The 261,037-nt window shown below is 46.1% G+C and overlaps 6 protein-coding genes across 21 annotated transcripts; 1 reads left to right on the top strand and 5 right to left on the bottom strand.

Annotated features, from left to right (window-relative positions):
• Positions 1-10,686: 10,686 nt before the first annotated feature.
• Positions 10,687-27,509, bottom strand: NFYC (nuclear transcription factor Y subunit gamma). Of its 9 annotated transcripts, none has more exons than XM_078613168.1 (9): positions 27,012-27,509; positions 20,537-20,698; positions 18,342-18,413; positions 17,699-17,812; positions 17,385-17,480; positions 14,403-14,576; positions 13,498-13,566; positions 12,080-12,394; positions 10,687-10,873 (listed from the first exon to the last, which is right to left on the bottom strand). In XM_078613168.1, the coding sequence occupies exons 2-9, from the start codon at positions 20,687-20,689 to the stop codon at positions 10,766-10,768; spliced, it is 1,101 nt and encodes a 366-aa protein (XP_078469294.1). In that variant the 5' UTR covers positions 20,690-20,698; positions 27,012-27,509; the 3' UTR covers positions 10,687-10,765. The 9 variants fall into 9 exon arrangements, with proteins under 9 accessions (XP_078469294.1, XP_078469297.1, XP_078469298.1 ...); XM_078613171.1 differs by having other exon boundaries at positions 20,555-20,698; XM_078613172.1 differs by lacking the exon at positions 27,012-27,509 and adding an exon at positions 22,992-23,148 and having other exon boundaries at positions 20,555-20,698.
• Positions 27,510-36,095: 8,586 nt separating this feature from the next.
• Positions 36,096-54,135, bottom strand: LOC144731843 (isoaspartyl peptidase/L-asparaginase-like). Of its 7 annotated transcripts, XM_078613136.1 has the most exons (8): positions 53,820-54,134; positions 51,197-51,602; positions 50,287-50,429; positions 46,443-46,606; positions 45,598-45,716; positions 42,401-42,511; positions 40,819-40,917; positions 36,096-36,984 (listed from the first exon to the last, which is right to left on the bottom strand). In XM_078613136.1, exons 2-8 carry the CDS (start codon positions 51,531-51,533, stop codon positions 36,779-36,781), a joined length of 1,179 nt encoding a protein of 392 aa, XP_078469262.1. In that variant the 5' UTR covers positions 51,534-51,602; positions 53,820-54,134; the 3' UTR covers positions 36,096-36,778. The 7 variants fall into 7 exon arrangements, with proteins under 7 accessions (XP_078469262.1, XP_078469254.1, XP_078469272.1 ...); XM_078613128.1 differs by having other exon boundaries at positions 51,197-54,133; XM_078613146.1 differs by having other exon boundaries at positions 51,233-54,128.
• A 7,372-nt stretch (positions 54,136-61,507) lies between these two features.
• On the bottom strand, positions 61,508-116,325 carry LOC144731833 (protein FAM135A-like). Of its 2 annotated transcripts, none has more exons than XM_078613111.1 (22): positions 116,246-116,325; positions 110,264-110,492; positions 106,562-106,641; positions 98,097-98,239; positions 96,701-96,771; positions 94,970-95,143; positions 91,859-91,985; positions 90,501-90,654; positions 88,242-88,322; positions 87,122-87,171; positions 86,433-86,588; positions 85,688-85,761; positions 83,118-83,272; positions 80,402-80,690; positions 77,688-79,964; positions 76,965-77,134; positions 76,212-76,303; positions 75,086-75,183; positions 74,000-74,151; positions 73,437-73,547; positions 72,058-72,171; positions 61,508-71,676 (listed from the first exon to the last, which is right to left on the bottom strand). In XM_078613111.1, exons 2-22 carry the CDS (start codon positions 110,338-110,340, stop codon positions 71,471-71,473), a joined length of 4,851 nt encoding a protein of 1,616 aa, XP_078469237.1. In that variant the 5' UTR covers positions 110,341-110,492; positions 116,246-116,325; the 3' UTR covers positions 61,508-71,470. The 2 variants fall into 2 exon arrangements, with proteins under 2 accessions (XP_078469237.1, XP_078469245.1); XM_078613119.1 differs by having other exon boundaries at positions 110,264-110,456; positions 116,246-116,322.
• An 11,063-nt stretch (positions 116,326-127,388) lies between these two features.
• On the top strand, positions 127,389-187,464 carry LOC144731817 (uncharacterized). The gene is made up of 32 exons (XM_078613087.1): positions 127,389-127,797; positions 134,245-134,331; positions 135,257-135,292; positions 136,740-136,811; positions 141,163-141,216; positions 143,445-143,480; positions 144,315-144,338; positions 144,938-144,991; positions 146,057-146,110; positions 146,250-146,294; positions 146,868-146,924; positions 147,317-147,370; positions 148,607-148,660; positions 150,263-150,316; positions 151,667-151,720; positions 158,679-158,732; positions 160,464-160,517; positions 161,383-161,436; positions 161,748-161,801; positions 162,859-162,903; positions 163,654-163,707; positions 166,109-166,162; positions 178,598-178,651; positions 179,037-179,108; positions 180,370-180,405; positions 181,285-181,329; positions 181,792-181,824; positions 183,053-183,199; positions 183,993-184,047; positions 184,365-184,553; positions 185,049-185,126; positions 185,865-187,464. Exons 1-32 carry the CDS (start codon positions 127,696-127,698, stop codon positions 186,050-186,052), a joined length of 2,103 nt encoding a protein of 700 aa, XP_078469213.1. The 5' UTR covers positions 127,389-127,695; the 3' UTR covers positions 186,053-187,464.
• A 1,110-nt stretch (positions 187,465-188,574) lies between these two features.
• Positions 188,575-189,926, bottom strand: LOC144731825 (uncharacterized). Its single transcript, XM_078613100.1, has one exon. The coding sequence runs from the start codon at positions 189,839-189,841 to the stop codon at positions 188,693-188,695; it is 1,149 nt and encodes a 382-aa protein (XP_078469226.1). The 5' UTR covers positions 189,842-189,926; the 3' UTR covers positions 188,575-188,692.
• Positions 189,927-201,337: 11,411 nt separating this feature from the next.
• Positions 201,338-208,315, bottom strand: LOC144724335 (uncharacterized). The gene is made up of 5 exons (XM_078603384.1): positions 208,301-208,315; positions 206,775-206,954; positions 204,792-204,858; positions 203,121-203,306; positions 201,338-201,528 (listed from the first exon to the last, which is right to left on the bottom strand). The coding sequence occupies exons 1-5, from the start codon at positions 208,313-208,315 to the stop codon at positions 201,338-201,340; spliced, it is 639 nt and encodes a 212-aa protein (XP_078459510.1).
• Between the last annotated feature and the right edge of the window lie 52,722 nt (positions 208,316-261,037).

The following is a 261,037-nucleotide window of genomic DNA, read 5'->3' as shown; positions in this document are numbered from 1 at the left end:
ACACAATTGTGAAAACACCCCCATCATGGTGTGAAACCCAGTGTGGCGGTCCTCGATGACGTCTTATCGGCGAAAGCGACGAACACTGCTGGTGCTTTTTTCTTCTTCTTGGTTCTTTCGGTAAAGTCACGTAGAAGGGAAATAATAAAATAATAAAAATAAAACATAATAAAATAATTCTCACGACGTTTCGGCTGGTGCTAGTCTCGAGAGTAGTTTGCCTACTCTTCCACGGTCTTGGAAGAACCCACGATGTTCGCCCACCACCGCACGTGACCTACGGATCAACCTGCCTGCGGTGAACCATAATTAGGGGCCGTCCATAAATGACGTCACGCACCTGAGGGGGGAGGGGGTGAGAAATGTGACGTCACATCAAAATGCGCAACTTTAAATAAATATAGACAACACGTTCTACTTAATTAAATAGACTTTTTTAATAAATTCTTTCTCCTACAACATCAGAGTGCAGCGCCACATTAAATACGCACAACAATGACAATAGTTTAAAGCGATTTGAAGCATGTTTTATATATTTTTTGGGGGGGGGGGGCAGATATTTGTGACGTCATATTTGAGGGGGGGTCTGACTTTTTGTGACGCCGTGTGACGAAGGGGGAGGGGGAGTCAAAAATCATCCAAAATCGCGTGACGTCATTTATGGACGGCCTCTTACTACACTGGCTGGCTTGGACAGCAGTGTTGGGAGTGTGAAGGAGGAAATCGTCTTCTTCACAACTGAATGGATACGGCAGCGTCTGCTTTGCAAGCGCAGTGTGCTCACCACCACACAACGGCAAGCACGAAAATACGCCACTACGCATTGAAGCATTACACTCGCCACAACGGTCGAAGTTTCCACCATAGATATTGGCAAATTCGTAAGCGCTGGTGAACCCCATCACCGCTTACCAGAGGTGTGGACTCGAGTCATGTGACTTGGACTCGAGTCAGACTCGAGTCATGAATTTGATGACTTGCGACTCGACTTGGACTTGCATAACAATGACTTTGTCCCACCTATGAGATGTGGACTCGAGTCATGTGACTTGGACTCGAGTCAGACTCGAGTCATGAATTTGATGACTTGCGACTCGACTTGGACTTGCATAACAATGACTGTCCCACCTCTGCCGCTTACAATCTCGCCGAGCTCTCCCTCCCTGGTTGAATAAAGGACGCACGCACAGAGATTCGTAGCAAAGGATACTCCGAAGACAAAGATCCCCCGGGTGGCCTTAACACAACGTTGGGGCAAGTGCTGTTGGCGAGCACCTCTGAAGGTAAACACGGGCACACGAGGGGGTGGGTGGCCAACACCACGGCTGGCCGCCTTTGTCTCCCCAGTGGCGCGGTGTTTACACACCGCACCAGGTACTCATTTGATGGCCGAGTCGACCTAGAGGTGGAGGCGGCCCAGGACCGTTTCAGAAAATCGTCACTGATGTTGGATCGTGAGCGGAAATCGACCTGGGGTCGCCGGGTTTCGTAGCGCGGCGCGCTAATCGCTACACGACCGCTCCCCACGAAGGACACGCCACCTCTGCACTAACACTGCGAGCACGCTGCTGCTGCTGCTGGAGGAGGTGCTATTTCAAAGTGCTGCCAGGTTTAATGGCAGTCGGCTTTGATGAGGTCACAACGGATCAGATGACACAATGTCCTGCCGCTAGATTGTTGTTTGTTCCATTGTTGCCCGGTGTTTTATTTTTACCGCGATAAACAAACCTCGCAATCTCGACCCCACGCAGCCTCAGAGTGTTGGCGGCTGGTGAAAGGGGAAATGGGGGGGGGGTAAAGGGGGCTCAGCTGTCCTCGTGTTAATGTGCGAGCTTCGTTTGGTGATTCATAAACCGTCCGAAATTTGTTCTTTAATTAATAATAATAAACGTGTTAATCTATCCAGGAAAGTCGCAGTTGATTAACTCTTTTTCAGGAGGGTTCTGCACCGTTGGGCACCACGGTGGCTAGGAGATGTTCTCTCTCATGCCTGGTATGCAGGAGGTCTTGGGTTGGATCCCGACCCTGACGCCTGCTGTATATTTGAAGTCTGCGTGTCTCTTTCACCGTGGCCGCGTGGACTTTTCTCCTGGTCCTCTGGTTTTCCCCTCCATATTTAGAAGCGCGAGTCGAGAGTATTTGGCTGCGATACATTTACAAATGATCGGCCACTTCGTTGAGCTGTAATTTGTGGCCAGGTCGCTTCTGAAAAAGAGCTCAGTGGCCCTTACCTGCTAAAATTAAGTGTTTTTAGCCAATTAATGATGAGTGATTATTATACTGGTGGGAGGAAGCTGGAGCACCCGGAGAAAACCCCACGCCTTGCGCGAGCAGACAGCATTCAATATCCCCGTACAGATGGTGATGAGTCCACTTACTGTACTACCTCCTCTATGGGTCTCGGTCTATAATCATACCTGTCAACCCCTTATCAGCGCCTACCTTATTACAGACCAATTCAGACCTTATTGGTCAACTATAACAGAGGGTTTTTGGGTTAAATCGCGTAAATATATAAATGTCGTTAAAACCCGCCACCACCCGACACAGCCAACTAGTAAGGGTTGTCACGTAAACAGAACGTGGCCAATTCGTCACTAGCCCAGCACACCGGTGTGTCGCGGAAGCCGACGTGTTAAACTTATTGGTCAACTCCATGCCTCTTATAAATCTCAACGTTCATCCTACAGTCCCATCACAAGGGAGAGACAAACAGACAATTTTCTTTTTTTGCCCGTATTGAAACGGCTGTACGCCGTATGGACCTGAAAACTCAATTTCCCCGTTACAAGAATACGGGTTGACAGCTATGAATGATATTGTACCCCACTTCACAACCACCACCACCAACGGAGTTCAACTTTAAAACAAGGTCGGTCACACGACCGGGGACCATTCCGTCACACGGGAGGAACGCCGATGACGTCGTTGTAACCGAAGGTTACGATTTATTTTTGTTTTCGTTTCCGATGACCGGACGAGCACATTCAAGTTTCGATTTAAAGCTTTCGTGACTGTAGGGATTCATCTTCTTGGTTCTTTCGGTAAAGTCACGTAGAATGGAAATAATAAAAATAAAATATAATAAAATAATTCTCACGACGTTTCGGCCACAACGCAAGCAGCCGTCCTCAGGTGAAGAATAGGTCTGTCGAGAAGACAGAATAGGTCTGTACTCAGGTGAAACATAGGTCTGTACTCAGGTGAAGAATAGGTCTGTCGAGAAGACAGAATAGGTCTGTCTTCTCGACAGACCTATTCTTCACCTGAGGACGGCTGCTTGCGTTGTGGCCGAAACGTCGTGAGAATTAATGTATTATTATTTTTATTATTTTATTATTTCCATTCTACGTGACTTTACCGAAAGAACCAAGAAGACATTCAAGTTTGTCAAGGGCCATCGTGTTCACGCGGCGTGGGGTTCTCGCTCCGGAGTTGTCAGCCGATCAGCGGCAGCATCGCCGCCTCGTGTCACAGCGGCCACGGGCGCTGACATCATTCAACGACTTTGAGAAGCCCCTTCCCGGTTCATATTATGCACACGAGGTGGCACATATTTTAAAGGGCCCCGCGGTAGAGTGCTTGTCCCATGCCAATCATTCCGAAAGGACAGTCCTCAAGAGTTAAGTCTGTATTTATATCCCTCCCTCCCTCCCGGTTCAAATCAGAAATCATTCCCCAGTTTTCGGAGACCATTCTTGAGATGGTTACATTTTGACCACTTTATGAATTTCTAATTGTATGGTTTCGTTCAATTCTACGAGTTCTCACGTGGTTAAGTAAATACATATTCTTAGGTTTTTTCGGTAAAGTCACGTAGGTAAAACATCAAAATTAATGAAAATAAAATAAAAACAAAAATCACGACGTTTCGGAGGCAACACAAGTCTCCGTCATCAGGTGGGACCGTCACGAAAGCTTCAAATCTAGAATTAAGTAAATACACTTGAAAATATTTCAATCTACGATTTCAGTGCTGGACCAGTGCTCGGACAAAACACGAGTCCATGAGCCTCCCTACAACATTAGTCTTTTTATTTTCAAACTCTTAGTATTGAGCACTTCTTGGATCGGGCAAACAGCTGCATAAAGCAGAGAGAGCGACGAGTCACACGGCAGAGAAGGAAGCAGCATTAATGTAATGAGAGAATCGTCGAAATTGGATTCACACCGCATTCCTTAAGCGCAATTAACTTAAGTGGCGTTTACGCTCAGTTGCTTGCGAGCGGTGGAATAAGCCGCTGCCGAGCTTCAAGGATTCAACTTCACAAATGCATGCGATGCGTTTGGCAGACGAGCATGGCGGCGTGGGGGATAGGTGACTTTTTTATTCAGCCATCATGAATGGCCCGGTTGCATCAGAAAAAACCAACAGGAAACTGAACAAACTATAATTATACTATAGTTTAAAAAAAAAAATTTGACCAGGTAAGGCCCAGAGCTAAATAGATCGTTTTCAGAAGCGACTTGGCCACACATAATAGCCCAACGAAGTGGCTTATCTTGTGGAAATGTATAACAACCAAATACTCTTAAGCGCATGTTTCTAAATGTGGAAGAGAAAACCCGGATGACCTGGAGAAAAATCCACGCGACCGGAGACACGCAAACTCCAAATGTACAGCAGGCGTCAGGCTTGGGATCGACCGCACGACCTCCTGCATACCAGGCGAGGTAGTTAACATCTCGCCACCGTGGAGCCCCAACTTAGGACATTTCCGTGGGGCTCGTTGGTGAATGGGCCGTACGTCCCCCCATGAATGTCCAGGGACTCGTTGGTGCTGCCCTGCTGGTCACGTCTGTCGTTTCGAACGGCGCTGCTCTTCTCCCTTCCGCCAATGTGTCCCTACCCCCGAGACCCCACTCCCAAACCTATCCAAACGAAGGTTTTTTGTTACTTATGTAGTCTTCACTTTCCACAAATGTTGTTGTTGGCTAGGACTAAATGAGTCCAATTTCAAGGATACATGTCAAAATAAAACTCCTCGGTCGCGAACGTTCACGAAGCAGTATTAACACATATTCTTAGGTTTTTTCGGTAAAGTCACGTAGGTAAAAAATGTAAAATTAATAAAAGTAAAATATAAAATAAAAATCACGTTTCGGAGGCAACACAAGCTTCCGTCTTCAGGTGGAACCGTCACAGCACGATAGCTGTATCTCACTTGATACAGCTATCGTGCTGTGACGGAAGCTTGTGTTGCCTCCGAAACGTCGTGATTTATATTTCTTATTTTACTTTTATTAATAAAAATGTGTTTTACCTACGTGACTTTACCGAAAAAAACCTAAGAATATTAATCCTTGCAGTCACGAAAGCTTCAAATTTAAAAATAGTATTAACACGGCGCGTTATGTCACGTTATGAATGTCCAATCGTGCAGCCCAGCGTTGAAACTCGGCAAGTCGTGGTCACGGCGACTCCACGCTTCACGACCTCCGGAAAGTGGCATCGCCAGCTCGTTTTGCGCTCTCAATCAGTGGCACTCGAGGGAGAGACAAACATGTAAAAGGTGAGAGGGACGAGCTTCAGGCGGGCTTGGTGTGATCAACAGCCTGGCCCACAGTAGTTAACGGGGAAGGGGCCTGGGAATGCTAACACCCAAGATCAAGATTAGGTTAACTGGGACACGAGCATAAGGTGGGTGAGCAAAAGATGAATGCGGATTAATAACATGTGCCGTCGAATTGGGTCACGCGTAACGATTCGTTCTCGAAGCGACACGATTATTCATCACAATATGGGGTCGCGATTCCAGACGTTTTTTTTGCAACCGGTTGCGTGGAGGTCACTTGAAGGGCTCAAAGGTTGTTGTGATAACTGCTTCCATCGGCCAATCTCCGACACAAAGGGTTGCACCGATCGGCGAGCGATTAAATTGGATGTTGTTGCAAGATAGCCCAATCAGGATAAGAGTGAAATATAAAGAACACACTTTGGTAAATTTCTTAACACCTGTTTTGTTGCCAGAAAAAGGGGAAAAACCTATTATCATATTTTGGTACTGGCAAAGGAGAACCCATGAATCAGAATATAATGTATCCAGAAGTTGATTAGTGAATCTATTCTTAGACGATACAATGCATGTGCGCAGGATTCCATCTCATCAATAAGTCAATGTAGCACATGGTCGAGTGGAACCTAAAAATACAATGCCCTCCCACCACACCATTCAGCACTGATGCAAGGAATGAGGCTGGATGGAAACACCAACCAGAAAAAGTGGACATTTAAAATGTTACTTGTGATATTACAATTTCAACACAATCAAGAGTGATGGCATTTCCATTACCAGACAAACCAGACTACGCAAACAAACAGCAACTTCGAAACTGGAAATGTAAGAACACCACATCGCAGGAACAGATCCAGTCTTCACACAAGTTCATAAAACGCTGAATATGTCAAGTCCTCGCATTGACACTCCACACATTTACCACCAAACCGGAGCACCTGAAGGACACATCAGTATAAAAAAGTGAAAACTTTATTTGTTAAAAGTTGGAAATCTTACCATTCTTAAAATGATGTCCAATGAAATTGTGATTAAACTACGGTATTTAAAAAAATCATGACCCAAACCAAGGTGTGCAATATTAATTCACAAGTGGTAGGTCCCTATACCTTTCAGGGACGTATAAAAAAACCCTTCATATTTGGGGCATGAAAAGTTTGAGGTTGACCAATGCGTTTAAGGACATGGGCCTGCCCAAGTATCAGGTTGGATGGCGTAAAGATGAGGGGGTACACATCTCAGATAAAAACCCTGCGGAATTTTAAGGAAATCTTTTTTTGCAGATACTTTGAAATAAATAATAAACCGTCAGTGCCAACAGGCAACACTTTTAACAGGAAAAGCACCAACTCGTCATACGTGACATCATTCCCAACAATGCACTTCTGGATCAAACCTTCGGATCTGACATCGTGTCTTAGCCCAGTTTTAAGATATTTCAGATCAATCCCAAAATGGGAGACATCTCCATTAAAGACCGAACCTCACAATAATAATATCCAGGGCCTACATTGGCTCCTCCCACCCTCAACCAGTATATATACAAGGACTGTTTTCTTGGAATTTCTCTTACTTGATACAGCTATCGTGCTGTGACGGTTCCACCTGAAGACGGAAGCTTGTGTTGCCTCCGAAACGTCGTGATTTTTCTTTTATTTATTTTTTACCTACGTGAATTTACCGAAAAAAACCTACGAATATGAATCCTTGCAGTAACGAAAGCTTCAAATCTATAACTTATAAGCATAGTCAAACGTTGCCAGACGAATTTAAATTGCAGGGAGATATATAGTGACATGCAGTTCAAGCCGAAGACCACGTGCAAAAAAATGGCAAAAGAACGTTTCAACGTTGCATCTGCCCGAAAGCAGATTTCTTGGTTGGTTGAGGCTGATGTATGAGGTGCAGAGATTGTTTACAAACAGCTTGACTTTATTTAACCAACACTTAATAGCATCGAAAACATTTGGAAATACGTACAATGAAAAGTATTAATATGGCTGAAACGTTTACAAAATTCACACTTGTGTTGTTTTGTTTGTACAATGTGAAGTGTTCCCCCCCCCGCCCCTCTTTCTTCAGAAGCATGACCCTAATATTAAATACGTGCACAGGTGGCCCTACAACATCGCCGGGAATTGCGAGTCATAATAACAATAAAAACACACTTCGCTTTTTCTTCTTTATCCGATAAACATATTTCAAAAACACAAAAGTAAATATCACAGGTCACGGACAGGTACACAAATACAAAAAAAACTGAAAGTCAAAGGCCGATCCAAAGCACTGGGAATTCGGAGGGTAAAAAAGATGGGGGCGATCATTTAATCCATTACAAATGTCACGTTAACCCGTGATGTTGTGTAATAATAATCCTCTATTAGTCTGTATAAGGATAACATTAAAACCAACTTAATATTACACGAAGAAAAACACTTTTCTCCAAGTTTGGTAAACACGCTCACATAGGCAATGTAATGTGACCGACCCATTGCCACAATTTGAACCTAAACATCACTGCAGGATTCAATAAACAGAATAGTGATAAAGACGGTGACTGTTTATTCGTTGATGTCCTACACTTAAAACCAAGTAAGCCCCAAAAGACCAACAAGAAGTAAAGCATGTCTATATATAGGTAGAGCGGCGAGGTTAGTAGCACGCTCGCTAAAATCCCAACGACCAGAGTTCGATTCCAGCTCATGACCAAGATCAGTGGCGAATATCGGAATCAGTCTCGGGCCTCGTTTTGGTCGACTTGGCCTCGAATGAGTAACTGGTGCAGTGTGTAAACATCAGTACTGGGGAGACAAATGCAGATGTGGTGCTGGCCACCCACCCCATCGTGCAAATAATAAAATAATAATAGTTTTTCACCTGAAGACGATTGCTTGTGTTGTGATCGAAACGTCGTGATTGTTATATTTTTTCTATCTACGTGACTTTACCGAAAGACCCAAAGAGTATTAACACGTAGGCTTTCAAAATAAACAAAAGTCACATACACCACGTCTTCTGAACCAAAAGGAATTGTTGGGACAGCTGGATATCACAACAAAGTATCCAGGGCGATTAGTGGAGGACTGAAATGAAAATAATGGACTAAAGAGTTGAGCAAGATGGAGTACTTTTGGAAAATTAAATTGAATAATGGAAAAACACCAGACCACAAACATCCCCAACAAGAAAATTATCAGAGCATTTACCTGCCGTCACCAATGGGCGATGGGAAAATGCTCAGTGGAAGCGCGTTTGCCACTTGTTGCAAAGATTTGCAGTTCAAATCCAGCGAGCCACCCCCGGGAATACTGCCGGGGCATTAACCATAAAATGCGTCGTCCGTTTCATTACCGATGTGAAAGATCCCGTGACCTTATTTGAAGAAGAGTATGCTATAATGTCATGATCCAAATTTTTTAATTGTTCACAAAAATCAGATCATTACCTACCTCGTTGGTAAAGCAATGCATTAACTGAATAACTGAGGCATTCCTGGGTAAACAAGCATCGTAATAAAAAATAATAGATGGACTCAGAATACAGAACAGACAGAGAAACACGTGATCAGAGAACAGATGCAAGTTAGAGAAATCATATTGACCTGTTCAGAACAGTTAAGTTTCGCTTGGGCAGGACACATAGCTAGACATGATGACACCAGAAGAATGAGACTGGTGGCAGAATTGCAGCCAAATGAAGGACCATGTCTGAGAGAGCAACCAGTAAACAGGAGCAAAAAAGTTAAGCAGGAGCGAGACTGTAAACGTCACAGGACGGTGAAGGCGATGTGGTGAAGCCTTTGTGCCGTAGTGGCTAGACCATAATTAAATCACAATGGTGCGCGCACAACCAACTTGTAAGCAGCTTTTCCTGTTTTCCACCAGCTTTACTGCCGCACAATTCCAAAAAGTTCCCAAAGAAGCAGGGTTAGCAAAAATGTCATATTTGTATGCAGCTAAGTCATGTAGTAAGTATATTGAGGTTTAACACCAGGAGCTAAACAATTTTAACTCACATTGCGAGGGAGATATCGTTATGTGCCCTTTTGGAAAAATACAACTACCCCGCACGGAAGAGGCTGATCTCACCTGTGCTAATCTAGACGTATTACTTACTGTTAGCAATGCTGCAAAGTCCGAACCCGAGGCTATTATAATTGCGAAACACTTTTGGAATTGTGGCTAATATTTACCCATAATTTGAAAACGTTTTTACAAGCGTTGCACCAGACACCATATAGAACTTCTGCTGCTTTTTATCATAACGGGTCCAAATTGAAGGCTCTGGAAGCACCCTACACAGATATATTAAGGTTGAAACCCCTGATGTGTGCCTGGACCCGTGATTATGGCCGCATGAAACACCCACCATGCTTGGCGAACCGTATGAAATAAGGGTGTCAACGCATTGTGGATTAAACTGGAAATTAATGATAAAAACACCACCCTCATTCACTTGCCACGACGTGTTTAATCAGCTTATCTCGTATATTAAAAAAAAAGATGTTTGGTTCTCATGCCCCTAGGAATAATATCAAGGATCGACTCTGGTGCGCTGTAAACATCAAAATGGAAAAGCAAACAAAAATGTAAACAAATCCATACCTATTCATGCGGGTTAGGGTGGGCCAAACTGTTCATCGTGGATCACAATAACCAACCACACACTTTCCATATTCTTAGGTTTTTTCGGTAAAGTCACGTAGATAAAACATTAAAATTAATAAAAGTAAAATAAAATAAGAATCACGACGTTTCGGAGGCAACACAAGCTTCCGTCTTCTGGATTTATTTTACTTTTATTAATTTTAATGTTTTACCTACGTGACTTTACCGAAAAAACCTAAGAATACGAATCCTTGCAGTCACGAAAGCTTCAAATCTAAAAACACACACTTTCCATTACCGTAAACCCTAACCATTCCTTGGCACACGCCCTACACCCCTGACACTAACAACACACACCATTGCCCAACACCCATTTATTTACTTTTTGTTTGCAATTCTCTTTTTTGTGTTTATCGCAGAACTTTCAGTAGAGCCTGTTAGTTTACCACTCAGCTGTGCTTGGTACGAATGCTGCGCATGAACGCTCAGCTCACGCCTCCCTATTAAGGGGGCCGCTCCCTGCAAGGACAACTTCATCCCCGCCTGCGCCTCTCCTCGCGTCGCCACCATTTTTCACTGCCGCTACAAACCGCCGCTTGTCAGCCCCATGGCCGTCAGCCTGGGGGAGCGGGCAAGTTGCCCTCACTGAGGCGCCTGCTCTACAGCGACCTGCTGCGTCTCGCCAGCCTGCTGGATAAACACCTGCTGCTCCGGTCCTGATGGGAGGATCACCTGCTGGATCTGGTATAGCTGTGGACACACAGCAAGCACAAGGCGGGGGGGCAGGGGGGGGGATGAAAATAAATCATTAAGCTCACTTGTCATTATTGGAGGCTCATCTGCCTATGATAATGATGCTAGGCTTGTCCGTGGTCCCACTACCCTGTTGCGGCTGCCACTGCCCCATTAAAGGTTCATCTGTTCTGACTGTACTACAGTAGGAAGTCTCATGGCCTTAGGCTGGGCACCCCCGTTCAGCCTACAACTTTCAGACGATTCTCTTGCACGATACTGCGCATCTCCCACGAGGAAATGAAGTTGGGTTTGAGGAAATGAAGTTGGATTTTAGGAAACGGCAAGCGATGATGAGCCTGTGTTGGCTTTCAATCACATTCTTCGTGATGACCCCTTGACATAAAAACATGCATAAACTTAATCCTGGCATCATGAGAAAATAAAATAGTATCAATTGTCCTTAGACCCGTTATTATTTAGAACAGTATGCTTCAAGAAAAACAATGGAATTTGGATTCAAATGCTCGCTCCTTTTTGGCCACGTTATGCATTTTTTTTGGTAAAATTATATTTTTCAATTGTGCCATTTCACTGTGATAAGTTAAAATATTTCTTCATGGCACTCACATCTTTACTGGACATTTGTGCAAAAATAGTAGCTTCATAGCTCACCAGATTCCTCCAGCCTAAATAAAGATTCTGATTCACATAAATAAGTGCATAACACCAGTCTAAGCCTACTGCCTCCAAGCTGATAATCACAAAACTACTTCACAGGACTCAATTGCCTCTTACCCACACCTCATGACATATCAGTCACATGGCAACCAAAAGCAATGTAACCCTCCCTCTGACGAAATTAATTGAGTCATTATTTATTTAAAATCATTTTATTTGTACCATCTCATTGACAATGTCCATCTCATATGTACCATCTTGTTTGCATTGTCTGTCCCGTCTCATTCCTATCGTCTTGCGTGTACCATCTCGTGTGTAGTGTCTAGCTCTCATTTTGTGCCACATGCCTAAAAATGTACATTTTTCATGTCTATAAATAATTCTTACAAGCACGACTTCATGCACACGAGCATTAACCAATTTTAATGGATGAATCACTAACAATAGCCACCACTCAGCCACCTAAAACAACTACTTAATAACGGTAGCCTTAACACGATGAAGCAGCCAAAGCACAGGCCGTTATTTTTCCGTCCACCTCACCTGCTGTTGGCCTGTGGGCGTAGTGATGGCCTGCACCTGTCCCTGCACCATCTGGCCCCCACTCATCGGCTGTGCCAGGCGGATGTACTGCAGCTGGCCCGTATTGAGCTGGACGGGGATGTGCTGGATCTCGCCGGTGTTGGTGATGATCTGCTGCATGACCTGCATGGTCTGGCCAGTCGTGGCTGTAGTGGTGGTGCCAGCTTGGCACACGGTGCCTGTTTGAACCTGCCCGCCGGTGCCCACTTGACCCTGGTGCGATGAGACGATCTGAAGCTGCTGACCGTCTGCAACTTGCACCGTCACCGGAGTGCTCTGCAAGTTGGAGTGACGGGGACAAAAGTTGGAGTCCATCTTTGCAGTAGACTCGACGAGTGGCTGTTGTCTTGGAATAAGATATATTATAAAGGTTCACTTTGTTCACTGTATTTTAAAGAAAAAGTTGAGGTGCGACTTATACTCCAGTAGGTGTGCGACAAGATTTGTAGAACTTTATTTTCTTTTTGTTTTTGGGTAAGGCCACAACAGTTATGCCAAAATTATTGGCATTAACTCTTTATACCACGTGACAAGATTGTCTAATTTACAAACATATTGTATGTGCTGTTAATAATGATGACAAAAATGTGTATTTAATTTGATACTATGATGAACTCGGGATCACACAGTCTGGGTATGTGTACAATAATTATTCGGTTTTATTTTTATTTACATGGATGGCAAGGGGCCAGTTGTATTACAGTGCCATATGGGTAAGGATTTAAGAAGTTGGTAAAACTGCGTGGGGTTGGCATTACCACTACATTGACCAAACCCACAGTTATATGTTTTAATGCGGAAAAGGGTGGGTCAGGCACATGGTCCCTAGGTATTTAACGATGGTTCAAGTAGTGCGAGAGATAAAATACAACCAGGAAGGAAATCCCCTACTTCGTCTAACCAATTAGGGATGAATGACATTCGTGAGAAGTTTCTTATTTTGTAATGTGGTTGTTTTTGATAATTTACATTTGTTTGTGTTTGCACCGATTTCTATTCGCTTGATTCCAGTACTTTATTAGATTACTTTTTTATCATTGTGGTAAACCAAATCATTTTAGCGAATGAGACCATCCTGGTCTCTCGAGTTCTCACCTGGTTCAACAAATAAAAACTCAAACCATTACCGTTTTGCATTCTACTCAATTTACACGAGTAATCAAGTTCCACGTCAATTATCTTCACGTGTGTAAAAGTACCACATTGTTGCCATCAGCTTAAATGTTGCGTGAAAAACAACACCGTTTACTCAGGGAAGCATGTCTCCCCTTGTTCACATTCGTTTCGATTTGATAAACGACCGTTAATGGAAGCTGAAATGTAACCGCACTTCTGCATGGAGTACACATTCATGGAATTCTTTTGAAGACGTAACTTACGCTGATGGTGGCAGCCTGTGCCTGTGTAACCGCCTGGATTGACTGCAGCTGCGCACCGCCTTGAACAACCTACACCAAACACCAACCATCAAACATTATGTAGTCTTTTGTCAATCCATTGCTGGATGAAGACCGCCCCACACCGTTGTCGGCCATGGGGGTTGTTTGACCATACTTCACCACACTCGTTAGTGTGGGTTGGTGAAGGGAGGGCCCACGACCAATTCAAACTCTGGTAGCCGGGGTTCATAGCGCAGTGCGCTAACCACTGCACAATGCTCACCCCCGCACCCTCCAAAAGCGACATTTACAGTAAAAATGTAACCATCAACCAAATAAGTAATTCTTATCTTGCAAATAAGTCACCGTGCTCTATGTCCCAGGCAGACAAGTTTGAATCATAAAAAAATACTTGTCATTTTCAGGCACTCTCCTGACATGTACAGAACATATTAAACTTGCAGTGTTGTTGTTGTGTTTTAAAGACAATTACATCATGAGAGCAGCTGTAAGCAAATTTAAGTCTCAACTTGATAAACTTCAAACTAATGTCGGACAGTCCAGGAAGCACAACCTAGATTGCACAGCAACAGCCGTTTATGTACAACACATGAATTTGAAATCGAGTCTTAACACACAAGTCAACATATGCACTTAGAATGAAAACAGCAGTGCTCATCGATTAGAAATAAACTCAATATTTTCATGTACACCTTTTCATTAAATAAAGATTTTCATTCCAATTACCTGTACGTAAGTGAACTGTGTGTAAATGTAACAGTTCGCATAGACACTCTAATTTACTCAATTAACGATTAAAGAAAATGTAAGTGCTCATTTTGAAACTCTTTAAAAAAAAAAAAATCAAGCCGTAAAAGACACCATGCCACCCAAGTGACCATTACCTGTCCCTGGGGCTGCTGTGCGATGATGATGTTAGGTTGTATGGCTTGCTGACCCCCTGCCGTCTGTTGCTGCCCTCCCTGCTGCGCCCCCTGCTGCCCGGCAGTGGGCTGCTGCGCCAGCGTGAAGTAGTACTGCACCTGCTCGGGCGCCATCACCGCTTGCCTCACCTCCTCCTTAGCAGAGCACGGGATGTGCAGACACCACGCACGCACCGAAAACACACAAAGCCACGGACACGTGCACACGCACGCCATGGACACGCCAGAGACACAGCATGCACATACCACACGTCACATAACCCCACCACACGATATGTAGATGACACATTTGGACATAAAACGGGCACAAAAACACACACACGTACCAAAAGATACACAGTAAAACACCTTGCTTAATATTTTTCCTTTTGACTATCAAAATAGAAGATAATAAACAGTCAAAAACACACTTCACCTGATGAGACTGCGATTGCTGATATACAACAGCATTTGTTTGCAGCCTAGCAGTAAAGGGGAACCTATCGAGCAACAGCTTTACTATAAAACACCATAGCAAAAAAATCTTACATCTACAATGGATTATCCAGGTGAAAGATAATTAGAAAAAAAATCCGTCTTTATTTAGTTTTTTTTTTACTCTGTTCTAAATTTCAGTGGTTCGTCTCGCGACAAGGAGTGGCGTCTGCAACTGCGTAACATAACTCAAAAGGGTATGTTGAAACGTTTAAGGATATCTGGCAGCAAAAACTTTTCACCACTCATTAATCCTTCCCAGAAACATCGTGTACGTAAACTTACTATGGGGGGGAGGGGGGAAACAAATGTGAAGATACAAAAATGCATTACCACTGAAGGTGTATACAAATTTGAATCCTAGTTATTTAAAAAAAGCCATCAGAGCAAAGACTCCATGAAATAAACTTTGTAATTTGTGTACAACTTTTCAAATTCGCACGAAGGTCGGCAACACGTCCACTCCTAAAAGCAACTTCACGTGTTACCGCCGACCATGGAGACGCATTTTAATAGGCAAAAAATTAACCCGTAAAAACGTTTTTCACTATAAATCCTTTATATGCGTGGCGGCTAGAGTCCTCTCGTCCTCTGGCTTGAGATGGCTGCCACCTATGGGTCAGATGATTGTCTGCCACAATTAAGCAATTGGTAATTAAATATTTAAAAAAATTTCCCTAAACAGTGTAAAATTTGGGAAAAATTTTTTTCACGAAAATTATTTGTCACGCACAACGAGCCTGTGTGCAAAATGTCAGCTCGATTGGATCACGGGAAGTGGGTTAAAAAACGACCGAAAGATTTGCACAGTCCTAAGAAGCACGCAAGCAAGTGAATTTAATATAAAGGATTTAAAAATGGGGACAATTTTATGCAGACAGCTCAAAGAATTCAAATGGGGGGGGGGGGGGGGGGGAACCAACATGGGGGAGCTGGGATCGGAGGAGGTATGTCCGAGCCAGCTGGTGTCAACACCCCCCCTCTCAGTGTGCTTCCATCTCACAGCTGAGAGTGAAGGATGTTTACACCACCTGAAACTCGGGATGTCTTCGCACGTAAGGTTACAATCCAAAGCCCCCAAATTGTTTAGCCATGTATTCTCTGCTTTCAGCTTTCTCACACAAGAGACCAAGAATGTAACCCAGAGTCCAGTGTCATTGATTAGGGTTAGGGCTGTGTTCTCCGTTGTTTCACGTGGTAATGAGCCGAGGACACGTTGAGTGAAGCACAGGAGCAGGAGACAGACGCAAACATCCGACTAAAAGCACTTGTTAAAGCACGGGCTTCCAGTCGAGGATGTTTACAGATGTACACACTGCCAGTTCTTGTCCAACGTCGGTGTGTACTGTATACATTCTAGATGCACACAAATTACTTATGGTTACATAATCACACAGAGTGCTTTTGGCAATAAGTGGCATTATCACACTTAAGGAGCCCTCCTGAAATAGTAGTTTCATCGAGGCTCTGGATAATTAAATGACAATGTTTTTATTTATTAAACCATGCCTCGTAAATTTCATAGTTGGTTGGCCTTCCCCTGGAAACCCAAGTTTATACGATATTAATATTGATAATACAATTGCCTGCTTGGATAATTAGAACATTATTTGTTTGGCGATCCTTAATATAGACTCCTACTGCAGAGTCTGCAGTGATTGCAAGATTTAAGTGTCCGAGACACCAATTCAATAAACTGAATGTCATGTTGCCATTAATTGCACGGGGCAAAAATATCGTGTTTACTTTCCTTTCCAACTAATCTGTTCGCAAAAATCATTTGAAATTACTCATCATTGGCAATAAAACAGGGGTCAAAGTTTCACCTTTTGCACCGTTTATACATAAAAAGAAAACCCCCAACACACGCCCTCATACACCTTTACGCGATTTTGAACAGCTGTTTAGCGATGGAAAAGAAAATACGCAAAAGGGACCTGACACAAAAGACGACAAAAAAAACCCTCGCACACATTTGTTTGGTTGCTGGACTACGGAGAGCGAGTGGCAGTAGCTGCAGCTGGGTAGCGTGCTGACGTGAACACCTAACTGAAAGCCTTTACCTACGTCACAGCTTCCAGTTGAGATGTTTACATCACCCTCGCACTACCAAAAATGGGAGCTTCATCGGCACCTGTAAATCAAGGGTAAACCTAAAACCATTCAAACCATTTTGCTACGGTTTTCTGAGAATTTTTGCATACAAGCAATGCAGCAAATTGCCACTCAAATGTGAACCAGTGGTGTTTATGCTCAGGAACTAGTCGGTTATTATTACTCTGTGCTGAAAAACAAGCACTTGTACGCACCATGACAAGCAAGTCCTTAATGGACTGAAAGGTCTACTGTGTGGGATGCAACGACTCACATTGTTTCCATTGTCTGATCGACTCAGCGGGACACAATTAGTGTTGGGGCACACATCAGAGGATGCGAATTTAATTAGGTGGTGTGCTTCCGTTGCATTACCTGTCTCTTGGCCGGCTTCAACTCGTCTCGAGGCACAATGTCAATGAGAAAGTCAAACTGATCAAACTTGCTTATTGCCATGGCAATGTCGTTCCTCTGCGAAACACAACACAACAAAATGGAATTATTCAACAGCAGGCCAGCTTATAGAGACGTGAATAAAAGTTTGTTTAACCGTTTACGAGGGAAGCTCCAAAAACAGAATACAAAACATGCGGAATTAATAATCACAATTAAAGTCATTGGTCACACAAAGGTGGGATACCAAAATAAGAAATCGTTGCCAAAGGCCCTCCCCCCCCATTGCATCTCACCTGCAGGGTCCGCCGCTTATTGTCCTCCGTGTGGATCCAGGCGCGGAGGGAAAGCTCGCTGATAAATATTTGCGCCGCCTTGGCGAACAGCACCGGCGCCTCAGCGCTAATCATCTGTGCACCACACACACACACACACATGGGTCCGGAGAGCCATTGCTACTGCATAGGTAAAAAACGCCACTTTGTTCTGTGGCTAAATTCACGTCAAGTGTGGCTTATGCTACTCATTTATGGAACCCATTAATTTATTTTGCATGTGAATTAGTAACCCATTTGTTCAGGAGTTTATTGACTATAAAATTGTGTAGGTCATGGCAGATTGGGGAAAAAATGTATCCATCCAACACCGATATATTAGTTCAGCACGTAAGCCTTTCGCCACCAATATTATCATAAAGATGTTTATGGGTTAGATCGTATAAATATAAATGTCATTAACCCACCATCACCAACACAGTCAATTAGTAAGGTTTGTCACAAACTAAACGTGCCAATTAGTTAACCACTTCAGCCCACTGGTGTGTTGGAGAATAAATCCACAACATTTACAATTTGAGTACGACATTTCACTGGTAATTACATCCAGAATTGAGATACATATTTAAGCTGGACTCCAGTCAAACTTGTGATCGGCACTCACCTTCACATCTTCATCCATTTTCATTATTTTCTTAATTCGTGCCAATGGCAGCTCCTGGATCTTGAAATCATTCTGCAAAACATCGGTACCTAAAATCAGTAAATTCAGCAGCGTTTCCCCATGTATTTTTGTGCCCATTTCGGGAACAATATTATAGCGTGCATGTAACTTCCAGGGTGGAATGAGCGAGCCCCGGGAACACGAGGATCCACGCGAAGCGACAGTCACCCCAGGTCACGTAACATGGGGTTCCACAGCAGGGCTAACAGCCCCACACACACACATAACAATCGTGAAAGTGCACTAGATCTGTCAATTAAGACTATCAATGGGGAATAGCATTGGCATGCATGGCAATGTGGAGAAATTATACATAATGCTGGGTTACTGCATTCCTGGTTGGGGGTTGACCGAGCTCATCACCCTATTGGGAGGGGGTCGATAAAACAAGCACCACTGTGGGAAGTCAACAGTTGTCCCATGGATGGACTTGCCCCCCACATAGCAATGGGGGATTTTCACAAGTGGTTCACGGCTGTCAGGCTCATTTAAGCAGGAAATCAATTTATAAAATGCACAAGATGTCTGTTGTTTTGCCTTCTTCTGCAAAACCAGTCAAATATACAAATAATGAACATAAACATGGAGCGACAATGAGCCTAAGTTCTATTTCCCTAAGACCCAAAATTACAAAAACATTAAAATGTATGTCTAAAAATTCAAACAATGATTAAAAAAGGCATAGCAATATAAATGTAACATGTTAAAACTTTGGTGGGCTCCACTTTTCCTTTATGTGAACTACGTATGTGGACATGTTTCCACGATGCTGTGCCACTGACCTTTTAACCTCATGAATATGAAGGCAGGCACGTCACTCATGAATATTAATTAGAGTGAAGTGGTGCAGGCACAGGAAGTCAGTGCCGACAAGCTACGGTGGCCCACGAAGCTCAAAGGCAAAACCATTTCTTGTTAGTATCATCAAAACAGCAGCCCATTACTGCACTATCAGCTTCCTGGAAGCAAACAGCACATTTGGTTTGTTTAAAAAAAAAACTATTAACTTGCCACTGCAGTTTATGCGATAAGCCGAGAATTTTTCTGTGGAGGGGTCTTCTTTACAGTTCACTACCACCATCTGGTGAGAACGCAATGTACCAGAAGAAACATTTATTGGCACATTAGCCATGTTACCTTTGATCTTATTTCTAATACGGTTAGTTGAGCAAATTGTAAATAATTATGACATGGGAAACGGTCATTTTAACAGACCTTCGAAATGTAGCATTTCATGTACAAGCAATGAAATTTTTGTTTCAGTTAAAAACATAACACTAAAGTGTTTACCTTCACAATACATCTGCAGTCCAAAGTAAGAGGCTGGAATGCCTTCTGAAAATAATAATTTCCCAAGAAATATGTTTCTTAGAGAAACTGGAAGTATGGCAAAACACACTTCTGTATCTGCCGACTGAATCTCTATGGCCGACGTAACTTTACAGAAATAGACACTCGTAGTATTTTACACACCAGATTAAAACAGCAAATCCATAATTAGGACTCAAATGTCGGTGAAGATGAACGTAATCAAGATGGCATTAAGGAGTAAGTACCTATCATTAGTCTCTTCAATTCCATTAAAAGCATATGCATTGCAAAGGGTAAGCAAGATTACTTTTCTGAAAGTCTGTTGGGAGTTTGTGGGATAACCATCTGACAACATTCACAACGTGTACACAATATCAATGCAAACCGGGATCTTAATAAAAGCAACTTAAAAAACAAACAGCTCTCATATTGTAGCAGCACCATGGCTGCAATGTCCCACACTGTCTGGCAAAAGTTTAAAAACCATGGAGAAATACGACTTGATTTAGGGACTGTCAGGAGTGTGCTGTTAACACCACATTAGTATCACTCCCATGTATTTTATCACTGCAGTGAAAACTGTCATTTTCAACAATTTTTAACTCGCAAACAATGCTTCAAACCCATGTCGGAACAGCTTGGAACATGCAGCTAAAGTTCCCGTCTACAAGATAAACGATCTTTTTGTCATTAGAGTTGCATCTTCCTTTATCCTCCCACACACGTGCCATGGTTTCATGGCCGCAGCCAAGCGGGGGGTCCGTAGGAGGTCGGTGCCGAAATCTAGTTTGTGGTGGATGTCATCGCAATCTCAACAATTCCACCTCTTTGGCGCGGCTCACAGTGTTCATGGTTCGGATCTCTTCCATGACGCGCGGCCAGAAGTTCTGCAGGAGGAGGTGGGCGTCGGTGCCGCTGCCTCCGCCGCCGACCTGCCCTCCTCCGGGGCTGTACGCCGCGTCCGACGAATTGGACATCTCGCCTCACTGAGGCGCACACACACGTACACACAAACCAAGGCCATTGTCATAAGCTGATGAAAAACAACACAACATTTGAATAAAAAATACGAATGGGGGGGAAGCGAACCGAGCTGCCACACAGTAATTATTTTCTTCAGATGGGGGGGGGGGGGGGGGCTTCGTCGGGTGTGACATTCATTTACAGAAACAAAAACCGCTAAATCACAGTTCAGGAGCCTCTGGCTCCGATAACTTAATGTGAATTCACCAAAACCGATCCCCTCCGCTTGCTGCCTTTACTTGCATTGACCTTGGAATTTTCCGCAGAAACGATCGCGGTGAGTAAAGATGGCGAAGTACCCGTATTTTGTTTTAAAATATGTGAAGCAACCGTTAGCCGAAACAAGAAAATACAGGTAAGGTTCACCCCGTCACCTCCAACCCAACCGGAAAAACTGCATACTTGCGTCACAGTACCATATCGCACAATAGTGCACTTCGTTAGGAACATGGCTCAGAGGAATAGGAAAAAAAGCACACAAATTCGTCCACTAAAAACTTTAATCTCACGAAAACTAAAAATCACAAGCAATGCATGTGCATATTCAAGGACGCAGGCCAAGTTCACTCTGTGTATTAATGCATCGCTTGCAGTGGCAGGTACGAAATACTATACACGGTGCCTTGCCTTGTTGATACGGTTTATTAATTTTGAAGGTGACACTTGCAGACTCAAACCTATTAGGCGATGCTTCCAACAGCCTTTTGGCGGAATACACGCATGCCACCATTGACTTTGCTTCTCATATACGTGTACAGTAAATGAAAAAAAAAACCCAGTCCAAGGTGAATCTGTCCATTAAACTATGAGGGTAGAAGGGCAAATACCTTGGCAGGGACTCAACCCATACAATCACCTTGAACAAATCGACCACAAAACGCCAGGATAATTTTATGTGACCCTCCGCTGTTTTAATGCTGGTGGTTAGTAGCGGTTTGAAGTGCAATGGAGCAGTGCTCGGCTTAAAAATGCTAAATTGTGACCGAGTGTCTACAGAACCAGCGCGTTGCCAAGCCTGTGCCACAGAACACTAAACATCCCACAACACAAGTGTGCGTGACTCGCAAAGTGGGCCCCCCCCCCTTCAAACACACCAATCGTGCCGCCTAACCGCCCCCCCCCCCCCCCATTAATAATCCACCAGTCTTTGCCATTTATGCTTTCCAAAAAGCAATGCTACAGAATTTACAATTTTTTAGGTATAAGCTGCATTTTTTCTCAGTACTACAAATAAGACCGATACCTCTTCAACCACTGCAAAGACAAAATCTATCGCAGACACAATATATGGGTGGCCTAACCATATTCTTCACCGTCTCTTCCTAAAAACTAGCCCCCCACCCCCCCCCTCGACTAGAATCTGAACCATGTAACGCATTTTTTTGGCCCGTCAGCTGTTTCTTTTTGTTCCAGTGGCTCAGCTAAGTTCTTGCGACCACCACTAGCCGCGCATGTGTGTGTGTGACCTTCAGTGGACACGGCGTAAAAAATAAACGACACATACAGTAGGAGAGATGCCCCCCCCCCACAACCAGCTCGCCCCACGGCCCCGGCCACCGCTCACCAACACCGCATCCTGCCCCGCTCTTCCTCGTTTCCAGCACTCGTTCCTGCTACACACATTTACCGCTGCGGTGTTTTTTTTTTTGGTCAAAAAGAACGTTTCGTAGAAACAAGGGTGTAAAAAGATACAAAAAAAACCCACCAACACACGCCACCGTCGACGCTGTTATACAAACGTTTGCACCGCCGTCTCTTACGCTAACAAAATCGTGTCTGTCGTGTGGTGTCCTTGGTTCATTGTACGACAATATCCGCCTTCTTGCTAGTTAGTGGAGCGAGTGGATCGTCAACTCACTCTGAATAAAGCTTATAAATGAATACACAAAAACACAATGCTCATGAATATAAAATATGTACATAAAAGGAGTGCTGTACAATTTAAATAGGGGGGGGGGAAGCACGAAAGCTACCTCCTTTTAAAGAAAAGATCCAAGGCAAATATAAAATAACTGCATCTGTACTGCATCCCAGGTCAAACATGCGCACACACATACCGTGGCACGAGCAATCCACGTATTCCAACAGCACATGATCGTAACGGACATTAGTACTAAAAATCAATGCACGTACAATATTCGAGCGCACAAACACACCGTGTGATAAAAAGCTGCAGCGCACAACGCAGGACCCCCGCCGACCGACAAACCCCGCGGCCCAGAGAGAGAGAGGCACCGATCCACCCACCGCACTCACCGCCAAAAAGCCGCTCCCCTAAAGCCATGGTTCTCCCCCCAAAACACCGCCGCTGTGGCTGAGGTCTCCCCCTTGCACCGTCCCCTTGCCCACTGATGCTAGTGCCATGCGGTGCCGGGAAGGGGGAGGAGGTTTCCATTTGATTCTTTATTTTATTACGTCGAATAACACCGCCCCCATCCCACAAACCCAGCCAAAGCCCAACCCAGTACAGCCCCCCGCCATATTAATTCCGGGTTTTTTTTTGTGTGTGTGCCTGCCTTGCCTTTGGTTTGACCTTATTCTAGCGTCCAGTTACGGCAGGGATAAGCTGGGCAGCCAATGAAAATACAGGCAGGCTTCTGTGTGTGTGTGTGCGCACTCTACGTGGATACATACACACAGCACGCACTGGTCACACGACTTATCACACGCACGCCGGTGCTATCCAACCACATACTCGCTGTTCACAAGCACTTCAAGCAAGACATAGTCACGTAGACGGCATCAAGCACACGAACGCACACGATGTAAGGCAGACCAACACGATCAACCAAAGCAAAACCAAATGGTGTTGTCGCACGTGCCAATGCTGTATATGTTTTGGCACACCAACAACACTTGATGTTACACATACATTGGGTCATCCATACCAAAATAAGACAATGACCAAGGCATTCGGTAGGCCAACAATGACTGTGCCTTTAACATAGCCACCGGCAGAGGCTGATAACATAGGAACACCAGATCTGTGACGAACCAGTCAAACAACTAGAATTTGGCTGGAGTCAATCTAAAAGTGGGAGAGACGCCACCACCAATGTCAGTGACTTACAAAAGGTTGTCCATCTCTGAAATGACTTTTTGATGTTTAACACTCGGCCACTGGTACATCTTAGCTTAAATACTGACGCACAAAAACTCGGAGAGTTTGGAAACTCAGCATGGGCAGTCTCATTCACAAAACTGCTCACCCATTGTCTTCATTGCATAACAATAATTATTTCCCCCCTCCCCCTGCTGCTCATTTCCTTTTTTCATATTCATGTTCACTGTACTAAGCACATAGCTCCTTATCCCTAATCCTATTTATACCTCAAAGTGTATACGCACAGTACAATATTAAGAGGATAACAATGCCATTGCCCACAGTATTATAGTCCACGCAGTGTTGTATTACTGCTAAACAGTATCACGCTTAGTCGACTCCTGGCTGTGTGCGTGTTGTCAGCGAGCACATGGCCAAAGGCCAACTCTGAACTGCATCGGTGTCAAGATGCACGGCTTACGTTTGGGTCTCATTGACCAGCTTACTCATTGCGATAAAGCGTGGAGTGGTTTCTACAATGGAGAAGGGGGGGGTTGTTAAGGATTCCTTAAGGCTACTTACCAAAAAGGCCGTCTCCACCCTCAAACCCAACAAACGTGTGGGAAGTCGGGTCGGACGGCACTTCATTGACACAATGCACTATTATTGTTACAAGACAGTACTAACTGCTAGGGCAAGTTTCCTATTGAATAAAAGGCGGATCTGGGTCCGAAATAAGATGTTTCTATTAACCCTGGGTTCACACCCATGTTGAAATAATGTTGAATGTAAACAGCCGTGATGAGTACACACCGAAGGAGGCTTACACCTGGGCGTGTACTGTAATATTCAAGGACGCACACCGCAATTTGCGTGTAATGTATGTGTACATCTATGTTCAATCTTGTACATACACAATACTCGATGGTGTATAAATGTGTGGGTACAATGGGTAGTATATTCACATTATCTCAAGTGTAGATATATATACAGGTGTGGATGGGTGCCACGCATATTCGGGATGCACATAAATCAGTTTAATACAGTATTCGTGAATGCAGATATAAACGTGCAGATATTTTACATAGAGAACACGTAAACTACACACGTGTACCGAATAGATATTCCCATACGTTTAAACAGTATGTCTCAATATATATTAAACTTACCTAGAGGACAAAACATTAGGGCATTGGACCGCCAGTGACAGATAAGCAAACATTAACTTATCACAAAAACCATTAACGCCGCAACTATCTTGCAACTACAATAATAGTTTGACGTTAGGGGAAATTGCCCTTCTATCGAGCCAACGAACACAATGGCTGTATGACAACATTCTAGATTTAAAGATTTCGTGACTGCAAGCATCTATTTGGTTCTTTCGTTAAAGTAATTTCTCCCACTTGAGTAAACATTTCTAGCTGCGATTTCACACCTGATGATGATTGCTTATGTTGCAATCGAAACGTCGTGATTGAATTCACTTTTATTTATTTTTTCATTCTATTTTTCTCTTATTTTTATTTTATTTTTTACCTACGTGACTTTACCGAAAGAACCAAGGAGTACGTACGTATGACAACAGTTTGAGATCGCAATTAAGAAAACTGACGATTTGCATTTTTTGGGACCCGATCTCTCCCAAATAAAAAAAAAATCTGCACTCTCCTTCCTTAACATTTCCCAGTACAAGTACGTGTGTTGCCATCCGCAAATTGTGTACAACCGCATCATCTATAGTGTTTATCGGGTGGTTAACGCACTCCGCTATTCCCGGCCACGGCTCACATCAGGGGCGATATCTACACCGGTTATTGGGTTTCCTCTTCACCAACCCACACCGACTCAGTGTGGTGAAATTATATTTTAAAAAAACCCCACGTCTGACACGGAATGGGGAGGGATTCATCTAACAGTGGATTAATAAATGCACAGTACATTTCCATGGCTACATACGTGTGTGCTTGTGCACCCAACAGCGACGTGAAAGACATTAAATACAATGCCTGTGTACATGTTGTACCTAAACAATAATTTACAACCCCTTTGCAAAGCCACTTCTGGATGAAATCACTCCATTCTGGGTGGTGGTAGTTTGTTCGACCATACTTCACCACGCTGGTCAGTGTTGGTTATAACCTTTGAAATCATCAACTACAATACACATGGCACAGAGGACTTGCGTTACGCAATACTGCACTGTACGGCCCAAGTGGTTTCCCGCGCAATCGGGCCACGGTACTCATCAGATCGACGCCTCCCGTGGAAATTCCACGTTCTCACGGCCAGAACAAGTACACATCAGATGACAAATCACCAGCCATGGCCAATCCACTGCTGGATAAAGGCCTCGTCCCCTCGCCCGCCACGCAAAGCCACATCACGATCGTGTGGCCGTCATTAAACCTCACAAGCAATCTGCAAACGAATTCATTTCATCTCTAGATTTGAAGCTTTCGTGACTGCAAGGATTCACACTCTTAGGTTTAATCGGTAAAGTCACGTAGGTGAATTCAGCTGTGCCGGTCCCACCTGAAGACGGTGACTTGAGTCGTGATTTAATCGATTTATTTGCATTTATTGTTATTTATTTATACGATTTTATTTTTTACTTACGTGACTTTACCGAAAAAACCTACGAGTATGAATTCATTTAATCTCTACCATCTTCCCCGGTAAGTCGTCTAAGATGACAGTGTTGGATGAGCACGTGCCACAGACTGAAGGAACCACCCCCATAAGATCTGCGCGCCGTACACCGCAAACACAACACTTGTGTCACAACACTTGTGTATGTGTGTGTACAATACAGGGTGATAGTTGTCTAAATGTGTTATCAAAGCATCGTATCCCAGCCACGGCTATCATCAGTGGCGTGGCCTGGAACCTCCACAAACCTCCCCATCATCAACAGGACACTAAAGCAGCATTTACCGGCGTAAAGTACCGCGTAGTCAAAGCGTGCTCAAGGTCGGTAAACTATACACGTACGTACAAAGACACGGCGGCGATAATAATTATAACAAATAGATTTGTAACTTTAAACATTTCCCGCAGAACAAACAAACAAACGCCGGGTTACAAAGCATCAGCCACGGTGCACCAGCCGCGTGCGTGCGAATCACACTTTCATCAGCAATGTTACGTTTCATATAAAGCCGACGAATGTAAATAAACATGTAAATAAACGCAATTCTTAGTGACAGAACTTAACTCGGGGTGCTTCTGACCTGAGTACTCGGGTCGCAGACCGCGGTGTTCCTACGCGGCCCCAGGCCAACGCAAACGGGATAGTGCGCGCACAAATTTCGGTCCGAACGCGTTTAAATCCCTCGATTTTAAAGAAATGTGAAGCGCCAGTTGTTAAATTAGAGGCGAAGTCGAACGGAATTGGTTAAAAAGGAGGTAAAAGTTGCTTGTGGTGGTGGGCAAGGCGGGGAGAGTTTGAACGGAGCCGAGAGACGCGTCGCCATTAGACGACGCCGACCAATCCGCGCGCTAAACAATAATACCTCAAATTAAACTACTTTGCGTTATTTGGATTTTTAACGAAACGTCGCACACGCCAGTCGATCGGCTGATATTTCTTATTGATTTTTACTCTATCCGACGGATTTTTTCCCGAGACACTGCGACCCTTTTACGGCGGAGATTTAATCGTAGACTCCTCTTTATTTTCCGCAATTTATATTAACCGCGGCACGACGAGAGCCAAGATGGCGGACTGCGCCCTCTGATTGGCCGATGTCGCCTTTATATTTCCCATCACCGATAAGCAACGCATTGTAATTGAATATCATAGTCCGCATTGGAGCGTGCTCCGCCCCGCACAGCAACAACCGGGGAAGCGATCGCGGCGCGAGGAGGGGGCGGGGGGGAGAGGTGCAGAGGGGCGGGGGAGAGGGGGGTGGGGGACGAGGGGGTAAGGGGCGGGGTAAGGGGCGGGGGACGAGGGGGGCGGGGGACGAGGGGGAGGGGGACGGGGGAGGGGGGCGGGGGAGGGGGCCGAGGGGGAGAGGGGCGGGGGAGGGGGGCGGGGGAGGGGGGCGGGGGAGGGGGGCGGGGGAGGGGGGCGGGGGTGGGGGGCGGGGGCCGAGGGGGAGGGGGTAGTCGAGGGTCAGTGTTAAGGAACACACCTAACATGACCCCTAAGGGCACGAACACTAACCCTACCCCTATCTAAAAAAAACTTCAACGTATTCGTCAATAACAAGTGGCGTTAACAGTTAGGCAATAGGCGACGTTTCGGGCAGTGGCCCTTCTTCGTAAAGCATAAACAGACCGGCTAAGTAGAGAGATAGAGTGGATCATCAGAATATTTATTTATACTGGAGGAATCCGATGAACTATGAAGCTATTTTTCATAGATATCCAGTAGGGGCGGGTCAGAACGTTACAACAACAAACAATACAAAAATACGAGAGGAGTACAAAGCAAAGGAAATGTCAACAAATCGCTTAGAAATAAATACATATAAAACTAAACAGTGTTTTTATCTTACCAGGCGAAGCTCACTGAGGTATTGACTTATTTTTCAGAAGCGAGCTGGCCACAAATGATAGCTCAACAAATTGGCTCATCATTTGGAAATTTAGAGACGCAACATTATCTAAATAATAAGAGTTGGAGACTGAAATTGTTTACACAATGGGGGCCTGATCATAATTACATTTCAGAATGGTTGTATGATTTGCCAGCGTTTAAATTAGGCATATGAATAGTTACCTAATAGTAGCTATTGGGTAACAGACAAATCCTTCAGAAATCTAAAAGTATTCCGAAATAAAAAATGTATGATAATTGTTTTTTTACCCTTTTATCGGGCAACAAAACTGACTCTGATGATGCATTTTCTTTGAGTTGTGCGCCTTTTGGCGTCATCTGGTCCAACACCATGTGAGACTAGGCTCGAAGAAAAGCTGCCTCGGGTGTGGACCAATCAATTTCAAGGACAGTGCATACATGATCAGAGTTGTGTTTTTTGTTTGCATTCCGACCGCAGGTATTGTGGTCAATGCAAATATGACTCCTTGTAAAAAAGGTGTCAGTTTTGTTGCCAGATAAAAGGGTAAAAAAACAATTATCATATTTTGCTACTGGCAAAGGAGGTTCCAATGGGGTAAAAAATGTATGTTAAAAAGTTAAGTTGTAAAATGTGGTGCATTGCATGTCGAATGTTTTGATGACAAGCACATGGCACAAAACGTGGTCAAACCAAAATATGGATAATTGTATTTACCCAGGCGAGAACTCAAGAGACCAGGATAGTCCCATTTGGAAATTACTTGGGAATGACCGATTAAAGTAACTGCTGAATTTCGTCCAATTCCATGCACCTCCGATTACTACGGTTGAAAGAAGTTCAACATACATATTAATACCTGTACATACAAACGTCGACTACTATGTTTCTTTCAAGACATGTTTTAGCATCACAACAGCGTGGACACTAATTTTATATGCTTAAGCTTGATGGTGTTTTTATTTGTCTGATGTGTAATTAAGAGAGCTCGTATGTGCTTTATCCACAGCAAATACACATAAAGTGTGCCGTCTGGTTATGGTGTACTGTAGTTCTATGCTATTATCCAGGTCTCCACTGGAGAGGATACTTCTGGTGTCAACTTCATCTCATCTGATTTTAAATAAAGGAACTTCAAGTTCTTTGTGGCCCATGTGTCTCGTGATCCCCAATTTATTTACCCGTAACATTTTTTAAAAACTTTTTATACTTATTTCTGTTTTAAATAAACCTTTTAAAAAATTAAGTCTTAGAGATATCATGGGAGGGGTCAACGGCTATCTTGGACCACCATGTCCAGGACCCAAGGCTCTAATGAAAAATGGATAAAATTGTGGCTTTAAACATGGCTTTAAACATGCGGCAATGGTCCTTGGCTTTGTGTATGGTGACACACCCAAGGGGCCCCGTCCTTACGTGTTCTCACTCCGAGCCTCGGTGCCCCAACAACCTATCCTCTTATTTCATGCCTTTGCCAAATCGGCCCCTATAGTTGTGTTACAGGGAAAGGGCATTGCGTTACTATCCCGCACCTCCGATTAGCATGGTTGGCTACGTACGGCGTGGAAGAAGTTCAACATACGTACATACATTCTTAACAAAGGTAATGAGCCAAGTCCAGATACTTTATTTGCTGGTACCACCTGAGATGGCAGGACGAATAAGGGTTCCTAATATCTGAATGATATATTGCCATTAAAACATTTACAGACCTTTGGCAATCCATGGTTGCACGAAGGCCTTCCCACATCGTGTCTTTGGCCATACTTCACCACGCCGGTCAGTGTGGGTTGGTACACAAATTGGTGGCAACCTGGGCGGTACCGGTTCAAATATCACTCAGCACTAAGTTTTAACCATGACCTGGAATAGAACTCAAGTGGCCGGGTGTATATTGTATATGCTGTAAACATCCTTTTCAAATGAGTCAGATTTTTTTTATTGTTACATTTATCCTTGCTTTCAATCTGGCCGGTTTGCTGAAAGACTTAATCAATTGGCACATTTTGCCATGTGAGAACTTGATGTGTTTGTCTGCATCGGATGGTGGTGGGGTACAGCTCGAATTGACGTTCTACCCAACACGATCTGACCCAAAAAAAGAATCCCTGCAATTATGAACCGTATTATTTGGTCGTGAAAGCCTACGCGTGAAATTAGCTTTCAGTCCGTTATCACAATTTTACAATTCTCACTCCGTGCTGCCACTTACGTGGGGCAAATGGATGGGTGTCCGCACAAATAAATACACTTCAGCCTAATTTTTACCGTTAAAACGTTGAACATCTCCACTTTGTCACCTTTGCTACCAACATTACCTTTCACTGGAGTTCCATTTGGCAACTAAGCAATGCACACATCGCAGTGTTGTATATTAGAAATTAAAGCTATAATTATCGATGAACATTTTCAATTTTCAAGTGCTGTACAGTAACATAAAGGGGGTATTCAGCAGTATACAGTCCATGCAAAGAGCTAAAACCACAATTTCTGCAACGTGATAGGGTATCATTTTCATTTTAGAACTCAACGCACGTCATAATTATATGAACTTAAATATTTGACAACGTTAGTTATTGTATAACAACAATATTAATACAGCGATTAAAAGTGACGTTACATAACACAACACAGTTATTTGAATTACATTACAATTTTTTAAAGCCCCATAAACACTCAAACGTTGGGCCACTGTTGGTTGACATTGGAATCAAGGTTGGTCCGACTTTGCATGTTTACTGGCAGTATAGTTTTTATAATTTTATTTGCCTGAATGGTGAAGGAGGTGATGGACAATGGCGTAACTGCAGCAGGGCCCATGAGTCCAGAAACAATGGCACAGGGCTATAAAGAGAACGGAAAGGTGGACAGGGGTACGGTGGAGCATTTCATTCCTTGCACCAGGGCACATGTCACCCACGCTAAACCTCTGGGCCTGCTTCTTTCTCTGAAAGTTTCCCGCCCATTGCACATTGAACAGTTCACGATAACCTCTGCAATTGACCTCTCAGCGGCAGAGTTGGGCTATCTGATGATTAAAATAATTGATTCATCTACCGACGGTCAGTTTAAATCACTCAACCAATCGGATAATGCTAAAGTATTTGTGGGGGGAGGGGGGGGGGTCGGAAATCGCACTTCTATTGCAACGTGTGCCGCTGTACGGGAGGTGCCAGGCTGGGCTTGGAGGTGTCATTGACATCGTCAGCTGCGTCACGTTGGGGGATGGCTTGTGGTGGGGGAGGGGATTCCTGCCTTCAAGGGGCAGGGGTCATCTCGGCTCTATTTGGCAGCACTCAAGATATCTGAAATCTGCCTTGCCTGAGCAGATTTTCAAAGTCACTTCGAATAGCATTGACATGGATGGGTGGGGGGGGGAACGGAATGGTTGCACAAATGGGCGTTCCATCACAACCATTCCATATGCGAAAAAATCCCTGGTAATTCACTTTCGTTGGTCGTTAAAGGAAACCGGTGCTATTGTGCTAAGGTTTTTTTTTTCCACATCGGCTGAACCCTTTTCTGCCCTTGCCCATGGACATATGAATTGCTCCAACAGCAAATCGAGAATTTAAGGCGTTGGCCCAACAATATACTGTGCGCGGATTTACACCACTGCAGAAGTTATTGTCTAGATTAGAATTCACGAGCATTCCTTTGCCGTCCATAAATCATTCAAACAATGTTAATCATTAAGCGTAACGTGCCCGATGTGCTCAACTAAGAAAGGTCTTCAAGCAGCGCCGTGACGCGCATCACAGAGACGTGGTCAGGAACGACCCAACAGGAGGCGAAACAAAGACACGACGGTGGACTATGATCGAGAACAATGACTGTGACGGCGACGGAACGGAACGCACTGCGAGAGAGGACGTACGCTGGAGGAGACGGAGCGATGAGATCAGCTGGTGCGCAGGCGTTCTGCGTGGATTGTTTTACATGGCAGGATCGAGGGAGATGGTGGAGGTGGCTCGGGTTGATCATGGTTGATGATGATGACGATTAGCGCCGTTGGCTACGTACGGTGCGAAAGAAGTTCAACAAGTGAATCGGTTCCTTTGTTTAAACAAAGGCGGTGCATCTCACTGGTGATGGGTCACTCTCGGAGTGTTACCGATGGGCACGCAGCAATGCGAGGCTATTAAAAAAAATGGTGATGATTCGGAGAAGATGCTAGTGCATGGGAGTGTGTGTCGAGATTTATGCAAAAGTAATGATATTAATCTGTAAAACAAGCGCCTCAAAACCACCCCGAACAAACAGGTTATACAAAAATGTACAGTGGGTTACACACGCAATGCTTAAACGATGACAAAGATTAGGTTTCATATCACAATGGGTTTTTTTGTTTCAGTAAGTGCTGTTAACTCGACTGAAATGGATTCGATATACTGATAAGATGGATTATAATTTATAAATCCTTTCCAACAACAAATTGTATCCAAACTCAACACCGGCGTCGCTTTCGAATGCATTTCGGACACAGTGAATAGAGAAATCATTACACTACTATGATTGAGATGAGTAATTTCTTCTTCTTGGTTCTGACCCAGATGCCTGTGACCGCCAGGGTGGCCCAGATGTCTTGTGACCCCCAATGAAGTGACCCCTAGCATTGGTTTCCTTTGCATATTCATATCTGTGTTAAGTAATCTTACTTTTAAAAAAGTTTTGGAGAATTAAATGGCGGGTCACAAGACATCTGGACCAAACCTGTATATTGTAAACCCAATTCGCTGATACAATGACGTACAGAACGTCGGATATCCAACTTTCTGGGGAGGGGCGCTGAGGTATTGGCGGCCGTGTGAAAACGGCCGATAAGTGAACAGATACCAGCACCCACGCACAAACTGGTGACTGGACGAAAATGACTTAAACATGGGGACCATTCTTCCCTGGGCTTTTGAAAGGAAGCAAATGTACGCGAGTTTAAGAACGCAATACGGTACCGCGTGCGAAGGTGTCATATTTTGCGAACATCTATGGGAAATTACAGCTACACCGTTGCACAAATACCACACACTGCACTGGGTGTGTGGGTGCAGTTGATTGGTCAGGGCGAATATGCGACGTCCGGATATACGGCGTTACACTGTGGTATTCTATTCATATGTAACTCTGTTGAAGGATCATTGGAACCTCATTTGCCAGTAAAAAAATAAGATGACGCCAAAAAGCCTTTTGGCGTCATCTGGTCCGACCCATGTGAGACTAGGCTCTAAGGAAAGCTGTCTCGGGTGTGGACCAATCAACTTCAAGGACAGTGCACATTATCAGAGTTATGTTTTTTGTTTGTATTATGACTGCAGGTATTGTGGTCTATGCAAACATGACTCCTTGTAAATAAAAGGTGTCAGTTTTGTTGCCAGATGGAAGGGTAAAAAACCAATTATTTGTTGAAGGATTTTTTGTCTTTTCCATGTATGTCGGGGATGATGATGGGGGGGGGGGGGGCAACGCTGAATCGTGCATATTTATTGTCAACACTATTGAAGTAGATCTGATGAAAAAAACTGCACTGGCTTCCGGCCTACGGATGGCTCATATTGATCGGGCTGACGCTAAGTTAATCACCAAAATCTTGGCAGGCTGCTGGAGCACAGTCAAAGCATTAGCCATTGATTCTGGAGACCATCCGTAGAAGACAGGTGCTGTCAATGCGAATGTGGAATTTCCAGCTCGGGCTCAGGGCCCTGATGACAGAGTTGAGTGCCGGCTAACGCTCCCGCGAAAATACTTTGGCAATGCGAGAGAAATGCCAGTCAGAAGATTCTGAATAGGTAGGAGGTCAGGTTGCTCAGAGGTCAGAGCACGGATGAGAACCTGGGTTCGAATTCAGGTTTTAGCCGCCTGTGGTTAAACCGTGGTTCTCAAGTGTAGTCAGTCGATGATTTAAGCTTGGTCACCAATGACTGCAACAACAACAAAACCCACTACGTAAAAGACAAAATTGGTTCTGTACTTAATTTTGCTAATTTCCAGTTCTGACAATAACGTATCGGTGTGACTGTCATGCGACAAACATTCCTATCATATCATGGGACCTCCTTTGCCAGTATCAAAGTATGATAATAGATGCATTGTCTTTGAAACTGATTGGTCCACACCAGAGACAGCTTTATTTAGTCTCAAAACGATGTAAGCCAAAAGGCATATGAAAGAAAGCTGTCTCTGGTGTGGCCCAATCAGTTTCAAAGACAATGCATATATTATCAGTTCTTTTTGTTTGCATTCTGACCACAAGTATTGTGGTTAATGCGGACATGATTCCTTGTAAAAGGTTTCAGTTTGGTGTTTTAACACCTTCACACCTGTTTGTTGCCAGAAAAAAGGGGAAAACCTATTCTCATTCCTATCATATGCAGGGTGGGTGGGAAGGAGCAGCACTCTACCATACGGATGAGATACCACGTGAAGGTATCTTAGAGGTTGCTCTGCAATAACCACTTCCGTGGGCTGTTCTCTCGAACATAAAGGGTTGCACTGCCTGGCAATAGATCCAAATGGATAACCCAAATCAGGATAAAAGTGTGGGTAAATAACAAAAAATATATATTTATAAAAAGGCATGTCAAAATAGTCTCAAATGCAAATAAGTGCATGCTGGTGCTCCTGTTAGCAGCCCTAAGCTATTTGGTGAGCATTCCACATTCCTATGGCGTGTGTGAGTCAAAGAAAGAACTGGTGACTTCTCGTATGAAACGGAACTCCTCTTACGAACATCACAGATCGGTGTTATCAATTAATTTTTTGTTGTTGCAGACCCTACAGCTCCCGTTGTTACTTGGAGTTGCGGATAATACGGTCGCTAATAAGAGGAGTTCTACTTCGCTAGCACTCGTTAATACTGACCACTGAGGGATGAAGGTACGAAGGGCCGAGTTTGACCTCTGACCAGGATTTTAACTGGTAACCTTTTCCGATTGAGAAGCCGTGTGCTCTGACCACAGTGCCACCTGGCTTGTAGAATATGTTACTGGAGGGATTGATGATTAACTTGGACATTGGCCCGTGACAAGTCTGACCTGTGCAAGAATAATAATGTACTAATATCTGCAGGTGACCCATGGCTCCAAAGCACTGCAGCAGCTGTAGCTGAAACGCCCCGTGAAGAGAACGAATGGGAACTTTGTACCCAGGAGCAGGACAGCATCATGCAGACCAATCCAAGAACAAAGATCCCCGTGTAGCCTTTAACAAACTATTGGGGCAAGTGCTGTTAGTGAGCACCTATAAAGTCCGGCACAGTACACAAGGGTGGCCAGCACCACGCCCGGCTGCATTTGTGCCCCCAAGTGGTGATGTTTACACACCGCACCAGGTACTCATTTAAGGCTGAGTCGACCGAGGGGAGGAGGCCTGGGACCGGTTCAGATAATTATCTGTTGGTGGCCGTAAGCGGGAATTGAACTCGCGTCGCAGGAGATACATCAATCAATTCCCGATGCCACTAAATTGATTAGCAGACTCAACACACAGTTATAATGGTTTGTACGTTGCTTTTCAATGGCACATGAAGTACATAATTAAATAAAGAATCCCCACCCTGAAGAATCCTCTGCCTCATTCCTCAATTCATTCACAGCTCAAGTCGCTTCACTGTCACTCGAAAATTGATCCTTAAACTGGGAAAACACGTGGATGCCACTGGGAGCCATGTCCAGTATGTATGGGATTTGTTCAGATTTCTCTGGATTTGCCTCTAAATATTTCTCGAGAATCCATGAAATGTTCACAACACTCCATTGACAGGGAAACACACGAAACAAATCATCACGAACAACTGTAAACGTAACAAGTTATTTTATTTGATATGAAAATCGGTAATTATAGTTTTGAAATACAGTACGTAAATATTGCCTGCAGCACTGCAGGCAATATTTTTGCCAAGTTTTTAATCAGCAAATACATTTTGTGACTATAAACTAGGGAAATTATATATTATTAGGAGGTAATACCTGCAACGCTTGACGATGTGGATTAATATATTGCATTTCAAGATGCCGTACAAAAACTGGGCAAATAATGTTGTACAGAGGCAGTGAGTCATAGATAGAGGAAAAAGGGATATGAGACTTGAATAGAGGCAGGGAACCGATAGCACGGATAATATGCATATACATATCCTGCATCGTTTACTTTGAGTAATGCTTCTAGTTAATTGTCTAGTGACGTGATTGCATCTGTGTATTAAAGGTATTAAAGATCCTGTATCAGCGAATTATGTGTAATACAGTGCTTGGGAAATCGTCTATTGACATTTGTAACAACCTAACAAGATCCATCACCGACTTCTGGAGCACTGTTTGGCGACTTTTCCGCTGTAAGAAGTTTGCAACACCCATCGGGCATGAAGCCATCAAATGTTAAACTGGCACAAAATCCCGATTTTCACAAAAGCTTCTTGGGGAAAGCGCTGAGCCAACTACCGGGGGGAACTGTCCTGGCCCCAACCGGACCGTTTGGTGGCTTTACTGGAGAGGCTCGATGTGGACTTCCCCAGGCTGAAGGCCGTAGTAGAGCGAGCCGGCGGCCACGGCTGCCCAGGCCATGCGCTCGGTGGAGCAGCGAGCCCCCCAGCGCCCGTCGCGGCCCAGCACCACGGCCCCGCCGTGACCTCCGACCCGGTCGCGCATGTGGCTCAGAGCCAGCGTCGTCGCCTCATCCGGGGACTTTCCTTGGGTCGGGGCACAAGGGGCACATCTTGAGATGCAAGGGCAGCACCGGCGTGGTGAAGTATGGTCAAATATTTTTCGGTTTTTTCGGTAAAGTCACGTAGGTAAAAAAATCAAAATGAAATAAAATAATAATAAATGAAAATAACTAAATTAAATCACGACGTCTCGGAGGCAACACAAGTCTCCGTCTTCAGGTGGGACCGTCACAGCCAAATTCACTGTATGGTCAAATAACCTTCCACGCCCCGTATGGCATGGGGAGGCCTACATCTGCCCATGGATTGACAAACGGGCTGGACCTCTGATTAGCACGGTTGGTTACTTAGGGTGCGAAAAAAGTTAAACATACATACGTACGTATGTGCAAATGTACAACGGCAAATAATTACGTGCTTGAAGAATTCAAGTTGCGTTGCAAGGCATTGATGTGGATTTTCTACAGGTTTTCACGATGAAGAGGACAGTGTAAATTGTTGAAAATATCATAAGCAGTTGGCACTGGGAAACTGGCGCGTGGACTGGCAGAAATTAAAGGTCTTGTGATCGACTGGAGCAGCGTCGTCTTGGTTGAGATCTTTCCTCACCGACAATCCTTTTGAATATTGAGACCATCTGTTGCGTAATCACTTCCCCCCCCCCCCCCCCGTGTGTCTTGTTTCTATACGGCTGCTTGCGCGTGGTGCTGCACGTACAACCGGGGCCCTGCGCGTACAGGTTCCATCGTGTATGGCCCGGTCTGTGTGCGTTGTGTCAGGAGACAGGTGCGAATGTGATCGTTGAAAGATTTGCCGAGTGCATGCCTCTGGCGAAAAAAAAGAAATCTCTCTCATCTGAAACTTTTTTTGGAAGAACAGCCAGAGGACAAAAAAAAACACATCTCATTCGGAATGAGGTACCTGCATGTTGGGTACTCTCCCCTACGAGATTATGCAGGTAGCTCTGTGTGTGTGGCGTCGTGGTTATTGCACTGTGGCGAGCGATAGTGTAGTGATTAGCGCACCGTGCTACGGACCTGGCGACCCGAGTTCGATTCCCGCTCATAGCCAACACCAGTGACGATTATCTTAACCGGTCTTGGGTCCTCCCCTAAGTCGACTCAGACTCAAATCAGTATCTGGTAAGGTGTATAAACATAGCCACTGGGAGATAAGGGCGGCTAGGCGTGGTCCTGGCCACGGCACCCCATTGTGTGCCGTTCCAGCCTGCATAGGTGCTTGCTAATAGCACTTGCCTCAAAAGTCTGTTAAAGGCTATACTGGGGATCTTTGTGCTTTTTTTTATACACCGCAACAGGTAAATCATTTCAGGCTGAGATGACCTTGGGGATAATCAGGCCCGAAAAACAGCCAGTGGAAAATTATGAGTACAGTGCCATACCTCTACGGGTTGTGCAGGTAAATGTGTGCGTGTGGGTTTTTTTTTGTTTTACACCACTACAGGTAATCACAATTTAAGGCTGAATTGACCCCGGTGAAGGTCAGGACAAGTTCTGCGTCAGGATTGTCATTGAAGTGTCCAAAGCTCAGCGAGTCGCACTCAAGACACCAGGGAATTCTTTTTGTACAGTAAAATGAGTGACAGTAGGTAAGATAATTCAAGTTTCTATAGTTGATAATCATTTACAGGGCGCATGCACACCAAAGCTGGCATGCAAGTGCATTCCATGCTAGTAAAACTTCACACGATTAGCGTGCATAGTTCATCAACTGATGCCGTGTACTCTGGCTGGAGATTGAGTCTGGGTTTCTGAGTTTGTTGCGCAAGTGTGTGAACAACCGTTCCCCAGTACTATACTGGGGAGACAAAGGTGGCAGGGTATGATGAATACCGCACCACTTTGTTTTACGTGTCCACAATAATAGGGTGCCACGGTGGCTAGATGTTAACTACCTCACCTGGTATACAGGAGGTCGTGGGTTTGATCCCGACCCTGATGCCTGTATATTTGGAGTTTGCGTGTCTCTCTCTCATCATCATCACGGTGGCTAGGAGATGTTAACTTCCTCACCTGGTATACAGGAGGCCGTGGGTTTGATCCCGACCCTGATGCCTGTTGTATATTTGGAGTTTGCGTGTCTCTCTCCCCGTGGTCGCGTGGACTTTTACTCCGGGTCCTCTGGTTTTCCCTCCACATTTAGAAACATGCGTTTATAGTATTTGGCTGCTAAACATTTGATAAGCCACTTCGTTGAGCTATCATGTGTGGCCAGGTCGCTTCTGAAAAAAAAACTATATAGCTCTGTGGGCCTTACCTGGTAAAATATAAATAGTTAATAGGTGCTCACTAAGAGCACCGGCCCATATGGTCTGCCAAGTTAAATGAGTAATCTTCGTCATTGTGCGTATATATTTATCAACCTGAACAGGAGCTCAACTCGAAACGCTTGGCCGAACGGTGTGCGAGACTCAACAATTGATCTTTGTTATATTTCGTAAAATCACAAATAAGGATAACTCCCACCGGTGCCTTCACATTAAAAAAAAGTGTTTAAGTCCATTGGCCTCTTGGTTTTTTGAGCAACCATCATGCCGTGGACGTGTGTCATTTATCGTGCAACCGTTTGTGTTCAATGCCACAATTGTGGCGCGACATGGGCTCGAACCCTGTGAAATGCACGGCACCGCTGGCAAATTGTCGGGGCATCTACTGGTGTGGACGAGTGAGCGGCTGACGGCAGTGGCGTCACTCCACCTTGCTTCATATGCAGAGTCAGCCTTCATAGGCGCTTGCTAACGCACTTTACCGCATGCAGGGGAAGTGTTGGTGGGGTGGGGGGGGGGCGGCACTTGGTCGTTGTGAGGCTGTCAGTGGGCACCTTGGGACGACCTTGCCATACCGCGGGTGCATGCATGCGTTCTGTGCTGCTGGCGGTGGTCGGTTTGGTAGATTTTTTTTTTCCACGGTAAAAGTCACGTGAAACTGCGTGACGATTCGTTGGGCGCATTCTCCTTTCCATCCAGGTAGCGCGCCACGCTCATACTTGCACCTACCGTATTCTCCGGAGTATAAGTCGTACTTTTGTCCCTCCCAGTATTTTAGAGTAATGTTTGGGGATGCGTCTTATAATCTTGTAGGTGTGTGTGACTAGATTTGGTTAACCGTATTGACACTTGGGCACTCGTTTGGGGTGCGGCTTACTTCAGCGGTGTCTTTTCATCTGGAGATTACGGTAAATTCCATGGACTGCCAACTCAAGTCGACCACAGTAATATTTGCGAGTACTGTAGGAGGCTGATGTCCAAAACCACATGGAATGTGCCGATCCTATCAGACCTCAGAAGCTAAACAGTGTTGAACCTGAGGGGTTTTATTTTAGAAGCTATGGGTAGCAAAGGTTCCAACTTACATGCCAACGTTGGTCCAACGTTGCATGTTTACTGGTAAGGCACCAGGGCAACTTAAACAAGGGCAACTGCCTTGCATGTAACTTTGTAACACTTTCCCAATGATGCACAGGGCAACTGTAGTTGCCACCTGTCCTGGTTTTCCCCAGGGCCATTCTCTAATTTGAGACAGCTTTTTTGAGAAATGTGCCGTTAAAAGTCCCGGGTTTTTGTCAATCGCACAACAGCACGCCCACTCCAGGCAATGCACGTGCAAGCGAGCTCTCCCGTCTTCTGGCATTGCGAGATATTATTCTGCCCAGTTTCTTGTACATCAGAGGTGGCAGGCAAGCCTTATCTCGCCCCCCTCCCCCCCATAGGTCAACTCAGTCTCAAATGAGTACCTGACGCAGTACGTTGACCGTCAAGCATTTGGGGAGACAAAGGTCACCGGGCGTGGTTTTTGGCCACACCGGCTTTAGGAAGTGATCTCGAATGGAAACTTGCACCTGCGGTCTTGAAGATACACGGGGAAAGTTGTTGGGATCTCTGTGTGTGTGTGTGTTGGATCTTCTCCCTTCCATGATGTCCGCGCCTGCACTCTTTTTCTGTTGTGATGATATTTTAAAAAAATCAGATTTGATTAAGCTCCGGGAAATCTATTAATTACCACTGCTTTATTTTCGATTCATCGTGTGACACTGTCGTTTTAGCTCTTGATTTTTATTTGCATAATTGCCGTACTTTTTTTTTCTATCCGTCCTCAATTTTGGTGACCCAGGTGCACTCTCGCAAACGAGACTCGATCCTGGTCGTCTTTTGGTGGACTACACCTGGTTTAAAAAAAAACGAAATGAACGCAAACTTAATTAACTTGTGCTGTCAATGTTTGAGAATAGCAAGATGTGAGCTGAACCAGCCCGTGCCGCTAGGGGTCACTCGTCACCGCTACGGGGTCACGCAATGCATCAGGCTCACGAAGCCAAGCCGAAGCAGATTGCAGACAGTGGAAATCTAGGCAAGGAACGGAACTAGTTTAGCCAATAACCTAAACAAATATAGAAATATTATTTTTAAACCCCACGAAGAAGTTTAGAAAAAAGTAATCAAAGATTTAGATAAAAAAAATGCAATAATCTTTGGTTCTTTCGGTAAAGTCTGTTTTTACAGTCTGCATCAGCAGCAGATCATGCTTTCCCACCTGATGACGGACGCTTGTGTTGCGCCCGAAACGTCGTGATCTATTTTGTTTTATACCTACGTGACTTTACCGAAAGAACCAAAGAGCATGTATTCCTGCAGTCACGAAAGCTTCAAATCAAGATAAAAAAAATGCAATGTCACAGATCCGACCGTCACATATCCGCCCTGACCAATTAACAGCCCACACCCAGTGCAGTGCTTATGCAAGGTGCAGCTTTCACCATCGATAAGACGTCCGCAAATCTGACGCACGTGTTCCTAATCTCACGTTACTTTCACTCTGTCGAAAGGCATGTTCCCCACGTCGAAAGCGGCTCGCACGATATGTTTGCCTAATGACCGTTTTGTACGCGCGTCTGTGTCTCTGAAAGAAGTTCAACACACATGCATGCGTCCTGTAATTTTCCACGCATGTCATTTTCGGTTATCCGCCTACATCTGTCTCCAGTGAGTCGGATATGCGACATCGTGCTGTATGAGGAAAAGTAACAACAACGTCAGTGCGTTATTTACTCATATTATGACATAAATTATGCAATGCAGTGAATTGGCAATCAGTTGTTGCTGGTGCTGCTGCTGTAATGTAATGATAATTAAAATGTATAAAGCGGCCTTAAACAATCGTTCTCACACGCAATTTCGCACACGGTCGCACGCAAACGGACACGCACACGCCACGCACACGCCACGCACACGCACACGCCACGCACACGCCACGCACACGTCACGCACACGCACACGCCACGCACACGCCACGCACACGCACACGCCACGCACACGCCACGCCACGCACACGCACACGCCACGCACACGCCACGCCACGCACACGCCACGCACACGCACACGCCACGCACCCGCCACACAAACGCACACGCCACGCACACGCACCGGCCTCCATGTGGAACAGGATGAGTCGCGCCAGCGTGACCTTCATGATCGACTCTCCGTGCCCGGTGGTGGAAACGGCGCCCACAGCGTTATCCGCGTATCCTCCGCACCCTTTGCACAAAGACAAACGCAGACTGCTGGGGGGCAAGCGGCGTTAGCGAATAGCACCGATGAAGACCGGCCCGGCACACGGGGTGGGGGTAGGTGGCCGACCCTATGCCCGGCCGTCTTTATCTCCCCAGTGGCGATGTTTTGCATATGGAACCAGGTTCTCATTTGAGGCTGAGTCGACCTAGAGGAGGCCCAGAACTGGTTCAGATAATATAATCATCGCTGGTATTTGCCGTTGGGCGGGAATTGAACTCGCGTCGCCGGGCTCGTAGAGCGGTGCGCTCACCGCAATGGCACCGCTCCCCACTACCGCACCCTTGCACAAACACCACACATGGATGTCATGAACACATTCCTGCGGAGGGAGCTGGTAGGAACGTTGGGTTGCTCGGTCAATGGCCAGGGTCAACGGCGGCGTGGTGTATTCCGCAAATATGCTCGACTGTGAGGGCGGGCACAAGCCGGTGTAAGTAGATTAAACGTTGAGTTTTATAAGGGCACCACGGGGTGACCAGCCCCTCCCCACCCAGCCCCACCCCTCCCACCCCTCACCCAGCCCCACCCTCCCCACCCAGCCCCTCCCTACCCTCCCCACCCAGCCCCTCCCCACCCTCCCCACCCAGCCCCTCCCCACCCTCCCCTCCCCACCCAGCCCCTCCTGGGAGGAGGTGGTGGTGATTTTTTGTGTTTTCAGTCAATTAATGAGTGTTTATACACGTGCGAGGAAACCTGAGCACCTGGAGAAAAACCCACGTGTGTGAGGGGTCAACACTCAATCCCCATACGGATGGAAAAGATGGAGATTAGTCCACATTAAATTTCACCGCCTTCTGCTGGCGAGCCAGGGTATGGCACCTTCTCGACACCCACGGCAAGAGAGTTTCACGACATCTGCGTGTGATCCACCAACCCTCGGCTCCAAGAGTAATGGGATTGAAGGCCACGTGCGTTAGCCATCACTGCCCAGCGGTGACTATACGCAGATATACATGCAGATACGCACACAGATACACAACGATACACATACTCATACTGGTAGGAACCTCCTGGTTACACCAGCCCACAGAGGATTATTGTGTCCGTCCGTCCGTCGTGCATCCAAAAATGGGAGGGGTGGGGCTGGGTGGAGAGGGGAGGGTGGGGAGGGGCTGGGTGGGGAGGGGAGGGTGGGGAGGGGCTGGGTGGGGCTGGGTGGGGGGTGGGAGGGGTGGGGCTGGGTGGGGAGGGGCTGGTCACCCCGTGGTGCCCTTATAAAACTCAACGTTTAACCTACTCACGCCGGCTTGTGCCCGCCCTCACAGTCGGCCATATTTGCGGAATACACCACGCCGCCGTTGACCCTGCAGGCCATTGACCGAGCAACCCAACGTTCCTACCAGCTCCCTCCGCAGGACAATGTGTTATCTACATATGTTGAGGAGTATTGTCAGTCACCTATTAGGGGGCGAGCTGAAGGAGGTGCGAGCGGGTTGAGAGTCATGCGGGGCCCAGGGTGACGTAACGTCGCGGGTTACGTAAGGGGATTTCGGAAAGCACTTTCGGGAACATGGGCGGGGCCGAGCTGGGGGGGAGGAGCCACCCAAAGGGTTCTTAAGAGGGACCCCGTGACGGGGGCGTGGTCGTCGTTATGAGCCAGTGTAAGGACCGGCTGGAGTGGGGGTCTCTCTCCTCGTCGCAGAGAGGTGTTGGCTGATCCCCCGCTTCGGGCTGATGAGTGAGAGAGCCAAAAGGATAGCCGAGGGTCGGGTCCAAATAGTTATTCAGTGTTCGGGTGAAGGACCGAGAGAGAGTGCCCCTACACTGGTGTGAGTGTAGGATGCCGAGTGTGAGAGTGTTTTAATAAACGGCAACAGCCCTTATAGTATTCCCCGTCTCCGCGTGATTGTACTGCACAACATACACATAGACAAAATATCTCCCAATTAGCCTATAAAGGCGGAAAACACATCGCAAAGATAATTGCATCTGAAATCAACTGAGCAGGCAATTTCTCTTTATATGTACAATTTGTGTTTGAATGTAACATTCGGCAGCCTTGCCTCCCACGTAATGAGTTAATTGCAGTACTTGTGAGTTGCTAACTACACGAGGGGAAATCCTCACCACACTTGGGCGCACAATCAGGGATGATCTCTGTCGCCTTGATTACGGACGCGCCTCTAACATTAAGGGGGGGGGGGGGGGTGGTGCTACATTGCATTAACTGCAGTGGTAGCGAGACATTGCCGAATAGTGGCATGTGACGGACAAGGTGGTAGAAGGTGGAGGGTATTGTACTGGAGACTGCTCAACTCCACAAGCTTTAGATCGGCTCCATAATCTATTGGTGGTGGGTTCCAAAAGGGGCTATTGCTGCCCTGATATTTTTCGACGCCCGTTAATCGTAATCGTCTCAATTGTAAAATAAAAAGTGTGCGTGATCTAATTGACTGCCCAATAAGCAACCAGTACTGGAGGCACTGGAGTGTTTCCTTTGAAACAGAAACATGATTTGCAAAAGTTAAGAGTTACAATTGTTTTCCTACCAAGTTGGAAATACGTTTTTTTTTTCCTAACTTGATAGCTCAGCAGCTGTGTTAATATTTTACTGGCAACATTGCACGTTCTTTGGACGTAACCGTCCGTGCGTCCATCCCTCCCTCCGGACGTGACCGTTCTTTGGACGTCACCGTTACAGGGGATAGGATAGTCAGAGAAAAGTAATAGATAACACGCAGCCAGCCAGCCAGCAAAACTTATATACGTATAGAATACAGTAATGCCTCCTGTGAAACGTGCATCTGCGTGCACCACTGCATGCGCACGGTAGAGTACTACGATATTTCATTCTTGGCTAACCTATCGAACAAAGACGGTTGCCACATCGTGCGCTTTCAGATGCGCTTCTGTGGCCGTCCTGAACAATCTTCCTCCCGATGTTAGGACGCCACTCGGAGCCATGCACTTTTAAACCATCATCTAGATAGAAACCAATATATATGTTTTAGAACTGCTTTTGTCTTTAGTTTTGTTGTCCTTCCCCCCGCACCTCCGTTTAGCACGGATGGCTACGTACGGTGCGAAAGAAGCTCAACATACGTACGTACCCACGATGGGGCTGTCTCCGACGCGACCGGGCATCTTGTTGGTGATGCCTCCTGTGGAAGTGGCACACGCCACGTCACCCCGCGCGTCCAGGGCCACCGCACCCACGGTGTCGTGGACCCTGCGGACAGACAGCCGCTTTACAAACACACATAAACAGACGCATTTATATATATTAAAAAACACATTGTACGCGTGTAAATGTATGTTGAACTTCTTTTGTGCTGTACGTTGCCAAACGTGCTTATCGAAGGTGCGGGGGAAGTACAGCAACATACAAGACACCCAATCGTGCTGTGACGGTTCCACCTGAAGACGGAAGCTTGTGTTGCCTCCGAAACGTCGTGATTTTTATTTTATTTTAATTTTACTTTTATTAATTTAAATGTTTTACATACGTGACTTTACCGAAAAAAACCCCTAAGAATATGAATCCTTGCAGTCACGAAAGCTTCAAATCTAGAATTATACGGGGGATCTTTTCAAATCCTTTATATTAAGTTCACTTGCTTGCTTGCGCGCTTACGACCGTGCAAATATTTCGGTCGTTTTTTAACCCACTTCCCGTGATCCAATCGAGCTGACATTTTGCACACAGACTCGTTGTGCGTGACAATTTATTTTCGTGAAAAAAATTCCAAAATGTTCCACTTTTTAGAATTTTTTTTTTTCATATTTAATTTAAAATACCAATGTGATAAAAATGAAACTCTTACTCAAGAAAAACAGAAATGAATAATAAAATAAAACCGATGCCACGCATATAACGGATTTATAGTAAAAAACTTTGTTTTTACGGGTTAATTTTTTATCTTTGTCCACGGGCATCGTCCGTGTGTGTCCGCACCGCTCCGAGCTGAAGAGCGCCCTCACGGCGTGGCGGTAGCGCCGGTAGCGCTCCCACTCGGAGCGCGCCGCCTCCGTCACGAGCTCGCGCTGGGGCACGCGCGCCACCCCCAGCGCCTCGGCGAAGCGCGCGGCCCCCGCCGCCGTCAGCATGGCGTGCTCCGTCTGCAGCGTGGTTTGTCGCACCGACACGGGACGATGACGACGATGAGAGGTCGGCTTAACGGCTTTCGCCAACCGATGTCATTCGTGTAGCAAAGATTTCGTTTAAATAAATTAAATATGCTAAATTCCTCTTGATATGCAAATAATTTTGTCAAGGCGCTCTTCTTCCCCCCTCCAACCCAGCTTAAATATACGCTCCAAGCTTGGTGGTGTTTCATTCTTCACCTGAGGACGGCTGCTTGCGTTGTGGCCGAAACGTCGTGAGAATTATTTTATTGTTTTATTTTTATTATTTTATTACTTCCCTTCTACGTGACTTTACCGAAAGAACCAAGAAGATTTCGTTTTGGGTTTGATTGCGTAAATATGAATGTGACGTTAACCCACCACCACCTGACACAGCCAATTAGTAAGGTTTGTCAAGTAAACAAAATGTGCCAATTCGTTACTACAGCACACTGGTGTGTTGGAGAATAATTCTAGATTTGAAGCTTTCGTGACTGCAAGGATTCATATTCTTAGGTTTTTTTTTCGGTAAAGTCACGTAGGTAGAAAATTCAAATTAATAAAAGTTAAATAAAATTAAATAAAAATCACGACGTTTCGGAGGCAACACAAGCTTCCGTCTTCAGGTGGAACCGTCACAGCACGATTGCTGTATCAAATAAGATAAATTACAAAAAAACAGTCCTAAGAATATGTTGTAGAATAAACCCACAACACTTATAATTCGAGTACGATGTTTCGCCGGCGATTACAACCAGCTTTCATCAGGCGATTGTGAGAATTGGCTGAGGTCGGGTGGTGGTGGGTGAACGACACATTTATATTTACGCGATATAACCCAACACAAACCTTCATGATGAACGATGAGAGGCGGAGGAGGACTCAGTGAGGGTCTTCCTGCAACTGCTTCTTGCTGGCGGAAAGGGCCCTACCGCCACCGGAGGGAACTCGAGAGTGGCATTTTTGGTCTCCTCTTCCACCAACATTGGCAGGAAGTTGTTGGAAGAGGTAGCGTGTGGGCCCACACTTTAAACTCCACCACGCGCGATATGCTAGTCAGCTGTCACTCGGCTAGCTGGGGTGAATACATTTATACCGCTTGGCCAAACAGAAGCAGTGGGGGGCATTTACGAAACTTGCGCCGTTGTTTCACCTGTCGTGGTGGGAGAGCGAACTGGTGACCTCTGGAGTGCAAGTTCAGTGTGCCGACCGCTAAACTAATCGCGGGAACTCCGGTCATTCTCGCAGCCGCTTTTGGCTGAGCCATCGAACAAAGACGGTCACTGCGACGCGCGCTTTCAGATGCGCTTCTGCGGCCGTCTGGAACGCTCTTCCTTCCGTTATTAGGAAGCCACTGGAACTATGCACTTTTAAATCTCGATTGAAAACTGATTTCTTTAAAACTGCTTTTTGTCTTTAGCTTGCTGTCCTCCCCCCGCAGCTCCGATATACATGGTAGGCTACGTACAGTGCGAAAGAAGTTCAACGTACATACAGCACATTATCTGCAACGATACAAACGCATTTAGACCTGACAGACGCATGTAGCTCTCGGGGGATATTTGGTCTCCTCTTTCACGCTGGCCAAGCATCTTGGGATTGCCGATGCTTTACCCCATCACACGTGACGTGCCGATTGACTGCCTCACCGTGGCGTGCCCTCTTACACTGCTGGTGGATGGAGGAGGTGGGTGGGGGGGGGTTGATTTAAAAAATACTTGGCTCATCGTTTCAACTTCCGCGCCGGAAGATGGAATCGAACCGGCGATCTCTGGATTGCAAGTCCAGGGCGCTGATGACCGTTACACCAGGGCAGGTATCTTCACACACAGAGGTACGCATCGATCCACTGGTGCATGAGGGCCTACGCACACTGCCCGGGTTGTAGGGGTTCGTTTAACCAGACCTCACCATGCCGGACAGCTCGGGGACACGGCTCGGTTGTCACTCGACATCAACGCGAGCAGTGGTCACGATTTGAACTCATGTTTGCCGTGGTTAGCGCACTGCACTGTGAACCCGCCAAAAGGAGTTCAATTCCTGACCATGGCTACCATCGGTGTCGAGAGATATTCCCCGCCCCACCCCCCCCAATTCAATAATCTGCACTGACCAGCACGGTGACACGGCTGCTGTAGCATAAGGAGGCCTTCGTCAAGCGATGGATAAACCAAGGGGCTGTATATTATTGTTATTATTTTATCTACGAATCCTGGCGTGTGAACGTGATGCAGTGTGTAAACTGCTCGGCTGTTGGGTTGCGGCAACTGGGAGCGGTGTTTGTCGCTCAGGATCCTTAAGGCTTCATGAAAACTGGGCGTGGGCTCGGCGGCTCAAATTTAAATTCGACCTTCGCGAGGTCACGCGTGCTCCGATCGCCAGATTTGGAGCCGGGCGATGTCTTTAACGCGACCTTCAGGGTGACGTGGCGACGAGGAATTCAATCGCTGAGCAACCCGAGCTGAAAATCCTGAATGTCCCCCCCACCCCCAATCCTTTCCCTCTCCTCCTTCTCCCCCCCCACATAAGCAACCGACGGTCGGAGAGGCATTTGGTATTTTTTAAAGGTTGAATTTTGAAAAATATGGCGTTCGCCTTTCATGTAGAAATCCTTAAATGTTGTTTGGGAGCAGTTGAATGGTCAGAATCCTACCGGCTAAGCCCGCATCTCCAAGGTGAAATCACTGTTTAGCACGGTGGGCTACGTACGGTCCAAAAGAAGTTCAATATACATACATACATTACTGCTACAAATCATTTGCAGCTGATTGCCGATGGACTGGGAACACTTTTTTCCCTAAGCTTACCTACACACGGGTCAACTCTCATCGACTAAAACTACTCATATATATAATACTTGAAAATACACAAGAGGGTATGGGTGATGAGCCAGTGGTGGAAGTTCCACATTCCCATGGTGGAGGCGAATCTATTCCGAGGGAAACCATTGTTGACTTCCCCATAAAGTAATATTTTCAACCAACAAGCAATGTTTGATCTCGCAACCTTTTGATTGGGCGCCCCAGATTTTAACTACCTCGCCTGGCATACACGAGGTCATGGGTTCAATCCTGACCCTGAAGGTTGTATATTTGTAATTTGCATGTTCTCCCCGTGGTCGTGTGGATTCTTCTCCGGGTCAACATGCGTTTCGAGTATTTGGCTGCTATACATTTCCACATGATGATAAATCACTTCGTTGAGCTATTAATTGTAGCAAGGTCACTTCTGAAAAAGAGCGATATAGCTCAGTGGGCTTTACCTGGTAAAATAAAAAAAAAGTTTAGTATAATAATTGTTTTTTTACCCTTTTATCTGGCAACAAAACTGACACCTTTTTACGAGTCATGTTTGCATAGACCACAATACCTGCAGTCATAATGCAAACAAAAAACATAATGTATGCACTGTCCTTGAAGTTGATTGGTCCACACCCGAGACAGCTTTCCTTAGAGCCTAGTCTCACATGGTGTTGGACCAGATGACGCCAAAAGGTGTCAGTTTTGTTGCCAGATAAAAGGGTAAAAAAACAATTATATTTTTTACTGGCAAATGAGCTACCAATGGTGTAAAAGTTTAGTATAGTTTCGATTTGAAGCAGCTCGCTCTGCCGTCGAGTCACCGGGTGCACAAGAACACACACACGGGATTCTGCCCTCTGCCCATCACCGCACCTTCTCCATGACCGCGCGGGCCAGGCTGACCGGGTTCGCCACCCCTTGCACGCACGACACGGAGCCCAGGCGCAGTGTCCTCCCGTCCATCATGAGCGCGTCCATCTCCACCTCGCCAGCCTCCGTCAGCACCGAGCCATGGCCTGGGAGGCGAGATGCATGGTCATAAATGAAATTTTTTTTTGCTGTAATATTGGCCTCGACATAAGAGGTTCCAACCTATGGATATATGTAGTTGAACTTCTTGTGCACCATACGTAGCCAACTGTTCTAATCTGACATTCATAACTAAAGAGGCTCAACGTTTAGTCGACGAGACTAAGCGAATGGCGACGTGAAATCCACAGCCGAAGGACCTGCATCAAAAAAACAAATAGAACCCTAAGGTCGTGGGTTCGATCCCGACCCTGATGCTTATTGTAGAATTGGAGTTTGCGTGTTTCTCTTCCCGTGGTCGCGTGGATTTTTCTCTGGGTACTCCCGTTTTTCCCTCCACAATTAGAAACATGCGTTTATAGTAATTTGGCTGCGATACATTTCCACTTGATAAGCCACTGCGCGTTGGGCTATCATTTGTGCCCAGGCCTCTTCTGAAAACGAACTATATAGCTCAGTGGGCCTTACCTGGTAAAACAAAAAATTGTAAAAAAAAATTCGATTTAAAGCTTTCGTGACTGCAGGGATTCATCTTCTTGGTTCTTTCGGCTACAACGCAAGCAGCCGTCCTCACCTGAGGACGGCTGCTTGCGTTGTAGCCGAAACGTCCTGAGAATTATTTTAATATGTTTTATTTTTATTATTTTATTATTATTTCCCTTCCACGTGACTTTACCGAAAGAACCAAGAAGATGTAATTTTTGTCTTTAAGTTATCAACGTGAATACAGATACCCCCGGCGATGGACACACACACAGAGCGAGAGAGGGAGAGTGGCGGCACCGCAGACCCGCGTCGAAGGCCGCGTCGTCCTCCAGCGCTTTCACGGCCACCTCCACAGCATCGAGCGCGCTGCCTCCCCCGCGGGACAGAAGCTCGTGGGCTCGCACGGCGGCGCCCTTCACCCCCGCCATGCTCGCCTCGGCAAGATCGTCCGGGATGGCCCACGCCCCGCCGTGCACGACCACCACGGCCAGCCCGGGATTCCTCCTCCTCCTCCTCGTCTCGTCGTCATCGTCGTCGTCGTCGTTCATCTTCTCCGCCGCCTGCGACTTCTCGTCACGTCCCGACTCCTTGGGAGGCGCTTGCATCGCGAACCCCCCGCGCACGTTTTGTTCCGCTGCGTTTCTCGCCTCTCGATCGCGTTGCGCTGATGTCTACTTTGTTGAGGGCGACATAGGCGCGTCAAATAAAGATTGGTTGACGATTGAGGTTCATAATAATTATCAGCCATGATCGGTCGATCGATCTACTGCTGGTGGATGAAGACCTCCGCAATGCCATCGCCAACTCTCACCAGTTCTGAGATGTAATAATCCACCTAGCACCTGCACGAGATGATTGCATCCATCCATCTGCATAGAGTACTACATGTGACTACCTCCACTTTACTTACTCCACCACATGCAATATTGCGATCAACTAACTGCGGTGTACTCATTTCAACTGCTGAAACCATCAACTCATTCTAGCTGAGAATCCACTTGTTCGCCATCGTTGTCAACGCGTGCCTGGAATTTTCTCCAGGTGGTCTCCAGAGCCGGAGGAGGCGTATTGTTGCAAATTCTCAGAAGTGTTCATATTGTTTTGAAGCACCCTGTAGTTGGCAGATGCCACTCTCGCAATCGGTCCCCGACTTATCGGTCCCGCCTGTCTCAGGCCACTCTGTTGGCTCTGCTTGTGCACCAGGAGCCATCCGCCCTGCATGTGTTGTCAACCGGGGCTCGGAGGGGGTGGTTGGGAGGAACCTGGGGCAGACTTTGTTTGAACCCCGTTAACAGGCATCCATAAGGCAGCACTGACCCTGCTTCCACTGTCGCCATGTCGGGATGTCTTCATTTACGGATGATATGTTTGTTCTCTCTCTATGTATCTCTGTGATATCTGTCTGCTTATATGTCTGTCTATATGTCTCTGGTTCTGTTTTATCTCTCTCTCAAATGTAGCATTCTCAGGAAGAACGTAATCAACCAGGTAGGGTGTTGACTGTTATGTTATCCGACTCTCTGTTGTATTACATTACATTTCTAAGTATACTAGATTTGTGTTTATATTTCATTTCTACAAGATGATGATTGCTTGTGTTGCAATCGAAACGTCGTATGCTAGTATTTAATTTATTATTTTATCTTTATACGTGACTTTACCGAAAGAACCAAAGAGTAATTCCTGCAGTCACGAAAGCTCCAAATTAAGTTTGCCAGAATAAACTTTGGAAATAATAAAAATAATCATAATTTCATGTTATTTTGCGTAATTCGTGCAATCGCATCCCACAACGTTGCGCATCAATTAACCAGTCGCTTACACGGGTGATATCAAATACAAATCAAAAACAAAAAAGATGAATACGTAAATAACGGGAGAAAATATGAAGAATGACCATTGCCTGAAACGTCACTTATTATATTGTTTTACTGTTGAGGCCACAGCGTAATTGGCGAACGTGTTGAGTTCTTGTTTTAATGTTTTTGTTCTTGTCCTTGTGCACACCCACTGTCAACACAGCAGCAGCATTATCAGATCATCTTTAGAATTTCAGACGCGCATAACAGACTCTATTCTTGCCTATGGTAATATGTTTAGCAGCTACATGCCAATGTTGAGGTCTGCTAGCCACGAGAGGGCTTCAGGAGAGAGGAGAGAGTTCGTGTAGTTTTTATATTCCTCCGTTGAAGGAGCAGAGACTATGGTGGTTTATATGTATGCATGTTTAACTTCTTTCGCACCGTACATTGCCAACCGTGCTAATTGGAGGTGCGGTTTAACATATGGTCCATAGTTTGAGTTGTATGGGTAAAATCACATTGATTAGGCAATCGTTAATGCATCTCTATGTGTCTATATGCATCTATATGTGTCTATTTAGGTCTCTATGTATATCTATGCGTCTATGTGTTACTATGTGTCTCATTGAGTTTACTATATGGCCCATAGTTTGAATTACGTGGCCACGATCACACTACTTTGGCTCATATTTCATGTATCTCTATGTATTTAAATGTATCTCTACGAGTCTATTTGTATATCTGTGTTACTATAGAACTCTGCGTCTCAATGTTTTTACGAAATCATTCCATAGTATGCAATGCATGGCCACAATGTCAATCGCACTGCCGTGGCTCGCGTCTTTAATTTTCCATTTATTGACTAAGCTGCTTCGATCATTCACTGAAAAGCACAGCACACACTCACACACTTACGTGACCGGGTGGCCTTGCACGCGACTTGCAATGTCAGACTCGCGTTAGCATCGCACGCTTCGATAAGCAGCAGCAGCAAGCAAGCAGCAGGAACGGCGTGGCTATATTAGCGGCTGTCGGGGCGTAGATTCACACGCGCCAAACAGCAGCGGCACGGAAAGCCATGTTTTTCACCTCTTGCGCGCTGTCGATTCAAAGAGCCGAATGAGAAATGACGAATTTTAAATAGGGCGGCCGCAACTGCAAGCGAAGATGGCTCCTTTCGTTAAAAAAACAACAAAGTCCACGCGCGCGCACGCACACACACACACTCACGTACACTCTCACACTCACTCATTCAAGTCGACCTGTGACCCTGACCGTGAAGAGAGAGAGAGAGTGTCTTGCTTGCTGCACTGTAAGGCTGCTTGCTGCTGCAAGGCTTCTTTGTAAGCGGTTTGGTGTCCACCAGTTTAGCATTATGGACCGCGTGCCTGCATGGCCGAAACGAGACCCACACTCCTGCGGACTTAAGCGCGTAATCTTAAAGACGCAACACACCATGAGCATCAAGCCAATCTCATCTTGTTAATTATACGTCTCGCTCATATATGCACCTGTCTGTTTAACACGTAGGAGGCTTTCGCGACCAATGTCATCCATAATAGAGTTTTTTTTGGGTTAGATCGCGTAAATATATAAATGTGTCGTTAAACCCGCCACCACCCGACACAGCCAACTAGTAAGGTTTGTCACGTAAACAGAACGTGGCCAATTCGTCACTAGTACAGCACACCGGTGTGTTGGAGAGCCAAGCCTGGCTGTCGCCTGATGAAGCTGGTTGTAATTACTGGCGAAACGTCGTACTCAGATTGTAAATGTTGTGGCTTGGCTCTCCAACACACCGGTGTGCTGTACTAGTGACGAATTGGCACGTTCTGTTTACATGACAACCCTTACTCATTGGCTGTGTCGGGTGGTGGCGGGTTTAACGACACATTTATATATTTACGCGATCTAACCCCCCAAAAAAACCTGGACTATGGATGTACCTGTCTCTCCACGTAAACAATAACACACAAACCACCGCCCCCATATTATTCTGGGCATGCGATGAGCAGCGTTGATTCAGTACTAACAATATCTGGGCCGGTTTGGACTTGTAACATCTTGCTTGCAAGCCAAGATTCTCGCGGGTTTGACGCAATGGTAAAGACGAGTAATATTGTACTCAACTCAAAACGTAATTTACAGCAACGTTTCGGAGAATATAGATGACAAAATAAATAAGCAATGTCTCCTCCACGTAATTTTTCGTAGCATTTTGTACAACCTATCAACCCGCCACGGCCATCTGAGGGTGGTGAATTTCAGCAGCATTGCTTCGAGACAAAGTGAAACTCCGAACCAGGTTTCTAAATTACAACGTCTCATCAGCAGCTTCAACTGCCACAGGTTATTGGCAAAGAGCTTCTCTCTGAGATATGGGTCCGATGCTTTGTCTAAAAATACATTTGATATGTTTTTTGCACGTGGAGAGACCGATAGTGGTGTACGCTCTTTGCAGGCGACATTGTGCTATGCGGTGAAAGCAGAGGGGTAGTGGAAGATGATTTGAAGATCTGGGTGCAAATGATTGAAGGGAATGGGTTGAGGATCAGTCGGATAAAGACTGAGTGTATGGTGGCAAATTTCAGTGGAAATGATGCGGAAGGAGGTTTGCAATTTGTAAATAACCAGTTAATGAAGACGAACGAGTTTAAGTGCCAGGGTGCAACGAAATGGTTGCTGATGGGTCACTGGAAGGAGAGATGAGAACAAGAACAAGGGCTGGGTGGCTCGTGTGGTGTGCGATAAGAGGGTCCCAGTTTGGTCGAAGGGAAACGTGTCGTGTATAGTACAAGACGGTGGTGAGACCGGTGCTGCTGTATGGGGCCGAGTGCTGGGGCACAAGAAAGAGGGAGGACCAAGCCATGGCAGTCACAGAGATGAGGATGTCGCGGTGGATGTTGGGTTCAACAAGCAAGGACAGGGTGAGAAATAAAGAAGTGAGAGGAAGACTCAAGATGGTAGACATCACAGAGAAGATGAGAGAGAGAGAAAAGGCTCTGGTGTGGTTCGATCATGCGGAGAGACAGCAGCAACATTATGTGGGTCAGAAGGTGCAAGCGATGCAAGTGAAAGGAAATAGATCAAGAGGAAGGCGGAAGAAGAGGTGAGGGGGGGGGCGATGTGATGCGATGGGACACGGTAGCCCGGAACGAGAGATTGTGCAGGACGGGGCAGCAGTGGAGAAGGTTCGCAAGGACAGCAGGAGCCCACACAAGTGGGACAAACGCGTGGAAGAAGACGAAGACGGATACTGCACACGAGGGGAGACGTCGCTTATTTATTCTATTACACTGGTCGACACACTTTTTCTGGCATTAGGTATTCCAACGGGTTTAAGGTAATTTTGGGGTGCTGATTCCAAATCTGGCATCAGTTTTTGTCTATCACATCAGGTTTTTGAGATATCAAATATTGCATTTTCAATTAAAACTGCAGAAGAAAAATATTAAATAAATGTGGATATCTACATAAAATGATATTATAAACACACTATACTAAAAATACAGCACCATATTTTAACACTAAACCAGTCACTGACTCGCAACAACTTGCAATCATAAGTGACAGAGTTAATTTCGGATAAAATCAATGAAAATGGGGTATGCCGACAGCATACAAACGAGATGTGATAGAGCAAATCTGAGATCAGATTTGGAATCAGCACCCTGAAATTAGTCTAGAGCAGCTGCAAAAGTCCAGGCCAGAATTAAATGTTTTTGACCAGTGTTATTTATATTGTCGATAACGACACGATTACTTCGAGTTATTTGTTTGTGGCGCAACAACTTAGGCTGGGTTTTACATTCGGCACCGACATGTTCCTACCCAACGAGCCGTAAAGAGAACTCGCGAAGCCGATGGCGATAAGGCGCGTGTGGAGAGACCCACTCAACTTGCACGCTCTGTTCACGGACTGAACATTGCACAACGACGGGATAAGCGGGTTACATAACCAGCAACGCCCCTCTCGCCTGCCAGCGAGGTTTTCACGAGTCGGCGGTTAACACCTCACGCCTCGATTATTTTAACCTGCCATTTCCGCCGCCTTATCCGTGAATAAACAGGCGGGCGCCGCACCTCTCTCTCTCTCTTACGCAAGGCTACGACTTGTGTTGTCGACGATAAATCGACGTGGAACAAGTCGCCGTTTCCACCAAATATTACTCTGGGGGCAACAAATACACCAGTGCTGGGCAAACAGCACGCGGTGGGGGGGGGGGGAGCCTGGAAGAGGTCAGAAAGAGGATGAGGGAGCAGGCAGCGATGCTTATTGTCGAGAAGAAGAGGGCAGAATTGGTGGGGTATCTACTAAGGACGAATAACGCGTGAGTAAACTAAAACAAGCATCTTTTTTCAGGTAATTACCCACCGAGCTTTGATAGCTATTTTTCAGAAGCGACCTGGCCACACACGATAGGTCAACGAAGTGGCTTATCGCCACGTGGAAATGTACAGCAGTCAAATACTCTAAACGCGTGTTCATTCTAAATGCGGAGGGAAAAATTGGAGGAGCCGGAGAAAAATCCACGCGACCATGGGGAGAGAGACACGCAAACTCAAAATATACAGGCGAACCCATGACCTCCTGTATATCAGGCTAGGTAGTGAACATAATATAGAAACTGATGCAATGGAAACAGACAGAGAAGAGAGAAAAGAGGAAGCCCTAGGAGCAGATTAGAAGCCGCAGAAGACAGAGCCTTGGCACAACGATGTTTAACGATAACAAGTGGAGAAAGATCTAGGAACCATGCACTAACAAACCCCCCCCCCCCCAATTTTAACACGACTGCGTTGTTGATGTCATGTTCTGAGACAAAGTCTCCATTCGGATCTCTCACGCAGAGCAGCGCAATCTCATCTTGTGAAGTGAATGGCCCACGGAATCAGACATCGCAGAACTACCGCTGAGAGGGTAGCACTTCTCCACGCTCGCTGAGAGTAATGTTCGTCGCGTGACAGTTAAAACGAATGTTTGATTGTTGTTGTTGTGTGCAGTCAAAAGGCGAACGCGTTGCCACTATCAACTTCGATGTACTTGAAAATCCGGTTTCAATCGGAGGCGTCTCTCTGGCTGTTGTGGCGATGTTGGTGGTGGTGGTGGTTGTCGGGCAAGAGGAGAGGGGTTGTGAAGGTTGTTGGTTTCATGGGGAATATGACGATGTGTGTGTGTATGTTGAACTTCTTTCGCACCGCACGTAGCCAACCGTGCTAATCGGAGGTGCGGGGGAAGGCCAACAAACTAAAACACAAAAAAATATGTTCCGTCACGACGGCAGCTGTACAAGATACTGGGGGCGGTGGTGGTTATTGTCGAGCAGGCGAGGGTTGTGGTGGTTGTAGGTGGTGGTTATTGTCGAGCAGGCGAGGGTTGTGGTGGTTGTAGGTGGTGGTTATTGTCGAGCAGGCGAGGGTTGTGGTGGTTGTAGGTGGTGGTTATTGTCGAGGAGACGGGGGTTGTGGTGGTTGTAGGTGGTGGTTATTGTCGAGGAGACGGGGGTTGTGGTGGTTGTAGGTGGTGGTTATTGTCGAGCAGGCGAGGGTTGTGGTGGTTGTAGGTGGTGGTTATTGTCGAGCAGGCGAGGGTTGTGGTGGTTGTAGGTGGTGGTTATTGTCGAGGAGACGGGGGTTGTGGTGGTTGTAGGTGGTGGTTATTGTCGAGCAGGCGAGGGTTGTGGTGGTTGTAGGTGGTGGTTATTGTCGAGCAGGCGAGGGTTGTGGTGGTTGTAGGTGGTGGTTATTGTCGAGCAGGCGAGGGTTGTGGTGGTTGTAGGTGGTGGTTATTGTCGAGGAGACGGGGGTTGTGGTGATTGTAGGTGGTGGTTATTGTCGAGCAGGCGAGGGTTGTGGTGATTGTAGGTGGTGGTTAGCGTTGGTGAATGCCTTTGGTGGTGGTTGTTATCGGAGCGTGGTGGCGATCGGTTGAGGTAGTTGCTGGTGGGTGGCTAGGAAAAGGAACGCCACTTATCTACCAGATCGGTGAACTTCAAAGGAGAGGGGACAAAAAAAATGAAATGGAGCACTCTGTTCAACACCCCCACGAACATTCATAAATAGCTGCCGTGGCGTCGCGTTTCCCACCCACCCTTACCGTTTTGTAGGACGAAGATAGGAGAGCCCTGAGGCTGTTGGGTCCGCACTGGGTTACGTAAGGTGACACACGCGCGTGGCATTTACTGGGAATCCTACAACGCAGAATTCAAAGACTGAGCCACGGACAGCCCAACTCTTCAGGGATTAACCCGTGACCCCACGCTCACTGGCTTAAGGTCCACGACTACAGGACACGCGAGGTGCGAGTCGATGGGTTTGTTACAATCAAGTGCAGCAGGAGTTTCGATTTAAAGCTTTCGTGACTGCAGGGATTCATCTTCTTGGTTCTTTCGGTAAAGTCACGTAGAAGGGAAGTAACAGGACGGCTGCTTGCGTTGTGGCCGAAACGTCGTGAGAATTATTTTACTATGTTTTTATTATTTTATTACTTCCCTTCTACGTGACTTTACTGAAAGAACCAAGAAGATGCAGCAGATGTGTTACTGCATGCACATCAGGGTTTTTAGCTTGGCCGTGTATGTTCGGGTATTGCCCGGCACACCACATCCACTATACTCACAACCCCCAACTCAGGTTGTGGGCTACTACGAGTCGAGCGCCAACTCCAGTGTACCAGAGACCTCGAAAATGTTTTTCCGCGCCCGACACACCACATCTAGTATACATCTCACTACTATTAAAACTAAACTTTAAAACAAATTTTTACCAGGAAAGGCCCACTGAGATATATAGCTTTTTTTAGAAGCGACCTGGCCACAAATGATAGCTCAAGGAAGTGGCTTATCATGTGGACATTTATCGCAGCCAAATACTGTAAACGCATGTTGTTGATTCTAAATGTGGAGGGGAAAAACTGGAGGATCCGGAGAAAAATCCACGCGACCATGGCGAGAGAGAAACACGCAAACTACAAATACAGCGATACCTTGACTTTCACACCATTGGAATCTCAATTGCCAGTAAAAATATGATTATTGTTTTTTTACCCTTCTATCTGGCAACAAAACTGACACCTTTTTTTACAAGGAGTCATGTTTACATAGACCACAATACCTGCAGTCATAATGCAAACAAAAAACATAACTCTGATAATGTGCACTGTCCTTGAAGTTGATTGGTCCACACATCGTCCACTTACGTCTCGGGTGTGGACCAATCAACTTCAAGGACAGTGCACATTATCAGAGTTATGTTTTTTGTTTGCATTATGACTGCAGGTATTGTGGTCTTTTACGTTCAGTCTTTGAATAAGTCGTTCAGTGAGCATCTCTTATATTTGTGTTTATTGATATATTAATAATACTGTACTTATCACCAATATATTCATCGTCCACTTACGCAAGAATACAAACATTTAAAGGAAATATTTTTTTATTTGTATTGTTTATTTATTCTTGCTTATTTTTATTTTATTTCTATTTATTTAGGTTTCGCACGCATGTGTTACATAGTTACTGTAGGTATTTGCACGTACGTTTTTATATTTACTGTAGTTATATACATGTACGTTTTTCGCCGGCCAAAATAAATTTGCAAGCTAAATAAAGGCTCTGCATTGACATTCGTCCATGCTCTGGTCCCTAACCAGACGAAAGTGCAAGGTATTCCTGTATACAGCAGGCGTCAGGGTCAGGATCGAACCCACGACCTCCTGTATACCGCGCGAGGTAGTTAACATCTCACCACTGCCTGCGCAAGTCTGCCAGCGATCCCACGAGAAAAAAACAATCTCGAGAAATTATGCCTTCACGTACGTGCACATCCTGCAAATTCACGTTGGGCTTTGGACGAGCGTTACGCAGAGTACTGCACAGCGCCGGAGTGCATTGTGGCGTCAATGCGCCACCTACTGCGCTAAATAAATCACGGTTACAGAGGGGGAGGGGGCATCGAAACCAACGCGACAGAGCCGCGTTTCTCTATGCGCGCGTCCGGATTTTCGGAGAGTTTTTTTTCAAACGCAACCGCATCTCGGTATGCAGCAACACCAACAGAGCGGGGAGTGGAGAGGGATTGCATTGATACATAACGCAGTGAACATGGAACGTAGAGTTAACGTCGGCCATGTGGTTGGAACCGTTAGATGAAACGTTGGGCCCAACGTCCCACAGTTACTTGGGTTGATTCATTTGTCCCGCATTTGCAATCTCGAAATCGCCGTGCGCGTGTTTTACTCGTTTTGTTTTAGCCTGCACTCACCTGTGTCTCATATCTGACGTTCTAGATTTTAAGTTTTCGTGACTACAGGAATCCATACTCTTTGGTTCTTTCGGTAAAGTCACGTAGGTGAAAAAATTAAATAAAACATATATTTATTTAATAAAAGAAAGTTATTTATTTAATAAAAATAAATAAAGTTCTTTATTTTTATTTTTTCACCTACGTGACTTTACCGAAAGAGTCATATGTGACTCTTCGTTTTGCCTACCTTTCCGATAATTTCGACTCCGATCGTGTCTTTGTACTGTTTATCGTTGTAGCTTACTGACCCGCCCCTACCGGACATCTGTGAAAAAAATAGCTTTATAACTCATCGGATTCCTCCAGTAGAAATACACATTCCGATTCTGAAAGTGTTAGCGTGGGTTTACCATTGCTCGGTCGATCTTGGATTCAAGACCAACGTTCGCTCCAACGTCGCATGTGCACAGTGGGGAACAGACGATGGCTGTTGCGTTTGTTTTCTCGGCATTCAAAGGAGGCGTTGAGGACGAGCATTTTTTTTTTCAAAATACAGCAGACATTTATTTTTTGTTTTGCTTTTGCGACGGGCGACCGACCGACCGACCACGCAGGAGGAAGAAACGAAACATGATGACTTTATATCCTCCTGCCTCCGGTCGACCACATGGGTACCGCGACCTGCGGTGGAGATTGTGTTTTTGATCGACCCGCGTGATGACGGTAACTCAGTTATGACAAGTTGCGTAAAAAATTAATTTGTTCGTCGACAGAGAAAGAGATGACAAGCTCAGCGCGATGACAGAAAACAAGGAGCGCGCACTGCGTGTAAAAACTGCGATGCAACAAAATAATCGAGTTGCCCGATGTTGTGGTCGCGCGCACTCCTTTTGAGCGTGAAAATCTCTCCTCGTTCCATTGACGTCGCGATCTTTGTCGGCCGAGTGTCTCTAACCACCCCCCTCCCAGTTGGTGCCGCAGCGATGGAGAATTCACACGGCGAGGCGAGCAACTTCTGTATCCCTACCGACGCCGCAGATAAGGGGGGGGACGACTTCAGATTGGGTGCAAATAACACCAACTCAACGTATTCCGTCAATTTGACTACCCCAACACGGCAAAACTTTACAAAAATTGATGTTGGATATAACACGCTGGTTGGCGCAACGGGCCTATGGCGTTACTAACGATGATATAATCGGTGATGTTCCGGGCAGTGGTCCTTTCTTCATAGCACAGATGTGTGTCTGTCTGTGCTATTGTAATGACAATAGCGCCTGCATGCGGTGGGAGGGGACTAGTGGCCACGGGAGGTAATGCCAAGGGTGTCAGCTGTGAGAACGAAGGGCCCGGTGGCTACGGGAATGATCGAGAAGGGGGCGTGGTCAGGTGACGGCAGAGGATGGTGGAGTCTGCCGGTGGAGCGAGCGTCCAGTCAGCGAGAACGATCGAGAAGGGGGGCGTGGCCTCGTGTCAGTATATAAGGGGAAGATGCACGGGAGACTCAGGGCTGTTGCAGTGGGGGTCTCCGCCTGATGTCAGGTGAACGTGTCTTCAATCAAGTGCCATCTCAAGAGAAGTGTGTCAAGCCGTCATTAATATTACATTGTTTCCTTCTTGGGCAGTGTAATTGATAAATGTGGAATTTCTGTGACCTGTGCACAAATGGCAAAGCAGTAACAATCGTTCTTTGTTGTTGTTGGTCAATTTAGAATGAGTGTGGTAAGCACACACACTTGCATTTGTAAGAAAATTACAAAACAGCATCATTATTCATTGATACAAGAAAGCCTCATCGACTTTTGAGAGTCTTATTTAAAACGGTTCTGCATTGGGATGTTTGGATAGCTTATGTCTAATTAATGTTTTTTTCTCATATGAGAAGAATATTGAAAGCCCAGAGAAAACCCACACTACTACAGAGATATGACACTCAAACGTCCAAATACATGGTTTATCAAACCCACTTGCCATTTTTTGGGCCATTTCACAGCCTAGCAGGTCAATGACTTTTGTGATACATCTGAATTGTGATCCATCTTCAAATCGCTTGATAAATATAATCACTGGTGTGTCACCACATCGGCTAATGATCAAGGTGTCCTGTTGGTCTGTAAGGGTCTATGTGCACCAACACTGCACTGCTGAACACAGTAAAAGCCTGTCACTTCATGGCCAGCTCCACACACTGATGCCGTCTGGCCTCACGGTGCCAAAAGCAACACACACTGCAGACTGGTACCGCAGAGCCAAATCCTCAACGGTGACCAATGGCAGCAAGTGCCGTAAATTAAATCTCGCCAACTTCACTATTAGCACTGTGCGCGAAAGACCAGCGTATGCTGGAGGACGTGTCGGGCAAAAGGCACTTCTTTAAGAGCTATATGGGTAGGGTACATTTTTTTTTGCTGCGATGAACACAACTTACTTTATAGCCCTCGAAGAACGGTCACCGTCTCAAATGTTAGCCTACTTGTATATATTTGTGGATTTAAAGATTTCGTGACTGCAGGGATTCATCTTCTTGTTTCTTTCGGTAAAGTCACGTAGAAGGGAAATAATAAAAATAAAACAATAAAATAAAAATTCTCACGACGTTTCGGCCACAACACAATCAGCCGTCCTCAGGTGAAGAAACAAGAGCTGTCGGAAAGACAGCATCCCAATGTCTTTCCGACAGCTCTTTTTCTTCACCTGAGGACGGCTGCTTGTGCTGTGACCGAAACGTCGTGATAATTTTTATTTTATTATGTTTTATTTTTATTACTTTCCTTCTACGTGACTTTACTTGTATATATTTGTCTCACAAGGCAGTGCTAATGACGAATGTGGTGAGTTTGTAATGGCAATGCAATCCGTGTTTTGTTTCTTCTGCCAATTTGATCGCAACAAAGACAATTATTTTCAATGTTGCCATCATCTTGTATTCGACATCCATTCGTTGTTTTAATGACTGCCCGCCTACGTACAGGTGCCTGCTGCTGCTACACAAACCTCAGTAAGCAGAAGGGGGGGGGGTCATCATGACAGACCCAGAACGCGAACTGTCTGTACACGTATGTGCGTTGAACTTCTTTCGCACTGCACGTAGCCAACCATGCTAATAGATAGTGCGGTGGAAGGACAACAAACCAAACACAAAAATCAGTTCGAAAGAAATTCGTTTTCAATCTGGATGATTTTAAAGTGGCGCGCGATGCAGTGACCGTCTTTGTTCGATGGCGAGCCAAAAGCCGCTGCGAGGACGACCGGAGTTCACGTGACGATGGGTTATTGCTCCTTGAAGAGCAGGCAATGCCTTGTTCGTCTGCTCTAGCGTTGTCTGCTGGAGAGCCCTGCACAGCCGATGATGACTTAAGCATCGTCACTGACCGTGCGTGGACCTGTCCACCACCCACCCCCCCCCCCCCCTTAAGTTGGTGTGATACACGGAAATGAAGGACTTACTAGATGAACCTTATGGCGGGACCCAGGGGGGCCCAAATAAACGTCAGTCAAAATATCAATTAAATTATTTATTTTGGCGACTCCGTCCCACGGCGCACATCAACGCCGCGACCCGCCTGGCGCGGATTGTTATGTCGTGTCCAATCGCAGCAGCGAGGACGAATGCCGTAGTCATAAACAAAACTTTGATTAGCGCATCGTGTAGAGCTCGTCGAGAGGAATAGATTGCCGTGTCGTTCGCCTTCAACAGACTTAAAATGACGTCGCAACGTAGTTTATGCGAGAGCCGGGGGCTTATGGGACCCCGGGGTCCCGCCATCAGGTTCAAATGAAGGAATTGCTAAACCAGGCACCGATATTTATTGGGTGAGAAGGCAGTTACTGCGGTACCAATACAGCAATGGACATCGCATCAATCTGTAACCACAATTTCACATTTTTCACCTTATTTTTTCTTTTGTTACTACGGCGTCGATAATGTGCGCCGAATATTTCTTAAATACAACTATGAGGTACAATTACAAAAGTTTTACCCACGTGTGGAAAGGTTTTTTTTGTTTGTTTGTTGCTGTAACATCATAAACCATTTATACAATACACGCGATTTGTGAACCTGCCACGCGTCAAAAACACCAATGCTGCCGAGCCGTACGATCGAAACCAATTCGCGGAGCGTCCCGTGAATCCGGCCGGCTTCCTTCTACTCGGACCGTCGCAACGTCTGGGAGCCAACCGAACTCGTTGCTGCTCTCCACTACACCGTACACCAGAGGTCGCAACCGGGTACCCGATACTCGTACCCTACCCGATATCCGGCTACCCGTAATCGGGCGGGTACGGGTAGCCGTTTGCGACCCTGGTGCGGCCGAGTACGGGTAGGCCGTGAGTCACTGGTGAGTAACCGTTTGACCCTGGTGCGGCCGGGTACGGGTAAGGAATCAAAACCCGTTTGCGACCTCTGCCGTACACGTGAGTTGTCCGTCGTGTGTCGTAATGTGCGCGCGTCGCATTTCACTAGGACATTTTTGTACAAACAATGGAATAAATAAAAACGACGTGGAAGAAGTAATGATCAACGTGTGCAATTTGGAATCCAAATGTGGCTTTTTTTTCTGCGTTGGGCTTTTGCCACACACGACTGCGGCAATTCTACAGGAGTTGGAAGATTCAATAGGGAAAATTTTTTTTTTGTTGGTACTCCCTGCTCTGCTTTCTCTCGAGAAATCAAATCGATAATTTAGTTGCAGATTCAACTCCTGAAGACGAATTTCTCAACCAGTAGCCCATCACTGAAAACCACACCTGGATCAAAACTGTAATGTTCGGAGAGGGCATGCATTCATGTAAACCTCCTTACCGCCCTTAAGCTCCCACCATATACATAAAACGGATGGCTTGACTTACATTTAAAGTGATACAACGCAAAACGTTTTGAGACCTCGGCTTAAAAGTAAACGCGCTATCACCATCTTATGTATGTTGAACTTCTTTCGCACCGTAAGTAGCCAACCATCCCTAGATCGGAGGTTCGGGGGGGAAGGACAACAGACTAAACACAAGTCTCGCATGCAAATGTAAACCCATATTTACGTTAATGTATTTTTCTGCAGTAGACCAGCTTGCTCCACTGTCTTGCTCAAGTCTAGCAGGCTGCATCCGCGACCGGGTAAGTTGCACATTTGAGAGAAACACAGTGCGACACAATGTACCGTCATCCAATTAACCATTAGCAGCGTCACATTATTAAGTATGGACTGAACTTATGATATATAAATATACACTTACATCTAATTATCTACACAGACGCGCAATATCTTGACCTTGTGGGTTCTGCATACTTAAGATAATCACCTGGCTTCCGGAACAACAACAAAAACCAGGCACAACCGATTCATGGGAAAAGGATACTTTGAAGTTCAAGGATTTAAACGAGACACCCTACCAGTGCGTGCTGCACGTCATTTAGTAGTTCGTGCCGCGTGCGATGCCTTTGCTCGTGAACAGATCGTTTAAGCGACACGTAGAAACAAATGAACCTCGTCTCGCGTGACTGACACCTGTTACCATAAAATAAACGCCCTTTCAAACGACCGCTCGCTTTGGCAAGAGAAACCTAAACGATCTAAAACGTGTTTTTTGTTTTGTTTAAAGCGTCTCAGGGCACTATACATCTCACCTCAACACATTTGACCAAACCGCCTGAAAAAGCAGCAGCTGATGTCTCGTCAGATCTCAAGACGCTAAGCAATGTTGGCACTGGACAGGGGTTCGGATGGGAGTCCAACGTGCTATAGGCTGCCGTGGAGCCACGTGATGGGCAGCAAGGAGGGACCGGGCAGCACAGCAAAATCAACTGCTGTATCCTGTACCCTGTTTGCTCCAACATTTATGCTCTCCAGCTCGACCAATTCTGTGCTGTCCAGCACGGTTGAAGCATGGCCATACAACCCCCCCAGCTCCTCGCCCAGCAGTGGACTGGAAAAGGGGGTGTGCGTGTACATAATCATAACATTATTGCTATCGCTCAGTTAGCGGAGCAGCAAGTCTCCGAGCCTTCAATCCTGCCCAGGGTCAATTTATCACCAATATCTTCAGTTTAACATGTAGGCTTACGCGACCAATATCAGCCATAATACTGGTTTTTTGGGTTAGATCGCATAAATGTGCTGTTAAACCCGCCACCACCCGACACAGCCCATTAGTAAGGTTTGTCATGTAAACAGAACGTGCCAATTCGTTACTAGCACAGCACACCAGTGTGTTGGAGAGAAAATCCACAACATTTAAACGTTGTGGATTGTATTTACAATCTGATTGTAAATGTTGTGGCTTGGCTCTCCAACACACCGGTGTGCTGTACTCTTAACGAATTGCCACGTTCTGTTTACGTGACAAACCTTACTCATCGGCTGTGTCGGGTGGTGGCGGGCTTAACAGCACATTTATATATTTACGCAAACCCAAAAAAAAACCTGTATCATCCAATATCTTAATCATTTAAAAAACCGATTCGTGTTTTTGCCGAATTTTCGATTCCGCATGCGACACGGTTGCTTTTGGCACCGACTCCCATTCGCGTCATCGCCATGCTGTACTGCGTTGGCTTTGCTCGTCAGCTTGGCGACACGGGCGACTCACCCAAAAAAACGAGACGTCCTGCTCCTGAGATTTATCTCACCTGGTCAAACAAAAAATTTACATTAACACACTTTGTCTCCGCCCGCCATAGAAAATGTGAAATTTCAACCGCTGCCTCAGTACCACCAATGCCGACGATGACCATCTCAATTATCCTTCGAGCACGGCGATAGTCACGTTTAAAAGGTTCGTTCCAGTAATTAGTTTACATCTTTACCGCATAGTCACAGACCAGATCCGCTAACGTCCGCAGAAACGTGCATATCCACAACAATGCTTTTGTTCAAAATGATGCGAAGTTTGAAAAAAAAAAACACACAAAACCCAAAGTTACCACACCCCAGGAGCCTCACCGTTCGATAGAAAAAAGAGAAATGCAAATAACCTCGTAACAGAACGACCACAAGCGTTGCCAAGTGTAAACCATAGACGTTACTGTAAGAAAAGTTACACACAGCGCATACAATATAAACACACGCCGTCGGGATTCATGCATTGCATGAAGTCTAAAACGATATAAACAAAAAAAAAACATTCGAAATAGATCCATAAAAAAAGATACATAACAACCAAGCAGCATTACAGCACCAACGTTAAAGTGACGGGCCCACTGTTGCAGACCCCCTGACGCTTCATTTTAGTCCCGTCCAATATCTTTGCGGTGCGCGCTCGGGTTGGACTGCGTGTTGTTCAGCGTGACGTCCCACCGTTTCGCGTCACGTCCAGGGAGTTTGAATTAATTCAGAGTACGCACAAGTGTGCACTGCGTGTACAAGAGAACTCGCAGCCTTATACAGAAAACTACCTACTCTTTGGTTTTTTCTGTAAAGTCACGTAGGTAAAAAATTTAAATAAATAAAATCACGACGTTTCGGAGGCAACGCAAGCTTCCGTCTTCAGGTGGAACCGTCACGGTAATTTTGCCCACGTGACTTCACCGAAAAAACCAAAGAGTATGAATCCTTGCAGTCACGAAAACTTCAAATCTAGGAAACTACCTGTTCAGAAGAACTGCACTGTGGTCATTTATACAGCTTAGAGCTTTTCTGTGATACACAGTGTGTATTTTTGTGTGTTGACAAAACTTTTGGTTTTTGGCCTGCACCAATTGTTGCGATTAGTTCTCGTCGTTGAGAGATTTAAAGATTTTAATACTTCAGGATGTTCCCGGCTCGTGGAGCGAAACGTCCGGACATCGTGCCGAACACAAATCGGAGAGCTTAACGGCGCAACTGTGAATAACTACGTGGTTGTAATCAAGTCAAATGTTTATCTTTGCGTCTTTTAACGGTTGTGCGTAGGATGTAACTGCCGAACCCTGCAAGAAATGCCCATCTTGTTGGACAGAAGCAGCAGTCGCAGAAACAGCAGCAGCCACAATTCAATCAACGAATCACAGCGGAAATGTGGATTGATTTTGTTTGTTAATCAATGGAGGAACGGACAGTAATAACCATTATTCGGAGACCGTATTTCACGAAATTAAATATCGTCTCTGCATTGGGTCAGTTAATACGATCCGCATTGCCGATATTACAACAACGAGACACAGCTTAAATGGGAGGGAGGCTCTCCAACTCTACCGCTGTCTGAAAATGAAAAACGTCCAACAGAGGACATCTCTGCTTGGTCATTAGAATGTGGGCCTGGTAAACGGAAATATTAACACTGAATCAAATATTTGTCCACTACATCCTCAATATTACATTCAAAAACTGTACATCCACATTATATATATATACCGTACTTTAAACGTGAAATTTGATAACCCATCCTTGTCTCTCACCTCCGTTAAATTACTCCACCTGCAACGAACCCCGCGCTGTCCACAATATTTCACACGCAGACTCCCGCACTTACCCAATATACATGGACTCGCATATATATTAAGACGACGTAACGTTAAAAAATATATGCATCTTACAAATGAGCCATCCGGCGCCAGTAACCGGTGACGAACGTACGCGGGTGGTTGCTGATCGAAAAGCATAGGTTGGGGCTTGGCAAATGACTTGAAATTGATGTAAATGTTTTCACCGTTCAGCATTATTGCCGTCAAGTATGCGGACTGGTTATAACTCGCGTGTTTGGCAGTTACAGGCCGACACCTTCCGCAATTATCCCCAAAATTGGACGAAGGGGAGAGCGCATTCTGCGGAACTCATCGTATCGATCGTTAAGACTTCGCTCAAGCCGACCACACAGTATCAGATACGCGCAAATAAAAGCCGATCTCCACAGGATAAAAAAACAAATTGTAATACAGTATACGACTGCTCACGATTAATTGTGGTGCAGCCCCAATTGTTCTTGCTGTGGTTGGAATGAAGAGACTCTGTTTACGCACAAATTAACGACCGCTTAACAAAACACGTATAAACACATCATCTCACACTTGCGAATCACTTAAAGAAACAAGTAAACATCTGCTGGCAGCGTAGCGCTGATTCTGCGTTAACCGAGAAAGTGGCTGGAATGCTCTTGAAGGCAGCTGCCTGGGTGTGTGTGGGCGCGTGTAGGCATGACTTCGCTTCCGTGTACACACGTGCACGCTGGTGGTAGTGCAGTGGTTGACCCACCGCGCTACGGACCTGCCGATCTGCGTTCGATTCCCGCTCACGGGCAACATCGGTGAGGAATATATGAACCGGTCCCTAGGCCGCCCCTAGGTCGACTCAACCATAACCCAGTGCCTGGTATGGTGTGTAAATACCTTGTGTGCCGTGCCGGAATTCATAGGTGCACGTTAACAGTACTTACCCCAACAGCTTGTGTATGCTGCATTGGGGATCTTTTTCTTTCTGTTCATGGTATGAAGCAAATGCTATTGAAGGCGGCTGCCTGTGTTTGTTTGCATGCTATCATGATGGTGCATGCCACGTTCAGCTACGGAAAACTCATGGCGTGAGTGCTCTTATCATGAGGCGTCTAAACCAGCAGATTTTCCTGCCAAAGCTGGGATAAATAGGAACCAAAATGCATCTCCGTGGAGTGGAATTAGCGTCAAAACACAAAACGAGTTACGAACAGACAATCGGCTGCATCAGCACGAGACGGAGAGGAGAATCGCTCGCTTTGACTGCAATTATTCACTATTAAGTCACAGGGTCTTAATCCAGTTGTGGGAAAAGCAGCAAGCTACATGCCCAGGTAGTAGCCCACTAACTGCACATCATGCATACCGCCCCCCCCCCCCACTGCCTTGCTCTACGTTGGCTTATTACACAACAGCAAGAGAATTGGAACTCAGCGGAGCATCGGACGGACGCGCAAGGCCTTAAGCTGAAACGGCGCAGCGCACTGGCACGAGCTGGGCCGCGAAAATGCCAGAGCGGTGGACAGTTTGCCGCTTGTCACAGAGGTTCGCCCCTGGTGAATACCGCGGGACCCTATTACATCGTAAATACGTGTCACCATAGACCCCCCCGTGACGTTATTGGAAAAAATGTGTGGGCCATGTTGTGCTGGCATCACGGTCCAAATCTAAAAACGTCACTTGCAAATTACCTAATTGGGCAAAAGCGCAGGGCAACATCGCCCTCCTACTCTCAAGTCATTTCGTTCGTATTTTTTTTAACGAGGCGAGAACTCGTTCAAGACACCAGGACAGTCTCGTTAGCGAGAGTGACCTGGGTAAACCGCTGCGGATTCTCGTCTGCGAAACCCAACGCCTTCTACATAAGCCTTTGCGCTGAGAACTGCGCGAATAACAAACGTGAGAATGATGATGTTACCTCAACGATTTCAAGCGCTGACCTTCACCACACAAGCGCAACCGATCGACGGCCGCCCCCCCTCCCGTCCCCAGGAGCCGCGCGCCAACGGCCGGCGTCTCTCCAGAGAGATGACGTGCGGTGCTCGTATCTGTTCGGGCAAGCTCTTTCCCCCCCCCCCATCCCTGCCCTGCCAGGCCATTATCGGAAGTACTCGAGTCCCCTGACGAGCAGGAACTTCTCAAGGAAGAGCTCGGAGTCGAGCACGGCGATGTGGGCCGCGCGGCCGATGATGGAGTTCGCCGTGTTGGGCAGCGCGTGCACCACGTCGTAGCGCACCAGGCGGCACCGCTCGGACGCCAGCACGGGCCCAAGCAGGTTCGCAATCATGTCGGCGTACACCGCACCTGGACCGAGGTGGGGAGGGGCAACGAAACGTGGCTGTTTCACACAAATATCACAATCGTCATCGCTGGCAATGGTCTATCCGCAGGCCGGTTTAAGCACAGGCACTTGTGTGGATTATAAACCCGGGATCTCAGCAATGCCAGCAGAGATATGACATCTAAACCACCCCCGTCACCTCTTACAAAATAATTATCTTCAGCCGTGATCAATCCCCTGCCAAACGAAGGCCTCCCCAAGCCACCTCTCACCAGCCTTTGATGTTACTAATCTGCCTAGCACCTGTACCGATTTCAAGGGTAACAACGGTTTTGCTTTGTCAGCGGGCTGTACGTGTACAAAGGGTCGCGGGAGAGAGGGCCTGCGGAGGTCCAGCCACTCACCCAACTGCTTATCCTTGAGCGCCAGCTTGCACATCTCAATGCGAGCCGAGTGGTAGGGCACGTAGCGATCCTGCAGGGAGCCCACCAGCACCACGTTCCTGAAGTGCTGCAGGCCTAGAGGCGGGGGGGGGCAGGATAGAACCACGAGTTCACGCACGCGCTCACGCGAACACAGCCAACGACGAGTACGTGCGAAATAAACCTACAGCGGATTTTAAGCGGGGTTATAATATCGATAATCGATCGTGTCAATAATCGTTTATAGATTCAGTTATCGATGCCCGAAAGTCACGGAATCTACAATGGAATCCAGTTGGATTTTAGAAACGATGTAAAGCGAGTGTTGTCGAAACCGCACATCGCGTTTGCATGCGACGGGTCACGTGACACCCTATTACATACTCAATATATATCAATCAAAACAGAAGACGTTTGCCAGTCCAGGCCTCACTGCGCCGTGTCAGTCATGGAGCTTATTTGACCATAATTCACCACGCGAGTCAGTGCTGGTTAGTGGTCGGTAAACTGATAATCAGTTTTACATTTTTTTATCTTACATACAATTATCGACAACACAAAAAACTAGCGGCTATTAAAATGTTTCTGGAGCGTGGAAGGCTAAAATGTGTCAAGTGTGGTTTGGCTGGAGAATGCTGAGATATCTCATCGAAGGCCAGTTAAAAAACATATGATGCCATCGCCTGTGGAATGCTACAAAGCAGAATTGACTAAGGACTTGATCACACAACCCCTGCTATCCAGAATGGAGCATTTCGCAAACCATTGATTAAGATTAAAAATCGATTCTTACGCTCAGAATACACGCGCGTCAAATCACGAGTGTAAGAATCCATTCTTTATTTTTATTCACGTAAGTTATTTCCCCAATTCCACGGAGATGTTTGGTGCATTTTTTCAGTAGTAATTTATTTATATTTACGTACAGTATTATTATTACAGTACAAGTATGTTCGATACAAAATAAGTATAACAAGCGTTACGCAATCATGCGCACCCCCATGGACTATGCAACGCCTTCTACCACTCATTTGTCTTTGGAATAATTTACTTAACAAAGCAGAAACAGAAGCTATTGGGGCATAATACATCCCCATATTTGCAAATAATCCTTTCCCGCTGTGGTTTGTTTCACCGAATTAGGAGCAACTCTTTTGATCAATTGGGCTATTTTGAAAAGGGCAAGTCCCGAATATCGAATCATCTTGTTGAGAGTTGTAATGCTTCCCCCCCCCCCATTACAGTGGGACAGAAACGGCCAATGCATTAATGCTTTCAACCTTAGTCGGAAGGCAATTAGAACAAATTTGGCCCATAGCTGTTCGTATGCCAAATGAGACGATGTGGGAAAAAACTGGCACCTGGTTTTTGGCTGAGCTTGTAGAGGAAGGTCTGCCGAGGGTCAGGATGGTCTCTGCACGTCAGCTGGAGCAGCGATCCAGACTTCTTCCACTTCTGCATGAACCACAGCCCTGACGCACAGACGCACGCACGATGTACAAACAATTGATGATCGATGATGCAGCGCAAAGAATCAAGCCTGGAAAGAGTTACCTTACGCGCACGCTGTCAGTTGGCAGAGAGACGCTGCTAAGAGCATGCTTTCCAGTTTTTGTGCATCAATAAATAAATCAACAGGGATTACACAAAGCAGCAATCGTCGCCCCATACCTCCAGACTGATGCCCCTTTTCTGGCCAAATGCCGAGTCACCTTGTGCCCACAGGGACAGCTGCCACTAGGATTGCCCTTATAAATGTTTGAGATGTGTGTAAAAAACAAATTGTGATCAGAACAATAATTATAGGGACAATTATTTTTGGCGAGCAAATGAGCAAGATCGTGAAGGAATGAGTGAGTGAGCAGATGACCAAGTGAGCGATTGACTGAATGCGTGAGTGAGCGTGCGAGCGAGCGGATGGTACCAGTGTTGACGAGAGCGCTGCTGTTATAGAGGGTGCCGAGATGTGGGCCGGACAGTGACAGGAAGGTGTGCAGCTTGGGTAGGAAGCAGCGAAAGCGTGGCCTTGTCAGCACCGAGCGCACGATCAGCGTGCCCAGCGAATGTCCAATGAAGCTACAGCAGCGGAGAAAATAAAAAAGAACGACATCAGTGAGAAGCCCCGCACTGCAGCGAGATGCTGGTCCGCTTAAAATCCACGAGTGCCGCAATGATGAAGGAAAATGTTAAAATACTCATCTTCACAAACTTTCCTGTACGCAATAATGAATTTTAACTAGGTAAAGGCCCAAGTCCTGATTATTGCTTGCTCCCGCCACTGCTGCTAGAAGGGCCTCCATGAGAGGGAACTCCCAGAGAGCCCCTCTGGAGGGAATTTGTGGCCTATTCTTCAACGGCGGCCTAGCGTGGCAGTCCCCACACTCTAATCCACCACATGCGACCTACCGATTGACTAACTGTGGTGTACTAATTTAGACTGCTGTACGGACATGAAAGGGGGGAATTTAATCAAATTACCTCATTGTTTCAACTGTTGCAACGAGAGAATGAACCGGCGGCCTCTGGATTGCAAGTCCAGTGTGCTAACCATTACAGAACTGCAGCATCCATTACACGCAGAAAATAACTGACAAGTCAATTATCGTACAGATGTAATAAAAAAACACGCTAGTCACTAAAAAGGTTTTTCTACATGCAGCCTCCATAGGTAGGCAGGGTAGCGCATTGGCAACACTCATGCCTCACAGCAAGGGTTCGATTCCTGAATCAGGCGCCTTTCTGCGTGGAGATTGTATATTCTCACCCATGGGTTTTCCGGTTTCTGTCCACAGCTAAGAATATCAGAATATGTATTTATACTGGAAGAATCTGATGAGCTATACAGCTCTTTTTCATACATGTCCAGTAGCATACGTCATTGGCATTGGCCAAACGTCCCAATGCAGAATCCTGCCGGAAGTAAAGGAGGACTTATTGTATGTTTTAAAGCACGTCACGACGTTTTAACGTCTAATATATTTATCCGGCTATATTGAAGCAGTGTACCGACCTGATCTTGCACAGCGTGAGGCTGTAGATCTGAATGTGCTGAACTATTTCATCCAGCAGGCGATCCGTCATCGTCTCAAAATCGGCAAACGTGTCGTTCTGATTGGCGTGCACGCATGCACACAGACAGACACCGGCGGGGGGATGCAGGGCTCTCATTACTCACCAGCGACTCATTCGGCGCCAAGTAAGCCACTCGCACCATTAGGTGCCAAGTCATAACATGCGACTTTGTGCTATTTTTTACGTTGTTGAAACTCAATTTAAGAAAATGTTCGTTATTCGCGGGTAATTTTTTTTTTTCTCTCTCTCAATTTGACTAAGAAATTGGGCATTAAAATGACCGAAACATATTTATGAAGCAAGCAGTTAATCTGTATTGCTGGCAAACTCACAGACCACTCCACAAATTTCAATACAGTACCATTTGAAAGAAGTGTGGTTTGCAGTTCATGTGAATGAGGTTGAAATTACATGGAAGTGTTACCTTTGATCTGACAATTGAATAAATAAGCAGAGGATACATGATCCTTATGGCGGTACCCCGGGGTACCAAATAATACAAACTGGCCGAGGCAATTAAATATTTTATTTCTGGGACACTATTTTTTTCAGGGGTGTACTTAACTCTGCGACTGGGGTACCAATCAATCTGAAATCAGTGCTACTCCGTGATGTCGAAACGCAGCGAGGACGATTGTGCCGAAACCCTGAAGGCTCGTACGCACCGTAGTGGTGCATCGTGTACAGCTCGTCGAGATGAGTCCATTGCCGCATCGCCGACCATCAACAGACTAAAAATGACTGCATCACGGACATTATGCGAGAGCCGGGGTACCGCCATAAGGTTCACATCTTCACATCTGTCTCTGCACGTACAAAACATTGAAGTATTCCTTACACAACCCATCAGCCATACCATGGCCTTCTGGGAGTGCATACTTTCAGCAGCTCTTTTTTTTCAAGACGAGCAAACTCTGGACCGGTTTCAACATGCAGTGTCTCATCAGCAGTCAGACTTGCTTGAATCAATGTTGGTGAACTGATGCTTTTTACGAGGCAAGGACCATCTCATTACAATATGGGTCCTGGATGATGAAATATCCACACTATGTACAATACCTCACCTGGTTTCTCTCTGACATGAGGAAGTCAATCTTGGCTGTTGGGAGGCCCAGCTCAATGTAGGTCTTCACCAGACGCAAGTCGGCACTGTTCCCTAAACAACGGCACAAAAAGCAGGCTGGCAGTGACGCTACCGCATAGTATTTAGCAGTTGCGCTGCGCAGCGTCGAAATGCAATCACAAAAAACAAAACTATGTGAAGACAGAGAAAGTGGGGTCTGGGGAGAAGTGGGGTCAGGGCAGGGAAACACAGAAAACAGGCCAGAAAGCAACCAAAAAACTGGGGCGCTAGCATCGACAACATTAAGGACAATGAGCTGCGGGGGACAGTCAGGGCAGCACTCGCGAGTCCCAGGGGGGACGGAGGCCCATTCGCGAGTCCCAGGGAAAGCCACATATAACACACTGTCAAAACCCGACCGTGAAATTACTGCAGACTATCATCATCATCTGTGAAACGCAGCGCCATCTGGATAGCCTCGTGTTATTATTATAGCGCTAAAACCCATCGTGCTAATCGTGCGTTGATCATTGGGGGGGCTGGAGGGGCTGCCGTTGTGGCGCAATCACGAACAGAGTTGCGGGGGCATCCTCAGGGAGGCCCATTTGCCGGCGATAACATACCGGCCACACAATTTCAGGATCTCCGAAGCATCGGCCCAGAGACGCAATCATCCTCCCGTGCCGGCCGGGCCCCATTGCTGGACGCTCCCTTGCGCACGCGCATCGGTGACATTCGAACGCATGTCTCATACCGTCCAGGCCGTGCACGCACACCACCAGATGAATGGCGTCGGCGTCGCTGAGACCGTCCGGCGTCTCGGGCGCGAAGTAAGGCACGGCCGAGGCGAACGTCGCCTGGTCGCTGTACAGGAAGCCCGGGAACTTGAGTTGCTTCTTCACTTCCTCCTTCGCTCGCATGAAGCTGGGGTTTAAGCGTTAACACACGTGCGGGGAACATCAGCACGGAGCGTTGCCACCGAATGGCTTTCCAAGCTCGACGTACGGTTATGAACTCAACCGCTAATTTTAAACGCCGAGGGAAAGAAGAAGTGAAGAGTGTGCGACATGAAGCATTAAGCGACAACTTTGACCTGGGACGTCAACAACTTTCTCTGCAAGGGGTGGCAACCGGCGGCGTTCACTCGTACCAGTCAATTAAAACAATATAAATAGTAAATGTTGACATCAGTAGTCATTTCGATCGACAGCTCCACATTGTTAAAAACATTGTAGAAATTGTAATAATGAGTGTCGAATAATAGAGTTTAAACTGAACTTGAAGATGCACCCAGGAAGTGGAGCAAAACGTTGGGACATCAAACTGGACAACACGCGATACAACCCGAATAACACATTGGCCATACATCAGAACCAAGAAAACCGACACATCAGTTTGAATTTAGTCAAATATTCTACCCAAGATAACTATAGAAACAAAGCAAACATTCGCACGGTGACATTTAAAGCGGAATTACCATTGCAGCTGCGGGTTGTCATCCACGTCTTCTTGACCCCAGGGCGATCCCTGGGCGGCCGACGAAATTGGCTGCCTTGTGATAATCATCGCCTCTGGTGTCTCGGGGCTGGGGTGGAGCAGTTGGGCGCGTGAACCCTGAACTGTGGAGCCTCCGCCCCCATCGTCCCCGCCGCCCCCGCCGCCACCACCAATCGCCTTCCGCGCCACCGCCATCCCGGAGTGGACGGGCGAAGTGTCTGTGTCACGTGGCGCTGACGAAAACGCCAGGCAGGTCGGTGTGCAGCCGACGCAAGCGCCCGTGCCGGGGGGTGCGAGCATCGCCGCCCCCGTCGAACTGTCAGACGGCACGCCTCCTACCCCGCCGTCGAAGGCGGGCGATGTTCCGCCGATGGGCTTCAGTACCGTCGCACTCTGGCTGAGGATCACGCTGCTGCCGTGCATGGGCGAGAAGCCGTCGCTGAGCGCGCCGTCTTCCGTCGCGCTGTCGAACGCCGTCCTGTCCTCATCCTCGTCGTAGTAGCCATTCTGGATCATCTCCAGGTCCTCTGTCTCGGTGTCCGAGTCTTCCCCATCCCCGCTCGTTCGCTCCGCTTCACCCTTCGAGGGGCTGCTCATCTCGCTGCCGCTGGCATCAGGGTGGCCGCCGCCGCCTGCGCCGCCGGCGCTGTTTCGTGGCGAGAAGTGATTTTCCACGATGCAGAGTCCAGTGGCGCTGTTGTTGTTGTTGCCGCCGCGAGGGATGGGGGGGCAGCCTGCCCCAGCTGCGCAGTCCGTTTTCGCGCGCTGGTCCTGCTCGCTTGAGAAGGCGAGCGACTCCGCGGCGGAGTGCGTGATGATGTTGAGCGCGTTGTCCGAGCGAGACAGCTTGAGCGCCACGTCGTGCTTGAGGCACGGCTCCGTCGTGGGCTTTTCGAACCGCTCGGCAGCACGGCCGGAGGAGGAAGGGGGGGAGGAGGAAGCGAGGACGCCGAAATGCATGGAGGCCGAGGACTTGATGGCGCGGGACAGCAGCACGTCCCCGGCTGCGTCCTCGTCGCACGGCAGGGAGCTGATGGAGGCGAGCGACGACTGCACGCCGCTGCTCAGGAAGCTGGCACTCTCTGCCCGTGTCAGGTTCGCTTCGTGTCGCGACTGCGGTGCATCCGACGCGCCCTTTGGCCTCTGCGTCACGTGACCCTGGGGCACCTCCTGGCTTGGGACCTTAACCGCCTGGGAGCTGCGATCCTCGAGTGACGTAGCCCCGATGAGGCAGAAGCTCATCTCGCTCTCAATACCAGAGTCGGAAAACACGAGCGAGGAGCTTTTAAGCAGGGACACGTCGCCGGTTATTGAGGGCACCGTGCTGCGTTCTGACACCGGAGCTTGGGCGACGGTCTCTTCCGGCTTCGTGCGCTTGTTGCCGCCCTTCACGTCACGCGGCAGGGTGAAGAACAAACTCTTGGTGTAGTCTGGCGACCATGGCTCCGAGACGGGGTCCAGGGAAGGCAGCGTGACCGCCTGCTCCGTCACGCGCTCACCCCGAGCGGCTTGCGTCCTCGTGGGCGTGAGCAGCGTCACTTTCTCTCCCCGGTACGGGTCGCTGCGGCTAGGCGTCACCTCGATCCGCCGCAGTCCGGACGCCGGGGCCGGCCCCGCCTCGGGTCGGACGACAGTCGCCGACAGCGATCGCGTCGGGTGGGGCCGGTACGTCAGGCCCACGGCGGAGGGCACGGCGGCGCTTTTGGCTTCGTCCGTTTTGTTCCGCAGCAAGCTCGTCTCGGAGGAGGTGCGTGACTGCGAGCCGGCCTGGCCAAGATGCTTCAAGCCCGAGAATCCGTGCGAAAACAGCGCTTTTATCCCCGACTCGCTTAAGTCGGCCGCTTCAGCTTTCGAATTGGCTGCCTTGGGAGATCCCTCCGGACTTCCGAAGGGGGCGCACTTCTTAGGGCTGGGAAAGCATTTTGTGGGCACCGCCGCCTTGGATGCCTTGCCCTCGGGTGAGCTGCTGTGATGGTCGGATTTCAAGTACTTCTTGAAGGAGGCCTTGGAGAAGCTGCCCCGCTTGGCGAGAGATGCAGGCAGCGTGGCGTAGCGCTGGTCGGCGTCCAGCGTGCGCTGGGGCGAGGGCTGGGGCGAGCGTTGGGGCGGGAGCTGTAGCTTTGCGTCACCCGTTGCGGCGTCACCCTCCAGATGCCGGTAGCCCAGTAGCACCACGGAGCCATCTTCGTCTGGCCTGTCGGTTGAAGGCGACCCGATCGTGAGATTTCCACTGCTGCCTCTGCCACCTTTCCGCCGGCTGTTAATGAACAACAGGTACAAGTAAGAGAGTTACAGAAAGATAACCTCATTGGCTGTATTCTTCGTTTTTTTATCTATGAAATTCACACTTAACACAAAAGATATTCCTTACAAAAACAAAGAAATAACCAATATCCATTGAGCTGGGTGTAATGGCGCATGCCGGTGATCCTGTGCTTTGGAAGCAAATGGTTGGTTTGGCACTGTCCATGATTTTATTTCGTCCAAGGCCATCCCGTCCCGTCATGTGCATTCAGGAAGCAGCTGATGGCAACATCTTTTCTGATGAGCGTACGGCAAACTCTTGCGCATGGCTCCGCGCCTACGAGTTGCGATCATTAAATGTGTACATTTTGGGAGACTTGCACGTGTGAAAATAAAATTGTTATACTATCGTCATCGTATTGGGAACATGGGAGCAGAGATGGCACCAACCTGGCGCCGAGCTCGTCCGCCTTGCGCTGCCTCGCCCTCACGACGCCGTCGGTGGCGTCACGTGGCTCCACCGGGGCCCGGCTGTCGCCTCCTCCTCCTCCGGTGCCGCCACCAAGCTTGGGTGACCGCTGGCGGGCGGCGGAACGGGGAGAGCCGCCCGAGAAGGAAGTGGTACGGCGCTGCTCGCGGTTCTCAGGCCGCTCGATCTTGATGGTGAAGGAAGAGCGGCGTGCATTCTCCCGCACCTCCTTCCAGGAGATGGAGGCGTCCGCAAGGTCCATCCCAGCGTCTCCAGAAGAAAAAAGAAGAGAATTTGGAAAATGGCAGCGGCGGCGCTTAAAACACTTAGCTCCGACCGGCGGGATTGGCAAGCGCTTCGACTCGTTTGCACAGGGTGGAGAGAAAGACTGACCGACGTAGTTAGAGATCGCACTTCATAGCGTTGCTCCCAAAAACAACGGAGAAGCGTAAAATAATAAATGACAGCCCTTTGTCGATCGACTGCTGGATCAAGGCCTTCACACAGTGTCAGTCTTGCGGGGATCGTTTAAAGTGCTGGTCAGTGCAGAGTGTGATTACAGTCGCCACTGATGCTAGCCACGGCCGGGAGTCGAACGCAGATCATCTGGCTTCAGAGAGCAATGCCACCATGCCACCCACGTCATAGAGTAAAAGGATGGTAATTCCAATTCTCACATTAACATCATGCTAATCTCCCAGTTACATGCTAATTTCTGACTTTAACATCCTGCTAATTCTCTCACATTAACACAGCTTATTCAATGCTAAATTCTTCTGTTGATATGTAAACTCCTTTGTCAAGGCGCTCTTCTCCTCCCACCCAGCTTAAAATACGCTGCCAAGCTTAGCAGTGTTCATTGGAGCGCTGTCTTTCAGACAGCTCTGTCTTCACCTGAGGACGGCTGCTTGTGTTGTGGCCGAAACGTCGTGAGAATTGTATTTTATTATTTTATTATTTCCCTTCTACGTGACTTTACCGAAAGAACCAAGAAGATGAATCCCTGCAGTCACGAAAGCTTTAAATCGAAAAATAAAAATTCCAATAAACTTTAGCGTGTGGACAACAACGTTCGACATATCCTATGAATTGAACAGGAGAGTCGATATCACTTGAAACTTTATGGATGCTTAGTGTAAATCCATAACAGCTCATAGGTGCACAATCAGTAATATGGGCGAGCAAGAATGCTGAACCTGGTTGTTCATCCACTGCTCGCTGAAATAAACAGCAGAGAGACCTTGCTTTCGTCCTCTCTGCCCCTCTACCCATCTTCCTAATGGCACTTGCACTTAACACACCCAGCTGAATAAGCCGTAATGGACCATCAACTGCCGCTCTATGCATTACCGATTTTTTTTTCCCCCACAAATAAATCTTCAGCGAATGCCAATCTCGTGCAGCCGGTGGAATGGTTTCTGGCCACCGGCCAATTGCTGAAGCCCTGCTTCGCTGAACACATCTCAGGGCTCGGGCCTGCGAGAGCTTGACACTCCTCGATCGCTAAGGAGCAGCTGCAATGAAATAAAAAAACACTAAACCGATGCAGTGCAAAGCACCCACTCCTCTGTCTACAGCGGCGAGTGTGAAACCCCCGAAAATTACAATCTCCTGAGCCAAGATTTGTGCATAATCAACGATTTTTGTCATAATCAACGATTTTTGGGTTTAGATCGCGTTATTTATAAATGTGTCGTAACCCTCCACCACCCGACACGGCCAATCAGTAAAAAAGTGTCACGTTGACAAAAGACAAATAGTTCACTGCTTTAGCCCACCGGTGTGTTGAAGCGTGAAACCACAACATTTACAATTTGAGTACGACGTTTCGCTGGTAATTGCATCCAGCATCATCGGGCAATTCGCCAGAATGGTGAGGCTCTGCTGTGTCTCCCGTTCTTATATAGAGCAGCAGCAGGGTGACGTCATCATTAACTCATTAACTCATCAGGTGCAAAGATTTGAGGGGGGGGTTATTGTAATTATATACTTGATTAGTAATAAGGCTATTGTTACGATGCGAGTTGTAGATTAGTAATCATTTGGAATGTGTTCTATTGTGATTATGCTACATTAATAATCAGTTAGTGCTTGTTTCCCTTATAAGGAATTGTAATGCATCTTATTTAATAGATGCATTACAATTCCTTATAAGGGAAACAAGCACTAACTGATTATTAATGTAGCATAATCACAATAGAACACATTCCAAATGATTACTAATCTACAACTCGCATCGTAACAATAGCCTTATTACTAATCAAGTATATAATTACAATAACCCCCCCCTCAAATCTTTGCACCTGATGAGTTAATGAGTTAATGATGACGTCACCCTGCTGCTGCTCTATATAAGAACGGGAGACACAGCAGAGCCTCACCATTCTGGCGAATTGCCCGATGATGCTGGATGCAATTACCAGCGAAACGTCGTACTCAAATTGTAAATGTTGTGGTTTCACGCTTCAACACACCGGTGGGCTAAAGCAGTGAACTATTTGTCTTTTGTCAACGTGACACTTTTTTACTGATTGGCCGTGTCGGGTGGTGGAGGGTTACGACACATTTATAAATAACGCGATCTAAACCCAAAAATCGTTGATTATGAGAGAGTTCTTACGTGAACGTTTATCTGGAGGAACGGTTCAGGAGGAGCAGGGAGGTGGTTTTCATCAGCACACACTACTGGTGTCTCACCTTGGGTCACGGAGTGAAGGTACCGGTCCTCAAATATGATGGGCAGTGAAGTGAAGTCCCCATCCAGCTCCAGGCACTCGAGGGGAAGGTTGGGCAGGCTGCTCAGGTACGGGGAGTTCTTAACCACCGAGGCAATGTATGCGTGGCTTTGTGCACTACAAAGACAAAGACCACCCGTATAACATTAACAGACTGTAGGAGCGAGGGCTGTCAGCGAGCACCGATGAAGGCCGGCACGACAAACGCCCGGCCGCGTTTGTCTCCCGAGTGGCGATGTTTACACACAGCACTAGACCCGCGCACACAGGCGAGTATATTCAGTACGGCGTCACACATTCGACTGTCACGTATCCGCCCCGACCAATTAACAGCCCACACCTAGCGCAGTGTTTCTGCATGGTGCAACTGTCATTTTCAATAGGCACTCGCAAATACGACTTCTTTACATACGTTCATGTATTTCTCATCTCGCGTACATTTGCTTACTGCTACAATTAAGGAAAAGCGACTTCCCAATGTTTATAGCAGTTTGCTCTTTATTTAGATTTGTCCAGTCACATCTTGACTTAAAGCTTTCGTGACTGCAGGAATTCATATTCTTTGGGTCTTTCGGTAAAGCCATGTAGATAGGAAAAATAATAAAAATATCACGACGTTTCGATCGCAACGCAAGCAATAGTCCTTCCTTTTGGAAGAAGTACATAGAGGACACGTTCGTCATCTGGCCACATGGCCTACCAGCTCTGGACCAATTATTCAACCACATCAATTCCATACACCCAGCCATCAAATTCACCATGGAGGTGGAAAAGGATGGCAAGTTACCATTCCTGGATGTTTTAATCGAAAAGAGACCAGATGGCTCAATGGGACACTGTCTACAGGAAAGCCACCCATACGGATGCCTACCTAAAACCTGACTCCCACCACCATCAATCCCAGAAGAATTCCCGCATGAAAACTCTACACCATAGAGCTCGATGTATTTCTGACCATCACCACCGAGCCAGTGAACTGGAACACGTACACCAAGCCCTCAAGATGCATGGACATTCAGACTACACAATCCGTAAAGCTATCGCCACAACCGTTGGGAAGGAACCATCTGAGGAACCAATCAAAACCATCACCTTGCCATACATAGCAGGGGTCACCAAAAAGATTTCCAAGATCATGAGCAAACACAAGATCCAGGTTCGATTCAACACAGTACGTAAAATTCGTGATCTGATCCCATCTGTAAAGGATGTGATCCCTGACATGCAATACCCCGGCGTCTACAAACTAAGCTGTGTCTGCGGCAGTAGTTACACTGGGGAAACTAAGCGACATGTCTCGGACCGTGTTCGTGAACATAAGGCAGATCTGAAACACGGTAGGACCAATACCTCAGCCGTGGCTGATCATTATTTTAACGTGGTGGGCACACACGAAATTGATTTTTCCAAGACTCTGCAAACCCACTGGCTATCGGCAACGATTCGTTCATGAAGCCATCCAGATATATAAACAGACACAAATTCAACCGAGAAGATGGCTACAAACTGAGCAATCATTGGAAGGACGTTATTAATCAGGTTAAGTCATAACTGGCTGTGATGTTTAGTAGTTATTTTCGACTCTCTGGTGTTACATTAACAGGTTATAAAATGCCTCTACATTAACCGGTTAAATGTCTCACTAACACAGCCACCGTTGCTCGTTTTCCTTGACGTGGCAGTGGCTCTACGACCTTACATTGACATGCTAATCTCTCACAATACAAGGGTCACCCCCGCAGCTTCGTCATTGTGGAGGTTTCCCAGCTCTCTTCGATCTTACATTGTCCACTCACGTCGTTGCACATGGTGGTGTACCTGTATAATTTTTTTCTAGGTGTTCACAAATCTCATCTCTTTATATAACCGCCGCCTCAACTAAAACTATTAAATAATTTCTACTTTACCAGGTAAGGCCCACTGAGCTATATAGCTCTTTTTCAGAAGCGACCTGGCCACAAATCATAGCTCAACGAAGTGGCTTATCACGTGGAAATGGATATCAACCAAATACGTGGATTCTAAATGTGGAGGGGGAAACTGGAGGACCCAGAGAAAAATCCACACGAACACAGGAATAACATTCAAACTCCAAATATACAGGTGTCAGGGTTGGGATGGAACCCACGACCTCCTGTATACGAGGCGAGGTAGTTATCTCGCCACCGTGGTTGCCACTGTCTTCCCTGGTGAATCGGATAAGTGACGTGATGCTGCATTCAGATTACATACATAAAAGGCTGTTTCGATTTTATAGATACCACATTAAATCAATATGGAGAAATCAACAGTGGAAACTAAATTAACATCAAAGCCTCTACATGTCTGAATACACATATTAAATCGTTGTACACTCTCTTGAAACATTGCCCAACAAGACAGAGTGCTTGGCTCACAACATTCAATGATTCTCAAGCAGAGGTCAACACTGCCTCACGGTTTGCAAACGCATTCGCTGTACTGTTACAGCAAAACAAAAGTTAACAAAACCCGTGCGTGTGGTCAGTGCCTGACGAAGGCTGCTGCCCTTACTGCATCTCCTGGTAAGTGAGCGCTGACTGCAGGGGGTGCTCCATGCAGAAAAACGCCTCCGAAAACCTGCGAACCTGAAGGGCAAAACAGTTATCCGACGTTAGCCTGCGAGCTCTATTACTCCAGCTGGGTAATCGTACAGCAGCAGTTTGTTGAATTTCTTTCGCACCGTACGTAGCTAACCGTGCTCGTCGGAGGTGTGGGGGACAACAAACTAGAGGAGTAATCAAGGTCCCCTCCTGGTAGCGCTCGACTTCTCGCCTGGTAAATCAAAATAAACTCGAAGCCTGTTAAAATTCATCATCACGGCGCTGCGTGTAAACGCACAGGCCTCTGTAAATCCACTGCTTAACGAGGGCCTCCCCACACCGTGTGGGTCAAGGGTGCTACTACTTCAGCAAACTTGCCGGTGAGGGTTGGTGAAAGAGGGAAGCGTAGACGTGGGAGGATAGAAAGGACAGTACAACAATAGTTTGCTGTATACTGCCCACGTACTCCCAGAAACCATGACAACCTCTTAGTCGCGGTTCAAAATAATCATTTGCGTCACTTATTCACGGTGTTCACCCAACAAAGCACCGTCCGAGTTTAAACCCAACGTAGCTTACGAGAACCGGCGAGGCGAGACGCATTCGGACGTTACGTTATAATCGCACGACGCATCGCCGTAGCCTCATCGCGGCGACCGTCGCTAGCGCAACAAGAAATGTATCGAACGCGCGCAAGTTCCACCGGCCCCGCTCACCCGCGAGTGGTGGTGCTCACAGGCGAGGTGGCCGGTGACGTCGGGGCGCAGGGCGACGCTCTGCAGGAACTGCGCCCAGAGCGCCATGAGCAGCGAGCAGAGCTGGGCCAGGTCCACTGTGATGGCCTCCACCAGCTCCTCCGCACTGGTCAGGCCCTGGGTCCGTTTGCAAGGAGCAAGCGCATGCAGATGCAGACACGCGCGTATGTGTAAGCGTGTTATAAAGATAAAGATCCCCCCCCGTATAGCCTTAATAGACGGGTGGGGAAAGCACAGTTAGCGAACACCCTACGAAGGCCTGGCATGGCACACGAGGGGATGGGTGTCTCCCCAGTGGCGATATTCACACACCGCACAAGGTACTCATTTGAGGCAGAGTCGGCCTAGGGTAGGCCCAGGGCCGGTACAGATAATTCGTCACTGGTGTTGGCCGTGAGCGGGAATCAAACTCGGGTCGCCGGATTCGTAGCGCAGCGTGCTAACTGCTACACTACCGCGTGCCTGTGCATACACAGACACGCAGACACACGCATGCATACACAAACACGGATGTGCATACATGTGCACACACACACACACATGGCCCCACATGCACAAGTGTACGGAGGCATGCGAATATGTACACATAGGGAAGGTGCTGGAAACACTGCGCGCCCTCTTTAAAGGGGCCCGCTAGCTGGTCTTCTCACCTGTACGTGTGAGCACAGCTGTGAGAGCTTGGTGGAGACATCACATTTCTCTGTGGAGTAAAAAGACAACTCGCTTCAAAATCGTGACACCGGCCGCAGAGTCTGCGCCTTCCAGAACAAATGATTTATAAAATGCCATCTCCATTACAACCAGGTAAGCACTGCTCGGAAGAACGTTCAATGAGATCGGTGAAAATGGCAATAAAAATTACACGAACAAACATAATGGAGAATGGAAATACTGCACATTGTGTCGTTGTTGGTGAACAAATAAAACATACAGCAAAGAGGTGATTTGTAAATAAACATCACGAGTTAAAATTGAGTAACTTCTAAAAAGACCATGGGCGGGTTACTTATTATTAAAACAGACTTAATAGTTTATTTACGATACAAACAAAAAAGGCACTATTTTAATTGTTTGGCCATTGGGCAAACGTTAAAAACACTATAGCAGATTAACAGGGGATGCCCTTTTCATTCAAAAAGCACTTGAAAATGTTGACGCTTTATTTAAAGCATCAGAGTTGCAAGTGACTGAGGAAGGAAGAGGTGACGTGACGAGAACAGCTTGTGTGCTGAGTGGATCGTTAGATCGTAGCACCGTGACAGATGGCAACCACTTGGGGAGGCTTTTGTCCAAAAGTGGACTGATCACTGCTGATGATGGTGTTGGTAAATGGGCTGCGTGGTGGCGAGATGTTAACTACCTCGCCCGATATACAGAAGGTCGTGGGTTTGATTTAAAACCTGACACCTAATATTTGGAGTTTGCATGTTCTCCCAGTGGTCGTATGATTTTTTTTTCCGGGTCCTCCGGGTTTTTCCCTCCACATTTAAAATCAACATGAGTTGAGAGAATTTGGCTGCTATAAATTTATACGTGATCCCCTTTGTCGAGCCATCATTTGTGGCCAGGTCGCTTCTGAAAAATAAGAATATAGCTCAGTGGGCCTCACCTGGTAAAATAAAACAAGTGTTTAGTTTAATTACACCGAAGAAATCTGAATTTGTTGTAAGTGAACGGGATTCCTCGAATGAACTGCTTTGTTCTCTTTGTTTGAACTCTTGACGAGTGTTGCTTGCTTCTGCAAGCAGACGGACGGACGCGCAGACGTACCTATGCGTAGCTGAGGGCTGTACGGAGCAGGATTCTGCGTCTGCACCAGAAGCGAGTACAGCCCCTGAATGCTGGCGATGGCTGGCCGCACGCACGACGGCACACACACGCCACGCTGTCAACCCGCCTGGGCTAGCGTTAGTGTTAAAATACGGCCGGGGGGTTAGGGCGGGGAGGTTGGGGGTTAGGGCGAGGGGGGGGGAGTAACTGTTGACGACACCGGTGTTCGATTTCTACACAATCGATTCCCGGTACATCTGTCTATTGAGTGATTCAATGTGATGCTGTTTTAGCACCGTTAATGTGTAAGTTATTAATTAAACGTCACATTAACCGTCACTCCCACTCATTGACAATTCAAGATTTCCCTGACCACGCAGGCTTTAAATATAAGCCCATGTGAAGTTTCGGAGGATCGAAGGCGGTTAACGGGAATCCAACGGAACACTTTTCATCCGCTGAAGTGTCGTGTGGGACTCTTGGGCGAAAAAACCTATGCGTTCCCGCTTCCGGAAAGACCCTAAACAAGAAACTAAAATGCAGTCTGTGCTGCTCTTAGGCCACTGGCTTCTATGGTGGCCGGTGACAAGTGCGTCTTACCATCTGGAGCGTCTATAATCTGCAGGATACGGTATTATTTGCCGAATTTATTTGGAGACATTGTTCTGCGAAGCACAATGATGATAGCTGGAACTATTATTGTATTAAAACCACTTAACCTAACACTTGTACAACAGCATGATTCCTTGAGCATCACTTCTACTGACTTGTTAAATATGTATGGTATTCAATATGTGAATGTCATCATTCATTTTATGCATGCCTACAATTTTCTTGTGCGGAAATAATTAAGAAATCCCGGACAATCAAAATAATCATTTCAAGTGCTAGTTATGCATTAGCAATGTTCTAGTCATGTAATTTAAATTAGACACTCCCATTTGTCAATTCAGAAAAAATATTTAAGTGACGTTTCAGGCAATGGACCTTCTTCACAGCAGGTTATTTACCTGTGCACCAACTTGGTAGCATCACAAAATAATTGTTAAATTTAAATAAGGTGCCGTGAATCATTCAAACAAAATCAAGGGGATAAGATGTAAAACACAATTTGAGAAACGCACGAGGAAGGGGAAAAAAACGTGGCAATGCAATGCATACCGTGATGTCACACGCACACACACATTATATACAGATCAGTATGAACAATTTCAATCGTTACAATTCATACCTGTTGCAAACAGTACGACGATGCAAGGTCTGTTCAGCTCACAGAAACCCAGGGAAGGGCCATAGCCGTCTGAATTACCCGAGCGATGTAATTTATCCTTTGACATGACAACTGAACCTCGGCACAATATCTCACTTCCTCTTTCTTGCTTCTCCTGTCTAAAACAAGTATCCACTTTGCAGGCGATACTGCTAAATCTATCTCAAGCTTAAATCAAGCCTACAGACCGCGTCTCTCCTCTCAAATATACGTAGCTTTATATGTTATACATTTCTGGTAATCCAATAATACTCAGTTCGGAATACTGTTGACACCATAAGTAAGCGGCATGCAGAAGGAAGCAGCATACGTATGTGCACGAGTCATTCTAATGTCATACACACTGATCTGTTATATAGAATTCAGGGAACTAATCCGCTTAGATGCCACCTGCTCTGATATACGCTTTCTGCTTTGGCTGCCACTCTAGTGTTCGACTTGGCCATCATCCCTTCTAGCGGACATCTCCTGTACAAGCCCACTTTTACCAACGGTATGGTTCCTCTAACTGTTCTACATTTGTCTTCGAAGTTACGTGTTCCGATAGCTATCTCTCGGTGTAAGTCCTAGCGTGCACCTCTCCGTGCTTCTGTGCGCACTTTTCAACATTTATTCCATAGCAAGTAACACATACTGATAAAAAAAACTTTCCTCTTTAGGCACATTGCTTTAATTGCTTTTCATTATCGAGCTCAGATTTTCCAAAGACACTCACACCAGCTCGTGTCCGTCTGTATTTGATCATTTTTTTCTGACAATTGACCATGTGCGCATGTAAAAAGCGTATAACGTTTGTTTTGCTTTATTTACTATTACGGCCACTTTCCGCTGTATGCATGTATGTACGCTGAACTTCGTTTGCCCCGTACTAATTGGAGGTGCAGGGGGGGGGGACGAACTAAATACAAAAGGCCTCCCCGCTGGCTTTCGTGGCAGCTCGACCACAACGACCTGGGGGGGAAGGTGGGGGAGCGACCCGGGGGCCTTACCCTGGGCGGGCAGCTGGAGGCTGGGCACGTCGTGCTGCAGCGCGGCGCAGTGGTTGAAGAGCGCGCGGTACGACGCGAGCAGGGCGGCGCACGCGGCGCGGTGGAACTCGTGCGCGTGCTGCAGGCAGCTCTCCGGCACCACCAGGCTCCCGCCCTGCTCCACACCGCGCCGACACGCGTGCGCACACACACACACACCCACGGTGACATCCAGGCGCCGGTTTATTTGTTGTCAAATAATCGTTTCAACTGAACGCGAGCCCGGTACATAGCAGCCATCACAAGAGGGCAGAAATTACGCGAGCAAAAGCCCGAGATTGGAGAGGCAGGGCTTGGTGAAGGGGTGGGGGGTAGATTGGGCTCACCGCCCCACCCACGACAGCACGGTACAAAGATTGAGCGACAGGTAGAGCGCGGGGGAGGGGAGGGGTACAGATGTTCTGCGGACGACAAGCCCGAGGCCAGGTACCCACTGGGCAGGAGAGAGGGAAGGGGGTTGGGCCCACAGCCCGACTCACGTAGGAGAAACGTTCGGGGGACGTGGTATTTTTAGGGGAGGGAAGGGGTTGGGGGTGTGTACATCCAGTCCTCCAAAATGTATTTAATGTGCAAAGGTGCAATGAAGACCGAAATTAAAAGGAAAGAGGGTGAGAAGGAGGAGGATGATGATGATGACAGCGATGATAGCGGTGGTATTAATCACTCTTATCTAGAGTCAGGAAAGCTGCATGCACAGGGGAGGCGCATGGTTCGAGTCTATTGGCGTGCCACAGAATGAGATGGAAGTATCCATGTTAATCTATAGCACAGCAGCAGCACAACCATTTGCAGAGTGACCTCAGATCTCTGAAAAGTGACCTTTGGTCCCACACAGCAGATGGCAGCACTTTCCCACTGGTTCTGTACAACAACAATGTTTGTCACAAGACAGGTCAAACCAATATTTGAATTCAAAGGTGGAATTTTTGCCAAATTCACCCTTTCCCATTCCAATGACGCGGTCGTGTCCCTACAGTTCCCAGCGGTGAGTACAGTGTCGTTAAAAACAGTGGCGTTACGCCTCTTTAAATAAAATGAACACCAACCACTTGCACGTTCCAAGATTCAGCGGCGAACGGGACACCCACCCTGCAACTTACAGACGTCCCAGAATGGAAAAGGGTTCAGTGCAGAACCAAATGTTACGTGCAGTCACTGGTGACCGGATTGAATCAACTTGCTGAACTTGAGAAAAAAACATTTATTCGCAGGTGCTTGCCTGGATTCGTTGGGGGAAATATCAAAGTACAGAGATGCATGGGTGAGAGATTCCGGCTGAGGCTTAGCGTACACACACACACACGCACGGGGCCACTGACGTTGGGGGAGCCCTGGCTGCTGTATCCGCTGCCGAACAGCACCATCTCCGGCGCCGGGATGTCGCAGTCTCGCGCCGGCAACGTCTGCGAGCTCCGTCCGAGCCACGATTTCACCTGCCGCGGGAAGCTGGCGGAGAGACGAGGCGGGGGTGGGGGGGGGTAAGCGTTGCTAACTACCGTGCCTTTTCGTATAATCACGATCGAATCAAATTACGAGTACATTTGGCATTCCCACCATTCTTACAACGCAGTGTTCTTCATTGCAAGGCTCGTGGGCCAGTGACAGCCTCTGGTGGGCTTTGAGTGCGGCCTCTGACGTGTGGCCCCCGACAATACACAAATGTGAAAACACTGAGTGCAGGCGGTGTGGCAGCCCTCACACTGATAATGTCTTATCGGCAAAAGTGAGCCCCCCTCTGAAAATGAGTGAAGATCATCGTTATGAAGCAAGGCTATCACGAAGACGCCGTTCGACAAATATACGAAACACGAACGTTACAATTATTGCGCTGCTTACAATACTGACGCGTGGTGCATTACATGATGAATTCTGAGTAAATAAATCGAAAGCCAGGTCAAAAAGAAAAGACATTACAAGTTTCCGAAAAATATTTGAATTTTTCTTGGCACGCAGTTGCTGTGCTAATCACACCTCCAATTAGCACGGCCCAGCGTATGAGAAGGCGCTCTCCCCAAACTTGTTGGGCATATTCTCCATTAGTTTCATAGAAGGGGTTGATGATGCTATGTTGGCTTTTCCGAATGAATTTGGCATATTTCGACCATGACGCAAGTACGCATGGCCTCACTTTATCGAAAGACGTCTCGGGATCATTAACGCCCGCTGCGAAGCAGACGATGCACACCTAACTTAATTTCTCACAATGAATCACCAATTGAGAAGTAACATATCTGGGATGATCAGTCGATGATGTCCATTTGTCAACCGAGTAATTGTAATCGACCGCATTTTTACTCAGGCCTTCTTAAAAATTGTGGCCGCCCCAACATCCTGTCTCGTGAAGGTGGGAAACCCCGTTGGGCTTGGCCAGCGTGACAAGGCTGATGATGCCGATGGCATCACCAACCACTGCCCATCACACCCTCCCGATTAGCACGGTTGGCTATGTATCGTGCGAAAGTTTAACATACGTACATACATCACCTCCTGTGCAGTGGAATAGAGGGGCTTTTTACTGGTAGGAACGAAGTGGACCAGACCACCAATAGATTATATCGTCCGTCCGTCCGTCCGTCCGTCTGTCCGTCCGTCCGTGTATCAACATCGCCCTCTACTGCAAACACTTGGCATGACCCTGTCCGACAAGATGGCCGCCCGCTCCCCCTGCGATCTGTGAAATAAACAAGATGGCCGTCGCTTCCGGCGCCTCACGGCGAAACTTTAAACACTAGAATACAGTAATTTTTTCTTTAACTCCTCTATACCCGGTCGATATCCCTGTACCGGTACTAAGTATTATTCCTACCAGCCCACCCCGCAGGGTCCTGTTATTAATAGTTTTCATGTTATCCGATTAGTCGCATAATCTACCCAATAGTCAATAGATAATGAACAGAGTAGCCACGTCGGTGAGTAATCGCACCTCCGTCTAGCACGGTTCGCTCTGTATAGTGAGAAAGAAACTCGATTTGAAGCTTTCGTGACTGCAGGAATATAAATAACAAAATAGTTTATTTTATTTCATTTCTACGTGACTTTACCGAAAGAACCAAAGGGTGAGAAAGAAGGTCAACATACATACAACTTGGATAATCGGATTACAGCCCAGACGTTTTTCTAGACAACACATTTTAAAGTGTGAAGTATAACTTTAAATCAAACTCTCTGCTCTCCTTACTCTGAAAATTGGTGATTGCATCGAAGGTTAGTAGACTGTTATTTTGTTGTTGTAGGGCAGTGTGAATGGCGAACATGTTGAGATGTTTCGTGCTTGTACACACCGGCCAAGACAGTCCAATCATTTTCCGTCTTAAAATTACATTGTTGTAGAAGCTGCTCAACAAGAAGATCTGAATCTTTAAATTTGAATATAATGAACGTGACAATCTAAGATTAAGCTTCACATGTATGAGGTCAAGATTGTTTCACATATTAATGTTTAATAATGCTTTAGACGGCAGAAGCTTGCACACTTAAACCCTGCATTTTCTATTTCAAAACGTCATTGTTTAAGCTGCTCAACAGTCAATCTTAATGACAACTTAAAATACAATTAATATAAACGGCTATGATCAAGTTTAATATGCAATTTGTTAACAGTGTTTCATATCAAAATGTTTAATAATGCATGAGTAGCCAGTCACTGCACTGTGGCACAATGAATGCACAGACGGCTGGATGGACGGATTGATGGATGACCCTACTGATGGATGGACTGAAGACCAATCGATGGACTAAAGACCGACACAGCAATGGACGAACGGACGGCCAGGTGGATGGACTGTCTCGACAGGTAAACAGCTTGACAGCCGGATGAACAAAACGACGGAGGGACCCGTAGATCGACGCACCATCGGATGGACCGATGGACAGACTGCAATTTTATTGAGGGACTGTGGGTTGTCTTGGTGTGGTATGGGAATGTTTTTGTTGTCGTTTTGCCGCCGTGGCCAAGCTTGCATTTAGTGTTACAAAATCAGCAGGGATTTGTGTACTTGTGCAATTTTGATTTGCGTACTTATTCATATTTAGTTATTTCCTTTTCGTGACAATGCTTACCTTTTCTCTACTTTGCACTCCTATCATTTAGGTTTTTTTGTATTGTTTGTTGTAACTTGCCGACCTGCCCCAACTGGACATCTGTGAAAAATAGCTCATGGGATTCCTCCGGCCTAAATAAAGATTCTGCTTCAGACTGATGGGACAGATCAACGGACAAAAGAACTGATGCACCATCACATGGAATGATGGATGGATGAATGGATTGGACGGACAAATCACTACATCAAAGAACGACGCATCAATGAACAGAGTGATGGATGGACGGACTGAACAGAAAAAACAATGGACTGAAAACCATTTGCAGCGACGGATAGGCTGACAAGACGGAATTACGGTCGGACATACGGATGGGCCCCGGGGAGTCGCACCTGACGAGTGGATGGTGCAGGGCGACGAGTGAGCCGTGCACGGACAGCGACGCCACCGCCAGGTGGAAGTAGTCAAACATGACGGGCCGGTGCTGGTGCAGGCCACGGCCCGCGCTCACGTGCAGTGCCAGCGTGCGGGTGCTCATGGGCTGCATCAGGTTCCAGCCGTCTTGCCTGCAGCATCGCACGCACACAGCAAGTGCGCCAACTTCGCTAAGAAGCAGCGACGGGAAACGGTGCGAGTGCGAGCTAAGCACGTTACTATATCGAGCGTATTATTAAATAAATAAAATATATAATAAATTTACAATTCCTTATAAGGGAAACAAATACCAATGAATAACAATTGAATGATTACCAATCTATTATATAATTACAATACCTTCCCCCTCTCTGCACCTGAATAAATTAAATGATGACGTCACCCTGCTGCTGCTCTATTTAAGACCGGGAGCAAGAGGAGAGCCTCACCATGCTGGCAAATCGCCCGATGAAGCTGGATGTAATTACCAGCGAAACGTCGTACTACTCAAATTTTAAATGATGTTGATTCACTCTTCAACACACCGGTGGGCTAAAGTAGTGAATTATTTTGTCCTTTGTAAACGTGACACATTTTTTACTGTTTGGCCGTGTCGGGTGGTGGAGGATTATGACACATTTATAAATAACGTGATCTAACCCAAAACACATTATTATGAATAATATTGTTCGTGAAGGCCTACGTGTTCAACTGACGTTACCATATCGTCTGTTCCTTTCACCATGTGTCATGCAATCCCCTGACGCTTCACTCACTCTCCTCCAAATATGTGTTTCCTCTCTTCGGGGTCTTCTTGATGTGTGGGGTCTCCTACCTGTACAAAATCTTAAGATGCAGGATGTGCTTGGATGATATATAAAATCAAATTGCTTGCTGTTCCTATTACGTAGGTTTCAACGGGTGTGCTGTGTAGCTCTCCGATGTGTTTTTGGGTTTCACCGCGTGTTGTTTGGCACGATGTCCGACGTTTCATGCCGCATGCTGCGAGCAGTCTTCCGGAACTCAAGGGAGCAGCTCGTGTTCTCCCTTGATGATATCGAGTTGCGGGGCTCCTGCTCTCGATTCATGTATCTTGCAGGTTATATTTGTAGAGATCGTATCACTACCAACGATACTCACCTGACGGTGTGGACACTAGGCGACACGGATAATCAGCAAGTAAAAACAAGCCCTCTGATTGGTACTTAATGGGCCTGAAAGGAGATTGGTTAGAGGCAGGTGAATTTAAGGGATTGGAGGAGAAATGTAAAATGTAAAGAGCGGGAAACGGAGGCTGATTAACAGTGAGGTCGGCTGGGGTCCGTGAGAGAAAGTTGAAGGTGATTGGCTGGAGGGAAAGTGGATCAAGGAAGCTTCAAGAAATGGGCTTGAGGAATATATGAGGGGAAAATGTGAGAGCACAAGACGCTTGGAGTGAAGGGAATCATATCTCGTGTCTAAGGACATAAAGACTCCTATTGTTGAAGACGGCTGTGTCGAGTGTCGCTACATATTTATGAGTTTCGTCTATTTGTACGCACAATGTTAAAACCCGTTGAAAACTCAACACCCCCCCCCTTGGCGCAGTTACGAACCCAGTTGCTGTACATTTGTGTACACGCATCTTTATGGTGTCTGTGTGGTGCACGTGTGCGGTGGTCTTTTGTTTTGTTGGGGGGCGGGAAAATGTTGCAAGGGAGATGACTCACACGCAGTTTGTGTCGGTGAAACACAGTTCCAATATGAGCTGAAAGTCAACTTCCGCAAGGGACTCCTCCATCTGCACACGACAAATTTTAAAAATACCGTTCCGACATAAACACGCACACATTTAGTCTCCCGCCCATTTCTGTCCTTCTACAAAACAAACTATTTTGCACACATCCCATCAGCCACAGGGGCCTTCTGGGAGTGTACAATTTCAGCAGCACTGGTTCCTCACAGCCAAACTCTGGACCAGTCAGGACATTCATTGCCTCATCGGCAGTCAGGCTAGGCTAACTTGAACTAATGTTGGTAAACTGCCAGATATATTCTTGGTTCTTTCGGTAAAGTCACGTAGAAGGGAAATAATAAAATAATAAAAATATAAAACAATAAAATTATCGCGACGTTTCGACTGATGATTGCGTGTGTTGCTGTCGAAACGTCGTGAGAATTGTATTGTTTAATATTTTTAATTATTTTATTATTTCCCTTCTACGTGACTTTACCGAAAGAATCAAGAATATGAATCCCTGCAGTCACGAAAGCTTTAAATAAAAATTTAAACTTTCAGTTGTTAACGGACAATAACCCTCTCTGTTAGATATGGATTCAAGTTCAATGCAAAACTAGATGATACTCAACACAAAAAGTCGTTTAGGGCCATTGTGAAGATAATAAATAACGAAATAAATAAGCAGACAATATGCAATACAGGGTCACGTATGGATTCTGTCTTTTGTTCTTCTGGTACATTCAGAATTTAAAGTGGTATGAATATATGGTGTTACATATGTACGCATACGGCCCGGTTTTCTGAATCTATTGCTGGCTTGAGACCGACACATCTTGCGGGCCACAGGGTATATTTGACCATACTTCACCACACTGGTCATCAGCGTGGGTTGAAGGTGGGGTGGAGGAGCAGAACAAGAATAGAATTTACTGCACTCATTACACACAAAGTGCTTGCCACAAATGAGCAATAAATGAACCACAATACCATGGTGATCTCATCAAGGGGCATAAACCACCATCATGCAAACGCCGGTCATTCTCACCGCGGCTTTTGGCTAGCCAGCGAACAAAGACGGTCACCGCATCGCGCGTTTTTAGATGCGTTTCTGCGGCCGTCTGGAACGGTCTTCCTTCCAATATTCTGAAGCCACTGGGGATATGCAATATTTTATATGGATTGAAAACTAATTTCTTTAGAACTGTTTTTTGTGTTTATGTTTGTTTTCCTTCCCCCGCACTTGGGATTAACATGGTTGGCTACGTATGGTGCGAAAGATATTCAACATACATACACGTACCGCACTGCCCGCAACAGCTATCGCACCTGCGGTATTTACATAAGGCACACGGAAGACGTAGCGCGCCATCGGCCTATCGACTCACCCGGCGTGCGTCGAGCAGCACGTGCGCTTTGAACAGCACCACGTCACCGAGCACAACCTCCTCGCTCTTGTACAGGATCTGGAAGGTGCGGCTGGACACGGAGGCGGGGCCTAACACCGTGGCCTGTGACACCGGGTCCCCTCCTGTGTGTGGCAGAAAGAAAACGGAGAGGGATGGAGCACGTTTTTAAGAATCGCATCACGGACGGACAGGAACGAGCTCGGGACCAAGAGGGCAACGTTCAGACTTATTTTTGACAGCGCAGTCCAGCGTGGCTGCAGGACCAAGGTATAGGAGGAGATGATCTTTATGGCGGTACCCCGGGGTACCAAATATTACAAAATGGCCGAGGCAATTAAATATTTTATTTCTGGGACATTTTTTTTCCAGGGGTGTACTTAACTCCGCAATTGGGGTACCAATAAATCCGAAATCAGTGCTACTCCGCGATGTTGAAACGCAGCGAGGACGATTGCGCTGAAACCCTGAATGTTCGTGGTACGCACCGTAGTGCATCGTGTACAGCTCGTCGAGATGAGTCCATTGCCGCATCGCCGACTATCAACAGACTAAAAATTACTGCTTCATGGACATGCGAGAGCCGGGGTACTATGGTACCCCGGGGTACCGCCATAAGGTTCATATGTGAAAAGGTCAGATAAGTGAACAGCAACAGGAACTTATTGGTAACACCGTGCACACATTGGACAACAATGAAGAGGAAAACTATTTTAAACATGGGAAAACATGGAGTAATGGGATTAACGATTTAACAGTACGGTACATTACTATGCCATTTAGAATGATAAGGAGTTTTCCCTGAAAAAAAGAGAAAAAAAAAGTACCAGTGTAAAGTAATTCACATTTAATGGCTTTTTAACTCTGAAAGTAACTCTGTTAATCGTTTTTTTTTTCTGTTTTAAGGATCTCTGTTGTGTAGTCATGTTTACCAACGACTGGACAAGCGTTAGCAGCGCTGGCTCAGCCTCAGCCTGCCACTTCTTTGGTCAGCCTCTTTATTTGAAAATTTGGACTCCAATTCGCCTTCAATGGCTCTTCTAGGTACAATTACTCTGCTGTCTTTTCCCAGTTGCGTGACTCTCTGATGGACGTCTCCAATTGTTTGGCGGGCTCTGTTTTTTTTGCTGGTATTTAAACCGAGTCCAACTTTGCAGCCTTCTTTATGACAGAGCTTAAAACATCATTGACAATATTTTGCACAATTTTGGCAAAAGGTAAACCACGTATCCCTCCAAAGTGACACAAACCAGGCGACAAAACAACGATTGAGTTGTTAATTCTGATGAAACACAAAAAAAACCACGCATACAACGACGTTAACCTCTGGCCTCCAGGATACCTTAGCCCTGCCATGCAAAAAAAACAGTCCTACACAAAATCTCGCACGCTAAATTGCATTTCGGCAGCAAATGAAATTTCTATGGCTACCACTTAAGTTTTCTGTTCTCATGAAAATGGAAGAGCGTGTGTGGTCAATAGTGGATGATTGTGTCCGATTCGAGGGGTGGCACTTGATAAGTGCACTGGATTAAAACTTAAATCTGTGCATAATGGAACCACTTCAGGCCATTAAATAAAAAAACTCTCTCCGATGTGGTTTCGGGTCATACTGCATGTTGTTTGGCATAATGTCCCGACTTTTCACTGCATGTGCTGGAAGCTGCTCAAGACACTCCCAGAAAGAATGATCACTGACAACCACAGTTACATTCTCACAAAGAGGTACATCTTTCATTGACCACAAATGGATGAAGGGATGAGTCGAGCACCTGACCCGCATTTTAACTCGCGACCTTTCACACGTTTCCAACCAGAACGCCACCTGGACGGATCTTGTTTTGAACCGAATATAAACGGACATCACGACGGATCTACACTGCCATCGTTGAAACAAGCATTTACACTTAATTCAGCGAATTTTATTTTCAAATCGTCACTACCCGTGCTGTGGACCAGACGCAATTAAATCTGCGTCGTCACAAAACGATCGCAATGACCCCAGGTGACAACAACGGGGATGGGGAACAAAGCGCGTGCACACGATCGCCACAAATTTCAAACGACCGACACGACGGACGCCTCTGGTGGTCCGGGATTGTGTTTGTGTGCACTTTGGTGCTGTTGAATGAAGGGGTTGGGGGGGGGGGGATGCCACGACGCTGCCCGGCCAGTCACGCCGCATCACATTATCCGTAGCGTCGGCTTGGCTCGCTCGCTCGCCCCTTCCAAACGTTGCTGCACGCGACCGGCATGCCAAGTAGGGTTGCTGCTCCTGCGACGCAGGTCTAAAGGGAGTTTATCGAAAAACCACAAAAACTAAACCCCAGTGACAACAATATTGCTCAATGCGCCCCCCCCGGCTTAATGAGAAAAACACAGTGAACGCAGTGTGGTGAGACGGCTCCTCCCCCCCCTCTTACCCTATATAATCGCTTGTCACAAACAGCTCTCTCTGCCCACTACAGTAATTATGTTTTTTGCTGTGGTTGTTCCACCTGATGATGGAAGCTTGTGTTGCCTCCGAAACGTCGTGATTTAATTTAATTATTTATATTTTTTTATTTTCACCTACGTGACTTTACCGAAAGAACCAAAGAGTAAGGCTGGAGGTATTATTTTGAGAGAAAAAAAACAAGGGGTGGCCAAATGACAGCACATCCTCCGCATTTTAAGATGCTCCGGAAAGTAAGATGCACCCCACACTTGTACCTGGTGGCAATACAGTTGTAGAAATCTGGGTCACACACACGCACACCAACTTTTGTTTAAAAAAAACAAGGGGGGGGAAGTGTCTTGGACAGGGAATACGGTAATTCAAGAGGTGATTGAAATGTCAGCAGCTTGGCAAACAAACAGCTATTTGATCGCTGTCTTGTAATGAAGAAACTATTTTTTGTTAATCATGCAGAATAGTTTCACCGATTCTCCAGATACGGGAGAGACAACTCGAAACAGGTTAAAGATTAGAAAGTTAATTCACGGAATACTAGAAGTTGCCTGGCTCAATAATGTGGGATGAGGGTGACGTCATCGTACAGATGTGCGTGTGTGGTGAAGTCGCCACCGCTCACTTTCCCGCCCGCATGCATTATAGCCCCATGAGGCCACTTGGCTAGTGATAATACTAAATTGATGTCTCGCAGAATATCCGGCCAAAGTTATATTGTAGACTAATGTAATCGGGACCAGTATGCAATTTAATTTGTCTGTGTTTACATCGCAAGAATATGAGAGATAGCGATGGCTTGGGAAGGCCTTCAGTTCACCAGTAGTTTAACCTTCTGAGTTTTTCTCCGGGTCCTCCAGTTTTTCCCTCCACATATAGAAAGAGGCATTTAGATTATGTATTTTACTGCTATATATTTCCACGTGATAAGCCACTTTGCTGAGCAATAATTTGTGGCCAGGTTGTCTTTGAAAAATAAGTGAATAACTCAGTGGGCTTTACCTGGTAAGAACATTTTTTTGTTTAGTTATATTCATACATTTAAGTGATTTGTTTACCTAACCCATACTTTTTGTATTGTTTGTTGTTGTAACCTTTTGACCTGCCCCTACTGGACATCTGTGAAAAAGAGCTTTATAGCTCATCGGATTCCTCCAGTGTAAATAGTCTGATGATGATGAACCACTCTCCCATCGTGTTTGGTGCTTGACCATAATGAGCACAACCGCATGAGTGGTTACAAAGCATTATTCTTCCCAAAAAAAGACAACAGAAGGCACTTATATTTGCCTACAATTCCAGAAGAACAGCACTCCGGCACGTTATTTGCATGGCAGGCACGGCTCGAGTCATCTCATCTACCCACTTCCTGAGAAGAACACCGCACTGCTTCTCCTCCAGTGTTTCAGGGATAATGTATATGTAGTGACTGGGAATGTCACTGTGTGATACCGGGCCTGCGAGGCCACGGCGGGATGTCTACTGTTGAGTGTACACCCTGGACACGGGGTGTAGTACCAGCCCTAGTGGGGGCTTGGGTGAGCGCCGGTTAAGCACGGTGGCACCACGCACAGCGTGCGGTGCGGGCTCCTGTTGAGAGAACGAGAGAGTGTCAGCGAGCTCGGGCTACGTTGGGGGCATGATACTCTGGCTGACCCGGAGACACGTGACCGGATAATACTGGAGGGGGGCCACCGGTGGAGGGGGCCAATGGGTGGTCACGTGGTCCGGGAAGAATTCTCGAGAGCCTTCGGGCAAGGGCGAGAGAGATCGAGAAGGTGGGCGGGGCGAGATGCGGAGCCAGCCCCAGCCCGGCCCGATATAAGGGGGGCCCCCCTTGGAGGGGCTCGGGGTTCTTACTGTTGGAGAGGCAGGAGATCCACGTCAAGTTTGAAGAAGACTCCAGCCACGTGGTCCGGGACCCAGCTTGTAGTCCGGACCGGGATAGTGGAACCATGTCTAGTTCCACCGTAGCGTGGTTAGTTGGGTGGTCACCACCCGAGAGTATGTTGTGTTAATAGTTCATATATATAAAAAAGTCAAAAATTGTCTGTCGGTTTGTGGCTTTGTGTGTGTTCGCGCGCTTGCGAAGGATTTGGCTCTCCAACGGTGGGGTTTACTCTTTGTTTTTTTCTCACGGCGGGGCTTACGGCGTGGTACCTGGATATTTTATTTACGTTAATTAAAAATATCCAGGTACCACGCCATAAGCCCCGCCGTGAGCAAGCACTATTCCTTTTTCACATCCGTCAACTTTTAATAAGTTTAATTTGAGATTTAGTGCGTTTTTTTTGCGCTATCTATTTATTTATTTATGACGTATGCACGACCATACCAACTCACGCACCTTTGGTGGGGGGGAACGGCCCATGCCAAGTCGCACACCTTCGGTGGGAGGGGGACTTTTTCTTTCGTGTTTAAAATGCTTTAAAAATACACTAAACGCTGAGCTTATATCTTCACTGTGTGATGTCCCCCCCCCCACCCCGATGCGTGCAGTTACTAATATATACAGTTGCTAGATGCTACCACTATAGGCCATAAATATTACTGTAGAGCAGCAGGGGAGATTGTGGCTGGGGGGGGGGGGGGTCAGGGGTAGCAGCCCAGCCTGCCAAGTTGCCACCTCGGCCGGCTGGACAATCTAGGCGAGGCCAGAGTCTCTGCACGGGACTAGGCCTCACCACGCCACTCTGTAAGACGAGTACTTTGTGCTATAAAGTCAGCATGTACTACTGTAGCGATAGCAGGTACCACCACAATCAGTACGCACTGCTGTTAGATTTTTAAGAGTAGTTTTGAAATATTTTTTTGGCCCGGGCAACGCTGGGTATATAAGCTCGTAGTTAATAAAAGTGTTGCTCCCTAAGACAACGTCTGTTGCTCAGTTGGACTCACTACATATACAATAATTGAAAAGCCAGGCACGAAGGCGAGCCGTGGGCAGTCTCAACCTAGCCCCGGCTCATCAATAACCCCAGGCGAAGGCGTCGTACGACGCGTGTGCATGCACCGATGCGCTTTAGGTGTAAGACCAGTGCGTCGTGACGTAACGCACGATTGCGCAGGGCTGCATCAATTTAAAGGACATTTTTTAAATTAGTCCGTTTCGTGTGCTGTCGGCATTTTCTTTCCATCGCTTTACGGTTTTAAGCAGAAAATGGCATGCCACTTGCTTTGCAGCAAAGTACAACTCCGACCAAAAAAAATCACTGCGCTATTTGCATACGTACATGACGTGCTAGAATAAAGGTGTGCATAGCCAAGTTAGGATAATTCATGCTCATGCATTGATTATGTAACACGTTGCTACAGGCGTTTGTCTCTGAATTATTGATGTGGAATAAGTAGCAGGGAGGCCTAAATGGCTTTGAATGTTTGCAAATACAGGCATCCTTTTCGATTTAAAGCTTTCGTGACTGCAGGGATTCATCTTCTTGGTTCTTTCGGTAAAGTCACGTAGAAGGGAAATAATAAAATAAAAATAAAATACAATTCTCACGACGTTTCGGCCACAACGCAAGCAGCCGTCCTCAGGTGAAGAACAGGTCTGACGGAAAATTCAGACAGGGTCTGAATTTCAGACGCTGTCTGAATTTTTATTATTTTATTATTTCCCTTCTACGTGACTTTACCGAAAGAACCAAGAAGATACAGGCATTCCTCGCATAACGCCCCCCCACCCATCCCCCGCACCCCCCCACAGCGTGAATTCGCAGTTACGAGATGCACCTTTTAGGGACGTACTTCCAATTTACGCCATGCGTTTCACCGTTACGCGCTCAAGAAAAAGACTTAAAAAATATTTTCAATGATAAAGATTCACAGTAACTTTTTTTTCTAACACTACCACCGGCATCATAGCAGCACCCAGTGTCACGGAATGGGTGTAGCAATCTGAGATCTGCATTTGTTTTTCAAGAAGCCCTGAGCTTACTCCTTATTAAGTAAGATTTCTTAAGTAACCTCTTTAATCTTTATTATTTGTTAAATCCCGCTGACTGTGTCCACCCAGCAGTACCACAGTTAGTCGATTGGCAAGTCGCCTGTGGTGGGGTAAAGTGTGGGTACTCCCGTTCCTTCCTCGACAGTTGGCCAGCATAAGGAAGAGTAGGCCAAAATTCCTTCGCGAGCTCCCTCGAGTGGAAGTGAGTCCAGCGGCAGTGGCGGGAGCAAGCAATTGAAGGGCTGCACGTTTACCTTTGTGCTCGAGTATTTTTACACGCTTTTATTTAACTCACTCCGTCTGTTGTCGTATCCTCAAATCTTGGAACTCCATTTCAACCGTCTTCCCAATGTCGTATGGACTGCAAATTTGGTATAGGTATGTCATACTGATGAAAATACTATATTCTATCATAAAAAAAAACTACTACATTTAACACGCTTTTATTTAACTCACTCCGTCTGTTGTCTTACCCTCAAATATTGTAACTCAATTTCAACTGTCTTCCCAATGTCGAATCAACTGCAAATTTGGCATAGGTATGTCATACTGATGAAAATACTATATTCTATCATAAAACATAAAAATTAAATATTATTTAACATTTAACACGCTTTTATTTAACTCACTTGTCTGTTGTCGTATCCTCAAATCTTGTAACTCTATTTCAACCATCTTCCAAATGTCGTATCGACTGCAAACTTGGTATACGTATGTCATACTGATGACAATACTATATTCTATCATAAAAAAAATTATATATATTTTTAAACATTATTTTTTACGGGTCTAATTGTCCACGCTCAACTCACGTTGCCTGTAAATCACCACGGTCCCTTACGCTATGGCAAGCTGCGGGGCCACTTCCTGGAGTCGTGGAGTTCTGCCATTACGAGTACGGTACATTTCATTAAAGCGTGTTTTAAAAAAAAAGTATTTTTAAATATTTTATTTACATCTCCAAGTTTGGCCAAAACAACTTAAAAAACCAGCTTAGCTCATATTAGATAATCTTTCGGAGAGTTATTGCGCCTCTCCCCAATAGACAATATAAATGCACATAATGTAAATTTTTTTTTATAAAAGACCGATGTCATTTGCCAAGATGCAATGATAAATGTGAGAAACAACTGAAATTATAAGGCTTTAAAAGTGTTCCTGTTGTAGGTTCAGATGGCTCTGACATTTAAAAATCTTAATATGCACTATAAGTATGGGATTATAGATGGTTTATTGGTTTCAATACATTGTCTCATGAGCCAATTTTCCGGACAACTTCATGCAAACCGGGATTTGCAATGCAATGCACGCACCCGTACATTTCAGCTCTTCTGATAGCCGTGCAATATTGTTAGTAATAGAGTTAAATCATCATTATGTAGATTTAGAAAGAAATAAACCCACCAAAACCAATGATGTGTTGAAAAAAAAAAGATATATAATTTAATTACTCATCCCCCTTCCAAATCGATTTTTTTCTCCATAACTCAATTTTTTTCTTCCTTGCTAATTTATCCGTGGTTATAAAGCAATAAGCACCCTTCGCTGTCGCACGAAACAAGACTCCGCTAACGTCCCTTGAGCAAAAGAGGTGGAAATAAGGTTTCCACGGTAAACGTTGACCAAATGCAAGCGACTTTTTTCCCTCTCTAAAAAACAAAACAAAATTGAGAATAATCTCCCTTTAGGGCAGCGATGAACATCCGATAACTCATCGCCATCTGTTTGCACTCAACTGCAGCAGGATACTCATAGAGAATAACAATAAGGAAGAGGGTGCCATTATGAAAAGAAGCGCCCGGATTAATGCACACGTGGATGTTAAAGTGCAGGTAAGTGTTGCAGTTGCAGAAGTACGCTTAAAATGAAAGAGTGTCCTCTGCTTGCGTACTGGAAACTTGCCATGAACACTAATTGCCAGACAACCTTTATCTGTGAGCACAGTGCATGCGACAGGCACTTATATACATGTTGCGGATGGCTGCGGGGCAGGGCACAGCCAATCCGAATGCAGACCACGTAGATGTGAGTGCACCGGTGGGATTGCCGTACCATTTTTATGGGGCAAGCTGACCTCCACTTTGTGTGGAATCCGCGGAGGCACCTTCAGAGCGGCCCGCAGCTGGTAAAACCTGCAACGGAATACACGTCTAAATTTAGCACGCACAATTCCGCGGTCAATGTTGTGATTCGTAATTGATTTTTTGGGTTGGGTCGCTCAAGTAAAATGCATATGTGTGTGCGGTAAACCCTCCTCCACCCGACACAGAAAAATAAATAAAAGTTGTCGCATGAACAAGCACGTCAATTTATGATCGATTCAGCACACCGGTATATATTTGGCAGCAACCCAGATGCATTTTCAAGGGCCAAGACTAGGAGGAGATTTTCACAATTCTGGCAAATACGTGATGATACTGGTTGTAATTACCGGCAGAACTTCGCTGAAGCGATAATAATTTAAAACTTTTGTCTGGGTGCCAACAGTATTAATATGGCTGTGTCAGGTGGAGGAGGGTGTATGACACACAATGGGAATTTCATTCAGGCGATCTTAGCCAGAAAATAATTTACAAATTTGAATACATTTCCTTGACAGTTTTATATTCATGAGTAATGAACAATGAGTCATGATCAATGCAGTGATGGGCAATCGGTCACGGTCCTGCGATGCCTCAATCCGTCTAACAAATGCACGCAAGCCGATTCCATCACTCCATCTCCACGGAGAACGTCCGTCTTGGGCATGTTATAATGAATATGCATTTATCGCACCTCCGATTAGCACGGTTGGCTATGTGCAGGGTGAAAGAAGTTCAACATACATACATATTTAGACGTTCTTGATCATCGGTATTAAATATCGATCAAACAAGTTAAATGATGCGAGCGATAAACGCATCAAACCATGAAATGCGCCGATTTTAAGTTTATATTTAGTAGGAGCACTCTATAAGCAGGTGGCAGCCCGTTGAGATCTGGCTTAAATAACACTCAGTAAAGCACACATGTGTTTGTGATTGGTAGTCAGAAACCCCACAGTCATCGCAGATTACATACCCAGGACAATCTCGCTTACGTGACTCGCTGGGGACTGAGGTACCAGGCGAAGGTGTGAAAATTACATCTTTATAAGATGACAGTTACACCTCTGCGCACAAATCGTATACTGGAAGAAAAATAACGTACGAACCGCTTTAAACATGGGGGGAAAAGTTTGGCCGTGCTTTAGTACCAAGCAAATGTACAAAAGAGCAGATCACATTTATCAATAAAAATGGAACATTACGGTTATTCAACGGAACAAATATTTTGCACTGGCTACGGGTGGTTAATTGATCAGGGTGAGAATGTGACCATTGGGTATCCAACGTTGTACAGTACTATATACATCGAATAGCGGGCAGGGTAAATACTTACATCCAGAACGAATATGAACCCTCTGTATTGATATACAATTAAATAATTATTTGCTTCGTTGACCGACTATGGGGAAAAAATCATTTTAAAAGAATGTACGTTCCTGGTACGTCAGCCTGTAAGGGGTTTAAATGTAAAGCATTCAGAATCTTCCTTTTCAGAAGGACGTCCGTTAACCTTGACGAACCAGCAGCCAACACTTGCACGCACGTGAAAAGCACTCAATGTATCCAATGCACCACTCCTGCATTTCCAGCTTCTGCAGAATAATTACACGAGTCCAAACCACAAAACGAAACTAATGAGACGCACAATCTAACAAAGGCGTTCTTAGTTAGGAAATATGGTTTGAAACGAAACACATTTACGACAGAAGAAAAAAAAAAGTGCAAAACATGCTAGAGCATGCTCGACACAGCGCCACCAAAGCATTGCTGTGAGCGGTGTGCTTGTGCTATGTCTGCAACGACGCAACAAGCTTCGGAGAAGCAAAACAAAAAACAGGCGTACACAAGGGTTGTCCTGACAAGAAATAACAATCGCAACGGAACTCATTTAAAATGTAAAAAAAACATTCGGCGGTGCATGCAATGCTTAGCCCAAACCCACCAATGCAGGTTATACAAATTTGCGTGTGCAAAGTCCTGCAACGGCAACCTTCACCGAACGTCCGCATTGTGCCGTGTGCGTGCGAGTCAGCGTCAACACCGCTAGCTCTGCCGTTTGGACCGTGACTACACCGCAGCAGCGGTGGTGGCAGCTGCCAGTTCGGAATCGATGAGAAGCAGGGGGGAGAAAGTGACTCTAAGGTGTCACCATGCTTAAACCTGTCCATCACAGCAGCACTTCAATAGTTTGCACGAGGCTAATCCGTACAGCAGGCTTGTGCGGATTATTAATGGTCTATTTCTGTTTTTGAGGCTGCAGATTTGAGTGTGTACCGAGTGACATACTAATGGACAGTATTTCCAGAGGGGGGGGAGGGAGGGGGGTAAACACTCAATCATAGCCTTTTTTTTAAATTATTACTCGACGAGCCGAAAAAAACTTGCAAGAATAAAAACAGCAAGATAGGATTATCATTAAATTGTTTAGTTTTAATGAAGGTTTCAAAGCAGAGCTGTAAGTTACATGCAGACACTTGGTTGTATTTTGCACCTGCTCGTAAAAGTGAATCTGACAGCTCGAAGCTGTTTAAAAAAAATACACACATTACGTTTTGTTTACAGTCTAGCAAGGAAGAGATACACAAGGCTGATATGAAATGCAACACGATACGTAAAAACAAGACCAGTAGCATGCGTCTCGCATAACATCGCGCAGGGAGGCAACACAAGACACATTGACAGATGGAGAGGTGCATGCTTGGAATTGCACTCAGAGACTAAGAGTAGAAAAGTATGCTTGGGCAGAATGCATCGCGAGAAGGACTGTATGTATGTTGGACGTCTTTCGCACACTACGTAGCTAACCGTGCTTATCGGAGGTGCGGGATGACGGCCGATGGACGAGGCTGATGACAAAATGGAAACCAAAGGAGAGAACACACCACAGAGATGGAGCGAAGCGATCAGCTCATGTGCAGGACTAAGATGGATTATGGCACGATAGGACCGTGACAGATGGTGACTGTATGGGGAGAGGCCTTCAACCAAAAGTGGACAATGGCTAAAGATGATGCATGCGGCTGGTTGTGGAGTACCAGGTAGCGCTGAGCTGCACTACAATCCAAGTCACCGAGTTCAATTCCCGCTCATGGCCAACATCGGTGAGGGATATCCTAACAGGTCCTGGGCCTCCCCTACGTCAACTCGGCTTCAAACGAGAACCTGGTGCGGTGTGTAAACACACCCACTATGGAGACAAAGGCGGCCAGGCGTGGTGTTGACCACCCATCCGCCTCATGTGCCGTGCCGGCCTTAAAGGTGCTCTTGAACAGCAATTGTTCCAACACATGTAGAGAGCCCTTTTGTCATTTAACTTATGGACAGCCTCCCCGTGCTTAGCCGGTCATTAATGTTTACGTGTTTAAATGTATGCTTGTTTGTGAGCTAAATTTCTGGTCAGTTTATTCGCAAGAGTGAGATGATGAATCGTATAAGCATGAGGGGTGGTGGTGATGGATTGGGGAAGTCTTCATTCCGCAGGCAATAGATGACGGCCGATTAAGATTATTATGATGAAGGTAACACTTGAAGCAGGTCTAAAAGAAAAAAGGTGAAATTTATTGAATGCGGCAAAACCGACAAGGAGGCCTGTCCATCGTGACCACGGGACCCGACGGCAGCGGAGCAGCCCTGAACGCATCATCGAGTGGTCTCCACGACGACGTACCCTCGCTGGAAGAGGTCCACGTTGTGGAACTTGTGAAGCTCCACGGAGAACTCGACGGTGGCCTGCGCCTCCGCCATTACGTTCCCCCCGCCGTCTCTCGAGACCACCTTCGCCGCCCCTCTCCGCTTCACGTTGCCATCATCATCCCACTGCCACGCTCCGCGATCCTCAGCCACTGCTTAGACAGGGCCATCTGCATCAGAACGAAGAAAGCTACTGCGAGGGGGTTCTGGGGGAAGAGAAAAGCGCCAAGCCGCGAGAATGTTCAGCAGTTCCACTGCTGGATTATATATTTTTTCCGCCTCAGGACGACCGCCTGTGTTGCGATCGAAACGTCGTGATATATTATTTTTGGTTTTATTTTATTTTCTGCCTACGTCACTTTACCGAAAGAACTAAAGAGTATGGATTCCTGCGGTCACGAAAGCTTCAAATCAAGATTGAGAATGTAATGATTCGTCTATTAACATCGATAGTTATACTCACGGTATGTACACAGAGTATAACTGCCAAGGATTTGTCTCTGTCAGCCAGTTATGCAGAGGAACGGAGTTGGAAACGTTCTGTAAAGTTTACACAGCCTTTGTGGTTATAGCCTTTGTGTTATAAGAATGGCACGAATATCAGATGTCCATATTATTATTACTACAGCCCTTTAATTAAGACATGTTGCTTCAACTCGCTCGCTCGTTGCACCAGCTGCCTTACTTGTATATGGTTCATGGCAATGATAATAAACATTCTCTGCTCTGTCAATCCACTGCTGGATAAAGGCATCCCCTTTGCAGACAGGTTATGGGGGTTATTGGACCACGCTTCATCATGCTGGGCAGCACGGGTTGGTGAAGATGGGCAACAGAGGCGTAGATGTTTAGAAGTACAGTACAACCATAGAATTTGCCGAACTGCCCCCTGCTCCGCACAATATCAGTAACGCACCAACCACTACATGTATACATGATTTATATAGACATACCATTCTATGATTCTTGCAAATTATATGCAAATTAAATGCTAATGTGCTTATAGGCTAAAAAAAACAAGAAAACAAGTCAAACAATACAGATGAGACTGTTGCATCTCGAATGGTAACCTGGACACCAAATCACGACACTTCATTGAATCAATGTGGAAGGGGTGTGGTATGAATAGTTTCACCCCTGCCACGCAGATTCATTATGAAATGACATGCTGGTGGCCAGTATTGATGATGCGGTCATACTTGCTCCACCAGAACGCAATTACGGCAAGCATAATTTATTAAAACATCGTCTAATCAAAAATCCACCTGCTTATAATGGTTTTCTCTGCACAGTCGCATGCCATTGTGTAATAACATACAGCCGAAATGCGCAAAATAAAAAAAAAGCAGCGAGTCATACGTTTGCATTTATAATTTCAATGACACGTGTTTTTGCGTTAAAAAAAAGGTACAAATTGTGTACACGGTTGTGAGCTTGCAAGAGTCTTGCGGTTCGAATGCCTGCGTGCATGTAAATGCGTTTTGTATAGCACAACCATCCATCAGCTGTTCTCAAATAAGTGTCATCTTACTTCTATTCACCAAGGGGCCTTCCGAGGCTTACCGTGAATGGATGAGGGTTGCCAGTACAGTAATAGATAATTCCTATTTCTGACCATGACCCGGCATAACCTGCCTAAACAAACCGCTTACTCGCAACGACCCTAATAAGTGGTAAGATTAAGGTGCGAATTAAATACTCCCGTGCATTTACACCGTGATAATACGAATTGTTAAGGCTAATCCTCGAGCAACGTGACTATAATCCTAACCGGTGCAAGCAAATTATAAATCCATGCTGAATAATGATGTAGATGTCCTTGAGATCCATCCTAGGCAATGTGGTAATTAACTTGGTGCTGTCAGTGAGAAGCTGGATGAATAGCAAAGGAAGCTTGCATATGCCGGTGAATGAATGTCTACCTTTGAAAGCACAATCACTTCTAATTGACTCTCCACTTTCATGAAGATGTACAGTCTACTCGCTCACTCTCCACCAGCTGTCTTACTTGAACGTGGATCGTATAATAAAAAAGAAAATTCAGCTCTTTGTAAATACACGTTGGATGATGGCCATCCCACGGCCGTTTCTTATATGAAAGTAATTTATTTAGCGCCTTAACTACACGGCGCTTTACAAAAAAATAACAATGGTACACACGAATGTAATGGTGGAGATGAGGTGAATGAAATAAATGAGAGGAAGCAACGGGCAAATCTGTGATGCATGAATTCAGTAAAAGCGAAATTGATGACAATAAATGATGATGAATGGATTGAATGAATGGGGAAAGAATGAAAGCCATATAATGAGAATATGAAGAGGGTACAGTAACGATGGTGGTTATTAGGGGGGGGGGGGATTAAGGGGTGGTGCGGTGAGCTCGGGAACAATGAGTGAGTTCAGTCTTGATTTGAAGCTTCGTGACTGCAGGAATCCATTCTCTCTGGTTCTTTCGGTAAAGTCACGTAGGTAGACAAAATAACAAAAGAAAACACGACTTTTCGGGCGCAACACAAGCGTCCGTCTTTACCTGGCTTTACCGAAAGAACCAGAGAGTATAATCAGTGAGTTTTGAGTGCGGAGTGGAAACTAGTGAGCGAAGGTGACTGCTTAATGCAGGGGGAAGTTTGTTCCAGTGAAATGGGGGGGGGGGGGGGGGCAAGAGAGAAAGATCTTCTTGGTTCTTTCGGTAAAGTCACGTAGAAGGGAAGTAGTAAAATAATAAAAATTAAACATAATAAAATAATTCTCACGACGTTTCGGCCACAACGCAAGCAGCCGTCCTCAGATGAAGACCAGGTCTGTCGGGGAGACGGTCTTTACCGAAAGAACCAAGAAGATGAATCCCTGCAGTCACGAAAGCTTTAAATCGAAAGAGAGAAAGAGCGAAAGCGTGGATTGAGCGCAAGGAGGAGGAGGAGTAACAGAGAGAGACAGCAAAAATTGAGAACGTAGAGGGTCAGAGGGCACGTAGAAAAATACAAGCGTGGCAAGACATGGTGGCGCAAGCCCATGAAGGGATATGTAGACCAGGGTTGTAGTTGTTGAAACATATTTTTACCATGCTGGTCGGTGAACAAGGTCTGGGAATGGTTCAGATATCACTTGTCACTGATGTTAGCTGTTGTCAGAATTCAAATGCAGGTTGCTGGCTTGAAAACCGAGTTGTGCTCTGTTGTTGGACTGTGAGTAATAAATAATGAATATATTAACTGACATGCGCGTGTATTTCAATACCAAAAAATAATCTAACAAATTAAGCGTAGTTTGATTATTAAACAAATGCTGTTAAAAATACATTGGTGCAGAAATGCAGTTGGATGCATAATCTAATGTCATTGTTCACAATACTGTCAACAATGTGTACTCTATACGAAAGCCTAGATCAACAATTAATTACACATCAACACAACTGTGCATTCATTTTACATGTCAACAGGTTAGGGGCATATTTTTACAAAAAAAAACTGCTACAAAAGCAGTGGAATGACACGTAAGACTTTTTGCATGCACAGTACACATACGTTACATTTAACTTGATGGTGATGGTGAATTAATTAGTCCCAAAAACTTGTGCTGGAACATGCATTTATGAAGCTATCTTTAACGCGGGCAGACGTCATTTGCCTCGCGGCGCTAAAATTTCATCAGCTGGTGGTTTTACATTCAAACGTGTGCTGCTAATGACAGCACAGCGACGCCAAACATGAAAAGTATTGTGATCAGTAAACTCCAAGAGAGCTGAATCGCAAGGAAGATCATAATGACACTTCTGCGATAACACACTGGCGTTGATATTAATCACGCCAATTAGGCCGGAGACATACATTTCCCCCCCGACATTAAGATACTTAAAAAGTGTCAGTTCCTTCCAACAAACCATGTTGGCACGTTTAATACACAAGCATATTATTTTGTAGATGACCACCTTGGCGTTGTGTGCTTACCTGAAACTGGTTTTTAGCTTTCGGGGAAAAGGTCAGGAACACTCTAATAACTACTCTAGGGCATGCCACACTCCTTAATATGTCAATGAGTGACGTCAATAAAGTGCCACGACCCATAACTTAAAATGCTTAATCTAATTAACAATAAAGCTTCAGCCATGGTCAATCTGCTGCTGGATGAAGAACCCCCAAAGCTGATACCCACTTCTCACAGTGCTGCGATGTTACTATTGATCCACCTAACACACCGGCACGTGTACAGGCATAAACAGCAGAGGTCGCAACCGGGTACCCGATACCCGTACCCTACCCGATACCTGGCCGGGTACGGGTACCCGTTTGCGACCCTGGTACGGCCGGGTATGGGTACGGGTAGGCCGTGAGTCACCGGTGAGTAACCGTTTGTCACTCATTTCGGGTAGGGTACGGGTAGGGAACGGGTACCCGTACGCGGCCGGGTATGGGTACCCGTTTGCGACCCTGGTGCGGCCGGGTACGGGTATGGGTAAGGAATCAAAACCCGTTTGCGACCTCTGATAAACAGCCTAGGAAGTTTTTTTTTTTGGTTCCTTTCAGCAGTCTCGCGTGACAGTTGTGAAACGAAATGATCCTCATGAGACTCCTGTACAGTGGGGAAGGATGTACCTGGGCATTCATCAATAACATCACTGTGTATGACATACCTGTGCGCGTAATTACATAACGTGCTCCTGAAAAAAGGGGAAAATTATGATCTCAGAACATTTTATTGTGCCATTTGTTTCCATCAGATGTGTCATTAAATGATCGGTTTTCTTATAAATCACGTTGAGATTCTACTTTTAACAAAACAGTCATTAAAATAGAACTGGCCAATCATTCCAAAACAGGATTTTCCTTTATAAAACGTAAATATCTGCGTGAATTGATGCTATTTGTTAATTGAAAATATAAACAGTGGCATATTGTAAAACCCATTCGTCATTGAGTGCATTACGTAAAGGACATAAGAACATCACTTGAGGTGTTGTGTACGTGTTTTTTCCTGCCGATTACAGACAAAGACAGAAACGAATACCAGCGTTATAGTTTTTTGCATCAACCTCTTAATTTGTATTTGAAGACAAATAAAATCTCACTGACATGTTAATCACTGATATTAGCTCTAATATCGAATTGATTAGACTCCTTTGGGATTCATGGAGTTTGGCGTAAATGCACAAAGCTCAGACAGTCAGGATAAGGCGACATGTAGAATGTTAAAGCTTTCGGTAGGAATATAAGAGGCTTGTTGTCTCTGAGGATCATTAAGGGTTCTGCGTTGTTCATATCCAAGTCCCCACAGCCCAGATTTAGGCACAATTAGGATTATTTTGGTAAAGCGCTAATAACACGGGGCTCACGTAAGTCGGACTAGGGCACATTTAAAATACTGAGGTTCAATGTTAAGTCCAGGTTGAAAAAAAAACCCCAGAATAAGCCAACAACGACACACTTAAAATCCTGAGGAATTTCGTCACTGCAGCATCACCGTCCGAGGCTCACAGAGCCAGACGACACCTGCAGTGAGTACGCGAATCGCACAACACCGCTTTGCATCGAACAGTCAGTCGCCTTAACACTTTACACATTAAATCGTCACCACCACCATCAGCCATCGCTAATCCGCTGCTGGATGAAGGCATCTCCAATCCGTCGCCATCTCTCGCGATATATATTTAAAAAAACGTTAAATCGCATGGTATTAATTGCAAATTCTACAACCGACTCGATAACAACACCCCGTAGATGCGGCCTACACCGGTCTTAACTAGTGTCACCAACCGACCAAGCCGCACCGATGACCGGCCTGACCATATAGTCGACACCGGTGGGGGGGGGGGGGCAATAATCCTGAACGCAGCAACACCATATTTTTGTTGTTAAATAAACACAACGGAAGAGACCCCACGCGCTACCTGGTGGTTCTTCGACGGCACAGAGAGAAAGAGAGGGAGCGAGCGAGAGAACCTCGGACGCCGCGGACTCACCCAGGACGCAGAGGAGGAGAGAGCGCGCAGACGACGCTGAGACGCGGCGGCCACAAGCCGCGTCTGCTGCTGCCCCATTCAAGTTAGCGTGGCCACGCCTCGACCAATGGGAAGGCGGCATGGCAGTGATGTCATCGAAACTACCGCCCCCCCCCACCAGCCGCTCCTTCTCCAGGGTGGGGCGGGGGGATTCGGCTACGTGACAGCTGTCAATCATCTAATCAAATACTGGTTTTAGAATCAGAATATTTATTTTTATTGGAAGAATCCGATTAGCTATAAAGCTCCTTTTCACAAATGTCCAGTAGGGGCGGGTAAGAACTTTACAACAATAAATAGTACGAACACATGATATGAGTGCAAATAACAACCAGATTAAGTTTAACCATATTCAGATTTTGAGAGAGCAAGGTTGAGTCTCATCATCAACAGTGAGCTGATGGGTTACCAAAAAAAACCCTAAATAAAATGCAGCAAGGAAGCAAAATAAATCAGCGCAAAAACAACTGTGTATCAATAAAAAATATAAAATATTACACAAAAATAAATCAATGTTAACTAATAAATTATCTGTTACATAAGTCGGCTCGGGCAGATTATGTTTAGACTGATCGTAGTGCAATTACAAATGAAAGAAAACATTAAAGATATATTGTCGTATTATGTGATTTATCAATCATCATCATCGCTAACCATGTTCTATCCAATGCTGGTTGCAAGTATCTCCACGTTGCCAACCCCTAAAGAATCACATGATGCCACAATCCATTTTGCTGCTGTACATGAGCTCATCTCATCCATCCATCTCGGCAGTGGACGTCCTCTTGGGTGTTCCCTCTTTTGGCTGCCATCTCGTTACCAGTCTGGTCTATCCACCATCCTCCCTTATAGTGAGCTGTCAATATAAATGCATCTAATTTGTGCGTGTAATCCACGCTTTTCGTTTCTCAGAGTAATACTATAAGCTAAACAATGTTTATTTTATTTTACCAGGTAAGGCACCACTGAGCTGTATAGCTCCTTTTTCAGTAGCGACCTTGCCACTAATGATAGCTCAACGAAGTGGCTCATCACCGAGACATTTACAGCGGCCAAATACTCTCAACGCGTGATGTCGATTCTAAATATGGAGAGAAAAAGCGGAGGACCCGAAGAAAAATCCAAGGGGAGAGAGACACGCAAACTCCAAATGCACAGGTGTCAGGGTCGGGATCGAACACACAACCTCCCAGCATACCTTTATCGACGATTCTTTGTGCACTTTCCATATTTTGTTCCCTGTTTTTTTGTCAAAGTCCTTATTTTCAACCCGTGTCGTGGAAGGTAATATTTTAATAAATTTTTCCCTTTAATACGCCTTTATATTTTGTTTTTCATTATAAAATGTATATTGAAAGCACTTTAAGTTGCTCTCGTCTGCCTCTCAATTTCATTTTGATCTCGGCTTGCCTTCAGCAACTGTCCTATGTATCCAGTTAGTCTATGTTTTCTGATCCATAGGTCTATAGCACGCCAAATGCCATGATGAATATGTTCTTCTTTAGGCACATTTAAAGTGAGTATGCAAGGTTGGGCCAACATTGGCATGCCGTTGGAACCTTTGGATCAACGTTGACCCAACGTACCACGTTTACTGGGTTTTGGGCCGTTGGTCCAACAACCCCAATGACCACGAACGGAAGGCGCGTGGAAACTTTCATCCAGCAGTGGATTTACATTTCCCCGTGTGCACACGTCAATATTCCACCGGGGGGATTACAGAGGTGGGCGGAGTGGCCCATGGTGCAGGGTGGGGTGAACATCTGACATCCGCAAATGACTTTGGTCACACCTTGTGTGCCACGCGGAATAGATGCATCTCTACGTCTGCACTCTCAGTCCGACAGGGTGACTCAAGACTCGCAGTTGGATTCAAATGCGTGATGACGGTCACCTGTCGATCGTAATCATGATGTCATTTATTTACCGAGGGGACCGGTCAGGTGGCTTAGCGGTGGGCTGAGCGGCTCGTCATCGGAAAGTTGCGAGTTCAAATCCTGGTTGGGTGGAGGGGGAGGTTGTTGACTCAACCTTTTGTCCCTCCGGGGTCGATACAATGAGTAACCAGTTTGTGGGAAGGTCAAGATTGGTAGTCCTTGGGATAGATTCGCCCCGGATCGTCATAAAGTAGAAGTTCCACCACTGCTGTAAACAAAAGACCGCCGCCACTTTTAATTGATTTACCCAGGAGAGCCTCGCTGAATCCCAAGACTACTCCTCGGGAAGGTCCTGCTACATATGGATGTTTGTGCCAATTCCATGTGATATCTGAACCAGTCGTGGGCTCCTCTTCTCATTCATAAACCCGCACTGACCAACGTGGTGAAGTATGGTCTAACAACCCCCCTGTGACCGATTTGCCGTGAGAAGGCCTTCATTAACCAGTTAATTGACATGTAATTTGCCTTAACAGTTATGTTAATATAAATGTTGTTACATTAGTCATTGTATACACGTAACTTTAAACTCAACACATTCGTCAACAATACTACTTCAAAATAAACAAAAAATCTGCGACGAAAAATCATTGCCCTAAACGTGGTCTATTTTACAATAAATTTTTTTTTCGGCCACAGCTGGTATTGACGAATGTGTTGACTTTGTTTTTGTTAGTTGAGCATGCGTGGAGGGCACCCACTGTCAACGTAGCAGCAGCAGTAGCAGTGTCACCAAATTAATTGAATCATAACATTGCCTGACCGATATTTGAGCAGCAGGGGGCACAGTGAGACACCAAGTCGAAGATGACTTCTGCCTGACAAAACGAGTTTGTGCCCGGATTAGACTTTCGTGTGAAGCCCCCTGCAATTTCTATATTTAACTATTTGTCTACATGCCGGCACGCTTTGAAGTAATTTATAAGACTTGTGGAGAGACAATTTCGAATTAAAGTTGAAAGAGAAGTGTGTCAGCGCCTTGACGTTACTCAATTAACCTAAGGCAGCGGCAATCGATTTTTACCACTAATTACTGTAGCTGGTTAATTTGAAATCAAACTCCAGTCTAATTGTATGCACATGAATGTAGTAACTTCAAAATACACGCAGTGTGGCGGTTTGCGCGCTGCGCTACGAACCCGGCGACCCAAGTTCGATTCCAGTTCACGGCCAAAACCAGTGACGATTATCTGAACCGGTCCTTGGCATCCCCTAGGTCGACTTAGCCTCAAATGAGCACCTGGTGCGGTGTGGTAAACATCGCCACTGGGGAGACAAAGGCGGCCGGGGGTGGTGCTGGCCACCCACCCCCCTCGTGTACCATGCCGACCATCATAAGTGCAAACACCCTAATAACACTTGCCCCAACAGTTTGTTAAGGCTATACGAGAGATCTTCGTCTTTGTTGAACTTCTTTCTCACCGTACGTAGCCAACTGTGCTAGTCAGAGGTGCGGGGGGGAGGACATGCGCCGACCGCTACTTAAATGACAAGCGCCTTGAATGTCCACTTACAGCGGCGTTAGGGGCCATCCATAAATGACGTCACGCACCTAGGGGGGGGGTCAGACATTTGTGACGCCGTGTGACAAGGGTTGGGGGGGTTGAGAAATGTGACGTCACATCAAAATGCGCAACTTTAAATAAATATAGACAACACGTTCTACTTAATTAAATAGACTATTCAATAAATGTTTTCACCTACAACATCAGAGTGCAGCGCCACATTAAATACGCACTACAATGACAATAGTTTAAAGCGATTTGAAGCATGTTTTATTTTCAAAATGGAAATATGGGTTTGGGGGGGGCAGAGCTTTTTGACGTCATATTTGAGGGGGGTGGTCTGACTTTTTGTGACACCGTGTGACGAGTGGGGGGGGTCAAAAATCGTCCAAAATCGCGTTACGTCATTTATGAATGGCCCCTTATTCACTCATCTTCAGAGGGGAGGGGGCCCACTTTCGCCTATAAGATATCACCAGTGTGAGGGCCGCCACACATTTGAAACCACTGGGGGGTTTGACAGCGGCACGATGATGATGATGATGTTGGGGCGGTGTTGTCACGTGCTGTGTATTGTGTCGGGGGGCCGCACTAGAGGCCACCAGAGGCCGCAGTGGGCCGCGAGACTTGCAATGTAGAACACTGGAATTGACAACAGCAAGCAGTTGGGTGAACCTCACACGAGAAGCCAGAGCCTCTTGAAAATGTTCAGGAATTGTAATTACATACTCTTTGCTTCTTTCGGTAAAGTCACGTACGTATAAAATACAATAAATCACGACGTTTCGGGCGCAACAGGTGGGCTAAAGCATGGTCTGCTGCGTCAGCACCTGATGATGGACGCTTGTGTTGCGCCCGAAACGTCGTGATTTATTAAATTTTCTAACTACGTGACTTTACCGAAAGAACCAAAGAGTATGGATTCCTGCAGTCACGAAAGCTTCAAATCAAGATTTGATTGCATGTTGTTTGTTGTTGTTGCTGGGCACGTACACACGCCGGCTCGTTTGGTAATCCGCTGCTGGATGAGGGGTTCCCCCCCATGCCTTGCGGGGCCCGAAGGGATTTTTGAACATACTTCACCACGCGAGTCATACTTCATCGCGTTGGTGAAGGTGTGGGTCATACAGAACAATGGGTTTAGCTGCACTGCCCTCTGCAGGGCAAGCACGCGCACACTACACACGTTTGCGCGCTTAGTGGACGCCCATAAATGACGTCACGCGATTTTGGACGATTTTTGACCCCCCCCGTCACACGGCGTCACAAAAAGTCAGACCACCCCCCTAAAATATGACGTCACAAAGCTTTGCCCCCCCCCCCTCCCCGAAACCATATTTCTATTTAGAAAATAAAACATTCTTAAAATCGCTTTAAACTATTGTCATTGTAGTGCGTGTTTAATGTGGCGCTGCACTCTGATGTTGTAGGAGTGTTGTTATAACAATTAGTGTTGTTATAACAATTCTATATTTATTTAAAGTTGCGCATTTTGATGTGACGTCACATTTCTCAACCCCCCACCCCCTCGTTATACATCGTCACAAATGTCTGACCCCCCCCCCCCTAGGTGCGTGACGTCATTTATGGACGGCCCCTTAAGCAATATCCAGGCTCAGTTCCGCTTCTGATATCTGACAACAATGAATAATTAGCGTCATTGTGGAGAATACAAATATCAAAATAAATAAGCAGACATTATGTCTCCTTCAAATATCTATCTATCCAGACACAAAACAATAAAAAAGTGATTCTTATATAACCCATCGGGTCTCATGACCTTGTGGGAGAGCATAACTTCAGCAGCATTGATTCAAGACGAGCAAAACTCTGGGCCGGTTTCGACGCAGAGTGTCTCATCGGCAGAGTCAGGCTTGCTTGAAGCAGTTCTGGTGAAGTGCCACATCTCACAGACAAGGACCCTCTCTTTGCGACACGGAGTCCCAGTCAGTTGCAAAACGACGCCGTAATAGACAACTCAGTTTAATAACAAGTATAACCCGTAAAAACAAAGTTTTTCACTATAAATCCTTTATTTGCGTGGCGGCTAGAGTCCTCTCGTCCTTTGGCTTGAGATGGCTGCCACCTATGGGTCAGATGATTGCATGGCAGCATTAAGCAATTGGTAATTAAATATAATTTTTTTTGTCCTAAAAAGTGTAAAATTTTGGAACAAAATTTTCACGAACATTAATTGTCACGCACAACGAGTCTGTGTGGAAAATGTCAGCTAGATTGGATCACGGGAAGTGGGTTAAAAAACGACCGAAAGATTTGCACGGTACTAAGCCAGCAAGCAAGTTAACTTAATATAAAGGATTTAAAAATTAGCGCCGTTGTGGAGAATATAAATAAACTAGCACTGCCCACGCATTTGCGCGAGATATAACTGAAGTGATATGCAAGCGCTATGGCGAGACATCATCCTGCTATCATACTCCTATTAAACATAATTTATGCCTCGAGTTTCCTGGCTGGCTGCTGGCTGGGCTACTCACCAATCCCCAACGATAACTCTGCTGTGAGTGGCTTCTACGGGCCGTTGTTACCGAAACTAGCTGGGTAGGTTCGGTAACAAATAAACGTTAAATTGACAGACGTAACAATAAATAGCGACACCAAAAAGATGGGAGTAATAAACACAGAAGGCTGACACGATTCATTTGAAATGGCTCCAACTTTTCAATCCTAAAGAATACATTTTTTTAAACCCCATCATAATTCATGTCATTATTATGACATTTAATTACGTAGCAGAACATATGATACAAGTGAGTGCTTTGGGAAATCTGATCTTGTGAATGAAAAGCAACAGCCCAAGGTGGATTTAATCCATTGTGTATCACCTGCTATGGCACGTGGTTCAGGATCACAGTCGTCAACTAAAAATTTGAAAAATAACGAATCAACTGAATCGTGGGCTAAGAAGCAGACGGAGATGCACGCTTGGATATACACTGAGAGAGAGAGAGAAAGAGGAGCGCATAGATTAGAGCAGAGGTGTGGACTCGAGTCATGTGACTTGGACTCGAGTCAGACTCGAGTCATGAATTTGATGACTTGCGACTCGACTTGGACTTGCATAACAATGACTTTGTCCCACCTATGGATTAGAGAACTTACTCTGCAGGTTAAAGACATAGTTAAAACTGTTCGGAGCAGTAATACAACATAATAAGCAGATAACACCGTCTGTCTCCTTCACGTGAAGAAATAAAAATATATATTTTTACAAATTAAAAAATAAAAGCATTCTCTATTCAGAATGGGTGAACGGCCGTGGGCAGGACACGTGATGGCGAGGAGGAATCGCGGCCGAGGGTCAAGAAGATTGGCAGAGCGTCAGCCAAGCAATGGGACGCATTCCAGAGGACATCCACCGGGTGGAGATGGAGCCATGAAATCAGTTTGTGTGTAGCTGCTCGGTAGATTATTTCAGAATCAGCAAATGTATTTATACCGGAAGAATCAGATGCGCTATGGCACTCTTTTTCACAGATTTCCAGTCGCAGGACCGTGAGGGATGGCAGTAGCGTGAGGTCTTCGTCCAGCAGTGGATTGACCATGGTATATGCTGCTGCTGATGATGATGATAAACCAAATATAGGCTTTGTGTGTTTCCACCCCTACCCAGCATATTTTTTTTCACCTCGTTTAGCTCAGGCATTCCAAAAACTTCTCACCGTTCAAACGTTGACTTTCACACACTCACTCGAGCTGCCGGCCCAGCAAACAGACCTGCTGCACGCGAGAGAGCGAGGAGAGGTGGGTTATTGATGTGTGTAAACATCAGGGTAGTCTCCATTCCTAAGGAGGAGCACTACTCTCTCCGTGCCTTAACTCTAAAGGAATCAAACAAAGCAAGTTAGGAACAAAAAACAATCAGGCGTACGCATGCGTTGATTGTGCGAGACTTTCCAGCATTGAGTTAAGTCTTTGGAATGAATTAGCAACATAGAAGTCCATCCGTGGGCAGTTCATCAGGGCAAAACTTATCGTCATATTTGCAAGTACAGTAACGTTGCTCTTTAAGCTTTTTGGTGTTTCCACGTTTTGAGAAATATTTTGCTCAATCTTCAACAAAGTATTTGGTGATGCTGCTGCTACAACATTCGTTAATAACACTTTTGCATTAAAATACAAAATACGTAATAGTCAACGTGTTGGGCAATGTCCTTTCTTCATAGCACATAGAGAGGCCAGAGTGATTGAGTGGATAATGAGATTTGGGCCCATGGTGTGAAGTGCAGTCCTCCAACCCTTAATATCCACTCTCCCCGTCTGGCATCTTTATTTGTGTGCTATGAAGGGCCATTGCCCGAAACGTCGCCTTACATATATTTTTCTTCTTTGGTCCACTGTGTCATTGTCGAATGTGTTGAGTTTTTTTCTTCCATCAAATTTTTGCCGATTTTAAAAATGGCAAGTCCATAGTGCCTTCACGCCTTTCTACGAAGATTCTGTTAATATTGGACCATCTTTCTAAGAGTTATACCCCAGCCGCCCCACGCTCGACCACGCAGCCCTACACCCTGCCCCCTTCCCCCCACAAAAACTGGGCAGGGCGCGATGTGGCCCCTGTGGATGAAGCCCTTTAGAGGTGGGGTTGGCGGACCACGTAGACACTAAAGTAGATTCTGTTAATATTGGACCATCTTTCTAAGAGTTATACCCCAGCCGCCCCACGCTCTACCGCGCAGCCCTACACCCTGCCCCCTTTCCCCCACAAAAACTGAGCAGAGCGCGATGTGGCCCCTGTGGATGAAGCTCTTTAGAGGTGGGGTTGGCGGATCACGTAGAGACTTGTGTGAAACTTCACAACCCGCTACTGGGGCTGTGAAGTGGTCGGGAGGTGGCAGTACAGAAAGTTATATCTTTTTGCAGATTGTTTTTAAACGGCGCATTCTATGGTGCCCATAATATCATCCTCTATCAGCTCGAGCGGCACACGGCACTTAAGTCCATCAACTTGCCGGAGCTTCGAGGTGGCCACGAGATTGCGGTTTCAGCAAATGTATTGTATCAATCTGTGCGGAGCTTTGAGTGTTATCCCCTCCGTATGCGCGATGGGTTTGCTCCAGGTACTCCGGTTTCTTCACCCCCCCCCCCAAAAAAAAGACAACTGCTCAATAACAGAATTAGCCAAATATTCAAATGCAGGACCGACCTAAAACATCGTCTTGAGACTCATTGAGATTTTGCTGCATGAATTATTTTTGAATTATTATGGACGTAACAATGTACTGTATCGGGTATTCGGTTCATATTGATGTTTTAAGCTCACGATGCACGCATCGCATCGCAGTATAAGACACTTTTTTTCTGTTTTATACGAACTGTGTTAATATATACTTTTTTTTATATGAGTCATCCTCAATCCCCACGCCGTGCTGGTTATGGGGAGGGGTGGGGGGTGATCATACTTCACCACGTTAGTCTGCGCGGGGCGGTGAAGGGACGGGGGAGAAGTAGTGGGGGTGGGCATGATCAGTGCTGACATCACTCGCCACTGATGCTAGCTGTGGCCAGGAATCGAACTCGGGTGGCGGGATTCACGGCGCAATGGGTGAGCCACCACTCAACTGCTCCACAGACCACATGTTGCATTACAAACGTGAACAGGTGAATTGTGTGGTGTATTATGACCGCATTTGATGACATCGTCGAATGACCACGGCAAAGAAACTGCCCCTTTATTCATTCATTTAGTTTTTATTTAAAACCGTTCGAGAACCCAGTGAGAACACAAGTCTATTTTTCAAGGGAAACATAGGTTGATAAAAAAATTAACCCGTAAAAACAAAGTTTTTCACTATAAATCCTTTATATGCGTGGCATCGGTTTTATTTTATTATTCATTTCTTTTTTTCTTGAGTAAGAATTTAATTTTGTATCACATTAGTATTTTAAATTAAATATGAAAAAAATTTTTTCCTAAAAAGTGGAAAATTTTGGAAAAAATTTTTCACAAAAATAAATTGTCACGCACAACGAGTCTGTGTGCAAAATGTCAGCTCGATTGGATCACGGGAAGTGGGTTTAAAAACGACCGAAATATTTGCACAGTCGTAAGCGCGCAAGCAAGTGAACTTAATATAAAGGATTTAAAAAAGAAAACCCCATTATGAACATACACGGTAATGATAACGTTACAGCAATTCTAAATATCGGCAAATAAAATGCACACGTGCGTATCTCGTTGCACAGAGTGGATTTCAAGACTCATTTACAGATCCACGTGGAACCAGAGACGGATCGAGAAACTTTCCAAAGGAGATAGCGGGGGAGGGGGGGCAGTCACAAAATTCAAATAAAAATATCGTGAGAAACCCATGCCAGGGCCCTGGATTAATAAAAATACAATGAATGCATTTTTTCTCAGGGAAATATCAATAAGATACCAATATTCTAGTTCTCAAGACAGGAGGGGGAGCCCTTCACCCCTCCCCCCCTGGAACAGTCGGGCAGTGGTTTGTGCACTGCGCTTTGAATCCGGAATTCCGAGTTCGATTCCTGGCCAGAGCTAAACATCGGTGGTGCGTGATATCTGATACGGTGGCACCTCCCTCCTACACTAATACGCACTGAGCAGCATAATAATAATAATTTAGATTAACCCTTCAACAATTTATATCAGAGCACACAATGCGTGTCAAGGAGGAAAATAGGCGAGACATACTCGGGGAGAGAAGGGCTAAAGAAACAAGCCAGATGACTGGAGAGAGAGAGAGAGAGTGAGAGAGAGAGGCATCGTTAAACAGGCGGTGGGGTCTTCAGCCGAGACTTAGAAGTCTCTATCGACTGCGATGGGAATTCCAGAGACTGAGTTTCGTGCAGACGAAAGTCCGGCGGTCACCCCAGGGTCAAAGCCTGGAGCGCGGCACACTGAGAGTGGGAAATGATCCGTAGACATTTGAGACCTCCGTGAAGTTAGGCGCTGTATGATGACATCGTCGGGAGCCTCTCATCAAGGCAGTGGATTGACAAAGGACTCAGCATTGTCATTGTTAATATTACAGATCAGGAGATGGCAAATGATGGCCAGGGCATGGCAGAACAGAAGTTGATTATTTAATTCATCTGCGCGCAGCATCGAGTGTTATCCCCTCGTATACGTGTACAGCAATATCAAAAGCTGTACTGTGCTTCTATGCTGCCACTTCAATGATGCGCGACCTTTGCCAAGTAGGGTCAAATGCCCCCCCCCCTTCGATCTCCACCACGACGCGCAAGGCGGGGTGGGGGGGGGGGCTCTCACCTAGCAGTGGATTTGATAAATGTCAACTGCAGCACCGCACAACGCTTTTACATTTGGCTCGAAGAAAGCGAGTCCCCTTTAAGACTTCGGTCCCAATTTTCGCCGGGACGTGTGGAATGAGACCTCGCACTTTTACGCATTTTTTTAACCTCCTCCCCACCCTCCTGGCAAAGCGGTGGCGGTGGTGGCGGGTGGGTGGGGGGCGAGGGAGGAGATCGGGGGGGGGGTAAGTGAATCGGTGGTGGTGGTGGAAGGTACGTGGTTGGGTGGTTGGGTGGTGGAGGTGGTGGTGGGAGCGCACCAGGAGTCACAGGCACCCAATCGCACGCATCCGTGCCCGGGGGTCCACCTTCATGCATAAACATTGCGCAAAGTTCTGCCCCATCTCACCGCCGCTACCGTCCTTTAACACCGCTGCTGGCGACATCCAGAGGACGGCGGTGGGGACAGACTTAGACGCGGGGCTGCAAAGGGAGGAGGAGGAGGAGACACCGCTGAGTCATCACGAATCGGGGTGTCAACCCCAGACGGACCATCAGTCCCTCGGACAGGGGCACCACCTCCACCATCAACGCAGAAGCGCGTCTACCCCACCCCCTCCGTCCGGCACAAGCCGTCAAGGAGGCAAAGCGGACCTTCCATCCTTCCCTCCCACCACGACTGCTGCTTGCTGCTCTATAGTCCCGTGGCCGTGACACTCGCGGATGAACCATGTCTAGGACGCGATGCTCTTACTCGCGGCACTCGTGGCTACTGCTGCACGTGGCCGTGATTCTCCTGCACGCGCTCTCGACGAGCCTTGCGCAGCCCCCGGTGAGATCATCCACACACCCCGTGCGAGCGAGCGAGTTAGCGAGCGCGCGTGCGTGAGTGAGTGAGTGTTGCACGCTAACAGCGCTTGCACCGACAGTTTGTTGAAGGCTATCCGGGTGATCTTTGTCTTTAGGTTTTTTTTTTTGGTGCGCTGTGGCGATGATGATGATTGTGCGATTGTGGTGGTGGTGGTGATGATGGTGATCAAGATGATGATGATGATGGGAGGTGGTGATATTGACCGTGCGTGTGGCGCCACGTGCCTTGTGCAATGAAGTCCAATTTATTTCGTTGTTTTTTTTTTACCCGGCTAAGCCTCACCACCGAGTCTCACGACGAATCTTTATTGGGAAAGTCCTGCCAGGTCTTCACAGTAGGGGGCGATGATTGCTGCGTAGATTTTCATTGACTAATCGTGGTGATGCTCGCGGTTATGATGGAGATCACGGTGGTGGGTGATGTTAATGAAGACAATGATGGTAGTCATGGTGGTGGTGATAATGTTAATGCGATTGCAGAAAATGAGTTAACTCAGTTCTAGGAGTTAGAGAAAACGTTATAGGCATGCATATCCACAAAATACACCTTGCACAGCGAAGCGAATTCGTTATCTAAAATGTATTAGATATATAGTCCATCGGACTATTGACCTTCCAGACTTAATAAACGAGGAGCACGTTTTTAAACACATGCAAACTCTAGACCGGTTTCAACATATTGGGTCTCATCAGCAGTCAGGCTCACTAAATACATACCACCAGTTATTGGTAAGACCGCTCCCTTTAAAAAATGCGGGTCACCCTCATTTTCTATTATAGTTTTTTTGTTGGAAATGTGACGGCTTAGTTGAAAAAATAAATCCATATTTCGTTTCGCCCTCAAGTCCCCAAGCCAAATCCCCAGCAAGATTGATTAAATTAATACTCTTTTCTGCCAGGAGGATTCTTAAATTCCAAACTTCATTATTTAGTGATGACCCAATTGGTCAACGGCCATAATTCGTGGTGGTAGTGGTGATGATGATGGCAGTAATCGTGACCATGGCGATGACCATGACGATGGCAGGAGTGGTGGTGGTGGTGGTGGTGGAAATGATGTCGAGGATGACGACAATTGTGACAATGTTGACGATTATTATGATGGTGATGATGATGATGATCAGAGGACGGTGGCTAACGTAACGGTGACTGCCAAAGCTCTGAGAATCAAAATTCATTTTTTGGGTGGGGGTGGGGGGGGGAGACGGAGAAATGAAAGTTATAATATTTGCTGAAGAAATTACAATCCCCTTTATGTTGTGTATACAGAATTAATGAGTTCACTGCGTTCGTAATTACCGTTTTTGGAACACAATATTTGGTGCTGCTGATGCTGCTGCGTTGGCAGTGGTGCAAAAAGCACGATTAATAACAACGTTTTAAGGCCACGGTGTTATTCGTTAATAACATCGTGGCCTTAAAATGAAGAATGATATAACAGGCAACGTTTTGGGTAAAGGTCCTTCTTCATAGCACTGAAATGGAGGTCAGAGACAGATAGAGAGAGGGGGAGAGAGATAAAGCTGGAGGGGATAAGAGAAATAGATCAACGTTTTTTGAACATAACAAGGAAACCACTTAGATGCGAACCATCCATGCGACCACGCGAGCAGGTCGGTTGCGGGGAAAATACTTCTCTGAAATCGGTAAAAGTTGTGGAAAAATGTGAATAATAATGTACGGACGATTGATATCCACCTTCACCGCATTGCCCTCCCACGCACACGTGAAATGCATCAAACGGCGCGCGAACTGGCAGACGTGGCCAACCATCTGCCCGTTCTCCGTCCCACAGCTGAGATATCGAGGAGTTCCACACGGAGTGGCCTTTCGCGACCGATATTATCCACGATAAAAGGTTGTATTTCTTTTTTGGGAGGTGGTTAGATCGCGTAAATATGACAGATACGCGCGCTTTTTATCGGCTTCAGCGTCAAACTTCACGGAGGGGGGGGGGAGGATACTCGGTGTTACTGACGATGGCGATCGTATTTAGAGTTTAAGTTTGTGAAGCACGAGACGTAAAGCGGTGTAGAGTGCAGCTTAGGGCAGAGCGTGCACTGAGAGCGCTACCAAAAATAATCGTTACTTCAAATAATCACGATAAGCATCAGACTGCAACAGTATTATCAGTATAATCATGATGTCGCAACTTGAGAAGGCATCGAGTAAGGTGTTTTAACTCAAAACGTAGGCTTTCGTGGCCAATACAATGATCAGTAAGCCGTCTGTTGAACCAGTAAGGTCTCTATTGGATCAGTAAAGCCTTTATTAGATCAGTAAGGCCTATGTTAGATCAGTAAAGTGTATATTGCATCAGTAAGGTGTCATTGGGTCAGTAATGTTTCTATTGGACCAGTAGGGTGTCTACTGGATCAGTAAGACATCTGATGGATCAGTAGGGTGTCTACTGGGTCGGTAACGTGGCTATCGGATCAGTAAGATCTCCATTGGATAAGGAAGGACTCCATTGGCTCAGTAAGGCCTCTATTGGAAGGAAGGGCATGTGAGAGAGGGCCTTGTCTGTATTCAGGTCACGGGAGAGAGAAATATCACACCTCTCACTCACACAGCCGCTTCTCAGTTCTGAGCCACACGGCGAATACTTTATGCATTCACTTAAAACACCCCAACCCTCAAGGTCGCATGTTACTAAGCATGAGAATATCATACAGGTGATAATCATCAGCAGCAGCCGTGGTTAATCCACTGCTGGAAAAAAGGCCTATTCAATGCACCGTCATCTCTCACGACCCTGCGATGCAATAATCCACCCAGCACCTACACACGGGGCTGATTCCGTCGCTCCGTCTCCTCCCCAGTGGAAGTGTTCACGAACACGTTCCGTACTTTCTAGCGACGTGTCCTGCCAGAGCCCACTTTAACTTCATCATCATCATCATCACATAGGATATATACAGTATAGGCACACACACACAAATATACTCTACAGGTAGTGGAACACATAGACAGGGGAACTTTCTCGACGCAATCATCCGTGTAACAAATTAAACAAACTCAGTTGAATAGTTGTACTCTACTTCTGTGCGCGTTCAAACGTCGACGGGTCTCTCCTTCACTAACCCCCACTGACCAGCGTGGTGAAGTATGGCCAAATATCCCCCTAGGGCCCGCGACAGCGTGGGGAGGCACTTATTCGGCAGCGGACTGACAAATTATATCGGTAAGGGGTCGCCACAGACGTCTCGTGCAACGAGCCTCTTTCGGGGCTATTACTCCAGGTGAGGCACTAACCAAGGGGCTTATGATACGTACGTGCGCATCGTATCGGTAACGAACACGTGGGCTTTGCCCGCTTTCTATCGGCTTGCTATGGTCACATTCCACTCGTGATGGATTACTTGGTTCGCGGATGACGAGGATGGCACCCTTGCGAGTTTCGCGCGGAGATCGCAGCGGCAATGTTGAATATCAGGTTGAGGCTTGCCGCGTGAGTGAAACCAATTTCGGCTCCGCCGCTGTCATTTTATGGGGGGTTTCGAGATTTAAAAAATGTAACTTTTTCGGCTTTTTGTTAGTTTGTAAGCAAAGACTGGAATATATTTGTGGAGCAATGTCAACTTTCCAGCCCTTTTATAACACCGCCGTCACTCACATCACTTGCCCACTTGAATCACGATGCTCTACGTGCGTGGATGTGCACAATTACACACTCGCACACATTGTACCCTACAGTTCCCTGTAGAAATAACAATGTATATAGCGTGAACCTGTACACAATGTATCACGTGAAGAGGAGGCATGTATAGGCTCTCAATCCATTGAGAGGAGAGACAGTCAGAGGTCGATGACAAGAGTGAAGGTATCTTAGCCCGGACTTGCACGGAGCAGCAGGGGGAGGTCGAGAGCACGGACGACTGGAGGGGTGGGGGGGGGAGTTGCAGTCCCACAGGGTGGCAAATGAGAAGGAGACCTCCCACTTGGTGAGGGTCCGGCACTAGGTATGGCAACGTAAAGAATGAAATGTAACTTAGGAATCGATGAGCAGCGGACGCTGCAAAGGTTTACGGTTCGATATTCCGCGGCTGCCCCGATTATTTCTAGATTTGAAGCTTTCGTGACTGCAAGGATTCATATTCTTAGGTTTTTTCGGTAAAGTCACGTAGGTAAAAAAAAACTAAGAATAAGCCCCGATTATTACCGAGGTTGCGATAACCGTCGCGCGGCAAATTGCGCACTGCGCTATGCCCGCATCGTCTGTGGACGTTAAAGACCCCCCGTGATGTCATTGGCAAGAGCGTGCCGTCACGTGTCCACATTCAAAAGTGACGCCGCGAATCGCTCGATTGGGATTACGGTATGCATCGCAAATCATCAACCCCCTGCCAGCAGGTGTCTCTCGCAAACGGGACTCACCCGGTCTCCTGATGTCTCACCTGGTTAAACAAAAGCAAACTGAAACTGCGTCTCTTTCTGCATGTGGGTGCCTTGCAACATCTTCGAGTACAATCTGCCACAACGAGCTCGGTGGTGGGACGCGTCGGGGCGGACGCAGAGATGCAATCGACGATCTCACGCGCACTGCACAACGCGTGGTGACCTCATGCACCTCTCCGATAGCGCGGTTGGCTCCGCACGGTGCGAAATAAGTTTCAACATACACACATGCACGCGTACGTGCACAGATGGCGATTACTGCTGCAGTAATTGCGGCAGCATTGCTAGGTACGAGTGGACCCTATTGTAAGAGGTGAGCGACGATTGGGACAATTTGCAAGGGAGACCCGGATGGATATCCCGGACGATCAATAAATAGATGCCTCGCTGATGTCTCATGCGCCTCGCGTGAGATCCATGGTTCCATGTCTTACAGGAGACCCGTAGAGACTGTGAAATGAAATGTGATTTCTCTATAATGTCTCCCGATTGATTATCCTGGGATATCCATAAACGAGTGGCCATGTATGGCAATCGAGCAATGCGCATTGCGAGTGGGGGGGGTGTGGGAAATATTCAACATTCAAATAACAAATAGGGAAATCATGCAACGTCAAAACTATACATTTGCAACGGCCGACTTGATACGAGTAGCAAATGTGTTACGCTCCCGTAGGACAGAGATATTTGAAATTTGGACAAACTCAACGGTTGACGTTTCCCGTGTGGCCCTTTCTCGCTCACGCGGTGATACTGGGACGCGATGCCGCCACCTTCCCGGGGTCACGGGGTCCCGGGGTCACGGGAAGGTGGCATCACGGGGCCGCCCTGCGCAGTGCTGGGACACACTCCGGACATTTGTCGGGGGGGGGGGGGGGGGGTTGGGGAAGAGCTTCGCAGCTCATCGGATTCTTTGATTCTATCTTGATTTTAAGCTTTCGTGACTGCAGGAATCCATACTCTTTGGTTAGGTAGAAAAATAATAGATCACGACGTTTTAATCGCAACACAAGTAATCGTCATCAGGTGGGTGGCGTGGCAAGTTCCGCCCTAGCCCGGCTGATCCTCGGGGTCTCCCTGAGTCGACCGAGGGGAGACCCTGATTTAGAAATCGCCTGGGGATCGAACTCAGGTCGCCGGGTTTGATGCGGCAGTGTAAAAAGTAAAAACCCGCCGCTCCCCCAAATTCCTCCTGCCCCCCCCAACTCCCTCTTCTTACACATACACATCACACGGACCCCCCCCACTCACACACACACCAAGCCCCACCCTTTACACACGGAAACACACACACACACATCCACAAAGGCAAAGATAACCCTATAGCCTTAATAGACTGTTGGGTCAAATACTGTTCGCGAACATTTATTAAAGTTGGTACGGCACACCAGACGGTGGGTGGACAGCACCACGCCCGGCCGCCTTTGTCTCCCAAGTAGCGATTTGTACACACCGCACCAGGTACTCATTTAAGGCTGAGTCTACCTCGGGGAGGCCCAGGACCGATTCAGATAATCGTCACTGGTGTTGACCGTGAGCGGGAATCCAACTCGGGTCGCCGAATTCGTAGCGCGGCACAGCGCTAACCGCTACCCTAGCGCTCCACACCCATCACAAAGATCCCCCGTGTAGCCTTAACAGACTGTTGGGGCAAGTGCTGTTAGCGAGCACCTATGAAGGCCGGAACGGTACACGAGGGGGTGGGTGGCCAGCACCACGCCCGACCGCCTTTGTCTCCCCAGTGGCGATGTTCGCACACCGCACCAGGTACTCATTTAAGGCTGAGTCGACCTAGGGGAGGCCCAGCACCGGTTCAGATAATCGTCACTGGTGTTAGCCGTGAGCGGGAATCGAACCCGGGTCGCCAGGTTCATAGCGCAGCGCGCTAACCGCTCCCCATCACACGCACACACACCCACACGCACGCGTACCACCCCACCCGCACCCTTACACCCACCCCCACCCGTCCACACGCGCGCACTCATAATGAGCGGGATTGTTTGTGTTTCAGCCCCGCGGTCCCCGTCCCGGCCAAGGTGCCCAAGGGATCTCGGGAACCCCTGGGCCCTCCGGCGTTCCGGGCATTGACGGAGTGGACGTGAGCCTTAACACCCATCTGACCTTAACTCCTACTGCACGTGGATTATCCCTTATTGCTATATATGTGTACACGAGTTCGTGCCATAATGCTATACATGTCTGCGTATGTGCATGAAATATGCGTAATAATTCGGTCTTGTCTTACGTGGGGAGTAACATTTTTTTTCTGGGATGTATATTTGTATCCGTGTCGTCGATTTCCCCACCCCCCGCCCCCAAGCTGTTTTAACTCAAATAAACATCACTGAACTCATTTAACAAAGCAAGCTGTAAACCAAACCAACCCCACCCCCACCCCTAATCTCAATTCAAATGTATTCATGATTTTTCATGTTTTTTCACGGTATTTTAATGGTTTCATGGTTTTTGATGGTTTTTCATTTTTTCATGGTATTCATAGTTTTTCACGATTTTTCATGTTTTTATTTTAAATAAAATGTTTGTGTTCTATAGATTGGAATTATTGAGCAGAAGTTGTTTTGTTCAGTGCGTAAAACTAATTGTTTCATAGTTCCTGTACGTATTTGTTTTTCGATTTCACTCAAAGCGGTATCATAATCTCCACCTACGTTGACTACATATGCAGATTAAATCGTTTACTAAACGTATTTTCTTAAAACCTCATTTGCTTCAAAGATGCACGACGCGATTGGTTGGTTGAACAAAGTATGTTGGATGAAAAACGTGAATTTTAACAACACTTAATTCTTTAAAATGTAAATAACTAGACTTTTTTTTTGCAATACCCCCCCCCCTCCCCATGTAAATACATCCGTACAAATACTAAACACACTTTATGAAAGTTTAACATTTTTTGTGTTTAGTTTATTGTCCTTCCCCCACACGGTTGGCTACGTACGGTGCGAAAGAAGTTCAATATACAGTACGTACATTACTTAATATTTTTTGCATTTATTTCACAGGGTGAACGTGGACCTCAAGGGCTTCCCGGACCGCTGGTAATAATTCAACTTCACTCCCATCGGGATAAAAAAAAAACAATCATCACATTAGACCACGAGTCCAGACGAGATAATTGCAATATAATGGGTAAGAACCACCTGAGGTGGGTTATATCTTTCGTTGGTTCCGTATGGTGCAGAAGAAGTTCAACATAAATACTGTACGTACAACCATTTGCAATGAGTGGGGTTATCGAGTACGTACTGTACGTCTCGCGTATTAGCCATATAAAAGAAATCGTTGCTGCTAAAATTTCGCGACCCAAGGTGCCACCAATATCTTGCATTGGCTGGCACATGGACAATATCCTTCACGTGCAACGTACTGTATGCCCTTGCCACGAGAATGTGGATTTTCCACTTGCTAGAGGAAATAGAGAAAAGCACCAATCACAGTGTCCGTCGGGAGCATGCAGGCGATCTTCTTGGTTCTTTCGGTAAAGTCACGTAGAATGGAAATAATAAAAAAATAAAAAATAAAACATCATTAAATAATTTTACGACGTTTCGGCCACAACGCAAGCAGCCGTCCTCAGGTGTCTCTCCCAAGCCTGGGGTGTTTCATTCAGACTCTGTCTTTTCGACAGACCTGTTCTCCACCTGAGGACGGCTGCTTGCGTTGTGGCCGAAACGTCGTGAGAATGATTTTATTATGTTTTATTTTTTTTATTTTATTATTTCCATTCTACGTGACTTTACCGAAAGAACCAAGAAGATGAATCCCTGCAGTCACGAAAGCTTTAAATCGAAATTCATGCAGACGATGTTCCTCGACGTGGATTCACAGTACAATCGTCGCATATCCGAACTGGCCAATTATCCGCCCAGACTTTTTGTGTGAGTGCGTTTAGTGCGTTGGCTACGTACGGTGCGAAATAAGTTGAACATACATACATTCTACCGAAAAATGGTATCTTCCATGAGCGCAATGTCCACCACAGCAGCTACAAATAGAAAGCGTCACGTTTAAACGCTCCAACGGAGATTGGGAAATCCTTTCAAGAGTTGAAAAAAGGGAGAAACTGGGGAAAAGATAGCAGCCTCTTTTTGTTGAATAGGCACAAGTACCCTGACAGATGTCAAGAAGGCAGAAGAAAATCTAACGATCGCTCGTGGGCGGAGGGGGGGACAGAATGATCCAGCGTTTGTAAACCGAGAGAGATTCTGTGAGGTGGTCAAGATGATCAACAGGACAAAGTGCTTTTGACCTGGTTTGTACACAGGAGAAGCGAAGGAATGCCAAAACCCTGGTGTGGGCAGCCAGTTAAACATTAGGCTGGGCGGCGATCCAGCCCAGTAACCTACGGGTGCATGGTCGGTCATTTCTTTACTAGACACGTTCTCATATCTGACACGTACACGTCTGACACGTTCGCATGTCGGCCTGTAACTGGGTCCACGTCGGCGAGTGGGTGACGCCACGATTTTGCTGTCTCTCCCGCAGGGACCGAAAGGAGACGTGGGTGACCCGGGTGTGGAAGGCCCACTCGGCCTCCCAGGCATCCCTGGGGTCGACGTGAGTTTCTGGAAATGGAATCTGTTTGCTTCCTTCAGCTAATCTATCCTCGTATTTATTGGACCCCTTGTTTCGCCAGCATCCTTTATTGCAATAAAACAGGTGTTCAAGAAGTTCAAACACCAAATAGGTTTCCATTGCAGGGCATCAAGCCTGCATTAACCACACACGCACTCGTGGCAAAAAGATGCACGCAAACATGCTCTGATCAAATATGCATTGCTTTTGAAACTGATTGGCCTATACCAATCTCTCCTCACTTGTCCCCTCCACTCCACACGCCTCCAGACTCCGGTGCATTTGTAAAATCCGTGCAAGTCCAGCGCATCGGTACCAAACCTAAGGGGTCCACCTGGGGAGGCACAACACACATTCCTGCTGCGGAGGGAGCTGGTAGGAACGTTGGGTTGCTCGGTGAATGGCCTGCAGGGTCAACGGCGGCGTGGTGTATTCCGCAAATATGCCCGACTGTGAGGGCGGGCACAAGCCGGCGTGAGTAGGTTAAACGTTGAGTTTTATAAGGGCACCTCGGGGTGACCAGCCCCTCCCCACCCAGCCCCACCCCTCCCACCTCCCACCCAGCCCTACCCCACCCTCCCCACCCAGCCCCTTCCCACCCTCCCCACCCTCCCCACCCAGCCCCTCCCCACCCTCCTATCCCCACCCAGCCCGACCCTCCCCACCCAGCCCCTCCCCACCCTCCCCTCTCCATCCAGCCCCTCCCTCCCCACCCAGCCCCTCCCTGCACGACGGACACAATAATCCCCTGTGGGCTGGTGTAACCTGGCGGTTCCTACCAGTATAACTGGGGATTTATTTCATGGAAATAATAATACTATCTGCCAACAATAACGGAATGGAAGAGAACAACATGCAAATGCGTTGCCTTGAGTCACGTAGTATTCGGAGTAGGATGATTATCATCATGCAGCAGACAAAAGTTACCCATGAAAAAGCTCCCACCGTGAAAGCCGAAGCATTGCAACTGAAAGTTGCCTATTGTGGGTGGCTCAAGACCCCCCCCCCCTCCCACCAAGGTGACAATGCAAGCCACCGGTGCTCATAGAGCAACCGGCTCGGCACACAAAGCCTCCACAGTGCTGCCCACGCCCGTCACTGGCTGGCGTTTGCCTCGGCCGGGCATGGGATTCCTGCTTTCGGCTAGATTGGTGCCGGTGAAAGAGACGTTGAGAGAGAGAGAGACAGACGGGTGAAGGAGATTGGTTAGGAGGTGGGTATTGGGTGTCGGGTCGCTGGGATGATTGTGTTGGGGGTGGTGGTAGGCAGGTGGGGGTGGGGGTAGGCAGGTGGGGGTGGTGGTAGGCAGGTTGGGGTGGGGGTGGGGGTAGGCAGGTGGGGGTGATGGTAGGCAGGTGGGGGTAGGGGTAGGCAGGTGGGGGTGATGGTAGTTAGGTGGGGGTGGGGGTAGGCAGGTGGGGGTGGTGGTAGGCAGGTGGGGGTGGGGGTAGGCAGGTTTGGGTGGGGGTGGGCAGGTGGGAGTGGTGGTATGCAGGTGGAGGTGGGTGGGGGTTGGCAGGTAGGGGTGGGGGTAGGCAGGTGGGGGTGGGGGTAGGCAGGTGGGGGTGGTGGTATGCAGGTGGAGGTGGGTGGGGGTAGGCAGGTGGGGGTGGGGGTAGGCAGGTGGGGGTCGGCATGTGGGGGTTGGCAGGAGAGGGTGGGGATAGGCAGGTGGGGGTGGGGGTAGGCAGGTGGGGGTGGGGTAGGCAGGTGGGGGTAGGCAGGTGGGGGTAGGCTGGTGGGGGTAGGCAGGTGGGGGTGGTGTGCTTTGGGGTTTTGATGGGGTGTTGTTCGGCACGGTTTCTTGTGAAGAATCATGCAGCAGAATGTTCTTCATTGCAAGGCCCGCGGGCCACTGGGGGCCCCTGGTGGACTTTAGTGCGGCCCCTGACGTGCGGCCCCCCGACAATACACGAATGGTGAAAACACCCCCATCATGGCTGTCAAACCCCAACGATTTCTAAATTTGTGGCGGCCCTCACACACTGATGATGTCGATGTCTGATCGGTGAAAGTGGCCCCTAGCTCGTGGAATGACGGAAGAGACAGATGATGCTGTTGACGTATTAACGCATTTCGTGAGATGGTGTTCCCGTAGCATCACCCCTTCATCAGTCAACCTGGATTAATTTCAGTCACTACCATCATCATCATCAGCCATGGTCAATCTACTGTTGGATGGAGGCCTCCCCAAGCTGCCCACTATCTCTCGCGATCCTTCCATCTAACAATCTGTGCAGCACCTGCACACGGGGCTGTCCAGTAACAAACAGAATCAGCATATTTATTTATAGTGGAGGAATCCCTATAAGCTATACAGCTCTTTTATTAAAGATGTCGAGTAGGGGTGGATCAGAATGTTACAACAACAAACAATACAAAAACACGATAGGAGTGCAAAGTATAGGAAAGTTAAAGAAATCACTTTCAAATATAGACAAATAAAACTAAACAGTTTTTAAATTTAGCAGGTAAATTTAACACTTAGGCTTTCGCGACCAGTGTTATTCATAATAAAGGGTTTTGGGTTAGATCGTGTTGTTTATAAATGTGTCGCAACCCTCCACCACCCGACACGGCCAATCAGGTAAAGCCCACTGAGCTATTTGCTTATTTTTTTAGAAATGACCTGGCCACAAATGATAGCTCGACGAAGTGTCTCACGTGGAAATGTATGGAACCAAATACTCTAAAGGCATGTGTCTAAATATTTCTAAACGTGCTTATATTACCATTATGAACTATGTTTTATTTTATCAGGTAATGCTGCACTGAGCTATTAGCTGCTTTTACAGTAGCGACCTGGCCACAAATGACAGCTCAGCGACGTGGCCTATCATCGTGTGGAAATGTACCGGTGCATTCCCGTCACTGTGTACATTGTGCAAGGCGCGGGGTAAAGCAGCCGCCTATCTCGGCACGCCTCAATCCTCAGGGCCCAGCTGCGGCCAGTCCTCCAATATCAAACAATGCCCTCCGTTGAATTGCACATTCTTACCGTGAACATTGCCCACGACGGGCTGACGTGAAGACGAGGCCGCAGCAGATGGTTGCAGACATCACCGCCGCTATTTCAGCGAGATTAAACGTTCGAGACATCAGCTTAGAACGTGATTTTGTTTGTTTACGTTTCAACCCCCTTGTCAATCCACTGCTGGACAAAAAGCCCTCGCCAACGCCATGTCAGTCGTGTGCGGAGGTGGAGGGCGGGAGGGGGAGGGGGTGTTTTACGATACTTCACCATGCTGGTAGGTGCAATTTTTTTCAAGGTGGGAGACCCAGGTACCGTCTTGGATCTCACTCGCTACTGATGTTGGCCCTGGCCGGCGATATTCAAACTTCGGTTAATGGGTCGCTTCCTCCTCCACCCGTCGGCTAGATATATTGGCTGGAACGAAGCGGTGCAAATGATAATGAAGGGGGTGATTAATGATTGAATTGGGCATTGGTCAAATCTACAATAAAGCAGAGGCATCTCTCCATTGACAGGTGGTTCCTATTTGGGTAATCACCGCACTTTAACTCAGAACGCAGAGCGGCGGGCCAAACTTAAATGTAGTCAAAAGTCAAAGTCAAAAGTCACTTTATTGTCAAGTGTGTTACATGCATGACATACAACACAGATGAAATTACAGTCCTCTCTCTTGGTCCCACGGTGCAACCAAGCAATTAAAAAATGAATCACAATTAACAGACACAAATAAACAATAAACAATCGGCGATCAACACAAGATAAATAATCAAAAATGTAATAGACTTAAAATAAACAACAGTCAAGAATTATAAAATGTAAAATATTATTTAAATAAAATATTTAAAGAAAAAAGATATTTAAACCGGTGTGGTAGTGCGATGTAGTGCAATGTGCAGTCCAGAGATCAGGATGTACGAGTAATTAAATAAAAACGCACGGCTCGTCTCTAAAGGCCACGTGGTCCTCAACAAGGCAATAAAGCAAAACACAGCGCGCTGGCAACGTGGTCTGCATCCTCTCTTGCTCGCTACGATTTAATCTGTAACGCATGGCAAGGCATTCATCATCATCATCGCCGCCGCCGTCGTCACCACCGCCATCTAACCCTTGACCTCAACGGCCGTGGGGTCGCCACTGACTGCCACCCCCCCTGCCTGTCCTTAGCGGCCCATGTCAGCTGTTGTTCCGTCTTTTCAGCGCATGCCATTGCATTTGTCATCCGATTGATCTTGGGTCATCCTCTCCTTTTTACTTTTGCCGTTCCCTGTCTGACAGTGTTCCTTAAGTCACCATTTTTTGTCGAAACATTCAATGATGCTCGTTAATACTTTTTTTCTCTCTCTCTCTCCACATTTTCAGGGATTAACCGGCCCCGAAGGCAATATTGGTCGTGCCGGTCCTGCAGGTGCCAAAGTAAGTTGTATTTAAATTTGTATAACAGTTTAAATGTGTATCTCGTATACATTGTGCTATATTGTATTAGCTGTGCTCGCAAATTAATACGCACACAAGTGCGATCGATGCCATGTGTCGGTTATAAACTGCCAAAAATTATATTCACAAGAAAATACAAATATTAAAGGCAATCGCCTCAAACGCCTGTGCAATTTTTGAAAACACATATCGGTCACGACGTGGCCCTTAAACAGCCCCGTGTGGCTCTAGAGCAGCAGGTTTTCCGAGCCCTGGTCGACGCGATCAACAGAAGAACGGGGACTGCTCCACGCAGGCCGTGTAAACGCGGGCACACGGCTACGCGTTTGAACGCATCGCGGCCTTTAAATACACAATTGGGGGTTTCCTGCGATTTTTGTTTAATTGGTGCTAAACGCAGCGGCTGCAGCATGATTTGGCCACAGTTGTGCTGGCGTTTCCACTCTGGAAAGCGCGCAGCCTGGCCAGGCACAACCCCAACAAATTATTATTCCAATTACAACATTCTCCCCGCTGTGCCAAGGGAGAATAAATCAAAGATTCTTGATTCTCAGGAGCAGCCAAATGGCAAGCGGAAACGCTCGATTTAGAACGTTTACATGTATTTAAATACATAGATCTTTGGATTAAAAAAATATATTATGTGGTGACCACTCAAACGTCATCATCAGCGATGGTCAATCCACTGCTGGATGAAGGCCTCCTCAAATTGTCGCCACTTGCTGTGAACCGCTGATGCAGCACCTGCACATGAACCGATTTGATCGCTCCATCTCCACTGGTGGACGGAATTTTTGGCCGAAGTTCATCCCTTGGCTGCCGCTCCATCAATAATTCTATTTTGTACTATTACTCCTCATCGTCATGTATTATTACGTATACCACGCCCCTCTCATGGAGTATACACCTCGGGGCACCGGATCAAAGGTGGCATTTGAGATAACTACCGAGTAAGGGAGTAACTTGCAGACCAAATTCGGTGCCCCAAATCAATAGAGAATACACAATATACACAACAAATGAGAATAACCAAAACTGAAAAGATGTACCCTGCTTGAGAATTCTCTACATTTTGTCAATTTTATTTGAGCTGTCCGTACGCGACGTGAAAATCACGTCCAACATTGTCGTCTTAAATTGATGAATCGGGGTGCTTTTATAATAATTTCGGGTAAACTGTTCCACAACTTTGGTTCGAAAAAACATCGAATGCCTGTTCAGTAATTCTGACTTTCGTTCACCATTCTTGTTACAACCAAAATCCTATCGCTGGAGTGTAATGTACAGTTTTGGAACATAATTATGCAATCATTCTGCCAAATATGCAGTGGCGCCCATAACCGCAGTAATACATTGCACGAGTGAGCAACACCAGTGTTTCACTGTCAGCTACGTATTTGCACAATTATCATATTCTCACGATTATACGATGTAACGGAAAGTAATGCACAACCCAAACTTGTGCCCGGTGTTCAATAAAGTTATACAATTATGTTAACACACACGCACAGACGGGCAGATATACACCTACTGGATTAGAACATGTAACCCCAGCTTTTGCTTTTTTGTTGTAACAAGAATTGAAAAAAAAGTACGTTAGAATCCAGTGAATGCGCTATTGTGTTTGGTGCAATTTGCCAGTTTCAATTGTTACATTTTTCTTTAAGCACTTATATTTGCCTACACCTCCAATACGTCCCGTTCCGCTGTTGCCATTTCTTCCGCGGGGAGCACTTTGATGTTGTTGTTCTTGTCCTGTGGGTGATGTACCACAGATCTCCCTTTGCAAACTAGCTGGATAACTGGCTACACGGGATTTTCTGTGTAAAAATGTAAAACCTTGATTGAGTGACTGAGATCACAGTACCTGATTTTTTTGGAGCGAAACGTCGGACAAGATGCCGAACAATGCGCGGTACAACACGAAAACGCATCGGAGAGTTATATTGTTGTTGTTGTTTTCTGTGTGCAGCTTTGTTCGCTTCTTTAGAATACAAACAGACCATTAGCGCATAATTTGAATGTAATTTTCACACGCCGCAAACTCTAAATTATTAGGCATGCAATATAATGCACGTTTTGTTCGCCCATGTATCTAAACCTTCTGTTGTTGACCTGATTCATCGTTACATGCCTGATAAGACAGACCAATGAAGTATTTATGATGATGATGATGGTGGTAATGAAGATTGTTTTCTTTTTTTCAGGGTGATCCAGGCCTGGCCGGCCCACCTGGGGTCCCAGTAAGTGCCGTTCACTTTCTCCTTTTCTGATTCCTCTGCCTCGTGGAATTTACAAACCACAACATACGCGTGTCTATGACCAAATCAAGCGGAAATAGGCCCAATCTTGTCAGCTCTCTGAAGCTAAGCAGGCTTGAGTCTGCATCTTGCACGGGTGGCCACCGTGCATAACAGGTTGTTACAGGCTGGGGGGCTGGCAGAAGGCAATTCAGAAAAAAACTATTGTTGTACTGTACTTCTGTCACATTTATATGCCTCCCACCAAGTTGCTCTGACGAGCGTGGCGAAGTTTGGTCAAACAAATCTCCACGGCCCACATCAAAGTGGGGATGCCCTCATCCGGCAGTGGATTGACAAAAGGGGCTGTACGTGTACACATATACAACGTTTGTAAGTGAACTTTATTTATAATCAGGTGAGAGCCCACGTAGACAAGGGAGACCTGGGTTACAAACAGAATATATAGTACAGAGATATCCCATTGAACAAAAACTTCAACTACGATTAAACATAGAAACGGCACGCATATGCATGGCTCTGTGACGATTACCAATGTGTGTGTTGTTATAAGCCGTAATGAAAACTGGTGGGCAGTTGTACGGGCAAAATTGCCTTTGCATATTTGTGAGTAGTCCTATTAGCGCCGGTGTGCATCTGCAAGATTCGGGCAACCCTATAGTCAAGATAGCAGTGTCGATGTTCGTATGGTATCAAGGGCACACCAATGACACAACAAAGTGTCAATCGCTCAACCACGCTGCGTATTAGCGTCACGTGGAGAGCGCGGCTGCTGAATGTTGTCATTTTCTGTCACCTCCCGTTTTGTTTCTCCAGGGCGAAGGCATTGTTGGACCGCCCGTGAGTGTCAATAATTTCCAACGTCCTTCGTGAGCTCGGTTTTGTGCAAATGTATAGAAGAAACAAATATTCAAATTAAAAATTTGTCCCCTTACGCTGGCTCATGGCAGAAACGTCATTGAAGTTGAGCTGACTGATGTTTTTGTCGAGCAAGGGCACGTTTTTATGGCGGAGCTGGGACGGGGAAATCTAATCTGCGATTGCACTGCGCAGTACGCTCTAGAGGGGCTCTCTAGAGCGGCCTCTAGTGGAGGCCCTTCCGACAGCAGTGGCGTCAGCACGGCACTGCAGGGCTGCACCTTTGCCTTTACCTTTACAACGTGCAGTCCTGCTTTAAGTTTTCTTAAACTATTCGGCAGTCAATGTTGTCATTTCTTTCACGTAGGTTTGTTTTTCATCTAAAGAGATATCGTCGAACGTTTTCTCTGTTTGTAAAAAAAAATACAATTGAAGCATTGTTCCGCTTTGTGTGTGACTGTAGTTTTTTAAAGTCCACCTGGCCTGGCACAGGCGCCGCGGTGACTTCGCCGTCACTTGAGTGGCGAATGGCTGGTGTTGGCATTGTGTTTTCAAAAAAAGCATTGTCGTCTTGCGTTTAGGGACCTGCTGGATTGGGCGGCCTTCCCGGAGAGATTGGGAAACCTGGGCAGATCGTACGTAATGTTCCGTCTACGGCGTTTATTCCCGCACGCAGCCAGATTGTAGAGATCCACATGCACTTCAATAGCTTGAATAAACTCGCTATAATAATATTAGCCTGATCAACCTAGTGCAGGGGTCGGCAACCTACGGCTCCGGAGCCGCATGCGGCTCTTTATGGGCTGCTTCTTGACGATATGTACGTATGTACAGTATGTACTCAGATGCATTGCGGCTCTTGAAATACTGAATTTTGTACCGAATTGGAAAGAAATGGCTCTTCTTGTTATTTTGGTTGCCGACCCCTGACCTAGTGCAATAACATGCAACTCTGCTTTCATATACGCATATATGAGCACAACTCTGGTCTGTTTTCACACATGAAACATATTTTATAGCCCATCGGCCTACTGACTCTCCAGACCAATATTATCCAGCAGCAGCATTTGTTTAAAGCAAGCAAGCTATCTGGTCTGGTTTCGACTTCACGGGTCTCATCGGCGGGAGTCAGGTTTGTTCAACAAGCGGCTGCTGGGATGGCAGGTGAAATCGTCAGACAAAGAGGGGGACGTGCCCTCTTGGAGATGGAGCTCGCGTGCAGGGGGGCAGGGACTGCCATATCGCAAGGACCAGGAATGATGTTGACGGCCTGTGGATTTTTCTCCGGGTCCTCCGGTTTTCCCCCTGCGCATTTAGAAAGATGCGTGTAGAGCATTTGGTTGCTATATAATGTTCACATGATACGCCACTTCATTGAGCTATCATTTGTGATGACCAGGCCACTTCTGAAAAATAGCTATATAGCTCAGTGGACCCTACCTGGTAAAATCAAAGTGGTTTCGATAGTTTTTTTCTATTTTTCGATTTAAAGCTTTCGTGACTGCAGGGATTCATCTTCTTGGTTCTTTCGGTAAAGTCACGTAGAAGGGAAGTGAGAATTATTTCATTATGTTTATTTTTATTATTTTACGACTTCCCTTCTACGTGACTTTACCGAAAGAATCAAGAAGTTTTTTTCTAGTTTTTAATCGTAATAAAACTGTTGAAAAAATGTGATAATGTGCGGTATTGCTTTTCAGGGTGAGATTGGGCCTCAAGGACAACCAGGCCCTCCCGGTCTGCCAGGCCCCAGGGTGAGCTCCTCACAAGTCTCTCGCAACGCCACCTACCCCCTCCTCCTCTCGCGAATTCAATGCCGTAAATATTTTTTCCCGTTGCCCCATGTGAGAAGTTGAGTGATGTTCATCATCTCATTCTTCCGATTCCTTCCAGGGTCTTCCTGGGATTCTCCAAGGAGATGGCAGCGGAGATATCCAGGTAAAAATACAACAGATAAATGTGCGTATATATTTGTTGGCACTGATATATTTGCGATGTTTTTTAAAAATATGCAAATGTGTTTATGTAGTGTCAAAGTTTAGCTCAAATGTCAAAAATTATACGTAAAGATATAACCTCATTAAATAGTAAATGCAGACAGGAATCCTTGTTTATAATCAGGCGAGCACCCATTCGATTGAACTTATACTTTATAAACAAGAAGATGAAAATATAAATGAAAACATGCGCAAGTAAAAAATCTTACATTGACTGTCGGAAAAAAACAAAGTAATCAGGGCCTCTTCGGGACACGTCGCTCAAAGGGACGATGTCCGGTGGTCGAGACTAACGAAGGCGTGGCAGCCAAAGGAGGGAGCGTGCCCGATAGTACGTCCACCTCGGAGACGGAACGATTACTCAGCTCGTGTGCAGGTGCTGCGTGGATTGTTGAAAGATGGGGAGAATTTTAACCAGTGGTGGATAGATAATCACTCCTGCTGCTGCCTATGGCTGCTACTGCTGCAGCTGATAATGATGAATATGATTGTGTCTGTCTGTGTGGCTCTACAGTGTCCATCGTCCTGTCCCGCCGGGCCCCCTGGCCCTCCTGGGCTGCCGGGGATGAAGGTACACACAGGGACAAGATAGTCCAGGACAACGCCCTCAGCTGTCCAGCAGGACATGTCATGGGTTTCATCGTACAATTGCGATCCACAAAACATAATTGCAGAGATTATTACAGTTGTGTGGTCAGGATTCGGCTGTCTCCCATCAATCAATCAACGTGTCAATTTGCAGACTTCAGTATTAATGTCTACCCATATACTTTGTCAGCTGTACACAAATACACTTCCATTATTCCCTGTTTTCTACAAGATGCTTACCTAACCATTTGCCTTATCTACCTATATACCAACCTACCTACCGATTTACCAGTCTTCTCGACCATCCATCCAGTACAGTACTAGACTTGAAAACATTTCGTCAATGTACTATTTTGTAACCCTATTATCGTCTAGGGTCACAAAGGGTTCAAAGGTGAATTTGGAGATCCTGGGAAGCAAGGTCACAAGGTGAGAGTGCTTTGTGTTTTGGGTTTTTGTGTTCAATGTTCGACTGTAGTTCAGGTTTCTCAGACGCAATAAGTATTTAAAGTGGCCGGGGTCGACAGGAAGTGTGCATCGCCGCTCGTTGCAGAGGTTCGCGGTTTGAGGCTCGGCGCCCGCCCTGGTTAACACTGCGGGTTTCATGAACCGTCAAATACATGCGCGTCCGCTTCGCGTGAAGACGTTAAAGATCACGTGACGTAATTCGCGAAATAACGGGCCTTGTGTGCCGGCATCATTGCCAAATCTGAAATGTTAACCCGCAAATTGCTTAAGTGCGCAAAAACCACATGTCGGCCTCACTCCCTCCCCGACTGGCAGATTATACTCGTCTGTGAAACATAGTGCCACTGTGATAGCCTGGTGCTAAATGGTAGGCGGAGACAACGTATGGGCTACGTTGTTATGAACATTGTTACTAAACGTTATCGGGCATTTTAAAGATGTTTTTAGAGCAACTGGAATCTTACAATGACACTTTTAAGTGTGCATGTTGTGTAAGTTTTTCATGATGTAATGGCTCGGATGTCACATAGTTAGTTGGAAGAGCCGCAAAGCTCAACAAACGTGATATTGCAAGTTCAAATCCTGGCCAGGTTTAAAATGCGAACCCACGATCAACTACAATAGCATCGTTATTCTTGGTTCTTTCGGTAAAGTCAAGTAGAAGGGGAAAAAATCTTGCTGTGGCTTTTGCACCTGATGATGATTGCTTGTGTTGCAATCGAAACGTCGTGAGAATGTAATTGTTTTATTTTGTATTATTTTATTATTTCCCTTCTACGTAACTTTACCGAAAGAACCAAGAATATGAATCCCTGCAGTCACGAAAGCTTTAAATCGAAATATCATCGTTATCATCAATCACCATCACCAAAATTATCATCATCATCTCTTCATGATGAGAAGAAAATAAAAGCACTATCTGCTGAGTATCATTTCAAGTGGGGCAGACAACCGTGTTTGTCCTATGGAGTGACCGGTCCCTGCCATATGATTGCGGAATTTCCACCATCGGATAAAAAGTGACATTCAGGAGGAACACCGTCCTATGCGTGAGAGAGCAGCGAAAATGTTATTATATCGTTAGAATTAAAAACGCATTGATATGTTGTCCGTAGATGCATATGAATTGAAGTGTGTTCTTACACGTGTCGCATTACAATCACAATAACTGCCACCCTTGACGTTCCAATTGGTCAGGGAGAAGAGGGCCACCAGGGACCGTCCGGCCAATCTGGCCCACAAGGCCCAGAGGTCAGTTGCGTCACCCAGCAGCCACTGCCATGGCCCTCCTAAACCACAACCACCACCACCACCACCAAACAACAACAAACGATCCCAACAACACCACCCCACGCAACGCCGCAGTTACGAGCGAGCTGCACGAATGCTGCACAACGCTTCTTCCTTCAGACGACTTCTCTGCCATAGTAGATTTCATGGGTGGCGGGGGGGGGGGGGTGACAGGGGGTTGCGGTTTTCATGGTTTCCAGCCCGGGAGGATATTTTCAGAAGTTCGTCTCGCCGTTGATGAAGTAGTCAGTCGGCAAGTTCTCGGCACATGAGGGAGACCACGAGCATCGGTTGTCATCATCTCCCCCCGCCCCCACCCCCGGTCACCCCACCAAGCAAAGGATGAGGGATGAGACCTCGAGTGCGACTGTGGCCATGAGACCCAGACTGTGGAGCGTATCGCAGCAACCTGCCCACTGTGGATCTGTTGTTGGGGTGGGGGGGTGGATGGGGCTTCACTTCTCCACTTAGCATCTCAGGAAGCCACTGAGTGGATCGCCAAATGAAACATCCCATGATGTGGCGCGGTGCTCTTGCCTGCCTGCCATTATAGACAGGTCGGCAGATTTCCTTCATAACCGAGTGAGAGCCCATTGGAGAGCTGAATGCTCTTTCTCAAGGGAGATCTGGCTTCACAATAAATGCATCATACGTCCAACAGGTACTAAAAAACGTAGATCCATTCGGTTAACCATTGTCTTTAAAAAGCAAATCTAAATAACATGTTATAAAAATGTACGCTTGAAAGAATTATATAACTTAAGTAGAACTTTTATTTAAGGGGAAACTTAATACATTCGCATTAAATGTGGGCGTGGATCATGGGGAAGAGGACCCAGGCTCGTCAAGAGTTGTTGAGAGAGTCCGCTGTGTGACATTGCAAGTCACGTGCATGCGCACGGAGAGATACTGAGAGAGCAAATATCTTCGCACTCATTTGCCTCGCTTGTTATTATTCCTGAGTTGTCTTCAATCACACCCTACCTAGCAATTCTATAACACAACCCATTCTTCAGGGTGGGGAGGGGGTTCTGAGAATAATTTGTCGAGCACCTTTCATACAATAGGGTCCAAGGAACACTTCACACAAGTCACGATAAAACAAACATTGCCAACAAGTATATAAAAAACACTCATTAAACAGAGGGGAAAACATGAATAAAACAGTAAAATAATCGTCAGATGCCAAAATAATGTCCGAAGGCTAAATAATATAAATTCACCTTAAAGCTTTGATTTAATGATGCGATTGCAATTTTTTTTACATCACCTTCAGATGCAGCTGCATTCGGACGCCACGTAAACCCCTACTGCACTCCCGCACCTCCGATTAGCACGGTTGGCTACGTACGGCGCGAAAGAAGTTTGACGTTGCGCGCCCCGTACGTTGACACGCAATTGCGCCGCGCCAAAGCCGTCGCTATAAAGCGAGAGGGCGTGAGCTGCCCGCGTGCGACTCTGCTGTAATCTCGGCTCTGCGATCAGACTCCAGTTAATTGTTTTTTTATTTCACTTACATTTTTAGTCATTTTGAATTTTTTGTGTGTGCCTCTTTGCTTGAAGGGACCTTCAGGGCTGCGAGGATTTCCCGGAATGATGGGATCAAAAGGCGACAGGGTAAGTGGCGGAAATTAGGGGCCCCCACAATCACGGCGTGTTCGCGGGCAATTGATTGTAACTGGGCGCAACTTCTGAGGTGCCTGTTGTGTGTTGCGTTCGCTGTGCCCAGAGGGGCGGGGGGCAGTGTGTGACGGCTACATTTGTAGAAGCGTTGTGATGAACGATGGAAGTTATTAAAATGTATCGGTTCAAAACTCGGCTTGTCCGGCTTCACTTGAAGATCTGAACTGGCGCAGTGAGATGGTGGGATTCATCTGAAAATCAGTTCACCGAGTGTGGGGTATGTGTCAACTCGGTCTCACATTAGTACCTGGTGCGGTTTATAAACATCGTCACTGGAGAGACAAAGGCGGCCGGACATGGTGTAGGCCACCCGCCCCCTCGTGTGCCATGCCGGCCTTCATAGGTGCTCGCTAACAGCGCTTGCCCCAACAATCTGTTAAAGCTGAACAAGGGATCGTTGTCTTTGGAGCGTGGAGAGCGGTGGTGCGCACGCTGTGTTCCGAACCTGGTCACCTGAGTTCAATTCGGGGTCATGGTTACCATCAGTGTCTCAGGAATAGTTCTGGTATAAAACCGTGATATTTGAACTTGGCCTGGGTCTCCCCAAGGTCATCTTAGCCATAAATGAGCATTTGGTGTGATGAGTAAACACCAGCAAAGACCATGTTGGCTGGGCGTGGTGCTGAGCACAACGCCATTTGTTGAGCCCCCAAGCCTTCATAGGCGCTCGCAAACAGCACTTGCCCAAACAGTCAAGACGGCTGAACTGGGGCGTTGCCTTTGGAGAGGATTGTTGGCGCCATGGATGCTAGTGCACTGCACCACGATCCCAGTTCGACACCTGGCCAAGGCCATCATTGGCAATTCCTATCGTCCGATAACAAACACAAAAAAATGTGAATATGAAATGTGAGGTGGATAACAAAGGTGGCATGCCATGTGTGGTGATGACCGAGCTTGCGTGAGCTTTGCCGTGCTTGAAACAAGTGGTCACGTAAACAGAGCTGGCCACGACAACATCAGAATCAGAATATTCGATTTTTACTGGAGGAGAAATCCGATGAGCGATAAAGCTCTTGTTAACAGATGTCCAGTAGGGCTGGGTAAGAACGTTGCATCAACACACAGTACTAAAACATGATAGGAGTGCAGAGTACAAGAAAGATGAACAAATCGCCCAAACACGTACAAATAAAACGAAACCATCCCCATCCTACCAGGAAAAGCCCGCTGAGGTATTAACTTATTCTTCAGAAGCAACCTGGCCACAAATGATAGCTCAACAAAGTGACCCGATAATGATGTTGGGGTGAGCTCATTGACTTTGTGTGTGTGTGTGTCCAGGGTGTCTCTGGGTTCGACGGAGTGCCCGGACCTCCTGGTTCACAAGGGGAGCCGGTAAGTGACCCTAACTCACGTGTCTCCACTTTCCCGGCCTCACACAATTCACAGCCACCGACATTATTTCAAAGAACACGTAATCCTAACAACCGAACAAACGGTGAGATAGTATTTTCACCCCTACATAATTTGGACCTCGGGGCTCAGTATTGAACCCCTCGGTACAAATGATCTTCGAGCAATATGGCTCTGCTGCCAGATTGAAAAATTATCCACCTGGGGTCATAATACTCTGCGCCTATGTATCTACAAGAAGGGTACATGTATTATCTGTTCCCAATTCGTTTGTTCTCAACTTGCCTCTGCCAAGCACTCACAATAAAATCATCAATTAATCAGCTGTGGTGGGGAATGCCTTGGATTCCAGTGATGCGTAGGCTGCGTTGGTGGATCGCACTCAGATCACTAACACACGATTTACCCTGGGTAGCTTAGCAAGTAGGACGCCAACCTGCTTGCTCAACTGCGCCCATCTGAAAGTCGGAGTCGCTGCGAAATAATGTTTCATATGGTACAGTATTACATGTCACGGTGTTTTGTGCTTTTATGTACTTCTCGTATGAATCAAGATTGCTTAAAAATGATTCAACTGCAGTTCACGCAGCGTAAGCCTACAATGAGCCTTCTAATCTTTGCAATTTTACAACCCATGACGGATACAACGCACATACCGTCACAAAATGTTGTTATACCACCGCCGTGCCGTCCATTAGTCTGGACAAAGTTGTTAACAAACCGCTAATTTAATAGGTAACTGCCATTTTGGTCGGGAAATTCAATATTTAAGAAGACAATTAAACGAGCGACGACAATCACGGTGTAAACAACACCTAGCGATACGGACGATACGATATGTAAATGTAAATATTGCCGTACGACCATAAGCGCTGCAGCGTCGGCGCATCGCAGCAATCCTACTTCATAACGCATCGGCTCGAACGGCGGAGGCGGATCCAACAACAGGGGAGGAGGGTCAGTGGCGAAAGCCGGAGAGGAGAGTGCGAGGAATCGTGTGCCATCGAGCGAAGCGTGAAACGCATTCCGCGTCGTCACCTTCTGTAAAGCCCCGACGATAACGGCGCTGGCAGCGCTCGTTCGGGGTGAACGGGCCGAGGCGAGAGGGTGGTGTATTGGACGACGGTGGTCTCCGGATGACAGCACGAAGGAGCGATCGCGAGTGGCCCTTGAAGTCGTCGGTGATTTGTTGGGACGACTGTTGGAATGTGTACGCACGCGACGGTGGCGGTGTAAGTCTGCAGGGCTGTCTGGAAACCGCAAATATTATGGAATTTGTGGGATGACCTCCCTCCTTAACGGCGCATGTGGGTTCCCATTACAATCTGTGTGTGTGTGTGTTCAACATTTGAGTGGTAGCGTAGTGGTCGGCGCACTTCTCTGCGAACCTAGTGACACGAGTCCGATTGCCACCAGCGGCTTACATTGATGACGAATATCTGAACTGGTCCAGGGCCTCCTATGGGTTCATTCAGCATTGAATGGTGTGTAAATGTCAGCAGTGGAGCAATAAAGGTGGTTGGTATGGAGCTAGCCACATCATGCCCTTGGGCGCCGTGCCAGCGTTAGCAGGCGCTCGCGAACAGCACTTGCCCCAGCAGTCTATGTAGGCTACACGGGGGACCTTTGCCCTTAGTACACCATCTACAGGAAACAATTATGCACCGCTATCACTCACAGAGTAGAACCTAAACCGAACAACCTGCACTAACCAGCGTGGAGAAAGTAGGGTCAAGGCCTTCATCCAGAAGTGCATTGCCAAAGGGCTGTAATTTATGACTGCTATTATTATCGCTGGAAACGTATTGGTGTTCCAGATATTGCCAACAAAAATACCCCGCAATGAAAAATAATAGGCCCAGGAGTTAGTTTACCGTGCGTGAACAACAACGGCAAAATTAATGAGAAAACGTTTCAACCATTTGGGAAAAATGTGCACCGACTTTTTGACCGTTGTACCTTGATGTTTATCATTTTAACGTAATTTAACAATCAACGTGCTATTTTGATGCCCTGACCCTAACCCCAGAAGCACATGGAGAATGAATAAAATATCCAAGCAGCTGATTCCCCCCCTCCTCCTGCCCCCTACCATGCACAAATGGGAATTCTGGCTCAGAAGAAAAAGCACAGATAAAAACACAATAACGTGTCTCTGTTCGGGCTACCGCGACATGATGATACCACGATGTGTCGTACGATGCAAGATCCACGCTGACCGTCTGGTCGTCCACTTAGCAACTTGTCGTCCAGATGCCCTCTGATTATCGTTGATTGTTTATTTTGCTTTTATATTTCATTTCTTAACAAAATATGTCTGAAAAAATCCAAAATGAAGTTGATAATAATTAAATATTCAAGTTAAATAAACAGCTGTTAACCTAATACATGAGAGCTTTGTAAAACGTTGTCCGGAGTAATGGACGGCACGGCGACGATGTGACACTCTCATTTTCTGACGGGCTTATGCGTTGTAAACTCTGTAGATTGGAAACTTACTCATTATTGGAAGACCTATAGCAGGCTTACGTTGAGTGAACTGCAGTTGAATAGCTATTAAGTAAATATTTATTCACTGTAGAAGTACATCAATGTACAGCAAAGCAAAACGACAATACAATAAAATGCTCGATACAATTACAAATTTAAGAGCAACTGATATCGTGATAACCATATTGTCAAATTTAACGTCGTCTGATATCATGAAAAGTTGTCTCGCGCCAACCCTACTATAGATCTCGATAAACTAACTTTTGGGCCACACGGCCGCATACTTTAGAGAGAGAGAGAGACGTCAATGTCCGACACTTGGAAGGGTTTTCGCGTCTAAACTTGAGTCGCTGTCAAAGTTGCTCATAAAACCGCACGTGTGAATGAACGGCGATAAATCACGGGGGCAGGTTAAGAGGGGAAACGGGGGGTACAGGCTCGAAACCATCCCAGAGGTGGCTGTACATTCCTTGGCGTCACCGGCACATGAATGCACAAGGGCCCTCCGGATGAAAGACATTAGGAATCCCTTGTGAGACGGAGCGTACACCTTGGGAAGGCAAGTAGCCAAAGAGATCCTTGTGGGGTAGCCAAGGGGATCCATGTTGAGTAACTAAGGGGGCCCATGTTGAGTAACTAAGGGGGCCCATGTTGAGTAACTAAGGGGATCCATGTTGAGTAACTAAGGGGGCCCATGTTGAGTAACTAAGGGGGCCCATGTTGAGTAACTAAGGGGGCCCATGTTGAGTAACTAAGGGGATCCATGTTGAGTAACTAAGGGGGCCCATGTTGAGTAACTAAGGGGGCCCATGTTGAGTAACTAAGGGGATCCATGTTGAGTAACTAAGGGGGCCCATGTTGAGTAACTAAGGGGGCCCATGTTGAGTAACTAAGGGGGCCCATGTTGAGTAACTAAGGGGGCCCATGTTGAGTAACTAAGGGGGCCCGTGTGGAGTAGCTAAGGGGGCCCATGTTGAGTAGCCAAGGGGATCCATGTTGAGTAACTAAGGGGGCCCATGTTGAGTAACTAAGGGGGCCCATGTTGAGTAACAAAGGGAGCTCGTGTGCAGTAACCAAGGGGATCCATGTTGAGTAACTAAGGGGGCCCATGTTGAGTAACTAAGGGGATCCATGTTGAGTAACTAAGGGGGCCCATGTTGAGTAACTAAGGGGATCCATGTTGAGTAACTAAGGGGATCCATGTTGAGTAACTAAGGGGATCCATGTTGAGTAACTAAGGGGATCCATGTTGAGTAACTAAGGGGATCCATGTTGAGTAACTAAGGGGATCCATGTTGAGTAACTAAGGGGATCCATGTTGAGTAACTAAGGGGATCCATGTTGAGTAACTAAGGGGGCCCATGTTGAGTAACTAAGGGGATCCATGTTGAGTAACTAAGGGGATCCATGTTGAGTAACTAAGGGGGCCCATGTTGAGTAACTAAGGGGATCCATGTTGAGTAACTAAGGGGATCCATGTTGAGTAACTAAGGGGATCCATGTTGAGTAACTAAGGGGGCCCATGTTGAGTAACTAAGGGGGCCCGTGTGGAGTCGCCAAGGGGATCCATGTTGAGTAACTAAGGGGCCCATGTGGAGTCGCCAAGGGGATCCATGTTGAGTAACTAAGGGGATGCATGTTGAGTAACTAAGGGGGCCCATGTTGAGTAACTAAGGGGATCCATGTTGAGTAACTAAGGGGGCCCATGTTGAGTAACTAAGGGGATCCATGTTGAGTAACTAAGGGGATCCATGTTGAGTAACTAAGGGGATCCATGTTGAGTAACTAAGGGGGCCCATGTTGAGTAACTAAGGGGATCCATGTTGAGTAACTAAGGGGGCCCATGTTGAGTAACTAAGGGGATCCATGTTGAGTAACTAAGGGGGCCCATGTTGAGTAACTAAGGGGATGCATGTTGAGTAACTAAGGGGGCCCATGTGGAGTAGCCAAGGGGGGATCTTGGCTGGTGTGAGGAGCTGAGAGTGTGACCTGGTCGTCATTATTAACACCTTTTGTCCGTGTATTAATTTACTTACCTTTAAAAACTACTTGTGTTGATCTCTGCACTTCGTAATCGGCCACTTCCCTGATGTAATCGTGTAATTATTGTACGGCGTTTTGAGATGCAATTGCATTGTATGACGCTATATACAATTTATAACTATAATTTTTACATCTTATAGCTAGACATTTTTAACCTCCTAAAAACTCTATTCTTCTTCACTTGTGCCGGTATTCTTCTGTTCATTATCAATTTCCTTCGCAAAAAACAACTCCATCCAGCTCTTGCTCACCCCTTTAGTAAATATTATCTCCCTAGATCAAGATTTGATTACCTTAAATTGACGAGATAACACACACACGCACGCACGCACAGACACATAATTACTTCATTACAGCCACCACTTATTTTCTATAGGATTGAGGCCCTGGGTTCTTGTATAAGGCACCAGGCACCTATTTAAATCCCAGAGGTTATTTAAGGAAACGTGAGGGTATTCGTTTCGACCTACGTAGAATACACATCGGACTTGTCAGGAATATTAGCCGCATACACGAAACAATTCTGCAAAAAAAGAAAAGCACGTCAAAATAAAATCCACCAGGAGAAAATGCAGGCCATACAATTACAAGATGCCTAAGTTAAACGTTGGGATTTCGATTTAAAGCTTTCGTGACTGCAGAGATTCATCTTTTTGGTTCTTTCGGTAAAGTCACGTAGAAGGGAAATAATAAAATAATAAAAATGAAACATAATAAAATAATTCTCAAGACGTTTCGGCCACAATGCAAGCAGCCGTCCTCAGGTGAAGAACAGGTCTGTTGGGAAGACAACGTCTGCCCTTCTACGTGACTTTACCGAAAGAACCAAGAAGATAAACGTTGGGAATTGGTTGCACACATCCGGCACAGGCTTCTTCATGCGCCGCAAGGCTTCTGTTGAATTCCTTCAACGGCCCCTTTCAACAGCAACTCTGAGCACACAAAGTGACTTCGTCGTAGTAGCAGCAGCAGCAGTAAAAGACTTTGTGTCGGAACCCTGTGAGCGCACCGCGAAGGGTGGTTTCGCGGACAGCTGCAAGGCTTATTCAGCCGAGTCCAGGAATTCACACAGCCAGTAACTTCTCGAGACGATGAAAACCAGGATGCGCATTGTTTTACCCACAGCAAAAACAACATCAACAACAACAACAACATCAAAGCCTTCCGCTTCTGCGGAGGCTGGCGCGGTGCATCCGTCACTGCTGTGTTTTCAGAAAGAAAAAAACGTTCTGATGTTTTCAAATAAATGACCAACACTAACTAGTGGCCTGTTAAAAAAAATCCAAAACGTTGATCGGTGACCCTGCCCTAAAAAGCAACAAAATACAATCAGCAACTTCTAGGGACATGTTCTTTCTTCTGCCATGAGAAAGGACCAATGCCCTCAACGTCTCCTATTGTAAAATATGTATTTCCTGTTAGGCCATTGTTTCGATTTAAAGCTTTCGTGACTGCAGGGATTCTACTTCTTGGTTCCTTCGGTAAAGTCACGTAGAAGGGAAATGATAAAATAATAAAAATAAAATACAATTCTCACGACGTTTCGGCCACAACGCAAGCAGCCGTCCTCAGGTGAAGAACAGGTCTGTCGGAAAGACACGCTGTCTACGTGACTTTACTGAAATAACCAAGAAGATAGGCCATTGTTCTTGATGAACGCGTTGAGTTTTTCGTGATCGCCAAAACGAATTCTGGTCAGATGCAGTAGCGGGTACGTACGTGTGTGCGTTTCGCCTGTGGCGCAACGGTTAGTACGCTGTGCTACAAATCCATGGACCCGAATGAAAGTTCCGCTCATGCGCCAGCACCAGTGACGATTATCTGAACCGATTTTGGGCCTCCCCTAGGTCGACCCAGCCTCAAAGGGAAGTACCTGGTGCGGTGTGCAAACATCGCCACCGATGCTGGACACCCAACCCCTCGCGTGCCATGCTGGCCTTCATAGGTGCTCACTGACAGCACTTGCCCCTAAAGTCTGTTTAGGCTGCACGGGCGATCTTTGTCTTTGTGTCTCGCCTGGCGGGATGCGTGGGGCACCTCCGTAACCAAATTCCCCAGCAGCGCGAGGAATTTCGGAGTCGTCTGGAGTGGGACTTGCGCCACTGCGCCCCCGGGGGCTGTCGAGCGACGCGGCACAAACGGAGCCGGCGTCTCGGTGCGAGATTCATTACGCGTTCACACCACGTTGGCGGCACCGCCACCACCAGCAGTGGCAGCTGCAGCTTCATTGGTCGTGGGGCTCCTCGATCCTGCACCGCAGTCAGCGCGACGTAGCTGCTGTCCACTCCGGCGGTCATCGGTGAACCACGTGTGTCGTGGACGGAGGGGCGTGGAGGGGGATTGCGGCTGTGATGGCACTAAAAGGGCCGGCTCACTGATGAGCATCTCTCTGCGTCTCTTTCCGCAGGGAGAGGAGGGCCCCAGGGGACCGATCGGGGAGGCCGGACCCAAAGGCATCATCGTAAGTTTTGTCCGGACGTAACGCCGTCCGTTCGGCACTGGCATTAGTGACCACACGGCGAGGCGGGGAGGGAAAAGTGTTAACTTTCAACGACTGTCATGAAATCCAAGGATTTGCCAGAAGGTAAAACATTGCCTTCTGTGACACGTATTCCACCTGACGCTGAGAATTGCGTGGCAAGATAGAATACGCAATGGGGGAGTCTTCGAAAAGAGCATGGCAGGTTAGTGGTGTTTAAGATTGTTTTATTTGTTACACAGATGGTTCCGTTTAGGCAGTTTCCTGGCTGTTTTGGAAGGGAGGTCCACGATGCTGCGTGAGCACAGCAGCAGCAACAGTAGCAACAAAGACAAAAACATCAACAATGCAGAGAAAGAGTACAGGGTCCTTAAAGAACGTTGCACAAATCACAAACGAGGTATTTAAAGGTCGTAAACGAAACGCTCACATCAAAGATCAGTGCATGCATAGGACCAGTGCTGGATTATCCTCGTAGCAAAAGTAGCTACATATGCTATGGGCCCCGCACTTTCAAGGGCCTCGTGCTAAATGCTTTCAAGCTATCAAATCCGGTTAATTGATTCTACACTTGCTCTATTACTATAGTACTATACCGCTTTCAACTTTTATGAACGACTGGGTGTTTAAGGTTAGAGATATGTCGTATTATCTGGCTGTATAGCAAATGAAACAATACAAATATTTTACTATGCAAGTAAAACATTTGTGTTTTAATATTTACGTGTTTTTTTATTTTTTAGGGCCCCTTTATAACATATGCTATAGGCCCCGCACTAGCTTAATCTGGCACTGTGTAACATGAGAGTAAGAGGCGCCAGACAACAAAGTTAGGTGCAGGTGCAAGTATGGCCTCTGTTTAAGTTTTATAGGGAAATAAAAAAGTGGGAGCGAAGAGAGAGGGAGCCAAACTGTAGATTAGTGGCAAGAGCTATCCAGAAATGCGGAGCAGCAAGGCGGAAATACTTTTTTTGTAAACCAAAGTTTAAGCGTATGGAATCTTTAGTCGGAATAAGAGGGCACTTCTGAGTCTACAGGAGGGAATTTGAGGAACCAAATGGGCCATGGGGTGATTGGAGGACTTGTTTAAGAGGGCCTTTAGGATGAAGACAGCCCAGTGGTGGTCTCTCCGCAATATCCAGGGGAGACAGATTTGAGTTGATGTAATGATGAGTTCTAAGGGTGCAGTGGTACAAAAGAACGAGACGTTTTTGGGCAGATTCATAGCCTAGGCAGGAAGATGGTGTGTCACAATAATCAAATGTAGATATAATTAGTTAAAACAGGTAGCGCTGGGTAGGATGCGTGTAGAGGATGGAGGAAGGCTGGCTATTGAAACACGCTGCATTGGAGTGGTCTCCATGAGTCGAGCGACCAAGGGGATGAGTGAACAGCGGATGACGGACGAGATGCTGTCAGGGCAGATCTTGAGAGGTCTCGTCTCGACTCTGCACAGCAGCTACGGGATCTGACAGATGGTGGAGGGCCCTGGCGAGGTGTGGTGGCACAATCATCGATTTATTAAACCTGTAGCAATGTGTTAAAGTGTACCTTTTAACGTCGACTCTTTCGTTCAAGTGCGATGTTCTGTCCTCTCACGCACGCCCTCGCATCTCCTCCACCAAGCAGGTGGAGTGAGCCGGGCCACGTGCAAAACGTGGGAGCGTCGAACGCGTGCTCATGGCCTGTCTCGTTTCTCGCGCTGTGTGGCAGGGCTTGGCTGGATCGCGAGGAAAAACCGGGATCCCCGGCACGAAGGGCGTGGCGGTGAGCATCACCACCACTCACCCTCGCCACCAGTTCTGGCACATTGTTCCAGACTGTGTCACCATAGGCAAGGCTCAGGGGTTCATCGTCTTGGTTCTTTCGGTAAAGTCACGTAGAAGGGAAATAATAAAGTAATAAAAATAAAACATAATATTATATTATTTTATTATGTTGTATTTTTATTATAAATAATAAAATAACAAAAATAAAACATAATATTATATTATTTTATTATGTTGTATTTTTATTATAAATAATAAAATAATAAAAATAAAACATAATATTATATTATTTTATTATGTTGTATTTATTTTATTTTATTATTTCCCTTCTACGTGACTTTACCGAAAGAACCAAGAAGATGAATCCCTGCGGTCACGAAAGCTTTAAATCGAAAAAGGTCCAGGGGCTTAACTTCTCACCGAATACTTCCCCCCCACCCCCCAGGCCATTGGTAGATGGGACCGATCACTGGTAGAAGGCGCGTGAATAGTAGCCAGGGCCGCTGTGGGAGCTATACTGGATGTTGGTGGTCCGGGTGAAGAAATATTTTCTGGGTTAGCTACCTGGACAGACCTGGCTCAAATTCATTCCTGGCAAGGCCTGCTATCAAAGAAAAACAATTTGGGCATTATATATTTAGATCAAGCCCCGATTTAATAACACACCTTTAAGCAAAATGTTTATTCTTATTGGATCATATTTACGAAAGTCATGGTGGTCTCCTGTTACAGACAGGCAGGACGGGGTGCTGCTGTCGATTGCCCGTTGCCCGTTCGGGCCCGTCGGTAGCTCGCGTGACACATTCACAATCTCATCGGCGTTTCTTTCATAACCCCCCCTACCCCCCCCCCCCCCCATCCAGGGTGTCCCTGGGATTGACGGCCGAGATGGAACCCCTGGCATGCCTGGGATGAAGGTAAAAGATCCCACTGGAAATCACGCTCTGCAAACATCACCAGCACATCACCTCCTAACGTACCGAGAACATTCTAATCGCGATTATTACGATTACTACTACTACAGCATTCAAAGCCACTTTCGTTTACCCGTTCCACAACCCCCAAAAATATATTACAATTGCGCGGGTGGTAGTCATTGTGAGTTGTGTTTTGTTGCGGTCACGCCATGCCCGGTTTATCGTTATCATCATCATCATCACAGCCAAAGCGGTGCAGGCGTAGTCTGTGTGCGTGTGGTGGTGACACTATCTCTGTGCTTGCTGCTCAGGGAGAGCCCGGAAAGCCGGGAATCCCAGGAGATTCCGGGCCACAGGGCCTACCGGTGAGTTCTATTCACACGCACCACGCACACACACATGCACCACGCACACACGCACGCACACATGCACCACGCACCACGCACACACACACATGCACCACGCACACATGCACCACGCACACACGCACGCACACATGCACCACGCACCACGCACACACGCACCATGCACACACACACATGCACCATGCACACATGCACCACGCACACATGCACCACACACACACACACGCACCAGAGAAGCAGAGTACCGCATACACAAATCACATTTGTGTATGTGGTGGTGAGATGTTAACTCCCTCGCTTGGTATGAAGGAGATTGTGGGTTCGACCCTGATGCCTGTATATTTATATTTTTCTCCAGGTCCTCCGGTTTTCCCCTCCACATTTATAATCAACATGCGCTTAGAGTATTTGGCTGCTATAAGTTTCCACATGATAAACCACTTCATTGCGCTATCATTTGTGGCCAGGTCACTTCTGAAAAAGACCTATATAGCTCAGTCGGCCTTACCTGGTAAAATAAAAATAGTATAATAGTTTAATATAATGCGACCTGGTAAAGTTTCACTCCTCTCTGTGAGTCTTGGGCATTAACACTGAACCTTAGGATTCATAAATGTGCCTTAGTCTGGCTCTACGAGCCTCATCCATGCACCATTAGAACGATACGACTCTTAAAGGTGCCTCAGTCTGCTTGTCTAAGTCTCGAGCATTAACAATCGCCAAAACCAATCCTACATCTGCCTTAGCCTGCCTTTGTAAGCCTCAGGCATTCATACGGGTCTCTAAGATGCATAAATGTGCCTTAAGTCTGGCTCTCGGAGCATCAGTCGGGAACAATGAACTCTACGAATCCCAAATGTGTTTCAGTTTCAGTCTCTGCGCTCTGAGGTTGAATGGCCAAATAAGCTGGATATCAATTTCTCACATAAGTTTGCTGTTTTAAAAAACATCAGTTACTTGTCTCTGCAAAATGTCACGCGAGATAATACGTTTATGTTGTTGTTGTGTTTGTTGTTGCATAATGCGTCGCTGCTTTTCTTCACGATTCTTCGTTCAGGGGTCACCTGGGCAGCCGGGCCTGAAAGGAGAAGCGGGAGACAAGGTACGGAAATTCAAGAAACCGCATGGACTCCCACCTATAGCAGCGGTGTTTGTTGACAACGGCCGACCTTGGGCTCTGTGCTCAGCAACTGCGATATGTGAAAGTGATGTTAATATACAGTGCATACTGCAGAGGTACTACTGTTAGCCTCCTCCAAACTGAGAAGCAAACTAAAGATGAAAAGGTTGCTTGGAAACTTGTCCAGAGGTGGAGATGATGGTTAGAGTTGAAGTCAGTTGGAGGGATAGTAGTAGAGACCAGTTGTGGTTAGTTAGGTGCAAGGCCGTAGCCATGGAGTCAACATTGGGGGGGACCAAATCTTCCAGGGGGTCTGGGGGTCCTCCCCCCAAAAAAAAAAATCAATCTAAATTTGAAAGCGAATTTCCTGCCATTTCCTGCTTAAAATATGTAAAAAAATCATTAACACATAGGATGGACTTTTTTATTTTTATTTTTTACAATAATGTCTAATAGTGTATTGTATTACATTGCTCTGTTTTTTTCTTTTATATATTGGGTATGTGTCCCCCCCCCAATATATATTATAATTATGGCCTTGGTTAGGTTACGTTAATCATTTCGCCGATTGGTTTTTCTAGCCCCTGCTGTTTTCAACGCACCGAATGGACCGGGTTTGCAGGCTTGTGTCACCGTTACGCGGCACATAAGGGCACCCTTGTGGACACAGGCTGCTGTACGAATCGAGACTGCATTGTATCAGACCCTGCTGTCTCTCTCCCATGCACGCAGGGGGACAGAGGCCTCCCTGGGCAAGTCGGGATGCCGGGTCTTCCTGGCAAGAAGGTAAGAGCACCTTGCAGAGACATCTCAACACTCGGTGTATGTATGCTGAACTTCTTTCGCACCGTACGTGGCCGACTGAGTTAGTCGGAGGGCTTCTGCAGGTGGACAAAGAGGGGCCCCTCGCAGTGGCGTAGTGTGGTTACGGCAAGGGTCCTGGTGCAAGAAATGCAATGGGGTGGTGGGGGGGGGGGAGCTGTCCCATTCCTCCCCGTCTCTTTATAGCCCGGAGCCTGAGCCCCTCTGGCCCATAGCAGAGGTCGCAGCCGGGTACCCGATACCCGTACCCTACCCGATACCCGGCTACCCGTACCCGGCCGGGCCGGGTACGGGTAGCCGTTTGCGACCCTGTTGCGGCCGGGTACGGGTAGGCCGTAAGTCACTGGTGAGTAACCGTTTGTCACTCATTTCGGGTAGGGTACGGGTAGGGAACGGGTACCCGTACCCGGCCAGGTACAGGTACAGGTACCCATTTGCGACCCTGGTGCGCCGGGTACGGGTACGGGTAAGGAATCAAAACCCGTTTGCGACCTCTGGCCCATAGGCCCGATGCAGTTGAACTGCCTCCACTCTCCATAGCTATGCCACTGAACATTATAAAGAGACAATTAGAAACAGAGAATAAACAGGGACACGTGGAGAGAGAGAGAGAGAGATATAAAGTCAACAAGAGATGACGACGGTGTCAGACAGCTAGACATGCAGAGGGCCAGGGACACGAAGATATGAGAAAGGAGGCACAACGAGAGATCGATGGAGAGGGACGCATGGAGACACACGAGAGAGACACTCAAGAAGAGGAGACATGGAGGCGGACCTGGGGAGTTACAAACAGAAGAAAACAGAGGAGAGAGAGAGAGAGACACCACGCACACAGGGGGAGACAAAGACTCGGGTTGCCCGGCTTGGTGACCAAAATAAACACGGTGTAATTTTAACATTAACAGGTGACTGTTCAAGGCACCGCTGTTACATTCCACTCGTGTGACCATCAATCACAACAAATTTGCCCAATCAGCGCTTGCATTTTTCACGTTTTTTTTTGGTTCGGTGCAAAAACAAAAAAACACATTATGTTAACAGGAACCATAACAAGCTACAGGGGCCCCGACCGCACGGACCTTCCTGCACCTGCAGTAAAACGAGAGGATTAATGGGCAGATAAAAAAAATACATTTACTTTTGTTACCATTTGCCATAAGGTAACAAAACCAAACGGCTCTAGAGCATCTCACTGCAAACCTAAGGGGCAGGGAGGAAGCTTACCATCAAACGTTGAACCCCTTCACTATCTCTCGTCCAGTGGGCATTGATTTCTTAAGAGCATTCATTAGGGCATTTAGGCACTCTCCCCCCTCCCTTTTTTCTTCTCCTACAGGGGTGTCAGAACCAGGGTTGTAGGATGCATTTAAACAGTTGATTGAAACATGCGGTTTCAGGCAGTTTTCCATTGTACTGTAATTCGTAATGTTTGTTGTGCTGGTGTTAATCTCCTCTCATGTCCTCTGTGTCGTGCACCTGATATATCGTTTTGTTATTAAAATACTTTTGAGAAAGAAAAAAAGCAAAACTCGGCAAAAAAAAAAACTCGGCCACATTCGAATGCCAAGAGATTCCACGTGCGGATGAAAGCATTGCTCACAAAAAAATTGCATTTCGCTCAAATTTCATATTTCACTCAGCCCTGGGACTGTGGAAAAGCACGCAGGCTGTAATAAATAATTAATGTGGACGTGGCCAAATGGTTCAAAAGTCGGGGAGTGCTGAGTCCGACACCGTTGAGGGACCCGAGTTCGACTCCAGGTTTCAGCCGCCTGTGATGCAACCGGGATCTCAAGTGCAGCCAGTTGATAGTGTCGAATTGTCTTTTATCATCACCAACTTGCACTGACCAGCATGGTGAAGTATGGTTAAAACACCTCCCCATAACTGGCATTCATCCATTTGTGGATTTTAGAATAGCTGGAATGTTTTTTTTAATCAAATTTTTATCTTCGGGTTTGCGATAGCTTTATGCTATAAGAATGGCGCGAATACCAAATGTATTATTAATTACGAAAATAATGAGTAAACGTATGTGTGTGTGTGCATAACAGAGGTTTATGGATTAGATAGCGTAAATACAAATGTGTCGTTAAACCCGCCACCACCCGACACATCCACTTAGTAAGGTTTGTCACGGAAACAAAACGTGGCAATTCGAAACCAGTTCAGCACACCGGTGGAGAACGTGCCGGGTGGTGGCAGGTTCAACGACAAATTTATGTTGACGCCATCTCACCCAAAAACCTCTATTATGGATAATATTAGTCGTGAAAGCCTCTTCCGTGTTAATGTGCGTGCGTGTGTGTGTGTCTGTGTTCGTTATTGTTCTCACACGAGTGCGGGACGTTCTCTCTTCCAGGGTGAATCGGGACCCTCTGGGGAGCTGGGACCAGTGGGACTGCGTGGACCGGAGGTAAGGCAAAGCCCCCCCACACGAACCCCAAACCAAACACCTTGTGCCGTTACAGTTATCGCTCGATACTTCCGTGTTCCTCACATCAGCGTGAGGGCCGCCACACCGCCTGCTCGGGGTGTTGTCACGTGTTGTGTATTGTCGGGGGGCCGCACGTCAGGGCCACACTGAAGGCCACCAGGGCCTGCCGTTGGCCCGTGGGCCTTGCAATGAAGAACACTGCTCAATTCTAGATTTGAAGCTTTCGTGACTGCAAGGATTCATACTCTTAGTTCTTTCGGTAAAGTCACGTAGGTAAAAAATGAAATTTGAATTAATAAAAATACACCAAAAAATATTTTTTTTTTAATTAATTTTAATTTAATTTTTTTACTTACGTGACTTTACCGAAAAAAATAAGAGTATGAATACTGCTCAACTTGAACATCGGCCATACGGAGAAGGTATAGCCACAGATGAAGTGAGATGTGCCTACTGCTGGCGTGAGACTGGAGGGGTGGCATTACTACGCAGCACCCCACACGACTCTGTAGTCCACAGCCTTTCGTCTTATTTTGGTGTTGCGGGTTTTTTGTGTTTTTTTTCGTGTGATTTTCCGTATGTAAAATAACATTTAAAAAATAAACTCCTAATTCATATTTTAGTTATTCCTGTCAAGACACCGAACCAGCACATCTGAGAGCCCAGGTTCAAGTCCGGATGTCATCCACCCATTGATTAAATTGGATTCCCAAGTGTAGCCAATTGATGATGGCCTCAACCCGATCACCAATGCCTACACACACAAAAAAAAAACCCATCGTATTAAGATAGTTGCTTTACTAAATTTAGAAAATTTCTGCTCTGCGGGAGAAAAAATGACGAGTTTGATTTTGCTGTGTGACAAACGTGCGTGTGTAAATGTGTGCCACCTGGTGTACAGGCAATTTAAGGGACCTCAAAATTAGTTCTGTCATGTCATCTTCCAACACAGGCTGATGCTCTGCATCACATGGAAATTTATTTGGCGCTTTAGATGATTGCTACATTACAAATTGAATACAATCGTTTAATATTTGATTTTTACTCGCTCAATCCCAACAAAATGTTTACGTCCTCCTAAATATTTTAATAATATTTTGCCTATTCTTTGGGTCTTTCGGTGAAGCCACGTAGATAGAAAAAGAAAAGAAAAATACAAATAATAACAATATCACGACGTTTCGATCGCAACACAAGCAATCGTCATCACGCATTTAGATGGCTTCCCTCCTGCAGACACATTGGGGAGGAGGCTGTCACCCAAACCTCGTCTACGGGGAAAACGCCGGGATAACAACAATAATAATTGACGTTTGTAAGGCGCATTAAATCCGTAGAACCCAATGAATGGACGCTGTGTGCTTGGGAGGATCGGTGTCTATGGCCACCGTTTCATGAAATGAAAAGAGTTGGATTGGGGTGGGGGGGCGAGAGGTAGGAAAGTGGGGTGGGTATGGGGTTGTCAGGGCAGGATGGGGGGCAAAGTGGCTGGGTTGGTTAGAAAGAGAACCTAGCACGCATTCCACCTTCCATTACGAAGACAAACAGCCCCAGAGGGCTTTGTTGATCCAAATAATCGCAAGGCTTGTTTTAATTTGCGATGCCCTCAACATTAATCCGTTCCTACGGGATGCGGCTCAGGTCCAAATGGGGCACTTTGTTTGTCGGCAAAACATCAGCCACCGTTGTGTGCGTCGTTGCAAATCGATTTTTCTTGGTCTCCGTGCGCACTCGAGGATTAATTTCGTCCAATTCAGTTAGCTATTTGTGCTCACGCCGAATTAAAATAGACACCACGAGAGTCGAAGCCGGTCCGTAACCGTTAAAGGTCCTTGACGTGGAAATCCCACCAGAAAGTTCCCCCCCACCCACCCATCCTTCCATTCCCAGCTCCCTTTCGAGCACAGGTTCAGAGAGAAACTGCAAGTCATCGAAAAAATATCCGTTCTACAGCGGAGCCCTCGAGGTGAAATAGTTTCGCTGCGTGTGAGAGCCTTCTGTTTTCCAGGGAAGCAAATAAAAACGGACGATTGGAAGAACGCAAAAAATATTCCCTCGGTGAAGTCGGGCCTTTTCCCTAACGTTTCACATGCTGGTTACCTTGACACAAAAGGCTGGTAACGTAACCTCCCCTCTTCCCCTCGAAAAGGCAGCTGACCCAGAAAAGAGATCCAGGGTTTTTTGAACCCATTGCCTAAATAAGTATTTAATTTCTTCACAAGCTCAGCAGGCTCGACCCCCCCACTGCTGCCTCTCCCTAGAGGTCACCTCCCCCAGGGGAGGAATTGATTAGAGAGGAATACTCGGTCAAGGTAACCTTTTAAATGCTATGCACCCCATGCCCTCCCCCTCCTTGTACAAGTGGGTTTCCTCCTGGCACTGCTTTACTCCAACATTCCATTCATTAGGCATATAACAATTTACCTGCTCAGAGCTGCGATGAATTGTCACGATCTGAAGTCGTGATTTTAACTTTGTCCATTCCCCCCCCCACCCCACCCCATCTCATTTTGCATCGACTTAACACGTGGGATTTCACGGCCGATATCGCGATACAATTTTTAAATATTTTTGGGAAGCGCCGAGTGAAACGTCGCGTACCTAAATGCTACATTTGGTTGTGAGAAATTGCTCTTTAGGCTCACCGTTGAGCTGAACCAATAATCATTGTCGCGTTAAATGCTCGCACACGGGGGACAGTTTGGCCGCAGCGTTTTGTTTCGTCGCCCCCGCCTTTAGCCAAAAAATTTACATTGGCCTCTCATTTGCACGTATCATCCATAACATATGAATAATGAAATCACATAGACACAGAATTCGATGCAGGAATCGCGAGTAAGCATCAATTTCAATCGATTAACCGATGCATCGTTATATGACGAATCAAAAGTACACGCTAAGGTATTGGGCACACATCCAAAGCCGGAGTCTCCTAAGAAATGTGACTCGGAGGAGGCTTTCCTGGATAAAATCAAAGATATATATATTTTTTTACAAACACACAGACTTGTAACACGCACAGTCTTTGTTCACTTTCTGAGAGAGAGAGAATGAGTCAGAGCCACAGACAGCCCCAGGTGAGTTGGAAGGCGACCAGAGCCGGCCGCCAACAAATTGCCCGACCTCCGTGGCCCTATCCCGGGATGTTTGGGCCAGCTCCACGAATGAGTGTTTATACGCTCGTCAAATAAGTGCGCAAACATCACCGGTTGACGGTGGCAGAGTGGTAACGCTCGTGTCTCACATCAAGCATGGCTCAACTCAGGCACCTTTTCTGTGGAGTTTGTGTGTTTCTCCCCCTGTTCATAGCGGGTTTCGTCCCATAGCAAAGACTGGCACTGGCTAAAATATCTCTGTGTTGAATTTTTTTTCCAATTACTTAATTGGGATCACACATCGCCGCCCCATACAGCGAAAAACTTGGCAGGACCCTCCTGAAAAATTATCTTGAACGAGGCTTTCCTGGGTAAACAAGCATAATAAAAATACACAATTTATAATAACGCTACATCAGAAGAAAGAACCCAGTCTCCCTCGACCCCGTCTGCCCTGCACCGGTGTCATCTCCATAGCCGTTCTCATTTTATTTTCCTTGCCTCAGGAGCCCAAGTCAGTCTCACGTCACGGTGGTGAGATGTTAACTACCTTTACAGGGACACATAAGGTCGTGGGTTCGATCCTGACCCTGGTACCTGTATATTTGGAGTTTGCATGTCTCTCCCCGTGGCTGCATTAATTTTTTCTCCGGGTCCTCCGGGTTTTTCCTCCTCATTTCGAAACGCGCATTTGGAGTTATTTGACTGCTGTAAATTTCCACGCGATAATATGGCATTTCGTAGAGCCATTATTTGTGGCCAGGTCGCTTTTGAAAAAAAGAGCTCTATATCTCAGTGGACCTTACCTGGCAAAAATAAATAGTTTCATACTTCGATTTAAAGCTTTCGTGACTGCAGTGATTCATCTTCTTGGTTCTTTCGGTAAAGTCACGTAGAAGGAAGATAATAAAATAATAAAAATAAAACATAATAAAATAATTCTCACGACCTTTCGGCCACAACGCAAGCAGCCGTCTTCAGGTGGAGAACAGGCCTTCTCGACAGACCTGTTCTCCACCTGAAGACGGCTGATTGCGTTGTTGCCGAAACGTCGTGAGAATTATTTGATTATGTTTTATTTTTTATTATTTTATTATTTTATTATCTTCCTTCTACGTGACTTTACCGAAAGAACCAAGAAGTTTTATACTTTTTAGTTTTCATATTCTTTGCCTCCGGATCCCAGTCAGTCTCACGGCTCATTTTAAAATTCACCTCTCCCCCCCCCTTGCAGCCTTCCACTGAGAGAAACAACGCAGGAAGTATTCATAACAAACCCTGCCATTGTAGTCACCCTCTGGGCTGTGTAGAGGCGCGCAGCCTGTGGACTGATTTTTTTGTATTAGTGGGGGTTTTTTGTTTGTTCATTGGCTCTTTCCAGTTTGTAATTCAAGCCTTTGCTGCCGAGCCACCGAGTTACACAGCCTCACTCTCAAAGCGCTTCTCAGCTTGGCTCTGACCCCCGACCCGAATGAAACGATCACCCTCCACACTACGCGCGGTGCAGCGCGCTTGTCCAATGCTGGATGAAAGGCTTCCCTGCGCCGTTATCCATCCCTCACGATCCCAAGGTGCAACAATCCGGCACCTGCACATAGAGGGCCCTACGTTGTCCCTTATAAGAAGAAGAAAAATGTATCATACAATGGTGCCGTTCATTTATGCAGGAAAGCCTCACCGAGTCCCCAGGATCAATTTGAGGAGGGTCCTGCCCTTGGATGTCTGGCGAGTTCTCTACGGAGTGGTCTCCGTGTGGCAGGCAAAGGGAAAATCCGGAGAAAAGCAACGTGTTTTTTTCTCACCATCAAATCAATCTACTGTATTTGATTGATATTTTTTTTACACATAATACGCTTAATTATAACTAATATTCCGAACGTATTGATATCGCATTTAGTCGTATACAGGAATCAAACTCATGCTTCCAGATTCATAGTGCAGTGCGCTAACCACCGTGCCACCCTTACATTAGTTAAGATCATTATTATTATTTCAAACTGCAATGAGTTGCCAGACAGTATTCACTCACTCTCGTAGAGAGTGAAATACAGTAGATTGTGGTTCCTCAAAGCCATGCAATGAGCCGGCACCAACAATCGGCCAATCAATGATTGTTTTAGTGGCCAATTAATGTGTGTTATGATTGTTATAGTGTGAGGCATTAGTCCATGGAGGAAGTTGCGTAAGGCAAAAAGTAAGAATTTGAACCGCACCGCATACGTGGCAGATAACATGAGACTTTCCTCTCTGTCGGTGGACGCATGGCCTTTCTTTGAGAAATCACTACGGAACACAAACCAAAGGAGTGGTGGCGCAGTCATTCATCGAGATGCGCTACAAAACCCCGCGTCTTCAGTTCAATTCCTGGCCACGGCTATAACATCAGTGGTGACTGATATCTGAACAGGATCCTGGACCCTCCTTCACTTCACCAGGCTACAATGACCAGCATGATGAAGTATGGTCAACGAATCCCTATATTCATAATCAACGTTTTTGTGTTTAGATCGCGTTATTTATAAATGTGTCGTAACCCTCCACCACCCGACACGGCCAATCAGTAAAAAAGTGTCACTTTTGTGTGTAAAGTGGTGGAGGGTTACGACACATTTATAAATAACGCGGTCTAAACCCAAAAACGTTGATTATGAATAATATTGGTCGCGAAAGCCTACGTGTCAAACTGAATCCCTATATGGCTGTGTATGGTGTGAAGAAGCCACCATCCAGCAATGGATTCGCAAAGTGCAAACAAATTTATGTTTTGACTCAACTAAATGAAATCGAAATTAAGCTGTGTAGCTGTTGGTAAGAATTTCACAGCCAGCCGGCCATAGGTGGCCTCTCCAAGTAGGGAAAAAAAACGCAATACAACTTTGTGGTTAATAGGAAAAATGTGCGTGTGTTTTTGTGGTCTTAAACACTTGGCCACACAGTCGCAGAGAAGGGCAACAGCTTTTTTTTTTGCGTGAATTCACAATTTTTTCTTGAAGTCATTTACAGTGGAATTCCTTTTCCCACTGGTTGCGGGACTGTTGGGTTTGAGAAAATGAGCCTCGCTGTGCATGCGGTCTCATTAAAATTGGAAAGTTGGCAGGCGATTTAAGTTCGTTTTTTGTTTGGCACATTGGCTACTGCCACCGAAACACGCAAACTCGACCGGTCGCTTTTGTAATAATGTTTAAGCGCCGTTTCAACCGATTCCGTCGCTGACACATGGAAAATATGGAGCGATGCAAGAGGGAGAGAGAGAGGGAGAGAGAAATGTTTTTTCAAAAAATGTAAACGGCGCAACGGTTCACGTGGCTTTATTATGGAGTGACGACAGGCTTACTGTCCCAACTGGTTAGACGGAGTCGATCCCCCGCCCCCCCCGCCCCCCCCCCCGCTGTACGTTTCACCAAATTCTTAAACTCAGAACCACAGGGCAGCACAGCCGCCACGAACCATCCGCCCGTCACAACCCGCGGAAGGGCCTGCCTGACTGACAGCTGATTTGGACTGGAAGCCAGTGTGGAATGAAAGCGGGCGCAGTCCGATACGATCTCGGAGTCACCCCCTGCTGCCCGATGGCTCAGGTGCCGGTTCCAATTCGCTGCGTTTAGGATTGAGAGCTGCGGGGGAGCCACGGGGTCAACGGCATCGTGTTTAGGCGGCAGACGCTGGGGGCAGGGCAGCGGGGAAAGGGAAGGAGTGGGGGGGGGGGAGCTGCGTGCAAATTTGGGTAGACGCACAAATGTTACGTTGCTGAATTTACCTTTCTCCTCCAGTTTCCCGGCTCTCCCACCGTGAATCGTTGGCCTCGCGGAGTCCCCACTTTCGAAGCCTCCCTGCAACGTACCGACCTGCTCCCCCCCCCCCGTGGCAGAAACAACTAGCAGCGGTAGCGCGGAAGAGTCAAGCTGGGTAACAGGATGAGAGGCGAGGCGGAGCTGTGAATTTGATAGAGAGCTTTCGATTTAAAGCTTTCGTGACTGCAGGGATTCATCTTCTTGGTTCTTTCGGTAAAGTCACATAGAAGGGAAATAATAAAATAATAAAAATACAACATGATACATTTTTTTTATTATGTTTATCAATAAAAATGAAACATAATAAAAATGTTATTATGTTTTATTATAATTTTTATTACTATTTTATTATTTCCCCTCTACGTGACTTTACCGAAAGAACCAAGAAGTTGATGGAGAGCTTTAAGGCCGCTTCCTCGGGGGTGCTGCGGTCACGTGCACCACGTGCTCGTTCGCACGACGCCGACCGATCTCGGGGAGGAGGCGCAGTAGACCTGGGCCAGTGCTTCAGTGGGGGCATTCACATGAAGCGAGATTGCATAGCGGTGGCGTGAGAGCAGAGGGAAAGTACGACGTTGTTTTATTTCGATTTAAAGCTTTCGTGACTGCAGGGATTCATCTTCTTGGTTCTTTCGGTAAAGTCACGTGACTTTACCGAAAGAACCAAGAAGATACGACGTTGTTATAAAAGAACGCGCACGCTCCGTAGTCTATAGCCTGGCTGCTAAGTGATAATTGGCTGTAATATCATGCAGCGTATTCATTACCACTGGACATTGTAATCAGTGGCTGGATAAGAATTTATCTGGGAGTATTTTTTTGTCTCTTTCCCATGTTTGTTCCAATTGTGCTGTTGGGTGTCGTGTTCAATCGGAGCTCTTGCAGAGCAGTGAATCACCCCATCGTTCGACAGTGACCCGCAGAAACAGATTAAATAGAAACTATACTTCTGAAATCCTTTCGTGACCATTTTAATCCGCAAACACTCAGAGGCACTTTCCCACAAGGCCTGCTGCAGCGGAGAAATGTTTATCGCACGACAGCAAAACCGATACTTACTTTACTTCTCAAAGTGGGAAACATCAATATGAAGTGGAAAAGCTAATTTTATTTAGAAACCATTGGTGACTGGGATGAGACCACCAACTCACTTCACGTGACAAACCAATCTTCATTTGAAGCTTTCGTGACTGCAGGAATCCATACTCTTTAGTTCTTTCGGTAAAGTCACGTAGATATAAAATTAACAGATCACGACGTTTCGATCGCAACACAAGCAATCGTCATCAGGTGAGACAAACACAGCAGGAGAACTGCTAAGGCGATCGAAACGTCGAGATCTATTAATTTTATATCTACGTGACTTTACCGAAAGAACCAAAGAGTATTGACAAACCAACATAATCTTGGGCGGCTGAAACCTTGGATTCGAACCCACGATCTCAGCGGTGCTAGGTGAGAGCTGCTACCTCTGGGCCAATTTAAATTGGGGAAACTTTTGTTTTTGGGGGGTACATTTTTCGAGGTCTTCCAAATCCCCCCCCCCCCCCTAAAAAAAATAACCGTAGTGGAATCACCTGTCTGGATTTGACTCTGCTGCTACTGCAATTCCTCCTGCACCAGTCCTGAATCTACACTTAGAAGCCCAGCAACTGCAGTGAATCGTGGTTAGTTGTCAGCATGTGGCAAAAAGTAAAAAATAATATGTATTCGATCAAAATGAAATTCTCTTCACCCCACCCCCTCACGCTGACCAGGGTGGTGAAGTATGACCAAACAACATGGCCGACACGACTTGGGAAAGCCCTAATTCAGTAGTGGACCGACAAAGGGCCATGAATTATTATTGTTATCCAATTATAAAAAAAAGTATTTTTTCTAAATATAAAATGACTTACAGTTGACCCATAATGCATTATGCAACAGGTATGACTTGTTCAAGTGGAATAAAGTTTACTTTATTTTCAGCCTCTCATATGAAACACGTGTTTGAGTTTCCACAACGGTCTTAGACCGCCATAAAATGCCATCGTTTTTACGAAACCAGCCGTCATAATTGAAAAAAGAAATGCACACACAGTAGAACCCTTTTAAAGCTACATACTCCAGACATCCAGTCCCCTTATTAACGGCGTCTGTATCTCAACACGCTTTGAAATTGGTCGCCAGGCGAACACAGGCTTGCGCGATGATTGCTCAACTCTTTTTTTTGTACTTTTCTTTCGACGGCCCCTGTCACTGTGGCTCGAGGGAAGCAGTTACCGCCTTGACCCCCCACCCACCCACCCACCCCCGCCCCCCCCCCCCACACCGCCCCAACGACAGCAAATCTCGTGGCAAAATACACAAACACGTACCCTCAGGGGTGTCCGCACGGTGGAGCAGGAACCGCACTCAAGGGTGTTTCAGAGTCACATTTGCTTAAAAGGAAAAGTTTGTTTCTAAACAATAAAATAAAAATCCTCAGCTACAGTAAAGGGGCAAAGTAAAGGTGCAGTTAATTGCTCGTTGCCACCCACTGGAGGGGCTCTAAAAGGCCAAGAGTGTATTTAGCCTACTCTTCTATGCGGGCTAGACATTTCGAAATACGTGGGGAATACCCACACTTTACCCCACCGCACCTGAAATGCCGATCGACTCACTGTGGAGTCCCCATTTATGCGGGCGAGGGCTCAGAGGCAGGAGGGATTAAAGAACTCGCCCATCCAATCACATAAACACTCATTAATTGTCTGCAAACATCTTAATATATAGAGGTTCACAGAGCTTGAGCAATTGTTGGCGCTGGTTTACCACCTGGCTGCTGCCATTCCCGCTCGCCTGTGGTTCTTCATCGCGCCTCCGAGTGGTTCTCTCTCTTCAAGAGTGAGCGGCTACTGTGCGGTAGCGTGTTACAAGTTGACATGAGTATTGTTAATGGTTGCATAGATTAGAATCACTATCTGCCATTCGATGGAACGACACGGACCCCCATTGGGGGGCTCGTGGGTGTCGTCGCGCAGGTGCTCGATGTGTTCTCTGGTGCCATCTCTTGGTTGAATGGATTACTTTCAAACCTCGGTCTGCCTTCTGTCACGTTTATTTGCTGGTATTTTTCTTATTATTTTTAAACCGTGGAAATCGTCTTAGAATAACAGCCCAGCTTTTAATGACAGTCCTAGTTAAAAGGTGTGAATGTAGGGGTGGCCTCAACGGCTTTGGTGGCTTCAACAACGGCGCTGGTGACCTCAACAACGGCGTTGGTGACCTCAACGACGTTGGCCGAGCTGGCAACTTGATCTTCACGAATTGGCAACCTCGGTCAACATTTCCCAACTGTGGAACTGCCCTAGCGTGGTTAAGCAGAGGCATCAGGAGGAGGGGGCTTTAATGGGTCATGTCGTTGCCTGATACCAAAGCCACCAAATGTTATCCGTATGGGCCAAACCGTCATGTGGTCCAAAGTAAACTTAATTTAATACAACAACAAAAACTCACATTTGTCACGAAATAATTCGTTTAATTTAATTCAGGATGGAAAGAGGCCCACCTATTGATTGTTTTCAAAAGATCGAGGATGACACTGGATCAAATGCGATGCAGTTGAAATTAAATCAGTTCCACAGATTTTTTTTTGCATCATTACTCTTTTCACGTGGCTTGTCAAATTTTCGATTCAATTTACGATTCCTTCTTTGCAAAAAGGGAAAAAAAATCTTGACGACACGCTTAACGCAACGACCGCGTGCAGATCTCGCCGATTGCATTGTTTACGCTTTAAGTAACGAGAGACAAACATCTAACAGCGGCCCTCTTGATCAGGCACAATCTCCCTCCAGTGCCAATAACCCCCCACTCATGGACTCAACGGCATAAAAGACAGAGGCAGAATTTTCAATATAATGAGGCCGAAAAAAAGGTACTATCTGGGTTGAAGCCATAACCACGCTTAATAAAAAGCACGCAGAAAGAAAGAAAATCCCTTTAAGATGCGCCGCAGATGATGTCTGGCGTGTGGAATGTGCGCCGACGTTAGAGGCTCGTGGTGGTGCACGCGCACACGCACACACAAGCGCGCGCCCGTTAGCGCCACTCTGAGGAAGTGCATGTGCGAGGACTTCAATATGACCCAGATTTTTATTTATTTTAAACTCACGAGTGCACTGCGTCAGCAGTGGTATGCGAGCGCAATCAAAAGAAATTCACCACTCCGAAATTACTGATTGCCCTACGTCCCTCTAATTTTGTCAGACCTTGGAAGCTAAGTTGGCTAATAGGGTTTTTCCCCTTTTTTTTCTGGCAACAAAACTAATACCTTTTGCAAGGAATCATGCTTACATTAACCACAATACTTGCAGTCAAATGCAAACAAAAAACAATACTCTGATCATTTATGCATTGTCCTTGAAACTGATTGGTCCACACCAGAGACAGCTTTCTTTAGAGCCTAGTCTCATATGGTGTTCGACCAGATGACGCCAAAAGGCGCACAAAAAGGGGAAAACCCCTATTAGTATATTTTGGTACTGGCAAAGGAGGTCCCATGATGAAACTAAGTAGGCTAGTTCTGTACAACATCTGCACTATCGCAAGGGCGTCCATGAACGAGAGACTAGCACCTCATTCGGCCCTTCCTGCTGAAATAAATACAATCTATCTAGCGCCTGGTAAGTACTTGCGCGAAAGGCAGCCAGGGCTTTGCCACGTGTTGTAGGCACTGTGCTACGAGAGGGCCAGGAGATTATTTATTCCGTCTCATGACGATTGCTTGCGATGCGATCGAAACGTCGTGATCTATTGTTTTTTCTACCTACGTGACTTTACCGAAAGAACCAAAGAGTAGAGATGAGTATTATTGAAAAGTATGCACGTTTACCCAGGAAAAGCCTCGCCGAGTCTCGTGACTCGTTTTCAGGCGGGTCTTGACAAGATTTCGAAGTCGGGGTCGATTACTGCTCTGTAAAATCCAATAGAGTCATTTAATGGCATTATTTAGCGTGAATCCTCGTATCCAGGAACAGATTTGGCGAAACATCCCAATGCAGGACCCTTCTGAAAGGTCTTCCGACTCAGTGAGGCTTTGTACGAGTAATTAATTGGCTTTTTATATGTGTGTATATATTGTATGTGTGTATATATAGTTACTGAATTTACTGTATATATACACACAGTAAATTCAGTAACTCCTCATGAAAAACTATTTTTACATAAAAAACGAATTCGTAAAGTTTCTTAAAATATCTTCAAAATGAAAGTGCGATCCAAAACTCTTAAGTCAAGTCAGTCTCTCTGGCCCCGTCTCTGCTTTGCAGGAAGGCCATTTCCCAAACCATCAGCCTATTCGGCAGCATTAAATGTGTGGCGACTGTTCAAATATGTTTAGAGGGCTTCGGTTGCCGAACGCTCGTCATGTGGAATTGTGGGCTGCACAGCCGTTCATCTCCGCACGCGCCCACACGCGCAGCCCCTGCCACCCACCGATACCCCCCCCGCCTCGTTTTCTTTGCCTGATCCTTGTATGTGATCCCACACCCCCCCCCCCCCCGCAGGGAGATGCTGGCGAACAAGGCCCTTCGGGACCCTTAGGTCTCCCCGGCCCGGCTGTGAGTGATCTTTCCCTGCACCTTCGCTTTTGACGTTAAAAACACTAACATATTACTTCTTGCATTTATCGCTGGTTAAAAAAAAAAACTAGAAAAAACCCAGAGATTTTTACCACTGAAAGCGGACCACGTGACTGAATTGCATCTGCCAAAATTTGCGTTTTTTTGTCAAACTGTTTGGCATGGATTGACTTTAAACTTGACTTTTGATGCTGTGCAGAAACTGGTGAGGTTCGCAAGGTCAAACTTTTTTTTTTACTCTGTAACTTTTTTGTTTTGTTTTTAATTCCCAGCCCCATTTTCCCTCCTCCCTCCCTCCCTTCCCCTTTCACCCACCACCCACCTCTCATTTTAGTTGTTTTCATATTTTCTGATGTTTGTGTAGGGCCCCAAAGGTGATTCTGGCCTGCAAGGGCTGCCGGGGCCCCCTGGCCTTCCTGGGGCCAAAGGAGAGAAGGTAGGGGACGCCAATAAATGGACGAAACTCCATGCAGCAGGACCAGTCATACAGGAAATACAGCCGGAGTTGTGAACAGCAGACAGGCATGGAGAGGAGTCTCAGACGAGCCGAATTGACGTTAGATATTTTAACATGGAGCGGGGTTAGAAACTGACTTGTTTACATTTGTGTAATGAGCCGCGCGATATTGTGGGTGCTACTAAACTGATGAAAGGAACACATGAACATCTTTAAAAGACGAGTAAAATAAATACTTAGATCAAAGTGAAAGTCATGAAGAACTCTTACTTCACGTGGGTTTTTGCATCAAGATTACTGGCAGAGTTTAAAGTTGACGAGGGTTTGATGAGGAGTAAGGATTGAGTCTCAATGGATGAAAGCAATGCGGTCCTTGCAACCACTAAAGAAGCTCGTGAAGTTATTTGAACGAGATCTTAGGGGGTTCAAGAGGGCTTCTCTGTTGTTCTGTCCTAAAGCCACCAGTCAGTAAAAAAAGTGGAAATTCACTCCTCAGCGTGTGAAGACAAGAGGTTGATGGCTCACAATGACAACTTCTCCCGGTCATCCGATGTGGAATAATATTGTGTTTGCCACGAATAATGTCATGCAGTTCTTACAGGATTTAAACGACAGAGTTGTCTTCAGTCAAGCGTCACGCTATTGTAATCATCGCAGAGCCACGGGTAAATCGATCAAGGAAATGGCTGTAGGCGCTACAGCAAACAATGCGAGAATGAGAGCAGCAGCATACGAGGTCGACGATTGTAAATGAATAAATGGTGGCCCTTATGGAGAGCAGACCTGTCAACCCATACGGTTTACCCGTATTCTTGAATAGAGAAATTGAGTTTTAAGGTCCAGGCGTTTCAATACGGGCAAACATATTTTTGTCTATATGTTTGTGTTTCTCCCTTGTGTTGGTACTTTGTACGATGAACTTTGAGATTCATAAGGACACGGGGTGACCAATAAGGTCTGAATTGGTCTGTAATAAGGTAGGGCACTGATAAGGGTTTGACTGGTATGGGAGAGGGATGGAATGGTAACTCATGATAGAGATACAATATTAAATTCAGTGAAGGAACGTTATGCAAATCTCTATAATTCAAAATGGATAGAGCCCAGGAATGAAACCTTCTCTCAGATGACGATGGTGACGATGAGGGCCACTTAAACAGGTGCCCCCATCCTGCATGGCAAAATGTGGTGTTGGAATCCAGCATGAGGAATAAGCACTCCCTCTCTGTCTCTGCACCAGGGATCTACCGGTGAGGCTGGAGCCAAAGGAGTCCAGGTGAGAGGATGCGATGGACGGCACTTCTGTGTGCATCACTTTCACCGAGTTTTAGGGACGAGTTTCAAGTAAAAAAGAAAATAATTGGATTTCAGATTTGTAGGCCAAATTTCGTATTTTATTTCGTATTTGCGTGTTTGCATGTATTGTGTTTGAAATGAGTTACATTGTTTTTTGCACTATTTACGCGCTATATTAAATATTTGTAGTCTTAAAAAGTATTCAAAAATATATATTTCTTACCTAAAATGACATCGGTAAAGCAATACTTTTAGTGTAAACACTTCATATTGTAATTATTTAGCAAAACATAATGTCACGTATCATCAAAATGATGTCATGTGACGGCACTTTTTACAAAGCACGAAAGCGGCCATAAGTCACAACAATAACTGTGACGTCACACTTTCAGATCTTGGCCCAATTTGAGTATTTTTCTGATTAATCTGAAAAATCGGGAACTCTTCCCAACTGGGTTTACATTAAGAAGTAAGAAAAATACAGCCAATGAACTTCTTGTGTTTACAAAAAATACCCGTTTTATAACGCAATATATAACGTCATTGTAGAGTGAATGGGAGTGTACACCCACTACTGTGTAGAGCAGACAAAAGTCACTTGAAGGATTTTGTGGGGCAAAGGCCCATTAAAAAGTCTGACGTATGGGTCCCACTGCTGCTTTACGAGATTTATGATTGGATCCTTCATCTCGTGGCAATGCCAAAAGCACAATTGGAATTTGGGGGTGAGAGGTGATATATTACATGGGTATGTTGCGTTATTGTTAAATTAGACAGCCATTGTAAAATGTCATATTTTAAAGCTTTAACAATGAATGGAAAAGCATGCAAATGACTGCTCTGCTTTCTATTTTCTCAGGGCAACCCAGGATTGGAGGGCATTCAGGGAGAGAAAGGAGGACAGGTAGGTGATGCCACCTTCTTCGACACATTGGTTGGTAATGTTAACGAGTAAGTCCCACCTAGCATGGCACAAGCGCCGTGGTGACGTCACTTAGTGGCGAATGACGTCCGTTGTTGTTGGTGTTCTGTGAAGTGTCGGTGTGGCATACCATCGTACATTTCCTCCACTAACTCTACATAATTAAACGTATACACTCACGATACATGCAATGACTGTGTTTTCTCGATTAATAATAATGTGTCATTTATGCAGATTGTATGCAAATGTTCTATGTAGGCTCATGTAGCGAAGGGGCCTGTACAAACTGGATAGAAAATACAAACGAGATGGAAAGGAACAAGACAACACGGAATTGATGCTCGAATTGCATCGAGACCACAACATTTTGTGAGAAAATTCATTACGAGTATACATTGCAACGTTTAAATTCGCTGACGTCTTGTGCGTTCTGTCTCTTTCTAGGGAGGTCCTGGTGACGTTGGGCCCAAGGGTGATGTAAGTAGCAAATCCATCTTGCACGGACACACACACACATACACATTGCTCCATTACTATAGCACATTAAAACCAGCAGTGCGTGCTTTCGGGAATCGCTCCACTCAGCCTCTTTTCAAAATGCCTTGCATTAACTACAAATTGTCCAGGAGAGGGCAGTAGAGTAATGAATTCTTGAAACTATGTGTGCAGGACATTCAAGGTTATCACCACATGTGCACCAAAGTACTCCCACGTGGACGCTCATTCAATGAAACTTGCCAAACATCTCAATGTAGCAGGATCATCCTGATAAAAAAAGGTCATGAGACTTAAATCAGACTTTCCTAGTTAAAAGAGCATTCATATTATTACTATGACCATAATTAAAATAAATAGTTGTGCAAAACCCTCATGTTATCAAGACATTAGCTACATATCTTCACGTGAGATAAAAAATAAATCCAAAGTGGTTTCCCGATTGACTAGACAGTGGGGCAACCCTCATCTCTGGTTTATGGTCCTGGGCCAGAGATGGAAATTCCACATTTCTATGGCGAGTAAATGCAGAACCCTAAAAAAAAACAGCTGTGAGACACAGCGCATCTTTCCTGGATAGTGCGTGGATAAACCCTTTTGTATCCCCAAGGAAAGCCTTACTAAGACTCATTGCTTTTATTCAGGTTGGCACTACATTGGGATGTTTGCCCATTGATGTTTTTTTTTAAGATTGTGGGAAGACACCAGATGACCCAGAGAAACCCCACAAAATGAGAGGAAAATGCTTCAATTCCACGCACACAGGTTCATGAACCCATTGTCTGCATTCATGTCTTGGACATCTCGGAGCCCAGTGAATTGGGATATTTGCCTAAATGTATGAAGTCATCTTTTACACTGTGATATAACTCAGAGTAATAAACGACATTACTCGTCGTAAATTTACATTGCAATGGGAAAACACGTAAAGAACGTCACTCAAAATAAAAATAACTGCGTTTGCCACAAGTGATGAAGGCTTGAAAACCAATTTCCTTAGAACTGATTTTTGTGTTCAGTTTGTTGTCCTTCCCCCGCACCTCCAATTCGCATGGTTGTATACGCACGGTGCGAAAGAAGTTCAACATACATACAAGATACGTACAAGACTTGAATTTAACTCTTGGAGGGGGCACCGACTCCTCTGCCCTCCCCTTATAACCTTTGCCCCCTCTGCTGCTGCTGCTGCTGCCCTTGTCTCACCCCACAGATTGGAATCCCTGGGGAGCAGGGCCCACGCGGACCCAATGGCCTTCGGGGTGTCCCAGGCCTGGACGGGCCGCCGGGCCCTCCCGGTCCCCGCGGCCTGCAGGGAGACCGCGGAGTGACGGGCCTGCCGGGACGGCAAGGAGATGCTGTGAGTGCCTCGGGGGCCAGCCTTGCCCTCGTCTTCAGCCTCGTCGTTATCTGTGTTCACCAATGGTTCTCGGTTGAGTTTAGTTTTGCTGATTTCATCCACAGTGGGTCATAGTCTGGCGGCAAACAACAATGTACAAAATTAAAAATATATGTCACGTGTGTAGAAAAAGTGAACAAAACTCAGGATTATTCTAGATGGTATGTAATTTTTTGTTAGATTTAGTTAGTTTAAACATTTTACATTATGTCATAAGTGAGTTTGTTCCAATCATTGGCTGTACAATACGTACAATAGTATATTCCTGCCTCACAATGGATATATTTTAAAGATTTAATAGTCATGGTTGGTCCATTATACTTACGTGAGATGGATGGTGAATGCACCTATCAAGTTCAGTCCAAGCCTACTCTTTGGTATCGAGTCTATGCGTACATTTTAGTTTGGCTGTTGGTTGCAACAATTTGTATCACAAAAGTGATGACGTGATGATAATGATGAGAGTAATGATATGGTGAGTCTGATGATGCCAATTATTATGAATATGACTTCATTTTATGATGTAAAAATTACCCATATATACAATATAATAATTATATAAATGTTTGGGCTACAGGACAGAGTCCAGCTTGTATCCCACACGTCCTAAATCGAGGCCCAGCGACACAAACATCGATGTGTTTGTACCGCACCGATTGATGACCAGAAGTCTACGATGGCTTGTGTCGCTGGCTGTGTTAAGGGCAACTTCGTAAAACTGATGACGCTGAACATTTTATTTCGACTGTGGCAGGGTAAAGAACCAGGAGACCAGCACATCAGGGACGTCTGCATGAGGATACTCCAGGGTGAGACAATCAAGCCGGATCATTTCTGGAAAGCCAATCTTTATTGTATTTTTAATATTCATTTTCTTCTCAGCCTTGTTATAACTGTGCCGTCACCATCATGTCTTGAGATGAGGTATCATATGGAACCTTCGCAAAACGGAGAAACCCTGTGAAACAGCACCTTCGTGATAGCCTTGTGTTATAAGAATGGCGTCAACTACCAAATTGTTCCCAATTATGAATTCGTCGTCTTTCATATTTTTGGCATTTATCCTGTATATTCTCGAGTTGGCTTGTGTAGATTTTAATTCCTCCGTTCCTTTAACTTTTTGTAGAGCAACTGGCACAGCTGGCCGCCAGCATCCGGAGACCAGAGGCGGGCGGCATGGGCCCTCCTGGCCGCCCGGGGCCCCCCGGTCCTTCCGGCTCTCCGGGCTCAAGCGGCCTTCCTGGGCAGCCTGGCACGCGTGGCCTTCCTGGTCTGAAGGGCCCCCCCGGCGTCATCGGCAACACTGGGCCCAAGGGTACGCACTTGCCTCGGTTGTCTGCCACCCGGCTGAAGCTTCATTAGTGAGAATAATTGTTAAAAACTTTAAAACCACATCCACGTATTCCATCGAAGCGCTCCAATGCCACCACTGCATTCATATTGACATAAACCAGTGGTAATCTCGCTGCAGCGTTATGATAGAGTGCCAGACAGTAATAACACATTGTGTTTTTCATTTACAAAGCATCAAACTCGGTGGTATGCACAACCATTTCACGAGGGGAGAATGATGTGTATTATTATTGTGTTGACTGGTTGACTGGTGTTATTACGATGTTATTACAATGCAACTGACAAAACTGGGACTTTTAATGTCCCCGCAAGACTTGATTTATTTTAAAAGAACCAGGAAGACAGATGTCCGAGGAGAGCTACCTCATAGAGAGGGATGATCCTGGGAAAACCCAGGACACAGTTGGCAACCCTACCCCATTGCTAATGTCTCGACTGTGCGTGGATTCCTTCACAGGCGACCAAGGAGACAAAGGAGACAAGGGGGAGACAGGACGTGGACCTCGAGGAATGCAGGGACCACCAGGGCCTCAAGGTGAGGCACCACTCCCTGCTCCTGATGGATTGAGGGTTCTGAACTTCTCAGTAATGAATCGGGAGAAATGAATGACTCCGTTTTTGTTGTTATATTATCAGAAACATTTCCCACTCTTTTCTCGCATTACTCCCCCTTTGAATTTTCCTCCAATTGACTATTTTCCCAAGTTCTGATAACCTTGCTCATTTGAAGCAGTGCGCTAGATCTTATCTGCTGTCCTCTCATTAGTGATGATGGTGGCTTTGGCTTTGGAACTCCCTCGCATCGTCTCACATCTCAAGTGCCTATAACCTCGTACATTCAAGAAACAGGCTCGATATTGTCTACCTGTCCTCCCATTAGTTACCTCTGCTGACGGCCGGTGGTGATGGTCCTGAGGACATGGTGGTGCGGCAATGAATTTAAGAATTGTGTTCGTGGCTTTTAAATTGGATATTTTTTTTAATGGATACCAATTTTTTTATTTTACACTTTACAACATTATTGTGTTGGATGTAATGATGCATTGAAAGGCAGATGTATGCGAGAAAGGTGCCATAGTTTAATAAAAACAATTTTTTATTGACTTAACTCGCTGACCACTTGGCAATACTGGACTTTGGGCCTGTGGTCAGCAAACGTGATTCTTTTTTTAAAGGTCCATTTGTTCAGAATGAAAGGTCATAGTCGGCTCCTCCGGTCCATGGACCCCGGTGCAGTTGGTAAATCGGCATTGACCACTTTCCGCGTGCCCAGGGGAGCCGGGACGGCCTGGATACGGCAAGGACGGGCGCGACGGGGAGCGAGGCCCTCCAGGACAGCCGGGGGAGGTTGGGCGGCCAGGGTCCCCGGGCCCCTTTGGGCCACCCGGATTCTGCGATCCAGTTTCCTGCATCGGGCCGGCCGCCTACCAGGGCGTCGCGTCGGACACGAAAGGACCGTGAAGACGGCAAGTGGCGTAACCACCATCATCAACGCAACAACCACCGCCGCCGCCGCCATCATCATCTTCTCTCCTTACCGAAAAAGGGCCACTCGGCCGACATCAGTGGTGGCCCCGTTACCGATGGATGTGTGCGTCGTTGTCCTCGTCGCCATCATCGTTGACAAAAAAAAATTACGTGCAAATAAAATGAAGGATAAGACCCTTGATTGTTGTTAAAGCAAAAACAAAGTTGGTATTGTTGTTTCAATACCGTCGGCAGATGGTGTTAGTTGTTGAATAATGTGCACATTTGTAATGTGACAATTTTGATTTTTTTTCCCCTTCTGTTCGGCAATGCTTTATCAGCCTGTGTGATGTCTGTCAACTTTGACGTGCTTTTATTGTTATGGTATTATGATCCCATTTAAATGATTTTATTTGGGTTCGCCCACTATCCCATTCTTGTTTCATACTTCATTGCCTCGTATGCACATATGTACACCTTGACAACTAACGCTGTCTCCTTGACAATGGTTTTTTAAAGTATTTTTTTTGTAATTGATTAAAGTGTACCAGTCTTCTGATTATGACCTGAGTGGTGAAATCGTAATTATGCATTATCTACTATACTTGATAACGGTTTTTTTTCCCCCCCAAAAAAGTTAAGAGGTGCTACATTTTACGGTGCGGCTGAAGTACGTGAACACTTAGCCAGACTTTTTTTTTGTTCTCCGAGAACTGTCCTCGAAACTTGCATCCTTAACCTCTTCAGTCGTTGAGAAAGTACTATCAGGAGTGCTGCATGGTCTGTTATTTAGCTGCCTGGACATTTTTGGAAGTTGTACCACACAAGTCCTGAATTTGCCACTCAGATTGCCACTGCACCCCCCCCACCCACTTCTCTCTTCCTGCAACCAAACCGAAAATCTCCCCAGCGAAACCACAACACCACACTCATGGCCAAGCCAAGCTACTGTGTGGGCATTAAGCCCGCGTGTCCACACTCTGGAGATCTGAATTGTATACACGAGCCAAAAGCAATATATACTCGTCATGGCCCACCCACACTTGAAAAACGTGCACACGCATCGCAAACGCACGCGCGCACACAAGCATTCCTTTTGAACTTGGTGCTTTGAAACGAAAATAATCACAGCAAGTGTGTTTCGGTAACTGAAGATGTAAATTAAGAAAAAAATAAAAACTACATTTTTCCATTCATTTGCCTAGAAGTGTACATATAAATATCACGTGCAGTCTTCGGGAAGTTTTGTTGTTGTGCTTTTATGTATTTTGGTTTACGCAAAAACAAAAGGCATGGTTCAGAGTTTACCGATAAAACATTGAGAGCAACATTTGATGTGAAGTCAAGTTGCACTTGACGTTTGTACTCTAGGGGCGACGTTCAATAAAACATGGCTGAGTACACAACTGAGAGCTGACATCGGCATTTCAACCACAAACGCGTTCAAAACACACACACACACAGGCCTGACATTGCATTTGTTGAATCGTGTCTTGAGTATTGATCACAAAGCCTTCAAGTATTGTCGAGGACCATGACCGTCACTGGGTTTCCATTTAGAAGTCAGGAGAAAGGACGAAACCAGTGAAGTCCAGCGTGGAAATGGAGTGACAAGATGAGCTCGTGTGCAGATGCTCGATGGATTGTTCCATCGCGTGACCGTGACGGCTATGACTTTGGGAGGCCTTCATCCAGCAGTGGCTAGATCACGGATGATGACCAATCACAAATGTCTACTTGGAAACCAAATTGTATATGTCCTGGTCTTGAGTGAGATACATTGTTTGATGGAGATTTTATAATTATTGTTATTGTTATTGTGCTTGCTTACTCAGGAAAGCCTCAATGAGTCTCGGGACTCATTTTCTGGAGGGTCCTGCAAAAAATGATTAAGAAATAATTTAAATCGGTGAAATACATTTTCCAAAAATCTTCCGATATTAAAATGAAAATGACTCCAGAAAAGTTACTCGGAAACCCAGCGATTTATTTACACTTCAGAACAAACTCGTGTACCTGTGCGTCTCAATCTTTCGGTCTCAATTTAAATTGACGCTGAAGAAAATACATGTTAGTAAACACATGTACTGGTAATGTTTTGCACGCAAAAATGCCCAGTCAAGAATATACACTCCCCATCAACAGTGAAGCAAGTCGTCACCCTCCATGGACTGTGACGCTAAACCTGCTGGAAATGTTAAAGCCCACTACAGGTTACTTAGTAAAGTTATAAACCCTTCTTAATAAGGCGTGTCTTTCACTCAAGAGTTATATTCTGCCATCAAATACACTCAGATGTTAAACTCAGTTGAACACGATAGCTTTCGCGACCAATATCATCCATAATAGAGTTTTTTTGGGTTGGATCGTGATCTAACCCAAAAAAATCTCTATTATAGATGTTAAATCTTGACTTAAAGCTTTCGTGACTGCAGGAATTCATATTCTTGGGTCTTTGGGTAAAGTCACTTAGATAGGTTCAAAGAAAATGATCAAAAATAACAGAAAACGACGACGTTTTGATCGCAACGCAAGCGGTCGTCTTCAGGAAGACGACAATTCTTGAGTCTTTCGCAAGCAGTCTTCAGGAAAACGACCGCTTGCGAAAGAACCAAGAATATAGATGTTAAACTTCTAACTTGGTTTCAGCTTAGAGTGAGTCTCGGGCTTGTGAGTAGAGTAGTGGTTCGGCTTGTTAGGGGGTCTCAGGTTTGAGCTAAAGTTCGGCTTCAAGTAATGATTCGAGTTGAGGTTAGCCATAGAATTCGGGTCGTGATTACGGTTATGCTTTGGATCATGGTTGGAGTTCACTTCAACTTTGGAGGCCTGCTTAAGTTTTGAGCTCGGGTCAAGTCCCAGACTCCGCTGACGCTTCAAGTCGAGGTTCGCCCCCGGGCCGGCAGTCCCCACGACCTCAGTCGAGTCCCTCAGCGCAAAGTATCGTCCAATGGCCTCCACACCACGGCGACAGACGTCCAGAGGAGGCTCCACCATGGGATTGCCGTCCACGTCGGCGCCGCTCGAACCCCACCGCAGGCCGCGCATCTCCCCAAATCCCCTGGGCAGGCTGCGCAGGCGGTTGCTGCCCAACCACAGGGTCCTCAGCGTGGTGAGAGAGCACAGCTCATCCGGCAGCTCCCGAATCGAGTTGTAGAGCAGCAACAGAGTCTCCAGCTTGGCCATGGAGCCGATGGCGCTCGGCAGGCGCTCGATGCAGTTGTCGCTTGCGTCGAGAAAGCGGAGGGCCTTGAGCTGGCACAGTTCGGCGGGCAGCACCGGGCCCAGCTTATTGTTGGCCAGGTGCACGCTCCTCAGCTTCCGCAGGCCGCCCAGACCCCGCGGGAGGGCGGCGAGCGCGTTGTTGCTGAGGCTCACGCGCTCCAGGTTGGCCAGCAGCGACACCTCGGAGGGCAGCTCCTTGAGCTCGTTGGTGTCGAGGCAGAGGACGCGCAGGTTGCGCAAGCGGCACACGTCGGCGGGCAGCGAGCGCAGCGTGTAGTGGATGCAGCTCTCCCGCTCGGGGCTCAGGTCCAGCACCTCCAGCTCGGAGAGAGAAAAGAGCTCCGCGGGGAGCGACAGCAGCTCTCGGCCCGACAGCTTGAGGCGCTTGCCTTCGAACAGCGGGTGCTTGTCCATGCGCAGACGCAAGCGTCGTTCCGCCGCAGTCGCGTCACGTACGTTGGAGTGGCCCTGACTTTGACCTTGACTGCGGTGACCCTGACCGTGTTCGTGACCTTGATCGTGACCCGGATCCTGCCCGGGCTGACCCGGCCACTTGCTCATGGTGAGGTAGTAGCAGCGGCTTTTGCTCAGCTATTTTATATTGATACTGAATCAAACCGCCTCATTTAATCGGAGCCGTTTTGGTACTACTTTATCTGGTAGTGGATTGATCATTGTTGATGATGATTAATGATTGATTAACATTTGTACTAATGTGTTGAACGATTGAATGAGATGCAAATTTTTCTATTGTATGTAAGAATAATACTGTACCCTGTATTTATCCAAGAAAGCCTTGCCAAGTCTCAAGACAACTAATGAGGAGAATCTTTGAAATTCATGTTTTTGCTTTTTGCATGAATCTCAATTAAATACCGTGGCTCAAATACCAAAATCCGGTGTCAAAATGTTCAAGACAGAAACACGTTGAACAACTTTAATACAGCGCAGTGGTAATGAACAGAATGTTGTTCAACTAGTAAATTATCTCACAGAGCCTCAAGACTCCTTCGCAGGAGGATGCTGTATTGGGACGTTTGGTCAATTCCATCGACGATTAATTTGCATAAACAAAACTAAATAATGCGACTGTGGCATGCATTCCGATATACATGTTTAATATATTGACACTAAAATTAATTCTGAGTCCAGAATCATTGCTGGTCACTCGGCGAAAGTTTAATTCTGTAGTGCTATGGATTTTTTTAAATACAGTTTATTACACGAAACTGGTGTGATGTTATAATACAGTTCAATATGCTAAGTTGTGTGATGTTACAATATAGTTAATTACAACTGATGTGATGTTAAAATAGAGTATGAATACACCAACTGCTCCGATGTTATAGTCAGAGTTACATATGCTAACTAGTATGCATTGTATGATCCGAACTAATATTCTCAGTGGTATGATATGATGATATAATACGCTAACCGATAAGACATTTTGTTTAGTTAGATCGCGTAAATATAAATGTGTCGTTAAACCCGCCACCACCCGACACAACCAATGAGTAAGGTTGGTCACGTAAACAAAACATGCCAATTCGTCACTAGCACAGCACACCGATGCGTTGGAGAGTAAACCCACAACACTTACAATTCGAGTACGACGTTTCGCCGGTAATTACAACAAACACCATCAGGCGACAGCTAAACCAGTATCCATTGTACAATAGCGACCTCTAATCTAAGTGCCGCATGGTTGTATAAGATCACAATGTACCTTGTCCCGGGAAGAGTTGTCTGCCTCGCTTGAGGTTGGTGTTGCAAGCCGACTGACGACGTCTCCATGGCAACGTAAACACACCAAGACGGACGCCGTGGCGATGACGATCACGGTGGGGGTGCTGGTGGTGGTGGTGCTGGTGGTGGTGGTGCTGGTGGTGGTGGTGGTGATGCTGGTGGTGGCGATCCCAGTGGTGGTGATGCTGGTGGTGGTGATGCTGGTGGTGGTGATGCTGGTGGTGGTGCTGGTGGTGCTGGTGGTGATGCTGGTGGTGGTGCTGCTGGTGGTGCTGGTGGTGATGCTAGTGCGGTGCTGGTGGTGGTGATGCTGGTGGTGGTGCTGGTGGTGCTGGTGGTGATGCTGGTGGTGGTGCTGGTGGTGCTGGTGGTGATGCTGGTGGTGATGCTAGTGCGGTGCTGGTGGTGGTGATGCTGGTGGTGGTGCTGGTGGTGCTGGTGGTGATGCTGGTGGTGGTGGTGCTGGTGGTGGTGATGCTGGTGGTGGTGCTGCTGGTGGTGCTGGTGGTGATGCTAGTGCGGTGCTGGTGGTGGTGATGCTGGTGGTGATGCTGGTGGTGGTGCTAGTGGGGTGCTGGTGGTGGTGATGCTGGTGGTGGTGCTGGTGGTGGTGCTAGTGGGGTGCTGGTGGTGGTGATGCTGGTGGTGGTGCTGGTGGTGCTCGTGGTGGTGCTGGTGGTGATGCTAGTGGTGATGCTGGTGCTGGTGATGGTGGTGCTGGTGATGCTGGTGGTGGTGGTGGTGCTGGTGGTGCTCGTGGTGGTGCTGGTGGTGGTCGTGATGCTGGTGGTGGTGCTGGTGGTGGTGGTGCTGGTGGTGCTGGTGGTGGTGGTGCTGGTGATGCTGGTGGTGGTGGTGGTGCTGGTGGTGCTCGTGGTGGTGCTGGTGGTGGTCGTGATGCTGGTGGTGGTGCTGGTGGTGGTCGTGATGCTGGTGGTGGTGATGCTGGTGGTGGTGGTGCTGGTGGTGGTCGTGATGCTGGTGCTGGTCGTGATGCTGGTGGTGGTGGTGCTGGTGGTGGTCGTGATGCTGGTGGTGGTGGTGCTGGTGGTGGTCGTGATGCTGGTGGTGGTGGTGCTGGTCGTGATGCTGGTGGTGGTGGTGCTGGTGGTGGTCGTGATGCTGGTGCTGGTCGTGATGCTGGTGGTGGTGGTGCTGGTGGTGGTCGTGATGCTGGTGGTGGTGGTGCTGGTGGTGCTGGTGGTGGTCGTGATGCTGGTGCTGGTCGTGATGCTGGTGGTGGTGGTGCTGGTGGTGGTCGTGATGCTGGTGGTGGTGATGCTGGTGGTGGTGGTGCTGGTGGTGGTCGTGATGCTGGTGGTGGTGGTGCTGGTGCTGGTGGTGCTGGTGGTGCTGATGAGCGCCCATGAAGACCAGAACGGTAGCGCTACGCTGCGCTACGAACCTGGTCGTTCAAGCAAATGTCATCTCTCACAATTGCTGAGGAACCACACATACAAGCTGGAAAAGCAGGAGCCAGGCAGGGATTCGGTGCCAACAATTGCCCAAGCTCTGCGATCCTCTCTATATATTAAGATGAATTCAGCTAATTAATGAGTTTATACTTGGTCGAATAACCCCTACGAGCCGCACGGCCTGGATAATATAGGCCCTCGTCCAATAATGGATTTACAAAAGAGGCAGCATGTTGGATTCCAAGTTTGAAATGACGTATCGGCGGTTTTGGAGTGGTTTATATTTGGGACAACACGCGCTGTGAAATTTCAGCAAAGTCAAGAAGTCACTCAGGCTGGACCGCACGCTTCATTACTTCGTATACTTTATTATTTAGTATTTCTCGCTAAATAAAATACATTTAGGAACATGAAAGTATACAGAACGTATCAAAACAATTCTAAATCATTCAAATACACGATGGACGGCAACATACAATTATCACGTACCTCGTCTTCAAATAACAAAAAAGAAAATAGACATTGATCGTGATTCTTCAAAGCACCGTTTTATAACAGCTGATGAAATACAGCATGTCGCATATCCGACCGTGACTGTCTGCTCTGATCAGTTAACTGCCCCACACCCAGAATGGTGTAAATATGTTAGAGAACAGTTCAAATATCCGCCTATACCTCCGTCTCCTCGTAAGGTATATGACGGAATGTAATTAATTAAGAAAGATGTGTTGTCTATACGCAGGCGATATGGGCACAGCAGGTCTATCATGATAAACACTTCTGCAAGACACAATGCATTGTTACGATTTCCATCACTTCCATTCAAGAATGATTTTTTTCTTTTACAAGTTGGTAGCAACAGAAGCCACGTGAACCTATTCACACAGAAGGGACAGTATATGAAAGGACAATCTTCGATTCTTACGTGCGTGATTCGACGCATGGATGGTGAGAGTAAGAATCGATATCATTCTATGGATTCATGAATCATGACACCCCTGATGATGTAATATAATCTGCTCGTTATCAATTGTAAAACACCGGATGGTCGGGTCCATTAAAGGTCAAAATTAATAACTTGAGAGAAAAAAACATTTTCATATTAAATGTTAATTGAGCTTTAAGTAATGCTCCATGATTAATTACACTTTTTATTCATTCATGAGAATTAGTGTGGTTATATAACTGGCGATATAATTGCGTTTGTTTTTTTATTCTCACAAGTTTAATTGTGCGGTCATATGTGTTGGAAAGCCAATGGGCTCGATTCACATTGTTGGCGAACAGTGGCCACGTTTCCACCTTCACAAAATGGGGCAAATCGTTTTGTCAGGATTAGAGTCTGGCCATAAAAATACACAACTTCAACCAGATATTAACCCACCATCGTGAGTTGGTCAGTCTTCAGCAACTGTCTGTCATGTGAGAACGATCGAAACATATCACGGTTGTGATTTCAATTTTGTTCAAATGGCACAATTTTCCAAAAAATATATAACAAGAAAAGGGGCATGCACCAGCTGCGCTCATGTATTAAATTATATTTCATATGTGAATTCTCAAATGGCCAAAACAAACTACATATACTGATTTGCACAAGTTTTGGCAATGGAATAAAAAAAAGTAAAACCAAAGTTGGGCCATATGTGAATTGAGCTCTTAAAATATAATTTGTGATACTATTTCTAAAAACCTTGTCTTTTATAAAGGGCATAATCAGACGGATCGTGACTCATGGTTCAACCAATGAATAATTTAATAAATAATCACCTTTATTTAGAACTGGGTAAAGTTAAAACCCATGGATGATGTGTAATTGCTTCATCTTAATTTTTCTAGTCACAAAAATACTTAAAAAATATTGAGCATACAAATTAAAACAACAGGAACGAATGGTTGCGTTTTTAAACCATAATGCCAAATACATTATAGTGTTGGAAAATATCAATTCTTAACAAGCATGTGCTGCCATGCATACAGGCGTGGTAGAAACATCTTAACGTTTTTTAACTCAGTTAAATTGATTGCCAGTAAAACATTCCACTATCAAACCTTAACCAGCAGAGTATACCAACCCACATTCTAGATGACGATACACACCGAGAGATTTCAAGGAATCATGAAAATAAAGGAATGTATAAAAACAACAACAGTAAGATCAACATGCTGAATGAAACTACCAAATAGTTAATGTGCTCAGAGTGAAATGCAATCTGAAACTGCTCCAAATATATGCTTTTTAAAGTTATAGGACGATCATGTGTGTGTGTGTGTGTGTTAGGGATGTTCCAGATTGTTGTAATTAAGCGAAAACAATTCGAACATCTGGCCTAGACACAACATTTTAGATTATCTGAATTTTTGTTGGTTTTGGATCGATAAATTAAAGAAACATGGCACCACGGGAAATGATGGCACAGGAAATGACCTTACTTTCCTGCTTCTGCCAAAAGTGGCGTTGGGATGATGTCACTTCTGTTAGCACGAAGACCTGTTACATTATTACATGTAAATCATCTGAAAATACCTGTTTCCAAATCATCTGAAATCGGCCTTAAAATTCAAAAATGTGGAATCGAAATGAAAAAAATTCAAATCCAAAACCCATCCCAAGTGTGCGGTGCCTGTGATTAGAGGTACGGTTATGCTGTATACGCATTGACGTGCATCAGGACTATGGAGATACAGGTGGGCAAGCAACGGTGGTGCTGACTACCCCAACTCCTTGTGTGCTGCAGCAGCTGCAGCCTTATGTATGGCTATGTGGGAAATTGTTTGTACATGTGTGTGTATGTGCAGTCTATTTGTGTTCGTAGCACCACATCAAATAAAATCACTTCCAACAACACATGTTCATAAATACAGAACAACAAACACTGTAAAAACATACAGTGCACAGTTACACTCACCAATTGCCTTCATGTGAATCTTATCACAAAAAAGTACCCTGTGTAACTCTTTAAAATGTATACAAATAAAGAAATCCAACCAGAAAGTAATATCAACACATCAAAAAATAAAGAAAGGTAATTCAAATACCATTTTAAGAGATTGGATCTCACAAATATCTCACCCCACTAATGTTCGATATACACACACACACACCGCAAGAGAGGCGGTACAGTATCATGTTATATAAGGCTATCTGACAAAGGCCAAGACAATTGCACAACCAGAATAACACGCACTTTTGCCGCAGGCAATTGGTCAATAGCGCTTATTTACATATAACAAGAATACAAAAATACTTTAAATGTAGTGAAAAATATTATTTAACTGGTACTCATTGCACTGTGGCCTTTCAGCAGTGTGTCCCAAAGGTGACTGAGGGTAGGGTTCACTTCATCACAAGAGAGTGGGAGAGTAGAGATGTAATTCTAAAAATCACCTATATTGTGATACAATCAAACAAGATGATGGTGCAGCAATACAATTATTTTCTCACACTACTGCCGGCCTGGCCACACTTTGTGCCACCACACGCGATCTGCTGCTCATGTAGACTGGTGTTTCCATTTCAACTATCATGCCAGCCACGCCAGGAGACCAATAGAATTGGTGACATCTACTAGATTGCAGTTCCAGTACGTCTATTACACCTCAGGAGCATCCCTAAAATGTCACACAAAAAATTTGAGCTGCGATCATCATCTCCCTATTGGTCCGAATTCAGTTGTAGTTGTACCAATATATCAAGAGATTAAAAGATGTTCTCCCTAAAAACCAAAGAGATCGAGGACGAGCAACATGCCACCAAAAATCAGCAAAACAAAATCTGCTTTCCAAGATGCAAGCTTCATGGCAAACTTACAATATATATTGAAAACTCATCCCAATACTATCGATGTACGAGTCATCTGTTTATTTATTTTAAACTGGAATACCCAAAGTAGTAAGGATATGTACACAACTGCACCCATGGGCGCCGGAGGGGCCCAGGTTCTGGGCTATGAAGAGAGGGGTGGGAAATTTGACAGAGGGCCCAACTTCCTTGCTTGCACCAGGGCTGATGGGAATCACTCACGACTTACTCTCTCACCAAAGGTGCTACTTTCTCAACAGATGCCACCTCCCGCACTGACCTCACACTGATGACTGCAGGTGGATTTGAGTCTACCAATGTTACCTAATGCTTAAGTCACATATCCGTGCGGTCTGCTTTATCTGGGTTTCGAAGGTGAGCGGTGGTGCAGTTGTTGCGCGCATAGCACTACGAACCTGGCAACCCGAGCTCTGTTTCCAGCCATGACTCACATCGCTGGCGAGTGACCCACCACGCGAACACGCACTGACCGGCATGGTGAAGTATGGTTAAATAATTCCCACAACCGTCACAGCAAGGGAAGGCCTTCGTCAAGGAGTGGAGACAAAGGTTAACAATTTATGATTATTTCATGTGTTTTGGAAGGAAGTCTTCTCACGTAGCATATTTTGTCAGAAAAATGTACGATTGTTAATCAACAAATGACAATAAAAACAACCCCATAGCTAAAAAACTGTTTTAAAAAATATATACATCATAAACAATGACTACAAACACCTTTAAATCGAAGATTGTGGTGACTCACTCTACTGAAAATATTAAATTACTATGCTGGCCAGAAAATGTGATCTATTTATCAGAAACACAAAAAAAATTGATGTAACAATAAAGAAAACAATGAACTCACAGCCTTTGTATTGCCAGGTACGGTCTCTTTTCCAATCAATTTCACGCTTACGGAGATAATTCCAGCCAATTAGAGATGTATTATCGTGCCTGGATGCCCCCAGTGCAGTTGCACTGTCTGCACACCCGATAGCATTTAAGCATTTTAGCAGTGAGTCTCCAAGAATGTGAACACTGATGCATTGGCAAATAACACCTTGATATATAGAGAACTGCAGAAGTTTGCAGGGGTGGAGGGGATTTGGTGCCAGGTGCACTGACTGTCTGCAGCCTTCCCCGCTTGTCAGCGGTTCTTCCTCGCGCCTCTCAAGTCGTTCCCTTCGAAAGCGAGCGATTACTGTGCGGCAGCGGAGCATTACGAGGTTGAGATTGAGGGAGATTTCCTTACGATTGCTTCGTCTCACGCGGTGATGCCAGTAGCAACAACGACCAGAATCAAATTGGAAAAGAGACAACAGAAAATGCCCCCCCCCCCCCCCCATTGGATTTGAGGAATGTGCCATCACATCCAAATCGACATACTGCTAGAAACAAACAGCCCAAAACTGGTGCATTGGATGGGGTGGCACTTTGGTTAACTTCGAGAAATATGATCTTCTTTGCTGACACGACACACACACGCACGCGCGCGCAGAAAAGAAGAACACGAAATTAGGTTATTAAAAAAAACAGTAAATAAAGAAGAGCGGTCGGAAAAAAATAATCCCGACCGGCAGGATTTGAGGTACTTTAAGGATCGCACTTAAACTTTACCGGACGACTGCACCGCAAATCGCGAGCGCAATGACAACAATAAAAAATATATATATAAACTGGAAACCATTTCTAGTTTTCCGTGATTTGAAACGCGATGGTTAAACAGTACCGCAATATTCAAATATCCCGTGACGCTGGAGGTGTAATTGTACACCCCGCCCAAAAAAATATAACTAAGATAACCAAGAGATTCAACAGTAGATCAGCGTAGGTATTTTTTTTGTACGCAGAAAATAAACCTTAGTGCACGGAGTTTGACGATAACCACTCGTGTGAAAAATAACGTTTTTTTCTTTCAAAAGCGCAACTAAAGCTATTTATTTATCAAAATGTAGTTAATTAAAACTGGCCTCGATAATGCGCTTTAACATTTGAAAAGGTTTAGATAAAAATGATGGCACTAAACTATTTAATTGATTTAATTTGTGTTTTACGCTAAAAAAGGGAAACGTTTTGTTTAGAACAAAAGTAATTTGATGGTTGTCCTTGGGAGAAAAAACTACAACTGGATAACCCACATATTCGTTTAAAAGGACAATCCTTGCTTGCTTGCTTCATTTGATCACTTTAACAATCCACTTGATACAGTTATTATCGTATCATCGCCCCACAGATGACCGCACAACGAACTTATCAATTCATTGTTTTCATCCACTTAATCCACCTTTAATTTGAACAAGAGTCCGACTTTCTAGACAAAAAAGATTGCGTGGGTTATCACGTTTTTTTGTTTCTCTTACACCCCCCCCCAACCCCCTTTCATTTGCGCGGTCGCCTCGTGTTGGCGAAGCCACGTGCGAGCATCCTGCTGCATCTTGCGCGTCCGTGCTGACAAGGAGGTCCCAACGAGGGGTTTGGAGAGGTTCAACGCAAGGGTTTTTCCCCCCATGGCATCCTGCGAGGAGTAGCCACTAGACCTAGTGGTAACGACAAAGACAAAGGCATCACTGGGCAACTGGGGACTACAGGAGCCTTTGAAATTGAAATCGGGTTGCCTCCCCCCCTCCACCTTCACTCGCATGGGCCAGTGAGGGTGAAATTAATTTAAGAAATAAACGTACAGGGTATACATATCGGTATTACCATCCATCGTGAAGGAATTATAATACGACAGCAGTTTGAGCGAAGTTGAAAAAAACACTAAGATAAAGCCAAAGATACTCCATATAATCTAGATTTGAAGCTTTCGTGACTGCAGGAATCCATACTCTTTGGTTCTTTCGGTAAAGTCACGTACGTAGAAAAATCATAGATCACGACGTTTTTTTCTTGCTGTGGTTGTCCCACCTGAAGACGATTGCTTGTGTTGCGATCGAAACGTCGTGATCTATTATTTTTCTACCTACGTGACTTTACCGAAGAACCAAAGAGTATATACTCCATATAGTATTTTAACAGATTGTCGGGGCAAGTGCTCTTCACAAGAACTTTTGAGGCCGGCACGGCGGACGAGTTGATGTTTAAACACCGAACTAGGTACTCATTTAAGGCTGAGTCGACCCTAGCGGAGGTCAGATATTCGTCACCGTTGTTGGACATGAGCGGGAATCAATCTCGATAAAACTACACACACACGTATTTGGTGGTGTGAATCGTCGATGTGCCCACCATGGCTTTGGTGACAAACACCACATTGAGTTTTGAGTCCTGGCTGGGTATTTGCCAGCATCTCGGCTCTGATTGTTTCGAACACGTATCATATGCGCTGCTGAAGATCATTCAAGATTTCCGGTGTTAAAAATGTGAGGTATGGGAGGAACGGGCCTTCCAACATTTCAACCACGCATTTCAAACTGCCGTCTATGTATAATCACGTAATTATGGCAACATTAACGGACACGCATTATTATCATCTTATTTTATCTATTTTGTCGTTCACTCTGCCTGAAACTCCCCCTCGTCGAAATTTGCCAGTGATACCAATGCACAGTGTGAGTGTACGCCAGGCCACCAATAACAGGCCATCTCGTACGAACATTAACATGCAATTGTGAATTAACGAAGAGAATGAGATGAAATAAGAGTACGGCAGAATTTGCAACTATGCCACATCTTTCTGTCCTCTTTTTCTTTTTTATATGTAGCCATTGTTTGCAGAAGCGACCTTGCCACAAATGAAAGCTCAACAAAAATGTCGAGGAAAAAACCAGAGGACCCGGAGAGAAATCCACACGACCGCGGGGAGAGAGAGACATGCAAACTCCAAATGTGCAGGCATCAGGGTCGGGATCAAACCCACAGCCTCTTGTACACCAGGCGAGGTAGTTAACATCTCGCCACCGTGGCGCCCTGACAAAGTGTTGATGCCCAAAATGTTACGTTATCTTGTACAAACGTACTCTCCAGATTAGAAGACGCACCTTTACCCCCTGTATTATAAAGCTAAAGTAGTTGGTGCGTCTTATAATCCAGTAGGTGCTGACCACATTTGTATAACTTTATTGACACGGGCACAATTTTGGGGTGCGTCTTACTTTTTGGAACATCTTGTAAATCAGCAGAATGTGGTATTTTATGATCCATTTTTTGTTTTGCGTGAGGTCAAGCGGTAATTTTACGCCAAAATTCTCGTAATTAACCCTCCAGCACCTGCCAAAATTGTCAGCTTTGCCAATATATTGATCAAATTCTGACCAATAAAGCTCCTCTTCACCGGTGGAATAAGACTGTTCTCAACTGGATTCAACGTCAATGTACGATGGGGAAAAGTACGTCTTGCAATAATATTATCTTCATGGCTGTGTTATCAACGACGATGGCTGTAAAGCATTCTCAAATCCGCGCCTCTCCGTCACTGCGAACGCTAAATCCCTGCAGTCTTATGCAAAAGCAACAAACGGTCGCCAACTTTTTTGCCCGAACGTAAAGTGTCCTCACGCGGCGATCATTCAGGGCGTGGAGCAGCCACAGCGTGGGATCGTAAACATCCTCCACCGCTAGGCCGCAACGTCAGCGTTGCCACCTGTCCTGGTTTATCCAGGATCGTGCTCTTATTGAGGTAGCTCTCCTGCCAAATCACATAGTCCTTCCATGACGTTATTTGCGTAATAATATAACAACACACCACCGAAGATAATACAATTACAGGTAGGTCTCCCCTCTCACAGTATTGAGAGATATTATTATTCCCATGATGTGTCCTGTTTTTTTTTGGTACCTAAGAGGTGAAAAGCATTGGAATGGTTTCCACGAGTCTGGCAACCAAGGGGAAGACCTCAAAGCAGATGATGGGAGGGGTGGGATGCTGTTAGGGCAGGTCGTCTCGGATGTCGCGCGCCTACTGTGCAGCAGCCGCGGAATCTGCTCGAGAGAGTAGAAAGGGTTGGCGAGGTTTGGTGGCATCAAAGGCCTTGGCCATGACAACACCTCGATCAGTCATGATCAGAGGGGGCAACCCTTACGTGATTTCGCATCAACCCCCCCCCCCTCCCGTGCCCAACATCTCCGCGGATCTCGCCTCCTCGTCTCCCGTCAGGGCCTATCCGTGTCTCGCCGGTCGCGGTACGCCAGCAGGGCCGCTTGCTGGCACGTCGTCGGGTCACAGCGGCCGGCCCGGCCTGGAGGCCCCTGCGGCCCTGGCATCCCCGCTATGCCGAACCTGCCTGGAGGCCCTGCGGGGCCTGGGCTGCCATCCTTGGCCTGCCCGGGGCTGCCCGGTGTGCCTGCAGAGAAAGCACGTAATTTTGCAAAATTACATTTCTTTTTTGTGCACACACAATCTGTGCATGTATCGCATGTATGGTGAGCTTAAGAATCGATATTTGCTGAATCAATACATTATTATGCCCCTAAAAGGTACACTCTGGTGGTCTCTGTTTGTATCATTATTAACTTCTATTTGTCAATCAATTGCTGAATGAATACCACCCACGCTCTGTAAGTCGTGAGGATTTTTAAAATCATACTTGAACACGCTGGTCATGGGAACTGGTCTTGAGCCACCCTTCTTCACCAACCCTCACTGACCAGCGTGAAGTAAGGTCAAACAACCCCCCATGACTAACACGGCCAATGGAAGGAGGCCTTCATCCAGCAGCGGATTGACAAAGGGAGGTACATTATTCATCATCATCATCATTATTATTATATACATTTTACACAAATTCACAATTGACTCGCTGAGTAAAATCGTGTCTATCGCACCTGGTTGTCCTGGAACTCCGCGTTCCCCTTTGATCGCGATTCCAGGGTCCCCTCGTTGACCCTTGGGGCCCCTATCGCCTGCGATCGCCAGCACACAGCACGTGCCCAGGGGGGGAGGGGGGGGCGAGAGTGCCGTTTGCAAGTCTCACTTTGGGGAGGGGGTAAAAGTCAAACACTGCGTGCCAACGATGGCATTTCTACCTGGGTTATTTCAATGTTAAGCCAGGATACTTTAATGAACTAATCGTGATATTGTAGAACCTCGATATTGTTATTAAGTCATGATAGAAGTGTTATAACAACATTTTTCCAGCAATTAAATGGCACTGACATATAGTTGTGAAATTTGTCGGAAAATTGTCATTTATTGCTTAATCATTGCATCTGAAATATTAGTACTATCACGACCAAAAAACAATGCTATTTACTTATGAAGGCCTCATGGAATCGTGGGGGGAGGGGTGGGTGGGGTCCTGTATTGGGTTGTTTGGTGCATGTGCTGGCAGCTTCTTGAGATTCTAAAGCAACTCGCAGTGCACTTCTTCAATTCCTCCGAGCACGGGGAGCGAAACGTCGGACATCGTGCCGAACAACACCAGGTGCAGCCCGGAAGCAAACGTCGAAGAGCAGGGCTCGTTGGTAACATCAGCAATGGGAATCATCGGTTCTAGATTTAAAGCTTTCGTGACTGCAAGGATTCATATTCTTAGGGTTTTTTTCCGGTAAAGTCATGTAGGTAAAAAATGTAAATTAATAAAAGTAAAATAAAACAAAATAAAAAATCACGACGTTTCGGAAGCAACACAAGCCTCCGTCTTCAGGTGGAACCGTCACAGCCACGACAGCTGTATCAAGTAAAGCCACGACAACTGTATCAAGTAAATGAGAGATCTCTCATTTGAGAGATCTCTCATTTACTTGATACAGCTGTCGTGGCTGTGACAGTTCAACATGAAGACGGAGGCTTGTGTTGCTTCAGAAACGTCGTGATTTTTTATTTTGTTCTATTTTACTTTTATTAATTTACATTTTTTACCTACGTGACTTTACCGAAAAAAAACCTAAGGGAATCATCGGCATTGCGGAGGGACATAGTGCGGACGACACCTACCTTGAGGACCCTGTATGCCGGGAGAGCCCTGGGACCCCATTGATCCCTGTGGACCTGGTTCCCCGAGCATGCCAGGTCGACCGGGCGTGCCATCCCTTCCCGGTGGGCCAGGAGGCCCTGGTCTCCCCGGGGATGTGACGATGGCTGCAGGCGACTGGATGTGTGCCATCACCCTCGTGAGTCGATCTGCAGCAGCAGCGGCAGCATCACGAGCGCACGGTAGAACAGGGACACATGATTAAACCAGGCGATCAGGTGTAGGGACGCATGACGTCCAACATCAGGTTCAGGATTGGAACGCAGTCAATATGATCGTGAACTATCATCATCGTCAGCTGTAATCTAACGACTGCAAGATGAAGAAGGCCTCTCCAAGCCGTCGCCATTGCTCATGGTCACGTGATAATCCACCTCGTTCGCGCACAAGGAGCTGATCCCATCACGTGAGTTCCTCTCGGATGGGTTGCCTCCTTTGACTGCCACTCCATCGTCAGTCTCGACCACCGGCCGTCATCTCATCTAGCACCGTGTCCTGCCCAAGGCCACTTACTTTTTTAAACATTACAACTCGCTTTTGCAGTATGATGCGTGCGTGTGTTACCCTTTTGGTTTCTCGGGGTAATTACAAGCATGCACCTCTTCAGGTGCCTTTGCAAAATTTCAATCGGTGCATATTTCTTACAAGGACACTGGCAAAGAAGATGCAACAAAATCTTCAAAGTGCTGATCGCAAGAACAGCCCTTTATTTCTCTGGTCAAGCATCACAGTTGCAATGTTTTTGATGGAGGCTCCTGCCCATGAATTCATTGTTAAAGGTTTTTTTTTTTATTCACAAGTTGTGAAGCATAGGCCAGATTTTCACGAAGTAGCCAGAAACAGAGATCGGAGCACACAGTAGGCATGCAATGATTCCCTCGCCGCAAGTGATTCGATTAACTACGATGATACGGCGTAGAGATTCGATTCAAGAATAAGCAGCAGAGGTGGGACAAAGTCATTGTTATGCAAGTCCAAGTCGAGTCGCAAGTCATCAAATTCATGACTCGAGTCTGACTCGAGTCCAAGTCACATGACTCGAGTCCACATCTCATAGGTGGGACAAAGTCATTGTTATGCAAGTCGAGTCGCAAGTCATCAAATTCATGACTCGAGTCTGACTCGAGTCCAAGTCACATGACTCGAGTCCACATCTCAGAGGTGGGACAAAGTCATTGTTATGCAAGTCGAGTCGCAAGTCATCAAATTCATGACTCGAGTCTGACTCGAGTCCAAGTCACATGACTCGAGTCCACATCTCAGAGGTGGGACAAAGTCATTGTTATGCAAGTCCAAGTCGAGTCGCAAGTCATCAAATTCATGACTCGAGTCTGACTCGAGTCCAAGTCACATGACTCGAGTCCACATCTCATAGGTGGGACAAAGTCATTGTTATGCAAGTCCAAGTCGAGTCGCAAGTCATCAAATTCATGACTCGAGTCTGACTCGAGTCCAAGTCACATGACTCGAGTCCACATCTCATAGGTGGGACAAAGTCATTGTTATGCAAGTCCAAGTCGAGTCGCAAGTCATCAAATTCATGACTCGAGTCTGACTCGAGTCCAAGTCACATGACTCGAGTCCACACCTCTGATAAGCAGTAAACAAAAATTCTACGCCACTTCTCTACGTACCTTCTAATATCCTTGTGACCTCTTCTCTTATCAGACGCTTCATCTCGTCAAGGGGAAAAGCGTCGCCCTGGTGAAATATTAAAAATGTAAAACAAGAGAGACAGTCAGTACATTCACGTAACGATGGCCTTGGCCATGCAATGATCATATTGGAGGAATAGTACAATTCTGGTTATCTGACCATCACACATCCGCCCAGACCAATTAACCATACACGCCCAATGCAGTGCTGCATTTTGGCGTGGTGTAACTGTTATTTTATACAGGCGTTCACATATCTCATCTTTTCACATATCTGCCTGTACCTCAGTCTCAGGGGAGATGTTGACTACCTCGCCTGGTATACAGGAGGTCGTGGGTTCGATCCCGAACCTGATCGCTGCTGTATATTTGGAGTTTGCGTGTTCTAACCGTGGTCTCGTGGATTTTCCTCTGGGTTCTTAAATTTTTCCTTTCAAATTTAAAATCAATGTGCGTTTAGATTATTTGGCTATACATTTTCACATGATAAGCCACTTTGTTGAGCTATCATTTGTGATAGCCAGGTTGCTTCTGAAACAGAGCTATATTTTACCAGGCAAGGCCCACAATAGCTATACAGCTCAGTGGGCCTTACCTGGTAAAATAAAAAATAGTTTAGTTGATAGATTTAGAGTTGCATGTGTGACATACTGAAAAAGGAAAGGTTGGTGTTGACACACCAAACCAGCTTCTCGTTTTTAAGGCTGAGCCTATCCAGGAGAGTCCCAGTTCATGTTTAAATGTCAGTTTCCACTGGCGTTGTGGATGGTTGGAAAATATACTGGGGTTTATGGGATTGTAGGATGGTGCAGTGACCACTATGCCACCGCTCTCCTCCGACATGCTGAGACGACAGCGATATCCATTTAAGCCTGAGAGACCAAATTAGTGTGCTGTGAGCACATATATAGGCCAGTACCATGCACGGCTGCATTTGTCTCCCGAGTGATGATATTCACACCACACACACACTGCATCGGGTACTCATTGAAACTCGAGTAGACCAAGGTTAGGCCCAGGACCGGTTCAGATGTCACTTGCCACAGATTTTAGCCATGGCCAGGAATTGAACTTAAATGACTACTAACTACCCTGCCACCATTCCCCACAGCCACACCCACAAGAGGCAAAATCCTCCACATAGCCTACAGAGGCCGTCGAAGCAAATGCTGTGAGCAAACACCAATTAAGGTCGACACAGTACAGGAAGGTGGTGGTGTGGTCGGAACCCCACCTGGTTGCCACACACATAAACCCCATAAACCGCACGCCAACATACAAGGAAAACGGCAGGAGGAAGCAATATGATGAAAGTATACATAATCCATAATATCAGTTTTTGGGTTTGATCGCGTGAATATAAATGTGTTGTTAAACCTGCCACCACCCGATACAGCCAATTAGTAAGGTTTGTCACGTAAACAAAACATCTAAATTCGCTACTAGTTCAGCGAACCGGTGCGTTGGAGAGTAAACCCACAACATTTACGATTCGAGTACAGTGACGTTTCGCCAGTAAATTACAACCAGCATCATCAGGTGGACAGCCAGAGTTGTGGAGAAATCCTCCTGCTTCGGTGTTAAATAGAGGGATAGATGTGATGTCTTCACTTGTCAGCCAATCAGGTGCGAATGCCACAGAGGGGGGTGATGCACGCAAATAAAAAAAATGAATATCGATTACCGGTTGGGTTATTATGAAATAATAAATAATAATCTCGATTTAAAACTTTTGTGACTGCAGGGATTCATCGTCTTGGTTCTTTCGGTAAAGTCACGTAGAATGGAAATAATAAAGTAATAAAAATAAAAAATAATAAAATAATTCTCACGACGTTTCGGCCACAACGCAAGCAGCCGTCCTCAGGTGGAGAACAGGTCTGTCGAGAAGACAGAGTCTGAATATAAATGTGTTCTCATTCACGTATATTCAAAATGAGTGAGAAAACAAAGAGGCTTCACCTTCGGTCCATGCGGCCCGATGGGCCCCATCAGCCCCGGCAGGCCGGGAGAGCCCCTCTCGCCGGGGATACCGTACGGCCCCATCGGTCCGGTGATGCCCTTCACCCCTGGGGGCCCCGGCTCGCCGGATCGGCCCTTGTCTCCCTGTAGTCCCTGGTCGCCCTGAATCCCGGGCTCCCCCTGGAAGAGAAGGCCACCAATATGGAACACAGAGAGCAATCGATTCAACGAATGAGTGGCTTTTACACTTGATTTAAGCGACAATACATTTGTACAATTCCGTCAAAATGAAGCAACGTATCCATGTCCTTGTCTTTTGGTGGAAGGAGGGTGGAGGGGGTGGGGCAATGGGTCGGGGTTCACGTCAATCTTCTTTTGTATGGGGTTTGAATAAAGCAACATGGCTACAATTGCTTTTTTAATATTGTGAGTCATCCCACAGCATCCGGGGTGATAGCCGAGTGGAGAAGTCCACTTGTTCCACCAGGATATGCTCGTTGTATTGGGCAGTCACCACTGATACGCGCCTGATGGTTTGCACCTCACCACAATGTCACAGTTTGGCGAGTACTTGATATTCCGTTCATGGCGAAAGTATGCACGCCTTCTTGGTGTTGTTCTACTCCGCCTGATGTTCCGACACGTTGCCGTGATATCATGACGATTACCGCGATCAATTTCGCATCACTTTTGTAACGGCGTTACTAATCGTTATTGTTTTGTTTTCATGCTTTTGCTGAACTTCTTCAACAGCATTCCATTAATCGTAAGCTTGCCGTAAGTCTTACAATCATTCTATCTTGTTCGATATACATTGCTTATAACTCACATGTTGCCAACGACACCTCATATAGATGGACAAAGGATAGCGTCAGATCACTGCCAAGCAACCGTTTTCTCTACAGAATGCTTCTTTGCGCCTATTCCACATGGACATAATACAAAAGGCATCATTGCTTTAGTCGTCCAAGTGCTCTGAAATGCTGCCATCGTTGAATGTTTTATCTTGAAGACGTTATTGTTGGTGCCGAGTGGATGTATAAACACTCACGCGTTCTCCCTTCTGCCCACGGTCGCCCTTCCCTCCAGGCTGGCCCTGTAACAAGGAAATGCGTACGTAAGTGGAAATCCGTTCTGTATCTACCACGTAAAAGTATATCTTAGCTCATGGGCCTATTGGATTTCAGACCAGTATTATCTAGCCGCAGCGTGTATTTCAGTAAGCAAATCTATGAACAGGTTTGGGCTTTCTGAGTCTCATCAGGCTTGTTAAAATAAATACTGTTGGGTTACCAGATGTTATTGGCAAGAGCTCTCCATCTAACCAATGGGGGCCTTTTCCATATAAGAAAAATAGAGATCCATGAAAGACTCGCTAAACCTCAAGAATCTTTTTCAGAATGATCCATTACTAGGATATTTGTCCAACTTTACTCATGAGTATATTTTACATCGAACAAACCCGGAGAACATGAAAAAAAAAGGATAACACTCAAAGTTCCACACAAATGGGTTCTCGGACACACTTGCTGTACTGCCATCCCCTAGCCACCTCACAGCACCCTTTCCTCCAAAGTGCTGGATTACGGGCATTCACCACCGCATGTATGTATCTACGTTGAACTTCTTTCGCACCGTACGTAGCCAATCGTACTAATCGGAGGTGTGGGGGAAGAACAACAAACTAAATACAAAAAGCAATTACAAACAAATACATTTTAAATCTAGATTAAAAAGTGCATAGCTCCAGTGGCTTCCTAAAATCGGAAGAGCATTCCAGACGGCCGCAGAAGCGCACATGAAAGCGGGCAATGAGGTGACCGTCTTTCTTCGATGGATAGACAAGCGTGGAAGCCGATCCGTATTTCTCTATGCACCAGATGTATGTATGTTGAACTTCTGAGTGATGCTATGAAACCTGTAACCATATTACAGGTTACAGGTTTCATACCATCGCGTCGCTTACGGTTTCATTACAAACGACAACACTCTCCTTAACGCTTTCAATCTCCCGCGTTCACACTCACCTCTCTACCCGGCTCCCCAGCTCTCCCCACAGGTCCCTTAAAAGAGAGAGCGAGACACGCAGATTAAACACGTTTTACTTTGAAAGCATAGTCACTGCCCGCCCTCACCTCCCCCCACACATCGCCCACTTCCCCGATCCCCCGACTTCTCCCCACAGTTTATTTCTTTAGCGGCGAACTAATAGAAATGCAGACTGCGTACACAGCCTTTGATTGCGATACCATAATTATGGGGCAATTTTATCAGGCACTAAAATGGGCATCCCACCATAGGCCCCGGGGGTCCTCTTGATCCTGGGAATCCAACGTCTCCCGCGGAGCCCTGGTCTCCCTTCGCGCCCTAGTTAGAGAAGAGAGGCAGAGAGAGAGGTCACCACCATCAACAGCATCTACCCCGACGTCATGTAAAAAAAGCTTTGTAATTTACCCTCAATGTTAACCCAATTGTGCTATCGGCGTCACGCCACGACATGAATAATCCACTCAGATCTCTCGCAGAGAAGTGGCATCGTTTGTGTAAAAGGGCAAAGGCCCCGTGGAAGCAGATATGACAGAGCTACCTCTGAGATTCCTTCAAGGACCACAGGTCCACACAGTAGAAGGCAGAACTTTGCCACGCGCTTTGCATATGATCGTAATGTTTGTTACACGGTAGTCAAAGCGGTATAGCCTCACAGCTGGCAAATGACTGAATCAAGTGCAAAACCAAATTTAATCTGAGTTTTCTTCTGTGCAATAATTGGTAACCGGGCTAAGACCATCACCCCACTACGCTTAATAACCATGTTCATTCACAAGCAGATGCCTGAGTGCTATGACCCCTAGATCATGCAGCCCACTCATTTTACATATTTCATTAAGACATCAATTAATATGACCACTGATCCATCCCAACCCCTGCCAATATCTCATTATAACTGACCTGCAAATAGTTGCTCACAGGGTCTGCATGACTGTTAGCAATGCACGGCTATGTATACGTTAATTTGATTTTAATTCGAGCCGATATTTAGTTCTAGGTTTGAAGCTTTCGTGACTGCAAGGATTCATACTCTTAGTTCTTTCGGTAAAGTCACGTAGGTAAAAAAAAAAAATCTGTATTATTATTATTTGTTTTAATTAATTTTAATTTCATTTTTTACCTACGTGACTTTACCGAAAGAACTAAGAGTACGCTATTTAGTTGACCGATATTTTTTTCTGTCATGAATCCAGGGCCCCTTGAGTTGCTTTGAGCCCAAATCATTCGCTCGGTTTGCTTGGGCCTAGCACTGCCACTGGTGAGCAGCACTCACAGCTTCTCCTGGAAGTCCTCGGAGGCCGTGATGCCCTGGAGGTCCCAGGCGACCCTAGCGCAGGCAAGCGGGAGGAAACAAAGAAGACACAGGGAAGGTTAACAGATCAACTGGGACACAGTGAAAGCTCCATCACATACAGCGAGCGGGAATGGTCGTCGGTGTCATATTAATGCAGGGCCTTCAGGGGCCGTAGTTCAGGGCCTTTAATTTTGAGGGACCCTCCCAAAAATCTTAATCCCACGTTATAGCAGCAGAAACGCAATATTACATTTCTCTGATAAATCCTAAAGGTAATCTGGTAACAAAAGCCATATAAACACCGTGTGCATTACTACCAATTATTTGCCAACATTAAAATAGTTTTGTTCGTTTAAAATTAGGATTCACACTTAAATATTGGAACTGAAATAACCCAGTTGAATAGTAGTGGAGGGTTTGGCATCATTGGGCATGGGTAGTGGTAAAACATTGAAGGGAAAGATCTGAATAGATGAAGAGGAGGCCCTGATATCACAACAATGTAACTGCGTGAGCAAATAATTGGATGTGATTTGCGTCAACCTTAAAATCGTCAAGTTTGACGCCTGCAATGAAACGCACATATCATCGAGCGGTGCGCCCAGCTAAACATTTAGCTGGAAGCAAATTAGTACTGATAACTTCGTACGATCATTTCTGATGTGTTAATAATTTTAATCTGGATTATAAAAAAGCGACAGAAAGTTCTGTGGCGTGCAAGAGCCGCCTAAATATTCACGAGGGGAGGGGGTGACTTCCTATTTTGTGCCCCCCCCCCCAGTGTGCCGTGAGAGGTAAGTGTCAACTTCTAGTCGATGGGTGCATCACTACGCCCCCAATCACATGAGTGGCACAACATCGCGGCCACCACATCCGGCGCCACTACCAACTTTGTGCGTATACACGCTGCGTGGGGCGGGACGCCAGTGATATTTTACAGGGTGGCTGCTGTTGTGTTGTACTGTACTGCACTCACCGGTTCTCCGATGGGCCCCGGGGGTCCCTGTGGCCCAGGGAGACCTGGGCTCCCCTGGGAAATAAAGTCCAAGAATTAACAAGAAATTACGTGCAGTGTCAAAAATAATAATAAAAATATAAATTTCGATTTAAAGCTTTCGTGACTGCAGGGATTCATCTTCTTGGTTCTTTTATTATTATTATTTTATTATTTCCATTCTACGTGACTTTACCGAAAGAACCAAGAAAATAAAAATATATATTGGTTTATAGCCTAGGAAGCGCATTACCCTGGCTAAGTCAGTTCAGTTTCCTTTGTCTGACCAGGTAGGGGCCCAATGAGGCTGAAATTTTAATTTGCACAGGTATAGGTGCTCGTGGGGGTGCGGACGTTGTGGAAACTCACGTCAATCCCTTGAATGCCATCCCTCCCGGGGAGCCCAGACGGGCCCTCTTCACCCTGGGGTACACGGACAATGTGTTGGTTCTGTAATTACTGCTTACACACGCGCAGCATCATCATCATCACGGGCCACAATCGATCCACTGTCTTGCGATGTAAATTTGCATCCATCTCCCGCGCACAAACTTTAGTTCGTTGCTCTAACTCCACGGGACACATGCTTCCCTCATTTGGCTGCCGCTCCGTGCTCAGTCTCGACCACCGGCTATCGTCCCTTCTAAGGGACTTGCCCTGCCCAAGCCCAGTTACTTTTCCCGCCAGTCGATACATTGCGACAAAAATTACACTGAACGTGGTGGATCCCGTCAGATCTCTGGAGCAAAGCTAAATGTTGACTTTAGTTTGTAGTGGATGTAAGGCTGCCTGGGAACACCAGGCATTATCGTCTTGGGCTGCAAGGTGCCCAGAAGATGACAGTGCACCAGTGGTTGCCTGATTTCTTCCCACAAGCCAAACACTTGTTCAGGAGAGGCAGACCTCTCTTGAACAGGAGTTCTGAGGCTTCCCTAGACAACCGAAAGGAATTAATATTATTTGCAATTATAATTAATGTGACAAGTGCTGATATACCTTTGGCCCAGGTGGACCTGGTTCTCCAGTAAATCCTTTAAAACCCTACACACACACAGAACACAAAGATTCCCTGTTTAGCCTGCATAGACTGTTGGGGAAAGCACTGTTAGAAATTACCTATTGCGGCCGGCACAGCGCACGAGAGGGTGGTGTGGCCAGAACCATGGCTACTTGACTTCGTTTCTCCAGTGCTGATGTTTACACACCAATCAAATTACTAATTTAAGGCTCAGTTGACCTTGGAGAGGCCCAGGATGGGTTCCGATACTACTTTCCACTGGCGTTATGAATATCTGACCAAATTTTATCGCCATTCGCCTAAATGCAACATGAGTATGTCAGCGACATCAATAGGAAGAGATAATTTCTTACACGTGATTTGATGCGCAACAGCAATGATATCAATCAATATTTTTCTACTTTCATGCGGCATATGAAAACAAACTGATAAAACGTGTCTTAAGTTTGTTAATGCATTCAGAAGTAGCTTGATGCATTGTGTCCGTACCTCTTGTGTAAGTGTGTAAAGGGCAGTGGTCGGGTACGTGATGGACAGACCGCATTTCACCACATTCACGACAGACAGGGGCGACTCTCTCCTTTTCCCTTTGTGAACAAAATATCCGCCTGCCGTGCGTAGTTCAAAGGTCAGTAAGAGCAGCCCGGTTGCATTCTACGCAAGCTGAAAGCAGCTAATTCCCACGTGGGAATTACCAGTAAATCAATACAGTAAAACCTTGGATTGCGAGCATAATTCGTTCTGGAAACGTGTTTGTAATCCAAAGCGCTCGTATATCAAAGCACTCGTATATCAGTTGTGATCACGTGACGCTCGGCCGACAAAGCGTATATACGTACTACTCGTATTGCAAGACCTCGCTCGTTTATCAAATTAATATTTATTTCAAAATTTTTGCTCGTCTTGCAAAACACTCGCAGACCAAGTTACTTGCAATCCAAGGTTTTACTGTATATTGTTACGCCCATAAAACATATCAATATCCCTGCCCACAACACTGAATCAAAGTGCATGGGGAAAGTAATGCATCTGTAATGAAGTAAGATGCGAGAAAAACAAGCGGGCAGACAGGAGAGTGTTGTAGGGAGGCCAGACAGAACGGGATCATGTTTCACAATTACCATGGGCCCCTCTACTCCATCGAATGCCACCAGACCCGGCTCCCCCTTCATGCCCTGATCAACAACAACAACAAAACCATAAAAAATATTTTAGCTTGAATACATATATAACGCACCAAAGCAATTACATATTCAAAGTGAAAAAAAATAAAAACATTTTATTAGCAATAACATATTTGGCTTAATTTTTCTCAGACAGCGTGTGAAAGCAAAAATATTGTTACTAAAATGTTATCATCATCATTAGCCATGATTAATCCACTGCTGAATGGAGGCCTCCTCAAGACATTGCCATCTCTCACCATCCTGCGGTGTAATAATCAAGCGAGTGACTGCAAATGAGTTGATTTTATAGCTCACAAATTACACGTAAAGTCAAAATACTTGTATTACTCTCAATGCTAATTTGTGCAAACAGATCAGTATTTATATTCTTGGTTCTTTCGGTAAAGTCACGTAGAAGGGAAATAACAAAAAAATAAAAATAAAACATAGTAAGATAAAATTCTCACGACGTTTAGGCCACAACGCAAGCAGCCGTCCTCAGGTGAAGAACAGGGCTGTTGGAAAGACAGCGTCCTAAGGACGTTACCGAAAAAACCAAGCATATGAATCATTACAGTCACGAAAGCTTAAAATCGAAAAAATAGTCCATTGATATATCGGTAACATTACAAGCTCCACTTCATTGAAGTCAAACGTCGACATTAGCGCCGTGTCAACGTCAGATTGCCGGTTTGCGGTCTGGGATCGAGGGCCTAACCTTTTCACCAGATTGTCCATCTCTGCCGTTCCTTCCATCCACCCCAGACAGGCCCTACAACAACAACAACAAGACAACCACAGGAATTGAAAACGAAGCATTCACAAAAATATCTTGGAGTTGTTGAGTGAAATTGTTTTCACTCTCAATTGAAAACAAATATTAAGCACCCCTCTTTGAAAACGCTTTTAAGACTGTTTGCTCAGAGAAACAATTACAACTTTGAACATACCGCTGATGTCTGCAAGACGTCTTACCGAACACGATCCCTGAAACGTGTAGCTGCCCCTCCAATGCCCCGTGAAGAGCGATTTTTTAAAGAATGCCTGCTTGCTGATTTTTTTTGTTAGCTTGTAAAAGTCACATTCATGAATGAGCCTGTGAACCTTTTTGTGACATTACCCAAAATATCCAGACACCGCCGGTTCTTTCTCCAAGGTGAGTTGATTGCCAGGTCGCATGTGGTGGTGGGGCAAGTTTGACTAGTCCCACCTTTTCTAAAATATCTGGCAGAACGTGGAGGAAAAAGCCAACTACACTGTTATACAAAAGCTCGCTGCTGATTCTGCCAGGGAAAGCGATAAGTGGCAGCTATCACAAGGAAATCAAGCATTAGTGTGTGTGAATTAAGATAACACGAGCGGCATTAAAGACTCACAGGTGGTCCTGGCAGGCCCATAGGACCAGGAAGCCCAGCCTCTCCTGGTTCTCCCTAGACAAGGCCCAACCCCCATAGTCAAATAATTCGGTGAAATCGCACACAAACAGAGACAGGCACAGATAAGGGCAGAGATTCACTGTTTAGCCTTAATATTGAGTGCATTCACATCTATGCTCTAAGTACAAAAATCTACTTTGGCGGTTACTTGCAAAAATGGTGGCCGCTTTGTTGAATAAAGTTACACTCCCTGCAGTGCTTTAGCGTGCACTCAAACTAAACAAATACTCCTCGCTTGCCAGCCGCGGATCTCTCCTCGCCACTCGAGTAACAAAACTCAGCCTGGGGTTTTTCTCGTGGTTCGGCACGGAATAAATGAGCCTTTTCACTCCGCAAAAAACACCATTGCATTTTTCCTTCAGCGGCACAATCCGGAGCAGCAAGCGGCGCCATGCGTTTAAGGCCTCCCGAGCTTCTGCCCTGAGCAGCCTATTTTTCATTGGAAGCAACGATCACGTCAATATTTATTTTAAAAATGTAATTGTACATATTTTACCGGACAGACCGGGCCGCGTAATGTCTCACCTTTATGCCGGGCGGGCCTATTAATCCTGGGGAGCCGACTTCTCCAAGCATTCCCTGCAGGTAGAGACAAGCAGCCATTACACTGTTTTATGATGATTATTATGATACATGGGTCTGCCAATCCACTGCTGGGTGATGGGTCTCCACATGCTGTGTCGGTTATGGGAGCTGTTTGGCCATGATTCAACAAGCTGGGCAGTGCTGTGAGGTTAAGATGGGGAGCACAGGACTGATTTAAATATCGCATGCCACGGATGTTAACCATGGCTGTGAATCTAACTCAGGTTCTGGTTCATGGTGCAGTGCGCTATCCACTATGCCACCGCTCCATCCCATTGTAACACTATACTTATCCCTAACAGTAATTATTAGATCACCCAGGAAAGCTTCACTGAATATGAAAAAAAACATGTATAATAAGCTGCAGCTACTTCGGTCAATGGCAGGACCCTCCTGACAGAGAGTCTTGAGACTCCGTGAGGCTTTCCTATGTAAACAACAAGCGTATTGAAAAAAAAACGCTCAGAATCAGCAACGAAGATGGTCACTGCATCGCGCGCTTTCAGATACGCTTTTGTGGCCACCTGGAATGCTCTTCCTTCCGATATTTGGAAGCCACTGGAGCTTTGCACTTTAAAATATAGTTTGAAAACTAATTTCTTGATAAAGGAGTTTCGTGTTTAGTTTGTTGTCCTTCCCCCACACCTGCAATTAGTACGGTTGGCTACGTACGGTGCGAAAGAAGTTCAACATACGTACAACAGTTGGAGCCAAAATAACATTCACCGTCACTTGGATTGGTCATGTTGACAACGGCATGCATAGATCCACATTCATGTTATCGAGGTCATGAAGCCAGCACTCAGAAACATGTTTGGGAAAGTCACCGAAAGAACCAAGAAGATGAATCCCTGCAGTCACGAAAGCTTAAAATCGAAAAATGTTTGGGAAATTATTACTTTATATATTTCTTACCAACAAAGAAGGAGATAATTGAGCAACCGGTTTAGAATTTAGAGGATGTCCTTTTGCCTGCTTCTTGGCGGGCAAAAACGTAATCACTGAATGAAAAAAAGTTCAGACTCAGACAAAGATGTCAAGGACCATTGAGCGAACAGCTCTTTTACAAGGAAAACCACAGCCCAAGGCCATCAATTTGTGTTTGATATGTTTACTCACTTGAGAACCGATGACGCTGGGCTCAGGAAAGTACCCAGGTAACCCTGGGAGACCCTTCACACACAGGACGCATGCAGACACACGGGCACGCGTAAAACAAATACACGCGCAAAAAACACACACTCACAATCGCACAGACGCGCACACATATACACAAGCACAAACACACCCAGGGCACACGCGCACACAAATGCACGCGCGTAACCAAGCCGAAACGCATATACGCCCGCGTGTACACGCACATAAACGCGCATGAACGCAGACATACGCTCGCACACGCGCACACAAGTACGCACAATCATACATGCGCACAGGTACAGACACAACAACTCGTGTACATACGCGCCAATGCACACGTTCAGATAAACGCACACATGCACACACGTGCACAGTCGTTACCATTTGTAAAACTTCGAACTTTCCCATGATTACAAAGGATCATGTATGCTGGGTAAGATAAGCTTGTACGTAACGTGTGTATGTAAGTGCCACTTTAAATATATAACCTCTCTGTAAAACATGTATATAAAAAGCCACCCCGCTCCATTTCAATGCTTTTGAAAGAAAATAATAGCACAAGTAAAGAAAAAATTAAATTATACTCCACATCCTGGCACGATTATGCAATCTGTACAAATGATGAGAAGCGAAATACACAATTGTTTTGTTGAAATAAAACTCACCCTTTCCCCTTTGTCACCCGCAGGGCCTGTCAACCCCCTCTCTCCTTTGCTGCCCTGAAATTATATAACAATTATACAATTAATCATAATGATTTACAGCACTTGGTCAATCCACTGCAGGATGAAGGCCTCCCCATGCCGTGTCAATCATGGGGGTTGTTTGACCATACTTCACCACGCTGGTCGGTACACATTGGTGAGTGCAGGACCAGATGAGATCATCGCAAGCCACTGATATTAGCCGTGACCGGAATTTGAACTCGGGTGACCGGGATCATAGCGTGGCGTGAGACCCACTATGCACCAAAAAATAATATTAGATAAATCAATTCTCACTACTATGCTATTTGTATTAAGTGTTGATATTAAAGGTGCTTCAACACGATATGCTGGTGGTGGAGGTGGTGGTGGTTCTATTCTCTTATTGATCGTGGCCACGTGCTCAGGAGCTAGATGTCCAATGTCGAGGTCTCCTGGCCACGGGTGGGAGACAGAAGCCCTCTCGCGGTGGCCAGAGATGTATTGTAATGTTGTAAGGATATATCCGGCTCACTGACGTATCACAACTCGTCATGATGATTGGCTCCGCCGGTCCTGGTCTATAGCCAATGGGGGGAAGCCTAGGGGCGTGGCCCTGACGTAATGGAAAGGTGACAGCTGTAAGGATTGGTTCTGCTGGCTTTGGCCACAGCCAATAGGGAGATGAGTCAGGGGCGTGTTCCCGGGAGCTTACGAAGGAGCCTGGAATATTCCATGGAGGCTAGCCAGGATTGGTGGAAATGTACCACGTGACCCGGGTATTAAATAGGGGTGGAGACGAACGACACGTGGTCAGAACATGAACGAACAGAGGAAGGGGGCCACGCGGGAGCGGGGCTCCGGGTTGCCACGTGGCAGTGTGTCTCTCTCTCTATCTGTCCCTCTCACGCTGCCTGTCAGCAGCGTGAAGGAAAGCTGTAATACAAGTTGAATAAAAGACGGATTCCAGAAGTCGCCTCAACGACCTTTATTACATATTGAATGACAATGATTACAATACTCCTTGGTTCGTTCGGTGAAGTCACGTAGAAAGAAAATAAATTAAATAATATGTTTTTCTTAAAGCCACGTAGAAAGGAAATTAAATAAATAATTTTTCCCTTAAGGTCGCGTACAAAGAAAATAAATTTAATAACTTATTTTCTTTCTCTTTGCAGAGCTTCACATGACTTTACCGAAAGAACCAAAGAGTAATTCCTGCAGTCACGAAAGCTTCAAATCAAATGACTATAATACCAATAATAATGAAGGTATTGAAGATGTATTTACTAACGGACGATGACGGTGATGAAGACTACAATGTGGATGCTGATTTAGAAGACGAGTGTGATTATATGAAATTTAGGAAAAGTGTTCCTCTTTCTGGAAAGAAACCAGGTGTTAACATGTTAAAACATCAAATAGATACCTTTTGCAAAGCATCAAGTCTGCATAAAACACACATACTTGTTTGAAAACATGCAAACAAACGTGCTCTTATATATAATATACTGTATATTCTTGGTTCTTTCGGTAAAGTCACGTAGATAAAAAAAAAATACATTAAAAAAATAATAAAATTAGATACAATTTAAAATAATAAATTGAAAATAATAAAAGCAAAAAACCCACGACGTTTCGAACACAACACAAGCGGTCTTCATCAGGCGGAGAAACTCATTGGCCTAGACTTGATGTCGTGCAAAAGGTACCGAGTTGGTGTTTGAACATTTTAACACCTGTGTTATGGCCAGAAAGGGAAAAACATATTCTTATTTTTCATAATTGTGATACTGGCAAAAAGATTCCCGTACACTGCGATTCTGATCACCACCTTGACCCTCACCTTCATCCCATCCACTCCGGGGGCTCCGGCAGAACCTTGAGAACCAGCATCTCCCTAGAGACACAAATGTCCACGAAGACAGGTCGAGATGTACGCCTTTTTGCGTCATCTGGTCCAACACCAATGGAGACTAGGCTCTAAGAAGAGCTGTCTCGGGTGTGGACCAATCAACTTCAAGGACAGTTCATATCATCATCATCATTAGAGTTGTTTCTTTTTGTTTGCATTTTGACTGCTTGTGTTGTGGTTATTGCAAACATGATGCGTTGTATAAAGGTGTCAGTTTTTTGTACCAGTTGAAAGGGTAAAAACCTATTACTACAGGTCGCAAAGTTACGTTTGGCCCTCGATGTGAACAACGTAACGATCGCATGTAAACGAAGCGTTTGGGCATTAAATGCGCGCGCACGTGTGTGTGCGCGTGTGTGCTACGGGAGCGATAGTGTAGCGGTTAGCATGCTGTGCTACGGACCTGGCGACCAGGGCAGTGGCTGGGTTTGTACCGTGAAGCTCTGCCACGAGCATTGAACGCGCTGCCGCTGGGCCGTGTAATCGCGCTCTCACCTCTTGAGCCACCCGGAGGCCTCAGGCAACATTGTCGATGATGTACGCGTACGTACATGTATGTCATCCAACTCGAAAGAAAATAATAAAATAACTTTTTTGGTACCGAGGCTCCCACGAGGCCATGCGGGAGAGCGTGTGGTACAGTTTGGCGCCAGCTATTATAGAGTGCGGTTGTGTCGCTACAGTTCTCCGTGGTGAGTAAGTCTTTAAAAACAACGGCAATTCGCATCTCTAAATAAAATTAAAGCTGGACCGCATGCGCGTTCCCAGAATCAGCGGTGAACGGGACCCCCACCCTGCAAACTTGAAAGACGTCTCGGAATGGGAAAGGGTGAATGTGACCGTAGCTAACGCAGCGCTACAGAGTGTGACTGTGAGTGAGCGCTGTGGGGTAAGAGCGAGTCGCCACCTTCTCCCCGTCTCGTCCGTCCTCCCCAGGACTCCCCGTGTAGCCCTTGTCTCCCTTGAGCCCGGGGAGACCTGGGGAGCCCTGGGCTCCTGTCAGGCAACTGCTGCACACGTTCTGCAAGCAGAGAAAACGCGGCACCACTACGTCATCGCATCCAACCGCAGTAGCGGACAAAGAAAGATTAAGGTCAAGAGGTCACCACGGTCAATGCGGTTGATGCTACCACACCTTGATATTACTAAAGGTTTTGTATTGATCACTTCAAGACCATCTATGGCAGGGGTGGGGAACCTTTTTCTGCCAAGGGCAATTTGGATATTTATAACATCATTCGCGGGCCATACAAAATTATCAACTTTAAAATTAGCCTGTTATATTTGGTCAAACATTTAATTAACTCACCCCTAATGCGATGGCTTGAACTGCTTCCCTTTGGAGAGGCGTGTGATGTTAGCTGGTATTGATGATGTTGCTACTCGCAACTGCTTTTCCAGGTTTGCTCCTAGATTTATTGAATTTCGAGTCCCGCCTGCGGTTGCCTTGGCAGGGTCAGACCAAATGATTTTGCGGGCCTTATACGGCCCGCGGGCCAGACGTTCCCCACCCCTGATCTATGGACTTGTGCCTGCCTACCTCTCCTCTTTCAGCTCACTCTAGTCCCCTGCATGCACTCCTTACTCCCATCTCATTCTACTCCCCTCCACGCACTCTGCGACCCCTCACCTCTCATCTCACTCTTGTCCCCTCCACGCACTCTCCTACCTCTCCACTCTCCTCTCAATCTACTCCCTTCCACGCACTCTCTGCCCTCTCAATCTCACTCTGCTTCCCTCCCCATGCTCTCCTACCCTTATATATAAAAGTATTTGCTGGTAGGGCAGGGGGGACAGGGCTGGTAGGGGCTACACAACAAAGAAAAGGTTGGGAACCACTACGCTAGAGAACAGCGAGGCTGCTGCTGCTGCTGAGTCGTACCTTGAGCAGGTTTCCCATCTCCCCTTGCGAGATCAAAGGCAGGGGCGCCTGGGAAATGAAAGAGTACGCGTTCCGCCGTTAAGGGTGCACATCGTGAAGGATTAATCGTCCACAGCCGCACTACCGTGGCTTGTGTCTTTTACATTTAAAAAGGAGATGCGCGCATGGCCTGTTGGTGTTCTGACGATGCGGATGATGGTTACGCCACCGGTGCCTTCGAGCGGGAACGTCAGAGTCAGTCGGGGTGCGATGTGTGCGTCTCGAATGAGACGTTTATTCCGGACGTCCACATTGTTCCACTCGTAGTAATTGTTGACTAAAATGAAACAAACACTTTGTTGATTAATATTCCCCCCCCTAATTTCGTGAACAGACTTGACACCAGTCTATGGGACACTTACCGGCTTGCCAGGGGGGCCCTCGATTCCTGGTCTTCCATCCTTCCCAGGTCCTCCCTGGGAAGATGTGAGATTACAAGTCACAAATACAAACATATCTCAAGGAAATATGTACCAAATATGAGTGTTATGGGCATGATGAGGATGATACAATTGATGCAAGTGATGATGATGGTATGAAAAATTATGGTGATGATATTATTATACGAACGATGGTCATGATCACCATGACGTCGTTAAACTGATGACAGTAATCGTGATGATGATGGTGATGATTATGGTGACGATGGTGATGATAAGTAATTACGGCGTCATCTACTCACATCTTTTCCAGGGATTCCTTGAAGGCCTGGGAATCCTGGAGCTCCTTTTGGACCCTAGGCCAACAAAACAGGTTACTAGTGACCCAAACTACTTAACATTGTACGCAAGCTGTCCTTCCCCCGCACTTCTGATTAGCATGGTTGGCTACGTACGGTGCGAAAGAAGTTCAACATACACACACAAAGATAAAAATCCCCCATATAGCCTTAACAGACTGTTAACTGATACACAAAGACAAAGATCTCCCGTATAACCTTAACAGACTGTTAACTGATACACAAAGACAAAGATCTCCCGTATAACCTTAACAGACTGTTAACTGATACACAAAGACAACGATCCTCCGTATAGCCATAACAGACTGTTAACTGATCCATGAATACAAAGATCCCCCATACAGCCTTAACAAACTGTTAACTGATACACAAATACAAATATCTCCTGTATAGCCTTAACAGACTGTTACCTGACACACACACGTATATGCAATTTAATACAAGGTAAAGATGACGGCGATGAAGTAGCAACGGTTACCTGAGGCCCTCTCTCGCCAGCGGTCCCCTGAGGTCCCTTGAAACGATCAACAATCGACTGTCATTGAGACATTTAGCACCGTAACGGGAGAGCAATCAGGGAAGACAAACACCGCTCCCGGCGGCGAGACGGTGGTGGCCCAGAAAATTGTGGGGAACGAACGGGTGGCCAGTTCTATGAAGAAGGGCCATTGTATATTAAACACAAATCATTTGAAGGCCACGGTGTTATCGACGAATGTGTTGAGTTCAAATATTGTTTACACACGTGTACATTTCCCATACAAGTATGTGCAGAATGCCATTTGATAATGATTCAAACTTTACTTATGCATTCTTATAAGTAATTTTTTCGGTGGAAAAACGTGTGGAATGCAAATTACATTTATTTTGATGTAATGCAGAAACAATAAATCCATTAAATGGTGCATTTAACGTGAGCACAAATAACAAAAAATAAAAACCTTCCACCTACAATATTCACCCCGTTTTATGTGCACAAACAGCCAGTCTAAATCCTCATCGTGAAAGACTTGTGTTGTTATTTTACTTGTAGTTGAGGGAGTGAAAGGGATAGGCTGTTGAGTGGGTTTCATCCCCATATCCGCTTATATTTTACGTTGGGGTTTTCTTGCAGTGATATTGGGATTACCTTAACACATTTTGTACAGCAGATTGTGAATAGTTAATGACCCGGTTTATGTATGTATGTTGAACTTCTTTCGCACTGTACGTAGCCAACTGTGCTAATCAGAGGTGCGGGGGTTTAATCACAGGTAGATACAAATCTAGATTCGAACCCAGGATCTCAGTATTGCCATCTGAGTGCTCAAAGTGTTCTGACCGCGAGGTCACCCAGGCACCTCATTAGCATATTCCATTAAGTCGTCAAACTAATATGCCAGTGTAAACCTGGGTCAATGGGGTTTTATTTGTGATCGTGCATTGGCTTTGAGTGGGGTCATACCTGAGGACCTGGAACACCTATACCAGGCTGACCTTTCTCCCCTGGGGGACCCGGGTTTCCAAGAAACCCTCGCTCACCCTGGCACAAAGACAAAGATCACGCGTGTAGCTTTAACAGACTGTTGGGGTAAGTGGTGTTAGCGAGCAGCACCTATGAAGGCCGGCATGGCTCACGAGGGGGTGGGTGATCAGCACCACGCCCGGCCGCCTTTGTCTCCCCAGTGGCGTTGTTTACAAACCGCACCAAGTATTCGTTTGAGGCTGAGTCGAGCTACGGGAGGCCTGGGACCAGTTCAGATAATCGTCACTGGTGTTGGCCGTCAGCGGGAATCGAACCCGATTCTCGCCGGATTCGTAGCGCAGCGCATTAACCGTTGCCCTACCGTTCCCCACTTGCCCTGACAAACACACACACACACATGCACACACACGCAAGACAAAGATCATTTGTATAGCCGTAGAGACGAGCAAATAACAAGGTGGTGTAGCCAACGACACGTTGAGCCACGTTTGTCTCCCCAGTCCTGGAATCAAACCTAGGTGCCACTATCAAGGTGCAACACACAAATCACTTGACCACCGTTCCCATTTACACACATTCACATGCACGCACTCGTACAAAGACAAAGGCAGTGATCGTTCATATAGCCTTTACCACACAGTTGGGGCAAGTGGTGTTAGTGAGCTCCTACGAAGGCTGACAGTCACATGGTGAGGTGGTGCAGCCATCAAACATGTCCGTCCACCTTTGTATCCCCAGTGCTGACATTCACACGGCTGCTCTCGGTACTCAATGTGCTTACTAATTAATCGCCGCAACCCATTGCACACATTCACAGACACCGGCGCAAGAGGATGGTGTGGCCAGGAACCAAACCCGGCCACATTTGTCCCCCCAGTGCAGATGTTTACACATTGCACCAGATACTCAACTAAGGATGACTCGGACCTAGGGGAGGCCCAGGACCAGTTCAGTTCAACTCCTCACCACTGTTTATTGGTCACGAGCAGGAATTGAACTCGGGTTGTTTTGTTCGTAGTACAATGCACTAACCATAATGCCACCGCTCACCACATGCAAGTGAACACACATACACACTTACTATTACACAAACAAGGACACAAATAGAACATTCATTACAGTCTTGTGTTGCAGTTATTTTTTTAATAAGAATGTTGATGCCCGTGCACTTCAACAATTGACATGTATTGAGGGTCCTACCTTGGAGCCTTGCGGGCCTGTTGGGCCTGCTTGGCCTCTCTCCCCCTAGGAAACAGAGTTTAAAAACATTGAATATAAAAGCGCACAGCCGTCCAATGCAAACTGATCCACCCGCGAAGTAAATACAGTGACACGCAATACAAGTAACACTTTCATCGCTTTTGAAACAAGTGTTGTAATCATATGTTATCGTAGCAGTTCATCAAGACAGACATATCACTGCTTTAATTAAACTTGTATGTGTTGTTTCCTGAGATTTGCCTAAATTGATCACACTTATCATATACTTCATAAATGATGAAGTATAAATTAGACTTATTTGCCTTGCAAAGAGTAACTTTTGAACGCTTGTTAGAAAATCCTCCGTAGCGGTGACGGCACTGATAGAAAGGCCTTACCAGTTTGCCAGGGAGACCGAAGCCTGGGGGGCCCTGTAGGCCGGGAGGGCCTGGCAGACCACGAGGTCCAAGAAGGCCCGTGGCTCCCTCGACACCAGGAACGCCCTGAGGGTCGCGCACGCCAACACACGCAATGAGCACACAGACACGCATCAAGGACACAAACCCCCGTGAAGCCTTTTACAGATAGTTGGGGCGAGTGCTGTTGGCGAGCGCCCATAAAGGCTGGCATAGCACTCGAGTGAGTGGTGTGGCCAGGACCTTGCCTGGCCATTAACTTGCCTGGCCAGGACCTTGCCTGACCAGGACCTTGCCTGGCCAGGACCTTGCCTGGCCAGGACCTTGCCTGGCCAGGACCTTGCCTGGCCAGGACCTTGCCTGGCCAGGACCTTGCCTGGCCAGGACCATGCCTGGCCAGGATCCTGCCTGGCCAGGACCTTGCCTGGCCAGGACCAGGACCTTGCCTGGCCAGGACCTTGCCTGGCCAGGACCTTGCCTGGCCAGGACCTTGCCTGGCCAGGACCTTGCCTGGCCAGGACCTTGCCTGGCCACCTCTGTTTCCCCAGCTCTAATGTTTACACATCGAAACCAGGCACTCCTTTAAATATGAATTTACCTGGGAAATGACTACGAACGGTGTACATATAATCTTCTTGGTTCTTTCGGTAAAGTCACGCAGAAGGGAAATAATACAATAATAAAAATAAAACATAATAAAATACAATTCTCACGACGTTTCGGCCACAACGCAAGCAGCCGTCCTCAGGTGAAGAACAGGTCTGTCGGAAAGACAGCGTCTGAATGAACACCACCAAGCTTGGCAGCGTATATTTAAGCTGGGTTAGAGGAGGAGGCCGCCTTGACAAAGGAATTTGCAAATTCCTTTGTCAAGGCGCCCTCCTATTTTTTTATTATTTCCCTTCTACGTCACTTTACCGAAAGAACCAAGAAAATGAATCCCTGCAGTCACGAAAGCTTTAATTCGAAGGTGTACATATCACTCGCCACTGATGCTAGTCGTGGGTGGAAAATTTAACACAGGCCATTGGGTTCATAGTGCAGTGCACCAACTACTTTGCCACACACACACATACATATTCACACCTACTCACACGTCAACTCACACACCAACAATAACCGCCACTCGTCATTCACTCAGTGGCGGCGACATTACCGCAACACTTGTGTCAGGTTAGGTTGCACTTTGAGGTGACGCGTAGTGGCCAAATCAACTGGCAGGAGGTCAAAGGGCAGACCCAGGTGTTATGGGTTGCTTTGTTTGGGTGACTGAGAGTGGCACTCTTAACAATATCTGCTATGTCACCAAATGCTCTATTTTAGCCCTCACCACACACACACACCATTGTCAGTGTGGATGCGTTGTACGTGGCACTCCGTGCCGTCTTTGAGCCCCGCCCCCCTCCCTCCCGATACGTTCCATTCATTGGCTACCACATTCTGATGAGCTCCCCCCCCTCTCCTCCCCCCTCAACTTGCTTATAAGGGATTACATCTTGAATCATTGCCTCACTTGATGCAGCTAATCCGGCTGTGACGGTCCCACCTGATGACGGAGACTTCTGTTGCCTCCGAAACGTCGTGATTTTTATTTTATTTTATTTGTATTAATTTTGATGTTTTACCTACGAATCCTTGCAGTCACGAAAGCTTCAAATCTAGAAGTGAAAATAACTGTTTAACACGTACGCTTTCGCGACCAATATCATCCATAATAGAGTTTTTTTGGGTTAGATCGCGTAAATATATAAATGTGTCGTTAAAACCCACCACCACCCGACACAGCCAACTAGTAAGGGTTGTCACATAAACAGAATATGCCAATTCGTCACCAGTACAGCACACCAGTGTGTTGGAGAGCCAAGCCACAACATTTACAATCTGAGTACGAGCATTGAAACTGCCCAAGTAATTAAAACTCTATTATGCAAAGAACTGTTTTGGTGGTTCACATTTTAGAACCATAAGCCTTAAGAGGAGCAAATATTAAAGACAAAATTGTTGTTCTTTTGAAAACGTATTCACGGTTTATATATTCCGACCAACAAATGTACAGGTCAGAAGTGTATAATGTGTGCAATCGTTTAACAATTTTTTTTTAGATATTATACTCCATTTCCACTTTGCCACTCACCCTTTCGCCTTTTGCCCCAGGTTTTGCCTGCATTCCCATTGGCCCGGGCAGACCCTTCACGCAAAGAAACAAAATCAAAACAGATGCAGAGCGATACGGACAGAGATTAGGCGCGGCTTCCTTTCAGAACAACTTGTTTTCAGATTTCCTTGTGAATGATATTCAATTTCATTTTGGGTTGCCACCTCTGAGGTACCAAAATAAGAATATTTCGCCACACCGCCTGCACCTCCGATTAGCGCATTTGGCTACGTACGGTGTGAAAGAAGATGAACATAGTGCATACATACAGTGGCCAACTACCTTGTGAATGCGTCATCTTGAGTGGTGCATTGTTCTCGTTGTGATACATATTATTACGCAACTGACAAAAACTCGGATTTGTAATGTCCTGGGTAGACATACATATTTTCTGGACAGCTGCCTCGACAAGAGGATGATCATGGGGAACCAGGACAGGTAGCAACCCACATTTCATGAACATTTCTCACATTCAGGTAAGAAAAGGCTTGTGGACTCTTGTCAACTTTTTTTTTGTCATTTTAACTTCAAAAAAAATCTATACGACGACGATGATGTTAAGGAAAACAAGAACAAACTAAGTTATGGTGCGGTTTAACGTATTCGGGAAACTTACAGGCACACCGGGCAGTCCTGTTGGTCCTTGGGATCCCAGAAGCCCAGGTGGTCCCTGCAAAAGGAAAATCGTCAGCTGATTTGAATTTGAAGCCACGAAACGATGCATCGATTTCATCGACTAAAAGCGATTCTTACACACAAAAACTTAATAGAATTGTACGTATTGTCATCAATTGTTGACGGTGTATTAAAATTATAAGCACGCTACATGCTCATTTTAAATTGGGGCTAATAAAAAGAACAAAATGGTACGTACGTGACTAAAGTTTTTAAAATATAATATAATGATACAGCACAAACGAGGAAACAAAAACAATTGGTTCCTGAATCGAATCGTGACCATGACTTGTGACAATTCAACGAAATGCCGATGGCGGAGGTTAAAATTATGGAACAAGTGGAATCCTGCGCCCATTGCTGTACATGCAAACATGTCAAACTCTTCCCAGTGATGATTACGTAACGATGACATATGGCAGGACAGGAAGTGGGTCCTTGAGCACCCATGTATGGAGAACATTGAATGATACCCTAACCATAAAAACACTGGTTTCCCCCCAATTGAATACCCTCCTGAAATAAAAATCTGTCAATCATCTCAATGCATGACCCTCCTTGAATAAGTATCTTAAGACTCAGTGGAAAAATGGACAATATCATTATTATGAATATCATGGGTTATATTTTGTTGCAATTGATAAAAAAAAATCTGTCAATTATCTCAATGCATGACCCTCCTTGAATAAGTATCTTTAGACTCAGTGGAAAAAGGGACATTATTATTATTATGAATATCACGGGTTATATTTTTGTTGCAATTGATATATGAAAACACTTTAGAGTGCCGGATAAAGATGCACTTACATCTCTTCCAGTATTCCCAGTGGGACCGGTCTCCCCTTTCTCTCCCTGTGTAAGCGCACACACACAGAGGCACACAAAGGGATCGCAACGGAGGATTCAACGCAACTGTGCTCACAAAGATAAGGCATGCGCTTGACCACAATCGCGAGAAGATCCAGAGAAACGTCTCAATTTAAACTCCTTAATTGAAGCAACAGTGATTTTGTCATCACGATCAGAAACATCATTCATGCCACAACTGAAAACAGTCACCTAACCTTTATTCAGCACAATATATGTACTGTATGTATATCTTATGGGACATTTTTGCCAATGTCAAAATTATGAAAAGAAGATAAGTCTTTACCTTTTCTGGTAAGAACACAGGTGTTAACTTCTTCTTGGTTCTTTCGGTAAAGTCACGTAGAAGGGAAATAATAACAATAAAACATAATAAAATACAATTCTCACGACGTTTCGGCCACAACGCAAGCAGCCGTCCTCAGGTGAAGAACAGGTCTGTCGGAAAGACATTCAGACGCTGTCTTTCCGACAGACCTGTTCTTCACCTGAGGACGGCTGCTTGCGTTGTGGCCGAAACGTCGTGAGAATTGTATTTTATTATGTTTTATTTGTATTATTTCCCTTCTACGTGAGTTTACCGAAAGAACCAAGAAGATGAATCCCTGCAGTCACGAAAGCTTTAAATCGAGGTGTTAACTTGTTCTAATACCAAATAGACACCTATTGCAAGGCAAACAAGATGCCAATGCAGACCGTATGCCTTGCAATAGGTGTATATTTGGTGTTAGAACATATTAAAGGTAGGCTACCTTCTGCCCGTCGGGTCCAAGAGGGCCCGGATTGCCTGTTCTTCCTTGCGGACCCTGCAGGGAAAAATAAACAGCAGCGACCTCTTCAACATCCCGAACGCGAGGGCCAGGGATCGGCAGCGTGGGTGTGGTGGCACATGCCTGTGATCCAGGGCTTCGGAGGCAAGGGCAGCGTTGATCTTGCAGATTTGTGAAACTCCTAAACCCTTCTGGCTGAGCTGCGACGTGGTAAGGAAATATCAGCGTGGCGAGGTAAGCCCGTGAAATTGCCTGCGCAGATCACCGGGTGAAATTCTCCCTTGTGCATGGGCTTTTCTCCAGCATGCATGTACGTATGTTGAACTTCTTTCGCACCGTACGTAGCCAACCATGCTAATTGGAGGTACGGGGGGAAGGACAACAAACTAAACACAAAAGGCAGTTCTAAACAAATGAGTTTTCAATCCAGGTTCTCTGGTTTCGTCCACGGGCATAATACTCGTTCATGGAATTGGCAAACAAGCCAATGTAGGACCCTCCTGAAAGGATAATTAATTGGGCTTTACTGGATAAGTAATTGGCATGACTATAACTGTTGCATCTTTATTTATTTTTATCAAAGGAGACAGCAAAATGGCACACGTACATGGGAAATTGATCCAATTGTAATTTCTGTTTTCAGAATATTACACAAATGGAAATCATAGTTTGTGACGCTTCGGCAAGATTTTAAAGAAAGCTGAGCAGTGATGCAATGGTTAGAGCACTGCGCTATGAACCTGGCGACCCGCGTTCGAATCCTGTCCTCTAATTGTGTTCAGAATATAGCAGCACATCAAAAACCACTGCTATACTGGACTTCCATGCTACAAAATCTATGTTCCCAGCCTTCACAAACCTGTACCGACCAGCGTGGTGGTTTGGTAAAACACCGCCCATGCCTCACACGGCGTGGGGGGAGTTTGCCTTCATCTAGCAGTGGATTGACAAGGACATTGTTCATTTTATTTTCATTGTTTGCTTTCAAAAAGCAGTGGTTCTCACCCGAGGGCCCAGGTCTCCCACGTCCCCTTTGCTTCCCTTTTGGCCCGGCTCCCCCTGCACCGAGACGGTCAAGGAACAAAAACGAACAATAAATAAAAACGCAGCGACGCAGAGTGAGCTGAGCGCGTAGGAAACCGATCGCCAGCGGTTTGGTGACCACATGAATGCGGCTGACGGGGTTAACGCTTCTTTTTGGGAACTTTTCACAGGAGCACGGACAGATGCAATGCATTAAACGACACCGAGAGACGGACAGATGAACACGTGGACTAGGGCCCAATATGCACGATCGTGACATCGTCGTGTTGACTGTCGAGGCGAGGGAGCGGGCTTGGGCAGGGGACGTCGCTGGAGGGATGGTGGTCGTTGGTCGAGACTGATGACGGAGTGGTGGCCAAATGAGAGAGAGACATGCCCGCAAGGACCAGACAGGACGTCCGTCACGGAGGTGGAGCGATCAAAGGTGGAGCGATCAAAGGTGGAGTGATGAAAATCAGCCCCATGCGCCAGGTGCTAGATGGCTTGTTGAATTGCAGCACAGCGAGAGATGGCGATTGCTTGAAGGCCTGCATTCAGTCTTGGATAGATCATGGCTGATGATGATGGCGATGACGATAATGGCTGATGCTCACAACGACTGTGTTCCAATATTGAGCTTGAAGTTGAAATAACATTTTCCGGCAACAAAAAAAACGACCGGAGGTTGAGAACCGCGACTGTCGATGAAATTCATCACCTGAGGTCCCGGCTCCGTCGTTATCACACCCGGCGCTTGAGAACCCTGCACCAAAAAAATGTAAAAGTAATAGAGATTAATTACAGGGGTATTGAATCAGCGCTACTGGCAAGCATTTGTAGCATGCAACCTATAGCACTAGAAGTTTCCGACAGAGGGGCATTGGAATGGTTGACATGAGATGTGAGGTGCTTTGAGGTGCCGAGGCTTTTAAGCACCCTATACTCATCCTTGTAACACACACCACATACTCACACACCACATATATCACACACATCATACCCCACCACACACACCGCCCCATCGCCACCCCAATAGTAGACTAATGTCCACTGGCAGGCCGGCGGTGCATTCACCTCGTTGCCGCACAGGGACAGCTGCCACTGGGAGTGCCCTTGGCTAGACGACTACAGCAGGACAATGGAATGGTTTAGATTATGAGATGTGATTCCAGTTGCTTTCAATGCGAAGGCATTAATTGCCCCGTAAATGCAAAGGGGGCAAGACTTTGTTCTGTATATACGTAAGTATGTTGAACTTCTCTCGTTCTCACCGGAGGTTCTATGGGAGACGGAAATTTTAGCAGCCAGCTCTCCGCAAGCGTGGAATTCCCTCCCTGGATCCACTGGGGAATCCGAGTCCGTTACACTTTTCAAATCGCGTCTTAAATCTCGCCCGTTTTTAACGCAGGCTTTCTCCGCGACTTAAGCTTTACGTAAAGCGCTTTGAGGCCGCTGTGCGAATTGCGCTTCCGAAAACCGAGTTTGTCATGACTATGAGTATTAAATAGTTATCCTTCAACGCTGGAGTGGTGATGATGTCACGTACAGCAGCGGGGAGGCCAGGTGGACCCCGCGGGCCAGTGTCGCCCTGAGAAAAAAAAACACACGCTCAAAATTAACGACGGATTAAACGAACGCATCAAAGACACGCCAAGCAAATTATTTAGCACCATGGCCATGAACAAACTCAGCCGTACAAGTGATCTGCATTCTGTAAAAAAAACAGAAAAGTAGTTTGTTCATCCGTGTGTCGCTCAGTTAGTCACAGTGTTAACTTGAGACATTTTCGTTTTCGTACAATGTCGGCTAAGGATGGTTACGACACATTTATACTTGCGCAATCTAACCCAAAAACCTTTATTATGAATTATTCGTCATTCTCCTCCTCACACATATTATTTAAATTTTTATGAGATATGGTTGATTTTTGCATGATTGCGTGTACAGTATTTGTGCTTTATGTGAAAACACTTTTATTCTATGCAAAAATAAGAATAGGTTGTACCCTTTCTGGCAATAAAACATGTCAAAACACCAAATAGATACCTTTTGCAAGGAATCTTGTATTTTAACTATTCTGTAAAAAATATATTTGACACTGTAAATTTTTGTTTCTTTTTTTCACTTTTATTCTGTCAAAAAAATTATGTTTTATATGTACTTTTTTACTGTCATTCTGTAAAAAAAAAATGCACTTTATTTTTTATATTGCACCCTGGTGACAAACGTTGGTTCATCGATTTCCAACCACACGCCGCAACGTTGTTCCGACGTGCAATGTTTACCGCGAGGTTACGAATTTCCATGTCGAGGTACGAGGACGTTCACAGTCTTTAATACCTGAGCCCAGAATGGCAATGACCTAGCCAAACCCCCACCCCCCTCCTCCCTCAAAGATGAGTCAGGTGTGCCTGGAACCGTCGATGCAATTGGCAATGCCGTCCGGAATGTCAGGATGTTGCAATGTGTTGACGTGAGGGAGGATGTGGAATAAAAAAAAATATTTTATATTTTTAAAAAATTACAAGACGTTAACTCGGCGTGTTCAAAATAAAACGGGTTTCAGTAATCCGAGTTTACCTTTCGCCAATCATACAAAACGGAATTGTTTATGTTTTACAGCCATGATAGCCGTCGTGTGCTGCCTGACTTATGCGTTGAGATTTATAAACAGCGGTAGCGCGCCAATTAGAGCTTCCTGTGATTGAATAAAATCCATCACGTGCAGCTAATTTTAACTCAATACCCATTCACCGCGGCATAAATAACCGCTTTTGTAAAATTATGACGGCTGAATGTATATATATCATCCTCTTCATCAGTAGGATATGTTCTTTTTTGGAAAGACATCACATTTTGGGGGCGCTATGAACGCGGTGACCTGAGTTCTATTCCCAGCCATGGCTAACATCAGAGGCGAGTGAAATCTGAACTGGCCCCAGATTTCCCACCTCCCCCCTGCACCTTTTAAACAACCCACACTGGACCAGCATGTTTCGCTATGCAATGCTGTCGACCCATACGGTTCACCCGTATTCTTGAAGAGGGAAATTGAGTTTTCAGGTTCACACGGCGTACAGCCGTTTCAATACGGGTAACAATTTATTTTGTCTACTTGTTTGTGTTTCTCCATTGTGATGGGACTTTTGTAGGATGAACGTTGAGATTTATAAGGGCACGGGGTGACCAATGAGGTCTGAAATGGTCTCTAATAAGGGGCCGTCCATAAATGACGTCACGCATCTGGGGGGGGGAGGAGGGTCAGACATTTGTGACGATGTGTGACGAGGGGGAGAGGGGGGTTGAGAAATGTGATGTCACATAAAAATGCGCAACTTCAAATAAACAATAGAATTGTTATAACAACACTAATTTGGATTAATTTGATTATTAAAATTGACTAAGGTCACCTTTTATTTATTCCATGAAGGAGCATTTTGCTTCTCCATGAGAGAATGGAGAAGCATACATTTTGTACATGTTTTCATAGGTGCTCGCTGAACAGCACTTGTTCTGACAGTCTGCTAAAGGTCACGTGGGGGATCTCTGTCTTTGTGTGCACGTGTGTGTGTGTGTGTACGAGTATAAAAAGCAGCAGCAAACTCGATACACATACCCTGTCTCCTTTTTCACCTTTGAATCCAGCAGAGCCCGGGTTCCCTGTCTCACCCTGAAGGGGACACGGAGAGAAACCAGGTCAGGGGACACGGGGGAGTGGAACGTGTTGAGTTGTGGACCCAAGGAGCTTGGAGGGACATTCATTAAACCTTGGCAGATAAATCCACGGTGAATTCGGAAACAACAAATTAATCACAAAACGGGAGTCTACAGTTTGCCGCGCCATTCTGAGTGTAACTGCAGCTTGCAGGCTTATTCTGCGAGCTGTGAAAATATTATTGCGAAGAGCCACGTATATCAGCTTAACAACTCATAATCTCACGCAGCCGGTCGAGTTTTAAGAATAACTCGTGTGGCGTGACACTGAAGCCCATGGCGTGCTGCCCATGCTGTTAATGGTTCATTATCGCACTGCGCTTGCAATCCAAAATCCACCGGTTCGCTTTCCTGGCACGGCAGTGGAAACAAACGGGGGCAAGTAAGTGTGCGCCACACACTTCGCACCTCCCATTAGCACGGTTGGCCGCGTGCGGTGCAAAAGAAGTTCCACGTGTTGCACACTCGAAATGAAGGACGTGGGCAGGTGCTCCAAATCGAGGGCAAGCACATTTATTTATTGTGGTTAATATTAATCTTGGGAAGAACAGCACCGTCACTCTGTAAACTGCCACAACACGTGTGTTACAACCAGCCTTGCGCCCGAGCCGCCATTAACCATGTGACTGGTATATCCGCGCGGTCATTCAATAACCCTGCCAGCCACCTACAGGCCCGACTCAGTCATCACATGCTGCTGTACACACACGCATTGATGCACTGCACAGCACATCAGGACCTTTCACAGAGCCACACTTTACTCCCTTGCTGCACAAGGACATACTTAAAAGAGTGATCCATTCCTAATGTGCCACACACGTACACACAGACACACCCCCCCCCCACCCCAAGATTTCTGGCCAGCATGGAAGATGTAAGCCAAGTGCCCTCTCTACAGGGGGCTCTACAGGGCTCCCTATTGTGGAGGCGCTTCAGCCAGTAGGGGTGGAAGCAAGCAATTGGAGGGCTGCTCCTTAACTTCTCCTACAGCCATGACCACACTGAGCCGAAGCACGCCTCAATTACGTATGATGCAGCTTTCGCAACGAGTCTCTCTCTCTCTCTCTACGTTAATTCTGTGTTTGTGCCCCCCCCACCTCCCCAAAAAGGAGTTACCGCCTCTGAGTTACGAAGAAATACTCAAGACATTAAATGGGAATAAGAATATCTAACAGATTTAAAGCGTTCGTGACTGCAGGGATTCATCTTCTTGGTTCTTTCGGTAAAGTCACGTAAAAGGGAAATAATAAAAGAATAAAAAAAAATAAACTAATTATTTTATTATTTTTATTATGAAATGAAACATAAAAAAATAATATAGTAATTATTTTTTAATGTTTTATTTTTATTATTTTATTATTTCCCTTCTACGTGACTTTACCGAAAGAACCAAGAAGAGAAACAGGTACAGAAGAGGGGAGAACTACGTGTGAATTAATTGTCTTGACTGGTACATCATCATTATTCAGCAAATAACAAAAACGGAGACTTTTCACTACCTCAAAAGGAGGAGGGTCCCGGGAAAACCAGGGCAGGTGGCAACCTCACCCCAAGCCCACAGGTGAGAGGACCAAAATCAAAGGTCCAGGAGCAAACCCTCAACTCGTACCTCCTCTCCTTTGTCCCCCTTTGCCCCCATGGGACCCAGTGAACCACCATCGCCAGGGTCTCCCTGCAGGCGACACGTCACAAGGCATTAGAATGAAGACACACAGCAACACAAAGACACAGGGTTCCCCCCCTTACAGCCTCAGCATGATGCTGGGGCAAGTGCTGTTAGTAGCGAAGACCATTTCGATTTAAAGCTTTCGTGACTGCAGGGATTCAAATTCTTGGTTCTTTCGGTAAAGTCACATAGAATGGACGCTGTCTTTCTGACAGACCTGTTCTTCACCTGAGGACGGCTGCTTGCGTTGTGGCCGAAACGTCGTGATAATTATTTTATTATGTTTTATTTTTATTGTTTTATTATTTCCATTATACGTGACTTTACCGAAAGAACCAAGAAGATAGCGAAGACAAATTCAGATTTGCCACGATATACGAGGAAGTGGTGCGGCTAATGCCATGTCTGCCGATTTTGTGTCTCCATTGCTGATTTTATAGTTGGCCGAGCCAAAATTATGGAAGCCCAGACTCAGTTCAGATATCACTCGACCTACATACCCATGTACATTAGACAAAGTCAAAGATCCCCCTATATCCATTAACAGACTGTTGGGACAAGCGCTGTTAGCGAGCACCCATGAAGGCCACCATAGCACACGAGGGGGTGGTGTGGCCAGCACTACGCCGGACCGAATTTGTCTCCTTAGTGGTGATGTTTACACATCGTATCAGGTACTCATTTGAGGCTGAGTCGACCTAGGCGAGGCCCAGAACTGGTTCAGATAATCGTCTCTGGTGTTGACCGTGGGGCAGGAATCGAACTCGGGTCGATGGGTTCGTATCGTAGCATGTTAACCCGCTACACTACCGATGTATGTATGAAAATGCACACGTAAATAGCAAGCTATGAAATGCAATGCAATTAGCTTATCCATAGAATCAGCATGAAGAATTACGTAGAGTAGAAGCTTCACACATTTTAAACTAGAAACACTGAAATAATGTAATTTTAATAATGATTTCTAAGAATGCCATTTTTATAATTAATTCAAGAAATCTTTACATTGTTAGTAACCAACAAAAACATTTTTTTTATTTTAACAGGTAAGGCCCATTGAGCTACATTGCTCTTTTTCAGAGGCGACCTGGCCCCAAATAATAGCTCAACGAAGTGGCTTATCATGTGGAAATTTACAGCAGCCAAATACTCTAAAGGCATGTTTCTAAATGCAGAGAGAAAAACCGGAGGACCCGGAGAAAAATCCACGCGACCACGGGGGAGAGAGACACGCTAACCCCAAATACACAGCAGCAGGCGTCAGGGTCTGGATCGAACCCACGACCCCAGTTTACCAGACGAGGTAGTTAACATCTCGCCACTGTGGCACCATAACCACGTGTGAAGCCTACACACACAGGTGTCGCGTAGGCGGGACCAACTGTTGAAGAGTGCCGTGGTGCGAACTTTTATAAAGAGTCTGACCTTTTGTCCGGAAGGGCCTTGTCTGCCAATCTCCCCAGGATCACCCTGACGATGAAAATACGATAAGCACGTGCATACAGGATTCCTGCCGTGATGATGCAACGGTTAGCGGCGACATCTGGACTTGCAATCCAGATGTGTCAGTTCCACGTGGTCCCCCGGCCCCGCAGTTGAACAACAATGGTGCAAGTTTGTTCAATTCTGCCACCAAACCCACCACCACCACCACTCCCACCCCCCGGCCACCTGCGGCCACCACAGTTAGTCAGTGGGAAGGTCACGTGTGGTGTTGCGTAAAGCGTGGGATACTCCCACCTCTTCCCCAGACGTCTGACCAGTGTTTTGTAGGTAGGCCAAATACCTCTTTAAAAGGATGGCAGCGTGGAAGAGTAGGCAAATATTCTACATAGAGAGGCTCTCCGGAGCTCCCTCTTGTTGGAGGCCCTTCCACGAGCAGTCGTGTGAGCAAGGCACTTGCAGGGCTGCACCTTTACCTTACCCTACATATATTAGCACGGTTGACTACGTACGGCGGTAAAGAAGTTCAACATACAGTGCACATATGCTTGTTGCAGGCCACTTTATTGCATTTGTTATTTTAACTGTGTTTCTCCCCAATAGATTCCAGTTGTGTTGTCAGCGGCATGCCATTCGATGAAGATGCAGAGAGTTTTCATTGAGAACTATCACGCCGAACGATCCACCACCCTGAGTTGGAGAAAGGCATCAGAACATGATGTCACGTAACTACTTCTGATGTGCCATCGATACCGCCTCTTTATCCACATTGGGTGGTGCTCATTTCCGTACGCGATGTTAAACGTGTTCGACGCAGGGCAATTGAAAATAAAAAAAATCGTCCTCAGAGCAGGAATATGTGTAAAAGTGAGAACATTCATTTAATGCGGTTTATTTTAGTAAATGATGACCAGGAAGAAACCACCAATTGGCTACAATCGATTGCACAGTTTAAACACGGTTGGCCGGAACACGAATTCGAACTCAGGATCTCAGAGATTCCAGCTCAGCGCTCCGTCAACTACATTAGCTCCCCGGGTCACTCATTAATTGGCTGAAAAGACATTAATATATAAGAGGACTGCAAAGCTTTGGCGATTGTATGCACCGGCTCACTGCCTGACTACTGCCTTCCAGCTTGTCTGTAGTTTGTCATCGATTGTGAGATGCAATTTGCATGAATGGCGACGCTGAATAACAACTATATAAAAAAAATCACTCAGCCACCTCAATGTGCACAGCTTTTCTCTTTAAAGAAACACTGTCTCAGTTTTGTCGGCATTCACCTTGAGGCCGGGGATGCCAGGATTCCCTTGGGAACCCGGTGATCCAGTGTCTCCCTGTGTCCCAAACAAAACGGACGCGCGTGCACACGCACACACGCACGTACAAACACTCGTCGTATGCGATTTACACTCAAACCATCAACCGCTCACTCGCAGGCTACGGCAACGAAATAAATAAAAGCTCAGCAGAGAAAATCAACAGCTGGCAGAAAAACAAATACACTGTTGTGATTTCACATTTGAAGAGGAAACAAAAATATCTCCCCTAACACTTTCAAAGAGACGCAAAGGGAATGAGGGGTAATAACAGGGACAGGGGTATGCACGGGGGAAACATCAGAACTCTGCTATTACTGTCAGACCACGTTTGAAGCGTGAGATTAGCACGACAAGGATAAGCAGAAACGTTGTAAGTGCAATCAAGCTTGGGGGTGCGGGGGAGGAAGCCTGTTAATTATCATTAGAGGATTTTTGCAGTGCCTTGTTGAAGTTAGTTACGGATGATGATGATGGATCATGGAAAGATTGATAGATGGTCATGATGATGATAACGTATCATGGATGATGGTGATAATGGGGGGTGATGGATGATTTTAATGTATCATAGATGATGATGATGATGATGAAAGTATGGATGATGATGATAATTATGTATCATGGATAACGGTGGTGATCATGATGGATTATGCTGCTGCAGTTGGTGATGACAGATCAATGGATGGATGATGTTGAAAGATTATGATAGCTCATGGATAGTTGATGGCCATTATCGATGATGATGATGATGGATGGATAACAATGACGATGACTATTATAAGGGGTGATATCGATGACGGATAATCATTATTGCAATGTTGACGATGAACACTGGCTTCACAAACAAAACAAACGCTTCCCACCTTTTGTCCAGCGTAGCCTGGCAGCCCATCCTTGCCATCTTTTCCCGGGGAACCCTGGCATGGAGAACATTTCAGTAACGATCAGCCACCCTGTGGACTGCCATGGTCCATCAAGATTGAATTAAATTACGATTTTTAATGACACTTTATGTTTAAATAAATATATATTTTTTGTATTAAAGCTAATAAGTGGGAACAAGAATGTACATCGATGAATACACACACCAAAAAACAAAGTGCAAGATTAATTTGGCACAAATATGCCAAGTATTTTTTTTAAAAACACAACTTGAATAATGTAATTACAGTAATCATGTACAAATATAAACAGTGGCATGTGCTTAATGATGTATTGTTATAGTATTAACATGATGTTTGCTCGATTCATTACATGAGAGATTTAATACACAGTGGAATTATTTAGTGATACTGCTGCTGCGTTGCATAAGCGTAATTAATCATGAATAAATACACTCGACGCATCCATTAATAATAAGCGTGGCCCTAAAATAAAAAGTATAATAGGCAACGTTTCAAGCAATGGCACGTAAGAACCTACACGTAAAAATGTGCTTTGTATGTGCCATCAAGAAGGGCCATTTCCCAAAATGCAACCTAAATGGATGTCACCCCTTAAAATAATGAATTAACGAACACAGTCATTTCGATTTAAAGCTTTCGTGACTGCAGGGATTCATCTTCTTGGTTCTTTCGGTAAAGTCACGTAGAAAGGGAAATAATAAAACAATAAAAATAAAACATAATCTTTCGGTAAAGTCACGTAGATAGAAAATTTTAATTAAATATAATTAAAATTAAAAACTTTACCGAAAGAACCAAGAAGATGAACACAGTCATTTACAGTGCATTGAAAGTGGGGGGAAAGGTTAGAAAGTTGCTCGAAACTCACAAAAGACTTGTGCTGAGAAAGAGTATAAATATAAAGATATGGAAATGTTGAAGTGGAGAAAGTGATAATGAATATAAACATTACATTCTGATTTAAAGCTTTCGTGACTGCTGGGATTCATATTCTTGGTTCTTTCGGTAAAGTCACGTAGATGGGAAACAATAAAATAATAAAAATATAAAACAATACAATTCTCACGACGTTTCGACTGCAACACAAGCAATCATCATCAGGTGTGAAAAACACAACAAGAAAATGTTCTTGCTATGTTTGTTGTGTTTTTCATACCTGATGATGATTGCTTGTGTTGCAGTCGAAACGTCGTGAGAATTTTATTGTTTTATATTTATATTATTTTATTGTTTCCCTTCTACGTGACTTTATCGAAAGAACCAAGAATATTATTACATTAATTGCGCAAATAACCTCATAACGTGTTCAAAATAATGCCACGAGCAGCCTAACAGGATCTGCAAATTCTCAACTCTGGAATCCGCGTGGTGTTGCTGTGTCGCGAACGCTGCGTACGCACCGGTGATCCCACAACTCCTAGTCGACCCACATAGCCAAGGTCGCCAGGTAGGCCCTGTGAAACCACAGAAGACAATAATGTCCGTGATGGCTCAGAGATAACGCTGCTCTGGGACCCTAATGAGGAAGAGTCGACGAGTGACTGGTGGAATTCAGAGCATGCAGCTGGCAATGCCAATGAAGGAAGCAGAAATAAAATAATAGAACATTATTTTGTCCGACGTGTGGTTACGGGTTTGTACCGCGCGTTGTTCGGCACGATGTCTGACGTTTCGCTCCACATGCCGGGAGCTGCTTCGTCATGTGCAGCGAAAAACGTCAAACGACACACGAAAAAGGTTGTGCCCAACGACGCATTTTCACTCCGCGCGATCGGAGATTGTTCCTGCCGAAGGGCTTCATCCTGATAACGGTCCCATTGCGTGGAGCGAAACGTCGGACATCGTGGCCGAACAACGCAACGGTACATCGCGAAGACACGCAAGAGAGCTACACGGCACGACCGCGAAAAAACCCACGCGAGAGTAAAAAAAAAAACCCATAGGGCAATTACCTGGTCACCCAACTCCATCTTGCGCAAGCATGCACAGCGGGTTAGACAAGGAACGCGAGATAAAAGGCTGCGTTTGAGAGATCGGAGCAGCAGACTCGGCCTCGTTAAGATATTGGTCAGGACAGCTCATTTCCTCTGGGATAGAGTAACGAGCGCCGCCGGTTTAGAAGCCTTTAATGTAATAAATGTCCTTTAAACAAGAGGTCGTTGTCGGTGTACATGATCGGCGGCTTGTAGGATATGAAATTAGGATATAATGGGCAGAACCCTGTGCTCATTTCCTACAGACTCAGCACAATATTCGGTTTCACGCACTCTAAAGAGGGCACATTTTCCGAAGAATGAAAACGAAAGCCAGACAAATATGCGAACAACACAATTAAATGTAGGAAAGTATCGGCTTTATCTGATTTTTTACGTGACAAATAAGGGAGAAATGTAATTCTCTAAGGCGATTTAATGACAGTTAATTAGCCACCATTATGTAATTAATATAAATGCATATCACGTGAAGGATACAAAATGTTGTCGTGTCCCATTTTCACGCGGCGAAACAGACCCGTGCAGTAGTTTTTTTTATCACCCACAATTATTGCAGATGGTTGTCAAATGAATTAAATACCCCAATGCGGAGCAGGTGAGGCTGAAGTCTGCAGTTCATTTGTGGCAAGAGATCAGCGGAGACGGACACACGCAATTAGCCATGTTAACAGACTACAACACACACCAGAATGGTCCATTCGCAAAGGCACGGCATTGCAGCAAAACCTAGGGATGTTGCCAGGGGCGCAACTTATATAGGGGGTATGCGGCAGTGCAATGCCACGCAAAGGATGCCCAGTAGGCCATAGGGGGGGGGGCAAATTAACAGATTAACAAATACAACAATGATAACTGTTTTTATATTTCTTCCCTTAAAATTGTTGTATTTACACCATTGGAACTTCATTTGCCAGTTAAAATATAACTGTTTTTTTACCCTTCTATCTGGCAACAAAACTGACACCTTTTTTACAAGGAGTCATGTTTACATAGACCACAATACCTGCAGTGATAATGCAAACAAAAACATAACTCTGATAATATGCACTGTCCTTGAAATTGACAGTGCACATCATCAGAGTTATGTTTTTGTTTGCATTATGACTGCAGGTATTGTGGTCTATGTAAACATGCAAACAAAAACATAACTCTGATAATGTGCACTGTCCTTGAAGTTGACAGTGCACATTATCAGAGTTATGTTTTTGTTTGCATTATGACTGCAGGTATTGTGGTCTATGTAAACATGACTCCTTGTAAAAAAGGTGTCAGTTTTGTTGCCAGATAGAAGGGTAAAAAAACTGTTATATTTTTACTGGCAAATGAAGTTCCAATGGTGTAGATGCAACAATTTTAAGGGAAGAAATACAAAAAAAAATGTTCCCCCAAAGATTAACCATACGTGCCAACAGAACATTGTTACAAATGAAAACATCTATTTAATTTCCTAAAAATACACGCAGCGTGAAATATAGTCGCGCTACTGCTGATGTTTGTTACTGAACGCCAGGATTGTTTGCTCACTGACATGCGCATGAAAGCAAGATAACTTAATTGTGAGTGTTGTACCTTTCAATATTTGTATTGATGCTGTCACCGTGAGACTGTCTTCCTCTAAACCCAATACACGGTGCAACAAAAAATAATATAAAAGTGAGAGCCTACGTATTGTTGTATACGGGTTCAAAATATCCGTGACCATTTCAGTAAAAGTGAGTCGGGAGAAAGTAGGAGGGGCCCACAGGCGTATCTTGTATACCCACCCCGTTTAAATAGGTCGTTTCGCCCCTGGATGTTGCCACGGTGGTGTAATGGTCAGCACACCGGACAATAGAGGTCGCCGGCTCGATTCAATCGCCTCGGCGTGGCAGAAAAAAAACACCATGCAAGTTCCATAAATCTCCCCCTCTGTCCATCCGGCACTCTATATAGGCACACGCCAGTTATTCTCGATCGGCATGTTGCGTGTGGTGGGACAAAGTGTCGGTACTTTCCCACGTCTTTCGAGAAAACTGGCCAGAATTGGACAGTCGGCCAGACACCTTCTGCAAGGGGGCCTTAGACGGCTCCGTCTAGCGGTGGCCCTTCCGCCAAAAGTAGACGTTGGGAATACATTGTCAGGGCTGCACCTTCACCTTGTGCAGTGAAATCATCGCACGATGCTCAGCGGAAACACGGCGGACAATGACGACAGGCCACACACCTGGCTGCCGATGGCTCCAGGAGGCCCGGGCTGACCAGGTGGCCCGCGTTTCCCCTGCGAGCGTTCGGAGGAAGAAACACACGGTGACGGAAATTAATCATCGGTGCAAAGCCTCGGGTTATTGGAACATAGAGGGGGGCAAGGGGTGCAATGTCTCCCCTACCCCAACCACCATCCCCCCCCATTAACCTTTTTTGAGAGGGAGGTGGAAAGCCATGTGGAGTGCCCCCCCCCCCTCCTCATAAATTAAGACAGCGAGCGTGCCATGGAATGAAAATGGGGGTTGAGAAGCACTGAATTAAGGCCTCTCCCCACCTTGCATGTGTGGTGGCCTCAACCACACCCTATTGTCGGTCACGTGAGACGTTTGACCGTACTTCACTGTGCTTGTCAATGTTGGTTGATAACGGTGGAGCGGTGGGGGGGGGGGGGCAGCTGAACCGGCTCAGATACCACTCGCCACCGACGTTAGGCTTGGCCGGCGGGGGAATCGAACTCGGGTCGCCGGATTGACCGCGCGGTGCGCCAACCGCTGCACCACCGCCGCTCCACGCCCCGAGTTTGAGATTTTCCAGGGCGGGTGGCCCTCCGACGAACAGAAGCTCGTGTGAATGGGAATGCAAAGGAAGTGGCCCCGTTTGAAGATTTCCATCGTGCCGCTAAATGACCACGTTCGACCTCCACAGATGGCACCGATTAAACCGAACAACGGACCACTTCCAAACGCACATTTGAGATCCGTACCACGCACGAACCATGCGTGGGGTTTTTTGTAGTTTTGTTTTACCCTTCCAGCCATGTTCCACCACATGTAGGTCAATTACACCCACGCTGCATGCCAATTTGGCCGCAGGTTTGTGAAAATCACCGCTCAATAGCTGGTCTGCAGACCACCCGGTTGCATGAGGAATGCCCCCCCACCCCATTCACCAGTGTAGATATTCAGGAGCCAATGTAATTAAGATTAACAGTAAACACCATTCTTTATTGTGAATTCATACTTTTAACTGTTGACGTAAATGTCTTACTTGTAGCCCCATGTCACTCCACTAAAAGTCTCCCCACGCATTCCAGTCAAGGGAGGGGGGGGGGTGTTTAACCATACTTCACCACGCTGGTCAGTGGAGCAGAAGTGCAGGATTGGTTCAGGTGTCACTTGCGGGGTTCTGGGGCCAGGCATCTAAGTCAGGTTGCCAAGATCATAGTGCAGTGTGCTAAGCACTATGCCACCACTCCACCCGTGTGTCTATAATGATATTTATTTATCTCCTGTTGCCTTCGTCAGCTACTCTTAAATTCGTAAGTTTTTTTTAGTTTTTTTCTTTGTTTAAAGACACAATCAGAAACATGGGCTTTGACAAAAGTGGAACAAGGAGCTGAGAACTGCGAATAGAGGCACGGAGGGACGTTTGCGTCACGTTGCACCGAGACACAGAAAGGGGAAAGAGATGATGGATCAGAGAGCAAATGGCAGTCAGAGACAGCATACCGACTTGGGTGTAAGCGATCTTGGGCGAGAACACATCGCTGCTTTTTCCTGGATTTTTCTGTTTGCGCAAAGTCACTTTAAGATGTTTTCTTGTTCATGTTTTTGTTTTTTGTTTGTTGCGGTTGCACCTGATTCAAGAGCCGAATGGCTCACAGGGCTGAAACTGAAAAATAAATGAAACTGAAGCTGAACACATCGCGATAAAGGATGGTTGCCGGTGGTTGAGAATAATGATGGAAGGAAGATGCCCAAGAACACATCCACCGCGGAGATGGATGAACGACATCAGATCGTGTGCAGAATCGACTGCTAGATGAAGGCTTCCCTCATGGGTTGTTGTTTGACCATACTTCACCACGCTGATCAGTGAGGGTTGCTGTAAGTAGGTGTTCAAGATAGTGCCCGATTATCCTAGTAGCAAAAGTAGCTACTGTACATATGTAGCTACGGGCCCCGCACTTTCAAGGGCCCCGCGCTAAATGCTTTCAAGCTACCAATTCCGGTTCAGTGATTCTGCACTTGCTCTATTACTATAGTACTATACCGCCTTCAACTTTTATGAACGACTGGGTGTTTAAGGTTAGCGATTTGTCGTATTATCTGGCTGTATGGCAAATGAAAGAATACGATTACTTTACTATGCAAGTTGAAAATGTATGTCTTTTAATATTTATGTGTGTTTTATTTATTTAATTAGGGCCCCTTTATAACATATGCTACGGGCCCCGCACTAGCTTAATCCGGCACTGGTCCGGGACCAGATCAAGATATCGCTCTGACCGAAGTTTGTGCGTGAAGAAACGAGCCCTCGTGTTGTCCTGTACAACAGCGCCACCCAGCGAACATTACTTTACCACGTTAAAATAAAACTCAAGTTTGATTCAATCTGCCTGCGGAGCCTTCGAGACCGATCCTTCCAGGGGAGAATGAGTTTGAGAAGACAAACGATGGCCCTGGTTTGACCTCTCGCAGTCTGGTGGCCAGTTGAATACAATTCTGCCGTGTTGCAGGCAAGGGCTCTCCCCTGGCCACCGTGTGATATGGGAATTCAACCGCAGTGCAACACACGTGGTATGATCAAAGTCAGGCCGACGGACATGAAAGTCATTTGATTTTGACAAAACGAGAGACAAACTTAATTTGGAGCTTTCGTGACTGCAGGAATTACTCTTTGGTTCTTTCGTTAAAGTCACGTAGAAAGATAAAATAATACATTAAATACAAAGGCGGCCGGGGGCGTGGTGATGGCCACCCACCCCTATTGTGTCGGCCTTCATCGATGCTCGCTAACAGCACTTGACACAAAAAAGCGTGTTGAGCCTATACGGGGGATCTTTGTGTGAGTGGGTGAGGGTGAGTTTTTTGTGACCTGCAGTGTGGTAGGGGAGGTTCAACACCGTGCGGTGGATGAGACGAAATGGTGGAGTGGTAGAACTGAGTCCTCAACATCGGTGAGTGGTAGACCAAGTCCTCAACATTGGTGAGTGGTAGAACCGAGTCCTCAACATCAGTGAATGGTTGACCAAGTCCTCAACATCGGTGAGTGGTTGACCAAGTCCTCAGTATTGATGGAGGAATCAATTACAGTCATACCTCGGTATACTACCACTTTGGAATACGTCGAATTTGGTATACGTCGTGTTTTGACGAGAAAAAATGCCTTGGGATACGACGTCTTGCTTGGGATACGACGCGCTTGCTAGAACTTGTATGGGTCGGGATGAGTCACCGCGTACAGTACCCGCGTATACCCCACCCCCAATAAAGCTCTAACAAGCCGTAACAGTATTGTGTGGAATGGCCAATGTCACACTTCAAGAACATTCTTAGAAGAAGGCAAAAATAAACTTCAATGGACAGGTTTTTAGTAACACTCAAACCTGGTGAGCCTCAACCAGGTCCAAGTCAAGAAAAAAGACAGGAAAGATAAAGAGAAAAAACCCCACAATTTCAGCTTCCTGAAGTTTTAATGTAAGGGGACTCTCCGTCCAAAAACTAACATCTCCTCCTCCTCCCCTTCCTCACCACCATCCTCGTAAGCTATCAACTCTTCTCAGCAAGGTAAAGTGACGTTACATTTTATTTTTATTTATTTATACCTTTATTTATACATTTATTTTAATTTATGCATGCATTTTAGTAATAAGTAGTGTCTACATTATTTTATACAACCCCGTTAATGTATAATATGCCATAAAAATATCATTTATTATACTCTGGAACGGATTATTTCCTTTCCCTTTATTTATTATGGGAACATTCGTTTGGTATACGTCATTTTCTGTATAAGTCCTACCTTCTGGAACGAATTACCGACGTATACCGAGGCACCACTGTAGTTAAGTTCACAGGAACAGTAACCACGAAAGTTGCTATAGAATTAGTTATGTTAAAGTGGCTTATATTATTTATTGTAAAAATGGCTCATTTGACAGACTTACACACTGACATAAGTGTCAAATTTGTGAAACGATTCATCGTTAATGTCTGTAATGATTACATTTGTCCATGTCCACCATAGAGGGCGCTGTTGTACCACGCGAGGGCAGGGCATCATTTCAAGACTGTAAACACGAATTATTCAATAACAGCGGAATTAAAATAAATTATAATGGGCGACGTTTCCGTTAATGGTCCTTTATCATAACACATAACATGAATGTGCAAAGGTCATGACCCTAAATGTCGCCTATGTTATATTTGTTTCCTTTTAAAGCCAGTGTTATTGACGAATGTGTGGGGTTATTTTGTAAATTGTGCTTGTGCACGGCTGCCAACACAGGTTCAATTCATTTCATGAGCAAGTTTCCCTTCGCCAGGTTCCCGTGAGCCACTTTCCCTGAGCCGATTGCCCTGTGTCAGTTTCCCTGAGTCAGCCTTTGTGAGCCAGTTTCCCTGAGTCAGTTTCCCCGAAGCAAGTTTAGCTGAATCTGCCCGCATGTCGTGGAAGCGCTCAGGCAAAGTTGATGATGTAGCTGTCAGCACGGGCTGTCGACCAAGGACCAGAGGATTGGCTGTCACCAGCCGGAGGCATCAATCCTCCTTGCACCCTCGTCTTACGCGTGCTTCCAAAAGTAAACAGCAGCCACGCTGCTTAAGGAGGCAGTGAAAATGCGGGCCTGCAATGGCTGTAATTCTGAAGTTCGGAGGAATGTAATCCGGGGGGGGGGGGTCATTTATAGCGGGGTCAATCGGTCGTCACGGCACTGGCTTAGCTATCGATTGTGCAGGCGGTGTAACTGCACTGGGAGCTATGGACCGGAGGGGCTCGAGTGACGGGATGCTGGGCTTACCGGAGGTCCCTCCTTCCCCGACGCTCCTCTCTGGCCCCGACGACCCTGCAAACGTCATAAAATAAATGCGTAGACAAGACGTCTCCTTCACATCGACACGCGTTCTCCGTCTCTCCACGTAAACAAAACAGACGTGTTTCTTACAACAACAAAAATCCATCAGCCGCACGGCCTTCTGGGTGTGCATGATTTCATTGCCGGCGACGGCGAATGTTTGACCTTGTAATATATCGCATCCTAAATTACAAAAGCAATTTGATAATAATAAACAATAATGTTGCAATTTATGTACCCTGGCAAAGCATCTGCGAGTGTCAAGAGGGCCCACTATTAGGATGTTTTAAATGGAAATACAGCCCTAGCCAATGGCTCGCGATGCGGCGGTGACAATAATCCGGTCGCTTTCACCGGGGACATGCCCTCGCCTCCACCGAAAACCCCCACGTAACGTTGACCCCCAACTAAAAAAAAGAATCGCGCCGGACCCCATCCATTAACCGTGGCGGCTTCTGGGGGGGGGGGGGGGGGTCACGAATAAATAATTTGCCAAAGCGGCGCTCGTGGGCGAAACCTAATTCCGTGGCCGCGATGAGAGGTTCGCTCCGAGGGATCGCGACTACAGGGGGGAAAAAATGTTCTAAGTTTTCCCCGGCGCGCTCGCGTTCCTTCCTCGACGCGCGGGGCGGCCAGGCGGGTGGGATCGCGTTTCCGCGATCGCGAGGAGTCAGTTGGCGCACGTGCTCCCGCGTGTGCTGTTAGGCTTGGGGGGGGGGGGGCTCGCTCTCCGGCCCCCACCCCCTCCCTCCCACCCTCCTCTCCCCCCCCTCGGTGTTCCAAGTCCCTCGACCTTAACGCAGCAGGAGGTTGGATGGCGCAAAATGTACGCGCGCACTCCGGCGCGTGTTTTTTTCTGGTTGTGCTCCACGTGCCGGACATCATGGGGTTTTAACGTCATGCCTGACATCGTGCAACGAAACGAAAGCAAATTCGGTTCCTTTGGTCCGAAGAGGAGGCACAGATCGTGGAGCGAAACGTCGGACAGCGTGCGGAACAGCACGCAGTACAACCCGGAAACGCAATGGGATTTTGAAATAAAATCTACGCAGAAGTAAATAGTAGGCAGCACTGAAGGGACCCGCAGGTCTTCAGGGTTGGCTGTTGCCTATAATGCCAGGAAACCCAGAGATGTTAGTTCAACAGGACTCGCCCTGCGGATGAGACCTAAAACCGATCCAAGGCTTTGGCTTTTAAAATAAATGTTGCTGGAAAGCTTTGGTCTGAAAGGCCGGTAAGCTGACGGAACTAAATGTTATTCCATTGCATTTTTGGCAGTGAAACGGACCCTTGTCTGTTTACGGGTGGGTTAGAGGCATCATGAAATCCCTGGCATCAGATCTGTGACACGTGATCTGATCAAGGAAGAGGAGTCGGAGAAGGGATGTGGCTTGTTCATTTAAGACGAGCAATACATAAATAAATACAATCATTGACATTTCTATTCGTGCCACATATTTGAACCCGAAATGAAGTTCACATCTACATAACCCCGCACAGCCGTGGTGGATGTTTGAAGGATGTGCGAGTTCAAAAAAATAACAATTGAGCTCCTTTAAAATTATTTCACGCAAATAAAAGCACGCAAATAAGACAACATCAGAGAGCCACCACTTAGCCATGGCAATTGCTGTTGGCGAGCACCTGACGAGGCTGGCATGGCACGCAGCAATGTGTGTTGTTGCCACATTGCTCAGCGTCTTGACAAATGGTTGTACTGAAATATTGGTTAATTTCCACGCCACGTCGTCTCACACGGGAGGCGGGGGGGTGAGCACGAGAACTGTACAGATGAGTTTGTGAAAAGGAATGGCTGAGTTTGTGAAATGGAATGGCTGTAACGGAACTCTGCCCCTCAACCCCCCCACCCCCGTCTCTACCCCCACCCCATCCGATAACCACAGCGTGTTTGACCCCAGGTCGACGACTAAGGAATGACCAGTGACCCGGTCACACGTGACTGTTGAGCCAGTTTCCTTTTTTAAGTACCAAAGGGGGGCCCGATTTGGCTTACGAGAGGCACCCTGCTGAGGCCTTACATCATGCACACCGCTCGATTGTGCCACTGCGCCTTGCGACCCTCTGCTGACTATCCCAGAACCGTAGATGCATGGCACCAGGGTGGTGCTTATTGACCAGATCATGTTTCGTAAATTGGGCTGGGTGATTGTTGTCGACTTACGCATTGCCGTGAAATATTAGCCCAATCGAAGGATGTGTGTAATAGGGGGGTCGCTACCGTAGTCACTGTTTTAAATAAGTAGCATCCCAATTCACTGCTGGATGAAGGCTTCCCCATGCCACGTCGTGTATGGGACTTGTTTGACCATACTTCACCACAATGGTTGGTGCGTGTTGGTGAAGATAGGGGGGCGGAGTTATCATCATCATCACGATCCATGGGCAGATAGCCCGTAGGTGCACATTTAATTTGTTTCCACTTTACTCTGTCCTGTGCCAATATTCTCGTGTAGCACGCATCTCTCTGGCACCAATCTCTTACGTGGTCGTCAAGGACTTCCTCTCTTTCCCGTTGCTTCCAATTTTTCCCCCCAAAAAACAACACAATTTAAATGTTCCTCTTGTTGTTCAGCCGGCATGTGTGTCCAAACGGTGCCAAATTCACTTCTCATCGCTGCCTGCGTCAGGGGGAGTTCAGAACAAGGGTGAATGTTCTTCTTCTTGGTTCTTTCGGTAAAGTCACGTAAAAGGAAAATAATAAAATAATAAAAATAAAACATAATAAAATAATTCTCACGACGTTTCGGCCACAACGCAAGCAGCCGTCTTCAGGTGGAGAACAGGTCTGTCGAGAAGACAGACTTTGTCTTCAGGTGGAGAACAGGTCTGCCGAGAAGACAGACTTTGTCTTCAGGTGGAGAACAGGTCTGTCGAGAAGATAGACTTTGTCTTCAGGTGGAGAACAGGTCTGCCGAGAAGACAGACTTTGTCTTCAGGTGGAGAACAGGTCTGCCGAGAAGACAGACTTTGTCTTCAGGTGGAGAACAGGTCTGCCGAGAAGACAGACTTTGTCTTCAGGTGGAGAACAGGTCTGTCGAAAAGATAGACTTTGTCTTCAGGTGGAGAACAGGTCTGCCGAGAAGACAGACTTTGTCTTCAGGTGGAGAACAGGTCTGTCGAGAAGACAGACTTTGTCTTCAGGTGGAGAACAGGTCTGCCGAGAAGACAGACTTTGTCTTCAGGTGGAGAACAGGTCTGTCGAGAAGATAGACTTTGTCTTCAGGTGGAGAACAGGTCTCTCGAGAAGACAGACTTTGTCTTCAGGTGGAGAACAGGTCTGTCGAGAAGACAGACTTTGTCTTCAGGTGGAGAAGAGGTCTGTCGAGAAGACAGACTTTGTCTTCAGGTGGAGAACAGGTCTGTGCGAGAAGACAGACTTTGTCTTCAGGTGGAGAACAGGTCTGTCGAGAAGACAGACTTTGTCTTCAGGTGGAGAACAGGTCTGTCGAGAAGACAGACTTTGTCTTCAGGTGGAGAACAGGTCTGTCGAGAAGACAGACTTTGTCTTCAGGTGGAGAACAGGTCTGCCGAGAAGACAGACTTTGTCTTCAGGTGGAGAACAGGTCTGCCGAGAAGACAGACTTTGTCTTCAGGTGGAGAACATGTCTGTCGAGAAGACAGACTTTGTCTTCAGGTGGAGAACAGGTCTGCCGAGAAGACAGACTTTGTCTTCAGGTGGAGAACAGGTCTGTCGAGAAGACAGACTTTGTCTTCAGGTGGAGAACAGGTCTGTCGAGAAGACAGACTTTGTCTTCAGGTGGAGAACAGGTCTGTGCGAGAAGACAGACTTTGTCTTCAGGTGGAGAACAGGTCTGCCGAGAAGACAGACTTTGTCTTCAGGTGGAGAACAGGTCTGTCGAGAAGACAGACTTTGTCTTCAGGTGGAGAACAGGTCTGTCGAGAAGACAGACTTTGTCTTCAGGTGGAGAACAGGTCTGTGCGAGAAGACAGACTTTGTCTTCAGGTGGAGAACAGGTCTGCCGAGTAGACAGACTTTGTCTTCAGGTGGAGAACAGGTCTGCCGAGAAGACAGACTTTGTCTTCAGGTGGAGAACAGGTCTGTCGAGAAGACAGACTTTGTCTTCAGGTGGAGAACAGGTCTGTCGAGAAGACAGACTTTGTCTTCAGGTGGAGAACAGGTCTGTCGAGAAGACAGACTTTGTCTTCAGGTGGAGAACAGGTCTGTCGAGAAGACAGACTTTGTCTTCAGGTGGAGAACAGGTCTGCCGAGAAGACAGACTTTGTCTTCAGGTGGAGAACAGGTCTGTCGAGAAGATAGACTTTGTCTTCAGGTGGAGAACAGGTCTGCCGAGAAGACAGACTTTGTCTTCAGGTGGAGAACAGGTCTGTGCGAGAAGACAGACTTTGTCTTCAGGTGGAGAACAGGTCTGTCGAGAAGACAGACTTTGTCTTCAGGTGGAGAACAGGTCTGTCGAGAAGACAGACTTTGTCTTCAGGTGGAGAACAGGTCTGTCGAGAAGACAGACTTTGTCTTCAGGTGGAGAACAGGTCTGCCGAGAAGACAGACTTTGTCTTCAGGTGGAGAACAGGTCTGTCGAGAAGATAGACTTTGTCTTCAGGTGGAGAACAGGTTTGCCGAGAAGACAGACTTTGTCTTCAGGTGGAGAACAGGTCTGTGCGAGAAGACAGACTTTGTCTTCAGGTGGAGAACAGGTCTGTCGAGAAGACAGACTTTGTCTTCAGGTGGAGAACAGGTCTGTGCGAGAAGACAGACTTTGTCTTCAGGTGGAGAACAGGTCTGCCGAGAAGACAGACTTTGTCTTCAGGTGGAGAACAGGTCTGCCGAGAAGACAGACTTTGTCTTCAGGTGGAGAACAGGTCTGTCGAGAAGACAGACTTTGTCTTCAGGTGGAGAACAGGTCTGCCGAGAAGACAGACTTTGTCTTCAGGTGGAGAACAGGTCTGTCGAGAAGACAGACTTTGTCTTCAGGTGGAGAACAGGTCTGTGCGAGAAGACAGACTTTGTCTTGAGGTGGAGAACAGGTCTGTCGAGAAGACAGACTTTGTCTTCAGGTGGAGAACAGGTCTGCCGAGAAGACAGAGTCTACTTGCGTTGTGGCCGAAACGTCGTGAGAATTATTTTATTATGTTTTATTTTTATTATTTTATTATTTTCCTTCTACGTGACTTTACCGAAAGAACCAAGAAGATGAATCCCTGCAGTCACGAAAGCTTTAAATCGAAATTTAACGGTGAATGTTTCTGTACTGCCCTCTACCGCTCATGACGCCTACCGCAGCAGCTGCAACCCCCCCCGCACCCCCCTTGCACATGTCTGGGGGGGTGGGGGTGGTTCAGATGTCGCTCACCGCTGACGATATCCGTGGCTGTGAATACAACAACTCAGTTCGACGAGTTCACAGCAGCGCGGTTCGCTAACCGCTGCACCAACCGACCCACCTTCACCCCGGCGATCGCAGCGCGGCGCTCGATGGCGCTGACGTTGTCACGCCGCTAATGGAGCTGTCATTTTCGAGGCGCACGGCTCGATTGTGTTTGTCTCTCTTTCTCTCTCGCCCCGTAGTTTATTGGCGGAGTGTCTCGTGGAAAGAAAGAAAGAAGCCCGGCGAAGCGATTGTTTCACGCAAAACATGCAATTTTGTTTCGGATTGGAAAATCAGGTCGGGGGGTAGGGGGACATTATGTAAGATCGTGGCCGCACTTTACACGCGCGCGAGTGTGCAGTTTAATTGGCCGTCTCTTTTCCCGCTCGAGTAGAAAAATGTAATTGTGATCTGATAATGCTTTCGCTTTGTCGTGTCGAGAGCTGCCGCCCCTTTTCATATGCGTAGCAGCAGCCGCTACGCTTGCTCCCCAGTGTCTCTGTCGAGTGCACGACCCCCGGCTGACTGACAATGGCTTTCACAACCATCCCATCGAAAAGCTTCCAAGTGTGAATTATTGCCTAAAAATATATTTAAATCGTACCCACGGCGTGCAACGTGGACCGATAATTGCTGTTTGCGTCAACACTGTCACTTACAAGGCCGGCAGCCGCAAGAAGCGCAAGGCTTGCGCGATCATTTTACGGGAAAAATATTTGCATCGAGGTCGTATAGGCCGTATACTGACGTCCAGTAAAAAAACAACATTTATGAGATAAAAGGCGCAGCCCTGAAACTGCTTGCTCACACCACTGCTGGCAAAAGGGCCTCAAATAAAAGGAAGCTTTTGAGAGCCCATCCAGAGCAGCGGCCGGCAATCAAAATATCAAGAAGAGACGCACAATGCACTGTGGGTGAATGCGAGACGGTGGGTCCTTCATGAATCGCGTCACGAAGAGGCCCACACGCTTGCCGACCACCGCTCTCGAGTGTATTTGGCCTGCTCTTCCACGCTGACCTTTTCAAAGCGATGGGAATGACCCACACATTACCCCCACCGCACGCGACCAGCCGGATGACCCTGACTGTGGCGAAGCCGTGAGTATGCTGTTGGGTGGACAGAGGAGGTGGTGGTGGTGTAAATAAGAAAGTTGCACCGTTGTTTCAACTCCCGCGCCCCCGTGAGTGAACAGGAGACCTCTGGTTAATCAAGTCAAGTGCGCTAACCGTTCCAACCACGGCAGCATCCCCCCACCTCTCCCAAATCCGATATTCAGACATAACTTAGCAACAATTCAAGTGCTCGTGGCTTCAGGCTATCCATTAGTGCAAGGGGGCATTCAGCTAATCACGCGGCAGGCTTTTTTGTTCTCGCCACTAATGAAACTCACGCTGTGGCAGAGATCCGGCAGAGATGGTTGCATAGATAAACCGTGCTGCTTAGGCACGGGATCGCTGCTAATTCTGAAGCCAAACAAACTCTAAACTCAGTTAGCTTTCCGATGTATATATTCGTTATCGTACGTTACTCAGTTAAGGCTGAGTCCACCTACAGGAGGGCCAGGACAAAGTTCAGACGCCAGTTGTCACTTTCGGCTCCCTCCGATGTGCTTTCGGGATTGTGCCGTGCGTCGTTGCTCGGCACGATGCCCGACGTTTCGTTCGAGGCCCTGGTAGCCTTTTTCAGGAGTAATATTCAGTAGGACGCAGGCCCAATCGGCACGTGGGATAGTGACGCAGCACAACCGCGACAACGTACCCAGTAGTCTAAAGCAAGTTCTTGCCAGCATCACCAGTGGGCGAAAATAATACTGCTGATGGGTAATAGCTTCTGTGGCGATGTGCAAATGTGTAGGATTTGTTTGAATTCCTAGGTGACGCAGCGTAAAGAAAAGCATTATTTCCTCGTTCCTGCGAGAAGAGCCGTGTTTATAATCTGTTAGTAACAGCAATAATAAGAATAATGATCTGTGCATTTGCAAAGCGCTTGCCTTGCTCAAATGCCTCAGAAACTCAAAACGCCTCAATTACAACATCTGAAGGGGCCAAATCCCGAGTGGCAGCTGCCCCTGTGTGGCAGCTGCCACTGGGCGTTAATCTGCCAGTGGGGGGGGGGGGGGGGTGGGCATGATTTCCACTGTGTGTAATCCCAAATTGAGTAACGTGACGGTAATGCTTCGGCATTTGGGAAAATCGTGGACCGTGACGACCGCACACAATGGCCTGCATGTTATGAGCAATGTCACGGAAATCTTGAACGCCAGACGAAGCAGACGGCGCGTGTTTACGGTTAATACACTCACGGTAATAACCAGGGCGGCCTGCTGGAATTGAACCGCAAATCTACACAACAAGCCGTGAACGTTAATGTTGTTATTCCAATTTTTTTTTATCTTACTCTGAAAACCTAGGTTAAGAGACTCTCAATATCACGTAATTATAATAATACCAATATGAAAACCTATTGGTAATCCACTGCTGGATTACAGCCTCCCCACTCTAAATCAGTGGTGGGGGGTTCATCTTCTTGGTTCTTTCGGTAAAGTCTGTGACTTTACCGAAAGAACCAAGAAGATGAATCCCTGCAGTCACGAAAGCTTTAAATCGAAAAATGGTGGGGGGTTGTTTGATCATCATAATAAGAGCAATTTGCTGCGCGTGCAAATTTCGCGAAATGGACAAATCATTGTTCGATCACAAAACACTTCAACACACAGGTCAGCGCTACCCACTGGTTCGGGTTTCACTCGCTACGCAAATGGGCGAGGTCTCCACCCTCGCCAATTGCGTAAAGAAACAAAAAACCAAAACCGAGCACCGATTACAATTTTTTACAACAACAAAAACCACAAAGTGTGCGCGCGAGCCAACATCAAAATAAACACATCACGGTTGTTGCGTCTTACCCTCCTCCCCGCGGTCCCAAGGGGTCCGATTTCGCCACGGGGTCCTGGAGGGCCCTGAGAGAGAGAGAGAGAGCGAGGACGCGAACGGAGACAAAGCAAAACAACAATTACGCCCGCTCGATCTCTCTCTCTCTTTGTCTCTCTCCCTCGCGCGATCGCGACCGCTCCCGCAGTCCCCGAGCCGCGGAGGTTTCTCTCGGAAGACCGGTGCGGCTCGACTCGCAGCTGTGGCGTAAACGTGAACGCGCCGTTTGACTGTGCTCGCTCACGCGGGGCGGGCGGGCACGGCGGCTTCATCACGCCTCACAAGCTCGGCTCGCAAAACACTCGCGTCCCGGAGCTGCGCGCTCTGAGCCGGAGTGAGGGTTTTGTCGTGAACGTGTAACCCGACCTGCGATACGAGTTGGCCGTAATGTGGCGTCTCAATGCGGCCACAATCTCCAGACGCTGTGCAGAAGCGGTGGGTGTGTTTCATAGAGAGAGGTTGCCATATGTCTCTCTTGTCTAGGTGATTCTGTGGGTGGGTGGCTGTGTGAGTCTTTGTATGTATGTTGAACTTCTTTCGCACCGTACGTAGCCAACCGTGCTAATCGGAGGTGTCGAGTATATGTGGCTCTGTGAATATGTGGGTCTCTGTGTCAGCCTCTGTAAGTCACTATAAACAATGTGCTTATACTGTCTAAATGTGGCCGCATCGCAAGACACACATTTTCGTGAATTCACGCATTATGGATTTGCCCCCATTTCTTCCTCTTATATATTTCATTCACCTCATTTCCACCATCACACTCACATGCACCGTTGTTAATTATTTGCAAAGCGCCTAGGTTAAGGCGCTACATAAATTCCTTCAAGATAAGATGAACGGTGGGCAAATTTATTTTATACCGAGATCGAGGCAGTCAGTCATAGGCAGAGGAAAACAGGAAGGTCATGTGCGTGGAAATGAACAGAGCATGGAGTCATAACAGAGGTCGTTCCTTTGTGAATTTGAAACAAATTTCCTCATACGATTAGTCGAGTGATAGAACCGATAATCGGGAGAGTGATCAATTACTTCAATAATGACATCGCCAGGCTTTTTTATGGGACGGTGGACAGGGCCTAGCGCTCGCGAATTTTGCCGCTTGTTGCAAGGGTTCAAGGTTCAAATTAAACAGCCATAATAATCATCATAATTGATAGCGCAATATTGCAGGTGTACTGCTTAAAGGTAGATAATAAAGACGCTGCAGCGTCATTTAAAATAATAGGCCACTGTGTGCCGGAATCGTGGTCCAATTTTGTCCAATTAAAAAAATGGCTGCTAATTTATTTGTTGGCATTATGCGCAGTAATCGTAGGCCGACAACCCCCAACTGCGAAAACTTGGCAGGACCCTCCTTGAAAAAAATCCTGAGGCTCGGTGAAGCTTTCCTGGGTAAAAACTATAAACTATTTAAATGTTACTAGGTAAGGCCCACTGAGCTATATGGCTATTTTTCATAAGCGACCTGGCTATCACAAATGATAGCTCAACGAAGTGGCTCATCATGTGGAAATTTATAGCGGCCAAGATACCCTAAAAGCATGTTTTTAAATGTGGAGGGAAAAACCAGAGAGCACAGAAAAAAATCCACGTAACCACACGAAGAGAGGCATGCAAATTCCAAATATACGGGCACCAGGAACTGGGATCGAACCCAAGTCCTCCTGCATACCAGGTGAGGTAGTTAACTTCTCGACAGCATGGCATAATGATCATAAGAGTGAAATAGCTCTCCTAAAGACTGTCATTAGATTATTTTTTGTCACCGTATCGCCAGGAGGTCCTGCCAGCCCAGGTCTTCCGATTGGGCCCTTGGGTCCCTGATGAAAAAAATATACCAAAGATACGAAAGGAAGAATTAATGAACATAATGCATTTCCACGCGAACGAAAAAACATTACTCAATTAGGCAATGAATATCAACATCAGCAACTGCATTAACACGTTAAGCTGTTGTTGGCGCGCTCGCAAAGGTCGAGGGATTACATTACTTTGCCGCGCTTGGCAGCGATAATTGCGCTAATTAGGCTGGCACATGTGCGGTGCTGTGGCGCACACTTAGACGAGGTCGCCCCGTCACCCGATTAGGGAGCATTGCAAATCCTCGAGGCGATCTCACCGTACTGCAATCTGCACCTAACCCCAACGGCCAAAATGTGGGTCTTTTAAAACAAAAATATCCCCTGATTGCAAGTGGAAGGCGAATGTGATTTTTAAAAATGAATTGTATGGAGTAGTTATGAGAGCCGTGAGGTGGCCAGTAGATAGCAGTAAAGTTATGGATTATTGAATCCATCTGTGCGGGACTGTGAGTGATATACCAACACGTGTGCTCTAACTTCCTTCCAGATGCCTTATTGATTGGAAGTGATTTGAAGCTTTCGTGACTGCAAGGATTCATAATCTTTGGGTATTTTCGGTAAAGTCACGTGGGTAAAACAATCAATAAAATAAAATGAATGAAAACAACTAAATTAAATCACGACGTTTCGGAGGCAACACAAGCTCCCTTCATCAGGTGTAAAAAAAACAATCAATACAATAAAATAAATGATGAAGGAAGCTTGTGTTGCCTCCGAAACGTCGTGATTTAATTCAGTTGTTTTCATTTATTTTATTTTATTGATTGTTTTACCCACGTGACTTCACCGAAAAAACCCAAAGAGTATGATTGGAAGTGGTCAAACAGCCCAATGTACGCGCCGCCTGGAAATGAGTGTGTAGGCTCAGTGAGGTTCATTATTATTTAATCAGCATCCTAGTTCAGAGCTTAAGACAGGCGGCTACAAACACTCTTCAAGTCTTCAACCTCGTCACTCACTAGACAGCAAAACAATTGCGTAGACCAAAACAATGTTTCCGAAGCCATTGCATTTACGTTGCAGAGCCCCGCCTGTTGGCAGCTTGCCGCCCGGTGGCGTATGGTGCCGGATATTGCCCCAGACTCGCGTTCGCAAGACGCTCTCCGAGCTCCAAACGAATAAGCTGAGAAGGTCGCTTCGAGCGCAGGAGGAGGGGCGCGTCCTTGACTCGGCTGAGATGTGTGGCTCAAGGCAACGGGCCATTAGAGGCCGTGAATCCAGGCCAGATATTTCACTCGTCGGCCGAACGTTTGCGGTTCCAATTTCTTTCCACGGTCAACGCGTGTGAATTTGGTGGTAACCGTTTGATTTGAGTGGCTTTATCGAGTACTGTATTTTCCCGCATATAACCCGCGGGGTAGACCACTTTTTAAATCCTTTATATTAAGTTCGCTTGCGTGCTTGCTTGCTGACGACCGTGCAAATCTTTCGGTCGTTTTTGAACCCACTTCCCGTGATCCAATCGAGCTGACATTTTCCACACAGACTCGTTGTGCGAGACAATTAATGTTCGTGAAAAAAAATTCCCAAAATTTTCCACTGTTTAGGGAAAACAAATTAAATATTTAATTACCAATTGCTTAATACTGGCAGACAATCATCTGACCCATAGGTGGCAGCCATCTCAAGCCAGAGGACGAGAAGACTCTAGCCGCCACGCATATAAAGGATTTATAGTGAAAAACTTAGTTTTTACGGGTTTACTTGTTACAAACAAAACAAGACCCTGCGGGGTATATGGAGATGCGGACTATCCCAAAAAGATTTTGCACGTGTGACATGTCTTAACTCGTTACATGTTTTCATGGTAGGACTATCTACTATGCAACACTTACCTTTTACTAAAGCACTGCTGAATAAACCACTCACACTAAAATCGCACGTGTTATCACGTTTTAAATTAATTGTTTGTACAATTAAACGAGGCAACGGCGTTACCGTAGTGCCGCTATTATCTGCGCAGTGCGCAATCTACCAGCGCTAAAACTGTACTTACTTATCTACCAGTTATGTGTTACCTATTTATTGGATATTTACTTTTGCTACTTATTTACTGTTTTAAGTTCACTCGTTTCCGGTTAGTTTGTTTTCTTTGTGCACGTTATGATTTTAATGTTAACAATTGATAGTGGAATGTATTACAAATGCAATCTTCGTATTAATATGATGGAATTAAGTTGCGGTAACGACGTTAAATATATGAATGCATGCGGGGTATATGGAGGTGCGGGCTATCTGAAATTTGTTTTACACAAAACGCTATTTTTGCGGGGTATGTGCGTCTGCGGGTTATATGCGTATGCGGGCTATATGCGGGAAAATACGATAATTCGCTCTTGCTGACCGTTTTAATAAATCGGTACGACAAAAGTTTTGCTTCCTCAGGTAGTACCCATTCTCTGCTGAGGCTCATGGACTCTGAAGGCAAGAACCTCAAGTGGCAAATAACAAACGCGATGCGATGTTTGTGATCGGTGTGTGCTCATTGGTGGTTTGCCTAATTGTCGAAA

This window comes from Lampetra planeri, chromosome 2 (genome assembly GCF_965212315.1).
Source record: "Lampetra planeri chromosome 2, kcLamPlan1.2.h2, whole genome shotgun sequence".
NCBI lineage: Eukaryota > Metazoa > Chordata > Hyperoartia > Petromyzontiformes > Petromyzontidae > Lampetra > Lampetra planeri.
This window is presented reverse-complemented; position numbering and strand designations above follow the sequence as displayed.

Excerpts from the sequence above, each read along its gene's own strand:
- LOC144731817 (XM_078613087.1), top strand. The coding sequence starts at position 127,696 with ATGTCTAGGACGCGATGCTCTTACTCGCGGCACTCGTGGCTACTGCTG. Across the intron at positions 143,481-144,314 it reads CCGGCCCACCTGGGGTCCCA|GGCGAAGGCATTGTTGGACC; the intron begins GTAAGTGCCGTT and ends TTGTTTCTCCAG. Across the intron at positions 147,371-148,606 it reads CTGGGAAGCAAGGTCACAAG|GGAGAAGAGGGCCACCAGGG; the intron begins GTGAGAGTGCTT and ends CCAATTGGTCAG.
- LOC144731843 (XM_078613136.1), bottom strand. The coding sequence starts at position 51,533 with ATGCAAGCGCCTCCCAAGGAGTCGGGACGTGACGAGAAGTCGCAGGCG. Across the intron at positions 50,430-51,196 it reads CTCTCCCTCTCTCGCTCTGT|GCCATGGCTCGGTGCTGACG; the intron begins GTGTGTGTCCAT and ends CTCGCCTCCCAG. Across the intron at positions 36,985-40,818 it reads GTGTATCTTCAAGACCGCAG|GAAAGTCCCCGGATGAGGCG; the intron begins GTGCAAGTTTCC and ends CCCCGACCCAAG.
- NFYC (XM_078613168.1), bottom strand. The coding sequence starts at position 20,689 with ATGTCCAATTCGTCGGACGCGGCGTACAGCCCCGGAGGAGGGCAGGTC. Across the intron at positions 17,481-17,698 it reads ATAAGCGGCGGACCCTGCAG|AGGAACGACATTGCCATGGC; the intron begins GTGAGATGCAAT and ends TGTGTTTCGCAG. Across the intron at positions 14,577-17,384 it reads TGAAGCCGGCCAAGAGACAG|GAGGAGGTGAGGCAAGCGGT; the intron begins GTAATGCAACGG and ends TGCTCTGCTAAG.
- LOC144731825 (XM_078613100.1), bottom strand. The coding sequence starts at position 189,841 with ATGAGCAAGTGGCCGGGTCAGCCCGGGCAGGATCCGGGTCACGATCAA.
- LOC144724335 (XM_078603384.1), bottom strand. Across the intron at positions 204,859-206,774 it reads TCGGGCCGCATGGACCGAAG|GGCGACGCTTTTCCCCTTGA; the intron begins GTGAAGCCTCTT and ends ATATTTCACCAG. Across the intron at positions 201,529-203,120 it reads CGGCATACAGGGTCCTCAAG|GCACACCGGGCAGCCCCGGG; the intron begins GTAGGTGTCGTC and ends CTTTCTCTGCAG.
- LOC144731833 (XM_078613111.1), bottom strand. The coding sequence starts at position 110,340 with ATGGCGGAGGCGCAGGCCACCGTCGAGTTCTCCGTGGAGCTTCACAAG. Across the intron at positions 106,642-110,263 it reads GTGGACCTCTTCCAGCGAGG|GTTTTACCAGCTGCGGGCCG; the intron begins GTACGTCGTCGT and ends ATTCCGTTGCAG. Across the intron at positions 96,772-98,096 it reads TGCTGCTCGACGCACGCCGG|ATGGAGGAGTCCCTTGCGGA; the intron begins GTGAGTCGATAG and ends TGTCGTGTGCAG.